Source organism: Anolis carolinensis, chromosome 4 (genome assembly GCF_035594765.1).
Source record: "Anolis carolinensis isolate JA03-04 chromosome 4, rAnoCar3.1.pri, whole genome shotgun sequence".
Classification (NCBI taxonomy): domain Eukaryota; kingdom Metazoa; phylum Chordata; class Lepidosauria; order Squamata; family Dactyloidae; genus Anolis; species Anolis carolinensis.
This window is the reverse complement of record NC_085844.1, coordinates 21,110,939-21,399,296: the sequence shown is the minus strand read 5'-3', so window position 1 is coordinate 21,399,296 and position 288,358 is coordinate 21,110,939. Positions and strand designations below refer to the sequence as shown.

Below are 288,358 nucleotides of genomic sequence, written 5' to 3'. Positions count from 1 at the left end.
CATTTCCTGTTGCACTGACAGTATCTTCTATCTCACATAATTGTAATTCTTATTCCATGTTTGTAACTCCGGCTTAATTTTGTTTTGTATTTTTGGTTTATCCAATAGCCCCTCTTAATCATTTTGTTCCGATCAGGGAGGATAATGTCATTCTTACTTTCTCCAAGGAGGGATTTATAAAGCTGCTGTTGATTACATCTAAATTGTGCTGTTGATTGCATCTATTTATTTTAATTTCTTATTTTTTCCATTTTTGAGATTTTTCAAAGTATGTTTCTGGAGTTTAAGGAGACTCAAGGTACAACATTCTTCATTTGGGGTTTTTCTCTTACATTATTTTCAATTTCACATGCAAGTTCACTCATTACCAGTGTCACTGCTTGAAAGAGTAATTGACTGATATCTTGAAGAGTGATTATTAGAATTACTAGGATTTCCAAATTCTTCCGTTATTGAGCTCAGTACATTCTTTTGTACAAATTTTAAGATTTGTAGCCTTTTAGTTTTTTATATTTATTCATTTCATGATAACCTTTCACTATAATTCATTTTGTTGATTAATAAGCATCAATATGTCTCATTTTTTCAAAATTTCATTTTATTTAATTTTAATGTTTTTTACTCTCCCCCATTTTTTCAGTGTTACCTTGTTTTACATTTAGTGATACAGTAGAGTCTCACTTATCCAAGCCTCACTTATCCAAGCTTCTGGATTATCCAAGCCATTTTTGTTGTCAATGTTTTCAATATATCATGATATTTTGGTGCTAAATTTGTAAATACAGTAATTACAACATAACATTATGTCAGGGTATTGTGTGTTGTGAAATGTTAAAATCAATCTGGGTTATTAGAAATGCCTTATGTGTTAGTTTTTCGGCAAGGCATTTCAGCAGTTATGGAGTTCATGAGAGTCTGCTATGATTGATGTATCACAGGACCAATGGGGTCAAGTTTGTTTTGACCGGGACTTTCTTTCCTGTTCCTGTGGAATGCAGTGGAGTGTCTTGAGAGCAGCGTTGAGCAGTGTGCTGTGTGTGCATGAGTCGCTTCGGCAAGCACTCATGGAGAGAAGGACTGATTTGCTCTGTTTGTATATAGAAATGTAAATAAAGATATATTGCCGTTGGATTTCCAACCGAAACCTCATCTGCTGGAGTGTGTTTGTCCAGTGCTGTTTTTCCACACGGGGAGACAGTCTGGAGAGAAGGAGGTGAAGACCGGGATGGTGAATTTTTGGATTTCACTCTGCTACCCATCATCCCCTGACACATTACTGCGTATTGAACTACTTTTTCTGTCAAATTTGTTGTATAACATGAAGTTTTGGTGCTTAATTTGTAAAATCATAATCTAATTGGATGTTTAATAGGCTTTTCCTTAATCCCTCCTTATTATCCAAGATATTCGCTTATCCAAGCTTCTGCCGGCCCGTTTAGCTTGGATAAGTGAGACTCTACTGTATATGTGTTTTGTTTTCCATGTTATCAGTTTGCACCTTCATTTTCATTATTTTGTTATTTTCTTTGTTTTTCTATCTCATTTATTGTTCTTTGCTATTCTTCTATTTTAGTTTGACACAACATTATTTCTGTTAACATATTATCTTTGGACAAATAATGTCTGTTCTCTTGCTTTAGAATATGGGAACATGTCTTTCCAGATAAGATGTAGCATCTATTAATCTATTTTCTAACGTTGTTCATATCTTCTGCTGTGATCTCCTTGGATCAACTGGCTATTTTAGTAGAAAACATCCAATTCATACACAGTTTTCTCCTCCTCTGCTCCATTATGATATTTATTATCATCACAAAACCACCACCAATTCCCAAGTTTGTACATAGTCCTGGCACATTCAATATCTTTTATCTATGGAACACCACCTGATCCAGAGATACACTGTCTTTACTGGTTTTATATTTTGCTCAGTAAAAATGTGTATAGCCAATATTCCTTTGTCATCAATGGGCTTTTGGAATGCATAATGTGCATTATTTATCCACTGCTGCATCACTGCAATAATATGTTTCATTCGTTACCTGACAATATTTTCCATGCACAAGAGAACTGTTTGTTAGACAGCCAATTAGCATAAGAATGTTCTATTTATACCTGCATTAAGTGCAAATGAAGTGGTTGCAACTTTTCTCTTTTTCCAACTGTGTTAGATGTCCAGTTCAGATACAATCCACTATGGCCTCTACCTGTCTCATATGACAGAGAAGAAAGCAGACTTGCAGTTCAATGTTGTGTTGGAAAAAAATAGCTTGTTATAACAAGAAAAGAAAAAAAGTGGAGTTAGCGACAAAAATAGCAGGATTCCCAATGATAGCCAAGGGATCATTAGGGATCTTGAAAAGTTAATCTATCAGAAGTAAGAAAACACAACACAAAAGAGATAGGGTTTTTTTTTAATTATGAAGAAGGCAGCAGTGTTAGGGCAGGAAGTGTTAAATAGGGCTTCCAGTTTTCTATTTCTCCATTTTCCTATCTTCTATGTTTCTATATATTCTATAAGTGCTTTTCTATACTTTTGTTTTAGTCTGGATAAGAAATACTTTTCCCCCTTTTTTAAACCTCATACAAACATATGGTTTTTTGTTTTGTTTTGTTTTTAAAAAAGTCCCTACTCTATACCTATTATTGTATCTCTCCTATTTCCTATATGTTATCAATAAAAATTATATTGGGGGGGGAGAAAAAATAGGTTTCTGTGATCTGTTATAAACCTCAAATGTCATGAAGGGGTTTTCATCATTTTGACTTAATATTTACATATAAGTGGGTTTTTTTAATAATTGGAGAATGAATTGCATTCTCAAGATGTACTGGGCATAATAAAATGTGTTATATCTTCAAACACTCCTTTAAAACTAGTTTTCTGGCTCCTTGGCTTGTGAGCAGGGAATATAAACAATCCAGTAGAGGTGCAGTACCCATTTCTCCCTTTACATCCATTCTTTTGTTCCTTTCATTTTGTTTGGGAGCACGAAACAGGAACCCATACCCAAGAATGAAATTAAGCTCAACATGAAAGCAAGCCGGAGTGGGTACTGTTTCCTTGCCTGCTTTTCGTGAGCACAGTTTAATCTTTTTTTTATTACTCCCAGCAAAGAAAAAGTAAACTTTCATTTACTCTCCTCTTCCAGGAGGTAATCACTCTTCCTTATCTAGAAGTGAGAAGCCTCCTTGAAATGCCTTGGAGAGTGTGTGGCAACCAAGAGCCTCTCTTTCTCCCTCCTCTTCAGCTCTTGGAGTTGCCACCTTGGGTCATCGCTGCTGCCGCCTGGTTGTCTGGCTCTAGAGTAAGAGGCATGAGGGAAGAAGAGAAGGGGGGATGGAGGCACCTTCCTTGCATGAGAGATGGCAGAGGAGGAAAGGAAGGTGCCCAGCCAAGCAGCAGCAGCAACCAATGACCCAAGGTGGCAGCTCCAAGAGCCAAGGAGGAGGAGTCACCTTTTTCCAATAAGTGTGTGTGTGTGGCGTGCAGGAGCGCCCATGTCTGACAGAGCCTGCATCTGAGTGCCTGTTCTAGAGTAGAAACAGCAGGTAAAGAAGCTTCCTTAAAGCACATGCCGGGAAGGGGAGCCTGGATGGGAAGCCCCCCCCCCCCCATAATGGGCCAAAAGAAAATGGATCTTTTGGACCTGAGAGTGAAGGCCTTACTGGTATTATTTAAACTGTTATGTTTATTCATATCATGAGCCTCCAATTTTGGGAGGCTCCCTAAAAACAGATTGGGGCCCCCATCGAAAGCCGGGATATGAAATGGGTAAGGGTTTACTCCAAATGCACAACCCTACAAATCAGCATGGCGTAATGGTTTGAACATTGGACTATGACTCTGGAGACTAGGTTGTGAATCCTTACTTAGTCATGGAAACCCATTGGATTGTTTTAATACGTATTGATTATAGGTGTTCTTTTCAACTAGTATTTTAACTGCATAATAATAATAATAATAATAATAATAATAATAATAATAATAATAATTTTTATACCCCGCCCCATCTCCCCAAAAGGTCTTGGGGCGGCTTACATGGGGCCAAGCCCAGGCTAAACAGGCAATGTAAAAACACAACAATAAAACTAATCAATCAACAATAAAACAAATCATAAAACTGATATGGTCACATAAAATAGACATACTTTGATAACTATATGTTGTATTTTAATATATTGTTGTTTCCAACCTGATCCTTGGACAGAGGCAGATAGGAAATAACAACAACAACAACAACAACAACAACAACAACACAGATTTTTCCATGTTAGACATAGGCTACCTATATTCGGTATTTGCTAATTTATATCTCTTTCTCAGAGTTTAGACAAAGTAGATATTTATGTCATTGGTCTTAGTCACACTCTCTCTTTCTGAATCAAATAGTCAATAGCAAGTCTGAACTTATTCACCAACCATAGCATCTCACCATGTGATGTTATGAAATGTTTTGGTTATTATAAATAAACCTACTTCAAATGTTTTTATAAAGAAAACAAGCTTACTTTATTTCTATGACAGACCTAATAGTTGGGTGCAGGCATTTACCGGGGGGGGGGGCTTGAGGGGGCTTCACCCCCTCCCCCCGAAATTCTCAGGGTGGTCTGTGAGAAGGCCTTACTGGTATTATTTAAACTGTTATGTTTATTCATATCATGATCTGATCACCATGCTCAATATATCCCATATGCATGGGGGTATTGGAATAATGATACAGAAGGTTTACTAGGGTAGATCCTCTCTCACTCAGACTCAGCTCCCCCCCCCCCCAAATCAAAATCCTGGCTATGGGCCTGGTTGGGTGGGTAGGTGGAGTGATGATGGGTTAGGACTGCTTTGTTCACTTTCTACTTGTGATACGTTAGACAACTTGAGGTTGAAGGAAAATGTCAATGGGTGAGCAAATTTTGTATTGGGGTGATGCACTTATTCAGTGACCCCAACCACATTTCTGGTGTGGAAGAGTACTGAGGCTATGACTTTCACTTGGAAGGTTGTACATCTTTCCTGAATTGCTTTGGAATGGTCTTTTTTTCCTGATCATCTGATGATATTTTCTTTATGTGTGTTTTGTGTTGGCTGCTCCATTTGTTTACATACAAATATTTTTAAGCAAAAAAATGCTCAATGCAATCTGCTACAAGACAGAAGGCTTGTGGTGTAGTTGTTCGTTTGGCTATAAAGAAAATGAAAAATTGTGTGTTTTCATGACTGGGTGTTAAAAATTTGTGTAAAATAAGACATTTCAGAAAATGTGATAAGCCGTGAGTGGGTTACTTATGTCTTTCTGATCTATCAGCCTGTTTTGTGTTACTTGCTGAGTCTGGTGGCTTATCTTAGAAGGGGGGGGGGCTTCACTAGTTTCGCACAGAAGAGATTTCCACAATAATACGTAGCATAAACTGAAGAAATAGACAAAAAAGAAATAGTGGAAATGAAACATCTCTTTCTCATTTTGGAGGTAGGATCTCTGACATTTGAAAAATTCTTGAGATTCTTTTTTACTATGCCAAGTCTATGGGAAAAGGTAGGAGCAGGAATGGGAGTAAAACTGAACTTGCTTCTACAAGGTTCTGACCTGTTAGTGACTTGGAAGGCTGCCCCTTTAAGAGTTAAAGCAGGCAGTTTAAGGGGGGGGGGGGAGGAAAAAATACCAAAGAAGCAATTGACAAAAGTCCCTTGTTATAAGATGTGGTTTGGGAAAAAGACCCACAATGGAAACCAAAATCTATGGATGCTGAAGTTCCATTATATACAGTGGCAACTATCTGATCTAAATTAGAATTTTGACAGCATTTCACATTTCTAGTCTTAGCATATCCCTCAGGACTAATTTATCATAGCCTATCTTTACAATTCTGTGGATCTGAAGATCATCTGAAGGTTGGCTCTAGCAAACTCCTTTCCATGTCATGCTTTATTTTATGCCTGCATTCTAATTTTTTTAATTCTAAAAATGTAATTCTAAGCATTAGTTAGTTTACCAGAAAATTGTTACTCTTATCTAGTCCATATCAGTGGAATTCCGGTGAAATAATTGATTTCTACTTCTATCCATGCACTGGTAGTGGAAAATTAGGCTTTATAATTGTGAGACTGTAAAAGTTTGCATTAAATTGATTATAAGGAACAGCTTGACAAATTCCACAAAGTTGCAAATTCAGGCAACTATTTGCACCGTATTAACATTCATTACCATTAAAAATATCATTACTCCTGTCCTGGCCTTATGGTAATTCCTAAATGCACTCTATCACATTATAGGTAAACCCTTAAGTGTTTATTACAGTATGATTAATTGGGCAACACAAGACACAGCAGAGGCCAAGAGAAAATAGCCAGTGCTGCAAAATGATGTCCCCTAGGGATGTTTTCCTGCCATTTTTCTTTCAACCCTCCCCATACTTTTTGGCGAGAGAAAAATGGAATTTTTCCAGCACAATTAAGTTGTAAGAGAAAATATAGTTTCAAGGGTCAATGAGATTCTTCAATACACAAAAATGTACCATTATTTTGGATTCATATAATGTAAATAAATATAAACCAGGATCAGGAGTATCTGAGAGCTTTCATGTCAATAGGGCAATGAATTTGGTGTCAATTTGAAACTTCTTTGTATAATATCATTTTTAATGTTGAACATTTTGAATACATATACCGGCCACTTTGCTTTATACTGTATTTTTGTATTTTATTTGTAAAATTTGTTTTACAATTATATGTTATTGCTTTATTATTTCTTCCTTTTGCGGGTGTGTAGGTATATAATTTATATTATATGCCTTTGTCAGGATCCACTGTTTTTGATTGTGTTACTTGTAAAATGCCATGTAAATTAATGGTGCTATATAAATGAACTGTTGCAATTACCATAACTACTTCTACTCTCCACACTTCACAACTGGCTGTTTTTCAATCCAGATTTCACTGTTTCATGGTTTGTGTGTAAACTTTTATCTTGTCTTCCTTCAACACTTTTTATTATCAGAAGGCTGGGGTTTAGCCATGCTATTTCTCCTGGTTGATACAGCTTCTGTCATAAGAATACGGACTCTAATTTTAATGCCTCATATAACCTGCAAATTATAGTTATAAATTGCATTCCTGTGACCTTTTTAATATTCTGACAGTTGACTTGACAGGCTTCTTCAATCTCCCTGGTTCAGAATATCAGTCACTCGCTTTTAAAAAGGAGAGGGAGCACAAGGGAATAAAGTGACTATAGAGCATCCCAGCAAAATATTTAGAATCTTATGAATAGATTCATTCTTTCTTGTTGGCAGCCATTTTGGTGGTATGTTACCCCCCTTTACAACTGTATTCACATAAAATGCATTATTCAGAGTATCTATTAAACATTGCTTTCATAAAGACAACAGAACAGAGTATTCCAACGCATATGAAGGAAGAAGTCCTACTTAGAGGTTAGAGCAGGGGTCCCCAAACTATGGTCCATGGGTCACATGTGGCCCCTTGAAGCTATCTGGCCCCCGCAGCAGTGGCTCCCTCCTCATCCACTGAGGAAGGCTCATGCAGCGTGAAGGAGAAGGAGGAAAAGACATGCGCCTTTTCTTCCTTCCTCATCCCGCACACACCTTTTTCCCTACCGCCACCGCCACCGAGGAAGGCACGTACGGGGAGAGGGAGGAGGGAAAGGCGCATGCCTTTTCAACCCCCTCACGCATGCTATGCACAAATTTTCCACCTCCTCCCTCACCTGGTGTGTGCCTTCCAAAGCTTTGCTTGTGTTTATAACAGTATTTTAATTCTTATTTGATTAATAATTAATTGTTAAGGGGTACTTTGCTAGTGTTTTTGGTGCACAAAGGCAGAAGGGGGGTGAACTAAGGAGTCTCTTCCAACCTTCTATTATTATTATTATTATTATTATTATTATTATTATTATTATTATTATTAACATTGAGGCTGGATGACCATCTGTCAGGGGTGCTTTGCTTGTGCTTTTAGTGCACAAAGGCAGAAGGAGGATGGACTAAATGGCCCAAGGGGTCTCTTTCAACCCTCTTTATTATTTTTATGATGATGATGATGATTATTATTATTATTATTAACATTGAGGCTGTATTTGTTCCCATTTTGTTTTGTTTTTACTTTTTTTTACAAAATAAGATATGTGCAGTGTGCATAGGAATTTGTTCATAGTTTTGTTTTTTTAAAAAAACTATAGTCTGACCCTTCAATGGTCTGAAGGACCATGAACTGGCCCCCTGTTTAAAAAGTTTGGGGACCCCTGGGTTTGAGTGTAGACCACATGACATACACAGCTTTGCCAGCTCCTTGATCCTAAGTATATCTTGACTTACTTTGGTAAGCCCTGGCATATATGATTATTGTCACAGTTGCTTCCTGTCGCAGTAAACAGCAGGTATCCATCTTGCTGTTTCACACACTATTAGAGCAAATTATTATTAGCACGTATATCAACTCTGTAGATTTCTATTTCTAGTGACACAGATGCACATGAAATGATGCAGGTTTCCACTTAAAGACTTTGTTAGGAAGTTCTAATACTGTGATATTTTATCCCTAATAACAGTGTTTACAACATAGAAGAAGAGCTTCTGCTATAGGAACACTTAATAGTTTGCAGAGTAAAATCTTCAACATGGACAGAATGGAGACAATGGTAAATGCGATAGATAATAGGAGAATCAACATTGGACAGCACTGAAGTGGAATCTCCTTTATAGGTATAGGTTGCTTTCAAGCAGACTTGACGAAGTCTATTCTGGCTATGATAGTTTAGAATAGACTGAAATAACAAGACTGTTTTTTGGTTAATGGGAGCTGACCAATACTAGGCAAAGTAACATAGTTTAGTTCAAATATACTCAGCTGAGTGTCATGTTTACTATTGCTTTATGCTCTCTGTTACAAGCACATGGAAGATTATGGAGAAAATACAGGAGCAACAGCAAACTCCACATGATTATTTCATACTCTGGGAGCATGAAAGAAAGTGCGGACACATTGGTGAAAAATAATGGAGATATCATCATTATACAAAGAATGCATGACCCAGGATAAAATCCCCAGTAGGAGAGAAGCTAGAGAAGATGAGGAGGCTATATGTGTGGAGAACGATAGAGGAAACAATAGCAGAACCAAGGCAGCTGACCTAGGAGCTGGGCACTCTGGATTAGTCAATAATGTAATGTTAACATTGGATTTTTAATGTATTGTCCATTATTTTATTTTGTGTATCGTTAAAATGTGTTAAGTTTTTGTCAAATATGTTGTGTCATTGTTTCAGGCTTGTCCCTGTTTTGAGCCGCCCAGAGTCCCTTCGGGGAGAAGGAGCAGGATATAAAAATAAAGTTTATTTTATTATTTATTATATAAAAGTTAAACTGAGAGATGATACAAGAGATGCACTGCATTCAGAGAGGTGCTTAGAGAAAGAAGTCAAGGATATTGGACTGCCTGTTGTGAGCAACAAAGGACATCCCTAGCTGAGAGGGAGAGATCATGCCTCAACCCAGACACAAGCAAAAAAAAATGTGATGCGATGTCATATTTCCTGTTCTTATTTGCCATCAAGTTGCCTTTGACTTATGGCAACACTATGAATGTGATGCAGTGGTATATTATAAGAAGCTAAAGTCAATAGTGCTGGTAGCACTGTTGCTGGAAGGGTTTCATGTGTAAGACAAGCCTTTATTGAGAAGCCAGATTTAAAAATATGTGTCAGATAGCTACTATGTAGACACATTGGTGTGTGTGCATGTGGGGGGTGATACTAGTAGGGGATCTCTCAGAGACAACAGCAGTGGCAATCATAACTAATTCCAGAGAAGTTTGTTCTGTACAGAAGACGACAATAGCAAATCAGTCCTTGAAAACACTATGGTGAATGATACAAATATTCTTGCCCATCTTTGATGGCTGTTTGCCAATGACGGAATGTGTGGAAAACAATGATATCATACTACATGTTGTGTATTATTAAATGACACCTACGGTGTGGCCCAGTGAAGATAAAAGGAGACTGTTGCTAGCAATAATATACGGATTTGGTCTCTGTGGAAACTTCATTCCTATTATTATTTCTCTGTTTTCTAGTACCAATATTCTGATCATGTTGTAAACTGATGGAGACATATTTACAAAGTGAATGAAGCATTTCTGTCTGGGATGAAAGCAGGTAAACATGTATTTCCATTTGGAATACATGGGAGCAAAGATGAATCATAATGTTCACATTTAATATTTGACTATTTTTTTCTGTTTATGCCCATTCTTTTCATTTATCTCCATCACAGGAATATCATGAGAAAAAAAAAACAGGTGAAATATTCTTCCACCTAAATTCTCCAGTTATTCTTTTATAATTTCACTGAAACACTAAAAGACTTTGTACAAATATACAAGAGATATAAGAATGAATTGACTCCAGATTCCCTTCCTCCCACTTCAATCATACTCCTCCAAAAAGAGTTTTAAATGTCATTCTATCAAATTCCCAAAAAAATGACCATCTAGCAATACTAGAACAAAGAATGAAAATTAAAAGACCTTTCTGAAAAGCAAATCAATGTGATGGAAAGGATAAATATCTGTAAGTCTTTGCAAGGTGACAGTGAAGATTAGCATTTTATATTTCTTGCATGCATACTGAAAAATGGGGTTATGCTAAATGATAACATTTTTCGTGTTTAGCTTGATGATCCTTTGAGAATGTAACAGATATTCTGAGGCAGACCAAGTACATCAGAGCTGATACTTTGAAGATAAATAGCATGTAGCAGCAGCCAGGCCATTGAATTGTGGGTGAAGGAGAGCTGTTGGGCTTTTGTTGAACAGTAAATATGAATAGGTGATTTAACCTTGCTCTGGATTTTAGTCCAAACTTTAAATGAACTACCTGAAGCACTCAGTCTATTTTCAGGGATAGATCTCATGACTCTGGTAGATGCTTTTAATTCTAAACGAAAGACTCAGAGTGGATGGGTTGAAGTGGAAGCCACCAGCAATTAATGGATCTTGGAAGAGCTGCATTATCCTTTGTGCTTCCTAGATCTCACAGATTTTATCACCTTGTCCCATTAATAGCCCCTTTGTAAAGCCTCTGTCTATTCCTATACCATCTGAATATTCTTTAAGCTGAGAAAAACAATAAACAAACCCTGAAACCTATATATAGGTTATATATAGGTTATATATAGGAATATATATATATATTTATTTATTTGCCGGTTAATGTAATGCACAGTGGCAAAAAAGTGCATTTTTTTTGTAATTTGGCCAAAAAAGGTATGCATTGCATACCTATAATTTAAAAACAAAAGTGTTAACATACCAGAGCTTTCATTAATGGGAAGGAAAATCTTGAGTTGCATCTATGCAGTGGAATGAATCCACTTTAATTGCCCTGGCTCAATGCTATGAGTCATAGGGGCTGTAGTTTGGGATCTTGGGGGCTGTCAAAAGAATGCTGATGTCTTACTAAACTGCAAATCCCAGCATTGTATAGCATTGAGCCACGGCAATTAAATGAGAGGTGATGTCCCTCAAATAGTAGCTCCAGATATTCCTGAAGTAACTTCTCCTTTTGCTTTGACTCAACACTAAGATTACATTATGTAAATCTAATGTGCACCCTAATTTTGGGAAGATAATTTAGCCAAAAAAAAGGTGAACATTAGATTCAAGTAAATAATCTAATTAGTTCAGTTTGTCAGCCCAATCTGTTCAGCACATTTTGAGTTCTTTGCCATTTTTGCCAATATGTATGTACCTAAAAATGGCTTCATATCCAAGGTAGAAGAAAATCTTAAGATTTGAATAAGCTGAATGAGTGAGAACCCCCAACTGACAGATTTAACTATCCAAGTACTTAAGGCCATGTGTACACAACCTTTTAAAGCCAGGCTTTGTAATTTTTTTTGTATTCACCCATGTTAGTGATGAACGATGGTTGTTGTTTCTTTTATTCCTGAAAGGTTCATCCAATTTAACATCTAAACATCAAGCAAGTAGATTATGGTCTTCTATCTGCTGTGATCTGTTTAATGTGGACAGTGAAAATGAGAGAGAATTTTATTTCAGCTTGTTCTTATCTTATAAATATTCAAAATTTCATTTTCAGAATGGAAAGAATTTGAGATTTCAAATTTTTGACTTCAAGAGTAGGTAAAACTGGCACTAGATATATAGTGCAATCAGCCCTGTAGTTCCACAGATTCTGCATCTACATATTCATTCATGGATTGTAAATATTTTTAAAAATCCAAAATCCAAAACATGATTTTGCAATTTTATATAAGTGATACAATTTACAATGCCTTTATATATAAGGGAATTTGAGCATCCATGGATTTTAGCATCTTGGAACCAAACTCCAGCAGATAACAAGGGCTCACTTATACAATTGTACCAAGATTCCATTCCTTCTGTGTGGTGCTTACAAAGGCATCCATAATCTCCTGCTCTATGTTTAAAATATAAATAAAAAGATTCTTGATGCAACTTATCTTTTTCTCTGTGAATTTCTCCTCCATTCTGTGAAAAACAAATTTATTGTTGGTATGAAATCTCCACACACACACACCCTCAGAGAAAGCAGAAGAAACAGAGAATGCAATGAATACAAATCTGCAATAAACTGCTTATCTTATAAACAGCACTCTACAAAATTGTGCCATGATATGGGGGTGGAGACAAGGGTAATGGATAATTCAACTCTGTTTTTACCCTTAAGATACAATTTTTGATCTTCAGATTGCCAAAATCTGGAGACACTTATGAAATGTTCCATATTAAAAGTTGTTGGTGAAGTACAGTGCTGTGTTTTTCTCCTTTTCTACTGCCCTGGCCTGTCATTCTGCTTTTCTTTTTGTGTTAGTTAAAGAAAAATAATATTTATATAAAAATAATAATATATTTATAATGGCCACTCCCTTTTCAGCTGTTATTTCTTTTAACCACTGTTAGAGCAAACCTTAGGGCAGTCATGTAATCCTTTCCCAAAAGCTAGTACAGTAGAGTCTCATTTAACTGACCTTTGTTTATCCACTATTCCATCTTATCCAATGGAAGGATATGAAAAGCCTTACTGTATTTGAAAAATTCATTGTTTTAATTGTATAAAATGCATAATGTTGTGGGTGAACTACAACTCACATTATGCCTGGTTAATCCCAAGAAATTCTATCAATGGAGTTAAAGGTCTCTTCTGTCCCTTTCGCTTTGCGCTGGCCAAGGTGCGTAGTCCTTGCCACAACCACTAGAACGACAACATGGTGCAAGGGACAGGGAATGAAGCTGGTGGTCCTGGGAGGGAGGGCTCTCCTTTTCTCTTGCCCCCCTCCCTGATTGCCCCCCTTCCAAAATCTTGTAAACCCCTCCCCAAAGAGAGAGAAAGAGAGAGCCCCACAGACTTTTCTTTGGTATGCCTTCAGTAAAAGGATGGCACATGGTTCCCGGATGGAAGAAAGAAGTAGGAGGGATCCAGAAGGGGATCAGGTCACCAAGGTCTCAACTGAGGGCTTCCCGAGGATCCAAGGGAAGGGGCTTCTGACCCAGAGGGTGGGGGGGGAGGGTTTGCTTTGGCATCAATCTCGACCGCCATTGCTGCAACCCAAGGAAGGAGCGAGGGATCAGCTTCCCTCCTTGGTGGGGCTCCCCATCCACGTTGCAAGGAAAACTCAGGCTGGAGAGGCCAGAAAGGGAGGGCACCCTTTGGGGTTGGCGTGAAGGCCCCACAGGAGATGAGTCAATCAGACGGGCTAGAAAGGAAGGGAAAAGGGGAGAAGAGGGGGGACGAAGTGGGGTTGGAAAGGAGGTCCTTTTTTTAGCACATGTTTAATATCCCTCTGTATTACCCAACATTTTTGTTTATTCGACATTCTGCTGGCCCGTTTATGTTGGATAAGTGACTCTACTGTCATTGGAATGTTTGTGTACCCACTTGCCTCGTAGTGAATTTGGTGACTTGTTTCTGAGAGAACAGGCATAACATTTCTCGGTGCGATGGCAGCAGGTGAATCATCATCAGCATTCACCTTTACATAGCCAAGCAGTCAAAAAACAACAGAATAATCTCTCTGATTCCTCTCTGCAATATCCCAGTTTTAATTGTGTCTTCTAAATTGACCACATTGAACATAAACCTCTATATCATAACATGGTAGCCTATCATTCATTTTTCCAGTGGCAAAGGATTATCTGTCTCTATTGAAGTTCTGAATTGGGGGAAAGCATGAAGCTATGCGTTCACCAATTCTTCTGCTGAGAGAGGTCTGGAATCTTAATCAACTGCTTAACTTAATCTGCTTTCCACTTCAGATCTACTTGTCTGATGCTCCATCATAGCAGTGTAGAGCTCTGCTCAATGGAGAGGATGTTTTCCTTGCTGTATTTATTGCTGTTTTATCTCTCTAGTCAAGAGGTTGATTATAAATAACAATTATTTCCTAGAACAGGGAGGTACAGAAACCCCATTCAAAATGATCTCTGGCAAAAAAAAAAAAAGGAAGTCAAGGTTAATACAGAATCCTAAATGTCTGGAAAATCATTCTTCAGAGTTTAATAAATAACAGTAACTCTCAATAAACAGACGTAGAGCACAACTTCCATTAAGAGCACAGAAATAATTTTCCTTTTCCAATTATTCTCCATCATAAAAATGTGGAGATATGGAAATGGATTCCTCTTCTGGTAATTTGGACAACAGGATTTAATTTACACAACAGAAGCTCAATAAAATTGGGAAATGTATAGCAAATAACTCAATAGGACTGAGAAAGACTCCTAATTGCTATCCAGGGTTATTTCCCAATATTTTGCTGCATGAAGCAGAGTGGCATATGAGGCCCATTCACCTAGATCAAAGTGCATACCAGGCATAATATTCTTTGCAAATCTTATACTCAAACGAAGCAATTATTTCTAGCAATTTTCTTCCTGCTGTGAGAAAGTCTTTGAAAACTGAACATTTCAAAAAAGTCTATTCATAGTTTGGAACTTATTCTGCACAACATTAGCATGATTCTGTGTCATGTGACATGGAACCTTGGTGAAGAGAATCCTAGATTGGTGATAATCTGTAATTTGGGGCATATTCTGCACTTTTTGCATAGAAAATAATACTTTCTGCAAAGAAAATGAGATTTTTAACATATAAGATCATATTGTCTGCAAAAAGTGCATTCTTATACTATGATCCTTCTTTATTCATGGATTTTGCATCAATGAATTCATCCACACAGGGTTTGATTTTTTAAAAAGAAAAATTTCTTGGTTTGCCACTGTATATAAGAGATACCATTTTACAACACATATTTTTCCATTCTGGAAAATAATATTGAATAATATAAAATGGACCATTTACCTGAACTGGAGAGTGGGAGAAGAGTGCAGGCGTGGATGAGAGAAGAGTGGGAATAAATCCCGGAGCCTGTGTGGCTCTACTGACTTTTTCAGGAATTGCTCATAGCCTTTATTGCTACTTAACAGATATGAGCTCTCTTTTTTGTGGTTCTTTGATACTAGTTTGCTTGCTTGCTTGTGAAGGGGTCACTTAGCCAAAGTGACTCCATTTTAGAATTGCCTGTCTGCTTTGAAATTAGAGGATCAGTCTCCCCTCTGAATTATAAAGATTTGCAACTTGCTGTTTGGCAGCATGTGTTCTAAGTTTAGCAAGTATCAGTTTCGGTTGAACTTGCGGTTAGGCCGATTCCGAGATATGTATGCAACATATATACGTTACATGTGTTTTGCTTGCACCTGCTGAAACATTGTGGTCAGAACATCCTGAAGTTGTTGACAACGCAGGATGTTCTAGCTAACCACAAACTGAACTGGGGGATTTCCAGTGAATTCCAGTTCAGAAAGAGGAACTAAAATGTGATAAACAACTGCTCTATAAATTGGCCGGGATGGAAACATTCTAGGCCGACAGCTTTTGCCAGCCTCACACTGCTGTGTGGCTCTGTCAGCCGGTAGCTACCTAATAAAGGTGTTTTGTCCTCAACTATTTTTGGGCTCTTTAATGGTCTCATAGCGGCTTGGCGAACTCGGGTATTTTCAGTGATTGGGGTAGTTCCCAAATCACCCCTTTCATTTCTGGGGGCTCGTCCGGGATTTGAGAATTTTGGGATTTCTAGTGTTTTGCCAAGGTTCCGTTGTAGACCACTTAAGAGCTGCTCTTGGGAGCAAGGGCGTGTCCACTCTCCCCTTCCGGGGTGCCGCGTACGGTCCGCGCTGAGACGTGCACGGCCTCTCGAGGTAAAATACCAGCGGTTCCCTGAGTGGCACCCGAGGCGAGGGAAGGTGAACTCTCCTCCAAAAACAACCTGTTGGGAGACAACCATCGCTCGTGGGAAGGCAGCCGCCGCGGGACAGAACGCCAGATAGGCAAGTATATCTCTTTAACCGCTGTTGTTTAGCATTGCGGGGAGGGAGAATTTTAAATTGTAGAAATTGTTCTGGGTCCCGTTAAGAGCCCTTGGGAAAACGAGAGAAACCCAAAGGAAAAAAAAAAGAGCTCTAGGAAGGACCTGAAAGGGAGATCCAACCGGGTCTAGGAGGCAAGCCCTAGTAACAGGACGTGGACACGGGAGATCCAGCCACAGTCCGGGGACATACTCCACTGAGAAGTTTATTGTTGTGTTTTCTTTTCGCATCTTGTGGGAGGGCGGAGGAGACCTTGTGTTCCCGGTTACTGACCATTGATCGTCTGGGGGTGCCGGCCAGGGTCTGCACAATGGGTGGGAAAGAATCAAAAGGATCAAAAGGAGCAGAAGGGCCAATGACCCCGCTCCAATGCATGTTAGATAATTTTGACAAGTTTTCTAAATACACATATGAGAAAGGAATGAAGCCAAATAAATTGCGTACGCTGTGTGAGTTGGAATGGCCCTCATTCCCCCTCACTCCCCAGTGGCCTCCTGAAGGGTCACTCGATCTTGCTTTGACTGCAAATGTCTATAGATTCGTTGGTGAGGTACACCCTGATCAGGCCAAATACATCTCAGCTTGGTATGATATTGTACGAAAACCGCCAGACTGGTTGAAAGAGTGCAAATGCATGGTGGTTGAAGAGGTGATGCCGGGGAGGAATAGAGGACTTGCCTCAGGTAATTCCCAGAGGGGAATTGGCACCCCAATGGGAAAGAAAGGGGGAAGGCAAATTGCCAAACCTCCCCCGTATCAAGATTCAGGGAATCCGGCTGATGAACCCATGCCGGCTCCCCCGTATATACCTACCCTCTATACCCCACTGGCATCACATGGAGGGGCGGGTGCAATGGGGGGGCTTGACCTCATTGACCTCACGACAGTGGCAAGCGCTCCCAAGCAGGAGCAGCCTGCGGTGAGTTCTGACCCCCGATTGCTCTACCCCTCTGAAGAGATGAAACGGACAGAGAGAAAAGCGAAAATAGATGCCCGTCAGAAGCTGACAGAGTTCAAACAGGCCCATGGTTATAGTGAATCAAGTGAGGATGAGGCAACATTGTGCCCCATAAGGGAAGTGCCGCAGCTGATACCACGGTCTTTTGATGGCCAAGGGCGCCCCACATTTGAGACTAGGACTCTGTTCCAACACATTCCTTTTACTTCTTCGGATATTTTGAACTGGCGGACAAACCGTCCCGCCTGGTCAGAAGATCCGAGAGGCATGGCGAACCTGGTTGAAGGCATCATTCAGACACACAATCCTAGCTGGGTGGATTTGAAACAGTTGTTAGAAGCTTTGTTGACGGCAGAAGAAAGAGTGTTGTTGACGCAAGTAGGAAGACAGGAGGCTGCAAAGGAGCATGCAAACTCTCATAATAGGGATGCTGTGGATGTGTACCAGGAAAGGGTCTTCCCAGTGAGGGAAGATCCCCATTGGGATTTGAATGAACCAGATGGCCCTGGTAAGGATGCACTGAGGTTGTATCAGGACTTAGTTGTGCGTGCCCTGAGAAGGGGGGTTCCAAGGGTCCCAAATTTGAAAAAGATTTACCAGATGGAGCAGGAGAAGAATGAAAGTCCGGTAGCATTTCTAGAAAGACTCAGGGAAGCGTTTGAGAAGTTTTCTCCATATGACATGGATGACCAGAGAGATCAAGCAGCAGGAAAGATAGTGTTGAAGAGTGTTTTCTCTAGCCAGTGTAGCCCAGACATACGGAGAAAGTTACAGAAGGATGCTGGTTTGGCTCACTTGACTTTAGAAAGGATTTTGGAGATTGCAAATCAGGTTTACTTGTCTCGGGAGGTTGTGCAGGCGAAGAAGGAAGAAACAGCGGTGGCTCGCAGGGCCAAGGTCATAGCTGCTGTGTTCCAAGGGGGACAGCCGCAAAGACCCAAAGGATCAGGCTGGAAAGGGAAGAATCAAGGAAAGAAAGGACCAGGGGGCAAGCCACTGGGAAAGAATGAATGTGCAAGGTGTCACAAGCATGGGCATTGGGCAGCCGATTGCAAAGTGGATCTTGGGAAAGGACAGAATAGAAAAGTGCAGAATGAAAATTGGAAAGGGAAAAAGCCGAACCGTGGAGCTGCCGGTCAGCCCAGATGGGCTCCGGTGGCAGCTGGATTGGTAGACCCTGCTTTAGATGTGCATGGATTGGCCTCCGTGAGGGAGGAGGATGAATATGAGCAATAGGACAGACCGGCTCCCGGATCCCCGGGTAGCCATGGAGTGGTTAGGATTGAACCAGGGGAGCCAATGGTCAATATGAAAGTTGGAAATCAATCCGTTGAGTTTATGCTTGATTCCGGGGCTTCTAAGTCTGTGGTGAACACGGCTGTGTCTCACCCAACTGGAGAAGATGTAAATATTGTAGCAGCTACAGGAAGACGAAAAGCTTGTCCTTTGTTGGCAGAGAGAGAATGTTTGCTAGGAAGGCATCTGGTCAGGCATAGATTCATTTATATGCCTGAATGTCCTGTGCCCCTGATGGGAAGAGATCTTTTGTGCAAAATGAGAGCTGCCTTGCTTTTTGAGGAAGATGGTTCAATGTTGGCAGGATTCAGGACAGGTCCAGATAGACAACTGGTAGAACAGCAGTTGAAAATGGCTTTGGAACTACCTATGGAGGAAGAGTGGAGATTGTATTCTGTATTGGAAGAAAGAACCGACTGGGAAGCATTCAATGTCCCAGAGGTATGGGCAGAAGATAACCCTCCGGGGTTGGCAAAGGATGTTCCACCAGTCATAATTGAATTAAAGCCCTTCGCAAATCCGGTGGCAATCCGACAGTATCGGCTCCCTCGGGAGGCGATTGTTGGAATTGCGGCCTATTTGGAGAGGTTGGAAAGATATGGGATACTGGTTCCTTGCCAGTCTCCATGGAACACACCCTTGTTGCCAATCAGAAAACCGGATGGGTCATACCGCCCTGTGCAGGATTTGAGAGCTGTAAATAAATTAGTAGTCCCTCTCCACCCGGTAGTTCCAAACCCATACACACTGCTTAGCCTTATTCCACCCCATCACCAATGGTTTACTGTCCTGGACCTCAAAGATGCTTTCTTTTGCATCAGATTGGCCGAAGAAAGCCAGAAGATTTTTGCATTTCAAAAGGAGGATCCTGGGACAGGGGCCAAGGGTCAACTCGTTTGGTCAAGATTGCCACAGGGGTTCTGTAATTCCCCGACCATTTTCGGACAAGCCCTGGCGCAGGACTTGCTGCCAATGGTCAAGAATGACAAAGGATGGACCATTCTCCAATATGTAGACGACATCCTTCTCTGTGCAGATAGTAGAGAGGAATGTTTGGAAGGGACTCAGACCTTGTTGCAGTTCTTGGCAGAAAAAGGTTACAAAGTTTCAAAGAAAAAGGCCCAGCTGGTTCAGCAGGAAGTGAAGTATTTAGGTTTTCGCTTGGCTAAAGGTGTTCGGAGGCTAGAGGTGGAGCGCAAGGAAGCCATTTGCTCCATCCCTACCCCCCAAACTCGCAAGCAAGTCAGAGAATTCCTGGGAGCGGCAGGGTTTTGTCGTATATGGATTCCGAATTTCGGACTATATGCCAAACCCCTCCATGAGGCCACAAAAGGGAAGTCAGGAGACCCCTTGGTGTGGGGAACGGAACAGCAGGATGCTTTTGAGCAATTGAAGAAAGCCTTGATGTCTGCCCCCGCTTTGGGGTTGCCTGATTTGGACAAAACTTTCTACTTGTATGTAGGAGAACGAAAAGGAGTGGCTGTAGGAGTATTGACTCAGTTGGTAGGTGATTGGCCCAGGCCAGTGGCTTATCTGTCTAAACAACTGGACAATGTGGCCTGTGGATGGCCCCCATGCTTGAGAGCTGTGGCGGCTGCTGCAGTTCTTGTAGAAGAAGCAAACAAGCTGACCTTAGGGCAGCCTGTGATTTTAAAGTGTCCCCATGCTGTAGTAACTCTAATGGAACATAGGGGGCACCATTGGCTTACCAATAGCCGGATGCTTAAGTACGAGAGCATGTTGGTGGACAATCCACAGGTTAAATTGTCAGTGTGTGCCACTTTAAACCCAGCTACCTTGTTGCCAGTAGAAGAAGGAGAATTGATGCAGCATGATTGTTTGGAAGTGATGGATGAAGTGTATTCAAGTAGGCCAGATCTCAAAGACCTGCCACTGCAGGTTCCAGAATGGGTGCTTTTCACAGATGGGTCGAGTCGTGTGGTTGGTTCCGAAAGGAAAGCGGGGTATGCAGTGGTGAATAGCAATGGGGAGACCCTAGAGGCAAAGGGGTTGCCTCCGGGAACTTCCGCACAGCGGGCCGAGTTGATTGCTCTAATAAGGGCCCTCCAATTGGCTAAAGGAAAAAGAGTCAATATTTATACTGACTCAAAATATGCCTTCACCACTTTGCACGCCCACGGTGCCATTTACAAGGAAAGAGGACTGCTGACCTCTGCAGGACAGCAGATCAAGAATGCGACAGAAATCCTGCAACTCTTGGATGCAGTTTGGGAACCAGAGGAGGTAGCAGTCATGCATTGCAAGGGACATCAGTACGGTGAAGATCAGGTAACACAGGGAAATCGCCTGGCAGATCAACAGGCTAGGAAAGCAGCAGATGAAAGCACATCAGAGGAATCAGTTTTGCAATTGGATGTCATACCCACAGTAGAGTCCATGACTTACTCTGCACAAGAGAAGGAGTGGGCCCTAGCAGAAGGGGCAAAGTGGAAGGGTAATATTCTCATATTACCCAATGGGAAAATCTACGTCCCAAAAGCATTGGGATGGGAATTGGTGAAGGAAGTTCATAGACAAACCCATTTAGGTGCAACAGGAATGGCTTCACTCTTGGAACGGCAAATCTGGGTGGACGGCTTGCATGCCTTGGCCAGAACCGCTGCTCTAAGATGTGAAATTTGTGCTAAGAACAATCCCAGGATGGGGCCATTGCTCCCACCTGGAGTTCAGTATTTGGGGACGACACCCTTTGAGTCTCTAGTGATTGATTTCACTGAAATGCCAAAAGTCCAAAGATTTCATTACATGTTGGTAATGGTATGCACATTCTCAGGGTGGGTGGAAGCATATCCTACCACCTCTGAAAAGGCTGTGGAGGTCAGCCGTGCCCTGATGAGGGATGTAATCCCTAGGTACGGAATACCTTTACACATTGGAAGTGACAATGGCCCGGCCTTTGTTCACCAGGTCCTAGGGTGCCTAGCCCAGTTGTTAGGAACCGCATGGAAATTGCATTGTGCTTACCGGCCCCAATCTTCGGGGAAAGTGGAAAGGATGAACAGGACTTTGAAAGGAACCATCTCAAAGATGTGTCAAGAGACTGGAATGACATGGGTTCAAATATTGCCAATGGCATTATTGAAGGTCAGATGCACCCCCACCAGGGTTTTGGGTTTGTCACCTTATGAATTGTTGTATGGAAGACCCCCTCTGAAAATAAGACCTCTACAAGGAGACATACATGAATTAGGGAAACAAGAACTGATAAAAGAGGTCCAAGCTTTGGGTATGGTATTGAACAAACTGTATAAATACACTGGCATGCTGCGTTACCCTTTTCCCGTTACTGCGTTACATTCTTTCTCACCAGGAGACCTTGTTTGGCTGAAAGATTGGAAGTGCGATCCCCTCGGCCCAAGGTGGAAGGGACCACTGGAGGTGTTACTTACAACCCCTACGGCTGTGAAGTTGAAGGGTATAAAGCCGTGGGTACATTACACTCGTATCAAAAAGGACTACACCACAAGTGATCCCGATTACTGGAAGGTAAACCTACACAAGGACAATCCGCTCAAATTCACACTCACACGCCCTAAGGGTCAAGCTACCAAGAGCTGCCCTGAAGAGGAGGGGCCCGAAGCTACCTAGAGCTAGCCCCAGAGGTCAGGTTACCAAGAACCGCCTTGAAGAAGGAAGGAGGGTACACTTCCGAGAGTGTCCCAAAAGACCGAATGGACACTTGGTTTTGGGTGTGGGGAATTGGGGGTTCCTGTGTGGGTTGTATTCTGTTTCTGTGTTGGCTGAAATTCTGTGATATTGAGGACAAACACCAGTGTAAAAATGAGGACACAATTATACTTATTGATATTGATAATGATGCCAATGGTGCAGACTCAGATGGGTTGGGACAAGAACATGTTCCACCAATTAATTAAAGAGATAGCCAAAGAAGCAGAGGTTGCAGACTGCTGGATTTGTGCCCATAGCCCTCACTCCCAATATGAGGGTTGGGTCATGAAAGCAGGGCCACTGCTGGATATATCTGGATGGAAATTGTTCACCCCTTGGACATATGAACGTGAAGAGGGGTTGACTGATTCGGCCCAATTTTTATTGGCCCTTGATGATTCTGCACCAGCCGCATCAGCCTGTTTGACACGATCAAAAGAAGGGATCTCAGAAATTGATCATAAGAACTTCCCCCAAGCCAATCTCATAGAAGTAGGAGATTACCCCCGTTGTAATCTCACTCTCCCTGTATATTATGACAACATACACTTTGGAGTTGAACAGCTACAGCCACAACAGGATGGTCACTCGCAGAGATTGAGAAGACAGGCGGCCTCACCAGAGGGGGTTGACAAGAAACCGCCCTCTCGTCCGGTCCGTAATGGGAAAGCTAACACGCCCCCCAAAATATATGTGGTTAAGCCCGGGTCGGAGCTGCCGCGGGCAGCAACTCAGCCACCTGAGGCGGGAGCGGCGGCTCCACCACAACCGCCTGTGGGTGGTGCTGCATCTTCACCCCGATCACCAGTGGTGAAGGCTGCACCCCCACCGCGGCAAGATCTGGTCCGGACGCGAGGAAACTTCCCAATGGAATACCAAATTCCTGGAAGGCCAAGGCCCGGTATACTGCTTGATAACCATGCAATGGGAGGATTGCCTCCGGGGTATTTCTGGATATGTGGGAAGTGGGGAGGTAAAGTCTTACCCCCACTATGGGTTGGTACCTGCACCATTGGTACCCTAGTCCCCACTAATATTGGGATACACCCGCGAGAGCAGCCCCTGCATGCATTGGAAGCAGCTGACCGGTGGAACAGGCCTAAAAGATCATATGATGAAAAACGTGGCTATGATCCTGATAATACGTATCTTTCAGAGGGAGAAAGATTTGCAACAATCTTGTTCCCTACTCTGGGAGTTGCCCTAAATGTCAAACAACTAAGGAGGCTCTCTGCCCAACTGGAAATTTTGGCTAATCAGACTGTTATAGGCATGAAAGCACTCCAGACTGAAATTGACTCACTGGCAGGAGTCCTTATGCAACACAAGATGGCATTAGATTACCTTCTGGCAGCAGAGGGTGGCTTATGCGTATGGTTGAACACAACTTGCTGCCATTATGTCAATGAGTCTGGACTTATTGAATCTGATGTGGCCAAGATCAACAGTGTTGTCTCCACAATAAGGGCTACTTACACCCCCAAGGGAACTGGTTGGTTTGATTGGCTTTTTAGCTGGCTCCCGAATCTTAATTGGTTACGAGACCTCGTCAAAGTATTGTTTGTAATTTTACTAATTATACTTCTTGCTTTGCTCTTTTTGCCTTGTATTATGTCGTGCTTGAGAAATATGATGACGAGACTGATCACTGCTACTTTCAGTCAGCACAGGGAAATTCAGCGTGTCATGTACATGCAGTTAAATACCATGGAGCAAGATACCACCCCACTGTAATCGGGAAGGTGGAATAGCCTGTGTAACCAAGAAAATGTCTTCCTTGGTTACAAGAAAAAACGGGGGAATGAAGGGGTCACTTAGCCAAAGTGACTCCATTTTAGAATTGCCTGTCTGCTTTGAAATTAGAGGATCAGTCTCCCCTCTGAATTATAAAGATTTGCAACTTGCTGTTTGGCAGCATGTGTTCTAAGTTTAGCAAGAATCAGTTTCGGTTGAACTTGCGGTTAGGCCGATTCCGAGATATGTATGCAACATATATACGTTACATGTGTTTTGCTTGCACCTGCTGAAACATTGTGGTCAGAACATCCTGAAGTTGTTGACAACGCAGGATGTTCTAGCTAACCACAAACTGAACTGGGGGATTTCCAGTGAATTCCAGTTCAGAAAGAGGAACTAAAATGTGATAAACAACTGCTCTATAAATTGGCCGGGATGGAAACATTCTAGGCCGACAGCTTTTGCCAGCCTCACACTGCTGTGTGGCTCTGTCAGCCGGTAGCTACCTAATAAAGGTGTTTTGTCCTCAACTATTTTTGGGCTCTTTAATGGTCTCATAGCGGCTTGGCAAACTCGGGTATTTTCAGTGATTGGGGTAGTTCCCAAATCACCCCTTTCACTTGTTTGTTCATTTTCTTAATTGTTTTGCTATTCTCTTGATCCTTTTGGTTTGCTCGAAGCAGGGCATAACTAACTTCAATTTCCAGAAATGGGGAAAGTACACTTTCCTCACTCTGTAATCAAAAGCTATCAATGACAATACTTCCATCTCTTTCCAGATACCAGAGATGATGGGTCCTGGAGAGATAACTTTCACAATAGGTCAGACTTTTGGATTGAATCTCACTGAGGATACACATCATTCCACTGTACTTTGTGTAGATGAGATAATTCATTTATAATGATTTTTGAGCATGAAGTCTATTTTGGTAAGAGCTCTTTAGAGCTCTATCCAATCTATTTCTGTAGTCATTTCAGATAGACAGATTGCATGCAGACACACACACTTTGAAGCAAGGTTGCATGTTGCACAAGATAGCAGATAAAAATTACTTTATATAATAGATGGCAAATTACTTTACCGTTTGGAATGTTATCTGGCATCCTATTGGAAAATTACATTATCATAACCCAACTTATAATTGTGTGGTACAATGTTTGTGTTTTCTGGAGAGGACTCCCTGAAGCCAGCTTGTCCAATAGCCAACCATTCTTGGGAAACTGAACTCCAAAACACATGTAGGACTTCATGTTTGACACCACTGATCTAAACTCTCACTTGTAGAATTTTGAGGAGCTGGGAGTCCCCTGGTTGCTTGTTCCATTGTCAATGCCTCATCTGGACCTGCATCAGATTGCTTCCCCCATTGTTTCATTTCAAGGCCAATGCATTTTAAATAACATTGCCTTATCTGTGTCAGCTCTTGGTATTCCATAGTTGATTATCAAAAGGAAAAGCCAGAAATACTTCAATAAAGAAGTCTACTTTCCCCAGACTTTTATTTACTAATTAACAACAAGAGAAATAGAGAAACATTATACTAGACTTTGCATCTTAAGATTTTTTTTACAGTAGTTGCTCAGGCAGTGGCAACTGCTAATCCTTTACCAAAATGAACATGTGTCATTTCTTGTTGCAGCTGAACTATCAAAATTTGAGCTTTTTCATAGTAGCTGAATGACAGAAAATGGTGCTTTAATCTCACATAGAACAGATCAGATTTCAGTTGCCTGTGCAGTGAAAAGAAAAAAGTAAAATAAAAAATACAACTTTCTAGAAACAAGCAAACATCAAAAGAAAGTTTCCAATAACATTAGAAGAGAATCTAAGTAAGGAAAAGGGACCATTAAAGGACACAGTATAAAGGCAGGTAAGTGGGGTGGGCAGTGGGGGAGAAGCTTGAGTTCACCACCAAATAGGCTGTGAAGGCGGAAATTAATGGTACAAAAACAGGAGCTGGAGATTGCATGGCTTCAGGTTAATTTGAAAACCTACAAGGTGGAAAATGATACTTTTGTGATCTTGCCAACCTGGTTATACCAAAGCCCACACACCTTACTTTCCGGAAATCTTGCAGAGATAGTGATTCTGTAAGAGTTTAGAGAAACAGCAATATCAAAAGACTTGATGTGGAGCAAAAGTTTTCTGTTCTTCTAATTTTTGTTTTGCTGTTCCCATGTTGCCTGCCTATGAGAACTAATTCATTTCATCATTGTCTTCTCTAGAGCCACTGCCAGTGTCAATGGATAACGATAGTTTTTATTCTGTTTAAATTTTCTCGTTGCTGATGCTTGTTTTGTTTTGAATATATTTTATCTTGTTTTATTGTGGTTATTTGGGCTTGGCCCCATGTTAGCAGCCCCGAATCCCTGTGGGGAGATGGAGGTGAGGTATAAAAATAGTTGTTGTTGTTGTTGTTGTTGTTGTTGTTGTTGTTATTATTATTATTATTATTATTATCATCAATTTTTGTTGTTATCATACTCATTATGACTTAAAAGAATTGCACACTATGGGAGTCTTGGCCCCTTCTGCTATAATGATGATGATGATGATGATGATGATGATGATGATCATCATCATCATCATCATCATCATCATCATCATCATCATTATCATGATGATGTTTATTCAAAAATTCACAGTTAAAATAAATTAAAATAGTCCCCAAGTTAAAAACAAGATAGGCTCTGTAGGTTTGTTCTTAAGTTGTATGTAAGGTCAGAACAGATAACTATGTAACTTCAGATATGTATGTATATATATTAGGTTTGGATAGCATAGGAAACAGTTAACACCCCTGTAGTATTTGTTTTGTTATCTGTGCCCCTGTTCAGAAAATTTCACCTCTGGCCCTGTGATAATTGGATTTTGAAAAATTTAGCTTGTTGTGGAAACAAGGATTGCTGAGAAAGCTTCAGTGGAAACACCTTTTCCCCATGATAACTCTTTCAGGGGTGAATTTCCCTTCTGAAGGGTAGATTTCTCTCACTTCCTGTTGTCTTACCCCCATTCCTAACTATGAGTCATTTGTAAATCGGATGTTTGTAACTCAAGGACTACATTTTGAGCATATTTCAACACAAAATAAACATTTAATCCTCACAAAGGCTAGGTCATCATGAATGGTTAGTTTTAATTGTGCCTTCTTGGTCCTAGTATCATCTATCTATCTATCTATCTATCTATCTATCTATCTATCTATCTATCTATCTATCTATCTATCTATCCATCCATCCATCTATCCATCGTGTTGTCGAAGGCTTTCATGGCTGGGATCACAGGGTTGCTGTATATTTTTCGGGCAGTATGGCCATGTTCCAGAAGTATTCTCTCCTGATCCATCCATCCATCCTTTTTATCCAGACTTACTATTACATTAAGTCCTTTTTCCTTCAACATAGAATATGAAACCCTATATTTTATTCACTATACATTTTTCAGAATTTCTAAGCCCTTTAGTTGCAATAGACTTCAGTTCTCAGCATTTTTCACTAGAAATGACACTCTAGCCAATAGAAGTAGCCAAAAAGGGGGAAAATGGTTTCCCAAGCTATGTTACACACCAAAACAAGGTTATAAGAGAAGGAGATGTTAGCAGTTATGTATTGTAGTTTCATTATATGCTTACATTGATTTAATATTAGTTTAAGTGTTGTTTCTAGAAAACATGGTATTGGGTAATGGTAATGAGATTATAATTCCATATCCTCTAACTCTCCTAATTTGTAAGGAGTAGCCTTAATTAATTCACTTTATCAAATGCTTTTAAATGCCCTAGTTTTCCCCCTCTTTCCACTTTTCTCCTTTGTTCTCAGGTTCCTGCAATTCCTGCAATTCCTGAAAACCGAGTTCAAACTGTTAAATTACTTTGAACTTACTCAATTAACTCAGGAAGGAAGGTAAAGTAGAAGAGAGGTGGAATGTTGCCTTTGTAGTTGACTAAATCAAAAGCAAAATGATGCAGCTTATCCTATTGTCCTTCATTAATATCCTTTGTCAGCTTGACCATACTCTAATGTTGCTTGGGCACAATATCCCTATTTTTATATATAAAATGTTGGAGGCTATGGAACATCACAAGTAATTCTTCCCCCCCATCTCCTACTTAACAACCTTATTCCTCCCATCACTGTCCTCTCTTGCAGCTGTCAGATTCCCTTAGTCTCTATGACTGCAAATTAACTGACATTGGCAGTGGTTGCTTTAAAACTTTTATTGGCACAAATTCTGTCACTAATGCCCAGTCTGGCCATTCTTTTTTGTAACTGAAGACAACAATAACTTTCCATGTCAAATCTGATGATTATAGGAATTCTAGCAGCCAGGTTCTAAGAGCCCACCAAAATAAAAACACAAATGCTGTAATGCTATTACCCCATTCATACAAAGGTCTCATTATAATTTGTTTTCCATTGTTAAACTTTATAGCGATTCTTTCCAATATTGATATTCATGCTTCAGTTCAATCATTATATTGCTATTTCTAGTTGTTGTGATTTTTTGAAAAAAGAAGAATTGGTAGAGAACAGCTCTTGTTGGGAGATTCATGACGACATATTAGTCATGAAATGATTCTCTTCATTTAACAAAGCTATTTGCTTTCAAATTACTATTCTCTCAGTTTACCAGGGAAAAAAGTACACTGAGTGAAAGCATATGATAGCCATATTCATATGAGCTGCAGCTACATAGTGAGATTTTTGTCCACACAAGTATTTTCCTCTTCCATTCTTATTTACTTGAATTGATTACTTACTTAATAATTCAGGGCTTCTTTGTACCTGCTTCATAGAGTCTATTCCCACTACAGAATCTGATACTAATTTGACTATCAATGCATTTTTCTACAGAATCCTGGGATTTCTAGTTTGTTGAGCTATGCAGTTATTTGCTGGTAAGCTCTGTAATTCAGAAGAATGCTGTTACAGAGCAGATATTGTTATGAAGTCCTTGCTCAGAGACCATTCTGAAGTTTTACAAGTCAAGATTAACTTTGTGGACTTGTGCAGATGTCAATGAGGAGGAGTGTTGGAAATACAACAATGCTTAATACTAAAGAATGAAGAATTCTACCAGTGGGTAATAATAATAAAGATAGATAATTTTAGTTACTTGACATGCTCTCTCTTTATGTCAACCTATCCTAACCCCTTTATGATGTGAACAGATATGCCTAGGGATGATTCTTCACTTCTTCATCTTCCCATGAATTCTCTTTCAACCTTCCAAGATGTAGCTAGATTAAATTAGCACCAGGAGTTACTATCCCATTCGTGCATGAGCTCTGCATTTGGTGGCCCCTATGTAGACTTGTCCACAACTGCCCGGTATATGATAGACTCCTGCATGTGGTTAAAGGATCCCTCTTATCCTTTGTCGACCATAGCATTTGTTTAATTTTTTTTAGTGGGTCTGTAGATAGTTTGTAGGTTATGTTTCTTCATCAGCTTCTCTATGCAGTCAGTGGTTCACTTGATGTATGGTAAGAATCAAAGAACATGAAAGGCACTGCAGACTACTTCAGCCAGAAATATCAGCAATAGCAGAACACATGATAAACCAAGCTGGGCACAGAATATTATTTGAAAACACAGACATTCTGGACCACTCTGATAACTACTTTGTCAGACTACACAGAAAAGCCATTGAAATCCACAAGCACATGGACAATTTCAACATAAAACATAAACATAAAAGATGAAAATATGAATCTGGATACAAGCATTGAGAAGCACCAGAATCAAAAAAGTAACTAATGAACATCACCCAGACACAGGAAGCCTCCAGGCAGTAAGCAATCAAGGGCCAGTGAACACCACCCAGGTAAAGGATGCCTCCAGGCAATAAACACTCCAAGGGAACAAAGGCCTAGCTATTTCCAGGCAGATGCCCTCACTATTGACTATGCAATCTTCTCAGTTACTCACATGCTTATGGATGGATCCCACTCAAACACTTGCAAATCAGGCTTGCTAATTTCACCTTTCACATTTGGTTAATAGACATTGGCTCTTTCTCCCACCCTGGACATTCCACAGGTATATATACTCCACTTGTTTTACCACCATCAGATCCTCTGAAGATGCCAGTGACAGATGTAGGCAAAACATCAGGAGAAAATGCTGCTAGAACATGGCCATACAGCCCAGAAACCACACAGCGCTCCAAATATGAACTTGTTTTCCAGATTTCTTCCACTGTTTGTGAGCATCTGATTTTGTACATTTTGGTGCAGGATTGGCACTACCCTCCCAAACAGATAAGGAATGGTGTCAATTTTGCTGAGTGGATAAAGTAAAAAGGAAAACAAGCATCAGTTGGTATGCTTTTCTTTTCTTTCTCCCTTTAGCCCTCCATCCCTCCTTTTTCTAGTACAGTAGAGTCTCATTTATCCAACATAAACGGGCCAGCAGAATGTTGGATAAGCGAATATGTTGGATAATAAGGAAGGATTAAGGAAAAGCCTATTAAACATCAAATTAGTTTATGATTTTACAAATTAAGCACCAAATCATCATGTTATACAACAAATTTGACAGAAAAAGTAGTTCAATATGCAGTAATGCTATGTAGTAATTACTGTATTTATGATTTAGTACCAAAATATCATGATGTCTTGAAAACATTGTCTACAAAAATGCGTTGGATAATCCAGAATGTTGGATAAGCGAGTGTTGGATAAGTGAGACTCTACTGTACATTGATTTAAAGTCATGAGTAATCTGTAGAGTTTAATCAGCTCTAGCCTGGATTTATTGTGAAACTGTACTGTTCTGTGTGCAAACAGTTAACAAGACAGATGTAGAGTGAACAACAAAGAGGAACTCTTCTTGTGTTATGAGCAAAATCAATTTTGATAGCAATTACATTATTGCAGTCTGCTCCGAATAAAGGTCACTGCTGTTCCCTGACTAGGGAGCAATGTAGCTGCTGCAACACAAGGCCACAGGCAGGCGAAACAGTTGGCAAGTTGAGGTGGAACAGAAAAGAAAGTAAGGACAATGCAGAAAGCACAGGAAACAAGTACAATCGTCTGTATTGTTTGCTGTCTTTACACAACACAAGGTGGCTAATCCCAAATCACTGTTTTCAGGACAGTGGAGTTGACAAAGTACACTATGGTGGAAACAAAACCAGCATATCCTATCTCTACGGGACTTCCACACAGCCATATAACCCAGAATATCAAGGCAGAAAATACCACAATATCTGCTTTGAACTGGGTTATCTGAGTCCACAGTGCCATATATTCCAGTTCAAAGCAGAAAATGTAGGATTTTATTCATCTGTGTGGAAGGGGCCTACATCTCAGTAATCTATACTTTAAAAAGGCATCATTTCCTCTTTTTTAAAAGAAGCTAACAGAAAAGAATTTTTATTTGATCCTATAAAGTTTGGTGTCTCAGGAACCAATTCACAATGTTATATATTGTTTTCATCATCATCATCATCATCATCATCATCATCATCATCCATGATAATCAGTCTTCTTATCCTTCTCAGGTCTTCAAATCCTACATTATTTCATGAAGATTTAGATTCTTGATTGGAATCTAATTTTAACTGGATTGAGACTTTGAAGTGTGCTTGATAGATAGACATCCAGTGGCTTTCTATAAAATTTTACTCTCCCAAAATGACTTCAAAGCAAATCTATTGCCATTGTCCTAAGGTGAGGAAAGCAACTGTGTATATTGCTCTTTAGATATACACAGATACAGGATAGTTCCTCTTTTTTTTACCATTTTTCAGTTAGGCAGAAAAAGTAAGGCTAATCACACCATGAATAACTGGTAGGTCCTGCTTGATTCATTGAGACAAAAGCTGGAGGAATCTACTCAATGTGCATCAATTTAGTCTTTCTCTTTTTCTTCAGCCATAAATTGACAAGAATAGTTCAATGCTGACACATTTCTATTTCATAGCTGAACCAGTAAGTGATGCAGAGGGACTTGAAAAGCTAAAATACTTGACGGCAGTAAGTAATATTAATTTAGCCACGAATTCCCAAATGAGCACTCAACTTGGCTCATGAAATCTATAGAGCAGAGGTCATGATAACCTGCCTGGGCCATTTCCTCTTTTGTTAGCCTTCTGTGGTTTCCACAGTCGCAACAATAAATTGAGATTCAACAAAATGATTGGTGGTACTGTTTGAGACAGATATTCCCAACTGCAAGCCAGATAAGAATCATTTAATCCTGTCAAAATAGTTAAGATCCCCCACGACCTTCTGGCAAACAAACTAGTAAAATGTGGGCTAGACAAAACTACGGTTAGGTGGATCTGTAATTGGCTAAGCGAACGAACCCAAAGGGTGCTCACCAATGCGTCGTCTTCATCATGGAAAGAAGTGACAAGTGGAGTGCCGCAGGGCTCCGTCCTGGGCCCGGTTCTGTTCAACATCTTTATTAACGACTTAGACGAAGGGTTAGAAGGCACGATCATCAAGTTTGCAGATGACACCAAACTCGGAGGGATAGCTAACACTCCAGAAGACAGGAGCAGAATTCAAAACGATCTTGACAGACTAGAGAGATGGGCCAAAACTAACAAAATGAAGTTCAACAGGGACAAATGCAAGATACTTCACTTCGGCAGAAAAAATGGAAATCAAAGATACAGAATGGGGGACGCCTGGCTTGACAGCAGTGTGTGCGAAAAAGATCTTGGAGTCCTCGTGGACAACAAGTTAAACATGAGCCTACAATGTGATGCGGCAGCTAAAAAAGCCAATGGGATTTTGGCCTGCATCAATAGGGGAATAACGTCTAGATCCAGGGAAGTCATGCTCCCCCTCTATTCTGCCTTGGTCAGACCACACCTGGAATACTGTGTCCAGTTTTGGGCACCGCAGATGAAGGGAGATGCTGACAAGCTGGAAAGCGTCCAGAGGAGGGCAACTAAAATGATTAAGGGTCTGGAGAACAAGCCCTATGAGGAGAGGCTTAAAGAGCTGGGCATGTTTAGCCTGCAGAAGAGAAGGCTGAGAGGAGACATGATAGCCATGTACAAATATGTGAGGGGAAGTCATAGGGAGGAGGGAGCAAGCTTATTTTCTGCTGCCCTGCAGACTAGGACACGGAACAATGGCTTCAAACTACAGGAAAGGAGATTCCACCTGAACATCAGGAAGAACTTCCTCACTGTGAGGGCTGTTCGGCAGTGGAACTCTCTCCCCCGGACTGTGGTGGAGGCTCCTTCTTTGGAGGCTTTTAAGCAGAGGCTGGATGGCCATCTGTCGGGGGTGCTTTGAATGCGATTTCCTGCTTCTTAGCGGGGGGTTGGACTAGATGGCCCTTGAGGTCTCTTCCAACTCTACTATTCTATGATTCTATGATTCTATCTTAATGCAATCTACAGGCTCCACTGTATGTTTTTCTGGATCCTCTCCACAGCAGTCCAGAGCACAGTCTGCAGGTAAAAGATATAAAAAAAAACTTTGCAAAGCTAGGAAACTCTGGGTATAATCAATGATTGGACAGAGGACCCCTTGGGAACACTAACCATGGTTCCTTGCACTTCTCAAAATAGAAAGATTTGGTCCAAGATCCCATCAGCAGTTCTTAAGTATCTAGGGATTATATAGTCTATGTGCCATTTCAACGATTAGTATCTGGCACATAGCATTTGGCCTACAAATGAATTAGAAGGATGTTTCTATATCTTGTCATTACCTCACACTACTGATGTTTTCATGCCTTGTCATTACTTCACCTGGCATACAAATCTGCCAGTTAAGGTGTTGCTAAAATTGAGCTTTATTTTCCTGTTGATTTTTTTCACTACTCTAGTTTATAAACAAAAGATACTGCATGTCAAGAAGAAATTTTTTGAGTCACCATAGTAGTAGCTGATTTTTGCTACATTCTGGAATACAGTTAAAGTTGAACCAGGATTCTGACATCAGAGCACTAGCAATTTCTTTAAAGCTTTCCTTTCATTGGAAGCACAGGAAAAATGAAAACACCATCACAACAAAACCATTGCTTGGAACTGGCCTTGAAAGCAGCATATCCCTCACCCTATTTCTGTTTCCTTGTTTTGTATTAGTTTTTTTCCCCTCAGTTGCCTTGTGCCCTGAGATTCAGAAGCAGTGTACAATAATAAAAAAAATAGTTTAATAAAAAATATCATAATCCTTTATAAGCCATAACGCTGTGTGGAAACAAAGCCATAAAAGTCCAGACAGTGATAATAAAAATAATTACGCCGGTTGTGATCCAACAATGAAAAGACTATAGTTTTGGTGCCAAGCATACTTCCTTAGGGTAGGTTCTGAAGTCAGAACACAACTGTGGTTGATCTCAACTGTCAGATTTCCCTCTAAAAGACAAAATGATGTATGTAAACTGAGATGTCAAACAAATTTGGTAAGTTTGTCATGGGGGATAATTTCTGGAGAATTTGATTTTTTTCCTTTGAAAGAGTATATTGTCTTAATTCTTTAAGGGCTTTTGCAGGAATGTAATAGTAGTAGTAATAGTAATAATAATAATAATAATAATAATAATAATAATAATAATAATAATAATAATAATAATAATAATAATAATAAATGAAATCCAGCATATCTATCTTGTTTGCTGTGCCATAATAAAATAATAATAAATTATTACTTACCTCTCCTCTCCTTTTAGTAGTCTCTAAAATGGCAAGTAGCAAAAATAAATTTTCCACATAACTTTGTACATGTATTGTAATAGTTTTTTATTATTAAAAATTGGAATCTCTGGGAATTCCCTTATGTATTCTAGATCCTTGATGCTAACAGGACGTGCTTTCTGTCACTTATCTTTTTTTACATCTTCCCCCCTCACATAATAAAGTATTTGGAATGCCAAAAATCTCAAAAATGTTGACAGAAAGGTGAAGATACTCATTTAATGTGTTTCCACTAATTCTGGCCCTATGTGGTGACTTTGTTATGTTATGCAAAGTAAGCATGTACATAGGTCTTTAACATTTTTATTGCATTGTGAAGCATTAACATGATCAGTCTGGTATAAATTACAGTACGTATACTTTTGACTTTCTTTTTTGTTAATAACTACACAGCCCAACAAAAATATTTCTTCGTGTCTTGGTTTTTAAGCCTGTTCCTAGGGTTATTTGGAACACATATTCAAAAGATTGCATTGGATAGATCACACGGGTTCTATTTTCTTAGATATGGTTATCATGATTTTCTATGGAAGAGCAGATGAAGATTAGTATTCTGTGTCTCAAAAATTAGAGCTGATGGGGGAAAACTCTTGCCATTACTGGAACCAGCAGGTCAAATATACCCAGAAACAAATTTAACATTTGAGGCACCAGAAGGTGTGTTGGCCAGTAAGAATTTATCAAAGGTTCTGTTTTACTGATAGTGACTGTATAGCATCTTGAATAACTTGGATTTCGTATTCTCACCTAATGGAAGCCACATACTGTCAAGGGCAGAAAGTTTGAGATTTTTGTGTGTGAACTGAAGACGTTCTCAAGTAGTTCAGGAGATTCTTTCTTAGATAGCAGAACAGGCTGAAGTACTTATGGGACAACGTTCAATCTAATTTAGAATATAGGCCATTTTATATATTTTTAAGAAAACTTTTGGGAAATTCCTGCTAAGGCTATTCATTAACACTTGCATGAGGGAATATTTTTTCTTACTGCAATCTAAAGAAAGCATAAAAATTAGCCTGGAAATAGATCACAGCATGGAATACATATGGTTGCATAGCATCCACTCTAACAGTTTTATTAAAATGGTGCACTTAACCTGGATCCCAAGGAGATTTCATATGAGCAATGAATGTGGCCATAGAGTAACGACCAGAATATTATGCTATATTTGGAGTCTAAAGTCTTATAGCCCTATCATGTCACCTAAGTATCCCATGACGTATAACCTGAAGATTTTGTTTGTCCCCAATGTCTCCTTTTTATCTATGCCACAGACATCAAGAGAAAAGATAGCAGTAGACTCAAAAGAAAAATTAGAAAAGCTCCAAAAGAAAATCAAAGATGTCACCATGAGCTGATTCTTGTCCTAGATTTTCATATGCTATTGGCTATTAGAGTTAAGAAGTTAATCACCTTAATCAGACAAGACCTGAACCTGCATTCTTCCTTTCCCACAAGGTCTCAAAATTTGAAAATCCATCTTGCAGCCATGTATTTAATTTTATGTGCGCATTTAATGGTTTTCCAAATACAGAATAAACAATGGATTAAATATTGCAAAATGCAGGGTGAACATATTCAGACCATAGTTGTCTATTCTGGAGCAAGAAAGGATACTTGAGAAAAATTACACATTTAATCCATGTAAGATAAGAATAGTGATTTCGTGCTATTATATTTCTGTTTCCACTAAAGCTTTATGGCAGTGTGCACTCTTGGCCAACACAATTCCACACCCATTCCTAATGAATACATTTATGGAACTTCCTAAACAGCTGCAGTTTAGCCCTAAATAAGAGGTTTTATACTCTCTTAATATAATGTTACCCATAACCTCTGAGAAATCACAACTGCTTGTGAAATGTCATTTATAATAATGTAAAACCAAAACAGAATTCTAGTTCAAGTTTGCCTAATTAAACCAATGTATTGGGGTTGAATCGAATGGCTCCTGTGGTCTGAGTCTCTGATATTCCCAACTAGATAGGGATGTGTGAAACAGCACAGAATCCTGTTCTGTTTCCATTCAGTTTTTATTCAGTTTTGGGGTGTGATCTCCTGGAATCTTCCCAAAAACAGAACGGGGGGCACCTGAAATTCAATATGAAAACAGAACAAAAACATCAAAGATTCATACACACCCCTAGTAATTATACCCAGGAGTACAAGTCCAGCATTTATGGGTAAACACTCAAAGCCCTGGGTCTGGTTCTATTTCTTTTGCTCTCCTCTATAGTCAGATACTTTAAAATCTCGAATTCTTTCCATTCTAAACATAAAGACATTAGCAAATTTTGATAAATGAATGTTGCTAAACCAATCCCTAATCGGTGGCAGGTTCCACTTTTGTGCTAAACCACAGCATCTGCTTGAGATTGCTGCATACATATATAATACACTGGAACTTTACAGATATGTGGCAAAAAAATTCACATTTAGAGAGGAGAAGAAAGAGATCAGCGTTAGCTTCATGTCTGTCATGTTCAAAGAAGTTTAGAAGGACTGAAAGCATGTCTTCACCAGCTGTTTATCTTGGATTAACTTCTCCTTTCCTCTTCTGTTTCCTGTTCATATTTATAATGTGCTCTTTGGGCACTTTACAGAATTGCATCTGAGCTATACCAAGACCTTTTCCCATTTTCATTTAATATGGAGTAAAGTATAAGCTCTTTGTTCCCCCTCCCACTTTTAATAAAATACGTCTTTGTGCTTGTCACCTTCCATTTACATCTGTCGGCTGAAATGGAATTCTTTGGTTAAGAAGGAGGACAAAGAAACATCAACCAAAGCGTGAGCGTGAGCATCAGCCATTATCCTGGGCTTTAGATAATTCTTCCATTACAAAGGGCAGAACAATATAGGATTCCACAATGGGATAGAAGCAATGGCTAGAGGTGAAAAGTTCAGTCAGGAAGTTACTACATTATCTTCTGTAGAAGGAACAGCAGTGGGAGAAATAAAGTTCCGGATTCTGGTTTCCCCCTCCTATTTATAGTTTCTCATTTAATTTATAAATGTTAACATAAGGAAAGTATGATTTATGGCTTACATTTTTCATCTGTTTCCCCGCTTCTATTGTAGATAATTCAGCAGTTTTGACTTCCGTCTGTCACTTCTCCAATATAGGAGTACTTGCTTATCGCAAAACATATGGCTGGTCCTTTCTTTCTCCATCCCCCAAATCCTATTCAATGGGGCATGTCTATTGTTAAAGCTGTGACCTCGTCAAACACTAAAACAAAATAAACAAAACAAAACAAAAAATGTATGCCAATGTAATCCACAGTTTTAATAAAGAACGTCAAAATAGTAAAATTTATAGGGATTCAATAAACTTGCACAGTTAATTTATCTGGGCAGGACCTTTTGCTTATACTTGTTATAGAGCAGAACAAGACAATATTTGTCCACATGCTTGTGAATTTCAATGGCTTCTCTGTGTAGTCTGACATGATAGCTGTTGGAGTGGTTGAGCATTTCTGTGTTTTCAAATAATATACTGTGTCCAGGTTGGTTCATCAAGTGCTCTGCTATGGCTGATTTCTCTGGTTGAGTGAGTCTGCAGTGCCTTTCATGTTCTTTGACTCATGTTTGGGTGCTGCTTTTGGTGGTCCCTATGTAGACTTGTCCACAGCTGCATGGTATACGGTAGACTCCTGCAGTGGTGAGAGGATCCCTCTTGTCCTTCGCTGACCATAGCATTTGTTGGATTTTCTTTGTGGGTCTGTAGATAGTTTGTAGGTTGTGCTTCTTCATCAGTCTGCTTATGCAGTCAGTGGTTCTCTTGATGTATGGTAAGAACACCTTTCCTCTGAGTGGATCTTTGTCTTTACTCTCCTGACTTGCTCTTGGCCTTATAGCTCTTCTGATGTCCATGGTGGAATATCCATTGGCCTGTAGAGCCCAGTTTAGGTGGTTTAGTTCACCTTGGAGGAGATGAGGTTCGCAGATTCTTTGTGCACAGTCTGTCAGGGCTTTGATTGTGCTTCTTTTTTGACTTGGGTGATGGTTGGAGTTTTTATGAAGATATCTATCTCTGTGTGTAGGTTTTCTGTAAACTGTGTGGCCCAATTGTTGATTGGGTTTGCGGATGACCAAGGTGACCACCTAAACTGGGCTCTACAGGCCAATGGATACTCCACCATGGACATCAGAAGAGCAGTCCTTGAACAAAAGAAAATGACAAAGGAGGACTGGAAAGCAAAACATAGAATAGAATATATCAACAAATTCCAGTCCATCAAGAGTGCATTAAAAAGATAATGGTTAACATCCCAGGGTCAGGACAGCCCTCTTGGGCAGGTTATCATATTTCCTTTCTGTTCACAGAAAGGCAACAGAATTCCAATAATTCCCTCCACAATTCATGTGGTTTAGATAACATCTTCTCTCCTTTGTCCCCTAATGACTATTGTTGATACAAGTAGTCGTCCATATCCATGGATTCTGTATCTGCAGATTGAATCATCTATGTCCTGAAAATATTTGTTCTTAATCCAAAAAAGCAAAACTCGATTTTGCCATTTTATATAAGGACCATTGTAACATGCCATTGTATATAACAGAACTTGATTTATCCATTGATTTTCTCATCCATTGAGGGTCCCGAATGAAACTCCAGTAGATATCAAGGACTCACTGTACTGAACTTGTCATCTCATCACCATGCACACAATATTTGCATTTCTATAAGTATTCACTTACATACATTCTGCCTATGAAGATATATACATTTAGGCACTTTACACCATGCAACTGAGGATGCATTTTTGTGTGTATAAATCCCGAACTGGGAATATTTTTTGACCACTGCACTATTGGATATTTACAACAACTTTCTCACAATGAAGAGAACTAATTCTTCCACATGAGAAAGAAATCTTGAAATATTTTATCTCTACTTTTTAGACATTCCCATTTTAGACTGGGAATTCTGATATGATTATCCATATGCCTTATACTCTGAACTCTGGTAGTCATTTGCATGACTATCCCAAAGTATATTCCTGCCTGAAGAAAAAGACAGGAAAACTAGCTTAATTCTCATTTGAATCTTACTTCAACAGTGGCAACGGATGGTATTCTCTAGGGATATAAATTGTGGCTTATAATATCTTTGCATCCAAGAACAAAGAATTTCATTGGGTAAGAGTCCCATTTTTTGTTCATTTTGTGATGCTTTTGCATTACATGATAATACCCCCAGATAGTGTTTACTGTGTAAAACCCGCTGATTTTTGCAAAAAACATGTTTTTTCTCCATAAAAGCATGCGTTTTTGCACAAACAAATATCTTGAAGTTTGAATAAACTCACAGCAGCTGATCATTCTTTTGTTTGTACATGAATATGCCTGACTCATTCTATCCAATGATAGGCCCAGTTCTGGCTAGTACCTGTTATATATGAGAGCTACCTGTCAAAGGCATGCTATGCTACCTGTACATCTGTGTGAGGGAGGGTCATTCATGACTTTCCACAAAGTCCATAAAGTTAATACCATTCATTCTTCGGTTCTTATTTCATATTTTTAGCTGATAATGAACTAATGTTCCTTTGGCACAAAATCCCATGCAATTAGCATGGTAAGCTTTCATATGTAGCCCATAGTGCCATAAGGAAATGCAGCTTTTTCTCAAGTTTGACAGTAACCTAAAGGCATTTTGATGATTCATTTCTTCTAGAGATGTTACTGAACTTTATATGTCAAAACCTCAAACATCTTTCTAATCTGAAATGCTCACAAGGTGAGCTTTACGATACTTGAAGTTCATCTTCATTTTCTCATTTTAATCTGAACTCATCTCCATCTCTTCTTCATCCATCAACTTTCCTCTGATTCACATCTAGCCAACTTTTTTTTTTTTTTGCTATGGCTACATTCCGGTCGCATTTGAGCAATTGAAAGTTTTAAAAAAGTGTTTCCACAATCTTTTATTGATCAACCGGTAACTTTCCTTGAGGCTTGACATAAATTTGTGGTTGACCACAACTACTCAGTTCATACTTTCATTAGAAAGTGATCAAAAACCAAATGATTAAGCATTAAGGGATTCGGAGAGCAATATGCATACATGAACTGTCTCTTTGTTATCAGTCAGATTCATTAGATACCACAACCATTATATCTCCACACACCTGCCTGCTAAATGTCAAGCACTTTTGATACTCATAATGACTCAACAAAAGTATCTCTGTTCAGTTATTAAAACATTACTCATTTTTATCTTCTATATGTTAATAACTTTAATGCTGAAAAATGTCCTCCTCCAGCCTTCACATCTCATCTCATGTTTTTTTTTTCTTGCACATCATCCCTCCCACACATCTCCAATGAGGAACATTTGTGTTCATAAATGATTTTCTTTCAACCCTCTAATTGCAAAGAAAGATCAAATTAGATCTTGAAACATTAAGAATTCATCCACTGACCTGAATCTAATATATCCGGGAACACTGAAGTAAACAAAGTGAAGAGGGATATCTTTACTGGATTGTAAGTTTTCCATATAGAATAATTTTGCCATATACCATTGAAAAAATATGCAGCTAAGTAATTTTAAAGAACACAGTTTTTTAAATTTTGTATCTAAAGCAATATATAATAAATAAGGTTAAAACTGAAAAAAGGGATCACAAGCTGCTAAATAGATTTAGACCAAAAACAGGCAACAGTGATTGCATTGTCTGTAGCTTTAAACCATTCTTCCTCTGTGCATAAGTCTGGGCATTTTGGGCAAGCATACAGATACTGAGTTGTTTGTTCTGCTCTGCAGTTACATAAGGTGGAGGATTCTTCTAGGAAGTGCCATTTTGCCAGGTTTTCTTTTGATCTGCCAATTCTGCTTCTGAGTCTGTTCTTGGTTTGTCCCTGGAGGAAGACCCTCATGGGGGGCCATCCAGTTGGGATTGTCTGATTTTGCTGCCCGCAGGGATATTCTTGCTGTTGCTGGAGGAACATTTATAGGAGTTGTGGTTCTCATAAAACTTTCCCTTGGTTTAAGTTTACTGGGAGGAGGCTTAGCTATACAGTAGGTGGCGTTCACAGTGTTCAACCTTATTTCTCTCACAGTTAGCAGCAACTTCCCATCGCACAATGGGGGGGGGGCAATGCCAGCTACCTTATAGATTCTATTGACAGGTGTAGGTTTAAGACATCCTGTGATTATTCTACATGTCTCATTCAGTGCTATATTCACTTGCTTCATGTGGGCAGATTTATGCCAGACGGGGCAGGCATATACAGCAGTTGAGTAAGACAAGGCCAGAGCTGATGTTCTTATTAATTTTGGGTCTGCACCCCATGCGCTATTAGTAAGTTTCCACAGGATGTTATTGCATGCAGCTTTGTCCTTGGTGTTCGCATCGTGTTTCCTAAATGTTAGCATTCGGTCTAAGGTGGGAAACAACTTTCATTTAAAATTTATTGTATTTCAAAGATTGTGATTACTTTAATTCCCAACCTTGCTCCTAATGCTTTGAAAGTTGTATTAACAATTATTTTTTTAAATAAATCTAACAAATCTAACAAATGTACCCAGGCTTTCACTGTGCAAATGCTTCATCAATGAGACTGAAATGCTACCTGCAGGAAAACTGTTTTCCCAACAATTTTATCCTCTGAAATCTCAGTGGCAAAATTTTAGTTCTCTTTTTTTCTGCCTTCCATGTCTGCCATCAAAGAAATCTAAGCAGCAGCATCTGTACATGTTGTAAAACCAGAAGTAACCAGGTTAAAAGGAAGGTGGTTAGACGATGTTTAGCCAAAGTGCAAGAGAGATCAGGTTAAGAGCTAAAAAGCACATGTTTAAAAGGTGTGCTTATAGCCCAATTCTGACTGAAAAATGTGCACCTTTGCATAACTGTATATCCCTGCAGTCACGCAAAATGTATGTTTCCCTTCCTTCCCCCCTGTGTGGACTCCTCCAAAGCACATGTACTTTTTAAAAGCTCAAAACAGATTGTCAGCTGATCGAACTGTCAAACAGACACACAGGTGGTTCAAGGAAAGCACAAATCAAAAGCAACCAGAACACTCTGAAACTCTTTATTTTACACTTTATAATTTTAAAAAAGGTAGAATTAACAATTGGGGGAAGAGAGAGATCCAATGGAAGTTTTTTTTTTTTTTAAAAAAACAAATCTCTCCCTTATGCACTTGACCTCTTATATGCCCATGTGAATCTGCTTGTGTTTATATTAAGATATTTGCATGTGCGCATATATGGTCCAGCACATAATAGAGGGTGTTTTTTAAAAAAACAAAAAACAAAAAACAAACTTCTTCCAGATGTCTCTTGTCTGCTCTCCATCTTGATTCACTTCCAAAGAAGACTATGAGGACCAGGCATGTAGCTTGGGGGGGGGGGCTACAGAGGCTTCAGCCCCCCCCCCCCCAAATTCTCAGGGTGGTCCGTGAGAAGGCCTTACATTTATGATTTAAACTGTTATGTTTATTCATATCATGATCTGATCACCATGCTCAATGTATCCCATATGCATGGGGGTATTGGGATAACAATACAAAAGGTTTGCTAGGGTAGACCCTCTCCCGCTCAGACTCAGCCCCCCCCCCCCCCGAACCAAAATCCCAGCCCTTCCCGAAACAAAATCCTGGCTACGGGCCTGATGAGGACAGTGGGGCACTATATCCCAGGACTAACAAGTCTGTATGTGGACCTGCTTTCAGGTCATGGAATTTTTTTACAGTTATAAATTGTGGATTTTCACACGGAATTGAAGCGCCCTAAGGGCCTTTTCCTGTATGCTATCTCTTTAAACATTTTTATTTTTTAACTTAAAACTGGGTACTATTGCTTGGGTAATGCTGTCATATCCTACCTGGAGAACTATTTGCATAACCTATCGTACATACAGCTATGACAGGATCACCTATCCTATCATATCTGTATGCACATTCTCGACCTAGTTCAAGCTTTATTATATTATTTACTGCAGTCATGTTGCTTCAACCCAGTATTGAAATACTATTTTTCTCCAGCCCTCCTTCACAGTCTTCTTAATGCCAGTGTTACAAAAACCATTCTAGCTAAGACAAGAATTGAGAGGGGAGTTGTGATGGACTAGGCTGGGCTCTCACAAAATGACTGAAAAGATCAGCTGGAGAGAATGACACATGTTCTCAAATGTCTCTATTGCATTATTATTAAATAAACAAGACCTAAATTGAGAAAAGGAAATATAATGTAATAGAAATCACTCTAATCTGCTGTGATAAGGCTCATGATTAGAATATAGTATTGGAAGGGTAGAACTTATTCCAGATAAATAGACCAAATATATAGCGTATTGATTTGCAAAGGGATTTGGACAGATATCTTCTACATTCTTGTATGCCTGTGATTATGAGAACTCAGCATATACAACTGAACTTACATAGAGATCTCTTTACAAACATCAGGAAGCACTGGGAAAACTTGTATATTTGCAGATATTCCCCTCCCTATATCAGCTTTATAAAGGAGCAGAGAAATGCCTGCATTGTAATATCGAGGTGATCAGCTTGCTGGTATCAGCAGTCTCCCTGTTGAAGGGCAGAGTAGTTTACCAGGAAATTTAAAGGAAGAGCAAGCTGTCCATCAGAGTCTATCTTTTAATGCCTCAGAGCAAAATGAATAAGAATGTGAGAATTCTAAACAAGTAAAACGCTTAGATCAAAACAACTTCCACTTATCATTCAGGACTTAAGGTGATGTTCAGGTGATGTACCTCTACAATACATATAGCCTGAACATCACCCAAGGCCATCCTGATGTCTATTGAAGGGACACCGATTTCCATTCTGAGTGTGACCTTATCTCCCAGAGGAGCAAAGTAGTTTAGTGCCATCAGCAAGAGGGGGCAGACAGCAATAAATCTCTGTCCTTTCTCTTCTTCCCTCCACACCTTTGCCACTTTACTTCAAATTGCATTGCAGTAGTGAGCTGGAAACTAAGTATGCTGGCGACCAAGAAAGTTTGTGTGTGTGTGTTTGTGTGTGTGTGTGTGTGTGTGTGTGTGTGAGAGAGAGAGAAATGTTCACCCAATTTTCCTTGTCGTCACACTGCAATTACATATTCTGTTTCCTCTATTGTGCATTCCCTCAGCCTCAGAGGAAAGCAAAAGCAAAACCCATTCTGAGCAAATCTTGCCAAGAAAACCCCTTTATAGATTTGTCTTAAGGTGACCATAAGCCAGAAATGACTCAAAGGCACTCAACAACAACAGCAACAACAATGGTTCTCATATTTTAGTAGGGAAGTAGGAAAACCAGCTGATTGGCATCAACTTACTGGTTGGAGGGGGATTCCTTCAAAGAAAATACTTCACACAGCTTGACCTTGGCAACAGGCTTCCCGGGATATATTATATTTTGTAAATTTGGAAGGATATGTTACATGCTCTATTCTTGAAAACAACAAGCTTTGGAGTGCTTTCACAATATTGAACAGATATGCAGATTGCACAAAATTTATTCCCACAAATGTAATAATGAATGTGTTCACAATCTGTTTTATATTCTTGACAGAACTCAAGGCAATGTGGAATGATATTTAAATAGACTTCCATCCCAGAGTCTCCTTTGCTTCATATGTTCCATACATTTTCAGCCTATATGTATGTTATAGAGATGTCTACATTTTGTGACATATTTGTTCTTCCCTAAAAAATACGAATGTGTAGAAATAGTTGTTCACATACTTGGAAAACATGGCTGAAAATAACAAAAGTCCTTTTAACCATGGAACATTAATAGTTTCTTCCCCCATCCCCTTTCCCTCTCTCTCTCTCTCTCTCTCTCTCTCTCTCTCTCTCTCTGTGTGTGTGTGTATTAGTGCTGGGGATGGATCATTGGGCAAAGATATTGCATTTTTACTCCTGTTTCCATGCACCACCTTCAGCAACAATGATTTAGGACACCCCAGAGGTCAAAAACTGAGATCTCATAAGTGGTTAGCTAAAAAACTATTAATCAAACAGAAGTATTTTTGTTGATTAATGGCTTCATCCCCTTCCCAGATTTACTTTCAAGAACTATTCATGTACTGAATTAAATACACAGGAATTTACAAACAGCTCCTGGGTAATAAATTTTGCATTAGAAAGGAAGAAAGAGACTTTTCTGTCACATTTTTAAACTTTTAAATGGTTGCATCAGGCAATTTGTGCTGCCCCCCAATAAGATTCATGATAGACAAAATAAAAACTTAAGGAAAAGTATCCTTCTACAATTTTGCCCCAGTCCCAAGCAATGCTTTTCAAAGAAAACATGGAGTGTGACTTTAAATTTGAGTGGCTGGCACACAATATTTTATTTTGGTGACTTCCCATGTTTTTCGTTCATTCAAAATTGACTCCTTCACTATGCCACTTGTCCTACCCATGGCCAACAGGCGAAGCTATGAGGCGCCTGTGTGTGTGTGTGTATTCGAAAATCTCTGGGAAGGAGACCTGCATTGGTTTAGGATGCCTGGATTTAGCAGTCACATGGTGAGAGGTAGAACAGGAATTTATTTAAAGTCAAGCCATTCCTCCTCACCTTTTATTCATTGAATGTGTGACCCACCTTCCCACCCTATGAACAGTGTGAGTGCAAACTGGTCACATTAAGGCTGGGTAGGAATCCCTGACACCCACTCCTTCCCCGTAGTGACTTTTTGTTTTTTACCTACTCCACATTGTTTCGGCTGGGTGTGGTAATTGACTTAGGGCAGTGTCATTTAAAAAATGTTGTCGTGACATGTAAAAAGTTAAATAGTTTGGTAGACACCGGTGCACCCCTGTTGTGTGTGAAAATGGGGCTTCCACAACTGTCTAAGTTTTGTGGCTCAGGGGTTTTAAAAGGGAGCTCCACTTGAGCTAGAATGTGGGTTTTCTCTCTCTTAAAAAACCCTCTGGTTTGGGAGGGAGTGTCCTCAGAATGGCTTTCCAATTGAGATCAGCTGAGGTGAGCAGCCAAATATTTTGAGCAGCCCTTGGAATTTATGGTACTCACTCAGGGATGATCCTTGGTGATGATCAAAGGAAGCAACACCTGGCCCAGGAACATTACCCACCAGGTGGCTTACAATCCCAAATAGTTTTTATCTTACAGATTCATTCAGAACTTCCAATAAATAAATAGAAATGGCTTTATAGCTTCATGTTCTTGTGTCTCGTCTCCTTATTTCATAGTAGGAATTCAGTGCTCTGCATTTCTCAGACCTCACCTGCACCACTGAATCCATTTTGGCACTTCTGTACAAAGACAATGATTGACAATCTACAACATGTCCACAGATACTTTGTTTCCAAGTTGGCAATGACTCTGGAAATCAATATCTTTGAGGGACCTTTGAAAGAGATGGCATAATAATAGCCATCATCTGTTTTAGCCTGGCAAGAGTCAGGACAGGAGTCAAATTCTGAGGATGAAGGGCCCCAAGGGGAATGTGTTCAGAGTGATTTGCAAACAGGGCAGCTTGACCTGGCCGATGCAAAGCATACCTTAGACTGTTCCCTAGCAACCAAGGCCGAAGAAAGTGAAACTGTTTCCCTAGAGAAGAGTTCTTGGGAAGATGGGGAGGTCAAGGTCACTAGGGAGTGTAGATTAGATCTCAGAAAGCAGGGCATGAAAAACAGACAGAGGAATTCTTCTTAGCGTCTTCAAGATAAAGCCTTGCTCAAAGATAAGGTCTTGAAACCCAGATGTCTCAGGCATGATTTCATGGGAATTTGGGCGAAGCCTGGAAGGACTTAAATTAGATACTCAGCTCCCAGCATATTCAGAGGAGACAACTTTGCTATTGGGTAATCAGTTTCGTGTTCATGTTACCAAGTTTTCATGCTTCTTGTGTTACCAAGATTCTTGTTTCATGTTCCTGCCTCTGCCTATGTACCTTGGAAGAGTTTCCTGTATTCATGTTCCTGCAACTGCCTTGAATTATTTCTATACTTTGGATTTCTAGCTTTGATTATGTTTCTTTGGTTTCTATGAAAGACTTATTTAACTCTGATTGTTTTTTATATTGCTGGTTATGGTGCAACATCATCTAATATTTGAAGGATTACCAAATGAAAAATAGAAGTAGTCCACCAGTTTGAGCCTAAACCAATTGGCAAATTATGAGCAAGGAGATTCTGACCAAACTTTAAAGTGAACTTCCTAATATTTAAACTCATTCATCAGTGGAATAAGCAACTTCAAAAACCGATAGGTTTTTTTTTCTTCAAAGCACCAGTTCACAGTCCATCTGTCAAAGATACATAAACTATAGATTTCCTCCTACTGCCATTTAAAGAATTAAATGGCTTTGAGATTACTTTTAGCCCTACATTTCTATGATTATTGAATTGTCTTTCTTAGCATAGCCCTATTATTCATATGTTAACATTATTATCCTTCATTGTGTTTCTTCTTCCTCATCTTCATCCTCTTCCAGAATCTAGGTAGCAATAGATATACCGCTCTTACTAATGTGTACCTCATTACTGCCAAACTGATCTGTAGCCCTTGGCCATTTCTTCCAGATATTTTAAAATCTAAACATTTTGTCAACAAATATAACATCATACTTCAAGGTAAGCTCTGCAGAACATTTGGTTATCCCATCACCAAGCAGTAAAACTTTAGTAAATATGCTAGACTGACACAAAAGGTTTTCTGGTTGACAGTTAGCCTAAATGTCTATTGGACTAAGACACTCTCCTTCTCCAAACGATAAAGCATTTTGATGTGCTTTCCTTTCCTTAAAAGAACTCCAAGTAATAAGTTTTAGATTTGTGGTTTGCAAATGGTTATAATGATACAGTATAAAATGTAGTTTCAGATGTTGAACAGTGTTACTTAACCCGACACACTCTACTGCCAAGTGTGGCTATATTTCAAATTGAAATATGTGTTGGGTTTCCTTAGCATAGTATAGATCTAGCAATTTCTTTCTGTTCTTCTAATGCATTTCCCACTTCCATTTTCTCCTCTATGGTCCCAACTACATTTCTGTATAATCAGTTTGAAACTGAATTGCATGGCCATGTAGATGTGGCCTATGTCTTCTGTTTGGAACTGGCTACAATGCAACGGATAACTCAGTCTCTGACCCACACAATCTTGAAGTATCTTACTGAGTTTCTCACAAGTGAATTTACTCTTCAAGCTCTCTTTTTCAACCAGGACAAATGGCTCTACCATTAGTCAGAGCAAGGAAACTGCATCCGGTTGTAGAACCTGGAATGGTTCAGGCAGATGGAACTATATAGATTGTATGTTGATTCCTATGTCCTCAAATTGCTCTGTTACCCTCAGGAAGACTTTTGCCATCACCAATGTCAGAATCTGAAATCTAACCAACTTCTGTACATGGAATCTAGAGAGGGAAATCTTGTTCTTTTCTTAATATGTCTAAAAACTGCTTTCAAACACAGAAAGGGGGATAGAGGAGAGAAAGAGAACACCACTGCCTGACCTTTATGCTTGCATGCCAGCACTGAAGCAGAAACCCATCACACCAGGTGATGCAAGCTGGCATGCAAGCAGTAAAGTGAGGTCAGGCAGTGGTTTCCTTTTTCTCTCCCCTATCACCCTCTATGTGTTTGAAAGTAGTCTGCAGACTAGGATTGTGCACAGATTCTGTTTCCTCCATTTCCTCTGTTTTCTTTGGTACCTTTGGTACTTTGGGAGCATGTAACAGTAAGGGCCCCCCAGTAAGAAAACCTGCCCAACAAGAAAGCAAGAGGATGCCGATCTCAGCTCATCGTCCTCTATTTGGCATCATAGTTGAATCTTTTAATTTCTTTTCCTCCTTCCTTCCCTCTCATTCAGGAAATACTTCTAAAAGATTATTATTAATCTTAATAGTAATCCTAGCAAACAAAAAGAGAAGTCTACCTCTCATTTAGAGTAGAAAGTAGAAACAGCTTTAAGGAAGCAAAAGGAAATTGCAGCCTTGCAGGCAAGACATGAAATTTTTAAGGTAGTCCAGGGAGGCTACAGCTCCACTGAGCTCCCGGATCATTGCTCTTCCCCTGGTCCTTCTTAAAATGCTTTTTGGAAAGCTGTGTGGCATGCTGGTAATGTTGAGAGAGAGAAAGCCTCTCCTTCAGCTGAGCGCCTCTCTTCTAGAGTAGAAACAACAGCTTTAAACAAGAAGCCTCCTTAAAATACATGCCTGCCTGCAGCTGAGCACCTCTCCTCTAGAGTAGAAAAGAAAAGGTAAGAACCTCCTTAAAGCTCACACGGCCTGCCTGCAGCCGAGCACCTCACCTCTAGAGTCAAAACAGCCAGCTTAAATGCCTAAAATGATGGAGAGGGGAGTCTGGGAAGCACCCCCCCCAATAATGGGCTCAAAGAAAATGGATCTTTCAGAACCCACAGAGAGAAAACAGATATCTGCCCTGCCCTGCAGTTTACCCGGATTACACAACTCTACTGCAGACATATTAAGAAAAGAACAAAATTCCCCCTCCATCAATAACTGCAAGAAATGCAGCGTCATTGATGGATTTTTACCTGTTAATAGCTAGGAATGGGAGTAGGCAGAAGGATACACATAGTGTCATGTAATAGGGATCTTCACCAAAGATGACACTTCAATTGCAATGCCGTTTTGCCTGATTCATGCGATAAAGTCTTTAAAATGTAATAGATGCAGTAAGCTTCCATGGCATTTTTGTGACCAAATCATTTTTTTACATATGACTGAAAAAGCTGCAACCACATAATCTTGTCTCAATTATCTTTTAGAATTTCTACCTAGATTTTCAACACCATGTGAAGACGAAAGTCCAAATTTTGTTGTACATAATACAATAGGCAAGTATCTGAAATTGTTTTAGATTTTTCCTGTAGATTGCACAGCCATTAAGGTATTCCCTTAACTTGTAGGTCCTATTATTTTGGAGGCACAAACAGGTTTTATTGCTATTATGGATCATTTACCACATTTGCATATTTGCATTTTTTTTAAAAAAAAACTCTAGGGTATCTGTATGTCTATATATCTCTTGTATCTCCCATACATACTTTTCAGATCTAGAAGAATAAATTGGAAAGGTATTTTAAGAAAACTTGTCATTATTTCTTTTTATATACCTCATATTAACTACATCAGTTAGTGGAGGTCATTCACCCTACTTTTCCTTTCAGGCTAAATTTCTTTTAAACTGAACAGTAGAGTTTTTTTACCATCTGCTTCCTGAATCACATAGATAGAGGAAGGCAATAGAAGACAAAACAAGAGTTGAAATTAGGGAGGAAGGGAATGTAGTAGAAATGGGGCAGCAAGAAGGAAAATTGCAATTAAAAATGCATAACATGTTTCACATAAAATTGACACCTGCATTGAAATTCAGTCCCAATAAAATAACTTGAATAAAGATAACTAAAGATATGTCCAATAACAGTTATATTTATTAGGGCTGTGCAATTGATTAAAAATGTTTCAAAAGTCATTACAAAATTAGTGGGCACCGGTGTTTCATTTTGAAAGTGTTTCTAAACAGTCATTGGTGAAAAATTAATTACTATAATGAGAGTAACGAAATTTTGTTAGTTTTTCATTGTAGTAATTGCGCAAGTGGGCAGCCTTCAGGAGCTCCTTTTTCTCATTTTTACAGCTATTGAGGTTAAACTGCTGCAATGATAGAATACATTTACCACTGTTAGTCCATCAAGTTTCAGAATATTTCATTTATCCATAGTGTTTTGGGGAAATTTCAAATTTTTTAATAAACATTTTTAAAAATAAAACTTACAAGAGTCATCTCCTTAATTTTTTTATACGATGACATGAGATAAATAGGGATCATTCTCCCAAACCATTGGAAACTCTCTACTGACTTTAGATATTTTTTAAAAAGTTTTAACAAAAACTTTTTTAAAAAGCCACAACAGCTATGTCATTGAATGTCTTTCATATTAACCAATAGAACTTCCATTTAAGGATTTCTTCCCAGCCTAGCACAGACATTTACTTACTAGAAGTATCAGTCAGTCCTCCTCTTTGCAGATTCAACAATTTATTGAACTCTCACTGGCTGCTACTATGGAGGGACAAATCTCTACCCTACCCTGATTGGAGCTTTCTGATGCTGAATAGAATTCTGGGATATGTAGTTTAGGGCAGGAGTTATTGAATTCTCTGGTATAGGGCTCTTCGCCTTCCCATACTACATTTCTCAGAATTCTGTGCTTTCTCATTCTCTTTCCCAGTGAACTCTGCTTTCTTCCTGTTGCTCCCCTCTTATATTAGTGAGAGGCAATTAATTTAAAGAGGAAAGGTAGCCTTTTTGACTTTGCTTTGCTTCCTTGCACTGAAAATGAAAATGACTTGGGAAGCTCCTGAGATTTACAAAATTAAAATGAAAAAGTATTGGGTAAGTTTTGATTCCTAAATTTTTGGCATGGGCCATGTTTGCGTATTGGATATTGCGTCATACATATTAATTTAACAAATTTGGTATGACTTACGATGACTAATGAAAAAATTGCACACCCTAATATTTATATATTAATGATTAAAATCCTATTGACTTTAATTCAGCTCTAAATACTCCTATGGACTTTCCTTATTTGGAATTGATTACATTCAACTGAAGGCTGTGGAAGCAAAGTTGATCATAGTGTGTGCCACGGTACATAGATCCACACTACAGGAGAATGTGTATAGGTACTGTGTGGACATTTAAATTATGGAACCTCATCTAATGTTTTTCAAATATGCTGTCTAATAAATGGTAGCATATAAACAATAAGTGGTTACTAGGCTTGTGTATAATTTTGTTTTTAATTCATATTTTAGATCAAATTCATTAAATTCATGCATACAAATCAATATTAGAAACATGTAGGAAAGGTAGAGGGAGGAATTTAGAAACTGACACACTCACCAACCATTTTCATTAAGATTCTATAACATTTGGATGCCTCCCTAGGTCAGTTTAATTTTCAGTATAAGCATTAAACAACTTTGGTAAAGCCAGGAAAATATAAAGTGATGTTTGCCATAGATGTGGGCAAAATATCAGGAGAGAATGCTTCTGAAACATGGTCATCCAGCCCAGAAAACTCACAGCAACCCAATCCTGTTTTAATTTGGCCCGATAGCCATAAGGAAGGCACTGGGTGCGGGACTAAAGTTAATGGGCAGGAGACTGAGAAATGAGCCAGTTTGGGGAGGTGAGCCCCCCTATGGTAGTGAATACAAAGGCCCTGCCCTAAACTACATTTCCCAGAATGCAATGCTCAGCATCTGAAGGACCTAATGAGGGCTCCAGCAGCCAGCCATTTGGAGTCAGTTTAATAATAATAAATAAAATTATTGAATCTACAAAGAGGACTAAAGTAAATAAATAATAATAAAAATCTGTGCTAAGTTATGTGGGTGTGTGTCATAAAGACAGACATTCAAGAGAATTGCCATTGTCACATTTTGTTTTTGTCTAAACTTTTAAAAATCCCCAAAAGTCTGTAAATGTGTGAATATTTCTGAGACTTCTGGGAATTATTGCATTGGTTATCTTGTGCATTGTAAATAGCTCTTGTCTTTTTAAAAAATGTTGTCTATAAAGACTTTGAAAATTCCTCAAAAATCCATGGATAAGTAAAACGTTCTGAAATGTGGTGGGCTAACAGTGGCAAATGTATTCTACCATTGTAGCAAGTTCCCCTCCAATAGCTTTAAAAATGAGGCAGAAAGGGCCCCCCAAAGTTTCCCCAATTATCGTAATTTAATTATGCACATGCACAATTATTGTAACCAAATAGTAACAAAATTTAGTTAGTCCCATTATAATAACAAATTTTTCACAAACTATACTTTAGAAACACTTTAGAAATGAAGCGCAACACCCCCCAGTTTTGTAATTACTTTTGACCCATGTTTAATGGATTACACATCCCTTGTGGTTACTGACATGAAAATCACATTCATTTAAATCAGTAATTATCTAAATGAAATTCCAAATAAACAGGTTTGAGATCTCTTGATTTGGGTTCATGTAAATTAGAAGAAATGACCTCAGTCAACCCCACTTTACAAAGAAAAAAAACTAAAGGGACTTAAAGCATGCATATTTCTCCATAGAGATATTTAATTAGTTCTAGAACCTATTGTGCACTGTGTTCAATGAGTGAGTTTCCCAGAAATAGAAGTGTTTCTCAGGATTAATAACAGGGGGTTGGAACATCATTACTTACTGTCCTCCCTAAATGGCCTTCTGACATCCTCACCTCCTTCATTTAATGAGGGAAACTGCTCTTTGCAGTGCTGGCTTTGTTTCTGTAACTTATAACACAGCAAACCAAGAGTGACTGGAAGAGTAGAACCAGCTGCATGGAGAACAAAATTGGATGCTCAAAGGCTATCAAGGTGAGTCTCTAACAGAATTTTGAGGCAAATAGATATTCTATTTATAACAGTGGATTTCTGCAGTTGTGATGCGATGGGCAAGAGGTGAAACCATTGTGCCTACATGCAAACCTACATTACAATCCAAACAAACGCCATGTACCTGACCTAAAGCTCTGAAACTTTCCATTGCTTCTTCACAGAAAGATTAACCATTCTGGAAAAATATGCCTTGCTACCAAAACCAAAATGTTACACATATTCACTCTGATGGAAACTGTCATGGGACCAATTCCCAGAGCTGAGTCTGCAAGCTCTGGAAATTGGAGCCATAACAAAGCACGCTCCTGGAACACCTGGCAGCACAGCCTGGGAACCGGTGGAGTGAAAATGTAAACAAGTATAATGAGTAGTTTGTGTGAAAATGGTAGAAATGTGATACAGGGGGTGGGGTTTTGGTGATGATATTTACGTGTGATGTGACGTAGTAGCAAAGGTAATAAAAGTGGTTGTATGTAAACATTATGTCATTCTCGACTTTTCCCAAGTCGTGTATTCTTCAATAAAGATTGGTTTTGATAGCAGCTGCCTTTGATCTGCGTTCATGCTGGTCGTTTGAAGTGAGCGTGACAGAAACACTGTTAATTGGATGTTACATTGGCAAGCTGGAAAAATATTACTTATGGGTCCAGAGGAAAATAAAGTCAAAATAAAAAATTGGTCCAAGGAGAAAATATCTCTTTAGTAAAGGAAGTTCAGTGGAAGTGAAATGTCTTGTGATGTAGAATGAAAACCACTGGCTGCTGAAAGAGGTGAGGCCCATGGTCCTATAATATATTATTTCTTACATATGTCAATTCTTTTTTCTTGATATTTTAAGGCAACACATTGGCCTTTTAGAAGGTTGCTTTCCAATGTGAGAACTCAAACACCATCTATCTATTACAGTGAAATCTTTTCAAGGATAGTTTTTAAATTGTTTCATGGCATATGGAACTTTGGATCCCATGTTGGGAGAAAGATGGGATAATAATAATAATAATAATAATAATAATAATAATAATAATAATAATACTGACAAAGTTCTGGAACACAACACACCAGACATCACAGTTGTAGAAAAGAACAAGGTTTGGATCATTGATGTTGCCATCCCAGGTGACAGTCGCATAGATGAAAAACAACAGGAAAAACTCAGCCGCTATCAGGACCTCAAGATTGAACTTCAAAGACTCTGGCAGAAACCAGTACAGGTGGTCCCGGTGGTGATGGGCACACTGGGTGCTGTGCCAAAAGATCTCAGCCGGCATTTGGAAACAATAGACATTGACAAAACCACCATCTGCCAACTGCAAAAGGCCACCCTACTGGGATCTGCACACATCATCAGAAAATACATCACACAGTCCTAGACACTCGGGAAGTGTTCGACTTGTGGTTTTGCGAAACGAAATCCAGCATACCTATCTTGTTTGCTGTGCCATACAACGTCGTTGTGTTGATAATAATAATAATAATAATAATAATAATAATAATAATAATAATAATAATAATACACATTTTCTTTGAGAAAGATGTCTGCCCAGAGTTTGGAGGAAGATCTTTTTGGGACTGGCTCTGGCATCTTGAAATCTGAACTTCTTTACCCACTCACTTCAACTAAGCCTACTCTCTCAAGTTCACAAAGACTCTAAATATTATTTTTCCTTCACTTGTTTCCTTTTCAGCCCTGCAGATTCCCAGATATCCTGCAAATCTGCTGTGGATGGCTGGGAGGCCCTCTAGTGCATTGTGAAATGGATGCAGTAATGTTTGCAGGAAAAGAAAAGTCCTGCTCTCTGTGAAGTTGCCTTGTGTAACATTGGATACAGCCCTACATGTTTAAAATACACAATATTGGCTGCACGAATTGCTCAGAGCAAGGGATTCCATTAACAATGAATGACAAACAATCTGTTACAACATGCTCCTGCAGTTCAGCACAATAATAAAATGAATTACTAAGGCCTTTCTAGTGGATCCTATATTATAGTACATAATTTTTATTTCTTCTGTTGAAAGATGCAGATATTACCAATATTTGGAGGCTAGCGTACTTTGTGTGCATTTGTCCTTCAAAAGGCAATGAGTATTTCTGTGTCCTAATCACCACTGGCTGGCATACAAGAAACTGCTGGTATAATCGGCACCCATCTGTTGATTTATCGATTCTTTCTGCCTGAAAAACACAATGTAATTTCCAATTAATAGTGTTTCCATCAAAGTGAATATGTGTAACATTCTGATTTGGGTAGCAAGGCATATTTTCCAGAATGGTTAATTATTCTGTGAACAAGCAATAGAAAGTGACTGCTTAAACTATTTGAGTCCTCTAAACAAGTAGTTTTCCTTCATACAAGGGTTGAACATCAATGTGTTGGTTCTATACTTATTTGAGGTAAATGTCACGATTAATTTTGTTTTCAAAGGGTTTACTCTAAGTCCAAATATGACTAAAAAAATAGGAGCAACCCACTGCAAATTGATGTTACCTGGGATCAAGCATAGAAATGATGGCACCAGACAGACTTACACCTGAGTACATACCTGAATGGGCAAAAGAAATAAACAGCCAAATTTACAGAATGGACACATGTGTATTTACATGTACAGTGGTAGTATACATTCAACTTTATTTCCACAAGCACTTTTTTTCATGTCAGGAGTGACTTGAGAAACTGCAAGTCGCTTCTGGTGTGAGAGAATTGCAAGGACTTGCCCAGGAGCGCCCGGATGCTTTGATGTGGAAAGCTTCTCTCATGTCCCCCCATGGAGCTGGAGTTGATAGACGAAGCTCATCCACGCTCTCTCTGGGTTGGATTCAAACCGGCAACCTTCAGGTCAGCAACCCTACCTTCAAGTCATCAGTTGTGCCACACAAGGGTTTAACCCACTGCGCAATCAGGGGCTCCTCCACAAACATGAACTGAATGTAGATGCTTCACAAGATAAAAAAATGCATACATGTCAAGCAGGATTTCAACCTTTAACTTTCTGTTCTGATTTTGTTTATTTTATTTTTTTTTAAAAATCCATTTAGTGCTTTATTTTCCAAACTGCTTTCAAACCATTTCACAATTTCCGCAATCCAACCAAAAATATTTTTGGTGCCTTGGTTTTTAGGCCTGCTCCTGGGATTATCTGAGAGCACTGATTCAAAAAATTGTATTGGATAGACCACGTCAGCTCAAATTTCTTAGATATGGTTATCATGGTTTTCTGTGGGCAAGCACATGGGGCATCTGATATTTGGCATATATATCTAAAAAAACCTAGAACTGGTGCCCTTTGGGAATCAGCAGGTCAAATATACCCAGAAACAGGCCTAACATTTGAGGTACAAAAATGTGTGTTGGCCAGTGTAATCATAGAGTGTATTGTTTATAAATGTGAGGTATCAATATAAGACTTGATAGGTGTGTGCTGCTATAATGCTCAGTTAAGATGTGAGGAAATTGGGTGGACAGAAATTCATTGTTTGCTTCATGCTTGAGCACATGCATGAGGTCAAAGGATAATATTCCCCTGTCAATCTTTACATTTTTGGTTGGATAATAAAGATATAATATGATATGTTAGACATAGAATAATGGTGTTCTAATAGCTAATGGAGCCATGTGTTAAATTGCATCCCATGAATAGATCTTTGGACACCTCATCTGCACTTCATTACCAAATCAATCATATTCTGTCAGGAAATGAAAGATTGATAGAAACTGAATTTAAAATTTCCAGAGCACATATGTTTCTCGTGAAGTTTTCATTACTGAAATAAAAACAGGAAAGACGTGCTCAGGGATGGTGTGAATTTGCTTCAGGGTAACCCTGACAAGATCCTTTCCCACACCAAGAGAACGTGTTGGATCCGTACTTAGTGAAGGGAAAAAGCTGACAAGGAAAGTGTGGAGAGGGAAAATAAATTCAGAATAGAAACGCATGAGGTGTTATTTCCACAGGCTGGTGGATGCTTAAGAGAATTAAGTTTGTTCTTGATGTAGCTGCATTTTGGAGGCAAGCACTAACTGTGGGGACCAGGAAAGGAAAAGAAATTGGTTTGATTTTCAAGTCTCCATTTTGCAGCTTCACAAAGTGCATTTTGTCACAGAAATAAGTCAATTTTCAAAGGATGCAGTGTATTCCAGTTGTGAAAAAAATAATCATATTTTGTAAGGAGCTTGGGTATTCATGGAAAGAAAGGTAAAATTCTTAGTGTGCGTGCATCTGTGTATTTAAATACTTATCCTATATTCAATTATTTTTGGGTGGTGCATAATAAAATCAATTTAAACAATGTAAAATATCAATTAGTAGAAGATATGTTACAGACATAATATTAATTAGTTTGTTTCTTCTGTTCTGTTTATTACAATATTTATATTCCATCAGATATCAGAGGATTTCAGGAGTACATACAATAAAAATCGGGTGGGCATAAAGAAACCATAACAATCGTTTTTACAGATTGCGGGTATATTAAATTATGTATCAGTTGGTTTTTTTTATGTCAGGTGCGACTTGAGAAATTGCAAGTTGCTTCTGGTGTGAGAGAGTTGGCCATCTGCAAGGACGTTGCCCAAGGGACGCCCGGATATTTTACCATCCTGTGGGAGTTTTCTCTCATGTCCCCACATGTATCAGTTAAACACAGGCAATTTAAAACACTTTCAAATAATCATGTCACTTAGGCATTAAGGATTTCAGCCTGGCATATTGGTTTGAGCATTGGATTACAACTCTGGAGACCAATGTTCAAACCCAGCTTGGATATGGAAATGTACAGTGTAACCTTGGGAAATCACACTCTCTCACCCTGAAAAAACAGAAATTATTGTAAGTTTGTTTCCAATACAGAAAAAAACAGACAAGACACACACACACAAACACACACCATACCCGCACACCTTCACCCAAGGAAATGTTTTATGCTACAATAGAAGAGAACTGCTTCTTGGAGGATTGCAGGAGTGGTCACATTCTGCCTTTAAAAAAAATCTAGCTAAAGGGTCTTAGGGGTGGAAACAAAGGTTGCACAGAGATAACTAGATATGCATACAGATTGCAAATTTATGTGTTATTTTAGAGTTGTTCAAACAGAAATCTTGTTGGTATCATTAATGTCTTTAAAATGCTTTCTTTCACACACACACACACACACACACACACATACACACACACACACTTGCAAGCTCTGTAGAAAGTAAGATGAAAATAACAAGCAGTAATTCATCTCTCTTAATGTGGATATTTAATGTAGTTGCAATGACATAAGTTGTTAAAGAGAAAGGGAGAGAAGGGGATTGAAATAGAGGCAAAAAAGGAAGGAATGGGGGAAGAGAATGAATTTGTGAATTTTAGGGACAGGACAGTGATTGAACGTTAAGCCAAAGAGGAAAAGACATGAGGCAGCCCTCCAGCTTTTCTTATTTATGCGATCAAAATAAGATTTCTAAAATGGAAACAGCCCAAGCCTGTTTCATATTACTGTGACAGGTTTAAGATGTGAGGAGTGCAGATCCCTTTTGGCTCAAAATCAGCTAACTGATTGAATTTGATAGCCTTGTAATAGAATTTTATAAGACTTCTGCAGAGGTGTGCCTTAAAAAAAGTCCTGGATGTTGAATTAATTATTCACCATATATTTATTACACACATCCCTCCGCCATTCCATTTCCTTGGAAACCAAGTTCCAAAACTCTAGGCTTTGGTGAAAAGATCTGGGAAACTAAATGTATGCAAGCAAATGGAAAATATCCAAACTGTTTTGACCCTTGAAGCAAACAAGTAAAAAAAAAAAATGAATTTCACAGACCAAAAGCACAGTTGTTATCTTATCGGTCAGAAAATACTTAGAGTTAGAAGACTTGGTCCCAGTGACTGCTTTTTCGAGCAATGTTTTTGATCAACAGTGAGATCTTAGTCTAGAGTTGGTGAGATTCTTATCACATCCACTTGTATAAAGATATGACAAAGTTCATTCACAAGTTGAATAGCCGTAAGAAAGACATGTATATTTCCAATCACCTTGGGAAACAAAATACTTTCCTTGTTTACTTCCCTTAAACATATAAAACCAAAACCTTACAGTGTAATTCAAAATGAAATCAAGGCTAGTTCTTGAACGAAATCATTTCTATGGAAACATTTTAGTGGGAGAGTTTAAGATTTGTGATATAAGAATGGATGTATTCAGAATAATTCTAGCTTTCACACAGAGATATGAATTAAATTACATAGAAAAGGTTATTTTATTGCTTTTATCAATCCTTTGTGTGGAGGGGAAAAAACTGCCTAAGAATCTGCTTTGTCAACAGACTCTAGTTTTTGTCTGGCAGGGTGCAAAACAAAGGGTGGGTTATACTAAAATGGTTAGACTAAGTAGGTTATTTTAATTGCTTTGTTCTAGTGCCGGTGGTACTGAAAATTGATCAAATTTAAACTAAGAAATGATTATATTAACTTTAAATTACTCATCTGTCTTTGTAAATGCACTTTTGTCTGTGGGAGTTAGAACTGCGCAACTATACTATGTCCATATTCAGCAGAGGGCTGTCATTAGAAGAGCTGGCAAAGTGCTGGATGCAGATCACACAATGATGTGTATTGTGCACTAGTGCATATCAATGTACGACATACATCGTTGCACAATACACGTATTATGTGATGCACATTGGAGTCCATAGTGCATCAGCACGAAAGGCACAATGTACAATGTGCACTGATGTGCTTTGAGCTGTGCAGTGATGTGCATTTCACACAGATGTGCACTGTGCAGCGATGAGTATCATTGCATAGAATAATGGTATCATTGGTACATGCTACATAGCGCAATATACATAAGGTTAGGTAACCTAGCAGGTCATGTAGAGTTCTGAATATCATCTAGAAAATGTGTTCTTTATTTCTAATACAATATTTTGATATGGCCCCTGAATAAATCAAATATCATTCCATGGAGGGGGGAAAGTACCAATGCTACTGCTGCCATTTCCATACCAAGACATTCAAAAAGGCCTGAAGTGTTGGCACAGCAGATACAGTTGAAGGAGTCGGTGCTTCTTTTGGGTTCTCTCAGGATGCACTAAACTCTTGCTCTTGCCGCTCTACTCAAAGAAGGGAATGGTTCATATTTTATAAAAGGTAGAGTATTAAAGTTGACAGGTGGATCAGTCAATGCAGATTTGTTGGGATGATCCTTTGACTATTTTTTTAGTCTTATACGGGAGTATATAAGGCATATATAAACTCTTCTCTTTAATAAAACAATAAAGAACTCTTTTATAAAGGGACACAATTGTATTAAATATAAGAACAGTATTTTCAAACACTATTACTAACTTATGAGAAGAATCTTTATTTAGAAGTACATCATTGCTACTTTTTGGGAGTAACAATTAATCCTGCCAATCTGTTTTGAACCGTCAAAATTTGTTAAATCCTGCCTAGCAAGAAGGAATCCCTGACTATTCGGCAGCTTGCTACGAAGCATTTGCTTGGTTCTTTGCAGATAAAGTTGTTCTGATCCATTCTGACCTGGACACTACTTTGACTGCAGTGCCTGAAAATGTAACTCAATCATCTGCTTATCCGGTTTTAATTGATCCATTTCAATTGGTGAAACCTGAGGATGTAGACAAGATTCTTGGTGAGGTGAGGGCAATCACATTCATCCTGGACCTCCCTGCCCATCCTGGTTGATAAAGCAGGTCAGAGGGAGTTTAGTGGAGTTGGTGAAGATGGTGGTTAATGCCTCCTTGCAAGAAGGCAAGATTCTAGCAAGCTTAAAAGAGGCTGTCATAAAACCATTGTTGGAAAAACCATCACTGGATCCCACTCAATTGAACAGCTTTCACCCAGTTTCCAATCTCCCCTTTTTGGGCAAAATCTTGGAACACGTAGTCGCCTCTCAACTTCAGGTGTTTTTGGAAGAAACTGATTATCTACATTCGTCGCAATCTGGCTTCAGTTTGGGTCATGGAACAGGGACCGCCTTGGCCTCCTTAGTGGATAATCTGCACAGGGAACTTGGCAGGGGGAGTGTGTCCCTGTTCTTTTGGAGCTCTCAGCGGCCTTTTGCAGAATTAAAACTTGTGCACCAGCTGTGCCCATACCTTGAGAAGCCAAACTTGGCCACAGTCTGCAACATGCGCTACGTGGGGTTGCCTTTGAAGACTGTTCAGAAGAGCCAAGTAGTACAACGGGTGGCAGCCAGATTGCTCACTGAAGCAGTGTACAGGGAACATACAACTCCCCTGCTGCATCAGTTCCACTGGCTGCTAATTTGCTACCAAGCACAATTCAAAGTGCTGGCTTTAGCCTATAAAGCCTTAAATGGTTCTGTCCCAGCTTATTTGTCCGAACGTATCTCTCTCAATGAACCAGCCCGGACATTAAGATCTTCTTGGGAAGCCCTGCTCTTGGTTCCACCCACTTTGAAGGTGTGCCTGGTGGGAACGAGGGACAGGGCCTTCTCAGTGGTGACCCCTCAGCTGTGGAACTCCCTTCCCAGTGACGTTAGATCGGCTTCCTCCCTTCTGTCCTTTAGAAAGAAAGTCAAAACTTGGCTATGGAACCAAGCATTTGGACAGTAGTTACAGTGCAATATGCAGCTATGAAGTTAATGTGATTGGAACAGCTTTTGGAGTATGATTTCAGGACTATGTGCTATGTTTTAAACTGTTTATTTGAATGTATTTATCGGTTACTGTTATATGATTTTAATGCACAAGATATTTTTATTTTGTATTTTTATGTCTTAATGCAGCATTGAATTATTGCCAATTTGGAAGCCACTCTGAGTCCCCATTGAGGTTGAGATAGAGCAAGGTAAAATACATTAAATAATAAAAATAATAATAAAGAACATAGTATTTAAATACCTGTTACAAAATTTCTGACAGACAGTAAAAGAAATCTCCATGGCTGTGTATTATGGTTTGATTCCTTATATATCTTTCATAAATAGTTTAATGTGATTTATTTTCATCTTTGTTCACTGATTTCAATATGGATATCGGCAATGAATTAATTTAAGTTAATGAACAGAACTTCAACTACAAAGCTAAAACAATGTGCCATATGAATAATAGTGCTTTATTCTACACAGCCAGAGATGCTCAGAAGTAGAAGTGTCATCCAGGGTCAACACAAAAGGGCACTTGAAAACCTTTTAATTGCCAGTACCAAAATCTCATTTCACACATCAGTTTTTTATGCTGTCAATAAGAGCAGATTCTTAGTATTGCTGGCCTCTTGCACTGCTGCTATTAAGACAGACTGTGTGCAAGATTTTTGCATACTATCCCTCTATCAGCTATCCATGTGGACAGTTTTGGATTTTGGAGTCTTTCATATTTTGGAATTCCAAATAAGGGATGCTCAACGTGTAATTATGAATCATCTGTTGACACTGGACATTTTTTTTACCTTGAATGATAATTCTCATAATAATATACAATTCAAAAACTATTCTTTCACAATGCTTCACAGAAAACTTTACTACTTTTCTTATGACTCCAGGAAAAAGTTATGCTTCCTCACATTTGAGGACATTTTTAAAAAAATCTAAGCAGCTTGAACCTTTCCCTTATAAGACATTGAATTATATCTTCAATTAATGCGATTTCCTGCTTCTTGGCAGGGGGTTGGACTGGATGGCCCATGAGGTCTCTTCCAACTCTACTATTCTATGATTCTATGATCTTACAAATACTTCAGTCCTTTATGAATTTCCACCAAGAGAAAAGTCATAGTTCTACTGTGATATCCAAATTACTTTTTCTGCATGCTATTGTAACATCTAATGCACTATTTAGAGATGCTTAAAGTTCTAGAGAGAAAGAAAAATTATGCTGCTATTTCAAGTGACTATCTTCTATTGGAAGACCTCACTCTTCAAAGAGATTATTCACCTGCCTTCAGGATCAGTTCCAACACTATAGACATTATACACAAAGATTACGTGGGTGTTAACATTAGCCTCAGAATGTGTTCAGAAATTCAAAATGAAGCAGAAATGAAAAGTTTTCAAGTATTTCAGTAGCTATGTGTATAAGTTATTTAAAAACTTGTGATTATAAAGTGTTGGAGCTAGAGACAGAAAAAAATTAAAGTTTTAAGAAAATTGGAATAATAAGAAGACAGAAGGAAGGGGGAAAATTAGAGAAAAAGAAACCTCACTCTTCTAGTCTGCTAGTCAAAACAGCAGCACAACAGGAGATAAAAGTGGGAGAAAGGTTAAGGGGGAGAGTGTGATGATCTGCAAGCTAGAAAGGAGCAGGGCTGAAGATAGAGGGACTAAGATGGCCATGAAGAAGAAAAAACAGCTGGAAAACTGAGAGTTCAGCAGGAAAGAGGAAGAGAGGAGGGAATGCAAGCTACTGAGAAGGAGTGCAAGCAGGCACAAGAACTGATAAGAGAGAACAAAAAGGAAGAAAAAGTTCACTGAACTTTTCTCACTTTAAAAAGGTCCGAGTGGCATCTCAGCCTGGTGGCACATTTGGCACCTAATGACTTTGTTCTGCAGATTAAATCTATTGTATTTAAATCTTGTCTCTAGTGTCTGATTGAAACAGAGATACTGGGGTTTTTCAAGGAACCTGACCTCAACAAAAGGATGATGACTGGATTGAGATAAATGGTTTTTATGAAAGGAGGACATTTTTATTTGTTCGCGATTTCTAAACAATCACCGATATTCTCCATGGACTACGTAGTTACATATACCTAAGTATTACATCATGCCCTACTGTCTCACCTTCTGAGCCCACCTGCAGTCAGATTGAGTGAAGGAGATACGTTCAAGTTCTGATCTGAGTGCAAGATTTCTCTCCCCTTCAGTAAGACAGGCTATGACAAGGACTTGTAACAGGCATCTCTTTTCTAATTGTGTTGTCAAAGGCTTTCATGGCCAGGATCATAGGGTTGTTGTGCGTTTTCCGGGCTGTATGGCCATGTTCCAGAAGTATTCTCTCCTGACGTTTCACCCACATCTATGGCAGGCATCCTCAGAGGATTGCTTTCTGAATGTTGCAGCCTTTCTTACTGATGTGAGAAGAGTGGAAGTGTCATTTTCCTTGTGCCCTGATCAGAAGCTGAATTGATCCCTTTTGCACAATCCAACTGCTGACTCTTAAGATGTGGGGCATTTACCTTGTTTTCAGTAAGACTACATCATTTCACTGAATACATTGGTCAACACACATTTTGGTGCCTCAAGTGTTAACTTGTGTCTGGGTATATTTGACCTGTTGATTCCAAAAATGGCATCCGTTTCCCCCTATCAGCTCTATTTTTTTAAGATAAAGAACATATGCTACTTTCTTTATCTGCTCACACATAATAAATCCTGATAACCATATTAAGGAAACTAGAGCTGATGCAGTCTATCCAATGCAATTTTTAAAATCAGTGTCCCAGGAACAGGTTTTTAAACCCAGGCACCAGGATTTTTTATTGTATAGCTACAAACCAGTTACAGAGAGTTTATGGTTTCATAATTCTAGATTACAAACCAGAAATTGCAATACCGAATGCCATGCAATATCCACTTTAAGCAATATCTGCAGACATATTGGTAGAAAATGCTAAATTTTGAAATCTTATCCCATTTTCTAAAAAATCAAGTAACACAGGGTATACAAAAAGCAGGGAGAAAGGAAAGGGAGAGCATGGGAAGGAACCTCTCATAATGTGCATATCTCTATGCTGTTATTGTTGCTGTGTGCTTTCAAGATATTTATGACTTATGGTGACCCTAAAACTGGGTGGCTTTTGTGATGGGGGTGTTTCATTTTGGTTTCTTGTTATTGCATTTCTTTGAAGCTAGGAAAGTGTGACTTGCCTAAGGCCACCCAGTAGTTTTCCTTGGGTGATGAGTATTTCAGCCCTGGTCTCCCAGAGTCCAACACTCAAACCAGTACATCACACTGACTCTCATGCTTACCAGAGGGATATCAGCACACATGGACATTATTGATGTTAATATTCCTACTTAGAATCATAGAATCATAGAGTTGGAAGAAACTTCATGGGCCATCCAGTCCACCATTCAAAGCACCCCCAACAGATGGCCATCCAGCCTCTGCTTAAAAGCCTCCAAAGAAGGTAAGAGATGTTTCATCAATAAGGAAGAAACAATTATCAACATTTTGTTTACATCTGGTCTGATAACATTCCTTGCATGTCATAATACATTCAGTTATGGCAGGGGAAAGTGGATGTATGTATATTGCACTGTGATGGATATCTCTTCTAAGTTGTATCTGGAGAGGATGTATCAGCTCCGAGGGAATTGTCTCTCTGTTCTTCTTCAGTGCTTATGCTTTTAATGCTAATTGTTTTATTTGGTATTACCTTTCCTAGGCTAGCCTCTACAGATAAACTGAAATGAATTTGGGCACAACATCTCTCACATTTTAATACAGAACATTCTCTATCATGTCACCTGAAGATCTGGCAGTTATTGGGATATATTACATTTATCTTCCAGTAATGTTTGATTCCAGCGTTTACTATTTGACAGGAAAGACTGATATCAGTATTAGTTACCTGACAGTATTTAATACTCCACACACAATAATATTTAATATATGATATTGTTTGATACTTGACATGAAATTATATTTAATATCTCAGCATTCATCTATAGATGATATGGTATTTGTCAGCTGTCAGCTTGTGAAATTTTATATTCAGAACAGGTTATTCAATGTTGGCGTCAGCTATAATTTTTTGCAAGTTAAGTCTTTATTAAAGAGTAATTCCATTCCCTTTGATTTGAAGACATTGGGGAAAAAATGCAGCCTTAATTGTGATTATAGCCACATCTTCAATGAGAATGAAGTGGGTTTTCCTTTCTGGAGCCTGATAATTAACACAAGCAACTATTCTGGTATTTTAAAGCATTAAACCTTATCAAGATGATCTCAGGGTTGTAGTAGACCACCAACTAAACATATCAACAGTGTCATGCAGCTGCATAAATAAATATAGAAATACAGAAATAGAATGCATCAAAACAAGCATAATATCTAGAGAAATATTTTTAGTGTTTGGTAGGCATGTGCGATCCAGAAAAAAAATTGTTCGAAACTTTCGACAACACATTGTTCTAAACTTTCTTTGAAAGTAGGGGGTGCTGGCACTTCGTTTCTGAAGTCATTTCCGAATTTTGAAGGCGAAAGTTTGAAATTTTCCAAAACTTCTGAAACTTTGTAATTAATTCGTTAATGGTGGACGCGCATGTACAATAGTGAAAAACAGCACGGGGAGGGGGAACTTTAGGGTACTCTCCCGCCCTCATTTTTGAGCTATCCTGATGAAACTTGCTACAGTGGTAGAACACATTTACCACGGTTAGCTCACCAAATATCAGAACATTCCCTTATCCTCTGATTTTTGGCAAATGTTAATAGTTTATATAAAAAACCATTTTTAATAATTACAGAAATCTGTTCCTGGTTTGAAAGTGTTATTTCCTGTTATTCCTGTCACTAACTTCTCTATTTTTGTTTTTGAATCACTTAAGAAAGATTTAATAATTTCGTTAGAAATGGTCCAATCGATGCATGGGAATTGCCACTTGAAAATACATGCATACACACATACTCTATGACGGTTTTATAAACCTGCAAGATTTTAGGGTCAACAAGAAAGGAGATATCGAGTACTGTATATTATCTTCTTTCTCAGATCCTTCCCTGGATGTGCAAAAGCTATCAGGAGAACCCGAGTACAACAATATATATATAATTTAAAAGGAAACTAACATTGTTTCTATGATGGGGATCTACATATTACTGATAACAGAAAAACAACTTTTTATTCTTTGGTAACTTACTACAGCTAGTCACCTATAGATTTTTTTTTCAGAATTGACTGCTTAATTAGTCAGTTATTGATGTCTTGATATGTTAACAATGAACTGAAACTTTCAAAAGAGTACTGAAGTAGGAGGTCTTTTGTCTTTCAAATGTGCAACAGCCTGAGCCCTATCAGTGTTTGTGTAGCATACAACTCAAGTCAATGCTAGAAACCCTTGAAAAACTAATTATAGGATCAAATTAGTGTCAGTGCTGCTGTAGCATTTTAACCAAACCTTCCTACAACAACAGATAAAAGACATAGCAGAATAGTTGATTAATTGCTGCCATGGATTTGAAACACATGAAGGAGAAAAGAAATGGGGAAGGGCTGTATATTGAAGTGCTTACAACTTTCAAAGCTTCTAAAAGCTATGTACTTACAGTACGCTTCTCAAAGAATTCATTTTTTAAAAAAATAATCTATTTCATATATATACCTGAATTTTCTGTAATTGGTGCATTCCTTAAAATCACCAGAATGGGCTCAAGGCATAAATATGACTCCAAACATAATCTCTTTTTTAAATGTTCATGTGCAATTTTGAAAACCCATGTTGGTGATTGGCCAGCAAAAATATTGTAGCATATAATGAGTGCAACACTTTGGACACAATACTAAGTTGAAATAAATGTGGTGAAAGGAATTACAAGATATTTAAAGTTTTGACCTTAAAAAAGAATTTTTATAAAATGATGTAACAATGCCATTTCACCCCAGCAAAAATGTTGAAGATACAAAAAAATCTATATTGGAAATCTGAAATGCACCAAGGTAGTTCTATCATATGTAGTAAACATGTGATAAAGCAAGACTGGAAGGGATGCTGCCGTTTTCATTCGGCAAAGATTCAGCCCATTGGCTACAAGGGGAAAGTTTAAAGGTTCAATATTCAGTCGTTTTAAAATCTATCTGCATGAAACCTACCTCAATTTTAGACCCCATTTACAACTGCGGGCCTGCCAAGATTCAAAACAATTCACCAATCTACTGATTTTTTAGAATTATTTTATGTTTTTATCATAACATTTTTAAAAATAAGACAAACTGCAAGAGAGTGTTCTGGGAATTGTAGTCACCAATTGTGTCCATTCTCAGCCAATTAGATCATAGATACAACCAGACTTTTTATTGGCTGAGAGAAAGAACTTCAACTCCCATCATGCTCTGACAGGAACTGAGACTTTTCAATGCCTACCCCATGCAAGTGCTGCTGGGAAAGTGAGTTCTCATCAGAGCCTAGGAAACTTTACACAAAATAATGGATGGATGCTGCTGCTGTTGCGGAGGGAGAAAAACACATTGCAGGAGCCCTGCAGCAGACCCCTGCCTCAGGTATATTGCAGACTTAACTACATCCTCTCAAGTATAGCCAATAAAATTTGGCTCCCTTAATCTGTTTTGGTCAGCTTTCTGGCTCCCTCCTCCCGTTCTGTTTTTGGAAATTATGCGAAATGGACCACTGAATACTACAAATCATTTTCATTAAAACTGATTCATGCCCAAGCCTAATAATAGATTATATTATTCCAGCAGTGCAGAAGAAAAGGGATAGATTGACTTCAAGTTATTCCCCTTTCTGGTCACTTTTGCAGATGGCCACAGAACTTTGGGAGAGGTTCTGGCCAGCAAAAGCACCCAGTGTCAGCAATGGTGACTCGTGATCTGGTGATGGTAAGGGGTAAGGTAAGGTAAGGTAATCACTACAATGATCAAAGGTCTGGAGACCCTGCCCTATTAGGAGTGGCTTAAAGAGCTGGGTATGTTTAACCTTCAGAAGAAAAGGGTGAGAGCAGACATGCAGCCAAGTTTAAATATTTAGAATTATGTCACAAGAAAGGGGGAACAGGCTTGTTTTCTGCTGTCCTGGAAACTAGGACTCAGGGCAGTGGGTTCAAGTTACAGGAAAAGAGATTCTACCTGAACAGTAGGAAAAACTTCCTGACTGTAAAAGCTGTTCAGCAGTGGAACTCTCTGCCTCAGAGTGTGGTGGAGTCCCTTTGAGGGTTTTAAGCAGAGGCAGGATGGCTGTCTGTTAGGGGTGGTTTGAGTTTGCTTTTCCTGCATGGCTGGGTGTTGAACTGGATGGCCCATGTGGTTTCTTCCAGCTCTATGATTCTATGATTCTAAGGAGAAAGTCCTGTGGGACAAAACCAGTTTTAGCCTGCCTGGTCCATGAGGACTCCATCCTGCCACTTCTGTGGGACAGATACAGAGTTGTGGCCACCTCCGTCATCAGTCTAGAACAGGGGTCCTCAAACTTTTTAAGCCGAGGGCCGGTCCACTATCCTTCAGACTGTTGAGGGGCCGGATTATCATTTGAAAAAAATACAAACAAATTCCGATGCACACTGCATATGTCTTATTTGTAGTGCAAAAACAACAACAACAAGAAGAAGAACAATGAAAGAACAATACAATATTTAAAAATAAAAACAATTTTAACCAACATACATTGATCAGGATTTCAGTGGGATGTGTGGTCCTGCTTCTGGCCAATGAGATAGTCAAGTTAATTAGGGTTATTGTTGTTGTTGTTGTTGTTTTGTGCCTTCAAGTCATTTCAGACTTTGGGCGAGCCTAAGTCTAAAATTTATTTATTATTTATTTACTGCATGTATTTACTACATTTGTATCACACTCTTCTCATCCCAAAGGGGACTCAGAGGGGCTTACAAATTATATGTACATACAATATATTATATTATTAGCATAGCACAATATTAGCATTATATATTACTATATTGAACTATACCACTATACTGTAATATTATTAGTAATATTATATGTAATATAGAACATATAATTATTATTATATGGTATTATTATTAGTGTTATATTGTATTACATTATAATATTATTATCAATATTATATGTATATACAATATATTATATTATAAAACTGAGGGCGGGGGCCAGGTAAATGACCTCGGAGGGCCGCATCCGGCCCCCGGGCCTTAGTTTGGGGACCCCTGGTCTAGAATATTTTTCACCTGAGCTGGGCCAGATTTTTTAGTAGGTCTAGATGATTCTGAGTCAGAGTAAGTCCCCATAGTTACAATTAGATGAAGGCCAGTACTTTTGAATCAAGTAATGCCTATAAATCCTGAATATCCAGAAACCCCTAGTAGTAAGTAGGCTTGTGCAATACAGGTAAACCATGATCTATTTTGGTCTCCTAGATTTCAATGGGGGTTCCATTTTTTTAAATGGGGGGGCTCCCAAATTTGGGAGGACAGAAATCTGTTTTCAATTTGGGGAGGCAAAAGATTAGTTTTTTTCTTATAAAGCTTGTGATCATTCCTGTGAAGGAAAGAAGGAATAAGTTAATAGTTACTGTGAAATAATAAAATTGCTAGAGACTTTTAGCTTTCTCTTTTCAAGACTATGCCCAGAGATGAATAGAGCTGCAGAAGGTTTGGAAGAACTGAGCTCATTGGTGTGACATACCATAAATATGATATTCCAAAAGTATGTAATTAGAAAGAGGCAAAGTTAACATGGCAGTGTTCTTGGTGTAAATAAAAGACTTATAAGTGCATATATAACTGTTTGTGAAAAGTCAGGGGGCATACTTCTAATTCTGGCATGACATCCTGAAGTAAAACACAGTAATGTGAGAAATAACCATATTGCAACCTTCTCTACATAATACTCGACATAACATAATAGAGAACAGCTGCTAGGATGTCAGTGGGGTGGTGAATCACTCTGGGATTGAGTCTGAAATTTTAAGAGAGCTGTCTAAGGTGCTTAATCTGATCCCTCCCACCCAAATAAGTTCAGCACTGGCAAGAAGAGAATATACACATTTCTTTAACTTGAAAAGAAGACCCATACTCTGTAATGAGAGAAAAGAGAAAAAATTATCTCAAACATGGTGACTATGTCAAATGCATAGCCTAAGGATTTTGAAAATGCACAAACAAATCCTTAGCTCTTCACATTACTGCAACTGATATTCCGTCCTCTTCTTTTCACCTTCTTGAGTTATTTTATTAGTATTGAAGAAATGGAAGACATAGGTGCTGTTTCCCTGGTTACCATGGCATTTGTACCATTTTTGCCACAGAAACCATCTTCATTTGAAACATTTATTTATTACTTTTCTATTAAAGTTCATGCAGTTTCATATTATGTTGCCATAAAACGATGGACATATTCTTCTTAATAAACACACATTTTCTCCACTCCAACGCTTTTTTTCCTTTTCTAGCTTTTCCCCAGCTTTCTTGGCTTCTGTGCTGTGGCCTCTCCTAAGCCTATGAGAAATACAATAACACAGTCTCATTTGCAAAGCAAACCTGTGAAAAATCTGGAACAGCAGCAAAAAGAAAATTTAAAGTTACAATGAACCAGATGAGAAATGGAATGTCACCTTTTCCTAGATCAAGCTGTGGAGTACATTCTTCCAAGTTGTGGTTGCATATTTAAAAAAAAGAAAAACTACTGAAAAAGCATTTGGATGCTGACAAAGATAAATGTAAGAAGTTCAAATTTTGTGAGGCATTTTTCCTAGCCAATTTGACTCATTTTGGATGCCTAAGTGTTCCTTTTATCTCATGTTAATTATTAATCACAAACCAGCCGGCGTTGAAAAACTATAAAAGCTGTCAGCATAGGGAAACTTATCTTATGCTTTTTAATTGCATCTTGGGATATTTTGTCTTATTATTCATGCAGAAAGAGGCTCAACTTAGCCATGTGCTTTAGGCTTGTGATTAATTGTGTGTGTGAACCTTCTTGTGAAACTTAGTCATTCAAATAAGGAAATTCCCAGTGGTAAAATGTGTAGGACCAAACCAAAACCCCCCTCTCATTTCTGATTTTCTCTAGAATAATTCAGATAAATGAGAAAGGGGAATGACCCAATCAACTGGAAATTGTTGTTGTTGATGATTATGATATTATCATTATTATTATTCAGACTAAGCTGGGCGGGCAATTTTTATATAAGGGATAATGATCTGTCTGTGACAATGGAATTACAGATAATTTATTGACACCAAGATCATTATCAACCCCCCCCCCCCACCCAGCACAAAAAGTAAAATCCAGAGTGTCTCTAGGTGTATGAGCAGGGCCAGATACCTTTTGGGACAAATCCATGGTTTTCATGGAGGCTGTGAGGTTCTGAGCCACTCCCAATAGGGCTGTCTCAACATGGATATTGAACTCTCCCAGCACTACTACTCATGGAGACTCCACAACCAACCACATGACTATCTCAGGTACTTTAGGAAAAGATACTGTTGAACCGTGGGCTGGGCAGGATGCCAACAGGCTCCCTATTCTGTCTTGGCTACCCACTTTTAGTATACACACTCAAAACTTTCAGATTATGGGAGAGAGCACCTACTCTATGGGCCAGGCTGTAGCGCAGCTGGCTAGTAACCAGCTGCAATAAATCACTACTGACTGAGAGGTCATGAGTTGGAAGCTCGGGTCGGGTCAAGCCCCCGACCATTAAATAGCCCAGCTTGCTGTTGACCTATGCAGCCCCGAAAGACAGTTGCATCTGTCAAGTAGGGAAATTTAGGTACGCTTTATGCGGGAGCCTAATTTAACTAATTTACAACATCATAAAACTGCCAGCAAAACACGAGGAAAGGAATGAGGAAGTACAGCCACTAGTGGACAGTGAAGCAACAGCTCCCCCTGTAGCCGGAATCGTGAAGCTGGAAAAAAAATGTTAAATGCCTCTGTGTCTGTCTAGATATGTTGTTTGTCTGTTGGCATTGAATGTTTGCCATATATGTGTTCATTGTAATCCGCCCTGAGTCCTCTTCGGGGTGAGAAGGGCGGAATATAAATACTGTAAATAAATAAATACTCAGGGGATGGAATTATGAAAGACTATCATGACTCTAATTCCCTCCCCCCCCCCCCCCCCAGTTTTTGCCTGGTGTTGCATAGAAAAATCCACTGGGCAGAACTGAGAGAAATTGACCTACTCACCAGATCCAATCTCATCCAGACAGGTGGGTGGCAGTTGTTTTGCATTCACCAATCTGGCATTCATCAGCAACATTTTCAACACAGTGAGATTACCACCAACGCTATCTGGACCATTTGACCTGGGAAACAGATTTGAGGCAATGAACATTCTATTATGCTCCCTTCTTCAATGGTGTAGAAATCCTTCTTCTGTATCTTCCTCTGCCCTGATGTGATGACTTATGGGCCATGTAGTCCCGTTCCTAGTACTGTTGTGACAGATGAAGAGGAAAACTTGGGTTTCCCACCGTTTCTGCCAGATTTGGAGCCCTTGCAGCTGCAGGATGTTTGCCCACAAGAAGTCAGACAAACAAGTCTTGAGGAGAAATCTCCCCCATTTTCTCGCCGTCTTTATTATAATCAAGATAGACACGCGCGGGAGGCGACTCGCCGAAGCGCCCGGATAGCTGCCAGACAATTAGATGATTAAGTCTATTTCCCTTGGGAAAGTTTAAGGAGTCCTGCATCTGGACAGTATAGGTTTCGGTTCTTGTTCCCCAGAGGAAGTGTGCTTTGGCGGGAAAACAAGATCCTATATAGATGCTTGGCCACAAAGGATTCCTTGCGGAGTCAATTCGTCAGCTTCGGGAGTAGATTGTGTGTGGACTACGCTACTCCAGTTTCCAGGACCTTGCTCTCGTTCCAGCCCTGCCTTGTTCCCCGGACCTCGCCACGGATTTCGCCACGGACCCTGTTCTTGCTCCTCGCTTCTTGTTGCCTTGAATCAAGCCTTGTTTGCCAAGAATCTAGTTTGCTCCCCAGCCTTGCATCAAGCTCCATGGACTAAAGGACCTTGTCATTTCCCCTCACTTTGCTTGGCAAAGTGTGTGTTTCGGTTATTGGATTACAACTTTGGACTTTAATATCTCATATTGGACATTGTTTTCCTGGACTATATTTGACCTTTCCTGAAAGGTCTACTTCTGAACTATTTTCTACTCTTGCTTTTATTAACTTTATATATTTCCTCAATAAAGATATTAGATAGATTCTGGCCTCTGTGTATGGTTATTGGTGCTCTGCAGTCTGGGTCCTGACACCTGATCTGATTCCAATGTCTGCTCCCTGAATCAGTCATTGAACCTAGATAAGGAAAACACATCTTCTTGTACTGGGCAGACAAAGCAGTAGCTTTGAAAAACAGCCAATACAATATACAGACAGGCAGGTGGTAAAAGCAGATATCAGGCCTTTACCTCTCTTGGATAAAATAACTCTTGTCTCATCAAACAAGGTGACCCCTTGTTTGGTGTTTCCCCCTTTGGCAACAACCCCACTGGTGTTGGACCTGTCCCCAGAAGAGTTCTGCTTTTATATCCCAGACAGGCAAGACAGGAGTGCTGGATGCTGAACAGTACTTGTTAAGTCAGGATCTCAGTCCTGCAAAGAGTTGGGTCCCAGTAGTGAAGCAGAAGTCCAAGTCAGCAATGACAAAGAACAACATCTTCCTCCCTGGAGCCTCCAAATAGTTTCTGCGGTCCTCTCCTTCTCTGTTCAGATGCTGTTTTTCTGGTTTTTTTTTCAGACTGTAGAGAGAGTACATATTAATTATCCAATCTTTCTGATATACAGTAGAGTCTCACTAATCCAAGCTAAACGGGCCGGCAGAAGCTTGAATAAGCGAATATCTTGGATTATAAGGACTGATCAAGGAAAAGCCTATTAAACATCAAATTAGGTTATGATTTTACAAATTAAGCACCAAAACTTCATGTTATACAACAAATTTGACAGAAAAAGTAGTTCAATACGCAGTAATGTTATGTTGTAATTACTGTATTTACGAATTTAGTACCAAAATATCACGATATATTGGAAACATTGACTACAAAAATGGCTTGGATTATCCAGAGGCTTGGATAAGCGAGGCTTGGATTAGTGAGACTCTACTGTATATATTTCCCATAAAGCACGCGCGTGCACACACACACATATATCCAAGAAAGCATATTCCTTTGTGATTTAGTATGCTTGATTTGCTTTAGTATGCTTTCAAATATACTTTTTCTATATCTTTATGAAAATAAGAGTACGTAAAATGGGTATTCATGTACAGTAGAGTCTCACTAATCCAAGCCTTGCTTATCCAGTGTTCTATATTATCCAATACAGTCTGCCTTTTAGTAGTCAATGTTTTTGTAGTCAATGTTTTCAATAAATTGCGATGTTTTGATGCTAAATGTGTAAATACAGCATTTATTACATAACATTACCATGTATTGAACTACTTTTTCTGTCAATTTGTTGAAAAGCATCCCTCCTTATTATCCAACATTTTTGCTTATCCAACATTCTGTTGGCCCGTTTATGTTGGATAAGCGAGACTCTACTGTACTTATTTAAATAGAGAATTAAAAAAATAAAATGTTAGGAAAAGAGAGTGAATTTGTGAGTGAACAACTCTGAATGTGACATAAATAAAGCAGTCCAATTAACCTAGTTCTATTCTGAATTCAAAAGTGACATCATTCAAATGTAAATAACTTGTGATAGTTTTGCTTTAGTGTCACCGTGGTTTGGAAATGACATGAAATGACAAAACAACAACAACAACAACAACAACAACAACAGCAACAGCAACAGCAACAACACATGTATGATGAATTAGCCAAATGTTTTTGTTACTGTAATAAAGTTTTAGAGTCTGGCTGTTTTTCCTCCCAATTCAATTATTTTCATAAGTGTCAAGTATCAATATTATGATAAATTATGATGTAATGTCATTACTTGCACTACTATCAAATTAATTTAGCTCATAGCATTTTATTTGGCTGCTATTAAAATATGACTCCTGCAAACTCACTTCAATGAGTAGAGAAAATGGAGGGATTGGAGGAAAGAGTTTCAGTGAACTCCTGTCCTCCTCTGTTGAAAGAACATTACAGAGAGGGGATTCTGCTTTTTCATTTCCAAGCCTCATGCTGCCTAGGCTTACCTCCATTATCAAGAAATGGTTGGGGTGCTGGCATAAAGCCAGAAATTACAGATTCAGTTGGTCTGTTATAATTAGCCTGGACTAATTCCATTGTGACAATAGTTGACATCTCACCCATGGTCTGTATTGTTTTGCTAAACTCAGCAGTTTGTGTTATACTAGAATGCTGCAACTGCAATATCATGTGCCCAGGGCCATCCTATCTGATGTTATGGCTACAGTGCCAAATCCTTCAATTATCCTCATAAACAATCTCTATCTCCATTCTGTACACGTCACATAGACTTTATATAGGACTCATTATGTATACATAAGATATTGCTCATGTGCATTTTGTGTATTTCATTATAGTTCTAGAATAAAATGTATCTGTCTTGACCAGTGTTATGAGTCAGTCAAGGACTGAAACAGTATTTAATCTTGATTGATCCTTCGGCCAAAGTTATTGCTTATTGTCTGTTTTGCTCTCCGCTCAGTTTCAGGGCACATCCTAACATTGTGTCTCATTTCGGTGAATACCATGAAACTGATATTTTAGTCCTATCCAATAATTGGAGCTGTACCTAGAAGCCAGATGCTGGCCAATACCCAGCCAGTCTAGAAGAAACTGCCTTGATCTCCTTGGTTCATGTGGGAACCAATGATGCTGCAAGGCATGGTCTACAAAAGGTCAGAAGGGATTTTGAAGCACTGGGGAGAAAACCAAAGTATTGTAATGTACAGGTAGTCTTTTCATCTTTCTTGCCAATTACACAATGCAGCCCAGGAAGGATGAAAAAAACAGTAGAGGTGAACAACTTGTTTTGCAATGGTGTCATCAAGAATAATTTGGCTTCCTGCAGCTTTTCCAGGAAGATGGACTTCTGGCATGGGATGGATTGAACATCACAGAAGTTAGAAGGAAATGTTTTTGCTGGGGGACTCGCAAACCTGATCAGTCGGACTTTAAACTGAATTAGGTGTGTATGTGTGTTTGTGTGTGTGTGGGGGGGGGGGCAGTACTTTATCAAAGCCTAAGCAAAACCAAAGGTTAAAGAGAGAGCTGGACATACAGAACAAGTACCAAGCAGTGAGAGGACAGTCATCTCAAATAACCAGCTAGGGGAAACATCCCATGGACTAACATGGTACATGTTGCAATGGCTGTGAAGGTGGAAGAAGGCTGCAACAGATGAGAAGCCATTATCATCATGTTAACCATGCCACTGGATGGGGTCCTTATTCTGTGAAGACTGTGTTGTTCGTCTGTGCACTGACATCCATACATAAAAAACTCACAAACAGACATCTTCCAAGAAAAATTAAACAAAACCAACCAAAGTCCCATGGTGATCAGCGATTGGTTACAGAGGCAGAGCTGTGAAATTTGGAAGCCCCTAGTCACAGACTGGCAAATAGATGGTGGATATGGATTCAGTCATTCTACCTCAAGGTCCGAGGCAGTTGAGTAGTCTGGCAGCTGTATCCACAACTGAGCAGCCCTTTTTAGGATCCACTCTGGTCACTCCATCCAGGGATGGGGCTAGAAAAGATGCCCTAAACATCTCTCATATCCCTGACTGGGCTGCCACGTCCAGAGTGGTCACCACCTTGCTGCCAAAAAAAAAGAAGAAATGAACTTTGGAACATGGAACGTATGGACACTGTTGGACAACACAGACAGTAAATGCTCTGAACGTAGGACTGCTATTATTACAAGGGAGCTGGGACACTTTAACATCGACAGAGCAGCACTTCAGGAGACCTGGAGAGCAGGAGAGGGACAGTTGAAGGAAGAAAACAGAGGCTACACCTTTTTTCCGGAAGGGACTGCCTGAAGAAGAATGAAGAATACATGGATCCGGCTTTGCTATCAGAAATCACCTGGTGAAACATCTATCTGAAGCACCATCAACATTAATGAATGACTCTCAACTCTCCAAATTAACCTTGCCAAAAGCCAAGAGATAACCATCCTAAGTGCCTATGCACCAACACTAGATGCATCAAGGGAAATTTTACTGTCAGCTGGACACCATCCTGTTGGAGATATCTAAGGAGGACAAAATCATCATCCTGGGTGATTTTAATGCAAGAGTTGGACAAAAATATGACCTGTGGTCAGGGACCATAGGAAAAGATGGGGTTGGAAACAGCATCCCGAATGGCATCCTGCTTCTCACCAAATGTGTGGAACAACATCACAAACACACTCTTCTATCAGAAAAACAAGCTTAAGACATCATGGAAGCACCCCCAGTCAAAGCATTGGCACCTCTTGGACTATGGCCAGGCTGTGGCGCAAGGCCGGGCTGTGGTGCAGCTGGTTAGTAGCCAGCTGCAATGAATCACTACTGACCAAGAGGTCATGAGTTCGAAGCTAGCCCAAGTCAGATTGAATGCCCGACCATTAAATAGCCTAGCTCATTGTTGACCTAAGCAACCTGAAAGATAGTTGCATCTGTTGAGTAGGAAATTTAGGTACCACTTTATGTGAGGAGGCTAATTTAACTAATTTATGTCACCATAAAAACATCCAGCAGCATGCGGAAGAATGAGGAAGTACTCCATCAAGGACTCGGTGTCACAGTGGATGATGAAGTAGCAGCTCCCCCTGCGGCTGGAATCGAGCATACCCTCATGAAGCCAGAAGCTGGAAAATGCTTAATTGCCTCTGCGTCTCTGTCTGTATGTCATATGTCTAATGGCATTGAATGTTTGCCATGTATATGTACATTGTGATCCACCCTGAGTCCCCTTCGGGGTGAGAAGGGCAGAATATAAATACTGTAAATAAATAAATATGTAATTATATGTGCCAGAGACCACCGCAATGTGCCCCTCACAAGAACCATGACAAGTCCTGCTGGCTGCTGGGCAGATCACAGGTTAATCTGATCCACAATGCTGCAAGTGCAGCATTTTTCTAAATGAAGCTGAGAGTCTGAGGATTGGAACATTCATAGGGAGACCAAGATGTTGGTTTATAAAGCTATTGCCCTCCCAACCCTGTTATATGCTTGCAAAATTTGGACTGTCTACAGACATCACACTCAACTCCTGGAACGATTCCATCAGTGTTGCTTCTGAAAAATCCTGCAAATGTCTTGGGAAGACAGGCAGACAAATGTCAGTGCGCTGGAAGAAGCAAAAACCATCAGCATTGAAGCAATGATCCTCCGCCATCAACTTCATAGGACTGACCACATTGTCCGAATGCTTGATCACCATCTCCCAAAGCCGTTACTATATTCCCAACTCAAGAATGGAAAATGGAATGTTGGGGGATAGGAATAGAGATTTAATGATTGGTTTAAACACAACCTTAAAAACTGTGGCATAGACATCGAGAGCTGGGAAGCTCTAGCCCTAGAGCATTCTAACTTGGGGTCAGCTGTGACCAACAGTGCTGTGGAATTTGAAGAGGCATAAATGGAGGGCAAAAGGGAGAAATGTGTCAAGAGGAAGGTGCATCAAGCCAACCTTGAGTGGGACTACCTTCCCCCTGGAAATCGATGTCCCCAATGTGGAAGAACATGTAGATCAAGAATAGGTCTCTAAAGTCACCTACAGACCCATTGCCAAAACACTACACTACACAATCATACTCAGACACGAGTGATCAATGATGATGATGATGATGATGATGATGATGATGATGATGATGATGATGATGATGATGCTTTTCCTGCATGGCAAGGGGTTGGACTAGATGACTCATGTGTTCTCTTCCAGTTCTATGATTCTATGATTCTATGCTCCATCTGGGACACCCACAACGTGACAGACTTGCTCCCTGAACCATACCATAGGACTCCCAGCACTGATCTAGTAGGATCTTGGCAACTATCTTAGATTTCAAGTTTGAGACTGCTTGGCTTTTTTGTTTTTGTTTATTTTGGATGTATTGAGAGCCAGCATGTTGTAGTGGTTTCAGCACTGAATTATAGCTCTGGAGATCAGGGTTTGATTCTCCACTCAGCCCTGGGAACCCACTGGGTGACCATGGGTGAGTCACGCACTTTAAGCCCTAGAAAACCCTTAGGTTTGCCTTAGTATCATCATAAGTCAAAAACTATTGATTTTGTACAATAACAACAAATTCTGATTCCAACATGAAACCTAATAGCTCGGTTTCTTGAATATTGCTTGGAAACATTTTGGGAACCAAACATTCAGTTTCATAATAAGTGAGAAAACACACACCAGTCAAATTTGTATCTGCAATGAAACATACGATCTGTATCAAAACCAGAAAGCTTTTTGAGGAATCTTTCTCCCCATCTTCTAGTATGCCGTGCAGTCATCTTCTCCTGAACTCTCTTCTATAGCTATTCAAGCCTGGTGAGTTTATCTTCCAAGTTATTCCCTAGGCTCAGATTTTCTTCCAGACTATTTTTTTCATAGGAAGGCTTGAGAGATCCTTCTTCTCTTTCTGTCTCCAATTCTTCCAAGATTTCTCAGCTGTCTACTCAGCTTTCAGGATCATAATTAAAATGATGCATTGATGCAATGCCCACTTTGGTTTAATAATCTATCAGTAGTGTGGGAATGGTGATGAGTTTCCCAGAGCATTCTTCTATTACTTTCCATATGCTGACACAATGTTTTTCACTAGTGGATTTAAAATGTGACTGTGCTTAGATTGTACTGGCATCATTTCTTCTAAAATTACTGGCATTGACCCAATAATTTCAGAATACTTTGAAGCACCACTGCTTTCACCAAAGTACATGCAGTTGCTTTTTCATGGAACAGACATAATTTAAGATATGGTTTTATGGTGGCTATGTACAGTGCCAGCTGTATAATGCAGTAACCTGAAAATGCAGGCAGCATTGAGTGGTTTAAGTGTTATGTATTTTTTTAAAAGATGATATATATTGTAATTTAATATGTTTCCTTTACTTGCCTCAATATATGGGGAGAGGCTAATAATAATAATAATAATAACCTGCAAAAGTATTGGAAAATGAGCACGCAAAGATACTGTGGGACTTCTGAATCCAGACTGACAAAGTTCTGGAACACAACACACCAGACATCACAGTTGTGGAAAAGAAAAAGGTTTGGGTCATTGATGTTGCCATCCCAGGTGACAGTCGCATTGACGAAAAACAACAGGAAAAACTCAGCCGCTATCAGGACCTCAAGATTGAACTTCAAAGACTCTGGCAGAAACCAGTGCAGGTGGTCCCGGTGGTGATCGGCACATTGGGTGCCGTGCCAAAAGATCTCGGCCGGCATTTGGAAACAATAGACATTGACAAAATTACGATCTGCCAACTGCAAAAGGCCACCCTATTGGGATCTGCGCACATCATCCAAAAATACATCACATAGTCCTAGACACTTGGGAAGTGTTCAACTTGTGATTTTGTGATACGAAATCCAGCATATCTATCTTGTTTGCTGTGTCATACAATAATAATAAACAAGTAAAACTACTCTGGGACTTCTGAATTCAGACTGACAGTTTTGGAGCACAATACTCCTGACCTCACAATTGTTGAAAAAAAGAAACTATGGATCATCAATGTTGAAATCCCAGGTGACAGCAAAATTGACGAGAAGCCATTGGAAAAGCTTACACGATACGAGGATTTAAAGATTGAACTGCTAAGACTCTGGCACAAGCTAGTAATGGTGGTCCCAGTGGTGATTGGCAGACTGGGTGCAGTGCCTAAAGACCTTGGCCAGCACTTGAAAACAATTGGTGTTGACAAAATTACTATCTGTCAGCTGCAAAAGGCCACCCTACTTGGATCTGCATGTATTATTTGCCGATACATCACATAGTCCTAGACACTTGGGAAGTGTCAGATAGGTAAATATAACATTAAGAAATAAAACACATAGGATGTCTTCTATCTAAAGAAAATGGAGGAGGAGATAGTGGGAGGAGACATATATCTCCTATGGGATAGCAAATAAAATGCATAAATCTTAAAGAAAGTGGAGAAAAGGATTAGTTGTGATGGAAATAGGAAAATCTTCCATTTAATTTCAAAATGGGTCATAGTGAAGCTTCAGATAAAACCAATGATCTCAAATGTTTTAGTTATCCCCTGGGATGAAGTCACAAAAGAAGTTCTTTAGTTAAGTATAGTAACTTAGTAGCTGTTGCAGAATTCTGGTCAATAAAAGCAAGCAACAGTGAGTAAAAAAGTACCACTATGTGTGTGGAATGAGATGTCCAACAAAATAGATTTCTAAAACTCGTATGCCCCTACTGAGAAAGCCCCATGCCTGGCAGTAGCTCTATGGTCCACGTTATCTGTATGCACAACATTAACAATCTAAAGCTTTTTTTTACATGTTCAGAGTACCATGCCATCCTTTCCAAGTGTGAGGAATTTGGATAAATTGCTTTTAATGTAGCTTCCATAAATCCCAGGGTCAAGTATTGATTGTGAAGTAAAATGAGAAATGCTGAAATCTTTGCAACTGGGTCTTCTGCCCACTCCAAGATGCTGAAAAATAATTGTCAAGGTCTCTGAAATTTCAATATAGATGTGTTATTGACATACAACAAAGAGGGGACTCCTGGTAAAAACAATATATCAAGGAATATGCATTTGTTTTTCTCTTTCAGACATCCATAAAATTTCTTTCTATTCCACTTTTTCTTCCTCCTCTCATCCATGTTATTACCAATGAGTTCAAATTATTAAAGCAAGTGAGTCACAACATATCCCAGGGACAAAGGTAGAAGCAGTTAATGATTTCTCAGGCATTACTCTGATTCCTTTTGCCAAAGAAATGTACCAAAGTTTCAGTGATAGCTTAGTCGACTTTTCCAAGAACATAGAGTACAGGAAAAGATGAAGGATCATTTTCTCTATAATATCCTTACTCAGTATGAAGGGACAGATTTTGTGGCTCAAAATAATTAATAAAGATGTTGTTCTCTTGAATCAGTGATGTATCCAGTAAGAGCACAATAAATCATACTGTCTTGACACATGAGAACTGATGCTGGCACCCAATTTGTACCGCAAACTATTTTTCCCCCCTTCTCAGTTTGAACTGTTTTGGCAATATACTTTTCTAGTCCCTCTGTGAAACTGAAGCAAAATAATTACTTCACTCTTACGAGTTAATTCTAACTTGAATGGACCCATTGAATCAATTGCTGAATGGTGAACCAACATGTAGATAAATCACATTGATTCAACGATTTTGTTCTAGTTAAATGTAAAAAAAAGTCAACCTGACTATGTATGTTTTTAAAAGTGATGTTATTAATGCTCTCTAAAAGCATTTAAATATTATTTTAAAAAGAATGCCTAATGTGGTGTTTCATTACAAATATCACTGTGCATACTTGTGTATAAGTTCACCTCTGGAAAGGTTTTGGGGCCAAAACTATGGATTTTGACATGACCCATGTATCCAAATTTTGGGCTCTAGTTGAGATTAAAATTAGGAGCATGTAACAAAGAATGTAAAGGATGAAGCAAGAGAAAACAAAGCGAAGGAACTTATAAGATGCCAACAAAGCATAACTATTTGTGCTTACCTTAAAGCAGGACTCGTGAAACTAAGACCCGTTGGCTGGATGTGGCTCTCCAAGATCCCACCCTAAAGTTTAGACTGAAATGACAAGAAGACAATGACAATCCTAATTAACTTGACTCCCTTATCAGCCAAAAGCAGGCCCATACTTTCCATTGAAATACTGGTAAGTTTATGTTGGTTAAAATTGTTCTTTATTTTAAATATTGTATTGTTCTTTCATGGTTTTTTGCACTACAAATAAGATATGTTCAGAGAGCATAGGGATTCATTCATTTTTTTTTCAAACTATAGTCTGCCCCCCACCCCAACAATTCCTCCTCAAAACTGGAATCAGACAACGCCCCACCAGACCTCCTTTCAGCTGAAGCCCCTTGCTGAGCCCTCCACTCTGTCCATCTTTTATCCAAACCCATAACTCCCCAAGATTCAGCCGGATCCCCACTGTGCCAACCCTTAAACGTGTTGCTACTTGTGGGTTCTCTAAAGATGTCCTGGATCTCCCGCACCTTAGTCCAGTCCATTACCTCATCCTCTGAACTCATCATCCCATCCTCCTGATTCTCAACCCCATCATCCTCCTCAACTGCGTCATTGTCAGTAGGCTCCATAAGTCTCTCCCGGATCCGCTTCCTTTGTCACTCCTCATCGGAGTCTTGCTCACGAGTAGTCTTTCTTCCCCTTCTAGTACTCCTAGTAGTATCACTACTCAAAGACTCCATCACAACACATTCCATGTTAATTTAATTTCTGTCATATAACTTCATCTTCTTTTCTAATTTCTTGGGAAAGACAAGCTAAAACCCTAAATGAATAAATAACCACATATGGATAAACAAACATCTATGAAACTCTCTTACATATCAGAGCCAAATTAGGCCTTCTGAGTGTGATACAGAAGTATGCCAATTGAATGATTTGATGACCAACTTTTTTAATCATACAGTTTTTCTTTCCAATAAAGGACTCCCAAAACCACACTAATGCTTCAACTCAGTTCCTGTGTCTAATGAACAGTGCCAAATAATCTATTTTTTTCCCTAGAAACAGCCCTACCCAACTAGAATATTTTATGATAATTGTTCTGATATCGTAAGGGCTCCCTGGCTGCCATTATGTTCCCAATAATACATGCATTGCATACAATGAGTATGAAGTATATTAATATTACTCTCCTTTTGCCTATCTCTGATGCTTCACAAAGTAGCTGTATTATTGTTATTATGTGCAACAAATACAGAAATAAGTGGTCTAGGATTTTCTATAAAATAATTTACATTATGTACACATAAGACTCAATCACAGATGTGGAAAAGCTAGCCTGATGTTGTTGGACCACATCTCTCATTGGTTGTTCAGTTAGTGCTACTGGAAATTGCTGACCAGAAATAGCTAGTGGCCTATATGATCGAATCCCTAATTTAAATAAATACAATTGTTAATTCCAACCAAAGTAAACTTGTTTCACCAATTGAACTAAGTGATAACAAGGTCTTATTGATTCAATGAGTTTGCATTTATTTAAACTAACAAATGGATTAGACCAGGGGCTCTCAAAGTTGTTCAGCCATGGAGACTTTTTTGAAACAAAAGTTTCTCATGGAGCCCCAAGAAATGTTTTTATATTTTATTATATTACATTAATAATGTATATATTTCAGGCATGGGCAAAATTTTGAAAAATAATTTTAACCAACATAAACTTACCAGTATTTCAGTGGAAGACTCCGGGGGCCATCCAGTCCAACTCCTTTCTGCCATGCAGGAAAAGCACAACCAAAGCACCCCCTCAGTGATGGGAGGGAAATAGGATTTTTTTTTTAAGGGAGAAAGGATCTGGGCAGCAAGAGGGTCAGAAGAAAAAAGGCTTTTGGCAGCAAGGGGGGCAGGGGTAGGGTGTGGCGCAGAAAAGGAGGAGGAGAAGAGATAGGAGGAGGAAACCGTGGAGCCCCTCAGCATGCTTCATGGAGGCCCAAGGGTTCCGTAGAGCACACTTTGAGAACTACTGGATTTGACTGTAACATTACTACTATGAACTTGATTGTAATCTATATTATAATGCTCATGTGTTGGAGCAGTGGATCACTTGGTGAAGGTAACTATTTATCCTCTTTCTTGGCTATTTAAATGTGTGTTTGATTAAATTGGCATAAATTGATGATTGTCCCTTACCTACACCTAGACCCAGTTACTGCTCTTCCGGTCCATTCAGTAGAAGTTTATGAGATATTGTACATAGACACCATTTGCCTTGCCCCCAGTGGAATATGTTTACTGTGCCTGACTAGTAGCTATTGCTTGAGTATGTTTTAATGTATTTTATGTTTTATGATTTTATGTTTATATGTTTTAATTGTATTTATGTGATTGCATTTTATTGTTTATTGCTGGGCTTGGTCCCCATGTGAGCCGCCCCGAGTCCCATTGGGGAGATGGGATGGGATATAAGAATAAAGTTGTTGTTATTATTATTTTATTATGACACAGCAAACAAGATAGACATGCTGGATTTCGTATCACAAAATCACGTTTAACATTTCCCAAGTGTCTAGGACTGTGTGATGTATTTTCGGATGATGCGTGCAGATCCCAGTAGGGTGGCCTTTTGCAGTTGGCAGATCGTAATTTTGTCAATGCCTATTGTTTCCAAATGCTGGCTGAGATTTTTTGGCACGGCACCCAATGTGCCGATCACCACCGGGACCACCTGCACTGGTTTCTGCCACAGTCTTTGCAGTTCAATCTTGAGGTCCTGATAGCAGCTGAGTTTTTCCTGTTGTTTTTAATCAATGCAACTGTCACCTAGGATGGCAACATCAATGATCCAAACCTTTTTCTTTTCCACAACTGTGATGTCTGGTGTGTTGTGTTCCAGAACTTTGTCAGTCTGGATTCGGAAGTCCCACAGTATCTTTGCGTGCTCATTTTCCAATACTTTTGCAGGTTTGTGATCCCACCAGTTCTTTACTGCTGGGAGGTGGTACTTGAGGCATAAGTTCCAATGAATCATTTGGGCCACATAGTTGTGCCTCTGTTTGTAGTCTGTCTGTGCGATTTTCTTACAGCAGCTGAGGATATGATCAATGGTTTCGTCAGCTTCCTTGCACAATCTGCATTTTGGGTCATCAGCTGATTTTTCGATCTTGGCCTTAATTGCTTTTGTTCTGATGGCTTGCTCCTGGGCTGCAAGGATCAGGCCTTCTGTCTCCTTCTTCAGGGTCCCATTCGTGAGCCATAGCCAGGTCTTTTCCTTATCAGTTTTTCCTTCAATAATAATAATAATAATAATAATTATTATTATTATTATTATTATTATTATTATTATTATTATTTTCCTTTATTAAAAGGAAAGTTTTAGAAACATCTCAGTTCTATGTTCTTAAACCTGGGAGTTACACCTCGGCAAAAATGTTGAATGAGAATGATTTCTTCCTTGCTCCATTTACAGTCTTGCAATCTCTCTTCTTCCCAACGCCCAGTATTGCTCTGGTCATTGGAGATTGTGTCCTCCTTTTGCTATTCCATCTCTAGCTTTTATTTCAGAAACACCAGGAAATTAAAAAAATGTTTTAGAAGAGATACCTTTTGGGCTAGAGCTTCTAGAATCCCATAATGAACATGGCCAGTATTGGAGTATACTTCAAAAAAGTAACACTTCCAAGCTAATCAAGTCAAAAACATGATGAAAATTAATTCATAATTTCCTACCACCTGCTTCCCTCATTTAAGCATTTTCCTTATAAAGAGCACTAATCGATGAGTTTGAGCCATTTTCTGTTTCTACTATAACTTTTTTTCTTCTATTTTTTAGCACAGCTATATAAACAAAGTGAAGAAAAAGAGTCAGAGAAATTCAGCTCAATTGGATGCAAGGTTAATGGACTTCTAGGGCCTTCTATCAGGCCCATAAAATGAATGCATCCATTTTTATTAGGTTTTTGCAACACAGCCCACACATAAATTTTAAAATTCATAGGGCATAGAGCTGTCCCTTTATAATTTATAGCAGAGTTGTCTGTAAAATCCTTTGCTCGTCTGTAAGTGTACCTATCTTTCTAGATTTTCTAATGCAAAAAATGATCAGATATGTAATACAGAAAGCAATAAAGATTTTAAAATATCTACTGTAATGCTATAGTAACTTATACAGTTAAGTACAAGTGAGACTATACTTCCTCGAAAGCAGTTAAAGAATTCAGAAAGCTCATGCTGAACTTCAGTACCATATGGCTAAAAATGTGGGCATCTTAGGCCCTTTACACACAGCTGTATAAAATCCACATTGAACTGGATTATATGGCAGTGTGGACTCAGATATTCCAATTCAACGCTGATATTGTGGATTATCTGCCACGATATTCTGAGTTATATAGCCACGTGGAAAGGCCCTTACTCCACTTAGGGTAGGGGTGACATTCATTTTCCCCCTTAGTCAGTTACCCACAGTATTCCCCAGACATAACATTACTTTCTGTTTCAGTTTTGGCCAATGTACAGCTAGTTTGGGAGGAAATTGGTAGTTTTTCATGGTTTGGGGATCTTTGGAGTGAGGTTTTGAGGTTTGGGGAGTGTTAGGTTATCCTAGGGAATTGTGGGGTCACAAAAATGTTATTGGTCAGATCTGCCTGCAGGCTGCACTTACCCCCCCCCCCCCCACTTACACACATCTCTTCTTTGGGGTAACATAAATAAAACTACAAGCTAGCCAACATTTGAGAGCTGTCTCTATGGTTGCAAATACCTTATGGATTGGCTTTCTGGGGAAAACCAGGCTGCTCTTTAGGCAAAGATAATCTTATTCTAATGGACTTATAGTATTTGAGTGACCGCTAAGGAAGGACCCTTGATGGGTGGGTGCTGGATGAACACTGGGTGTCTATATACATTGCTTATAAATATTTTTTTTCATCCAGCCCTTTTTATATGCTTTCCAACTGTCCCAGTTTGGGAGGGCATTCCTGATCAATCTTCTGTCATTCCACTTTTTAAAGGCTGCTTTTAAAATGTTTCAGTTTTTTCTCCTCTTCACACTTTTCCACTTTGTCCTTGATGTGCTGCAAATTGAGTTCAAAGTTCAAAAGTGGTTTGCACTCAATGAGCTCAGCAGTAGAAAGTGGAGAGGGGATGACAGAATCTTCTTGTTATCTGTAGCTCAGACCAAAGAAAACTGTTGTAGCCTGTCTTGGCTTGTGTGTTCTTTTGTATTAATATTTTTGTCATCTTGGCCACATTCTGATGATGCTTGACCACATGTGTCCCAGTTTTCATCTGTGAAATGTTGAAATGTGTGCTTTAATTTGTTTAGTTGTATTTTAATACTACAACATCCAGCATCAAGGCATGAGGAGCATAGCATTCCACATGCATTATACCTTCCACCAAGGCAGTTTTAAAGTCCCAGAAGTTCTGCCATAGCCATTTACTTTGTGTGTGTGTGTGTGTGTGTGTGTGTCAGGAGCAACTCGAGTTGCTTCTGGAGTGAGAGAATTGGCTGTCTGCAAGGATGTTGCCCAGGGGACGCCCGGATGTTTAGATGTTTTTACCATCCTTGTGGGAGGCTTCTCTCATGTCCCCGCATGGAGCTGGAGCTGATAGAGGGAGCTCATCTGCACTCTCCCTGGGTGGGATTCGAACCTGGCAGCTTTCAGGTCAGCAACCCAACCTTCAAGTCATGAGGCTTTAGTCCACTATGCCATCAGGGGCTCCAGCCATTTACTGATAGGAGGAAAAGGGTGGATGAACATGTCATGCTTAGCTGTAAGTCTGAAGCCAAGGGAAGAAAAATGAAGTTGTTGTATATCTTTCGGGCTGTGTGGCCATGTTCCAGAAGCATTCTCTCCTGACGTTTCGCCCACATCTATGGCAGGCATCCTCAGAGGTTGTGAGGTATGGATAAACTAAGTAAGGAAAGTAAGGAAAGTTTATCCATACCTCACAACCTCTGAGGATGCCTGCCATAGATGTGGGCAAAACGTCAGGAGAGAATGCTTCTGGAACATGGCCACACAGCCCGAAAGACATACAACAACCCTGTGATCCCGGCCATGAAAGCCTTCGACAACACATTAAAAATGAAGTTGCTCTCACAGATCTCCAGCAACAAGCATCGGGCACAGTTGTACTGTCTTTTCATCTCCTTTACCTCCTATAAATGTTATGGTGGCACCTTGGACCCTTGGGAACAATGTCTGGAAGTTGCTAGTGAATTGCTTATTTCACTATGTCCAAAAATAAGGTGTGCATACTCACTTCACGAACAAACACCCAACCCTTATGTTTTAATCCTATCTGATATATTTTTTAAAAATCATTAGATCTTTCTTCCAAATTGTGGGAGAAAACTGAAATTTTAGATTGCTACTAATATGAAGCCAACTTTGATGCCAATCAGATTTCTGAAGCTTTAAAGCTGCCTTTCCTAGGGCAGGTACATACAGAAATAGATACTCCTTTGCATATTGAACCCTTAAGGCATTCATGGCTTTAAATGTCATGACCACCTCCCTTGAAATTGGACCAGAAACATATATTTGTGATGTCCTTTAAAACATTAAGGCTGAGGGCAGGAAGTGCTTAAAAAAAACTAACTGCATGTAAGCCATATCTGAGAGCCTTTGTGGCTATAAATAACACAATAAATAAAAATAAAAAACAGAATTTCCCTTATGTTCCCAATGCATGCCAGGGCTGATAATTATTACATTTTTCTGCTGATCGTAAGATACCTTAGAGATACAGGCTGCCAAAACACGATGTTCTGAACAATGTCACAGCTAACATCAAGAAAACTGAAGCATTTCACTGGACTATAAATGCAAAGTGATTGTAGGTTATGCCACCAATTGGGAATATCCATATTTTAATATGAAGACATATTTATTTTGGCTGTTCAGGACTGTGGGCTATAGCTTCAAAAGTAATTCACTGCAAGAGCTTCCAAGCCATACCCAAGGTTGTCTACTTGTAGTTCTAGCTGATAGCTTGTGTCAGGCAGCAAGGTCAGTCTGACACCATGCTTTGTCACTGTAACATTGCTTTTCTGCCACATGAAATGTGTACAATGCACTAGGGCTTTGGAGACTTAAAATAAATTCCTCACGGTTCATGCTCTCTACCAGAATAACAGGATTACTGTAAGGTGAGGCATTTTCCCCTGGAATTCTGCTCTTTTTCACTCATATAGGTTTACCTTGAAATTGCCAAATCCATGCTACCCTTATGGGTAAAAATATACACTTATATGCACCATTATGCACGATTGAGCCCAAGCAGATACAGATTCACAATAGATTGAAAACTCTTAGTTAAAGAATGCAAAATTTAACACAATAATTTAGAATATCTTTGTGCATATGCATTTTTGGAATATTTAGGACAACTGTTGTGTACATTCTGCTGTTAAAGTGGTTGCATATTGTCATCTGAGTACAATGCATATAATGCATAGTGTTGTTGAGCATGCAGACTAGGCTGGGCATTTCATTGCATATTTTGTTGTTCAGTCTTTTGTGCATCCAGTTGCAATTTCAGCTGCATAAAGTTGCTAGTCAGACAAAAAGCTATGTTACACAACCTTATGTGAAATGTTGGCCATAATGTTTGCATTTCAGATCACAAAACTAAAAATGCACAAAGCATTTGCTTGTTAATGCAATCACCATTGTATCTGTTAAGTCCTAATGAATGCAATATTTGTTTGTTGCAAGAAAAGAGAAACTTAATCAAGGGAATTAAAAGTAGTAATTCCAGTGTTTAGAAAATGGACTAGATGAGTCAAGAATAACTCCTTGTCTGAGACCCTTACTCACTCTTCTTTGTAAGCAGGCTTTGACAGGTTTATTAAATTGAATGTGTGAGGCATAATGACCTGTGACGCTATCTGAAGTTTTAAAGAATGGCTTGATCAAGCAATCTGCTTTTCAGAGTACCTATCAAATTAAAGGGGATACAGAGAAAACATCAACATTGGGTCCCATCTGCTCACTTGGGTCCTATCAGTAGCTCAGGATATTGATGTTGATGTAAGATAGTCCAAAAAGCAAACCAACCATAAAATAATGGTGTATTCAAAATGACAATGTGCATTGTGTTCTCATCTTAGAATAAGATGAAATGAGACATAGCTTTTAAACTATTTACAAAACATCCACGACAACTATATTTCACACCTCCATGCCAACAGCTGCCTGTGGAAACCTAAACTCTGTTTTCTTCTTTTTTCAGATGGAGTCAGTTTTATTCTACATTTGATCTTGGGAAAATTCTTAAAATGGCTCCTGCATTCTTGATGCCATGTATTCACAGATGTGCTAAAATGGCCTTGCTTGGCTAGACTTGGGGGGGGGGGGGGCGCTAGAACAAGATATGATGGTGGTCCAAGACAATACTACTCAAAGTGTCCACAAACTATTTGGTGTTGTACAGCATAGCACCCACACTAACCACATTCCAAAAAAGCTTGAAAACATGGCTCTTTCAATGTGTTTTCGAATAATCAGCTGCACTTTCACCATACAGTCCAAATTGTCCTGCCGGCTGCTAGCACTTTATCCCACTCTGGTTCCATTATTCATGTTGCACAAATCTGCCCCTCCCATGTAATCCTAAACAGCCCCACTCCCTTGTCTAACTGATATGCTATGTGTTTATTTTAAAGTTTTAAAATTGTTTGGTTCTTCCTATGTATTTTAATTTTAATTTTGTAACTTGTACTTTTTTATGCATAGGTCACCTGTAGTTCTTAGGGCGTTGTCCCCATATAAGCCGCCCTGAGTCCCCTTGGGGAGATGGAGGCAGGATATAAGAAATTTATTATTATTATTATTTTATTATGACACAGCAAACAAGATAGACATGCTGGATTTCCTATCACAAAATCACAAGTCGAACACTTCCCAAGTGTCTAGGACTGTGTGATGTATTTTTGGATGATGCGTGCAGATCCCAGCAGGGTGGCCTTTTGCAGCTGGCAGATCGTAATTTTGTCAATGTCTATTGTTTCCAAATGCCGGCTAAGATCTTTTGGCACGGCACCCAATGTGCCCATCACCACCGGGACCACCTGCACTGGTTTCTACCAGAGTCTTTGAAGTTCAATCTTGAGGTCCTGATAGCGGCTGAGTTTTTCCTGTTGTTTTTCGTCAATGCGACTGTCACCTGGGATGGCAACATCAATGATCCAAACCTTTTTCTTTTCCACAACTGTGATGTCTGGTGTGTTGTGTTCCAGAACTTTGTCAGTTTGGATTCGGAAGTCCCACAGTATCTTTGTGTGCTCATTTTCCAATACTTTTGCAGGTTTGTGATCCCACCAGTTCTTTGCTGCTGGGAGGTGGTACTTCAGGCATAAGTTCCAATGAATCATTTGGGCCACATAGTTGTGCCTCTGTTTGTATTATTATTATTATTATTATTATTATTATTATTATTATTATTATTATTATTATGGCACATGATGATGAATAAAGAAAGAAGCAGTTGTGACCAATGGGCAAAAATGTACCACTATTCCCTGAGAAGCACTGGCTAAGGGTGGGGAGGGGAGGTCTTGGTGTAGAAATCAGAAGGTCAGTCATTGCTAAAATTGGGAAAATGTCTATGAACCTCTCTTGCCTATCCAAACCCCAACACTGTTATCTGCCATTTGATTAACTGTTTTCCACAGGTGGTTATTTAACAATAAACCCCCAGACTCACAGAATAGTCCCGCCTTGCAATATGACATCTGTTCTATGAATGTATTTTAATGACTTGACTCTATTCCCCCCCCCCCCGGTATCTGCTGAAATGGGTTGTTGTCCATTAAAGCTTTTCCTATAACTAATTTGTTAGTTCTTTAAAGTGCTGCAAGACTTCTCATAGTTCCCCTCCTTCTGATCCATTTTGCTAAATCATTGGGCTTCATGTTCTTTTAAAAAGAAATCAAAAATGACATCTGAAAGTAACCTAATCTCCCCCCCCCTCTTTCTGAATGCTCCCTCTTTAATTGCAGTATTTTACTTTCTGATCTCATTTTATTGAGAACAAACTGACAAGAAAATTACACAAAGTACTTGCTTTGCAAAGTTTATTGCTGAATTGTAATTGGCAAATACGTCATTTTGATCCAGTTCATGAGCTGCTGATTGATATTCAATAAGTAGTTAATGAATGTCCTGGATTTAAGGACATTAGGGAAAAAGAAAACAAAACCAATCCAGAATTCATACTGTTAGTAGTAGTTGTGTATTACCTTTTCTTCATGTTTCTTTTTCACATCACTTTGCATCAGCAACATATTTCATAATTTCACCAGCATGACTTCATCTGAGGATGAGGCCCTTTGTTTTTCTCCTCTAGTTCATAAGAGATTTGATTTCACATTGATTTCAAGGAGATCTGTGTTCAACTATCTATATCCAGATTTAGTCATACTTTGACTAGAATTCCTGAAGTAATGTGACTTTAATAAGGCATTATTCAAGTCCTAATAATTTCAGTAGCTCTGATGTATCTGAGGACCCATCCAGGCAGGCCCCAAAAGTGGGAACTGTCTAGGTTATTACCGGAGGCATCCAAATGATGCCTGCAGAGAAAACAAATTAATTCAGAATAAACTTGGTTATTTGATGTCATCTGTATGTAGATGATGTCCAACTCTCTCATTCCTTCCCACCTGTTACTAAGGAGGCTGTTCAGGTCTTGAACTGGTGCTTAGCCGCTGTGATGGTCTGAATGAGGGCAAACAACTTGAAATTGAATCCAGACAAGACAGAGGTACTCCTGGTCAGTCATAAGGCCGAACAGGGTTTAGCGTTACAGCCTGTATTGGACGGGGTTGCACTCCCCCTGAAAATGCAGGTTCGCAGCGTGAGAGTTCTCCTGGACTCATAGCTGAGTCTGGAACCCCAGGTTTCAGTGGTGGTCAGGGGAGCTTTTGCACAATTAAAACTTATGCGGCAGTTGCGCCTGTACCTTGGGAAGTCAGACTTGGCCACGGTAGTCCACGCTCTGCTTACATGCTGAATAGATTACTGCAATGCGCTCTACGTGAGGCTACCTTTGAAGACTGTTCGGAAGCTTCAAATGGTACACTGGGTAGCAGCCAGATTGCTCACTGGAGCAGCATATAGGGACCATACAACCCCCCCCCCCATTTTTCTCCTATCTCCCCCTCCAGGTTTTCTTTCGGCCTCATAAACCACTTTCTACAGGCCAGGAGGACTGAAGGACCACCTGAACATACCCAATTTTTCCAGTTACTGGTTTGTGGTATTGATTGATGTATTTTTATGATATTTTTACTTTCTCAGCTTTAATTGTTTTATTATATTTTTTATTTATTATGTGTTTTTAATTTTGTTACTTTGCATTCTCTGTTTATACTGAGTTTAGTCCCCAGGTAAGCCACCCCGAGTCCCTTCGGGGAGATGGAGGCGGGCTATAAGAATAAAGTAGTAGTAGTAGTTGTTGTTGTTGTTGTTGTTGTTGTTATTATTATTGGTGGCCCAGTAAGTGTTTTTAAATTTTAAGGGTTGTTTGGGGGGCTTAGGGGTGGCCACCCCCCCCCCCCAGGAAAGTCAGCTTTTTGGGGGGAAGCTTAAATGTACACCGGATTTTTAACCTGTTTCAGCATGCGTTTAAGTGTAGTGTGGAAGCCCCCTAAAACTGTATCTAGTTAGTTTAACACAGCCCTCATGGAAATCAATGAAAAGTGTAATTTGTACCACTGATTAATAATTCGCCCACTGATTTCAGTTAATTCCTCTCTATTTGCTGTGTGCCATAGAAAAGAGTAGGAAAGGTTTATGGGAGAGGCAGTAGGTGGGATCATGCATATTCCACACCAATGTAGAGTAAGAAACACCAAGGTGTCTGTGGTGGGGGAAACACATAAAATCTAGGATGAAATTGTCCCCGTATGAAAGCATGCACTTGGGTGGTGAACAGTCTTGTGTTTGTGGAGGGCATTAACAGGGGTTGATGGCTCTTGTACATGTTCATGGTGCTCTCTATAGCCTGCAATTTCATTGGAGGGAGGGCCTTTGGTGGTTCCTCATTGGTGGGTGTCATAGTTTTTGTGGAAGTGGAAGCCCCAGCCACATACATACATACACTTTTATTATGGATATAGAAGATATAGAGAGTCTGAATATTATATGCAATACCACACCCAGTCTCTTGGCAGCGTTACAACATTTTAAAGATAAGAAATCTTTTATTAAAGCCAACAAAGCATTTTTCCCCTGCAGGATTATTTCAAAGTGTCTGTTTGTTGTGATGAATATAGTGATGACACTTTGAGAAAGTATGTAACATGGTTATATATATTATACATTTGATGATACTTTACAACCTATCTGGAAGGTATGTCATTATTAGTGTTGATACTGAATTTTGTAATTACCTGGTTCAACATATTAGTTAATCAATCTTAAAGAGTTTAGCTGTTACTCATGTATGATAAATCTATTATCATTAGAATTTAAGATGGATTGGTCCAATTTGCACCTCCCATACTGAATGTGAAAATGAAGAAAGCATATACATTTCCTGAACTGCAGTAAGTTAATGTGTGTATTGGAAAAATGTGTATAAAAATTCTAATGTCCCCTGCAAATATATAAATCAGCAATTACAGCCAAAGTCTGAGGTACACAAGGTTTCCAGCATGTCATTATTTTTGTATTTATTATTTGCTTCATTTATACCCTGCCTTTATTACCACTTGGTGGTACTCAAGGCAACTTACAGCTCCAGGAATATTCAATGCCATTAAAACATGGCCACCTTTCCTAGAGAGAGACTCCATGATTCACACATGTCTGAAAAAGAGAAAACTTCTGGATCTACACATTCAAAAGCTTGGTATGATGTGGTTCTTAATTAAAGCTGTCTTTACCACTTTTGCTTTTGCCCTTTACATTCCATGCTTAGATCCTTGGAAATTTGTAAATAACACTGGATGATGCTTTCCTCTCATTCCAATGGGCATCAACAAAATAAGGTATCTGATGTTTTATATATGTAAGTACTTTTTGATCATGATAAGACTAGTTGTTAGAGTGGACTCAAACAATTAAAATATAGTATTGATATACTCTATTTCTCTTGATTCTGTGGATATACTCTTGGACTGACTACTGGATTTTGGACAAATACACTTACAAGTTCTGAAAAGAGCCAATTACAAAGAATCCGAGAAGTATTTTCCTCATGATACCCTAATTTTATTCATGTATACCCTAACTGAACAAGAAAGTTGCTTCCCTGAGTTTGCAAGACCAGAGTAAGAGTGTTGATAACTGGGTGATTCAAAGGCCTCTCACTCATAGGGTTGCCATAAGCCAAAGATGACTTCATGGCAATTAATAATAAACACACTAATTAACAAATTAAGTGAATGTATCTTTGGTAATCTAATCAATTAAAATATTCTGTTTTTATATGCAAAACATCTCTCTTCATAATGGAAAAAGATTCAACATTACGAGTCTTTGCTTTTTTAATGTCAGAAAGTAAATATATAAGATAAAAGGAAAAGAACATGGTGTCACAGCTATATGCGCACAAAATAAAACTCCAATAATCCTTATTTTTTACTTTCTACTAATCTTTATCAAATAGTGTAACTGATTTAAAAATATATAAACAGGATCAGTGAAGGCAAAATAATCATCAGAGAGCTGATCATTACCCTGTTTATGTTTTACTTAATGTTTTGATCTCAGCATAGACATTTGGTATGAAGGCCAGTGTTGGATTATATTAAAAAAATAGTGACAGAGGACCACTGAACTAGAAAAATGTTGATTCTGGGCAGATAGCATTTTTGTATTAATTTGTTCAGCTGCTGTAACACTTTAGCCCTACATCTTAATTCTCCTCTTATAAATTTAGCTATCCACTTTTTTGCACTAGGAATTGCATCTTATCAAAAGGAATTCCTGCTTTGAGCAACAGTTTTATAACAAGGTAATGAATAAGAAAAAATATCTCATTGTTGATATATTTGAAGTATTCCTGACAGTCCAAGGACTAATGACCCTTACAGAGGATTGAGGGATAGAAACAAGCCTGGAGCCTTGTGCAATCTTCAAGGAAAGATTTAAATAAAGCTTGGCTGCTTTTTAGGAATGTAGTTCTTCATTTTTGAAGAATGCAATATGTAATCTGAGCATTTTCCTGATGTGGAAAAATCCTTAAAAAGTGTAGTTTTTTAATCTGATGCATTGTTTTGGACTTTTCCTGCACTTTTAGACACACACACCAACACCACAGAAAACAATGTATTTCTGTACAGAAAAACAGCAATTTGTGCAATGAAAATAATTCCTGCCCCGAATATGCTTTAGTTTTTCTACACAAAATTGACACATTTTCCCCTTACAGAAAACAGCATGGTCCATACAGGAAACAGAAGAAATATTATTTTCTGCATAAATAATGCTGTTTTCTGTGCAGAATTTCATGCCTAAAAAAACCCCCTCTAATGTGCAACTTTTTCACAGAATAACTCACAAATTGTGAAGCTTCTCCTTAATCGAGAAATTTTTAAGATGTGGCCAGCCCCCACCACCATTATCTTCAGTGTGAGTTGAAGTACATTGAGTTTCATGGCATTGTTGCTCTGAAAGATGCTCTGAAAATAGATAAGGTGACACAGAACCAACTAAGTGTGAAATTGAGGCTTATTGGATGAGCAAAACCTTCATTCCCAATTGGATCTAGCTCTTGGCATTCAATGAGGGGTGAAAACAGTGCATGAGGTAAGGAGCATGCTAGTTCTACCCTATCATAAAAATGTTGGAAAATGTTCTCAAGATAGCCAATTCCTGTATCCATGGCGGGTTTCCACACTAACTGGAGCTTTTGACTTGCATGAAGGCCATCCAAACCCAGAAGAAGTCCTGCACATGGATGAGGAACAACAGTAAGTAAGTAACTTTATTTTTCTACCCCGCCACCATCTCCCCGCAGGGACTCGGGGTGGCTAACACGGGACAACGGCCCAAAAAAACAGAGAGAAAAGGACTAAAATTCACAATTTCTCCTAAGTTATTAAAATTCCTTACTGACTGTCTAAAGCCAATTAAGAAAAAGAATGATACTACAATACTAAGGACCTTATCAGACACAGTCTTCTCTATGTCTTCTCCCTGTTTCTCCACATTGCCAAAATTGAGTCCGATGGAACTCATCACATGATTCAAGGCAACTTCCCGGCAGGACTCCATCGAGCTGTGTTTCTGTAGCATGGAGAAACAGAACCCAGGGTGCCTTTGGAGGAGCTGGGTGTTAGCCAACTCCTAATTGGAGAACACAAAGAGGAAGTGGGGAAAAGAAGGGCAAGGGCAGGAAACCACATGGGATGAGAGGCAATCCCAGAAGACAAGGAAAGATGGTAGGGAACAAAGGAGGAGAGTTACCTCTGCTTTCTAATGCTATCCCAGTGCCCATCTGATGAGGTCCTGAGAGTAAAACATAGGAATAAACATAAAAAGGAAAACAGGTATGGATGTAACCCATTCTGAGGCAAGAGCCTCACGGATGTTGCCTTTCCAGACAAAGCAATACAAAAAATAGGGAGAAGTGGCCTCTGTGGACAGAAATGGAGCAAAAAGGCTTGAGGTCATAGCTTAAAGGAAGAAATAGAGAGTTGACATAAAAGGCCACACATGGTCTTTAGACTTCCCTTTCACTAATCTATATATATAAAAGAGTGATGGCATCACGGCGACCGACAAAACAACAAAACTACAGGCCCCCCAACTTCAAAATTTGACAACACAACCCATCATCCACGCCTCTAGGTTGATACAACAAAAAGAAAAGAAAAATAAAGTCCTAATTAGAGGGAGAGTAATAATTGCTTTTATCCAATTGCTGCCAGTTAGAAGGCTAAGCTCCTCCAACTTGGTCTCCTAGCAACCCAATAAAAAATAATAATAAACACTAAAAAATAATTAAAAACACTAAAAAAATTAGTACAATAAAATACTATAATAACAGAAAATAACTAAAAATAATACAAGAAAATAATAAAATATAATAAATAAAAATATAACTTACAATAAAATTAATAAAAAATTGCAAATAACATCAAATAAAAATTACGCAACAATTTTTAACCAATACCACCACCACCTTGCCACAGCAACGCGTGGCCGGGCACAGCTAGTCACTTTATATAAGTGTTACTATCCCCTTGGTTCCAATAGCAACAACAAAATAACAAGTCTAAAAGAGGCAAATATTCTACACAACTCTTTTAAAACTGATATAGCAGTACTTTATCCTCTACTTTAACTGGCAGATTAAACCCAACTCAAAGACAACTTTTTCCTCCAGTAAAGCTGACAGTGTTAACCTACATTGTGCTTTATAATAGAAATTTTGCTGACAGACAATGTCTTCAGGGTTCTTTTTTTAAAAAAGTGCTGCAAGGTATAACCATTCTGGGATTGAATCCAAAAAGCATTAAGAAGAGCTTTGAAGCTTGGAGTAAGAAAGAGAGAGAGAGAGAGAGAGAGAGAGAGAGAGATGAATTCCATTTTGACTCTTATTCAGACAGTCTCCATAACAAAGGAAAGAAATTAAACATTTCCTTGGAGTGTTTTTTGTCTAGCTTAACCCCATTACAAAGTCAACAGCTTGGATGTATTGCTATTCATCCAAGCTGTTGATGTAGTAATGGCATTGCACCATGCAAATATAATTCTCCTGTAGTATTTTCCCCATTTATTTTGTCTGTAATATGCATACGTGGTCCCCATCTTAACTATTCTGAACTAAAGAATCTTTAATCCAGGGTGGTATAAATAATTTGAGGAAGTGTTTAGCTTTCTCCAATATTGGCCTCCTTATAGCTAAATATGAAAACAATGCCATGAACAAATCTCTATCCTGGGTTGATCCTACAGAGGTAACCCTAAAAGCTTCTATTGCTTACCTTGCCCTTTCAACTTAGACCCCACAGTGGATTTGGTACTTTGGTCTCAAGATAACCACTGTCCAGTGCAAGTGGCTCTGCTGATCAATGTCCTTGATGTGGTAAAGTGTGGTCAGTCTTCCTTATTAAGAATTAAATTAAAATATCCCCAGAGAGTCAAGAAAATAAAAACAATGCAGATTTTTTGTATAGCAAATAAAATAACCATCTAGTTAAAATCTGTTTTCATGGACAATATACTGTAACTTCCATTTCAAACAAAAGTAATTCTTCATACTGAACTCTTTAAGCTCTCTCTGGTCCCAATAATCTTTTCAGATTTCATAATTTCTTCTCTTCTTAGCAGCCTTAATTCTATTTTGACTGGCTCCATCTAATTTCTTATGCTAACAGGTAAACCTTTAGGTTATAGCCTTTCCTCTATAAACTTCCCCAATAGCATTTTGTGAGCTGTGATCGACTGCTTTCTTCCCAGGTTTGCCCAGCATGCTGCTTCATAAATGCCCATCTATGCACAAGCACCAACTTCAATTGTAAGATCTACTGCATCTACACTGTTGAATTAATACAGCTTGGTCCCGCTTTAACTGCCATGACTCAATGCTATGGGATCTAGGATTTGTATTTTGGCGTCGTACCACCACAATTTGGCAGAGGGCTAAAAAATTCCCATGACTCCATAGCATTGAGCCATGGAGGTTATAGTGGTGTCAAACTGCAATGGAGATGCACAATGAAGATTGTTCCCATAGCTGTGAAATTCCTCCTCAAAAGAAATGTACCCAATCAATCCCATTGGCCTTTTGAAGTAGGTAATCGCTGATTGTATCATTCTTGAATTTTCTGGGGCCACTTAAATGTGCAGGCACCTTTACAAAAGTTTACACAATTTGCAAATTTGAATACACCTTTCTTTTAAATTATATTAAACAATAACAAGATTGTATATTTTATCTGATGAATTTTCTATGTCGTCAGTTTCTAAGGATTAGTTTCAGTTATTGCAGCCTAATGATGTGGCCAGGATGCTTGAATTGGTCTTTCCCACCACATGTAGCCTTGATCCTTGCCCATCTTGGCTCTTAAGCTATAACAGACATAGATTGACTGGCTGGGTCCACAAAATGATAAAGGCTACACAACAACAGGGAGAGGTTATGTTGCCCTGTAAAACTCTGAAGACGATGTCCCTAGATCCATTGGTATATGATAACTACTATCATATAATTATTATATACTAGGGGTGTGCAATTTGGTTAAACTCCATGCCATTTTTGGTGTACAAATTTCTGCCCCTGCCCCCCCCCCCCGATCTGTGTTTTGGGAGCTTCACAAATTTGGCTGGGGAAAAATCCATGTTTTGGTTGGGCAGTCAAAAGATCCAGGAAGATCCAGTCCATTGGCAACAATGGGGAACTTGTGAGGCTCCCCTTTCCGTCGCTGTTTCTAGAATTGTTTCTCCCCATATCCTTCAATAAGACCTTGGTTTAAGGTATCAGACTTAAGAAACCACTGTTTCTGGCATCCTTTCTTTTAATCTCCTTCTGCTAGCCCTGGGTTAAAGCATCAGGCCTAAGAAACCACTTTTTCTGGGATCCTTTCCTCTAATATCCTTCTACTAGACCTGGGGAGGAGTTTAATTCTCTTCATGAGGACTCAAGGGAATCAGGCTATCCTCTTCCTTCAGTAAACTACTCCAATATGTAAACAATTACCCCTCAAATGCCCGTTCACATCCCATAAATGAAATTCCCAAAGGAAAATACTGCAAATGAGTCCAAAAGCAAGATCCTAATAGCTGTGAAGGCACTGAGATAGAACACGAAGCACATGAGTGGCTTTCTTCTTACAGAGAAACCCATGCACATGCAGCTGCCTCACCTCTCCACACTCCACCCACACTCCACGTGTAGCCGAAATAAACTGAAGGCAGACGTTTTTGGCAGCCACGTGCCTAAAAAAAATGGTGGTGGTGCCCGTGCCACTATGGCTGGCTAAAACAGCCAAAACAGGAATAGCTCATTTTGAAAAAATGGATCCATACACAGCCCTATTATATGCTACCACCTTTCTTCAGAGGTAGGCCATTTTAATTTGAACAAAGGCATAATACAAATAAGGCGAAAGGACTAAAATATTATCCAAAATCCAGAAATAATGACATAGTTTGTAATAAAGCTTGGATCCATTTTGCAAACAAGACTGGATAATCTGAAACACTCAAATCCAGGAACAAATATGAATGAGAATTCTGCAAGTATCTTTGCTTAAGATTCATGTAGGTATAAGCCAAAGAAGGAAAAACAGGTGTGCAGAGGGAGAAACGTAGCAGATCAACTGATTTATATTTTAGCATTAGCTTTCATGAATATTTATTTATTTGTTTATTTCCATCATTTCTATGCCGCCCTTCTCACCCGAAGGGACTCAGGGCGGCTCACAGTCTGGCAAGATTCAATGCCAATATACAATACAAAAGATAAAACATAAGCAATTAAAACAATTAAACAGTTTAGCATAATACAATAAATACATTTAAAACAATACAATATAAAATACACAAACCATTTATCCATAAAACCTTGCATGTGAACCTTATCATTCCTTATGTTATAAGGGCAGTTGTAAGGCTTCCTGTAGTAATGTTTGCTCTTTATGAGGAAACCATTAACCATTACTAGCTGTGCTAATAGATTGGAATTCAATTGTTTTTCTTTCTACCTGTCCAGGAAGGTTGAAATGCTCTGCAGTTGACTTGCACATTGCTGGGTACAATTTTAATGTCAGATTTGTATAGAGATGGCCCTGCATGTTCAACATAGTATATAGAGACATTGCTGACATACAATGGCAGATATCACAAATGAACCTCTGACATTGTGGATGATGTTATTAGCCCCCATAACACTGCTCCTAGCTACTCCAAGAGTAAATCTGGTATAAGCTTAGTCATTGTAACTATATATCAATGGAAAGCAATTATTTAAATAAGAAATGATCTGGTATATATGACCCAAAGATGATCCTTTTGCAATAACAGGAATTCTTTACAGCTTCTTGACTACCTTGGAGAACATGCCCAGATGCACTAGCCAATTAACTTTTTATTCTGTTGTAAAAATAGACATTATTCATACACTGAATAATGAAGTCACTGAAATAACAGATGATAATGAGTGGCTCATATCTTATCAGAAGAAGTTGCTTTACATCATAAAGTATTTTAGTTTCCGTAGGTTGGTTATACCTTCAGAGACTGACAGAAGCCCTCTTGTGATGGACAGTTATTTTCATCTCAGGATTGAACCTGAAATCTTCTCCATGTAAATTAGAAATCCAATCAGTAAGCCACAGTCCTTTCTGTACAGTATATGCTACAACTGCTGAAAAAGAGTTTATGACTAAAAGTCAGCTTTCTTCACATTAAGCAGCACCCATCAACCTTCAGTGAAGGCATCACCTTTTGTTATGACAGTATAGCACAGTGCTGAGAAGTTAAGTGCACTGTTAAATTGTCTACATGATGACTATATTGTGGGGTCGAGAAAGAGGGCTATGTAAGCCTTATGAGGGTGAGTGAACAGATGATAAATTATCAGGAAAAAGTAGTGTTATTAAAACTTGTGAAGCCTGTACATTTCAAAGAATCTCAATGTGAAAACGTTTACCCCCACAGTGTGAAAGCAAAGTCTGTTCTTAACAATGCTGAATGTAGCATTGCTGACATCTTGTCTAGCATGGATCTTGGAGCACTTCCAAGAACAAAATCATAGCTTTAGGCTGCTGTTAGCTGCTGCTTTCACTTTTAATCATTGATACTTGACACTTTGTACTTCAAACCTCCATATGATGCCATCCAAAGAGGCTATGTTCCACTTCGCTCTGAATGAATACGGATCTTTCATATTACAAGCGGTATTTTTCTTATTCTGAATTAATAATTAATTAATAATTAATTAAGTTGGAACAGGTAGATTTCACCTCACTTTCTGGCCCTTGGATTTTGCTTGGATTTTGAAAAATTTGACTTGTTGTGGAAAAAGGGATTAGCGAGAAAGCTTCAGTGGTGACACCTTTCCCCTTTTTCTCTTCCAGGGGTGAATTTTCCTTCCAAGAAGCAGATTTCTCTCACTTCCTGTTGTCTCACTCCCATTTGTAATTGCCTGTAATTACCGAGAGAAAAAGAGGGGGAGAGAGATTCATATATGCAGTTTTGCTGTGATTTAGCACAGTACTCATAGAATCATAGAATCATAGAATAGTAGAGTTGGAAGAGACCACATGGGCCATCTAGTCCAACCCCCTGCTAAGAAGCAGGAAATCGCATTCAAAGCACCCCCGACAGATGGCCATCCAGCCTCTGCTTAAAAGCCTCCAAGGAAGGAGCCTCCACCACGGCCCCGGGGAGAGAGTTCCACTGTCGAACAGCTCTCACAGTGAGGAAGTTCTTCCTGATGTTCAGGTGGAATCTCCTTTCCTGTAGTTTGAAGCCATTGTTCCATGTCCTAGTCTGCAGGGCAGCAGAAAACAAGCTTGCTCCCTCTTCCCTATGACTTCCTTTCACGTATTTGTACATGGCTATCATGTCTCCTCTCAGCCTTCTCTTCTGCAGGCTAAACATGCCCAGCTCTTTAAGCCGCTCCTCATAGGGCTTGTTCTCCAGACCCTTGATCATTTTAGTCGCCCTCCTCTGGACGCTTTCCAGCTTGTCAACATCTCCCTTCAACTGTGGTGTCCAAAATTGGACGCAGTATTCCAGGTGTGGTCTGACCAAGGCAGAATAGAGGGGGAGCATAACTTCCCTGGATCTAGACGCTATTCCCCTATTGATGCAGGCCAGAATCCCATTGGCTTTTTTAGCAGCCACATCACATTGTTGGCTCATGTTTAACTTGTTGTCCACGAGGACTCCAAGGTCTTTTTCGCACACACTGCTGTCAAGCCAGGCGTCCCCCATTCTGTATCTTTGATTTCCATTTTTTCTGCCGAAGTGAAGTATCTTGCATTTGTCCCTGTTGAACTTCATTTTGTTAGTTTTGGCCCATCTCTCTAGTCTGTCAAGATTGTTTTGAATTCTGCTCCTGTCTTCTGGAGTGTTAGCTATCCCTCCCAGTTTTGTGTCGTCTGCAAACTTGATGATCGTGCCTTCTAACCCTTCGTCTAAGTCGTTAATAAAGATGTTGAACAGAACCGGGCCCAGGACGGAGCCCTGCGGCACTCCACTTGTCACTTCTTTCCATGATGAAGACGACGCATTGGTGAGCACCCTTTGGGTTCGTTCGCTTAGCCAATTACAGATCCACCTAACCGTAGTTTTGTCTAGCCCACATTTTACTAGTTTGTTTGCCAGAAGGTCGTGGGGGACTTTGTCGAAGGCCTTACTGAAATCCAGGTACGCTACATCCACAGCATTCCCTGTATCGACCCAACTCGTAACTCTATCGAAAAAAGAGATCAGATTAGTCTGGCATGACTTGTTTTTGGTAAATCCGTGTTGACTATTAGCAATGACCGCATTTGTTTCTAAGTGTTCGCAGACCACTTCCTTAATGATCTTTTCCAGAATTTTGCCTGGTATTGATGTGAGGCTGACCGGACGGTAATTGTTTGGGTCGTTCTTTTTTCCCTTCTTGAAGATAGGGACCACATTCGCCCTCCTCCAATGCTGGGACTTCTCTAGAGTTCTCCAAGAACTCTCGAAGATAATTGCCAGTGATTCTGAAATAACTTCCGCTAGTTCCTTCAGTACTCTTGGGTGTAGCTGATCTGGCCCTGGGGACTTGAATTCGTTTAGAGAGCCCAAGTGTTCCTGGACAACTTGTTTCCCTATTTGGGGTTGGATTTCCCCCAATCCTTCGTCCATTCCGTGTTGCTGAGGTTGAAGATGGCTTTCTTTTTCTGAGAAGACTGAGGCAAAGAAGGCATTAAGTAGTTCTGCCTTTTCCCTGTGCCCTGTCGCCATCACCCCATCTTCTCCTTGCAATGGCCCTATCGCCTCCTTTTTCTTCCTTTTTCTACCAACGTAAGCAAAAAAGCCTTTTTTGTTGGTACTGTTAAAAGCAGCATAGTCGCAGCAATCAGAACTATCAAGCAACTGGCAAAAAAATCAATACTTCAAGTAAATATTAAAATAAAATCAATTTTAGTGGAAATGTACATTTAAACTTGATGCACCATAAAGTAAGATCACACTTATGTTAATGGAGTTAAATGAAGTTGAAAGATACTGTCTGCCATTTAACTAAAATTGCATGCTGTGTTGCTTTAAGTTTGTTTTTATTTGTTTTTATTTGCTTTTTAATACTGTTTTTTAATATTAATATCAAGGCAATACAGAGTTTATGGTATGGTGCAGTATGGGGTATAGTATTAGTTAGGCCTATTTTAATAGTAAGTCTCAAGCAACCAGAAATTACATTTATTCAACATCTACAATCCCTATGGGTGCTAGTTACCTGAGGGTCTACTGTATGTGTGTCATGGATAACTCTAATAGTGAGGATGAGGAGGTGCTGTTTGAAGGGCTAGTCTTTTAGCTGGAGCCCAGAAGTGCCCATCAGCTTCCCCAGCCAAGCTTGGAAGAATGGCCTATGGAGGAAGCTAGCACTTCTCAACCTGCAGAGCAAGTATGAGAAATCTCATTTGAGTAGGAAAAGGAAAGGTTAGGTTTTCCAACTCTTTTAGACCTGCAAAGGAAGAATTTTACAGGTCCTCCAGGTTACCAGAGAAACAAGCTCTCAATAGGGAAGATCTAAAAAACTTGCATGTAAGGTGCTCACGTGTGGCACCTTGATGCTGGCAGCAACTTCAGCATTTGGAGCTATGACTTCAGCTGGGATCTTTAAACTATCTCTTTGGACTCTGGTAGGCATGTAGCTGGGGGGGGGGCTTGAGGGGCTTGAGCCCCCCCCCCCTGAAATTCTCAGGGTGGTCTGCGAGAAGGCCTTACATTTATTATTTAAACTGTTTTGTTTATTCATATCATGATCACCATGCTCAATATATCCCATATGCATGGGGGTATTGGGATAACAGTACCAAAGGTTTGCTTGGGTAGATCCTTTCTCACCCAGACTCAGCCCCCCCCCCCCCCGAACCAAAATCCCAGCCCCTCCCGAATCAAAATCCTGGCTACGGGCCTGGACTCTGGTATTCAGATTTTTGATTTAACCCTTGACTCTAGTCTCTGTTGGAATAGGCTTTGAAACTTGGGACAAATGATTGGCTTCACTGGTGTTATCCTTGTTGTTGCTGTTGTTGTTGTTTGTTGTTGTTAGGTAGATCTATGAAACCTATGATAATTATAGTGTACCTCCATGATTAAAGGCTATACGCTTATCTAGCCCTGCTGTTGGACAACATGAATGGGAAAGTATTATTGCATGGATGGCCTTCATGAATGTCCCACCAACATGTGGCAAGCTATGTCATGGAGAAAATGCTAAGCCAGACAAGCTTCTGATGTGACCCACCAGAGTTTTCTCACATATTTATGATTTAGAGTATACATGTCCTGAATAGGAGTGTACAGGGAATCTTTCTGTTTAAAATCAACATTTGATTGATGGATGGATCATGCCCTTGGGTGCCAAGATGTTCTATGCATATTAGGAGTGTAATAAATAAATAAGGAGGGTAAAAACATTTCTGCAGTCTTCATCTCTCATTAAAGCAATACAACTCCAACACTTATTTGTTTTTATTTTGTTTTTTGGAGATATGAGATGCAATACTTGAATAAATGGTAAAATCTGTTTTTTTAATTTTAGGGTAAGTGATAGCCTAAATAAATACCCTAAAAGAAGCATTAAATGAATCCTGATCTTGGAAGCTAAGATAGGTTAACCCTGGTTAGTACTTTGATGACAGACTGTAGGCCATATTTCAGAGGAGAACCTGGCAGAATCACTTATGAGTATTCCTTACCTAAGAAGATCCAGTAAAATGCATATTGTTGCATAGGATGGACACAGGCTATTTTAAGGCATATACACACACAAGAGAAAACAAATACAAAAATAAGAAACATTTGACTGTTCAGTCATTGCTAACAATATCTTTCCCTGTTGTTAAATACTGAATGGCATGCAGAGAGAGAATGTTTTGGCAGCAGGAGCTTCACACTGGTTACTATTCACCCAATTAGAACCATTCGCAGAACTCTTTATGCATGAGTGAAGCTATAAAAACCATAAAACAGCAGGGGCCAGAGAGAAACATAAAGTTTATTTGCCTTTTATGACTCTTGTTTGGAGGTATCAGATGTGGGAGGTTTAGGGGTATATTTTTAAAAAGATGAGTCTTGTTATCGTTAATGCCGCATGTGGGAATATGTATACATATGTGTTTATTTATTTTCATGTCTACATTGATCTGGTGTCTTATAAATTGGGTCCATATTTTCAAAGCTTCATTTTTTTTTTACTTCTTGAAAGAAGGTTAGAAAAGGTTAATCAGTTCAGCTGACATACATACCACAGGGTGCACTAAATGTTCCCCCTGTTCATTTATCAAGTCCAAATATAGAAAACAATTTTCTCCTTAACATACAGATAGGTTCTCTGGTCCTTTTGTTGTTTCTGGATCTTGTTAGCTTCCACTGTCTCTACTGGCTGCTACTCTGTCTTCCATATTCCTAGATTAATTATCCACCACTTTTAGTACATTCCCAAAAGGTCTGGCACACACTCTATTTATGAAAGCTAAACATTTCCACATAAGCATAGAATTCCTATTTGGTTGTTAAGTCAATCCATAACTATAAAGATGACGATCCTCCAATAAACAAAAACAAAAACAGGCCTGCACAACATGTAGATCTCTGTGTGTTTTGGAATTCCTGACCATTGAACAAGCTGGTTAGAGCTTCTGGGAGTTGGAGGCACAAACATCTAGAGGGGAGCAAGGCGAAGAAGTCTGCTGTAAAGTATAGTTTCAGTACAAGGGTCAGAGAATAATACATGGACTGGTAGAATGCTCTATGAGCTTATCTACACTGGCCAAAAATCTTAAATTCAAATTTGGGCATATCAGGTATATGTGCCAAGTTTGGTCCAGATCCATTGTTCTTTGGATTCACAGTGCTCTCTGGATGTAAATTACAACTCCAATAAATCAAGGTCAATTACCCCCAAAACTCACAAGTATTTTCCGTTGGTCATGGTAGTTCTGTGTACCAAATTTGGTCCAGGTCCATTGCTGGTAGGGATCACAGTGCTCTGTCTTAATGCAAGATGAAGTACAAGAGTCAGTCCCCCAAATCCTTCCAGTATGTTCAGTTGCTGATCAATTCTGCTCTGTTTGCTGTGCACCATAGAAAAGAGTAGGAAAAGGTTATGGGAGAGAGGCAGTGGGCAGGGTCATGCAAATTCCACACAATGGAGAAACTAAGAAACACTGGGATGTCTGTGGTGGAGGAAACACATAAAATCAAGAATGACATTGTCCCTGTATGAAAGCATTCACTTGGGTGATTGGCAGTATGGCAGGGCTCTTGTATATGTTCATGGTGCTCTCTATAACCTGCAATGTCATTGGAGGGAGGGCTTTTGGTGGCTCCTGTGTAGTGGGATCTATAGCTATTTGTAGAGGTGGGATTCTCTCTGTGTAAGTGGACACCCCAATCATATACATATTTTCACTTTTATTATCGTATACCCGGGACTGAAGACTGGAGACCTCGGTACACTCCTTCTATACCTGGGACGTCATCCTCTTCCACCGAGTGGTGAGGGAGGAAGGGGACACCTGCCTAGCCAGCCAGATTAGCCAAATCAACCCTGGCAATCAATTGGGTGACAGATGTTGCAGCCAGATCACCCTCACACCCCATTTTTATTATGTGTATAGATTTCTTTCATGTCCTTTATCTTAAGATTGTAGGCCATCATACAATAAAACCAATCCAATGCATTTGAAACACAATAAACAATAAGAATGATTTTAAAAGGATAAAAAGATGAGACAAAGACAGAGTTAAACTATTTAAAACTGAAATGATTTAAAACTATGTGCATATTCAGCTATGTAAACCCAATTAAGCTTCAAAGATTTTACTGAGCAGAAACATTTTTATTGGGTACCAAAATGATGCCAAGTTAAAACCAGAACTAAGATCACTTTGTAGAGGGCACTGCCTTGTGATATTTGTTTGCTGTCTTCAGCAATCAAAGTAAAGAGTGAATAAACCAGACTGGCCTTTTAAAAAATTCTATGATCTAGTACTAACAGAAATTTGTGGAATGGTTCTGTCATCTTTAAAAGGCATTCTTTATTAGCCACAGTTTTCTCCCTGCTCCCATTAGTTATAATGTCACTTTCGTTGTCCCTGTAAACACTATTTTAATCAACCTTGAAGATGGCAGAATCTGCACCTTTTATCTGGTCCCTTTGGGTGATGATGCGACCAGTCAAATGTTGTCAAATTGTGCTATTTAAGAAGCTTTGTGTGAAATGTTACAATGTGGTGTTACACCATATTCATTCTTTGGTCTGTGTATCACATTCTTTGTCACCCCCCTCCCTTTTTGTATATGTGTGCGTGCTTTCAGACATATTCTGGGGACAGTGCCAAAAATAAAACGAACAAAAGTTGGTGCTGCACCCTTCTTTGTGCATTTGTGTGACAACTTAGTAGGTTATTTGTTGCTTCACGTAGAGGATGATAATACTAGTATTCGGATTTACTCAAATGGCCACAAGATTGGTAATTCCTTTACTCTTCCTTCTATTCATACTGAGTACCTACTTTATTGACACATGTGATTGTGACCTGTTACTTCAGCTTGGATGGTGAACCTGAAAAAAATTGGCAGCTTAAAATGCCTAGATGGAGCATCATGATTATTTCTACTACAATTTTTTTTTCTTTCAAAGCAAGCTTTGAATCAGAGCACAGGATTAATATGCAGAAAGAGACTATAAAATCTTTCCTTATTTCTAATCTGCTCTTTCACCTAAGGATGAAAAAATGAAGAAGCTTCTTGACTTTCTTGTCTCTTTCACTTATAGATGAAAAAAATCATATGAATAGGATCAGATGTTTTGACTATTATAAATTCAAAAAGGGCTTAGGAAAGTCTTAAGAAACTCCACATAAAGTTTGCACCCTAGGTTTCCTCATGTACTACTTTTCTGACAACCACATATTTTGTACAGATTGTTAAACAGAATCATCTTGAGGTAGAGACTAGTCCAGTGACACAGCATTTGCTTTTCATGTGGAAGTCTCAATGTGCAATTACTGATCAGTGATATTTCTCCTATGGGAATGTTGTAGATTTAGGTTAGACTAAGGGGGCTTCCAGACAGTGCCAAAATGCGCATTTTAAATCTGGGGGGAAAATCTTGGAACCTTACAGCAGGCGCACTGACAGATTTGTCAGTCTTGGGAAATCATCCACCGCCATCCTCATATCTTCCTTTGAAGTAGATCAAGATGGAGGGGGAAAGGAGACATCCAGCGGAAGTTTTTTTTATCACTCCATTATGTTCTGGACCTCATATGTGCACCTGCAAATATCTTAATGTAAAAACAGGCAGATTTCTTATCTCCCTCTTCACTCAATTGTTAATTCAAGTGCTGTTTAATATTGTAACATTTTTTTAAAAAAGAGTTTCAGAGATATTGCTTTCCACTTGTGCTTCCCTTGAACCATCTGTGTGTCTGTGGCACCATGTTTAGACACCACAGGGGTTTTAAAAAGTCTACATGCACAGGAGCAATCCACAAAGAAGGAAGGGGAGGAAAGCACGTGTTTTGCATGACTACAGGGATATATAGTCATGTGAAGGTGCACATTTTTCAGGTGGAATCAGGTTTTAAGTGCACCTTTTTAACACATGCTTTTCAACTTTTAACCCAATTCCATCCTCTCTTTGGCTAAACATCGTTTGGCCACACACACATCCTTTAACTTGGTTACTTTCGGGCTTTTAGAGATGTGTAGAAGGGCCCTAAGGCTGGATCTACACCATCCTATATCCCAGGATCTGATCCCAGATTATCTGCTTTGAACTGCATTATGTGAGTCTATACTGCCAGATAATCTGGGATAAACAGATAATCTGGGATCAGATCCTGGGATATAGGGCAGTGTAGATACAGCCTTAAATACCTTAGCAGATAGAACTAATCAGATATATTCAGGAGCTATTGGATGAGTGACATCTGGCTTGATATCAGTACATGTGAAAAAGACCTAGATGTTTTAGGCCCCATATAAAATCCAGATTATCTGCTTTGAACTGGATTATATGGCAGTGTAGAAAGGGCCCTAGTAGACTACAAGATGAACATGAGTCAACAGTTTGATGCAGCAGCTAAAGATGTGATTCTAGGCTGCATCAATAGAAGTAGAGTGTCTAGACCAGTGGTTCTCAATCTGTGTGTCCCCAGGTGTTTTGGTCTACAACTCCCAGAAATCCCAGCCAGTTTACCAGCAGTTAGGATTTCTGGGAGTTGAAGGCCAAAACATCTGGGGACCCACAGACTGATAACCACTGGTCTAGACTGGGGGAAATAAACAGCCCCAAACCAGCTGTTAAGCCATGGGGAAAGTTCCTCCTGCTCTTTCTTACTCAAGGGGAAAGGAGGCAGATGGGAGAAGTGATTCAGACCATGAAAATCTACTTGCTCTCAATTCCTGGAGGAAGGAAAGGCCAGAAACACTCTGTTGAGAATGTACCTTCATACACACACACCAAAAATACTAGTTATTGCTCTGTCTTCTGAATTATGCTTCCTTCCCTCTCTGGTAAGTAACATCATAAGGGGGGCTTGATAGATGCTGAGTGATAGAAGGACATTGAATTGTATATATACATGGAAGTGCAGATACATGAAAGTTTTTGGCCCATAATTGTCCCATGTACCAGAAATTGCTGAGAGAGAGAGAGAGAGAGAGAGAGAGAGAGAGAGAGAGAGAGAGAGAGAGAGATACAGCAAAAAGCACTGTGCACTAATTGAGTCTTACTATGGCTCCTTCAATACAGCCATATAATCCAGATTATCGGATCAGATAATCCACATTATCTGCTTTGAACTGGATTATCTGAGTCTACACTGCCATATAAGACACAGCCTTGAGTCTGGAAAGCCTGAGTTGGACACACCTCTCAGTGTCTTTTTCTCTTTTGCCAGAGGCAAGGTGAACTGTGTGCTTCTGATGGCAGACATTTCACCAATGCACAACTATATGATGATGACTTACACCCTGTGTTTTCTCTCCACAAAGGAGACTCAAAGCGACTTACATTAAAAGCATTTCACTACAATTTAAAATCTATTAACATTAGCATTAATATAAAAACACTAAAACAGAATTAAATATCAATAATATTAAAAATTCACACTTAAAATCCATAAAAACTGATTAAAGACATATTCAAAACTAAAACCACGTGTCTAGGTAGGGCCCTGCACATGATCTGGAAAGCTTCACTGGCAACTTTCCCACTACAGCAAATATCTCTTCTAGGGCCTCTTCTACACTGCCAAATAAAATCCAGATTATCTGCTTTGAACTGGATTATATGGCAGCGTAGACTCAGATAAACCAGTTCAAAGCAGATAATGTGGATTATCTGCTTTGATAATCTGAATTATATGGCAGTGTAGAAGGGGCCTAGGTTTACCTCCTACCTCACGCTAGCAATTTAAATGATAAGGCTCCTTTGCCACTTCTGCATTTCTAATGAAGATGTAAACATTGGATTTCAGGTATCTAGAGAAACTACCAAGAATTTTAGTTGGAAGAGATGTTGCCCAAGAAAAAGATGAACAAATAGGGCCAAGAGCAGATCGAGCCTGAACTGACCCCAGAAGCCAAGATGACTAAAATGTCATACTTTGAATATCATGAGAAAACAGGACTAACTAGAAAAGACAATAATGCTTAGCAAAGTGGAAGGCAATAGGAAAAGAATACGACTAGGTGTACATCTACCACATGATCGAATTAATGCTTGACACCTCTTTAATTACCATGACTCAGTGCTATGGCATCATGAAAGCTATAGTTTTACAAGGCCTTTAGCTCTCTCTGCCTCACCAAACTACAAATCCCTGAATTTCATAGCATTGAGCCATGGCAGTTAAAGTAGTGTCAAATACTTAAAGTAGTGCCATTACTTTGAGAGTGTAATGCACCCTACATCACAGTTGTATAACCACTCAGTTAATGAAGTTGCAACCCCAAAAATGCATGACCTGAGTAGGAATGATGATAGCAGGATGACTTGGTGTTTTTATTGATAGAATCACCATAAGTTGAAGTTGATTTGACAGCAATTAATAACAACAGTTCCAAAATATATTTTGTAAACGAATTGTACAAGATGTAGTGTTTGCAGTTTGGCCCATGCATGTCTGCTTAAAAATAAACAACACTGGCTTCACTGATAGTTACCTTAAATAAATGTATATAGAATGACAATTTTAGAACAAAAATATGTATGTTGAAGCAGTTAGAAGCTGGCATATTAACAGTAGAACAAAACAAGCTTTCCCCATCCACCCCCTTCGGAACAAAGACCTTTATACACTTGTTCTCCTCTTGAAATGAAATTTCTTGGGCTCATGGAAGTGTGAAGAAACCCTGACAATCACTGTAAACAAGTTTTGAATCTTGCCAAAATTTTCTTACTAGGCATTACGAGCAAAGTGGTACAGTATTTGCTCATGATCAGATCTGATCTATTTTCATAGAGGCTGTTGAAGGAAGAAACAATAAATCACCATTTTGAGGATTCTAAAGAAAGGAGAAAGTATGCAAAATAGTTTTGTCATAAAAATCAAATTAAAAATAAATTCTGAAGTGCCATTTCCAAACCTTTTTGACAGAGAGTTTCAGTGACCCAGTTTGAAAGAGGGTTGTTTGAGAGCAAACAATTGCAACGATGCTTTGTTTCCTTTGCATTACTTTAATTTTGAATAGATAGACCATAGAATCATAGAATTGGAAGAGACCTCATGGGCCATCCAGTCCAACCCCCTGACAAGAAGCAAGAAAATCACATTGAAAGCACCCCTGACAGATGGCCATCCAGCCTCTGCTTAAATGCCTCCATAGAAGGAGTGTCCACCACACTCTGGGGCAGAGAGTAACACTGCTTAACAGCTCTCACAGTGAGTAAGTTCTTCCTAATGTTCAGGTGAAATCTACTTTCCTGTAGTTTGAAGGCATTGTCCCGCGTCCTAGTCTCCAGGGCAGCAGAAAACAAGCTTGCTCCCTCCTCCCCATGACTTCCCCTCACATATTTATACGTGGCCATCATATCTCCTCTCAGCCTTCTCTTCTGCAGGCTAAACATGCCCAGCTCTTTAAGCCATTTCTTATAAGGCTTGTTCTCCAGACCCTTTATCATTTTAGTCACCCTCCCCTGGACACATTCCAGCTTGTCAACATCCCAGCCAGTTTACCAGCTGTTAGGATTTTTGAGAGTTGAAGGCTAAAAACATCTGGGGACCCCAGGTTGAGAACCACTGGTCTAGACACTCAGTGATTCATATTCCTTACAACACTTGTCATGAAGACCTTTTTTAAAAACAACAACCTAAGCCAATTACCCAGTCCTTAATGACAATATAGGGGGTAGAGACTAGAAAAATAAAAATGGGGGGAATCCTACTTCGGACCTAATGTGACTGGAAATCTTACACTACAAAAAGAAAGAGAAGGATACGTCTCTGAATCCAGAAGAGGAAGAAAAATTGGCAAAGCCAATTCAAATAAGCTAGCTGAGCCCTCTTCCCATCTGCTGGAATGCATAATTGAGTCTACTGCTTAACTGTTATCCTTTGTCGCCCCTCCTTTTTCTGACTGATTATTGTATTACTTTTCTCTTAATAGTGCCAAGACACTATTAAAAGTATCCCAATGAGTTATATCCCCTCTGCCTGGCCCATCATTACATTAAGGTAGGGGAAATCTAATAAAATTAAACCAAAGAGTAAGGGAAACTAAAAAGTTGGGGACAAAATTGGAATGTGGGACCATGCAAGCCAGGGTTGAGGAAAGTATACTCTGTTTGGTCCCTCTCAACTTCTTTTCTTGATGTCCCTTGAGCCCTGCAGGCCCTTCACACATGTTTTATAGGGGGGAGGTACAGCAAATGCCTATCACCATATCTGGAGTTCCAGAGGAGTAACAGTTTGGCTGGAACTTCTCCAATACAAGTACCTGCATCCATATGTATATTTTATGTTATTTCTAGGTGCAATTTTCAGATAGGTTATTCCAACATGGATTGACACTTGTCTACTTCTCATCAGATACTGTCCATAATATTATACATTAAAAATATTTTTAGCTTCTTCCCATGGGTCAAGAAGATGAAAGAGTAGATCTACATCTCTCTAAGAATTGGTTTCATTTAGTTGTAAAAGACTGTACACTTACTTCAAAATGTAAGGAAAACCGGACAAAATTAAAGAATGGAACCATACAAGTCAGAGATGGAGAAAGTGTACCCTTTTCTTCTTCCCTCCTGACCTCTTTTCTTGAAGTTTGTTGATTCTTCAAATCCCATCCATATTTTTTCAGGTGAACTATACATAAAATGCACCAAACTGCCAATTACCATATGTGGAGTTTGACTGGAACCTGCAACCATATGTAAACTTTAGGTAATATCCGGATGCAATTTTAGATGGCTTATCCCAATATGGGTTATCACTTGTCTACTTCTCTATTAAGTATTGTGACTTCCAAGGGTATTAAACACAAAAAATATCAGAAAGAAGTGAGCGACTTGTCAGAGGAAGTTTAAATGGCAGAACATGATATTGCTTTGGGAGCAAAGATCACAGACAGAAACCTAACAGGAAACATAGGTCAGAAGAAAGGGCATGAAGAACTTTAAATGCAAGATGTTTTCTCTGGATGACAAAGATAATAGGAAACCAGCAGAAGGATTTGAACTGAGAGGTCACTTGATCTGATTTTGGCAGCAAAATTTTGGATGGAGGTGAGAGGACTGAAGTATAACATATGAAAGCAAGAAGCAAAGCTTAAAAGAAAAATCATAATCAAACAACTGAATGAGGAATTGAGGGTGTAACATAAGAAAATATAAGCTGTTAAAGAACGAAGTAGCAGAGCAAGTTTGGGTCAACTGAGAGTGATATTTTGCTTTGACAATTTGATAATAGCTGAGGTTGTTAATATGGAAGGAGTGTTAGCCTCTAGAATGTTAACTATTACATATTCTAATTAACAACGTTTTTAAAAATCATACAAGAGAAGACAAAGGAAAAGAGGAATCAAACTGCTGTGGCTTATCAAATTTCAGAGTGTAAGAAGGGTGACGGGATTTAAACGATGCATGTTCTCAAGGCCAATAACCTCACATCAAAAACTTTTCTTTATATGGCTTGATGACTTTGTAGACAGCTATCTTCAAAACTTAAAATATCTTTGAGAGAGCAGATTTGTGATCAAAGGTTATCTACAAGGGATTCTTTGTCATGTTAGCCCAATCCTAGGTTTTGTTTAAAGTTCAAGAAGATCGGAAATGAGAAATGATCATATGCTTGCTTTTATTCTGTGAAACTCTCAGGTCTGGTGGTGGTGATGGTTGTTTATTGCCATCAAGTCAACTTTGACCTATGGTGCCCCTATGGATAAGACACACCATTACTAAGATCTTAAAACTTGGGATCATAGTATCCTTGATTGAGTCTAGCTCACAAGAACATGGTTCTGGGAACATTTACCTCCTGGCTTCAACCACACCAAACATTAACATCTTTTATGTAAATTCATGATACCCAACTTGATCATTTTAGATTCTAGAAAGAGTTCAGGATGTATTTATTCCTCAATCATTTTCTATTTAGTAGTCTGTTGTTTCCACAGAACTCTCCTCCAGCACCACATTTTCAAGCAGTTGATGTTTTTTCCTATCCAATTCCTTCACTATCCATATTTCAAAGCCATATAGAGAAATTAGAAAGAATGTGTCATGGATGAAATAATTCACTGTATCAGGACTAGTAAAAAACAGATCTAAATTTGAACACACTTGTGATATATAATGTTATTATACTTCTAAACTGTTGATAGATAAAAATGCTATAAAGAAAATGCCATTTAAATTTCTGTTTATTTTATTTGCCTAACCATCTAGCCAAGGAAATTCTGTCCTCCTCAAAATGTCATTCAAGACCTGTGTGATATTTTTTGAGAGATGGCATGACTGCACTCTTTAAATACCTCAAAGGTCACCACAAAGGTAAGGGAGTTGACTTGTTCTCTGCAAGGTCAGAGGGTACAATTAGGTCTAATGGTTTTAAGTTACAGATGAATAGGTGTCAATTGAACATTAGAAGCAGTGTATTGACAGTGAGAACAGTTTGGTGATGGAACCAATTTCCTAGATGTCTTCAAAAAAGAGGCAGGGCAGCTACCTGCTGGGAATGTTCTAGCTGGAGATCCAGTGAGAAGGGGTTAGACCTGATGACCCATGAAGCTGCTTCCAACTCTGGGATTCTATGATTCTAAGAAAGTGTTCATAAAATGAAAGCCTTAAAATTGCATTCTTGCTGAGTGACAAATTATACTTTCCCATTTACTACAAAGCCACATTCCGTTTCCATTTTTCTATTGTGGGAATCCTTATTTACAGGTGTGGGTGTTTCAAGATAAACTGCGGAGCTGTTTTTTTTTTTAAAAAAAAAATCTGAGCTGAAAACTTTGAGCACTGATTTATGTATGCTGTGCACCAATTTGCTGGTGTGGGCAGGGTGGAGAGGGGGAGAGGAATCCAAGATGTTATGATGAACAATAATCCCAGAGTGTTTCTACAATCAGCACAGTTTCTGTGCATCTAAGAACATACCATTTAGAGGAGTTTGCTTTTGATTATGGAAATATGCTTTTCCTATTTCAAATAAGGACCGTATTTTTTAAAAAACGTATCTTTTGACAGAACAGATGAAAAGGAATAGTTGTTGACAGGTTAGTATTAAGAGAAAGAAGAAAGCCCAGGCTGTCCCTTTTATTGTGACAATAACCTTTTTGAAGAATTGTTAGAAGATTGCATTAAGGATGAGATAGGGCACAGTGCTAAGCTTTTAAGAAGAAATAATTCTCTTAGTGATATTTTATTTTTTTTGTTCTTTTTCTCACAATGTTCATATTGTTGCTTGAAGCATACTGTTGTTTACCCAACAGGGATGTACTTACAAACTGGTGCTCACTGTAACTATAAAAAAATAAAGCTCTTAATTTTATTCACCAAAATAATGAACTTTTACAACATGGTTCTATTCCTCGTGAATGAGAAAATATATTCAAATATTGTGGTTCAAGGCAATATTTGAATATAGCATTGAAAAATGCAATCAAACAAATCATTAAGTGGAATATGACATGTGGCCAGTGGTTCCTATATTAGTGTGCTGGTGAATCTACTCTGGGATTCCATCTGATCTGTAAATGAGTGATCCAATGTTTTGAACATTTTTGAGGGTAGGTTTAGCCTCCTGAATAGCACCTTCAACTTTCAATAATCCCACTATATTTGGAATTGGACGGGCTTCATTTAGGTGTTCTGAGTGTCTCACTTTAAGAAAGTTATAGACAAGCTAAAGTCAGTTTAGAGAAGGTCAACAGGGATGATAAATGGTATGGATAACAAACAATGTGCAGAAAGTTAGAAGGATCTGGGCTTTTTCAGCTTAGTGAAGGGAAGACTGACAGATAATATACGTGCACTCTGTAAATACCTCAAGGGTTGTCACAGAGAAGATGGGAAGGATTGTTTTCTGTTGCCCCAGAGGTTAGAACCAGGTCAAATGGTGAAAAGTTAGAAGAAGGCAGATTTAAAATGAAACTTAGAAGGAACTTATTGACAGATAGAGCAGTTTGGCAATGGAACCAATTGCCCAGAGAAGTGGTGGGCTCTTCTTCTCCAGGCATCTTCAAAAAGATGCTGGGCATCTACCTATTGTGAATGCTTTAGTTGGAGATCTTGCATTGAGCAGGGGATTGATGTGGCGGCCCATGAAGTCCACCCTACTTTAGTATTAGAGAATAATCTTCCTCAAATCATCTCCCCATTGTAACAGCCTAGAATATCTGCTCTTCAGTCTTTATCAAATTAGCAGGAAGTTTTGTTGCAAATCTGTCTCCTCCAAAGTGTAAATTCTTAAGCCTTTTGCTTACATAAGTAAACAGTCAGAAAATTCACAGAAGAAACCAAAACAGCTAAGTGATCCAGAATGTAGGTTCAAATTCTTTAAAACATGAAGTTGTGGGTGGATATTAATTAAACCATTAAAAAGTCCTAAAATCTCATGTGTGGGTCATGCCTCAGTGGATTAGTGTGGGAAAAGGGTGGAAACTCATTAAACTGGAGCTGGCAGATGCCCTGTAAAGGAGCTCGCCACAAACACAGCAGATGCTGGTCAAACCCAGGTTACAAATAAAAGGAAAAAATAAAAACAAGTTAATGAATTAAGCAATGAACTCTGAGGCTTCTGGCTGCCTCTGAAGTCTGTACTCTGTCCTCCAAACTGAAGAAATGAGACCCAGGAGTGTATTATAAGTCAAGCACTGTAACCAATTTAGGAAGGGAAGGAACCGATATCAGCATAGTAATAAAATAAAGGTTTCCCAGCCTTCATTACTAACTAGCATTAATGGGAAATCTTCAGTGGCTCATAGTCTCATAGCTTATGGTAAAGCTGCGATAAACATAACAAATAAAGGAACAGAGTAATCTTAAAGGTTTTGGGGGAGTATAATTGGATTGGAATAAGCCTCCCTGCATTTGGAGAAGAAAGACAAATACTTCATTTAGTGGTTTCAGAGTGTAACAGGAGTTTTTGATATTAAATATTAAATTTACCAATAGTACGTTATCAAAGTTAAAGGATTATAGTAGGTTTTAGTGAGGGCTCCCATGAAAGATGAGCATAGTAGTCAGACTGGTTGCTCCCTTTAGATCATTACTCTGCTTGGCAGTAGCTCTCCAAGGACTTTATCAGCCCTGCTACGTCTTTCAAAATTCAGAATGCTGTTTCCTATATTCAATCTACAGTCATGGAACTATAGTCTCTACCAGAGTTGCATAATTTCCGCAATGTATTGCCCCAAGGAAGGAGCTATATAGGCCATATGTTCTGATAACAGGCAGCATACAATTTAGTTTATCATCTACTCCTGACTGTCCAACCTTTTCTTGGCATAATCCAGAAAGGAACAGCACAACTCAAAGTAATAACTGGTTCCATTTTTAGAACTGATCCCACTTTTATGAATTTTCTTCTAATGTCAACTCTAGTCCTATTCTTTTATAAGTTAAGATATATTCCTGCTGTATAAGACAACTGAGGGCAAATCTTTGCACTCTTTCATATTACAATTAATCACATATTTGAAGAGTGAAGTCAAGTTCAGTCTAAATATATAATGTGTCATGCATATGCCAACTGAAAATTAAGAGATTGTCTTATATGGATGAAATGAAGAATAACCTATCCTTTTCACATCTCCTTGCATTATATCTGCCTACAGTGCTTAACAGATTTTTTTTCATGACAAGTAATGTTTCTCCATACTTGTATTGGTCTTGAATTCATTTTGCACCACCATGCAAACTTTTTACAAAGTCTTCTGCACAAAAGTTTCCATAACTCATCAAGATATGTTGGAACAAATCCCACAACACGCACATTTCCAAGGCAAACCATAATTCTGTCAAGTTTCATTTTGAGTTCTCTTCAAATTCTCAAGGTTTCTAAGCCTTCCTTTCAAGAGTTAATTGAATGATGATGCCACGAGTCATAGTGGTGCTATGGTGAGTGTGCCAAACTGGAACTGGTTGAAATCTCTATTCAGTTATGAAGTTCATTGGCTGGACTTGAGAGGCCTAATCTATTTCACAGAGTTTGGTGATGAAATAATGGAGGGAGAATCATATAATTGAGAAATATGTTCATAACTGGAATAAAAAATTAAATCATCATATTTGGCTTTTTGCAAGTGAAGCATACACTCTATATCTAATCATTAGGTGTAGCTAAAACTCTCAAAGCTGAACTTTTTTGCTTTGCTAAATATTAAGCATGCTGTAAGAACATTTTGCCATGTCCACCCACATATCCATTTCAGGCCCAGGAGGACATGCAACAGTACGAGGACAATGACGGCAATTCTTTGACCTCTGAGCCCTAGGTGGCATGTAACTTATGGGCCACACTCTCCCTACTTCTAGTTCAAATGCCCAGTACCTGTATATGATAGTTTTAATTTTTATTAAATTGTACATAAGAGAAAGAAAATGGTGTTATAATAAACTTTATTTATTTATAATCCGCCTCCATCTCCCTGAGGCGATTCGGAGAGGTTCACATGGGGAATCAAACAGATAAAAGCAGAACACAATAACAGCTTGGGGACCGAGCCCTAGGGGAGTGGCAGCATATAAGTTTGAATAATAAATAAATAAATAAATAAATAAATAAAACAATTAACAATAAAATAAACATTCATAAAATACATCAGCGGGTATCAGAAAAAAGGTAGAAGTATTAAAAATTGCAAGGGAAGGTAAGCATGTGCAAAAACGCAAGGCAGGAATAGGAATAAAGTGCTGAAGATTAGGGTAGTAAACAATTAAGACTGGTGTTAGAGTGAATAGTTAATATTAAATGGCATGTATGAACATATTTCTCAATTACTCTGGAGGGTTATATAATTCTCTCTCCATTTTATCATCATCAAACTTTGTGAAGTAGATTGGGCTTCTCAAGTTCAGCCAATGAACTTCATAACTGAATAGATATTTGAACCAGTCCAAGAAATTTGGGTGGTATGGAATGTCTGTAGACTTTAGCTTTTGTCATATAAGGTGGAACAGCCGCTGCTATATAAATGCTGGTGTGTGAGAGCCAGAGGTCAACCCTCCACAGCCTGCATTTGATGGTTCAATTATGTTCTGTTTTTTCTTTCTTTTTTTTTTATTTCCTCATATCGAAATATATGATGGTAGCCCCTCTGGGTGCTGTAGTTCTGTGAACCCACCATTTTAAAAGGACTATACTCTAAAGGAATACAAAGAATTCCTTTCACCACCTAACCTATCACCATCATCTAAATAACATCACTGTAGGGTCTGAATAGGGATTGTGTTATGGATGCAACGTAGATCCAAATGACATTCCCATGTAGGTAAGAACCATCCATAGAACTGGTAGATTACTTTCAGATTTTATTGAATCAGGCCCCACACTTGACAGTGGATGCAACTCTGCTCTAGAGAACTAGCTTGCTGAAATACCAATAGAACACAAAGTTCTGGCTTTTCTCCCACTCAGTTTTCTTACACACATCGTGTCTCTGGATTTGGACCATAGATTGATTCATATTTTCTAGTGATTAAAAGCTTTCATCTCTTCAAATAACTTCTAAGAGCATTTCAGGAAGCACCTTGAGACAGAAATAATGGTGAAAGGAGACGTGATGTTGAGTATAACAGTTGACACCTTCTCAGGGTGAGGCTGCCATTGGAGAATTCTTCTACTGTATTAAGCATTGGCGATGGTGTATAAATGTTTTTGATGAGGGGAAATGCCTCTGTATGTTGTGACGTTCCTGAGCTTCCCACAGCTTGAGAAATGCCCCTGAAGAGTAAGCAAGAGAGAATGAGCATGGGTTTTCTCCCACCAAAACTTTCAGGGAGGAGGAGGCGGCACAAGCCAATAAGCAGAATTCTGGGCAATGTATTTTGGGAAGGCAAGGACCCCTATGGCAGAGAATTCAAAAGGCCTCACCCTATACCACATTTCTCAGACTTCTGCTCACGTCAGAATATTGGGGCTGCCCCCATTAAAGCCTCAATGTGAGTGTGGTGACTGCCTGTTTCTCTCTGACCCAGCCATATGCTGGAGGGGCTTCTTCCTTGCCTGGCCATCCCTCCCTCTCCAGCCCCCCCCTTGTTTTTTTAAATGTCAGGAATGACTTGAGAAACTGCAAGTCGCTTCTAGTGTGAGAGAATTGGCTGTCCACAAGGACATTGCCCAGGGGACGCCCAGATGTTTAAAGTTTGATGTTTTCCATCTTTGTGGGAGACTTCTCTTCTCACATGTCCCTACATGGGGAGCCGGAGCTAACAGAGGAGCTCAATCACTCTACCCAAATTTGAACCGCCAACCTGTTGGTCGGCATTCTTGCTGTGACATTGCACCACCAGGGCTGCCCCCCTTGCTGCTCCCTTTGGAAAAGACCAGGGCTTCTCCCTCCAGTCTGGCCTTACCATCCTTCTCAGGGCCCTTTGGGGAAAATAAACCCAACTATTTTGAGGGGAGAAGAGGCACTGCAACAGACACCTGGAGCCATTTATGAGACTTAACATAACTCTTCCAAAAGACATAGGTCAGTGTTTTGAGTCTTAAGTTTGTTGCATGGGCGATCCTCATGTTTCTAAATATCGCTTCATATGTACAAATCTTACAAAATAGATACGACAAATGAGTTACAAAGTCTTGCACAGTTGTAATAAGTAGCAACAGAAATAGAAACAAATGTGCTTTGAGAAACTGGGGTAAAGGAAATAAACACAACTATTAACAACTACTATATGTGGGGTGGAAGACTATTTAAGAGTTTGATGTGCACACACTGGAAAAGTTACACTGATATACTTCCCAACATTTCACATGTGAAAACTGAGATACACATAGCCTGAAAAAATCAGACCCCTTTTACACTGTCCTTATATCACAGAATATGACCTCAGGTTATCTGCTTTGAACTAAACAGCCGGTCTGTGGTGCAGGCTAACAGCCAGCTGCAACAAATCACTCTGACCAAGAGGTCATGAGTTCGAGGCCAGCCCGTGCCTGCGTTTGTCTCTCTCTCTGTTCTATGTTATGGCACTGAATGTTTGCCTTATATGTGTGCAATGTGATCTGCCCTGAGTCCCCTTCAGGCTGAGAAGGGTGGAATATAAATACTGTAAATAAATAAATAAATAAATAAATTATACGAGTCTCCACTTCCAGATAATCTAGGATAAGAAGATAATTTGGGATCAGATGCTGGGATATAGGTCAGTGTAGAAGTGGCCTCTGAGTGTACTCAAGATGAGGAAAAAATATGAATGACAAAGAACATACATGTGAGTAGTGGCTAGATAATATCAGTTTGCTTTTGAGTGAGGTTATAGGAAAGGGCAAGATACCTCCCTCCCTTTTCCTCCATTCTTCTCTGCTGACTTGAGCACAAACTACTTTTTCACTTTGAAATCACTTTACAGCAACTGACATAAACTGAGCACAAAGAAGTATAGTGGGAAGAGGACAGATAAAATGGGACATTTTAAATACAGCAGAAAAAAATACAGCATTTTAAATACTATCCCTGCCAAATCAGGATAATTGGATTATATGTCTTTGAGGTAACAATTCCTAGAATCCCATAGCTAATATCACCAGCTGTTGAAGTAGTGATGGGGCTCTGCTTGTTACATTCTCCTGACCCATCCCTAAAGCTTTTCTATGTCAGTTTCATTCCCTGCAAACTGTGACTATCAGGATTCCAGATCTATTATTGCCCACAACAGATGGGGAGGAGAACATAGAAATAAGAGGAAATGAAGCTATACAGAGAATAAAGCAACAAGAAAGGACTTCTGACGCTAGAAGTAAACCATGTCAAAAGGTGATATAGGCTGATCAATTGCCAATTTCATTTATTTTGGGCTAATCAAAGTCTGTTCTGAATTGCAACTACATAGTGGAAAGGCGATTAAATAATGAAAGAGCCCAATAGATAAAGAGATTTATTCATTGTTTGCATTTTTAAATTTTCTGATAGATCTTTGTCAGAAAATGTTTAATGATTGGCATAATCTAGCCTGAGACAAAACAATTTTTTGTGAGAGTTTAACCAATCACATAAGCAGGCTAAAATATATTTGTTTCAGCCATTTTTTTCTTTATAAACCGTATGAAACACCTGCAAGTATGCATTCAAGTCCATAAAAGGTTTAACAGAGATACATTGACTTACAATATACTCAATGATAAGATCGTTTGTACCTCTGCTAATATTGTAGTAGTCCTTATCTCATGAAATACTTGCATTCACTGATTCTTCAGGCTAGTCTGAAAAAGAATGTCAATTGATTCAGCTAATGGGGTCTCAGAGATCTAAGAAGATGGGTTTAATGCCCCCTGAAATGGATTTTATATGAAAACTCGAATACCCTAAGGAGAAACTATTTAACCTTTCAAGATCATGTTGAGATATCCAGCTGTTAAATCACATTTCATAACGGAAAGCCTTAGCCCAACTTTTCTGTGCCGTGTAAGGGGAACATATTTGATATCCGCTCATATCTATGAGATACAAGCAAATGAAATCAGTTCAAAATGAGTGGATCCTGAGGCTGTTCTTAAATGCAGAAAGCATTACAGCTTGAAGCCAATTTTTAGCTCATAGCCAGTTCTCTGAACTTTTTCCAATTTGTATGTTTAGAAATTTGGAGTTGTACTTAATGTGAGAGATGATGAGTCTTATTCTCCTGAATAATTAACTTAGAATTAAAACCAACCTACAAATGTTGCTAGTGAAGTACAAAAACAAATTCTCTTTGATATACATAAAGGTTACTTGTGGGTTAAATTTTGTACAATTTCATTTTTAAAATAAGAATATGTCAGAAGTCACAGTTCCTTCCCTAAATAGGAGGGAAAGAAATTGACATTTTTTTTAAAAAATCAAATATATGAGAAAACAAAACTGGCAGATTTCTTCACCTAGAAAGAAAATTCAGAATACTTCGAGTTTTTGATTCTCTATATATTCAACTATGGTTATCTACATGAAAGGGAAATACAGCACAGTTCTTTGCATGCTTTAGATTATAATAATAATAATAATAATAAAACTTTATTTATATACTGCCCTATCTCCCGGATGGGACTCAGGGCGGTTTACAGTCATAAAAGCAACACAAACATTACATAACAACATAATACATAATACATAATACACATTATTAAACAAAGTAAAATAATACAATTATAACAATAAATCACACTTACATGTGCATTTATCAAACCTGGCTGATGCACATAACTACATAATGTGGTAGTTTGATCACTGGACTACAACTCTGGAGGGTTTGATTCTCTGCTTTGTCATGGAAACCCACTGAACTTGGTCAAGTCAAGCACACTAAGCTCCATGATAGGGTCACCATAAGCTGGAAATGACTTGAAGGCATACATCTCCTGGTCAGCTCTGACAGTGATGATGAGTAGTTGGAGCTACTGACCATCTGTTTTCAGTAGCCTACACAGCAAAGTGTAATAGCTGCAATAGTAGTCTACTAGCTACCATGTCCCAGCAGAAAGAGCAAGCAGAAGCCAGCACTTCATGACGGGCTGCTGAAGGGTTAACTGCTCCTTCTCATGTACAATTTCACGGAGAGCTAGCTCAATTATACAGGTCTGCCAGGTTAGCTGAGGGTACATCCAGACAGCCCCTTAGGAGTGAGAATTCCTGCTTCTTCAAGGGGGGCATCCAGATGATGTCCCACAGAAACAGGAAAACTCTACTTTGTAGTGAATTAATTTGATGGCCCATTAGACAAGTGCCTTTGTGAAAAGCCCTATGCAGACAGGCCCATGGGGAGTACTGGTAGTTTCCTGCAGCCTATCCAAACACCTATCCCACACCTTCTGAGCTTCTGGAGCCCAGAAGATGTGAGATTGCCCTCACCCCCTCTCAAAACCCCTTAAAAATGGGGAGCGGAAAAAATTACCAACCTCCATTAGGCCTTGCAGCACAGTCCCTGGGATGTACCACTACATGTGAGAAAGCAAGGGGGCAGGAGCAATTTGACCCCCCCCCCCCGGGTCCTCGGCATAATTGGTATATCCCAGGAAGTGTGCTACAAAGCCTAATGAAGGCCAGTAAGTAATTTCCCCCCCTCCCTGGTTTTAAGGGGTTTTGGAAGCAGATGGGGGCTGTCTCCCTGTCCCCCCAAAAGCTTTTGGGAGGACATCTGGACACCCATACCAGAAAGCATGTGCTTTTTGGGGCGTGTGTGGACTAGAAGCTGGGAACTTCCGCATTTTTAAAATGTGATAGCTCCTGGTTTAAACTGCCATCTGGAACCACCTTGAGAAACAGGCTATACACAAGCAACACTTTTGCCCTTATCATAAAATATTCTTGAGTTTGTAGGCTTGTTGTTGGAGGCAACGTCTTGCTGGATGGTCTTATTGCAAATTTAGTTACACTGTTACTTACTGGCTTTTTTGACTTCAGAACGTGGACACTGACTACTGGAACTCAGATTGTGGATTTAGGCTTTGGGTTGCTCTGAGTCTCTCCTGATGTTTCGCCCACATCTGTGGCGAGGTTACCTCACAACCTCTGAGGATGCCTGCCACAGATGTGGGTGAAACATCAGGAGAGAAAGCTTCTGGAACATGGCCATACAGCCCGAAAGACTCACAGCAACCCAATGATTCCGGCCATGAAAGTCTTTGACAATATAGATTTAGGCTTTGATTCAAGAACTCTCTGTGTGTGACCTCTGGACTTGGATATTGAATATCTGTGTTTGAAAGTGAATGAGGACAATACAGCAACGACAACGCAATCACTTAAGAGCAGTTGCTGAAACGGAAGCAGCAGCAGTGAGAGAAAAAAGCAATGCTTGTTTTCCTCCCCCTTCCTCTCGTCTTCCTTTTTGCACTCTTTAGCTTTAAGCAATAGCCATTTTTCAAAAACCAGAAGTGGACTTACCATTTGCAATGTTTATTTGTTCTTCATTTACACTTTTGGATACAAAATTGCCCCTGGATTGCTTGTAGCTCCCTACCCTTGATTTGAGTCATTTCACTGTGACATGATCTCAGTCAACACAATAAAATACATGAATATGAGCAAGTGACCCAAGAAAAAAATTGCAAAAGTGGGGGCCAGATAAGGTGAACAAGACCATTTTAAACAGGTTGAATTTCAAATATGAGAAATAATCACAGTAATGACTTCAAGAAAAAGAACAAATTAAGCCATAGATGAATTCAAAATAGAGCACATATAACGAGGTGCTGAGGAAGTAGTAGTCATAACATAGAAAGAGCTGATGAAGTCTGGATTGAAGATAACAGGTAGACACAACCTGGGAATGACTCTTGTCCATCTAGTAAATTGCAGCTCATTTTCTTCCCATACTGAATGCTTTGAATCCTATTCTGCGATTCAGCCAATTTTAGCCAGGTATAAATCCAATCAGTCAGTATTCATTCTTCTCTTTAGGGCACCAGTCATTCTCAAAACATGTTTCCATATCTTGAATATCACATTCCTTTCCTTGTAGAGGAACCACAGAGTTAGAACTTTAGGACCTATTTGATTTGTGCAGATAATAACATCATGTCACATACGCTACCACACACAGCTCCAGTTATCATAGTATCAATGATGGTGATGCATTTTAAAACAACATCATACTGCTGCTACAAGCTACTTGTGCTGCAAAGTGTGGTATTTTGGTATGTGTGGTATTTTGATCTTAGATGGGTATCTCAAACCAGAAAACATTATAAAGGATCTATGACTGGTGGATAGGAAAACTCTAGTACTGATTTGTAGATACAGATCAGCATCACAGCCATTTTAGCAGTACTTTATTGGTCAAAATCAGGACATTAAAAATCCATAATTTCAAAGAAGGTATCCATATTTCCATTTGCAAGGGAGGTCTTCAACCATCAAGCATGCCCTCTCTATCTTGTATTACCATGAAGCATTGAAAAATGGCAGTTCACAGTTAGAGTTGTCCTTCAGAAGAGCAGCTGAAAGAGTCTCTTGCTGAAGTCTTAGCTACAATGCCTGTGGGATTTGCATGGGCTGAATAATGAATCTCAAGTTCTTTCCTGAGTTTCATCTACATGACAATGACAAAGGGAAATCAGGGTGGAATATTTCTTTGTGGCACCCCGCTAGTCACATTGAATTATCCAGATTGGCATCCCTGGATGAACATTGAGTTCTTAGAGGTGCTATAAAGGACTCTGATAACCTTAAGTAGCATTGAAGCTCTCATACATTACAGGAGAAGGAAAGTATAATTTCCAAGTTTTAAGATGTCAAGTGCTTTCTTGAAGTCATCTAAAGTCACAAAGAAACCATCATCTGTTCTTTGAGTGGTGGCGGGGGGGGGGGGGGAGAGTTTACATAATTGAGAAAGAACAGAGAACCAACCATCTCTCTTCAGATATATGAATAATTCTTTTCAGTGATTAAACTAATCATAATGTGCATACCCTTATGATTTCATAAGGCCAAAAAGTACACAAACAATGCCTGCAGGTGTGAGGCCGAATATGCATTAGCAGATGGGTGATTAATTAAACACAAATTAGAAGATTAAATGTAAGTGGAGGATGTTCTGACACTTTTGAGTCACGAAGTAGCTGGAAAAAATGTCTCTGGGAACCTACCAGGAATGCTTTCATAATTGTGATAACACTGTCATGTTTTTATTGGACATACTTCCAACACAGAGATCTTTTGATGAGTGCAGTTTTATGGGATGAGATCATACCGATGAAAGATAAGACCTTAATTATTTCATGATATCTCAGCAATCACAACTTTGGAGTAGTGTTTTGTTCTTGCCTTGCTTTGGAGACAATTTTATGCAAAATCTTCCATCTGAGAAGATAATTTTCTTAGTGGGAAGCACCCAGAACTATATTATGCATCCCCGTCCCTTTTCCAATGAGCACCTTGAATTTTGCAAGATATAAAAATGTAAATATTGGTAAATGTATCAAAAGGCAAGGATCAGCTGGAGCCTCTGGTGCCACATAGAATCATAGAATCATAGAATCATAGAATAGTAGAGTTGGAAGAGACCACATGGGCCATCTAGTCCAACCCCCTGCTAAGAAGCAGGAAATCGCATTCAAAGCACCCCCGACAGATGGCCATCCAGCCTCTGCTTAAAAGCCTCCAAGGAAGGAGCGTCCACCACGGCCCCGGGGAGAGAGTTCCACTGTCGAACAGCTCTCACAGTGAGGAAGTTCTTCCTGATGTTCAAGTGGAATCTCCTTTCCTGTAGTTTGAAGCCATTGTTCCGTGTCCTAGTCTGCAGGGCAGCAGAAAACAAGCTTGCTCCCTCTTCCCTATGACTTCCCTTCACGTATTTGTACATGGCTATCATATCTCCTCTCAGCCTTCTCTTCTGCAGGCTAAACATGCCCAGCTCTTTAAGCCGCTCCTCATAGGGCTTGTTCTCCAGACCCTTAATCATTTTAGTCGCCCTCCTCTGGACGCTTTCCAGCTTGTCAACATCTCCCTTCAACTGTGGTGCCCAAAATTGGACACAGTATTCCAGGTGTGGTCTGACCAAGGCAGAATAGAGGGGGAGCATAACTTCCCTGGATCTAGACGCTATTCCCCTATTGATGCAGGCCAGAATCCCATTGGCTTTTTTAGCAGCCGCATCACATTGTTGGCTCATGTTTAACTTGTTGTCCACAAGGACTCCAAGGTCTTTTTCGCACACACTGCTGTCAAGCCAGGCGTCCCCCATTCTGTATCTTTGATTTCCATTTTTTCTGCCGAAGTGAAGTATCTTGCATTTGTCCCTGTTGAACTTCATTTTGTTAGTTTTGGCCCATCTCTCTAGTCTGTCAAGATCGTTTTGAATTCTGCTCCTGTCTTCTGGAGTGTTAGCTATCCCTCCCAGTTTGGTGTCGTCTGCAAACTTGATGATCGTGCCTTCTAACCCTTCGTCTAAGTCGTTAATAAAGATGTTGAACAGAACCGGGCCCAGGACGGAGCCCTGCGGCACTCCACTTGTCACTTCTTTCCATGATGAAGACGACGCATTGGTGAGCACCCTTTGGGTTCGTTCGCTTAGCCAATTACAGATCCACCTAACCGTAGTTTTGTCTAGCCCACATTTTACTAGTTTGTTTGCCAGAAGGTCGTGGGGGACTTTGTCGAAGGCCTTACTGAAATCCAGGTACGCTACATCCACAGCATTCCCTGTATCGACCCAACTCGTAACTCTATCGAAAAAAGAGATCAGATTAGTCTGGCATGACTTGTTTTTGGTAAATCCGTGTTGACTATTAGCAATGACCGCATTTGTTTCTAAGTGTTCGCAGACCACTTCCTTAATGATCTTTTCCAGAATTTTGCCTGGTATTGATGTGAGGCTGACCGGACGGTAATTGTTTGGGTCGTTCTTTTTTCCCTTCTTGAAGATAGGGACCACATTCGCCCTCCTCCAATCTGCTGGGACTTCTCCCGTTCTCCAAGAACTCTCGAAGATAATTGCCAGTGGTTCTGAAATAACTTCCGCTAGTTCCTTCAGTACTCTTGGGTGTAGCTGATCTGGCCCTGGGGACTTGAATTCGTTTAGAGAGGCCAGGTGTTCCTGGACAACGTGTCTCCCTATTTGGGGTTGGATTTCCCCCAATCCTTCGTCCATTCCGTGTTGCTGAGGTTGAAGATGGTTTTTTTTTTCTGAGAAGACCAAGGCAAAGAAGGCATTGAGCAGTTCTGCCTTTTCCCTGTCCCCTGTCGCCATCACCCCATCTTCTCCTTGCAATGGCCCTATCGCCTCCTTTTTCTTCCTTTTTCTACCAACGTAAGCAAAAAAGCCTTTTTTGTTGTTTTTTATGTCCCTGGCAAGCCTGAGCTCATTTTGCGCTTTAGCCTTGCGAACCTTTTCCCTACAGGTGTTGGCTATACGTTTGAATTCTTCTTTGGTGATTTCTCCCCTTTTCCACTTCTTGTGCATGTCACTTTTGAGCTTTAGCTCAGTTAGAAGTTCTTTGGACATCCATTCTGGCTTCTTTGCATTTGTCTTATTTTTCTTCTTTGTTGGCACTGTTTGCATTTGCGCCTTGAGTATTTCACTTTTGAAAAACTCCCATCCATCCTTAACTCCCTTGTTTTTTAATATCGGCGTCCATGGAATGCCGCTCAGTAATTCCTTCATTTTTTGGAAGTCAGCTCTCTTAAAGTCCAGAATGCGTGTTTGACTTGTCTTAGTTTCAGCATTCCTTTGTATTGCAAACTCCAGGAGCACATGGTCACTTGCCCCTAAGGATTCAACCACTTCAACTGTATTGATCAGGTCTTCCACATTTGTTAAGATTAGATCAAGAGTTGCTGATCCCCTTGTTGCCTCTTCTACCTTCTGGACCATAAAATTATCTGCAAGGCAAGTGAGGAATTTGTTGGACTTTGTACTCTTGGCTGAGTTTGTTTTCCAGCAGATATCGGGATAATTGAAATCGCCCATGACTACTATATCTCTTCTTTGTGCCTGTTTGGTCAGCTGTTGACAGAAGGCTTCATCAAGCCCTTCATCCTGACTCGGAGGTCTGTAGTAGACACCCACGACAAGATCTTTTTGAGTCCCGGTTCCCTTGATTCTTATCCAGATGCTTTCAAGCTGGTTTCCCGGATTACAGTCTTGCATTTCTTCTGCAACGTAACTGTTTTTGACATATAAGGCTACTCCCCCTCCTCTCCCCTTTGTTCTATTTCTGTGAAAGAGGTTATAGCCCTCAATGGTTAAATTCCAGTGATGGGAGTCATCCCACCAGGTTTCAGTGATGCCTATGACATCGTATGTGTGGTGCTGTGCTAGGAGTTGGAGTTCGTCTTGCTTATTTCCCATGCTCTGAGCACTAGTGTAAAGACATGTAAGCCCCTGTGACCTCCTCTCGAACTGTTTATTTGGGATTATTGTGCTCTCTGTACTTGGTCCTTGCTGTGTTTGTGCAGCCCTCCATTTAGCCTTTCGGCAGTTCCCTGTGGTCGTGGGTAATATATTGTTCGCCAGGCTGTTGTTCCCCTCCCCCAGTGGATCTAGTTTAAAGTGCGCCTGATGAGGTTTGTGAGTCTGTGTGCAAAAAGATGTTTTCCTACTTGTGTGAGATGCACCCCATCGCTTGCCAGTAGTCCATCCTCTTGGAAGAGTAGACCATGGTCAAGGAAGCCAAAATGCTCCTCTTGACACCATTTTCTGAGCCAGTTATTGACCTGTACTATTTTTCCGGCCCTTGTAGAGCCGTGTCCTACAACAGGGAGGAGGGATGAAAAGATCACATGTACATTATACAGTTTTAGCTTTGTTCCCAGAGCTCGAAAATCATTTGTGATCTTTTGAAAAGTATGCCTAGCGGTGTCATTGGTACCTACATGTATCAACATAAGGTGAGGAGGGTGATGGGGCTTTAGGAGCCTGCTGAGCCTCTGAGTGATATGGTGTATTTTTGCCCCCGGGAGGCAGCATGTTTCTCGAGCCATCCCATCCGGTCTGGAAATGATGGCTTCCGTTCCTCTAAGGAGGGAGTCACCTACTACCAAGACCTGTTTCCTTTGAGGATTGACAGGTTCCCTTTTGTGCAAGACAGTGTGTATGTCCCCTGAAGAGTGTTCCTGTTGAAGTGAATCATGTAGGTGTAAAGTGTTGTCCTCCTCCTCAACATCCCCAGTGCATTCATCAATGACAATCCATTGAGATACATCTGAGAGCCCATTACTTTCCCAAGGATGTTCCTGTTGCTCCTGGTCTATGATTGGGGATGGAGCATTTGCATGATTACATAAGTGTGACTGTGGTGATGCACTGTCCCCGTCAGGGCTATCCCCTGCGCATTGATCCAGGGTGGTCCACTGAGTGGTATCTAAGAAACTGTGGTCCTCCACAAGATGTGTTTCCTGATTGTATGTTAATGATGTAAGAATTTCAAATCTGTTGTGTAAATGCAGCTGAGCAGAGGAGTTCTGCGGAGGCCGCCTGGTCCTGCGTCTCCTTCTATGGGTGACCTCCTTCCAAGCCTGAGGGTTGTCTACCTTTGAGTTGATCTCCCCATAAGGTTCCTGATCATGGTCTTGGTGGTGTTGGTGTGATGCAGGCTGCTGATCTACAGCAGCGTGTTGTGCAGTGTCCAAGAAGAGCTCGAGTGCCTGAATGTCCTTAAGGGTCTTAATACGGTGCTCGAGCTGTTGGATCCTCTGCTCCATCAGAGTCATCTGTTTGCATTTGGAGCAGATGTAGTTGTCTAGTTTAGCTGGGTAATATGGTATACCTAAATGGCAGAGACTTCAATCTCCTTCCATGGTAGATTTGGTATTGTGGATAGTTCCTTTCATTTCAGACTAAAAATAAAAATTAACTCTCCACCCACAACCATCAATGGAGTTCTTCACATGACTGGTTGACAATTTATTGATTTCCAAGTAAGTGTGGAAGATATTTTATTAATGCACTTTAAATGCAAAGTATATGCATTAAACATGTGTAATATCTAGGTTCTTAATGCAGTTTGACCCCACTTTAACTGCCATGGCTCAGTGCTATGGAATAATGGAAGTTGTATTTTTGATAAAGCAGCAGAAAAGTCCAACGACCATGAAAAACTACAATTCCCATGATTCTATAGCAGGCATGGGCAAATTTTGGCCCTCCAGGTGTTTTGGATTTCAACTCCCAGAAATCTTAGCCAGCTTACTGACTGTTAGGAATTATGGAAGATGAAATCCAAAAAACCCTGGAGGGCTGAGGTTTGCCCATGCCTCTTCTATAGCATTGAGGACCCTTCTACACATATTTTTTTTTAAAAAAACCCTGGAAGAAACTAAGATAAAAGTGGGGGTGGCTAAATGACATCTGAGGAAAGTGTGGGCAGAAACAGGTTAACAGCTGAAAAGCACATGTTTTAAAGGTGCACTAAAAACCCAATTCTGCCCCCAAAATACGCATCTTTGCATGACTGTGTATACCTCCAGTCATGGAAAACATGTGACTTCCTTCTGAGCCCCCTGTGTGGACTGCTCCATCAAACATGCATGTTTTAAAAGCCTGAAACAGCTGATCGGACTGTCAAAAATGGAGACACAGACACACAATTAGAAAACAATTAGAACTCCCTGCAACCATTCCTTTCTTTTAATGTTTATAATATTAAACTGAACTTGAATTTAGAATTGAGTGAAAAGAGAGAATTAGAAATCTGCTTGTGTGTACATTAGGATATCTGCATGAGCTCAAATGAGGTCCAGCGCATCTCAGAGAGAATATTGTAAAAAAAAATTCAGCTGGATGGTCCCCGTTACCCCCCTTTTGCGGACTTATAAATTTTGCTTTAAAGGAAGGTGTGAGGATAGCAAGGGAGCATTTCCTGGAACTGACAGGTCTGTGTGTGGACTTCCTGTTAGATCCTGGGATTTTTTGCCCTGCTTTTTAAACCAGTGTTTTGCTGTTCTCTGGAAGTGCCATGTGCCATAACAGTTAGAGTGGTGTCAGATGCATCAATTCTACAGTATAGAGCAGTGTTTCTCAACCTGTGGTCCACAGATGTTTTGGCCTTCAACTCGCAGAAATCCTAACAACTGGCTGGGATTTCTGCAAGTTGTAAGCCAAAACACCTGGCGACCCACAGGCTGAGAACCACTGGTATAGAGGCACTCAAGGCCATCATTTCCAATCATTAAGTCTCTCCCCAGATTTGACTCTTGCTTCGCAATCCTTTGCCTCAATCACCATTCCTTATTTCTGTCTCACTCCTCTCAGATCTCATATATAAATAGCAACCAATTGCATACACCTACTTGGTGGAAAAAGAAAGTTGTTGATTATTAAAATGCAAAATCTAGTATATAGTTTACTGCCCTTTTAGAAGCAACACACCCTCCCACTATATTTCAGGGCTGAAGGGTTGTAAGGTAAGAGAATGTGTTGCTGAGGAAACTAAGCTGTTGCTCCCCATCATCCTACGCTCTTCTCTGTTTCTCTGCACACCAGCACAATGTGGGAGGATGAGGAGCATTGGTCTTGTTGCCTTGGCAACAAGCTGTCAGTTCATTCATCCATGGTGAGGCCAGTGTCAGGGATCTGTCTTCAGTGACACCTTTACAGAGCCAAACATGAATTATTACATGATTCCTGATTAGTTCAGATCACATCATGAAGAACAGAAATGGAGCCATGATGGTCAGCAGCAGGTTAGTCAAACCAAGTAATAAACAAAGATACATGTTTTGCCCCTACCCCACTTTTTTTGAATACTGAGGCAAGAATTTGTCAAAACATTCAAAAATGTTGGTTATTGTTCTGCTTTTTTCATTTTCTTCTTCTTCTTGAGGACTAAGGATGCACCTGCACTGTAGAATTAGGGTGCATCTTAATGTCATTGTTCAATTAGAATTAATGAATGTTGATACCACTTGAACTGCCATAGATCAAAGTGATGGAATAATGAGAATTGTAGTTTTACAAGGTCTTTAGGCTTTTCTGCCAAAGAGTGCTAGTGCCTCACCAAATTACAGCTTCTAGGAATCTACAGCACTGAGCCATAAGAACTGAAGTGGTGTAAAAACTGTATTGGTTCTAAGAGCTGGCATTGTCCATAGACACCTCCAAGGTAGGATCATAGCAACATAAAAAAATAGTTCCCCGCCCCACTCCCTACCCCCTGCATCACATTAAAGGAACTGTGAATGGAGAAGCATTGAAACCTCAAAAAAAAATCCCTATGGTCAACTCCCTAAAGTCATTGTTGTGTATCCAGACATGCCTGGGTTGCATAGACATTATCAATTGCAGCACAGAATGCCTGTGTGACCCAGCTTTGAGGCTTTAAAGTACGTGGTCCTATTTACACTGCCATATAATGCAATTTAAAACTGCACTATATGTCAGTTATGGATGATGTGATTTTAATAATTGTTGTCATTGCTAGTATTAGTTTTAATTCTTGTTTTAATGTGTTTTTACCAATTGTATGTATATAATGGTATCGAATTGCTGCCGATATGTGAAGCCTTTCTGAGTCCCCGTAGGGGTTGAGAAGGGCGGGGTATACATATGGTAAATAAATAAATAATAATAAATGTGCCATGCTGAACTGATGGTGAATTGATGTCTCTGTTTAATTGGGATTTCAAAGGAGAAAAGTGAAAGTCCCACTATAAGATCATTTTTTATGCCCAGCATCCAGAAGAAGTTTCATCAAACTGCTATGAGGGCAAGCAGTGGGAAATTATAAACAAAGGAGCTAGCAGTTCCACTCTACAATACTCCAATGAAACAATGAATAAAACATAAGATCAATGAGATAACATGTTCATTGCCATATGAATTTTTTCTATCCTTTTGTTGGGATTTCTGTTCTTCTCTCTGTTTCCTTTAAGAAGGTTGAAAAGGGGAAACATGGATTTATGGTCCTGGAAAGAAAGAATCTAGCATTGCTCTATTCAAAAAGAACAGAAGGAGGAAAATCTATCTGCTATGTGAACACAGCAAGGTATTTTAAAAGAACAATGGCTAATATAGAGTAGCTATGCATAAATATACCTCCCTCCATGGTCAATATTGCAATGACTAAAGGGACATTTAACCCTTACACTTACGACACGTAAGGATTATTGTGAATCTAAGAAACCCAGCTGTACAGGAGAAGCAAATATGATTCAGAATACCACTCAGGAGGTAACTCTAGTTACCTTAGATTTTTATTTAAAACAATTATACTTGTTTTCAACAGAAACTTTGATTCAGAAATCTTCAAGAAACTCTGATTATTTCTGTGACCATCACTGCACACATGAAATAGTGAGTTCTCACTACCTGAGAGTTCCTAAATGGAGAACATAGTAGCATTATGGGGTATCCATGGTATACAATTATAAGATTTTGACATTAGTTTAATGGCCATGATCTCATGGAATCTGAGTTTGGCCATTCATCCAGCATCTGCCATCAACCACAATTTACTGTAAATCCCTAGAAACAATCCCATGTGGCCATCCCATTTTTCATGGCAAGCAGACAGGATCAGAGAAGCACCTGGATACTTCCCTATAGCAAGACACACAATGATAACAGCTGTGCTGAGATTCCAGAAAGACTACAGTGTGTTAGTACTGTCAGCTATTCACATCTGACTATGTGGAAGGTGGTCAGATGTTGTTTTGATCCTGGAATGACCATGTGAAGCAGATTCATGGCTTTGTAATAAATTGGGTGTGAGGGACACTAGGGAGGAAGTGAATACCAACCAACTTTTGCAGTGCCTTCAAAGAGACATACACATGTACACTAACTGAATCCTAACTGAATTCCAGCCAATGGGTGGCAGTACAACCACGGGATAAAACTTGGCTATAGCACTGGACTATGAGGAGCCATATACAATAGAGACATTACTTGTAGTAGTTGGGTAAAGTCACATTAATTTTCTTCTTTTCATTAAACTACTAGGCCCTGATTTTATCTTGGCTGTCCCTTACCAAGAAGGTCAGTATGGTGCAGTGGTCTACAGTTCTGGAGATCAGTACATGACTTGCTCAATATTACACCATACATTTGCATGGCCAAGCAGGAAATTCAACCCTAGTCCCACAGCTGCAGTCCAGCACTCAAGCCACTACAAGCTAGAAGCGACTTCTAAAATAAATTCCTGCTTAAGAATAAGTGCTTGTGCATTTAAACTCCCCAAAGTGCTTTTGACACAGCAAAGGATCAAATTTACTTTTCTCCCACAGGGGCCTGGATAAGAGCTTTAAATATGCAAGTGTTCCATACAGTAAGCTGAATTGAATATAATTATAGGAAACCAATTATAACAAATGTCGTTAACTAAGCTATATTTCATAATTGATCACAGCTATTTGTTTAGTGAGCACATATTTTCTCAAGTACTTGATTTTGGGGTATATACTGTTCACAGCTATTGAACATATATAGGAGGCAGGGATCCATATATTGCACAAAAGTTTTGGCTTAACAATTACCCAAAACCATAAGTGTACGTAGTTTTTAAAAGAATTAGACATTTTCATGAAAAAAGGTGGATTTCTCAACAACTATTCAGAGGCAAGTATACGTTAAAGCTCAGTTTAAAAGACAAAGTACGTTTGAGCTACTCATCCAGATTACTGACATTAGAAGAAAAATGTTAACTATGGACTTCAAACTGATCATTTATGAACAGAAATTAACTATTTCCAAAATCCATCTTAGCAGATTGCTAGTATTAGTGGCATTTAGGAATAAATAAAATATACACAACTTCTACCTACCTTGCTGCCTCTTCCTGTGGAAAGAGTGAGGGAACTACTTAAGGTAAGTCAGCAGTGGCAATACTTCAGGTATTTTTTCTGAGTCACTTAGCCATTCTTTTAATAGAATCAGAGAATAATTGAATTGGAAGAGACCACAAGAGACAACCCATCCAACTTCCTGCCATGCAGGAACACACAATCAAAGCACCCCCAGCAGATGGTCACCCAGCCTCTGTTTAAAAATATCCAGAAAAGGAGGCTTCACCATACTCCAAAAGAGCATATTCCACTGTTGAAGAGTTCTTATCACAATATTTATGCAGAATCTCTTTTCCTGAAGTTTGAATCCATTGCTGCATGTCCAAGTGTTTAAAGTATCAGAAACCAAGCTTGCTCCCTCCCCAATATGATATTATTTCAAATATCTAAACATGGCTATCATGCCCTCTCTTAACCTTCTCTTCTTCAAACTAAACATACCCATTCTCTTGTAGAGGACAGAACTGTTCACACCACTGGCCTGTCTTATAACCTTAAAACCAGATTACTTCTTTCAAAGGCAATGAGAGGCATTGAGCCCTTTGCCAATTTGATCATGTGTGGAAGAGGTCACATTATTATTTGGATCAGGCAGCAAATATATTGACCCAGACCTAATCAATGAGGAACAAGGCATCACACTCCGCAAGTATGTGTTATTTTAAGTTTCCCCTTTCTACCTTTTGCAGCGCAAGCCAATTCTTGTACCATGAATTTTTTAAAATGCATGTATCTACATCATCATCCTGAACAATATAGCCCATATCCTATATGCCAAACTGGTTCTTCATGAATTGATGATACTTAACAGCCAATAACTATCTTAGCTCAAACTAAAACATTTAAATAATTCTGGTTGTTGATGCTCATAAATGTGATATAAACTATAATGTGCCTGAGATGGTTTTGAGGGACACAGTGACTAGACAGTAGATATACATTTGTTTGAACTTCTCTTTTAGAAGTGTAAATTTAGACAATCCTAAGTTGACTTGTGTCTTATCACTGTGACAGATTCTCCCTAAGCTTTACGTAGGTCGGGAGGGCTTAATAATAAACTGTAATGTGTTTCTATTGGCAATGTAGCGTGGGCTTTAGTGTTTTGAACCCTACCTGGCAATGGATTGAACAGGGCTCCTTAGCAAAATTGGGTTCATCTTGACCAGTAATCTGAACGTATCAGTCTTTCATAAATAAAAGCAGGAATAGAAAAAAATCAGAAATGCACTTTTTCTTCCAAATCCTTTCAATCAGATATTATTAGTCATGGCAGTGCTAACCAGAACTTATCTTCATGAAACTTGTACAGTAACAAAGTGTACTTAAAACGAGAAAGTGAATTCTTATTCAAGGGTGTGAGTTGCAAAGAACAACAATAAATGTTGAAAGCACCATGGTGCTCTTGCCTGCCCCCATAACTACAAGGTCAAACACTTCCGTTTTCTCACTCAGTGATTTCATCAGCATGTCACTTCCTTGCCTTTGAGAAATGACATTATTTTTCTCAGCACCATTCTTAAAATATTCACCAAACGAACAAAATGCCAAAGCAGCTAACACCCAGCACAACTCTTCCATATGGTGTCTTGTTTTGCCCCGGGGGTCAGCTTGCTTTATTTCACATATAGTAGTATATACCAAGGTATGTGTCTAAAAATCCCCATTGTGTCATGCCTAGGATGATTTTTTCATCATATAAACATAATGTGATGATGACAGAAAAGTAGGTTAATGAGACAGTTGGACCATAAGTTTGAACTTGCAAACTTTTGAGTTAATTTTGGAAAGTTTGGAGTAACAAAGAGGTCAGATTTATCCCCTTTTCATCTGGAAATTCAAGTTTCATAATGGCAATAACAACAGAAATCTTGCTTGGTGTGTTGTATTCTTACAAGTAGGAGTCATTTCTACCATGAATTTCATCTAACATCATGCACACAATAGGCTGAGAATGATGGCATAGCATCACATGGATGCTATCTTCCCTCCACTCCTCAGGGAATGTCTTTAAACAAATAACATGCCCAGACCTTGCCTAGTCACATCTAAACTTGAAAAGATTTTCTTTAATATTCAACCTTATGTTAGGTAAGTACAGTAGCCCTCCACTTTCCCTGGGGATAGAAGAACAGGACCCCCATAAAAGTGCCTAAGTGTCTAAACCCAGTCTCCTCCTTGACAAACAGAAGGGAAAGGATCCAGATATTTAAGAGTGATAACTGATGCTTTTTTGAAATCCAGGTCTTAATGAAGGATATGGAAGGGGAGCCTATGGGAAGTCCCCCCCCCCCATAATGGGCTGGAAGGTGCACTGCTTTCTTAACCCCGTTGCTGATTCCCAGGCTCCCTTGAAGGGACAAAAGGAAAGGGTCCCAGGAAAGGTGCTTTCTCAACCCTGTTGCTGACACCCAGGTTCCTTTGAAGGGAAGAAAGGAAAGACTCCCAGAGGGAAGGGGAGCCTCGTAAGTTCCCCATTGCTGCCAATGGGCTGAAAAGAGCATTTTTCAGATGCTGAATACAAACACCCATTTACTTACTTACTTTCAGGATATTTTTAAAAAATAATTATAAGTTAAGGATTGTTGAATTTGTGGATGCAGAATCTGTGGATATGGAGAACTGACTTTGTATAATGCATAAATGTAGACTTTCAAGATTCCATTTCTTTTATCTTCAGATTGCAGAAAAATTGCAGACCTTTAAAATGTTTGCCAACCTAATCAGTCTTCACACGCAGCCAGTTACCCAAGGGTCTGTAGAATCATTTCCCCCTCCAATAATTTTCCATACACAACTGTACTGAAATATCCTGCAACCTCTGCAGTTTTGTTACATTTGTCACTTGGTGAGTTTTGCAATAAAATATGACTTTGGTAAATCAAATTTACTTCGCTCTAATTATTGTTATGGCTCCGCTATATATTTAGAACAAATGAGGTCTGTTCAGTATTGACATATATATTCTTTTCTCCCTCTTGGAAATTAATCAGAAAACAGCCATGCTTTCTCAGCATCTGCATGACAAATCAAGGAATGCATTACAGGATGCTCACCCCATTAAAGAGCTTCTCAAAATTCATAGCTCTTCTTTCACAGTCAGTGTAAGAAAGATCAACCACCTTTATCAAAAAGATACATTAATCTAGATTAGCTCCATTATCTTCCTTATCATTGTCAGATTTTTCCACTTTCCTGCTGACGGAAAATTGTTGAACCTTTCTTCCTCCAAACTGCTTTCTATATATCACTTGGCACCCTGGCTGACTCTATTTATCATTTAATCTCCACACTTGTGTGTGCTATATTCCTATAGTAAACTTAAGATCCTTGCAAAAAATATCCCTTGCCCATGTTTGCTTCTGTTGATATTTCAGCTGACACTCACTAGCAGTCAGTCTACCCAACATATTCTATTCCTATTTCTCCAAACAGCATTTCTTTTCCTGTGGTTTGAGTCTATTGCTCCATGCTGTAATCTCTATAGCAGCAGTGCCTCCTTCTCAATATGACAACCTCCCAATTATGTATCATGTCCCTTCTAAACCTTCTCTTCTCCAGGCTAAACATACATACTGTAGCTCCCTAAGCTGCTCCTCAAAGAGTTTGGCTTCCAGAACTTGCAATTTTGCTCACTCTTCTCATCTATGATTTCAGTGTCTGCAAGAATTGGGGGTTCAGAACCTGGTATATCAAGCTTCCCAGCAGGCCAAATGAGACCCAGATGGGTTGAAGACAAAATCAGAAGCTTTATTTGCAATGGCCAAAGAGGATGTCAGAAGGGATAGCTCTCCAAAGAACTGATATACCTCAATGCAAACATACAGAAATATTTATAGCACTTTGACAGCAGTTTGAAACAAAGGACTTCTGTTGCCCTGAGTGTTGATTGGACCAGATCATGGCAGGCTAGGATCAACATGCTGGTTGGCTGGGATGTGCTCTCCATCATTTGTGCCAATTGCTCTCCCTCTTTGAAGTGAAATGTAATAAATTGTCATTGCTCTGTTTGAAGTTTTGTGACTGTTTATTCTGCCTCTGATGGGTGTGTGAAAGAAAGAATGTGGGTCAATTTGAGGTAATGGATGCTAATGATGGTAGTTTCCCCAACCTGGGGAAGACATTGATCTGTGCTGGTGAAACAATGGGTAGCAATGGGTGTTAGCCAGTCTGAATGGGCTTCCAGTAAGGAGACAGTGTGGGGGTGGGGGGTAGGGCAACTTTTCTGACCTTTGGTTTGTCTTCATTGTTCAGTGTGTGGCGGTTAGGGGATTATGCCTACTGAGTGAAAGGGTCATGGGGTTTTTCTATGCTCCTCCCAGATGTTTGTGAAACTTGTATGTCCAGTCTAAAAGACATCTCTGGAGGTAAGCTCAAATTAGGTTTCTGGGTCAAAGTTCACATTGGACTTGGGTATTGAGACTTTCCATGGCTGTGGGGTTTGGGGTCCCCAAAATAACATCTAGTCTTTCCAAAAAAAGAGACTATCCATGATTTTGGAAGGAATTAGAAACAGACTGAAATGCAGATGTTGGACTTCATATTGGTCGTTTACCAATTTTATGATGCATATCTGTAAATATGTATTCTATGCTGCTTAAATACCTTTGTTTAGCAGGTTACTTTCTCTCTGCCCAAGTTTTCCATAGCCCTATTTAGGCCGCCTGAGATAAGTCACTAAAGGTCAAGACAAACTAATCTAAACACCCCTGCAGTTGATGCATGGTTGATCCAGCCTTCCTACTGAAAAGAAGCACTAATGCCAAGTGATGACCAACAGTAATTTTGTGCACTGTAGGACAGGAAAGTGATAGTAAATGACATTCCTCTGCCCCTGGGCCACCTTATCCATTCCACCTTTCCCAGCCTCAGGTGGCCTGGAAAAGGGAGATTGCACTGTAACTTTCTCCTGATGACAAAGTGCCAGCATGCCTAGTCAAGAGAGATCTTTTAAGCCACAATGGATAGAGGCCAGTATCATGTGAGAGCAGCATTTGTATGCCAGCCTTAGCATGTGGAAAGAGCAGAACAAGTGTTTTATAAGGCAGGAAGTCCATCCCAGTGGCCACTTATCTTCCTTCTTGACTCCCACCCTCAGTGCAGTGAGAGTGAATGCTTTCAAAATAATTGGAAGCCTTTCACAGAATATATAGGTGGAATGTTTAAAGACTGGTCCATAATGTAAAGATACATTGTCAGAAAGAAGAGCAAGATTATGATAAATGTTGTACAATTAGGGTGCCTTTGAATATATATGTAAATTTTACATATATATAAATATTAGTGCTGTGCAAAATTTCAATTGTTCATCGTAAGTCAGATCTAATTCATTAGATCCATGCATATGACATGATATCTGACATGCAGGTATCACCCACGCCAAAAATGTAAGAATAGAAACTTTCACCTGGTATTTTTTCTTAAGTTATATAAACATTGTAACTCTCTCTGATGCAGTTTAATTCATAGAGCAAACAAGCATTAATGGGAGGTGAAGCCAAATGTGTTGCCATGCCTCTCAGCTAATCAGGGCTGGGGGGGGGGGGGGAGGAGGTGGAGCTGACTCAAATCCATGCCAGAGAAAGAAGAAAGAAGCTTTGCACACTCTAGGCTAGGCTCTGGCAGGCACTGCTTGCTTGCTTTGATTATTCTTTTTTGGGGTGGGTGAGCGCCTTTTGCCTTATAACTGTTTAATCTTTTTGGTGCATTTTAGAAAATCTTTGAGGGCTACTGGGCTGCTGAGTAGACTGCTGACCTATCTGTGTGCATTGGCAGCCAACAACCACCACAGAACAAGTTGTTTCACTCAGACACAAGCCTTTCTCACAACATTTTCTAGTGCTACTGCTGTGCTATCTGTGTGCATTGAGCCAAAAAGGTGACAAGAAGTTGTTTCAGTCAGGAAACACTTGTCCTCCAAATGTGGCCCCCACCACAGCCAACCTCACCCCACCCCACTCCATTCCAGTCAGCCATAGCAGCTAAAAAAATATTTTTTTGACAAAAATTAAAAAATTCCTAACAAATCTAAATAATATAGTTCAACTAAATTACAACCAATTATACTTAATTGGAAAAAATGGAACTGGGATATCAGGATAAAGATTTGTAAAATGCAGATTTTACCAAAGATATTGTTCCTATTTCAAACACTATCATTTAACATTCCATGCAAAATCATAAAGAAATGGGACAACCCAATTAAATGTTGGATGGCAGGGGCTAACAAGAGTAGAATCTTTAACTCGATATCCAAAAGATAATGGAAACTGGAGAGCCCCAAACCTACAGAGCTATTTTGAGGCATTCCAACTAGTGAGACTATTGGAATTGGATTCTGATGAGTCAAAAAGATGGATAAGATTGGAGAAATCAATTAATGGTTGGGAACATTCCTCGTGGATTAAGGAAAAGTTAGATAATAAGGAAAATATAAGCTGGATCATTGATTTCAACAATGCATTGCTGGAAAAAAATGCCAAAATACATTTCTGATAAATGAAATAGATCTGCTCCCAATAGGACTAATAGATAATAAAAAGATTAGATATACAGGAAACTGATAAATAATATGAAACATGAGATGTGCTAATCTTTCTGAAATTTTGGAGGAAGCCCCCCTGAGCAAATAATTAACAAAATAGTAATGAATAATTAGTTATTCTCATTATAGTAATGAAACAGACACTTACGATATTTTAGAAATACTTTAGAAACAAAACGCCCGCACCCCGTAATTTTGTAATGAGTATTGAAACGTTTTTTCATTGATCACACATGTCTAATAAATATACGTTGCTTGTGAAGAGCTTTGATAGGACAAAATATTATAAGTCTATCTCAGTGTAGCGTCAAGAAGTTTTCTTTCGAATAAGATACATATGTTTTACTTATATTAGAAAAAAATTACTGTTAATTGGTGGCTTTATATAACAATAGTTATGTAATAATGTATACACTTTGGAAATAACAATAATAATAACATTAATGCAGGTGAGTAGGCAAATAGCCCAATAAAAACATTGCACACTTAAAAAAAAAAAGAACTTGAATGGATGAGGCCCTCCAGTGAATACCCTGTTTCCCCGAAAATAAGACCTAGTAGAGGTTTTGCTGAATTGCTAAATATAAGGCCTCCCCGGAAAGTAAGACCTAGCAAAGTTTTTGTTTGGCAGCATATTCGCCAAACAGAACACCAGAGCATGCAGGATCGGTAAATGTACATACCATAAAGTGTTGTACATGGAAATATTGGTAGTAACAATACATTCTCGATAGGATTCACAGTTTGTCTGGTTATGCTGGTTTATGATGACAATTACTGTACAGTATATAATAAATGTTCTTTTTTTTGTTCAACAATAAATGTGAAAATAAGACATCCCCTGAAAATATGACCTAGAGAATCTTTGAGAGCAAAAATTAATATAAGACACTGTCTTATTTTCAGGGAAACATGGTAACAATAGATTTTATACTGAATTATGCTTTTTCAAAGAGTTATACAAGTTATAGTTATGTACATTGCTGGAATATTACTATTTTCCAGCTCCTTCATTTCCATTACACAGACACATGCAGTAAAGCATCCAACAGTTTACCATCTGAAATCACCCAACTAAGGCTGCAATTCTAGACACTTATTTGGGTATATATCCTATTGATACCATGCAATAGCTCACATTTTTTCATCAGTGTAGATAAGCTGTAAAACAACTAATCCTCTCTTGTTAAGATTTAATTTGGAGCTAGAGAAGAATTTCTGGCATTTTCTATGCCATTTTTAAAATGCTAGTATTAATATACCCAAAGCATGGTTTGGGTAACTTTAAACCCCTCCCGCACCCCTTAAAGAGAGACATTAAAGCTTATAAGAGAAACGAAACACTTCCTAGAAAAAAAAGAAAGAAAAAAAGAAAATATAGTTGAGAGTATTAAGTACAATCAGGAAGAAAATCTCTGAAGATGAAGATTACAGAAACCATTGGAAATAAGTGTGAGTGTGGGGAGGAAACCATGTGCTAACATGCTTTTAAGATTTAAAATGGTAGGAAGAATTTAAGCTCATGGCTGAGAAATAGTAAGTATTTTCTTTCAAAGGCTGATGCTGGAAAATTACAGAGAAGTGCAGTATCCCACAGTGATCAGAAGAATTGTAGCAGGAGCCTGGGGGAGGGAACACCAGCATGACAAATATCATCTCCTCCATTTCATGCAATGACTACTTTTTTTGACCTGATAGTGAAAAATTCAGTTACTCTTAACAGTATTTCAACAGCAATAACAGGACAGACTTTAATTTAGATCTTGCTGCATGTGAAAGGGGGGAAAGAACTTCGGGAACAGATAAATAAAGATGTACTGATTCAGACTGTATATATCACTGTGAACCACAGCTTCTGGTAAATACCATCACAGGAAGCTCCTAAACCCAATGTGCTGCCTGCAGTCATGACTTGCTGTTCTTGGAAATTTTACTGCTGCTTTGTACATGCTGTTAATACTGACTCACATGGATAAAACAACCCTTGAGCTTGCATCTATAAGGTGAGCTTGACGTTTTAGTTTTTGTTGTGGTTCTTAACTGCCTACAAGATTACTTTGACTTGTAGCTACACTGTGAAAATAAGGTATATAAAATAAGATAAACTAACGTTTTGTGACTTTAAGTTATTTCTGACTTTTGGTGATCCAATCACAGGGTTTTCTTGGCAGGATTCTGTTTTCAGATGAAGTTTGCTATTGCCTTTCCCTGAGGGTCCTTAAATGCATGACTAAATTCCAGTTCCTTGTGGGATTTCATCCCCATCCCCAACCCAAACCCCACACTTCCTGGGTCAACCAAGGGTTGACCCAGGAAGGTATCCAGCCGCCACCCCCAGCCACCCATTTCCCCCCAAAAAACCAACCTGAGGGGCCTGCCAGCAATGCAGCCCTCTCCAGAGATAGGTCCTGGTGCACAAATATGACATGTCAGGATATGTTGGGGAGGCCCGTCAAGCCAGCAGGACTCTTGGGTAAGGTTTTTTGGGGTGTGTGTGAGATAGAGAGCTGGGAGGGAACGGTGGGAGTGTCATCCCATTTCTTCAGGCTCTTTGAGCCTGAAGAACCGGGATTGCTGTGGGGATTGTGAAAGCAATCCTGGGAGTTAATCCTCACTGGGCCCTCACTTGGAAAGATCTGGACCTTAGCTTAAGGTCCGGATTTTTCCAGGTGTTTTATTAATCCAGAGCAAACTGGGAAATCCCAGTTTTCTCTGGATTAATTCAGTTTTACCTGAGGTGCCACTTGGATGCCTCAGGTAAAACTGAGACACGTCCTGTGTTTTGGGCCTGTCTAGAAGGGTCCTGAGACTGAAAGAGTGTTATTGCCCAAGGTCATCCAATTGTTTTTCATGAGTAAGGACTTGAATCCTGGTCCTGCAGAGTCCTCAAACCACTCTAGCACACAGGCCCATCCTACAAAACAGCAATATCAAAATTTAGGAGTTTACCAGGACACAATTTGCCCGTTATTTTCAAGATTCTAACAGTTCTTTTACTTGAACAGGAGAAATAATTTGATGGAAGATTTTTTAAATAATATTAAGAGTAGTTTTTGAAAATTCTGCCTGGTACTTTGACTAGCTTTTTGAAAAATAAATACATAAAAACTTGCAAGCATAAGAGATAGGCAAAAACCTGATTAATGCATGTTGAGAAAATTAATATAACCAGGGGAGGGGGAATGCAGCAAGAGGCTGATAAAATCTCAAATGATGAGGAAGATAAGTTAAACGGTAAAATAACAATAAAAGCAGAAGCATAAATTTTCATACATTTCTCCCTGTAGTTGAGTTATTGCATACAAGCTTCAAGGGCCTGGGGGCATTTTCCCATCTGCAGAATCTTCTCAGAGGTAAAAGATTTTAGGTAATAAAGATATAAATATGTTATGATGACACATTTTTTTCTTATTTAGAAAGGGAAAATTAGAGAATGGCTGATTATTCATAGAAAAGTGTGGTCCAATTTTTTTTGTTTTGTTTTTTTTAATATGGGTCTTGCTATAATTGCTATATATCACTGCAATTACTATAGTTATAAAGTTATGCTGTAGGAAGTGAACAGAGATTTTTTTCTATATCTCATCCTTAAAATAAAAGAACTATCTTTGGAAAATAGTTTTAGACTTGTTAAATGAATTTTTCTGTATTCAATTATGTGGGAACTTTTACACAGAAAATATGTTTTCCAGAATCAAAAGTTGTTTTACACAGATAAACGTGATTTTGTGCAAAGTAAACATGTATCCTGCACAAAAGGAACTGTTTTCTACACAGAAAATTATGTTCCTGCACCAAAAATTACATTTTTTAAAAGAAAAACACAAAAAGTATTTGTTCAGAAATGTCCTGATCCTCAAAACCTGCATGGTTGTAAAAAGAATAGAGTTGAAAATATTGTTTGTTCTTGCTTGAAAGAACAAATATGAAAATATTTCCATCCCTAGAGTAGATATTTTCAGGGTATTTACCACATTTCTTGCTGTCAACAAGAAACCTTGCCTTGTCATGTTGAATCACTGTTGAAAAAAATTGGCAACCAATGTGATTTTGTTTAATTTTTTCTGCAAGATGAAAAAGATGAGCCTGTTTTTCTTCTGTTGTCGAGATAGTGAAGGATACTTCTGTAAATGTTCACACAAACAGTTTACCTATGTATCAGCACACAGACATTCATGCAGATGTTGTATTTGCTTTATTGGTTCTGTGGCCAAGCATCCTGTCTATTACTCTTTAAGAGTTTCAGGAACAGGCTTTGCCTACCTTATTACCTGAAATTCCTTTGACTGGAGAGTGGATGGATCTGAATGTCAGACCTTCTGCATGCACAGCAGGTCATGAATTTAGAATGACCATGCTTTCATTAGAATGTCTGTCACATACTGATATAAGTCTCATCTCATCTTTATAAAAACAAACCTATATATGGACACATTGGGGACATCAGACTTATCAAATTGATAGTTTTTCACATGGATTCAGCTACATGCGAGGAGTTAGCATTGCTCGAAATATCAGTTCTTAATTTAGGGAACATGTCAAGATTTTTTTAATTGGCATTCTGAACATTTTGTACTGCCAGCTTCCATCAGCCTCTTGTGTGCAGCTGTCAGTGCCAGACAGAGTCAGCAGAAGAGTTGGTTAAATCTTTCCCTGCCAGCTGTGCAAAGTTTTATACTGAGCAGTTGCAAGATGTGGGACAACTTCCCAATATCACACTTCAGCATAGAGCATACCATTCCCTGCAGATGTGTGGCCCAAGATTCCATTTGAGAGGTGCAAAATGAAATCACAATGATTCTGATGCTATTAAATTCCTTTAAGTTTCTGTAAGCTTTCAACAGATGGGTTTTTCATTTCAGGGAAAATCAAATTATGACAACACAACAGTAAGAACAGCAGCAGCAGAAGGAAAAACAACAACAAATTGAAAAAATTATGTTTATTAAAGTTTCTTTTCTGGATAGTAGACTCAAATTTTAATGTCAAGAATATGCAAGGCAAGTTCACACGAATCTTAAAAACAAGCTAATATGTTGTTTGTGCATGCAGTGAAACAGTTGTGTGAAAACCTTGCCAACTTTCCAACCAATTTTGATGTATGCCATCACATATAATAATGCTGGAAATGTGTTCTCAATACTAATCCAATATGGATTTTGATGAGCTTCTGCTCTATTTCAGATGAATGGAGTACAGAGTTATGAGAGTTTGGGAGGTCCGTTTTACTAGACTAACAAGATCTTTCTAATCATTTTGCTAATACAGTAGAGTCTCACTTATCCAACATTCGCTTATCCAATGTTCTGGATTATCCAACGCATTTTTGTAGTCAATGTTTTCAATACATCGTGATATTTTGGTGCTAAATTTGTAAATACAGTAATTACTACGTAGCATTACTGCATATTTAACTACTTGTTCTGTCAAATTTGTTGTATAACATGATGTTTTTGGTGCTTAATTTGTAAAATCATAACCTAACTTGATGTTTAATAGGCTTCTCCTTAATCTCTCCTTATTATCCAACATTTTCGCTTATCCAAGGTTCTGCCGGCCCATTTATGTTGGATAAGTGAGACTCTACTGTAATTGATTAATGTCATTCTGCGCATTTTGCATTGCTTTTAGTATAGTCACATGTGAACAATTCTTCCACAATCCTAAAAATAGTTGCTTATGACAAAATTTTCTATCAAAGTAAACTTCTAGCTCTGGCGGCTTTAATTCCCTCTGGTTTAATATTCTGATTTAGCATTCTGCAAATTCAATAGATTCATTTCCTTTATCAGCTTTTCCCTGCCACTTCTCCATTGCCAACCACAGTTCTGTGACTTTGACAGAATGGTATATAAGTATACTATCGTGCCTTCAAATACATCACTTTCAGAAATTATAGATAGATAGATAGATAGATAGATAGATAGATAGATAGATAGATAGATAGATAGATAGAAAAGAAACCTTAACCACAGCTGAAATCTTTGTATACCTGCATTCAGGAAGCTTCCTTCTCATGCAAGATCCCAAGAAGGACCCCTGGATTAAAAGCCTTTTTCTCTCCTGCCTTTTTAGACTCAACCATATGACTCCAAGAATTAATACATTTCAAGGATATGTTTTTAAAAAAGATTCATAGAACATTATAGAAAAGTTAGAATATTTTGAATGCAACTTCTGATTCCAATGTTGCAACAATAATGTGAGGAAGAAAAGGCTGAGATACTTATAGTGAAATTCTGACTGTGGTATGAAGGCACTGAAATGGAACCCATGCATTTTATTTATTTGAAAAATGTCTATATTGTTTTTCTGAACATTTATAAGGGGCTAACAAAAGGAGAAGGGGATAAGTAAATATGCAAGATTCAATAAATCACTGTAACACCACTATTTAAAAAGAAAAATGCAATAAAACCTACAAAAGTAAAATCATAGGCAATTAAAACATCTGTCAGCAAAAGTTGATTAAGTCGTGTTATTGCCAGAACTTGGAAGCTACTTGTTACAAATAATGCCTTATCTGTAATTAATGCAACTTTTTTGGCATTATGATAAAAGATTTACATAGGTTTTCTTTTGGCTCATGTGTAGGGTACAGCTCAGAAAACAGATTTTGCTGAGTACATATATAGGAACATACCTGCCAACACTCCATCAAACTGTAGTGGTTCCATAACACCATTCAGTTGGACATAGTTACTATACCTTCATCACTGACAATCCTAAAGCCTATGATCTTGATCAACAAAGCTCTTTGAGAACATCCTACCAAACACACTTACCAAGGGGAATTTGAATAGAAGCCTCAAACTTCAATGTATATTTTCCCACAGAAATCTGGACTAAGGGGTCATTACTATGAAGTAGAGATCTGTGATCATGGAATCTGAGAATGAGTCTCCATTCAAAGTTTAGTGAATTATCCACGTTTTTATTACAACAACAACAATAACAGCAGCAACAATGAACGTGAAATCATAATCCATACCTCAGTTGAAAAACCTCTGACAAAGAAGTTTTTTACAGTCTACTTATGCTCCCCCCCCCCCAGCTTTCCTCTTTTCCTTCTTATCATTCAAATAGTTAAAACTCTTTTTAGAAGCACTGGCATTTGGAGGATGGCAAAGAAAGAGTGGAAAGACAAACTGAACCAGAGAAGCATATTTTCCTCACTTCTCTGTGCTTCTGGCACGCCGCTGGCACAAAGTTTCCCAGAGCCCATCATATGACACAGGACTACTTCCATCAGGGATCTGTGAGAGGTGTACATCTGAATTCTCATACAAAACAGCGGAGAGGTGAAAAGGAAGCAGGAGGAGAGTGAGGAAACATTGTGGGAAGGGATATCACAACCCCCAATGACCCCGTATGGTAGCAGAATGCAGTGTGATGCTACCTCATGATTTCCCCTGCTGTCCCCAGCTTTGTAAGGGCAATCAGATGAGGTCCAAAATTTCATATTGGGTTGCAGCAGGGCAATATACCATATGTCAAATAACAGTCCACCAAAGCTTGAACTGTGAACGGATGGGATTCTACTCTTGCGAATTCTAATGTAGCTTTATCTACTACAACAGGCAGGCTAAACAGCTGCCTCCAGGATCCCTTCCCGAGCATGTATGAACAGCTAAACCGAAAGGAAAAAGGAAAGCAGGTAGGTTTTCTCCTCATAGCATGTTAAGAAGCAAAGATCGATAAATCTGGCAAGTAAAATATAAATCATAAGTGGAAGCAAGTGAAAAGAAAAGGAAAGAAGGAAAAGGAAAAAATCCCTGGGTATGTTTTGGAAGAAACTTTCAAGTGTTCTCTAGAAAATGGAAAACTTTACCTTATTCATCTGGTTGTTTCATTTCACATGTCCCTACTGTTATTTTTAATAAAAGGTTTGATGAGAATGACCAAGTTGCCCTTCTTTTATGTGCTGCAGGAACCTATTCCTATTATTTCCATGTTCTATCTTTGGTACAAAAAAAAATGCCCCAGAACATCTACGTCAGAGGTCCTCAAACTTTTAAAGCAGAGGGCCGGTCCACAATCCTTCAGACTGTTGAGGGGCCGAATTATCATTTGGGGGGGGGGGGGACCCAAACAAATTCCTATGCATACTGCACATATCTTATTTGTAGTGCAAAACAACAACAATAACAATGAAAGACCAATACTATATTTAAAAATGAAAACAATTTTAACCAACATAAACCTATCAGGATTTCAATAGGAAGTGTGGGCCTGCTTCTGGCCAATGAGATAGTCAGGTTAATTAGGATTGTTCTTGTTGTTGTGTGTCTTCAAGTCAATTCAGACTTTGGGCGAGCCTAAGTCCAAAATTATTTATTTATTCATTTACTACATTTATTTACTACATTTATATCCCACCCTTCTCACCCCGAAGGGAACTCAGAGCAGCTGAATGTACATACAATATATTATATTATTAGCATAGCACAATATTAGCATTATATATTACTATATTGAACTATACCACTATACTGTAATATTATATGTAATATACAACATATAATTAATATTATTATATGGTATTATTATTAGTATTATATTGTATAAAATGATAATATTATTATCAATATCATATGTATATACAATATATTATATTATTAAAACTGATATAAAAATATTATATTATAAATGAGGGCGGGGGCCAGGTAAATGACCTTGGAGGGCCGCATCCGGCCCCCGGGCCTTAGTTTGGGGACCCCTGATCTACGTCATTAATGGAAGTATTCCTGTGCAGTCTGTTGTCAAAAGTATGTATGAAGACCCCCTTTTTCTTAGCAAAGAAAAATGTGTTTCCTACAGAGGGAACACTGTGAACAATTAAAAAAAACTCATAAACACCAATTAACTTAAAAACTCAGAGTTTGATTTTGTTTTTGTTTGTTTGTTTGTTTTTTGCTTGCTTGCTTGTTGCTCATGTACCTACAGCATAATTCCTTTGCAGCACTTCAGGACATTTGGATATAGGAAGACTGCTTCACTAGAACAGTTATTTTCTTCAGCACCAAGGAGAAAACTCAACAAGTATTTGCCCTCCAACCCTCCGAAATAACGAGACAAGACAAGTAAGCTTGGGTTTAAAACTGGGCAACTTTATTGATAGTTACTTATTTAACTTTAATTTGTAACTAGGGCCAAAAATCCTTAGCCATCTAAGAATTTGGTAAGGCATAAGCCGATATTAGTGGTCATACCCAACCATCCATTAAGACTGAATTTAGGGCGAAACACCAGGTCCCCAGTCTATCTAAACCTGGATGACCTAAAGGGGAATGTGTTGGAGAGTTTTGCCTCCGAAACAAATGAGGTCAAAGTCTCCCATTCCAAGGCCATAATTGTTCACCCTCGCCGGGGCTGTACAAACCCTAAGCGAGGATTCACGCCTCTGGCCAACACCAAAACAGAGGTGCCTTGTGGTGCACACCAAAATAAGAGATTCCCCTAAGCATTCCGCTGACCACCTAATTAAATGACCACACCTCCCAATTTACCACTCCACACAGTATAGGGTAGGCAAAAAACCCTCCCAGAACATGGGAGGGAAAAAATTCCTACCCGGCCCATATAAGCGACCACACTACTGCTATACTGTTAGGGGCGGGCGGGTGGGTCGAAGCTCCAAAAGTGAGTGATCTAAGAGGCGGGCAGCTTCCTATAAGCCCCGCCCCCTTCTAGAAGTCTCTCCTTCGTTGGGAGGGGGCAAATCCACTTCCCTCCCCCAGCTGCGCAGTGGGGGGAAGTTTCTTGCCCTCCAACCCTCCAAAATAACGAGACAAGACAAGTAAGCTTGGGTTTAAAACTGGGCAACTTTATTGATAGTTACCTATTTAACTTTAATTTGTAACTAGGGCCAAAAATCCTTAGCCATCTAAGAATTTGGTAAGGCATAAGCCGATATTAGTGGTCATACCCGACCATCCATTAAGACTGAATTTAGGGAGAAACACCAGGTCCCCAGTCTATCTAAACCTGGATGACCTAAAGGGGAATGTGTTGGAGAGTTTTGCCTCCGAAACAAATGAGGTCAAAGTCTCCCATTCCAAGGCCATAATCGTTCACCCTCGCCGGGGCTGTACAAACCCTAAGCGAGGATTCACGCCTCTGGCCAACACCAAAACAGAGGTGCCTTGTGGTGCACACCAAAATAAGAGATTCCCCTAAGCATTCCGCCACAGTTCACGAGCAAATGTCTATTTAGCTCCTGACCCCCACCAAATTCGAAAGTATTTCCCTAATCCCTTATCGCAGGTCAGCTAAGAAAATTTGGTTGCCCAGTTCGGACAGATGGATCCCATCAGCCCGATACAAATTCGCATCATTGAACTTAATGGTGTCATGAGGGATACAATAACCTATGCCATTCTTTAAAACTTTTCGAAGGGCCTGATTGGCCTAGGAATGATTGCTGACCATGCTAAGCCAGTTCGAGGCCAAACCTCTCAAAGCTTGTGCATGTCATTCAAAAATTGTACAAACATGGCCATGACAAGCGTGGTAGAGGGAACACACTCCTTTACCTTGTGCATGCCAATCGAACCTGTACAAATAGGGCCATGACAAGCGTGTTAGAGGGAACACACTCCTTTAGCTTGTGCCTGCCAATCGAATCTGTAAAAACATAGCCATGACAAGCGTGTAAGAGGGAAAAACATTCCTTTACCTTGTGCATGCCAATTGAACCTGTACAAATAATTCATAAACTTGTATAAAACAGGCCCCTGCCCATTGGCAGACCCAAATCATTAACAGCACAAAAAGGCCTCTTCCTCCCCTCCTCTCCACGAATGCCATGGAAGCGAGGCTGCGAAGTTGGCCATAGGGACCCCTGTGCGCCTGTCGCTCAGCTCAGTGTACGTAGCTGTGCCCACAAATCAGGATGCGACGTCTATTTGCCAACAGAACAGGTTCTGCAAAGACAAATCAGTGTAACTAACATAGCACATAACTTACGTATGCCCGATAGGCTCCAGCCTTCTATTTCCTCAAGGCTTAACTTTACCCACTGAAAAATTCATTGCAACAGAGTGTAAGCAGCTCCGCTTTTAAAGAAATACGTACAAAATTTTTGGATCGTAATCCCCAAAATTCTTACCCCTTGAATGCCAAGGCCAAAGTTGGCCTATTATCAGTGAAGGAACAGCTCTAAAATTAAGATGCTTCACGAAATTAATCCTCCTTCAAAGCTGTTTACTAAATCAATAACCCGAAGGGCTTTAAAAAAGGGGTTGTGAAAACTGCCGCCTGTACCAACAAATATTTGAATTGGGATTCCCCAATCTGCAGCCAAATTTGTTTTAAAAACCTGTAAAGAATTCGGGGGTCAACTTCTCTGGAATTCGCAGCCAGGGCTAACCTCATGCCCCTGACTATGAACTGTTCCCAATTTTCCAAAGATGGACTGGCAAGCTCTGGGGGTGCAAATCTGCGCTGGGGGCCAGCTGCCTGAAGCGATCCATCTGCATACGGGACAGATCATCAGCGAGAGAATTATCTGTCCCTGCAATATGAAAAACTCTAAACAATATATTGTACTTTAGACAGTGGAGTGTAAAAATTCTCAGAGCCTCCATCAGTCTGACTGACTTAGATGTTAACGAATTGATAACCTGCACCGTGGCCTGGTTATCGCACCAAAAATGGACGGTGGAATTTGTCATTTGATCTGCCCACAGCGTGACAGCTACTAAAATTGGAAAAAACTCCAAAAATGTTAAATCAGATGTTATACCCCTGGTGTGCCACTCCCTGGGCCAAAGCTCAGCACACCAATGCCCATTAAAAAATACACCAAAGCCAATGGCTCCAGAAGCATCAGACGCTATCTGAAGGGCGTCTTTCAACAAAAGGTCCTGCCTCCAAAACGAAATTCCATTGAATTGACCTAAAAATTGTAACTATATGTCCAAATCAGCCTTAATCCCGCGAGTAATCTGCACATGATAATGCGGAAGTCTAACTCTAGAAATAGCATTGCAGAGTCTGCGCAAAAAGGCACGCCCAGGAGCTATTACTCTGTATGCAAAATTTAAATGCCCAATAATTTCCTGGAACTCACGTAATGTGGCCTTGTTATGGGTAACGAACGCTTGAATCCTGTCTATTAAATTTACTACCTTCTCCCTGGGTAGTCTAGAAGCTTGCTGAACTGTATCAAGCTCGATCCCCAAAAAGGTCAATTTAGTAACCGGCCCTCTGTTTTTTCAGGAGCTAAGGGAACCCCTAACTGATCAGCCAATTCCTGAAAAGAATGCAAAGGAAATTCGCATTCTCCAGATCCTGACTTCCCCAAAAATAAAAAATCATCCAATTAATGCACAACCCCCGATAAACCCGATTTTGATTTAAGGGCCCATTCCAAAAAGGTGCTAAAAGATTCAAAAGCAGCACAAGACACTGAACAGCCCATGGGAAGAGCCCTATCCATATAGTACAACCCTTTGAACTGAAAACCCAACAGTTCAAAGTCCATCGGGTGCACAGGGAGAAGTTGGAAAGCAGACTTGATGTCACACTTTGCTAACTCGGCTGCAGGCCCCCTCGCCCTGACCTTCTTAACTGCCGAATCAAAAGAAGTATAATGGACCGTACAAAAAATCATCAGGGATTGCGTCATTCACTGACCTTCCCCGGGGATAGGAAAGATGGTGAATGAGTCGAAACTCCCCAGGTGCCTTCTTTGGAACAATCCCCAGAGGTGAAACCCTTAACCTTGATGTAGGGGGTGAAGTAAATGGGCCAAGAACCCTACCCTCGGTGACTTCTTTATTGATTTTTTCCAGGACAATGTCCTCCATACCAATAATAGACTTCAGGTTCGGTGCTCGGAAAGGGGCTCTATGTCCCATTGCAGGAATCCTAAAACCCTCAAAAAACCCAGTGTGCAGATAACTAGCTGTGCCTAAATTGGGATAACGAGATAACCACAAGTCCAACTGAACTAGATTAATTGGGCTGGGCCCCTTTGGAAAACCCACCTGAGCCGAAACCCCTCTTTGGATCGTGGTTACCCTTTCCCCCACCCTTGCCGGGTTTTCCTTTACTGCAATTTTGGCAGAATGCTGCCCAGAGCCAATGGCACAAACTTGCTGTAATTTGCATCCCTTCCGAGAGCACACTCCCTGAGAAGAATATTCTCAGCACAGCAAGCGTTGTTGAGGTTCCTGATGCTGTGAATATTGAGTGTCAAGGACAGAACGCCACAAGATTCAAAGTAACAGAGTTTATTAGATTACAGAACTCAAAAATGCCCGTAAAACACAAGGGCCAGGCAATTTTTGCCTTTAGGAGCAAAAAGGGACAAAAGTAAATGTTCAAAAGATAAACCGGATTAAACCGGAGTTTAATCCGGGTAAAAACAAACTGCTTTCTTCAGCCTGGGTAAAAAACAAAACGAAAGCCAAGAAACAAAAGATACAAGGAATGCAACTAATTGGCAGCAGATTCCTCTCTGCTGCCAACACTGTTTTTAGAGTAACTTGCGTCGCTCCCACACACACACACACAGCAGACAGGATCTCCAACACGAGCAGACGCAGCCAGGGATTTTAGCAGTAGAGTAGACCAGTTCCGTTCCGTAGATCAAAGCCAGAAGCAGACGTTTGTAGTTTTTCCAAGTCCAAGAAGGGGGGAAGACAAGCCGTGGTCAGTTCAGTCCGAGTTCTCAAAGCAGGAGATGGCGTCCGTCAAGAAGACGACGGAAGGTCAAGGTCTCAGCACAGGAAAGCACACAAGTCTTCAGGGAAGCGTCCCACACACACACACGAATCCCAAGCGTTTGCCCAGATTACCTTGCCCGACGCAATTTGCAATTGCTCCCAAGCCCCATTTTATGCCAGTTACAAATCTTCATCACTGTCAGCTGTCCTCCTTAACCCGGGCGTTTCCTCATCACTTTCCTCGTCAGAGCTGGAACACCTCTGACTACGCCCAACAGCATCTCCAGCTGTGGATCCCGTCCCATCCCTCCAGCTAAGCCATGGGTCTAATCCTGAAGGTCCCCATTCATCTTCTGTCCCATCATGGCCAGTGGCCCCCAATTCCTCCCTTACCCGAGTCCAATCCATCTCATCCTCCTCTGAGCTAACCAGCCCCTCCTCCATTCTTTCCGTAAACCCTTCGAAAGACTCTTCGTCAGATGGTGCTGCAAATATGTCTCGCAGTCTTTTTCTCTCTCGCTCCTCGAGAGTATCTGACTCTCGAGGAGTCTTACGCCCACGCCTGTCAGTAACAGAGCCACGAGGCTCAATCATAACACTATCCCCTCTCACAAAGGCCTCCTCCTCCGATGGCGGAGAAGTGGCAGTGATACCCTCCGCTATAGCACCACGACGACTAGAGGTATCAAGTTTCAACAGCGAACGATGAAAGACTGGATGGACCTTTAAACTAGACGGTAAACGCAAACGAAACGCAACAGAAGAAATCTTTTTAACGATAGGAAAGGGACCCAAATACCGAGGCGCAAACTTTCCCCCAGCCTGTTTAATATGTTTGGAAGATAACCACACCAAATCCCCTTCTTCCAACTCCTCCCCTGCCTGCCTGTGGCGGTCAGCCTGAGTCTTCTGCGTTGCCTTAGCTTCCAACAGTAAGCGACGGGCAACATCATGCAATGCAGCCATTTCCGTAGAGCGGTACACAGGGTCCGAAGAGACCACATTGGTCGACGGCGCCACACCTCCCCGTGGGTGAAAGCCATAAGTAAGCTCAAACGGCGTATGCTGACTAGACGTGTGCACCGCATTGTTGTAAGCAAATTCCGCCACCGGTAACCACTTCACCCAAGCCGTGGGTTGATCTAAACAAAAACAACGCAAATACTGCTCTAAGAGCCCATTAACCCGTTCCGACTGTCCATCCGTTTGCGGATGGAAAGCGGACGACACGTTTAACTTAGTCCCCAAGCACTCATGGAAGTGTTTCCAAAAGCGTGACACAAATTGCGGAGCCCTATCGGAAATAATCACCTCGGGTGCTCCGTGCAAGCGATAGATGTGCTTTGTAAATAGTAAGGCCAACGTAGGGGCCGCCGGAATGGTTGAACAAGGAATAAAATGAGCCAGTTTACTAAATAAATCCACCACCACCCAAATACAAGTATAACCCCCAGACTTAGGCAAATCTGAAATGAAATCCATGGAAATGATTTGCCATGGCCTCTCCGGAACAGGTAAAGACGACAACAACCCTCTAGGGCGCCCAACAGGCGTCTTACTCTGCTGGCAAACGGCGCAGCTGTCACAAAAGCGCAGAATGTCTTGCCGCATCTTTGGCCACCAGTAGCTCCTGGTGATAAGCTGTACGGTCTTGAACCTGCCAAAGTGCCCAGCCATGGGTTCGTCATGGTGGGCTCTAATCACCTCCAACCTGAGGGCCCCCACTGGTACGTAAACCTGCCCCCTACGCACCAATACCCCGTCTTGATCTTGGAGATGCGGCAGTATGGTACGGTTACCTGCTGAGAGCAGCATCAGTTGCTCCTGTGTCCACACATCATCTTTCTGAGCCTCAAGGATCTGGTCATGTAACCCGAGCTCATTATCTACAACACACAGCGAGGCAGTAGGCAAGATGGTCTGACATACTACCTGCTCATTGGTCTTAAATTCTGGCTTGCGGGATAAAGCATCGGCCCGCAAGTTTGCCTTCCCCTCCACGAACTGCACCTTGAAGTTAAACCTGGAGAAAAACAAAGCCCAGCGGATTTGACGCTGGTTTAACTTCTTTGCTGTTTGCAAGTGCTCTAAGTTCTTATGATCAGACCTGACCACGATCTGGTGCCGTGCCCCTTCAAGCCAGTGCCGCCACACCTCAAACGCCACCTTAATCGCCAACAACTCCTTCTCCCATATGGTATAGTTCTGCTCGAAGGGTGTTAGTTGCCGCGAGTAAAATCCACAGGGACGCAAGGTCCCTGAGGAATCCTTCTGAGACAATACAGCCCCCAACGCGTAGCTAGAAGCGTCCGCTTCTACCACGAACGGCTTGTCAACATCAGGATGGGTTAGTATGTTGTCCGATTGAAAACTAGACTTAAGTTGTAGAAACGCCTCGTGAGCTTCCCGCCCCCACACAAATGGCTGTTTCTTGCGCAGAAGCTGCGTCAAAGGTACCGTGAGCTTTGCAAAATTCGGAATAAACTCCCGGTAGTAATTAGCGAAACCTAAAAACCTTTGTACGTCCTTCTTAGTCTTCAACTCCTGCCATGAGTTGACGGCGTCAACCTTATGTGGGTCCATTTTAAGTTCCCTACCTGACACTACATGACCTAGGAACTCCACTTCAGGCACATGAAAGACGCACTTGGAAGCCTTGGCGAAAAGCCCATTAGCCCGCAGTCGGTGCAGAACCTGCTTGACATGTTGACGATGTTCTTTCTCGTCCTTAGAAAAAATCAAGATATCATCCAAATAAATCACTAAAAATTGGTCAATTAGGTCCCTGAACACATCGTTCATGAACCTCTGGAAGACCGCAGGAGCATTACAAAGCCCAAAAGGCATGACTCGGAACTCGTGGCATCCGAAACACGTGTTAAATGCCGTCTTCCATTCATCCCCTTCCCGTATACGGATTAAGTTATAGGCCCCCCGTAGGTCAAGCTTGGTAAAGACCTTAGCCCCTTGCACCCTTGATAATAGTTCCGAGATTAAAGGGAGCGGGTACCTATCCCGAATGGTGTATTTGTTTAGGATCCGATAGTCGCAGACCAGCCTAAGTTCCCCAGTCTTTTTGGCTACAAAGAATACTGGTGCCGCAGTTGGAGAACTAGATGGGCGAATAAACCCCTTGGCTAAATTTTCATCTAGAAACTCCCGCAAAGCTTGCCTTTCCGGTACAGTCAAGGCATACAGCCTCCCCGCTGGCAGTTTCGCACCTTCTGCCAACTTGATGGCGCAATCATATGGCCTGTGCGGTGGTAATTTGTCCGCTTCTCTTTTACAAAATACATCAGAGAACTCCCCATACTCAGCAGGCACTCCCTCCATATCAGAATGAGTAACATTTAGAGTGCAACAATCCTGCCTCTTTAAGATCACTTTACGTGTTGCCCAATCTACTTGTGGGTTTACTACAGCTAGCCAATCCATCCCCAGGATCACATCATATCTAGGCAAGCTCGTAATATCCCACACAAACGTTCCCGTTACTCCCTGCACCTCCCACGTTACTGCTGAGGTTTCATGGTTAACCACCCCAGTCTCCAGCAGTCTCCCATCTGCTCCTTCCACCCACACGTCGCATGCCTTGCGCACTCTAGGAATGCCATGCTTCTTAGCAAACTCAATATCTACATATGAGACCGTAGCCCCTGAGTCCAGCAGTGCCAAAGTAGAAACAAGTTCCCTTCCCCCAACAGATAAAGTAATGGGTACGAAAACATGCTTCCTCCCCTCAGTTGACTGCTTGAGGAGCCCTAGTGCGTTGGACTCACGTCGCACTAGGGCTGGCCTTTTCCCGAAAGCTGGGAAGGTTTCACATTACAATTTTTGGCAAAATGCCCAGCATTCCCACAGTACAAACACAAGCCCAGCTGCCTCCTACGGCTCTTTTCCTCTGTAGACAGCTTTTTAAAGACCCCAAGTTCCATGGGCTCTTCCCCCATCACCACAGGTGCCCTGGTTACATGCATGGGTGGCGCACACATTGCTTTTGAGTGTTTACGAGCCTCGAACCTTGCGTCTAAACGCAGCACCTTAGCTACTAAGGCGTCCCAGCTTTCAGCCGGCTCCAAGCGTGCTAATTCATCCTGGAGCATATCATTTAACCCGGCAGTAAATAAAAGCATGAATGCATTTTCCCCCCAATCCAGCTGGTGGCGATACAGGTTAAACTTATTTAAGTAATCCAAAACAGTCCCCTTTCCCTGTTTCAACCGATACAGAGCCCACCCAGCGTTCTCCGTGCGGAGAGGATCCCCAAAAGTATCAGTTAACAACTTTTTGAAATTATTCAAATTGTCCTTGACTGGGTCATTTCCCAAAATTAAATTAGTGGCCCATTGTCCTGCGGGACCGGTCAACAAACTCAAAATAAAGGCCACCTTGCTAGTGTCTGTAGGAAAAGCGTGAACACTGAGCTGAGAAAAATAAAGCTCCACTTGTGCCAAAAAGGTTGGCAACTTGCACCTGGTTCCGTCAAAGCGTTCAGGAGTCAAAACATGTCCTTTCACGGCATGAGCTGTTTGGCTAACGGTAAAAGCCGTTTGCAATTGGTCTAATTTGACCCTTAACTCATCCATCGTCTTCCTGACGGGTTTATTGCTGCAATAAACCTTTTATGGGCGTCGGGCAATCTGTCAAGGACAGAACGCCACAAGATTCAAAGTAACAGAGTTTATTAGATTACAGAACTCAAAAATGCCCGTAAAACACAAGGGCCAGGCAATTTTTGCCTTTAGGAGCAAAAAGGGACAAAAGTAAATGTTCAAAAGATAAACCGGATTAAACCGGAGTTTAATCCGGGTAAAAACAAACTGCTTTCTTCAGCCTGGGTAAAAAACAAAACGAAAGCCAAGAAACAAAAGATACAAGGAATGCAACTAATTGGCAGCAGATTCCTCTCTGCTGCCAACACTGTTTTTAGAGTAACTTGCGTCGCTCCCACACACACACACACAGCAGACAGGATCTCCAACACGAGCAGACGCAGCCAGGGATTTTAGCAGTAGAGTAGACCAGTTCCGTTCCGTAGATCAAAGCCAGAAGCAGACGTTTGTAGTTTTTCCAAGTCCAAGAAGGGGGGAAGACAAGCCGTGGTCAGTTCAGTCCGAGTTCTCAAAGCAGGAGATGGCGTCCGTCAAGAAGACGACGGAAGGTCAAGGTCTCAGCACAGGAAAGCACACAAGTCTTCAGGGAAGCGTCCCACACACACACACGAATCCCAAGCGTTTGCCCAGATTACCTTGCCCGACGCAATTTGCAATTGCTCCCAAGCCCCATTTTATGCCAGTTACAAATCTTCATCACTGTCAGCTGTCCTCCTTAACCCGGGCGTTTCCTCATCACTTTCCTCGTCAGAGCTGGAACACCTCTGACTACGCCCAACAGCATCTCCAGCTGTGGATCCCGTCCCATCCCTCCAGCTAAGCCATGGGTCTAATCCTGAAGGTCCCCATTCATCTTCTGTCCCATCATGGCCAGTGGCCCCCAATTCCTCCCTTACCCGAGTCCAATCCATCTCATCCTCCTCTGAGCTAACCAGCCCCTCCTCCATTCTTTCCGTAAACCCTTCGAAAGACTCTTCGTCAGATGGTGCTGCAAATATGTCTCGCAGTCTTTTTCTCTCTCGCTCCTCGAGAGTATCTGACTCTCGAGGAGTCTTACGCCCACGCCTGTCAGTAACAGAGCCACGAGGCTCAATCATAACATTGAGGCTGGTGAAAGAAATGCCCAGCTCTGTAATTTTGAATCGTGTGCCCACTGTCAGCCTTCTCGCCCATAATAGGATGTGCCGGAGTTGAAACTTCCAACCAAAGTTGATAATCAACCAGATCCCAACGCAAAGTTGGAGAGTGAGCCGCACGAAGTCTAAAGAGCTTGTCATACAAGAGCCAAGCGCTCCCTATAAAATTCACATAGGCCGAATTAATAATGTTCATGTACTGAAACAGCGAATGGGCTCTGGAAGGGTAAGCCTTCACTAGAACCCCCCCCCCCCCCCCCCGTAGATTAAAAAACAAGAGAACCAGTTGCCCCCATTCTGGTCCACTTTGCGTTTTTTTCATAATTTCTTTTCTCTCATCATCTAAATTATCTTTTCCTTTTTTATCAAGTTCCCTGAAATACAGGGTAAAAATATCAATATATTCATTTTTAAAAATTTTATCAATTGTCTTTTGGGCCAAACGGGAGCCTAAAGCTGTAGCACTAAGGCTATCTGGGGCAGGCAAAGGCCAATCAGCCGTACCCCAGAAACACAATGAGTTCTCAATAATAGCTGTTGCATCCAAAGAGGATACAACCAAACTTGGCGCTTCAACCACCGGAGCTACAATAGCTAATTGGGTGCCACTTGTTGACGGAAAAGGCTCATCAGGAGCTTGGGTTGCGATCAGATCTTGAGAATCCACAGCTTCCCAGGGGAAAGTGTGTGCGTCCCCTTTACCTAAAATAGTCGCAGCGCTTCCTGACTCAACAGCTGCCTCTGAAGAAGGTGGAACAGCTCCTGTGGCCACCGGCGTTGATGCAACCAGGCTCTCATCATTGACAGGCACCAGGGCTCGCTTCTCCCCTTCTAAGGCAGAAATACAGGAAAATACGGACGTTATTAGCACAGTGTTACTGCCCCCACCAATCTGCGCTCCCGAAGCAGCAGCCGCTGCTTTCTCTCTTTCCAGCGACTCGATGCGAGCGACCAGCGCTTTCAACAATTGGGCTGAGTCTTCTTCCTCGACTGCCGGAGCACTTGAGGAAGGAGGGCGTTTTGCAGGAACTTTCTTCACAGGGCCCTTGCCCTTTGGCCCCCCCGATGTTCTTCTTCAGTGGCATACTGTAAAATAAGACAACCAGTAAGACCAGCGAATGCATCAATATTGAGGAAGATTAGGATGAGCCAAACTCCACACCATTTCTAAGCCAAAGAACCGGAGGTGCCCAAAAACATCCTGAGTCAGGTAACCAACCAAGCATCCATTTGATTTCAAATATATAATAGCATAAACCAATATGCACATACATATATATATATATATATATACATGATGATGTAATAATCAATTCATTAACTTAATACTACAAAATTTATGAAACACCAATTCAACAATTTATTATCTCAAATAACATTATAAATTACCCCATGAAAACTATATATTTTAAATTAAATGCCCATATATCAATTCATCAATCAATCAGACTGCCTTAATTGCATATTAATTAATCTAGCTGTATATGCTATCAATGAATTTATACCTGAGCCACATAATCCATTATCCACTAATGCATTCGGCTATTTAACACTAATCAATCATTACCATCAATTGTTATGGTCATCAAGCAAACACGATGTGAGCATGCCCAAATTAAAAATGGCCACCGCCATTAAAAACCCATTAAAAACTTCCACAAAATGGCTGCCATGACGTTCCCTAAAATGGCCACCGTTCCCTTAACAAAGATGGCTGCCATACTAAAAATGGCCGCCTTCAAGCCTATTCAAGCCATGCCAACTACTAAGATGGCCGCCCGTTCATTCCTGACATAATTCCCTTAATAAAGATGGCTGCCGAAACCATTTGACCATTTGGCCACCATGCCCTCAACAAAGATGGCCGATGGACCAAAATGGCCACCTCTAAGCCTATTGACATTCCCACAACTAACATGGCCGCCCAACCATCTATTACCTCATTCCCTCAATAAAAATGGCCACCATACCCATTTAACTTGCAAATGCCCTGAAGTAAAATGGCCGACTTCCCCTTAAGCAAAATGGCGTCCAATATGGCCGCCCCAGAAAAAACCGCAGCAAAACTGACAGAAAAAAAGAGCGCGAAATTCAAAAATCCCGCCAAACTTAACCGTCTTACAAATCTGCCCAGCAACAGGCCAAAATCGCACCCCACATCGCTCCCAAATCTGCCTAGCAACACCTCTCCCAAGTGTTAGCCCTTAAATAACGACCTTAAAAAACGCATCCCGTCCAATGTAAAAATGAACCATAACCCAGCTAAATACATACAGGCTCAATACCACTAATCAAAACTACTATTACACTATAAAGAAAATAAATCCACTTCAAAAAGCATGCAAATCACACTATCATGCCTTTTCCCCCAACCAGGCCAAAGCTAGCTACTTTTCCCCACCGCAAAAGGGGGCTGCAAGGCCACCTGAATGAAGCAAGGGAGGAGCGGAGCAGAGGCGCGCGGACCCCGTGCGCACCCACCACCGCTCCAAAACCCTCAGGCAAAAGGGGGAAGAAGGCAACTTTAAACTTAACAAAATCTGCTTTGTCGAGGGAGAAGCCCGAAGGCAGCCCGAGTGAGCCCAGGCTCCCTTGCCTCAGCCTCTCCATATTCCCATACAGACCTCAATGCTGCAATACAAACAGATGAGACAGAATTCTCCCTCGACACCTATCTCCCAGGCCTCCACACCAGAGAACCAGAGCTCCCACTTTTGGATCCTCTCATGTCGAAGCTCCAAAAGTGAGTGATCTAAGAGGCGGGCAGTATCCTATAAGCCCCGCCCCCTTCTAGAAGTCTCTCCTTCGTTGGGAGGGGGCAAATCCACTTCCCTCCCCCAGCTGCGCAGTGGGGGGAAGTTTCTTCTCCCCACAGAAAAGGAAAAAGTAGTCAAAGATTTACATTCTTACTCTTGTAGAATATATTCTCATTGAGATTTGATTGACACCAAAATAGAAGTCATTCTACTCCCAAAAAGAAATGTGGCTTTTTATTAAAACCTTTGAGACCTAATCAATGTTATCCAAATCTGCAAATGCATTTGGGTTTTTAATTGTTTTAACTGATTTTGACTGCCTTGTTTCAATGTGTCAACTTATATAAGAGGATTTTAGTCTGTTTCAATTATTTTTAGTTGTTTGATGCTGTTTAAATTGATTAAACTAGTTTTCTCAAATACCCCTCTGAGATTCCATGCTATAGAGTCAAATTGCAATTAGAATTAAACGATTTAAATAGAGGCATAAATATGGCAAACATGGCTGAATGCATCTGAATGCAGATTGGTGGTTCAAATCTGGGGAGAGAGTGGATGAGCTTTCTCTGTCAGCTCCAGCTCCATGTGGGGATATGAGAGAAGCCTCTCACAAGGATGGTAAAACATCAAACATCCGGGCGTCCCCTGGGCAATGTCCTTGCAGACAGCCAATTCTCTCACAACAGAAGTGACTTGCAGTTTCTCAAGTCTCTCCTGACATAAGAAAAAAATCAGCTCCTACTCTTACATTTTTTTTCTTTTGCGTACCAAAGATGTGCAAGAGAAGTGAAGCTTCTCCTAGCCTTAGGAAAACTGAGCTCTCTTCATAAGAAGCATCTCTGCCAGTTAAGCTCCAAATACAGCCCTCAGTTTTTCTCTAGCTGACCACAGGAACCTGTCTGTTATGTCACTCCACCTCCCTGAAATTCAAAAGCTCAAAATAAAAACTGATCTAATATAAGACAGTGCCTGACTTCCAGCATTTTTTCATTCTCTGAAATCAAGACAATACTAATCTTCTGTGCCCACAGCTATAAAGGTGGAATACATTTCTAAATCATTAAAAACTTGTATTTTTAGCCTTGTATTCTGGGGCATTTCTATACTTTGTCAAAGATTTAAAGAAAAAATATTTCCTAAGACTGGACTTCGTTTTTCACTTATCAAATGGCTGTAATGTCCTTTAATACGTATTTCAGCATTACTTCTAAATCAAGTTACCTTAAAGCTTGGATCCCTCTGAGAGGAGAAATCAAAAGGTACAATAACTAAAAATTTGCATGGTTCAGTGGTAAATTCTGTAGAAAGCTACTCTACCCACATTTGCTCTTGGGTTATACACAGGCATTGGAAAATAGTCTTGTGTAAATAATGTGAGCAATTTGGAGTATCATTTGGAGACTTGGAGCATACTGTCTTTGTAAACAATCATCATACAAATCAAAATATTAAAATAAGCTCATAGACTCATAGAAGAGACCACAATGGCCATCTATTCCAATCCCTTGCCATGTAGGAACATTCAATCAAAGCACACTTGACAAATGGTAACCCAAGCTCTATTTAAACATATCCAAAAAAGATGATTCCACTTTGCTCCAAGGCAGAGTGTTCATCGCTGAACACATCTTCCTGTCAGGAAACTCTACCAAGTATTCAGGTGGAATCTTTTTCCTGTCATTGGAATCCATTGCTTCATGCCCCAGTCTCCAGAGTAGCAGAAAACAGCATTATTCCCTTTTTAATATGACATGCTTTCAAATATTTAAACACGGCTATGATATTCCATCTTAATCCTCTCTTCTCCAGGCTAAACATATCCATCTCCCAAAGTCGCTCCTCTTAGGGCATGATTTCCCAGTTGTTTACTGTTTTATCCTCCTCTAGATGTGTTCCAGCTTGTCAAGGTATTGTTGTTGTTATTATTTTCCCCAGTCCAAATGGCAGATAATCAAAACTGGTGGGAGTTGTCATTCAATAACATCTGGGGAACCAAACTGAGGGATAAAACTTTTAAAAAGCACTGACTACTGTATAAAAATTACAGTAGGCCCTCTGTATCTATAGATTCACCATCCATGATTTCAGTGGCCTTTCAGTGGCAACCATAAGGCTGATGTGGCCCTCGATGAAAATGAGTTTGACATCTCTGCCATACAATATTGAAATGATAATTAAAATTGAAGAGTAATGCAGTGATTGTGTGATATGAGAACTCTAAGCCATCCCCTCTTTTGAGCTACCTCTATCCAACTTTTTGAAACCTTGCCTGATGTAATGGTCCAAAAATCTTGAAAACATACACACATTTGGAAGCATTTTACTTTGGTCAAGGGAATTATCCTAATAAACGTCTTACCACAATATGGAAGTGGGAAAGACAACCAGACTAGGCAGAATTGACATAACAACTAATTATTCACTGTCTAGTAGTTATTAGGCAGGTGCAATTGACTATAAAAGTTTCAAAAGTCATTACAAAATTAGGTGGCACTGGCATTTCATTTCTAAAGTATTTCTAAAGTATAGTTAGTGAAAATTTTGTTACGATAATGAGAGTAACGAAATGTCATTACTTTTTTGTTAGAGTAATTGCACATACCGTATATAATTGAGTATAAGCCGACCCGAATATAAGCCGAGGCACCTAATTTTACCACAAAAAAACCCTGGGAAAACATTGACTCCAGAATAAGCCGAGAGTGGTAAATTTCAGAAATAGAATTTCAGAAATTATTCAATGTAAATGTACTTATGTATCCTTTTAATAATAATAGAGTAAAATAATATGTATAATAATAACAACAATAATAATAATAAATACAGGAAAATAATACATGTAGTAATAAATAGAGTAAAATAAATGTAATAGTAGCAACAATAATAGAGAAAAATAATAAATGTAATAATACCAATAATAATAGAGAAAAATAATAAATGTACCATATATTCTTGAGTATAAATATAAACCAACCAGGACCCTCACCCGAGTATAAGCCAAGGGGGGCTTTTTCAGTCTGAAAAAAAGGCCTGAAAAACTAGGCTTATACTCGAGTATATACATAATTGGGGAAACTTCAGGGGCTCCTTCCTCCCTCATTTTACAGCTACTGGGGTGAAACTTGCTACAATGGTAGAACACATTTACCACTGTTACCCCATCAAGTTTCAGAATGTTTCATTTATCCACAAATTTTGGAGGAAGTTTCAAAGGTTTTATAAAAACATTTTAAAAAATGAAACTACAAGTGCTATCTCCTAGAATTTTCTGTACAATGACAAAAGATAACAGGTGATCATTCCCTCAAACTTTCAGAAATATTCATGCTTCTACTGATTTTAGGGAATTTTTAAAGCTTTGACAAAAATGGTTTTTAAAGGCCACAACAGCTATCTTATTGAATGTAACTCATATTAACCAAGAAAAATCAATATTAACCAATTCATTTTCATAGAATCCTAGAGTTGGAAGGGACCCTCAAGGGCCATCTAGTCCAACCCCTTTCTTCCAGGCAGAAAGACACCATCAAAACTCTCCTGACAGATGGCCATGCAGCCTTTAAATTAATTAATATGCTTCCCCTATAGAGTTGGACATGACTCTCATGGGCCATCCATTTAGGGATTTCTTCCCAGCCCAGCAGAGAGATGTACTTACTAGAAGTATCAGTCAGTCCTCCTCTTTGCAGATTCAACAATTTATTGGAACTCTGGCTGGTTGCTGCTACAGAGGGACAAATTTCTCCCCTCTCCTGATTGGGGCTTTCTGATGCAAGCAGAATTCTTGGAAATGTAGTTAGTAGGCTTGCTCAAATAATTCGTTTTCCCCGTTTACCGTTATTGATTCGTTTTTTTCGATTGTTTTGAAGCAATATCGAACCTTGGTTGTCCACACGTCTGGATATCGCAGTTTCGAATCGCGAGAGGCCGTTTTTTCTTATTTCTTCGTTTTTTTCGAAAAGAAAAAAAAGCTTTTGCAAAGCACCCAAACTCCTTTCCTTTTGCCCCTCAGCCAATGGGAGGCTCAGCCAATGGGAGGGGGCGAGGGGGAAGGAGGCCGAGGAGGAGGAGGAAGACGGAGGGGGGAAATGGCCGCCGCCGCCGCCGCCTCGCCTCAGCTCAGTGCATTAATTAATTGGGCCTTAATGAGCCCCCTTCCAAGCCAAACCCACCAGAGAAACACCCTCAATGCAAACCTTGCAACGTCCTTCTCTCCTTCTTGGACACAAAGGCAAAGGGAGGAGGCACTTCGGGTTCCCAAGCGACCTGAAAAGAGCCATAGAGAAAGGGAGAGCCAGTGCGCATGCTCCACCCTCCAAGGCACACAAGGGGGAGTTCGCATGGGAGCCGGAAGTGTTGGGGCCTCCGTCCCTCCCTTGCTTTTCCTCTTTGGTCTCCCTATCTTGAACACAGAACACGCATGAAAAAAAACACACCATAATTTCACAATATATAGTTTAAATAACAAAAGGAAGAGGAAGGAAGAGGCCCGGGATGCGAGGGGGTGTGGGCCAGGCCCGTCCTCGGCTGCTCCCAGGGGCCCAGATTCGCACCCTCCCTCCCCCCAATACAGGTCTCCATTCCATACTACGCTACATGAACTTGAATGGATACTGTGGTTGTGTTGTCGAAAGCTTTCATGGCCGGGATCACACTGTTGTGGTATGTATTCCGGGCTCTATGGCCATGTGCCAGAAGCATTCTCTCCTGACGTTTCACCCACATCTGTGGCAGACATAGAGGTTTTGATGTCTATGCGAAGCTAGGCAAGTGGGGTTTATATATCTGTGGAAGGTCCAGGGTGGGAGAAAGAACTCTTGTCTGTGGGAGGCAAGTGTGAATGTTGCAATTGGTCACCTTGATTAGCATTGAATAGCCTTGCAGCTTCAAAGCCTGGCTGCTTCCTACCTGGGGGAATCCTTTGTTGGGAGGTATTAGCTGGCCCTGATTGTTTCCTGTCTGGAATTCCCATTTTCTGGGTGTTTCTGGGAAGGTAATGGCACTCCATGTAGTCATGCCGGCCACATGACCTTGGAGGTGTCTATGGACAACACTGGCTCTTGGGCTTAGAAATGGAGATGAGCACCAACCCCCAGAGTCAGACATGACTGAACTTAACGTCAAGGGATACCTTTACCTTTACCTACACACACACACACAAGCAGGGACTATATATATATATATACACAATATATATCACACACACACACCAATTTAACAAAGTTTCAGCCACAAAAACAAAGTTTCTGAAGTAGAACAATGACTTTCACAGTAAAGACAACCCAATTTAACAGGAAATAAGACTTTCAAACCAGGAACAGATTACTGCAATTATTAAAAAAAGGTTTATTATAAAAGCTATGAAAATTTGCCAAAAATCAGAGGATAAGGGAAACGTTCCACATTTTGGTGAGCTATCAGTGTTAAATGTGTTCTACCACTGTACCAAGTTTGAAGAAGATCACTCAAAAAATGAGGGCGGGAGAGCCCCCTAAGTCCCCCCCCTTCGGGCTGTTTTTGGGCCACCGCGCATGCGCGTCCGCCATTAACGAATTAATTTAGAAAATAACGAATTTTCATTAATTTCGAAAAATTTTGGGGGCCAAATTCGTTATTAGCAACAAAAACGAAAAAACTGCCCCCTCTAGTATTGAAACGAGTTTAGAATCAAATTTTTCATGGATCGATCAAGCCTAGTAGTTAGGGCAGGGCCTTGCAATCACTGGCATAGGGCTCCTCACCAGAGTTCCTACATTTCCTAGAGTTCTGTGCTTTCTCAGTCTTTTTCCCAGTGAACACTGCTCCCTGCTTTCCTTCTCCTAATGGTGAGAGGCCATTAATTTAAAGAGGAAAGGTGGCCTTTTTGGCTTTGCTTTGCTTACTTGTCCTGAAAATAAAACTGACTTTGGGAGGCTTCCAAGATTTACAAAATGCAAACAAAAAAGTATTGGGTAAGTTTTGATTCTTAAGTTTTTGCTGCGGATATTGCATTATAAGTATAAATCTAACAAATTTGATATGACTTACGAGGCCTAACGAAAAAATGCTCACCCCTAGTAGTTATGTATGTTGTCAGCAGATTTTGAAAATGTGTTTGCTGCTATAATTGTTTTTTGTTTAATACAGGGTATTTTGCTGATTGTATTATGTCCTATGGGTTTTTAAAACATAAAACTATGTCCTAGGGGTAGCAGAAGCTTAATCTTGTTGTACATTTCTTTAGTTCAAAGGATATGGGAAGGAAGGCAGATGAATCACCATGCCATTTCTTTATTGAAGTTCACTTGTCCCCTTTATGTCAAAATGGAGACACCTGTCTGTTGATACTCATGATACAAAAGGGACTGTTTGAGTTCAGCGCTTGTTGAGCAGTTTATTGTGGAGAACTGTATGTGAAGAATGTAAACAGAACTAGCTTCAATAACAATGGTTTCATCAGAGTTGCACACTGTTTAAAAGTAGCTTACCCATTTACATGAGTTCCCGTTATGTTTCCCATTACATTCCTAGTTGTTGTGCTTTTACTTCTAAATCAAGAAAATTGTGGTTTCTACAAAATAAGGCAAAGTGCATCAGCACAAGGCAAAGATTGCAAAATCTGATATGTCATAATATGTGTATTGATTCTTCAAGTAATTTCTGACCAATGACGACCTTAAGATCCTATCATGAAGTTTTCTTGGCAGAATTTGGAAGGAGGCTTGCCCTTGTTTCCTTCTGAGGCTGACTTACTCAAGGTCACCCAGTGGATTTTCATGGCTCAGCCGAGATTCAAGCCTTAGTTTGTCAGTATACCTAGGGGATAAAAGCCTTGTGACTTGAAGGTTGGGTTGCTGATCTGAAGGCTGCCAGGTTGGAATTCCACCTGGGGAGAGCGCAGATGAGCTCCCTCTATCAGCTCCAGCTCCATGCGGGGACATGAGAGAAGCCTCCCACAAGGATGGTAAAACACCAAAACATTCGGGCGTCCCCTGGGCAACATCCTTGCAGACGGCCAATTCTCTCACTCCAGAAGCAACTCTGGTTGCTCCTGACACGAAAAAAATAATCTTATGACCTCCTCAGATGGAGAAAAAATCAGCACCATTCTCCACCCCCTTAAGCACGGAGCCTACTGGCTCCCATTACACAATGTACTACTTCTGGCAGTGGTTCCATGCTTAAAGGGGCAGTGAAGTTGAGCATGCCACCATGGCAGCAACACGGGAGACTTCCTGTGTTGCCTTGGAGCAATGAGAGGAAGCTGAATGGTCAAAGGTTCCCCCTGTGAGATCGCCCTGTGGGTAAACCAGGCAATGCATGGCATGGAAAGATGGGTTTCCCATGCACCCCTGACAGTGGTCACTGGATTTGCCACAATGTGTGGTGATTCCAGCAGCCAGTGGGAAGATATCCCTAGTTCAACACTCAAACTGCTATAATGCACTGGCTGTTACATTATAGTAAACCAACATATAAACATATAAAGTCAAATTATGTCAATAGAGATAACGTCAGGATAAGTACGTGTTATATAGTTTTCTCCTTTGCAATCATGCCCCTCCTAAATACAGACTATTTTCTTAGAGGCAAGCTTTCAAAATCAACCCAAACATAGTAGAGCCCTTTATCAGGTATCAGCAGAGATTTTACTGCACAGCCTGACCTTGGCTGTTCACTCTTTAGGAAAACACTTTGACTCAGTTTTCACCCAAACTCATAGCTTTTAATTTTGATACGTTGCTTCATGTACAGCTATATACACACACACCAGGATCCCCGGGTGGGCCATCAGTCAATAGCATATGCAGAGATATCCTCAGGACAGATATCAGCAACAGATGTATGCCAAGAAGCAAGAGAATCATGGTAAAAGAGAGAACACAGGCTTGCTGCCCTCCTTTGTACCCATTGCTTCTTGTGATCAACCAGGGATGAAAGTGAATGGTCATGACTCAGCTTCTTTTACCTTGTCCCTTTAGTTCCACATCACCACCCACTTAACACTTCAGTAGGTGTGACCACATGTCCATTAGAACAGTATTTTCCAACAGTATTGCATAATGAGTTTATAGTCAAACCAAACCTTTCTAACAGTGCATTGTCCACCTAACAGTGTCATACAACATTTATTTTCTCAATAGGTTTGAGGAGAAATTGCTACACCATAAGGACTATTGCAGAAGCCGAGCTTTTCGCCTTTTCCTCTCATGCTTCTTTGACAAGTTATTGCCTCATCCATTCTTTTTTCTTCTTATCCCAAGCAGGTAGCAATTTGTACTTCACTATAAAAAAATCTGTTGAGCTGAGTTTCAAACAGCAGATGATCATTTTCTAAACTGTTTAATCTGGTCTTGGCGCCTAAAACAATTGATTAAATCAATAGGATTTACTGGAAATTTTATGAATTCTTTTTATAATAATATTTATAAAATGGAAACATGTAAAGAATAATTTCAACAAATATATGTAGCCTCATGTCCTGAGTCCATTTAAGGTACTACAACAGCTTGAGATTCCAGATATTCCAAAACACAAAACCCTTTACTTGGCCATGAGCAAGACTTTCCAAATGTTCACAAGTACTGAATTTTTCCTTGGGAAACCCATACTCCATCACTATCATAAATTTGACAGTGGGAAAGAGGAAAGGAAGGAGAGGAAGACTCTGGATCCTGCCGCTCCATTCACACTCCCTCTGTGAAGGCAGACATGCTTGACATTTCTGCAACCACCTACTGTCCAGCCTATGATAACATGTGGTGGGGAAGGTATTTTGGAAAAAGCTGTAAAGATGAACATGGAATGACCCCATTGGCTGCCACCCATTTCCAACTGAGAGAGAATGAAAAAAGACTCACCAGGAGGGATATTTTCTTTTTCCTTCCTAGCTATTTTGCCAAAAGGGCAGAACATGTAATGAAAACTGATAAAATTTCTGAAATTTCTGCTTTTTGTAGGGGCCTTGTGGAAATAGAGAAGTCACCCCTTTCTCCTTCTTCTCCTTCTCTCACAGGGTTTCTGGTAGTGGTGGAGTGGGAACTCCTTGAGGAGGACTTGGTGAGGGCTGGATATGTGACTCACCCTATTTCTTCCTTCCACATTTGTGGCTTTGACTATTTCCTCCCTCCACATTTGTGGCTTTTCACTAGGAACCTCTAGGTCCTTCAATGTGACTCCATGGTCAACTTCCTCCAGTCATGCTGGAGGACATAGAGATTTCTAGAGAGAACACCTCTCTAGGAATCTCTAAGTCCTCCAATATGATTCTCCGTTCAGCTTCCATTCATCCTGGTAGATCTAGATATTCCTAGAACAGAGCTCTTTCACATAAAAATAGCAATAGAAATGCCTAAAGGAGTGTTCTAACAGGTTAAAAAAATAGCAATTTCTTTATTCACAATTTTAACATTTACTGAGGTCCCATGTCCCTACTAACTCCAGTGAATCTGGAGAGTTGCCTATAGTCTTAATACAAAATAATACAGAACCACTGAAATGAATGGAATTTACTAGTCACTACTTACATTATTCAGATTCATTTCATTGAGTGTGCTGTAATTACAGTGATTGAGTCATCACTGCAAATAAATAAGTGAATGTTAGCATTTTCCTTGCATGAAAGGGATAGGTCCTAGTTACAACAGGTCAAGATTGTTGTTTTCACTTAAAGTTTGTTTTAAAAAACACGTTTTCCAGAATAAAACAAGACTGTGTCAATTTCAAATTGGATTCTATATTATTTTCACAAAGTTAAATGTGTCAGACTAGTTCCTTTTAGACTATAACAAAGAATGAACAAGCCTTGCAGGAAATAGGAAGTATAGCAAATGAACTGTAATCAAACTTTCCTTTCTGTGACACTGATTCTATAATCCCTACCTACTGGATTTAGCAGACGTTTACTTCTTAACTTAAATTGTCCTGCATTTATTTTAATATTTAGGATTCTGCAAACTCGTCTAGAAGGAATTGAATTACATTGTGTACTGTTTCTGGACTCCATCCAAGCTTCTACGTGCTCTGTGTGGTCTCTTACCATCTGTGAATGCAATATTGGCATTTATCTCCCATGGCCTCTGGAGAAATTTCAAATACATTGGTCTAGGAATGACATGTAATAATTATTAATGGGTTTAATCCTGATCTAGTCATATTTAGAGTAATTCTGTTAAAATCAATAGAACTTATTAAATATGTCATGGACTCAAGTCCCATTGATTTCTAAAGCTTTATTCTAAACATGTCTAAATTGGGATCAACCCATGCAACATACTCTTTATTTATTTCATGTCAAAAGCATTGTATAAATAAATAAGCTTAAAACTGATAAAAAGGAATCACAAGTAGCTAAATATTTTAGACCAAAAACGGTCAACAGTGACTGCATTGTCCGTAGCAGTTCTTCTGTACATGACGGAGGGCATTGTGGACAAGCATACAGATACAGAATTGTTTGTTCTGCTCCACAATTGCCAAGGTGGAGGATTCTTCTAGGTAGTGCCATTTTGCCAGGTTGTCTTTTGATCTGCCATCTCTTCTTCTGGGTCATTCAGGGACTTTCAAGTGGCCCATTCTTGGTTTGCCCCTGGAGGAAAACCCTTGTGGGGGTCCATCCAGTTGGGATTGCCTGATTTTGCTGCTGACAGGGATATTCTTGCTGGTGCTGGAGGAACATTTACAAGAGTTATGGTTCTCATGAAACTTTTCCTTGATTTAAGTCTACTGGGAGGAGGCTGATAGCCATACAGTGGGTGGTTTTCACAGTGTTCAACCTTATTTCTTTCACAATTGGCAGCAACTTCTCATCGCACATCAGGGGGGCAATGCCAGCTAGCTTATAGAGTCTATCAACAGGTGTAGGTTTATTACATCCTGTGACTATTCTACATGTCTCATTCAGTGCTATATTCACCTGCTTAGCAGGGACAGATTTATGCCAGACAGGGCAACGTTTCTGGTAGACAGCTAAACTTTCCAACCCAAAGCATTGCTTTGCAACATACTCTGATGTGCAGTAAAAATTTGGGAGAAATCTTGGTTGAATGTGATAAGGACAATTTATCCAATTAACTAGATAGTGAATAAATCATAGGAAAATATCATTCTTATCATTAAGCATAATGATGTATCCTGACTAAGGGTTCATCCGCACTGTAGAATTAATGAAGTTTGAGACCACCTTGACTGCCATAGTATCTGGAACACTTTCATGCTAGAGTAGAAGGGATTTTTAATACCATCATGGGATTTGCAGTTTGGTGAGGCATCAGAACCCTTTTGACAGAGAAGCTAAAGTCCATGTGAAACTACAAATCCCAGGATTCCATAGCATTGAGCTAGGGCAATTAGGGTGCTGTCAAACTGCATGAGGTCTGCTATGTAGATATACTCTAGAACAGCATATTTTGGTATACCTTTGAAGGCATCAAGTTATTAATCATTCAGTTTATTCTATTTTTATCACCTGGACTGTTTTGGGCTATCCCTGCATTTACATTTCAGGAGAAAGATTGGTTTCCAGACATATTGCCACTTGATGATCTTCTAAATGTCACAACTAGCAGCCGCAGTGCATAATTCCAGAAGTGAGAAAGAAAATGCCTCCAGGGACTGGAAGTTATTTTAATCTCTCTGTGTGTGTTTCAGTGGTTGGTTTCAGAGTCAGCACCATTCTAAACAGGCCCTGCTAGTTCATCTGGGCTAGAAGCAACAAGCATACTAATAAATTACAAAAGTTGGTTTAGAAGCAGTACTCTTAATGAGCAATTACAAATTAATACTAGTTTCATTTTCTAAAACTATGTTTTATTTTCTATGAAATTGCAATGCACGACTTGAAGATTATCAGCATTCCTTTTCCTCCAAATTTTCCCAGTATTTTTAAGATTACGATTCTTCAGAATAATTAAATTCCTTTGTTAACTGTTACACCTTTTCCTGTAAGTTTCTAACTCTATTATCACCAAGAATTGGGCACCTGAAAGTTAGCTCAGAGGAAATTATGTATTATGTATATTATTATGTATATTCTTATGTATATTATGTGCTATATTATGTATATTATTATCTATTGTATTGTTTAATTGTGTTATGATGTGTTGTTTTATATTTTGTTATATTGTATTGTTCTGTGCATGGCCCCATGTAAGCTGCCCCGAGTCCCCGTTGGGGAGATGGTGGCGGGGTATAAATAAAGTTTTATTATTAGTTTTATAAAGAACATCCCATACTTCCAGACTTAAGGAGCAGAATTCCCTCCTGTTGTATTCTCTGATTGTACCAGTGATCAGAACTGTAGATAAAAGAGCAGAATTGACATTGATTATAGTCCACAATTGACATGACATAGAAGTCAAACATTGCTATGTAGAATTTGAAGCCAGAGAAGGAAAAGCCTTCAAAATGCAATCAGGATTCAGAAAAGCCTTGATAAACATGAGTTTCATCTAATTTCCGATTTTCATATACCCCTTTCTGAATATGGATTGGAGAAATTGAGCAAATTACATATATGTCCTTTGTATATTTCACACATTATATCCCAAATTGGCAACACCAGACTTGAATTCATATTTTGTAGTACATTGGATAGTAGAGCAATCCTCGATACCCAAACTTGCTTAGACTAGGAATATTTAAAGGATGGAATTGTTGTGAATGAGTCTTCTGAGGCTGTGTGTGATAATGGTAGGATCAGGAGGGGAAGGAAGAATCCTTGCGAGGAGGGCTCACTGGAAGATTTACATAGGAAGAGAGTCAGGGAGATAGATGAGGAAACTTCAGATGAGGATTCATTTGGGGAGTTGGAAGGGAATCCTGATGTGGAAATGACTGTTGAGGACCCGGTGGTGGCGGAAGGGGTTGGCATTGACTGGGCACGGGCTCCAGAGGAGGAAACTGGGCCCATGGATGCTGAGGATGCAGGAGAGGCTTGGGTTTCTTCAGAAGCAGACCCCACATGGTCTGCCTGGAGGAATGAGGGCGATTCTGCAGGTGTGGACAGGGTTGGGCATAGGCAGAGTGATTTTGACTCTGATGAGGAACTTGGATGTTTGGAGCTCGGACTCTGATGAGGAGTTTGGGACACCTGATCCTAAGGCGTTGGTTGTTTGGACGCCCAAGGAAACCTAAATAAATTGGGGTTTTGTGGCCATTATCCCTTGCATGTGGCAAGGTGTTGTTGGCATCATTGGGTTTCCTGTATTTGACTCCGAAGACTGGCTTGGGACTTTGCAACCGATGTAAGTTTGATCCGGGTTATTCTACAACGGAGGGCTGGAACTGTGTGGGTTTTCTGTGTGGACTGCATTGTTATTACTATTTTGCATTAGCTGCTACTCGCCTCTGTTGTCTTGGCTCTTTGTGTTATCCCGCAACGTGGACCTCACTGTGACGACTTCACCCTTTGGACCTTGTATCGGAACTCGACTTGGCATATCTCTTCCCTCTTAAACTCAGCTTGGCATCATTCCTGTGTTCGTGGCTGACTTCTGTTGCTGACCGCTGGCTTCACCTTCGACTCCGACGCTGTTCTCCAATCCTGATTCCGGACCGGTTTGACTTCGCTACAACGCTTCATTCCCCTGACGTCTGGCTTGGCTTTCGACTCCGCAGCGGCTCATCGCCATTGCCTCAGCGTTTCCCAACATTGTTTGCCTGCGCTGCTTTTGGCAAAGAACTTTTAGCTCGGTTTGGGCTTCCTTTTAGTTTTGGGCTTTTTACTGTACTTTGGGGTTTTGGGGAGGTTTTGAGCCTTTGGGAATTCTTGCCCTTGTTTATTTTGCTGTTTTGAGTTTGCCTTGCAATTTTGAGCTGTTTCTGAACACTTTGGTTTTAATCCAGATTATATCTCCGGATAATCCGGATTATATTCCGGTTTGCATTTTTTGGGGTTTCTTGCTCTGAACTGTTAATTCACACTGAAGTTAAAGTGTTGTGTGCTCTGTGGACTTTGTGCTGAGCTTTTTTGAGTTATTTTTGAATAAACTATATTTATCTTACTGGCTGGCATCTGACCTTTGACAGGAATTGTACACTAAAAGTTTTAGTTACATAAGATAAGTCAGAAAACTTATTTCTCTAAGACTTGAAACATGGAAATGTTCTTCTTGAAGTACATTTGAAAATGGTTGGAGAAATTTAAAAGATGGTCCCTGATGAAAACCCACCTGTTAGATAAGAATTCTCCATTTGCATTGCTTCCTTGGGACTGTAAAACTATCAGTCACAATTACAGGCCAGTGCACTGTTATGGAATGGCTGACTTTTAAATTAAGGCTGAGTCTCATGGAAATATCGCAATGTAAGCCTTCTGTCAGCTTTTGGAATCAAAGAAGAACACATCACATGAATTCTTGAATTGCCTTAGAAGAACATCTTGCTAACTAGGAACATCTTGAGAGGTCATCTTAGAAACCTAATTGAATGAAGCCTGTAGTATGCTAAGTAAAAAGCAGATAGACGTAGCTGCTAGATGTTTTGCTGTTTGGGAGGTCTAGAGGTGCTACTGACGTGGGGAGACATAATTATCCAGCAAGCTGGAGAGACAAAGAAATAGGTCTTAGCCCCAAGCTGAAAATGGATTTAGCCTGTCTCTTCAGTCTATTGAGGGAAAGACAGCACCCCACACTGTAGGATTGGCAGCTGCAGATAAGCTGAAGAAAGATGTTTTCACCTTACAGCTATTAAAAATTGAAGGGTCTGCTAGGCTTTGCCAAGAAAATCTGCAAACATAAAGGAATGACGATCAGGCTTAAGGGAAAGATACAGCTCTTCAGGGAATACTGTCAATACTTGAATATTACTAAAATACCATCCCTTGAAGCAAACACGGATAGCATCTGGAACACTTCCATGCTAAAGTAGAAGCAATTTTTAATACCATCATGCAAGCCACATGTTGAGGAAAGACTGTTCAGTCTTGGTCCCAAGAGACATGTTGTCTAGGAGTAAGAGAGAGCTTTGGAAGTATTAGGCATTACTTCAGAAAAAATGTTCTTTCCTGAAGTATATATTTCCCTGCCTCCAAAACTGAAGGTTGAAGCAATCTTCAGTAAAAGTCTATAGTAGCAATAATAATAATAATAATAATAATAATAATAATAATAATAATAATAATAATATAACAACAATAATAATAGTCTTCCTAATGAAGAAAGTTGGGGTTAGTAGAAATCATTTTTATTTGGGAGGACTCGAGTATCCTCATAGTTTGGATGCTAGAAGAAATTCTTGCCCTCAGAGTTATTTAATTTTAAATTGAATGTCTTTTGTACAATGCTTCAGTTATCTGATGCAAAAGTGATAGTACACTGTATTAATGAATACTGCCTTTCTAGAGTTAAGATAGTTATATGCAAAAAGAAAATGTTCTGCATTCTATATGAACATGGTATTTGTTATAAACTGAGATATTACAAATATTAACAAGAATCCCAGTTAGTTATGTTTGATGGTAGATAGCTAGTTTAAGAGACCAGTAAAAATTTATTTGTGGTAGGTAGACAAGTAAGACTAAATCAGAATCCCCATAACTGCATTGGTCAATAAATATCAACAATCTAGTTGCAAGCTTTATAAACGGGGGAAAACTCTGAACAGATCAGGGTGGATCTGCCCAGTGCAGCCAAGCTCAAGATAGAAGCTGATTACTGAGTGAGAAAGAATCTTATATTTATCACAAGAATGGCAGTTTTACAAAGATGTTCTCTCTGTTTATAGCCGTACCCACTGATACAGTGGATTAAATGCCTGTTTAAGATTCCCTCAAAAGTAAGTTAGTCTTTAATCTGACTATTTCTCTCTCCGTCTCTCTCTCTCTCTCTCTCTCTCCCTCCCCCATGAAAATAAAATATGTATGTATGTTTATATGTATGTTTGTTTGTAATACAAAGGCTCCTTCATGGCTTCATGGATCAGGACCAAACTTCATGATCCAATAGAAAATACTGGTAGAGTTTGGGAAGACTGATAGAGTATGATGGAAGTTGGAGTCTAGTTATATTTGGAGAGCCACATGATTCCCAAATAAGACAGAATGAGTGGTTCTCCTCCACTGGTCAAATGACTGAGGCCCCATCTACACTACCATATGAAATCTAAATTATCTGCTTTGAATTAGATTATATTAAACAACTGTGTCATATAATCCAGTTCAAAGCAGATAATCTGGATTTTATATAGTTGTGTAGATGGGTCTTGAGACTGCATCTCATACCATCCTTACCCCTTGGACTGACAAGAGTTGCAGTTTATTAGCTGTACAATTTTATAAAAAGTCCCATTATATGAGTATATATTTTCTAATGACACCATTCATAAAATCAAAAAGGAAACAATATTTCTAATATAGTATTACAACAGTTCTAACCAAGATAACATTGGATATATACACTAGTAAGAATATAAGAATGTGCCACACTATTTAATAGCAAAAAATGTAAAGAAAAATCCCTAGTGTGTAAAACATTTATGAATAAGAATGGCTGGCCCATGTAAAATCAGTGTGAGGTAATGTTCCCCAGCACAGATGGAAATACATATTTTAGTTGTGTTGTACCTTCAAGTTGTTTCTGACTTAAGGTGAACCTATTACAGTATTTTCTTGGCAAGATTTCTTCAGATGGAATATACCATTGCTTTCCTTTGAAGTGGAGAGAGAATGACATGCTCAAGGTCATGGCTCAAGAGGATTGGAAACCTCATATCCAAAATTATAGGACTTCATCATATGAGTGTTTTCCCTATCATAGGACACTTCATCTCCATTTCAAGGGTGATACGGCATGGAGCCCATCACTTGATGTTTGCCTACTTCCAGCCCTTCATCCATGAAATAGAGTTTGCTGAACGAAGGGAGCTCAGAACATGGGTGAGTAATCATGTTCTGAGCATATGGAGTGCCCCAGAACAGTCGTTAACACCAAAATCCACATGTAATGGGATCTGACAGATTCACCATTTCAGTGACGTGCAGGCCTATAGCTTGGGGGGGGGGGGAGGGATCAACCCCCCCCAATGTTTCAGGTTAAAAACACCTGGTTTATGCATGAATTTTAACTGGTTAACGAATTCATGGGTAAACCAGGCTTTTTAACCCTGAAACATGGGGGGGGGGGGGTTGAACCCTTAGTCCCTCCTCCAGGCTACAGGTCTGCTTGAAGGAATGGGTGTTCCTCACCACTTTGCTTCCACTGGGGAGGCATATAAAGTGAATAGGTCAGATTAGTGATTTTTTTATATAGCTTTTTCCTCTTAAAATTATTTTATTGTTTTGATCCGAATGTTTTTATTGTTTAAATTAATGTAACTGCATGCTGCCCTCAAATCTTATATTAGGACAGAAATATTGTGATAAATAAAAGCAGATCAATGAGGCACCAGAGAAAATATTCTGGTGGCTTAGTGCACACAAGCAATACAGAAGTCTAATAACACCATGATCCTAAAAGTGGTTTGACCTTGCACATGCCATTTCTTTCAATGAGGCAGTGTAGTTCTCCAACTTTAAACTGTGCTAATGGTGAAGATAAAGGTAAAGCTATCACTTTCCTATTTATTCTTTGGACTCACAATAGAGAATGCCAGAACAGGGTGTCAGTGAACTGATAACCAGTCATCAGCAGTAATCTGGAAAACTACTGGCAGAAAAAAGAATACAGCAGAAGCTGTCAACTGGAACTGTCTCTTTGCTACAGACAAGCACATTGAATTGCTGACCTGGTGGCAATTTTAAAGCTCCAGATTGAAACTCCAGGTGGTCCACTCAAGCATGATCCTGATTGGCTGACCTACTCTATGAAGTGTTAAAGGCCAGCCTGCTGAGTTACAACCTGGTTTATTGCAGCTCTACATTTGAAAGAAGCAAAGGAGACACTTGTATACATACTTACCTAGAGACAGGAAGACATTATTTATTACCCTAAGGTTCTCCAAACTAAAATTACAGTTGATGTTAAATCAAACACTTCCATACTATAGTAAATTGCTGTCAAAGGCCTTCAGGTAATTTCCAATTTTTGGCAACTTTAAGCAAACCTATGACAGTGCTTTTGGGGATCAAGGTTTGTTCAGATGAGTTTTCTTTGCCTTTGAAAATGAAAGAGCGTGACTTGTCCCAGGTAACCCTGGGGGTTTCTATGGCTGAGAAGGGATTCAAATGGTAGTTTCTAGATTTATGATGCAGTGTTCAAACTACTACGCAGCACTAGTAATCTTTGTACCATATATATTGATGTATGTGTCAACTTTAAGAGTAGAGTTTGGGGCCAAAAGTATGGATTTTGATATGATCCAAGATATGTTGGGGGCCACTCTCTTAAGATAGGAAAGTGCCAATGTTGACCCAAAGGGTTCAGCTATCCCTGACCATTATCACTGCTATTTTTCTACCCAGGCACTGAAAATAGCCAGAAGCAGAACCATGGTAGAGAGAGAGGTTGGGAGGGGGGAGGCAGTACTTCTTTTATGTTCTCCCAGGACAGCCTAAGCTCTTGCCTTTCAACTCTATTCTCCTCATCCTCCTCTTCTGACAACAAATAAGGTACAGTGCTCTTACTGATCCATAGATAAACTGATATCAGTAGGGCCGGGCTGTGGCACAAGCTGGTGAGCAGCCAGCTGCAACAAATCACTCTGACCAAGAGGTCATGAGTTCGAGGCCAGCTCAGAGCCTGCGTTTGTCTCTGTCTCTGTTCTATGTTAAGGCATTGTATGTTTGCCTTATATGTGTAATGTGATCCGCCCTGAGTCCCCTTCGGGGTGAGAAGGGCGGAATATAAATAATGTAAATAAATAATAATAAATAAATAATATTTTTTAAAGGACATGGGAAAGGCACTTCATTCATGGAACGCCCTACCCTTGGATGCCCATTTGTCACCAACATTGCTACTATTTAGAGCAACAAGTTAAAACATGAAGTTTTTTGAGCCTAATTCCCATGCATGTGGTCTCAATTCATTTTCACCTGCCCTAAACTATTTAACATTTTAGTCTTTTAATTTGTTGTTTAACCTGTTTTTAGCATTTAAAACATATTTTCTATATTTGTGTCATTTTAAATGTGTTAAATCTGTTTTATTGTGTGCTAACCTGATATGTTCAGAAAAAAGGGAGAGGTATTAAAATGTTAATAAATAAATCCAAATTTTTCAACTATACAACATATTTTGAGCTTTGAAGTTAATGTTTCGGAGTGAAGGGAAATTTATACATTTCTTTGTATTTAGAACTGAAAGAACCTGTGTGAGAATAACATTTTTGTTATTTATGTTACTTTAATTGTGTGCCACAATTTAGGCAATTAGTACAAAAAGGTCTTGACATATGTGAAAGCTCTCTTTCATCTGAGCGAGTTTTCACATATGTAACACTCTTTTTTTCACCAATTGCATAAATTGTGGAAAATTGTATAAACTACAGCATCTCTATTTTGTTGCATGGATCTTTTAAAAAAGAAACATCAGGTGGATTCTTCACATTTTTAAAACATTAATCAACCTGTTTTTCTGTGTTTGATATGTGGATGTGCTTTGCTTCACAAAATGAAAAGACATGTTTTGTGTATAGATATTTTGTACAAATTGCTGAAATGTCAGCAACAACAACAAACCCCAACACTCATCGTGTTCTCATGCTGGAAGCAATGTGTCTTGTTGTGTGGGTTAACAAGTTGTCGATGTGTCAAGACAGGCTGTTTTGTCAAAAACAAGAAGACATTTTGTGAGATTGCTCAACACCCATAGTATACATCAAGAGCTTCACATTTTTAACTCTTATAAGCTTGGGTCTAGATCCCTATGTATTCAACCATTATTTATATTAATTATAGTTACCACTCTTTTTCCTGAAATACCTAATCTTTATTTCCAGCTCACATTTATTTATTTATTTATTTATTTACAGTATTTATATTCCGCCCTTCTCACCCCGAAGGGGACTCAGGGCGGATCACATTATAACACACATAGGGCAAACATTCAATGCCCATAAACACATCAAACAGAGACTGAGAGACACACGCAGAGGCAAGTTAACCTTCTCCTGAGGGGATGTTCGATTCTGGCCACAGGGGGGAGCAGCTGCTTCATCATCCACACTGACGGCACTTCCTCATTCCAGGTCATAAATTAGTTAATCTTGCCTCCCCACTTTATAAGTGGTACCTTATCTCCTACTTGATAGATGCAACTATCTTTCGGGTTGCTAGGTCAGCAACGAGCAGGGGCTATTTTTTATTTTTTAATTGACGGGTGCTCACCCCGCCACGGGCTGGTCTCGAACTCATGACCTCATGGTCAGAGTGATTTAAGGCAGCTGCTCAACAGCTTTATGGTAAATTGTGTTAAAATGTGGTTTTCTCCACATTGATGTATTTATTAATGGGTGCATCTGCACTGTAGAATTAATGCAATCTGGTACCCTTTTAACTGCCATGGCTCAATGCTATGCAATCATGGGAGTTGTATTACAGATTTGGCTGAGAAAAACAGAGGGGAATTTTGTTCTAATTAATTTTTAAAGAACTGCCTAATTTTGCAATTTGTCCAGCTCTGAAGAGGCAATCAAGTGGCACAACTTCATCTATCTCCTACAACCTTATTCTCCTTCATATGGTATGATATTTTTTTTAGAAGTAAGAGTACAAAAAACTCAGCCACCATTGCCAGAAAAATTTGTAGGAATCTGTGAGTACCTTCGTCTCAGGTGTATAAAATACCTTTGCTGTAAAATTGCAATCAGAGCATGCCTCTTAGCCCTTGAAAGATCAACAGGTCATGTGTCCCATTGGTGAAAGCTTTATATGATTCTTGAAACATATAGTACATAATTTTATTGTATCCTATGAGGTTTGATGCAGTAATAAAATTGCTGACCTTAACTTAGCCTGAGAAGTGAACCAAAGACCAAGCTGACATTACATTAAATATATAGATACACAGAGAAAATACACATGGGGACAAAAAACTTTGGAAACCCAGAATGTATTTGTTTCTTTGCTGAGTGAGTAAATTTTTCAACTCCACCCAACACAAATTTTAACAGAATGTGAATTCCTATCACTCCATATATTCAATTTAATTCTGACTAGTATCTCTAAAGTTTACCTTGTAGAGGACTCAGGGTGGCTAACAACCACACACCTTGATCAGTTTAAAACAAAGTGAATACAAAAATTTAAAAAAAAAACAGTTAAATAATACTGTGTATCTGGTTGAAAATACAGTTAAAACATAATAAATTAAATACAACTGAAATACTTTTTAAACAATCACCCAAAAATCCCACCCTTTAAAAACTCCTGTTGATTACCTACCTTCTCAGCATATAAGCAACCATTCCTTCTATTTCTTCCATTTTGGGAGGCCAATAGAATCTCAAGCATGCATGGGCAAACTTTGGCCCTCCAGGTGTTTTGGACTTCAACTCCCACAATTCCTAAAAATCAGCAAGCTGGCTGGTATTTTTGGGAGCTGAAGTCCAAAGTTTGCCCATGCCTGATCTTAAGGATAATATTTTTGTAGGCTTTGCAGAGATAGTTTACATGGCTCAAAACCAAGGATAGGTGGATTCTGCATGAAGCTGAAATAATGTTAATTTTTCAAAGGACACCGTTATGTGGACTTCATTGCACATAGTTTCTATTCCATGGTAACCAGTTACACTATCACTGATAGTAGTTACATACTGGGATAAGCACCCTCACAATCAGATGTCTCTCAGTTCATGCAGCTACACCAATTCACTAATCCATGATCTTGCACTTGTAATTCTGCCTATCAAAATTATCCTGCCCGCACATTTTTCCAATGCTTTGTCATTTAAAAAAAATATTTTTGCAATTTCAAGTATGATAATTTTTAAAGATATATAGTACATATTGGAAATTTAAAATAGTTACCAGACAGATAATGGGAACTTTGCTGGATTAGCAGCTGTTGATGAGTTTTTACCCATCAACAGTGGAAGAGGAGTTAATCTGGGGGAAGAGACAAAAATTCCTTTTCCCTGTGCACATTTAATATAGAAAATCAAGTCCACGTGATGCATTGATAACTGCCAATCCATATTGGTTTAAAAAGAGATAATATATGAATTGACTCATCTGTTGTAATTGTTTGTGTACTGGACGGGAACTCCCCTTCCACACAGCAGAATAAAATCCCACATTTTCTACTTTGAACTGAAATATATGGCAGCGTGGACTCAGATTACCCATTTCAAAGCAGATATTGTGGGATTTTCTGCCTCAATATTGTGGGTTATATGGTTGCGTGGATGGGCCCTTAGTTAGCTTGGAAAAGTCATACTCTCTGAACCTCAGAAAAGGGTAACATCAAAATTTCCTGAACAATTCTTGCCAGGAAAACACCTTTGCAGGTCTCTCTTAGGGTCACCATTATGAAGACATCAATTATTGATAATAATATCATCAGTGGCAACTAGCCATGATATATACCTCCTAATGCTGGTGACTGAAGAACAGAAGAGAAATACTGTGGTTGTATTTGTCTGCTACATAGGTGTCTAGCCAATGCAAGAGCAGAATGCTACACTAGATAAACTTTGGTTAGCTCCAACAGAGAACTTCTTATAATTATTTTTAATTCAATATTTTCAAGGAAATAGACCTATTTTACTCGTGAATTATGTATTTTATGTGCACAGAGTACCATATTGAATCCTTGGCACTTCCAGTCAAAGGCTTTCATAAGTTTGCTTGAGATTCTGGAGAGCAGGTGGGAATTATGTGGTTCTGTAAAGGTTGCTTCACAGCATCATTCACCATTCCTCTCCATTGGTCAGACCTGCCAAGCTACTGGGATTTGCAACACAAAATTCAGCTATATAGCCTTGAGGTTTAACTCAGTGTTTGATAATTTTATATGATTGTGAATCAATACTTGTATTGTGTTCTTTCATTTTGGGTGGCCAATAGATATGATTCTCAAGCAGGCATGGGCAAACTTTGGCCCTCCAGGTGTTTTGAACTTCAATTCCCACAATTCCTAAAAACCAGTTTGCTGGCTGGTTTTTCTGAGTGCTACTTCTACTTTTTCTCTGTAATTCACTTGTGTCACCTAAGAGAATCTCAATGCAAAAATGCCTCACTATAGTTCTGTAAAGATGATTAAGAGTGTGATTGCTGCTCACCCACTTGAAACCTGACATTTGAAATTATGTTTCTGTGTCATCTTTAAGAAGGAAAGCTATTTTTATCTATTTCTTGACAACTTCATTATGCTAAAACTATGCTAGCTAATTGTGGATTCCCCCCTGCCCCCCACCTTTGGTGCTGCTAAAGGCTCCAAGGGGATAAAACACCCCAAGCATCTTTTCTCTTTAAAAAAGGGGGAAAGAGGGTGAAAGCATCAAATAGATTTGTTCAAAAAAAATCTGGACCTGAAGCCTTTCTCCTGGAATGGACAACAAAAATATGTATTTATTTCAAATGTTTTGTTTGTCTGTATAAATCATATAGAAAGTATAAGTTATATATAAGTTATATAAAAGTTATTTCTAACTATCTGTATATATGTAGTATCAGGTTCAACTTTGAAGAATATTACGAACAAAATCTTGAGCTTTTACTGAAATTATAAATAATGTTGGATACACTGTGCAAAAATTTATTCTGTAAGGGTGATGTGTTTCTTTATCAAGATTCTAACATAGACTACAAGATCTCAGTTCCTTCCAGTAGCAGCCTAGAAACCTGGATTTTCAAATGATAGAGCAAAATGCACATAATAACTGTGTTTCCCCTGAATACCAAAGAAGTTCACAAGAACAGTATTAATCCAATAGAACTCTCTTCAACAGCTAGTATTCAGTGACATAATGCTTGGAAATTATTTTATTTTGTTCATTTTCTTTAAAGAGATATTGAGTTAATCAATGAGTGAATGAGTAGAACAGAGTTTCTCAAACTGTGCTCCTCCAGATGTTTTGGACTTCAGCTCCTATAATTCCAAATATCTGGTAAACTGGCTGGGATTTCTGTGAACTGAAGTCCAAAACATCTGGAGGAGCACAGTTTGAGAAACACTGGAGTAGAGAATTGTGGGATATGACTACATAGTGACCTTTATGGATTGCCATCTAAAATGAAGCCTGAACAGGGTTGTTGTATGTCTTTCGGGCTGTGTGTCCATGTTCCAGAAGTATTCTCTCCTGACGTTTCGCCCACATCTATGGCAGGCATCCTCAGAGGTTGTGAGGCATGGATAAACTAGGCAAGGAAAGGAAAAAAATATATATCTGTGTGGAGAGTCCAGGGTTTGACAAGAGTCTTTTGTCAGTTCGAAGCTAGCATTAATGTTTCAGTTAATCACCCTAATTAGCATTGGAAAGGTTTGTCTCTTGCCTGAAGGGCATCCTTTGTTCAGTCATTAGCCGTCCTTGGGGCTCCTCTTTCCTCAGAGTGTTGGTTCCCATCTACTGTTTGGATTTTAGAGTTTTTTTTAATACTGGTAGCCAGATTTTGGGTTGAATTAGTCTGCAGTGCCTTTCATGTTCTTTGACTCTTGTTTGGTGGTTCCTATGTATACTTGTCCACAGCTGCATGGTATCCGGTAGACTCCTGCAGAGGAGAGAGGATCCCTCTTGTCTTTTGCTGACTGTAGCATTTGTTGGATTTTCTTTGTGGGTCTGTAGATAGTTTGTAGGTTGTGCTTCTTCATCAGTTTGCCTATGCGGTCAGTGGTTCCCTTGATGTATGGTAAGAACACCTTTCCTCTGGGTGGATCTTTGTCTTGACTCTCATGGCTTGTTCTTGGCCTTGCAGCTCTTCTGATGTCTGTGGTGGAGTATCCATTGGCCTGTAGAGCCCAGTTTAGGTGGTTTAGTTCACCTTGGAGGAGGTGAGGTTTGCAGATTCTTTGTGCACGGTCTGTCAGGGCTTTGATTGTGCTGTGATTGAAGCCTGAACAAATTGCAACTCTCTGCACTAGAAACACTAGTAGTACATATTGCAGAATTAGAAGGTGGAAACCACCCTTTTGACTTGAAATAAGTTTGCAATTTTTTGCCTAGCCAAATAAAGAATTGAAAGTGTGAAGAACAAACTACAAAGTCACTTTCTGTGCCCACCAAAATTTGTGTTTGGTTTCTTCATCCTCGCCTTTATGAACATGTCTTATCTATCATTTACTATGTAATTTCATTAAGGCATTCTTTCAGCTTTTAAAAATACTCGTTTAATATGTGTATGAGCAGCTCACCTTTTTTTCTTCTAAATTCCATTTGGAATTAGCCTATTTATGTGAATTGTCATAGAAAAATGGTGGCATACTTTCAATCACAGTTTAAGTTACAGAATTTCAGTTGTGTTTCCAGAAAACAGATCAAAACAAGAATAAAGGTCCTAAGATAAATACTGATGGTACGTAATTCCAGCCATACCAAGCATGTTCAACCTCAGGGAAACTGGTATAAAAAAAGAAGTGGGATAACAGCAAAAGTAATTTGCATTTTAGTACCAGCTGAACAGCCTCATTTTTCTCAAATGAATATGCAACCTGGAACAAACTTATCATTTGGGTTTCACATTTCTTGAAATATTGTGATGCAGTCCTCCCTTTAAGAAATGTTCAAAATGCACTCATTAGGGAAAATAGCATTCAAAAACACACTTCTTAAAAGAAGTATTTTGCTAAAATGTTTATGTCTGGGAAACTGGTTGGTGCATGACATACACAGTTAACCAGGAGTAGAAATGAAGTGAAGCTTATTTGTGCATGAAAATATTCAAGTATTATGGAAAGTTAAGCAGTTCAGCATGTGAACTTTGGAACACTGTAATACACTATGAAGGGACTTTGCTAAAGATATCTTACAATTAAAACCCAGTGATCAAATTTTAAAGAGAAATGTCAATATTATGCGTTGAGTAAACAAGCTGAAATTATTGAGAAAAATGGAAGGAAGTGTTTGATAAGACTAGCAACATTTTCTGTAGGACCTCATTAGTACCAAACCTGGTGTATATTATCAATGATGATTATGAAGGTTACATTTATTTATATCCCACTTTTACTCTCTTAAAAATGCAAAGTGGTTAACAATACTAAAAGCAATGCAATGTACAAATTAAAGCCTAGGACACATATACCCTAAAATAGAACTAAACATCAAACTATTAAAATCCATAATTAAAACCCATAAAACCATTTTAAAAACCTATTAAAATGTCTAACACACTACACAGCACCCTCTGGCTCAGTCTTAAAATCTTTCTTCTTTAAAACCCTGCTTGAATAAAAATGTTTTAACCTGCTACCAGGATAGCATGGAGAGTACCATTATGGCTTTCCTAGGCAAGGAGTTCCAGAGTCAAGGGCCACCAAGGACATTTTTTGTGTTCCCACCAACCAAACTTGCAATGGAAGTGGGACCTAGAAGAAGGACTCTTTTGAGGATTTCAGGGCCCAGGCACATTCATACTGGATGATGCCAAATGGCCTTGACCTGAGCTGTATAGGGCTTTTAGGTCATAACCAGTATTTTGAGTTTTGCCCAGAAAAATATTGGCAGCCAGTGACCTGTTATAACAAGGGAGTTATATGCTTTCCCCAGCCCCAGTTAACAATATAGTGGCAACTCTTTGGACCATCTGAAGTTTCCTAACTTTCTTCAAACACAGCTACACATAATGCATGTTATAGTAATGCAAGTAAGGCATGTAGCACCATGACCAGATTCAGCATCTCAAGGAACGGGCATAGTTGGCATACAAGTTTTTAATGTGAGAAGGCACACCTGGCTACCACAGAAACCTGGGCCTCCAGGTTCAGTGCTGAGTCCAGGAGTACTCCCAGACTGCATATCTCTGTCTTCAGTGGGATTGTAATCCCATTTAGCACTGGCTGGATCCCTATTCTCTGTCCAGTAGACCCAACAGTAGACCTAACAGGATCTACTCCCCTATCCAGTTTTTTTGTGTGGGTCATCCATCAAGGCAACCTCAGCTGAAACCAGATTGAAATATATCTAGATAATCCATTTCATCCAGAAGCCCCTGGAGTTGGAATGACATACTCCAATATCTTGTTCAAAAAAGAAAGGTTGGACACTGGCCAATAGTCATACATTACAGAGGTGTTCAGGGATGACTTTTTAAAATATGAGCCTCACTAGGCAAAATGGAATTTTGCCTTCTTCTAAGGAGGTGTTGACCACTGCCATCAACCAGTTTCCTAGTCTCCCCACCTCATCTTATCACTGACTGGTCTAGTGAGAGACTCTTGTTAATGCTGCTGTACCAACTTTAATATCACTGTATAGTCTATTATGGTAGCAGCTGTATCAGAAGAGAAGATTGTGCTGATTGAAATCCTTACCTAGTGACCCAACAGTATGGGAACCAAGACTACAAAAGCTAGAATCCAAAAAAACATTGAGGGCTGGTGTAGGACTAGGAAGGCTCTGGAAATGTCATATTAGTCATATCACCGACTTTATTATATTTCAAAATATGTGTTTGTTTATTTTTTTATTACAATTCTCCTCAACTGCATCATAATTTATTTAAGGTTTTTCCAAGAGCTCTCTGAAAAATGCTCAGGGAAAATAGTCATCACCATCTGATCCTCCCTTCTGACACAACTGCTACCATAATCTTCAGAAAGAGAAGAATGGTTGAGAAGGAGAGCTAAAGGAAGAAAGAGCCTGGGAGTTTTCACTGAAATGTTTAGAAGGTATGGAATGACATCCTATATTTCATTAGAAGTTTTTTAACAGCTCATCCGTATTTGCTATTCAGTAGTACTATATATTCATGATCATGGCAGTATTGCCATGATCGCAAGTGCCTCTGCCACTGCCACCATTACCATCTTAACAACCAGCAGTTGCCCTGAGCAATTGCTTTGCTGTCAACTGGAGTGCAGAAGGATGACATTTCCAATCCCTATCCACCAGTGGGACATGCTGCTACAATTAGAAGAAAGATTCCTGTCACAATGTGTTTCTTACTGATATAAATGTCATCCTGCTGTATCCCAGTCACCAGAAGAACAAACTTCAATTGTTCAAGGTAGGTTTGTGGGTGGGTAGTGAGCCAGAAGATGCTCTGAACTGTAAAATAAATGCAGTTTGAAACTGCCATGGCCCAATCCAATGAAATCCTGTGATTTGTAGTTTGGCAGAGATAGCTAAAGACTTTGTAAAACTTTAACTGCCATTATTTCATACCATTGAGTCAAGTGAAACTGCATTACTTCTCCAGTGTAGATGCGTCCTAGATTAATGTTCAGAACAAAGTAAGAGATGTGTTAATAAACAGTCACATTCAGTAATCGTGATCTTGGGATTAAAATATGATGTTACCAGATAAAGATAAGCTCTATTTGCAGTCATTATTATAAAAATCTGAAATGAGGTGTTAATAATACAATACTACCAGACAAGTATTAGAGCTCAAGTCTCTTGAAAGAGATGCATTTACTAAAATACCCGTATTTATTCGAGTCTAATGCGCTATTGAATCTCATGTGCACTTCAATTTTCAAAATTCTCAAACCAAAAAAAAAAAAAAAAAAAGGATTTGCTGCCGAATGTAAGTCACAGTATCAAAAACTGTACTCTTTGTAATTTGGCCCTAAAAGGTGTGTATTACAGTTGCTGTCTGCTTAGGATCCCTTCTTTGAAAACCAAAGTGTTAGAGCACCAAAGCTTTCAGCAATGGGAAGTAAAGCCTTCGGGTACATCTATGTAGTAGAAAGAATCCACTTTAACTGCCTTGGGTCAATTCTATGGAGTCATAGGGGCTATAGTTTGACAAGGCCTTGAGCCTTCTTTACCAAATAATATTGATGCCTCACCAAACAACAAATCCCAGGATTGCACAACATTGAGCCATACTCCCTCAAAGAGGAGCTCCTAAAGTAGCTTCCCCTTTTGCTTTGGCTCCGCATTAAGATTACTGTATAAGGTTAATCTAATGTGCTCCAGCTCCTGCCAACCTAGCAGTTCGAAAACATGCCAATGTGAGTAGATCAATAGGTATCGCTCCGGCGGGAAGGTAACAGCGCTCCATGCAGTCATGCCGGCCACATGACCTTGGAGGTGTCTATGGACAACACCGGCTCTTCGGCTTAGAAATGGAGATGAGCACCAACCCCCAGAGTCACACATGACTGGACTTAACATCAGAGGAAAACCATACCTTTAATGTGCACCCTAATTCTGGCAAGGTAATCTAGCCAAAAAAGGCAAACATTAGATTTGAGTAAATAGGGTAATGAAATTGCATCATATAGTGGCACATAATGAGTATAGTAATTGCAATTAATCCAAGTAAAAAGAGTTTTTCAGCCATCCATCCCTCTATGTTCAAGCTTTCATCGAATCCTTTTAAATTGGCCATTTGTTTAACTTATTCACCTTCCAATCTGGAAATTTGTCTGTGAGCAAATTAGCCTTCTCTGATTTGCTTGATGTTAGTTTGGCTCATTGTGGGTGAATACCTAAATTTCTATTTAAGGTGGTTCTGTATGGCTGGTAGTTCACTAAAACCACTAGTAATCTAACATGACCGTGATATGTTGTTGTTTGATGATAATGATCCTTTCTTCTTGAGCTTTGTTGTTCTATGCAAATAAGTCAATTAAGCCTGGTAGTGGTGGTACCACTCAGATATCTGTATAAACTACAAGGAGCGGTCAACCCCCTGTTTAAGCAGCTCCACTGTCTAACTATACGTTTCCAGGCCCAATTCAAGATGCAGGTTATTACCTATAAAGCCCTAAATGGTTCAGGACCAGCTTACCTTTGCGATCGTCTCTTTCCCTATGAACCCACGCGAGTTTTGAGATCTGCCGGGGAGGCCCTCCTCTCGCTTCTGCCTCCATCTCAAGCGCGGCTGGTGGGGACGAGGGAGAGGGCCTACTCAGTGGTGGCCCCCCGGCTCTGGAACTACCTTCCCAGGGAGATCAGACTGGGATCTTCCCTGTCCACCTTCCCCAAAGCCTTAAAAACATGGATGTTCTGATGTGCATTTGAGTAAGTGGTTCCATCAGTCATTCCTGTTTACAATGGTATGAGATACTGCACTTTAACACTGTTCCTTACCCTCAGGCTCAGCGGTTACTGAGATCGTCCCCTGTCCCCTGTTCTGGTTGTCCTTGTATACCTCAGGAACCCCCTTCCAGAGTCTATACTTTTATCCTCTGCATTTCCAGTTATTATTATTATTGCTTCGTTCTTAACTGGCTGTTGATGTTGTTTATGTTTTTATGTATTTATTATGTTTTTTTATTGGTTTGTATAATCTGCTGTTGTCTGGGTTACTCCCCATGTGAGCCATCCCGAGTCCCTTCGGGGAGATGGAGGCGGGGTACAAAAATAAAGTTATTATTTTTATGCTTGATTTAGAGCATAGAGAGCTATTGTGGTATAGTGGGTTGAGTACTGAGTTATAACTCTAGGAAACCAGAATTCAAATCTCCACTCAGCCATGGATTCAAGTCTCCACTCAGCCGTGTGATTCCCATCTTGGGTGAATCACACTTTTCCAGCCCCATTATGAGCTAAGCCTGCAAAGAGAAGTCCATGATAGGTTTGTCTTAGGCTTGCCACAAGTTGGAAATGACTGGATGGTACACACAGAGCTGGTCCAACAATGAGGTGAATTAAGCGGTCACTTCGGGTGCAAAACATACGGGGGGCACAGTCAAGACTGCTTTTTCTGTTGATTTGTTGTAAAACATGATGTTTTGGTGCTTTATTTGTAAAATCTTAATGTAATTTGATGTTTAATAGGCTTTTCCTTAATCCCTCCTTATTATCCAACATTTTTGCTTATCCAACGCTTTTATTTTTCAGTGATTGGTTTGGGGGGGCGCCAAAATTCTGTTCACCTACACATGAAAAATACCTAGGGCCGGCTCTGGGTACACAAAAGCATTTAGCATATACCTTATGTCAAAAGGAAATTTCTGTCAGTACTAAGGCATAGATATGTTAAAAGAGTTCACTAGGCTAGTAATTAGAAACATATCCACCATATAGCTGACAGGCAGAGATCTGAATTTCTGATAGACATGAGGCAATTAGCCTCCCAATAAATACCAGCCAGGATCGAAGAATGGGAATGGTATACAAGGGACAATGTTGTTCAACCAATTATCCCAGTCAACAAGGTGAAAGAAGATTAATAGTTTCTAAACTTACATTCTGGATATGTTTCCTACTCTCATGATACCAAAATTTGGAAGCACTCAATGACACTGACTAGTAGTATGCCCACGGTACAGAAAATAAGTACTTTTACTTCTTCATGTAGTATAAACCTTCAAGAATGATCACCATCATAAATGCCTTTTTATAAAAGAATTGCAAAAGGTGGGCTCACTTCAGAAGGTGTATTTAGATAGATTGTATTTTCATTCTTTTATCCTCTACTGGTTTCATAATCTCACAACATCAATAGTATGTTCCTGATAGACTGGATACACATTGCTGCTGTTACCTGACTCCTGGCTACTACTGCTGTTGCCCATTCTCTATTAATAATTGAACTGGAGCCAACATCGTCTTAAGCATCAGAGTTTTTAATAATTTAATAAACCAATGGCAAGCAAATTTATTAAGTAAGATGTCTTAGACACCAGAGCATTGCTTTTTATCCAATTTAAACACTGAATATTTGGATTTAAGCCAGTTCATTCTGTCTCTGAAGCTGATATGACCTTTAATCTCAGGGTGTCAATTTGAGGCTAAGAATATTACATAGTTAAGTACAACATTTGTGCCAACTACACTTTGACATCTCATCAGACCTATGAAACTGATGCACGGAATATGTAAATTTACTGAAATGCCACAGGGCTATTTCTAATGTGGCTTTTCAAGCACATAAGCTAACTAGGCATTAAAATAATGGTTAAAAACCAAGAACTCACCAAAAGATAGAATTTGTCCCTTCATGCCTGCTCTTAAAAGATAACAGACTCTTCCACACTAACCAGGTCAGCTAAATATACTTAATGTCAATGAAAAGAAAAAATGGGGGAGGAAACAGCACCTTTACAGCTAATTGGTTTTTAATCTTAGCTAATAACTTTTGGCAGCTTTTTCTCCAAATACTTGCTGAAATTGTTGGTGAAAGAGGTTTGTTTAGCCCTGATTTACTAACCCTTTCTTTTTATTTAAATAAAAACAAGATTTTGAAATACAAAAAGATTAATAGGTTTTTTAAAAAATGTGGATGCTCATGTAGAAATAGTAAAAAAAATATATCTGGAAATTCTGGAAATACTATAATAATAATATAATACAATAACTTTATTTTTATACCCCACCTTGCAGGGACTCGGGGCGACTAACAAGGGGCCAAGCCCAGATAATCACAATTCATAATCAGCTGAAAAAGGTAGATACTGAAATAGTTAGATACAAGGGGTGTATGTTGGAAATGGCTCAAATCTAACAATTTCATATAAATTTGGCGGATTTCTGCCTGCTGAAGTGAATATCTTGAGCACCTGAAAAACTGGCCTAGGTCCAATAAAAGATTATATCATGACAGGTTATCCCGATATCTGCTGGAAAACAAACTCAGCCAAGAGTACAAAGTCCAACAAATTCCTCACTTGCCTTGCAGACATTTTTATGGTCCAGAAGGTAGAAGAGGCAACAAGAGGATCAGCAACTCTTGATCTAATCTTAACAAATGTGGAAGACCTGATCAATACAGTTGAAGTGGTTGGATCCTTAGGGGCAAGTGACCATGTGCTCCTGGAGTTTGTAATACAAAGGAATGCTGAAACTAAGACAAGTCAAACATGCATTCTCGACTTTAAGAGAGCTGACTTCCAAAAAATGAAGGAATTACTGAGCGGCATTCCATGGACGCCGATATTAAAAAACAAGGGAGTTAAGGATGGATGGGAGTTTTTCAAAAGTGAAATACTCAAGGCGCAAATGCAAACAGTGCCAACAAAGAAGAAAAATAAGACAAGTGCAAAGCCAGAATGGATGTCCAAAGAACTTCTAACTGAGCTAAAGCTCAAAAGTGACATGCACAAGAAGTGGAAAAGGGGAGAAATCACCAAAGAAGAATTCAAACGTATAGCCAACACCTGTAGGGAAAAGGTTTGCAAGGCTAAAGCGCAAAATGAGCTCAGGCTTGCCAGGGACATAAAAAACAACAAAAAAGGCTTTTTTGCTTACGTTGGTAGAAAAAGGAAGAAAAAGGAGGCGATAGGGCCTCTGCAAGGAGAAGATGGGGTGATGGCGACAGGGGACAGGGAAAAGGCAGAACTGCTCAATGCCTTCTTTGCCTCGGTCTTCTCACAAAAAGAAAGCCATCTTCAACCTCAGCAACATGGAATGGACGAAGGATTGGGGGAAATCCAACCCCAAATAGGGAAACAAGTTGTCCAGGAACACCTGGCCTCTCTAAACGAATTCAAGTCCCCAGGGCCAGATCAGCTACATCCAAGAGTATTGAAGGAATTAGCGGAAGTTATTTCAGAACCAATAGCAATTATCTTCGAGAATTCTTGGAGAACAGGAGAAGTCCCAGCAGATTGGAGGAGGGCGAATGTGGTCCCTATCTTCAAGAAGGGAAAAAAGAACGACCCAAACAATTACCGTCCGGTCAGCCTCACATCGATACCAGGCAAGATTCTGGAAAAGATCATCAAGGAAGTGGTCTGCGAACACTTAGAAACAAATGCGGTCATTGCTAATATTCAACACGGATTTACAAAAAACAAGTCATGCCAGACTAATCTGATCTCTTTTTTCGATAGAGTTACGAGTTGGGTCGATACAGGGAATGCTGTGGATGTAGCCTACCTGGATTTCAGTAAGGCCTTCGACAAAGTCCCCCACGACCTTCTGGCAAATAAACTAGTAAAATGTGGGCTAGACAAAACTACGGTTAGGTGGATCTGTAATTGGCTAAGCGAATGAACCCAAAGGGTGCTCACCAATGCGTCGTCTTCATCATGGAAAGAAGTGACAAGTGGAGTGCCGCAGGGCTCCGTCCTGGGCCCAGTTCTGTTCAACATCTTTATTAACAACTTAGATGAAGGGTTAGAAGGCACGATCATCAAGTTTGCAGACGACACCAAACTGGGAGGGATAGCCAACACCCCAGAAGACAGAAGCAGAATTCAAAACGATCTTGACAGACTAGAGAGATGGGCTGAAACTAACAAAATGAAGTTCAACAGGGACAAATGCAAGATACTTCATTTCGGCAGAAAAAATGGAAATCAAAGATACAGAATGGGGGACGCCTGGCTTGACAGCAGTGTGTGCGGAAAAGACCTTGGAGTCCTCGTGGACAACAAGTTAAACATGAGCCAACAATGTGATGCAGCAGCTAAGAAAGCCAACGGGATTCTGGCCTGCATCAATAGGGGTATAGCGTCTAGATCCAGGGAAGTCCAGCTCCCCCTCTATTCTGCCTTGGTCAGACCACACCTGGAATACTGCGTCCAATTCTGGGCACCACAGTTGAAGGGAGATGTTGACAAGCTGGAAAGCGTCCAGAGGAGGGCGACTAAAATGATTAAGGGTCTGGAGAACAAGCCCTATGAGGAGCGGCTTAAAGAGCTTGGCATGTTTAGCCTGCAGAAGAGAAGGCTGAGAGGAGACATGATAGCCATGTACAAATACGTGAAGGGAAGTCATAGGGAGGAGGGAGGGAGCTTGTTTTCTGCTGCCCTGCAGACTAGGACACGGAACAATGGCTTCAAACTACAGGAACGGAGATTACACCTGAACATCAGGAAGAACTTCCTCACTGTGAGGGCTGTTCGACAGTGGAACTCTCTCCCCCGGGCTGTGGTGGAGGCTCCTTCTTTGGAGGCTTTTAAGCAGAGGCTGGATGGCCATCTGTCGGGGGTGCTTTGAATGTGATTTCCTGCTTTTTGGCAGGGGGTTGGACTGGATGGCCCATGAGGTCTCTTCCAACTCTACTATTCTATGATTCTATGATTCTAGGTCCAAAATGCGGGACCTGTCTTGGTTTTATGACATCTCAGATAATGACATCTCAGATAAAACCAAATTAATCTGGAGAAAACTGGGACTTCCCCAGTTTGCTCCGGATTAATAAAACACCAACTGAGGGCCCTGTGGTTCTGCTTTCACAGTCCTGGGGGTCAATCCCCACAGTGATCCTGGTTCATTGGGCTCTAAGAGCCTGAAGGAGTGGGATGGCACCCACTCCCTCCCTTCTCAATCTCCCATTTCCTCCAAAAAACTTACCTGAGGGGCCTGCCAGCAGTGCAGGCTCCTATGGAGAGTATTGCTGATGCATGGAGTATTCTGCAGAGGGACCTGCATTGCTAGCAGGCCCCTTGGATAAGTTTCTTTGAGGGAAAACCCACTTCCTCCTGGGTTTCTTCCCTGTCTGGCTGGCTTCAAATTTATGGCCATCAATGGAACCAATGGGTGACCATGTTTAGTTGTCTCCAATTCTTCGTGACTTCATGGACCAGTCCACGCCAGAGCTCCCTGTCGGCCGTCACTGCTCCCAGTTCCTTCAAGGTCAACCCAGCCACTTCAAGGATACCGTCAATCCATCTTGCCCTTGGTCGGCCTCTCTTCCTTTTTCCTTCCATTTTCCCCAGCATCGTGATCTTTTCCAAGCTTTCCTGTCTCCTCATGATGTGGCCAAAATACTTCAGCTTTGCCCCTCATATCTTTCCCTCCAATGAGCAGCCGGGCATTATTTCCTGGAGGATGGACTGGTTGGATCTTCTTGCAGTCCAAGGCACTCTCAGGATTTTCCTCCAGCACCTGAGTTCAAAAGCATCTATCTTCCTTCACTCAACCTTCCTTATGGTCCAGCTCTCACACTCATAGTTTACTATGGGGAATACCATTGCTTTGACTATGCAGACCTTCGTTGCCAGTGTGATGTCTCTGCTCTTCATTAGAGAAGAGCAGTGGCAAATTTCCTTTAAATAAACATTGCAAAGAAAACCTTATGGCAGGATAAGTCAGAATCAATTTGAAAGGCACATAACACCAACTGCATGGATGAGAGACTTCAATTGCCCAGCTGGGTTCTTGCAAACTCAGGTCTGTAGCTTTTTTCAATTAACCAGTTCATCTGTAATGTTTCTATTTTCTTACTGAATTTCACTTTACCAAGCACTATCATCATGCCTTTCCAGTGATTCATGCCATTTTATGATATGTCCAAAGTACAATAACTTTCATTTAGTCATTTTGACTTCTAGTAAAACTTTAAGCTTCATTTGACATACAGTCCTTTTTTTTTGTCTTTTTGGCAGGTCGTAGCATCACTGAACCCTCCTGCAGTGCCATATTCCAAACATATAGATTTTTTTCTCTGTTAAGTTGCTTCATTTTCAGCTTTCACAACCATATAAAGAAATCAGCAATGTGGTACCCATGGGACTGGTGCCCATAGTTACATTTACCCACTTCTGAAAAAAAAGTTTCTTCTAGGCATTTCTATGTCTTTTAGGCAAATTTATGCTATACTTTCAGCAGAAGGTGACCACAGAGTTCTGTTAGAAAACCTACTTCCTCCAGGGGAAGTCTCTACAGTATGTTTCCACCAGAAGTTGTTCATGCTATAGGACTTGCTATTACCTGCAGTTTTATGTCTCCATGCAACATACTGGAACATATTCCCTGTGGAAATGGAGGTCACACTTTATTTCCATTCAGGATGCTGATGTTTTCTGTTGCTTTTTACTTTTGCTTTTTCCTTATTCTTAACAATTTGGATACCTTTGGCAGTCATTCACTCTGACTTGTTTGTCTTCATGAGTACAGATAGTGACTTTTTGCATTGTGTCCTTACAATGTCCCTGACCACAGACCAGAACTCTTCTAGATCCCTATTTATTACCTTTAGTAGTACAACCCTGTTGTTTATGTGTTTTTTAAAATTTTTACATGGATATCTTCACAGACTGTTTTTGAAATTAGTATAAACAGCTGAGTCCTAGTTGTCTTGGTAATCTTTGTGTCTAGTTTTCACCAAATCCAGTATAATGGATTCAGTCTACAGTAACTGAAATTCATAGGACTTAGGTCATGACAAACTTATCCTAATGGTTTTATTGGAAACTAATGTATTCTAAATCCAACTCACTGTGTTGTGTGTGTGGGCAAACAAACTCTTTTTATACTAAAACTAATTCTTGGTGCCAGAATTTTCACCACATATGCACATCTTTTCATCTGTTTATTACATATTTAATATCTATTTTTAACTGAAATAGTGTGTTTGTGTCTAGCAAAAAGGGCTGTACTACACTACACCAGTAAGTATGGGACCAGTCTAAGAACAAAATGACTGACACTGAGAATTAGAAATGACCAAGACTAGCCCTGAAGCAAGCCAGTGACAAGCTGGAATCTTTGTGGTCCAGCTGGTCAAAGACCACATCAGCCTCTATATACTTTCTGTGTTACCATCACTGCCCCGAGTCAGCTGAAGAGCTCCATGCAAGCACCTGGCCATCATAGGCACCTGTGTTGACATCAACAAAGGTGTCCATGTGATCAAGAAAAAGAAGAGAGGTGATCTCCCCACCTTATTCCTGATGTCAGAAAGTAGTGCCCTGCCCACAATGCCCAGAAACTAAGCTCTTCAACTCGCTGGGAGTGACAACAGAGATGACACAGGCACAATCTATCCTCTTTTTACTATTCTGATTGCAAAGACAAAAGGTGATACTGGTGGTGTCCTATGTGGACACTAGAATGATCTGAACCACCCAATCCAGCAGTCCACACTGCCCCAAAACCACAGTATACTCTAGAGTTTCAAACAAACATCTCATGACATTTTTTGACATGGAGAAACCTGGATTAATCTGGTTTAACCTGTGGTATTCACCGGAAGTGAATAAAAATGTCATTAATTATTTGCTATTAAATAGGCAGATGTAAACTGCACTTGAGGAGGTTGAACATATTTGTCAAGATGTGATTCTGTCCCCACCCGTCACCTCATCCCCTGGCTATTTATTGCACATCTTTAAACATATGTGAAGGCTCTGCTAGGAAAATGTAGCAGAAATAAAATACAGTTAATCTTAGCAGATTAATTCTATTTAGCTTTCCTTTAACATTTTTGACAGATTTTAACATATAGGGTTTTTCTATAAATCTTCTTACTAATAAGCCAAGCCTTTTTTCCTCCAAAAAATCGAAAATCAAACACAGCATACATTTGTAAAGGGTAAGGTATTAGGTTAAGACAGCTACCCCTACTTTTGCTACTTATAATTCTGTAATCCCAAACGAAAGCCAGTGTATAGGAAATAACATTGACCAAATCTTTTAAATCAAGTAATATATGTACCATGTGCTGCTTGTTCTATATGAAAATAGAGTTTAACTTTCAAACAACCCACATTTAAATAAATGCAAAACTAATCCCAATTGCCCAGAATGATCTCTTTTTCCTAAGACTGCATCTCTTAATATACATAATGCAGCATTTCAACAAAATAACTGTAGATTATTCCTAATCCCAAAGTTGAGACACTAAGACTTCTGTTCAAATAGGATAACCATGAAGCACAAACTATTGATCTTTTCAGTTCAGCTGTGTCTGATTGCATTTAAAAAAAAAAAACCCTGACTATAGTTAATGCCATTTCAGCAAGTCATGTATTTATTTACAGTTTGTACAAATGATGATAAGAGGAGTTGCTGACATGTTATCCCATTTACATCTTTGGAACAATCTAATTCCACTGGAAAAACATTGTATTGACTACAAATGTCACTGCAGTAACAGAAAATGCATAAATGAATATTAATAAAGCATAGCATTTGAGGTCAGAATATATCTCCATGAAATTTCATATATAGGTTACAATCCCTATTCTTTTGTTGGTCTTGAGGGATAGATAGACAGACAGACAGACATATATATGGTATGGGACAAGTAATATATTTGAAGAAAAATAAGACAGTAGATGGAACACCCTGAAAATATTGATCATTGTTTAAAATGTAGCATAAACTTATGACAGTAGATTACACAAAGAATGAAAAAGGAACAATTTAAATGAAACACCAGATGCATTATAGAGCCATTCAAAGCTGAGAACCATCACTTGCCTAGATATGTAAAAAGTGGACCTATATTCCTTATCCTTTCCCCCATGTCACACACATGATGTCACATATTTATATAGGTCTTAACATGCATCAGAAACCCAACAGTTGTGTTCATGTGGGAATCTGCAGAAGTAGACTTCCTCCAATCCTTTGCACTATATGAGTGAATACCAGAAGCAAGAGAGACATAGGCCATGTCTACATGGGGCAAAAAAAAATGTGGGCTCATCTTTCAGCTGCTGCAGAAAGTCCACATAATATGGATTCACTGCAGTAGTGTTACATCCAGGTGTTCATTTGGCACATTGGAAAAAGGATTTACTTCAGAGGTTCCAGGAAACTCTAAAGGAATCACGGTATTTTAGAGGTGGACCCATTCCCATCCAGCATCCACATCTTCTACAGACCCACTGCTACATCACCAGCCAAAAGCAGTTCTCTCACAGAGACCTGAGGGTGATATTGTTTCTGGTGAGGTTACAATAATGCACCTGACTATATGACAAGGAGAAGTTATGTCAGAAAGCCTGTGTGAGGGAACAGCTTATATGGCTGATGGCACATAATCATCTATGAGCTTTTGCATATGTATGTCCAATTCTTTGTAGATAGAGATACCACTTGGAACCTAAATCATTCATTCCATGTCCACAAATTTTGTATGGAACTGCCTGCGATCTGAAAGTATCTTGATGGGTATATTGTTTTTTAAAAAGTTTGATGTTTATTCATTCAGTCGCTTCTGACTCATCATGACCTCAAGGACCAGCCCTGCCATAGCTGCTTTGTTCTTATCTTTATGATATTAAACAAAGCTTGAATTTACAGTTGGGTGAGGAGAAAGAATAGGAAATCTGCTTGTGTGTACATTGAGATATCTGCATGGGTGCATATATGATCCAGCGCATCTCTGAGAGATTTTTTTTAAAAAAATCTTCTGATGGATCTCCCCCATCCATCTTGCAGATTTGAAATCTGCTACAAAGGAAGGTGTCAGGATGGCAGGGGACCATTTCCCAGGACTGACAGGTCTGTGTTTGGAATTGTTGTCAGGTCCAGCGATTTTTAAACCCACTTATTTAATCTGAACTTTGACGTTGTCTGGAAACGCCCTGAGATAACCCAAATCTTCCTGGAAAGCTTTCCTGTGAATCCAGCCATGTGTCTTCTGGATTCCCTGCAGCAGTTGAAAGGCAAGTCCACTTATTTTGCCTATGTAAATAAAGACTATGTGCCTATTGCTTCTGGTATTCACACATACATTGCAGATGTTTAGAGGGGGTCTACCCATGTTGATTTCCATATGACTGCAACTATTGGGGCTCTGTTTTTTTGTTCATGTTTGTATTATGGTTCAGATGTGATCGGACTTCCTGCTCCTGTCACTGACACCATGGACCCATTGGTCTTCCCACCAATACTATTCAACTCAGCTGGATTCATACAGATGTATTACATGTTCAGGGACCTTGATCATGCAGTCATTTTCCAATTGTGTGGAACACCTATATGTATGTTTCCAATATGATTACAAATGGACTTCTTTGGAAGGGGGTATGGCTGAAGGTATGCACGGTATTTGATATTAGGAAAGTGTCATGTTTCTTCTGAAATGCAGAATATGTGGGTACTTATTTACCACAGAGGTACCTTGAAGGACCTAGAAAATCCTAAGAGATGAATTTGCTAGGTTCTCCAGTGAGATTCTGTGATAATTTCTGGTTCAAGCATACTATAAAATTGTCTGGGAGACTCAGAACATTCCTAAATCTGTTTTTATTAGATGCTGGTGAGTAAAACTACAAATACCAGCCTCACAGGTATGTGGGCTGTGCTATAGTTAAATATATGGCAAATTCCCCTACCTGGACATATGTTGATAAGTAGTGCTCATCATGTGAAATTGATAAGAGGAAAAAAAGAATAGTATCTGAGGTAGTTAGGCACTGTGAAATACAGTATATCAGCTGGAAGTGGATTTACATAAGTGGATTTGTATACAGTCTTTAAATAAAAGGGTGTCCTTGCTTTTAGTTAACGCTAAAAGTAAAACCCTTCCCTTGCCAAGTTAATCATGACCATATGTGCCTGGTCTTATTACACATAATGGAATGCAGATTGTTCATAAAGCTTCCACTGAGGACTGGAGAGAGCAAATACACACAAGCTGTTTAAGTCTTTTCAGAGCATTGGCTTAAGTATGATTGGTTATTACCTATTCTGAAAGCAAGCCCAGCACAGGATTTCAGGCTACTTTATCACTGAATCCACCGAATCTAAAGGCAAACTGCTTGTTAATGGACAGGGTCCTGAAAGTTGAGGGCAGACAGCCTGTCCAAATGTCATTTGGAAGATACATTGGCTTTCTGTGGTAACATATTAAAACATTAATCAATTTTACGATCAATAAACCATACATTTTTGGTGCTTCAGTGTTTGGGATACATTTCAGGATATGATGTAGAGTCACTTTAAATGTAAACTTGTGCACAACAGCATTACAGCATCCACAGATTTGTTGTTATAGCCCTCCTGCAATGTTGCTTTCATCCCGCAACCCCTTACCCCTTCATTCCATAAGACAGGTTTCAAGGAAGACTTTGCCTATCCAAAAATAAGAAGTTCTTTACTAAAATAATTCAGAAAATTCCTCCACAGTATAGCTGGGGCACATTTCTCATTTCTCTCCATAAGTGGCCACTAAAAGGGACCCAGAGTTCTAAAGGAAAGTGTGGATATGTCACAAACTATAGAAATAGGTGATGTGTGCAGAGGAGTTTGTAATTTCACACCGAAATGCTCATTCTGTCAGACAGCACAGCCAATAGCATGTGAAATGTGGAATTCTGGGAACTATAGTCCAAATAGTAGCTTTTCCAAACTCTAGGTTAGAAGCTCTCTAAATATCCTTCTGACTTGGTAGGTGTGGAAATAATAAAAGAAACTGCATGAAACTGCATAGCTCTCACCTAACTTGTAATTAATAGCAGCATAGCCTAGCAATTTAACTCATTTCAAATTCGCACTGATTAGCAATTTTCTTCTTTTTGAATGTAATTAGCTATTTTGTCTTAATACACTTGTGAAAATAAGGGAATAAGGAGAAGGAGAAGGAAAAGGACAATAATGGTAGCAGAAAACCAACTGTGGAAGTTCCTTCAATATAGAAATGTACATATTTGTATGATATATCTAATTCAGTATATCAGTTATCAAATATAGCTGCTGTAGATATCAGGAAGCCAAAAGAAGGAACAGTAAGGCAGTCAAGGAATTTGGCAAAATATTTGTCTATCGGGAAGTTCTATTTAAAGAAGGAAGTACACCAGGTAGTACTATGCAAACAATATAGCAGCCCCTGAGAATATTAACAGCATGAGTCTGCATCAGGAATGGTCATTAGGGACCTCATCACACTTACCTTTTTTAGCATCCTAGGATGCTAAAGGGACAGTCCAGCAACACATGATGTCGCAGGACTTCCTGTGGAAGCCCCACTCCCAACCGGTGTGAAAGCGTAATAGGGCGCTTCCCTCCTAATATGGCAAAGCTCCTGTGTTTAAGCTGCAGGGGGAAGCATCACTGCTTGGATCAGCCCATCTATGAATATTGCCTCAGCTACATAGCTGAACACCTTTAAGATAAAATGACCTTCCATCAGCAGTTTAAATCATCTTTAATGAAGAATATTGGGAACTTCCTCAAAATAAGGCACGTTTACTACTTCTCATTTATATCTGTTAAAATTGGAAGATTTAAGAGCCAGCTTGTTAAGACGAAGAAAACCTTTGACATAAGAAATTGAACTTTTCCAGTTGGCCTTGAGGTGAAATCAATGTATTACTAATTGGATGGTGCTTCTATATAAACCCCAAAACTAAGATAGCCTGAATTACAAGTATAAAGATTAAAATTAATAGCCTGCATTCCAGTAGTTGCAACAATAGAATAATTGATGACATCTGCTGTCAGAAAAGCAAAGTTGTGGGCTGTGATATTATGGGGTCTTTGCTTTAGAGTTTGTCTTTGTCTTTTACTTGTAAATTTAAAATAACTTTAAAAAGAGGTTAGTATACTTCACTAAGGACTTTATCACGCTAAGTCATGTTTGTATATTCATGGCATTTATGAATACACAAATAACAGATTTGTACTGAGATAAGTACCTTCAGCATTGAACCTCTCTTCAGTTTCACCATCTCTCTCTCTCTCTCTCTCTCTCTCTCTCTCTCTCTCTCTCTCTCTCTCTCTATATATATATATATATATATATATATATATATATATTTCAAGAGCGATTTTGAAATCAGCAATCAATAATAATAAAAGGAAAATATTACTGTAATATTAAATAAACAGAAAACATACAGCTCAGGAATAGCAAAAGGAAGTGGGGAGAGTGAGAGAGAAGGGGAATATCATTCTCTAACATCACGTCACTGCAACATGTTGGCACAGAGGCAGAATGGACCCATTGCACAAGGTGATGATAATATTGTGGTATTACAAGCTATTAATGGGGTTTGCCTACCAACAACAGGGAACAAATTAGACACAGCGAGGAGTCAGAACAGCAGCAGGATGCATATGGTATCATGTGATAGGGACTGTCACCTTTTGTAACATTTCAGTTTTAGTTCTGGTTTGCCTGCCTTGTGCAATACAGTAGCTGATAGCGAATGCTGGCTGTTGTTATATTTAATATTTACTTTTTCCTCTGAGACCTTAAGCCAGTGTTCTTCATTGTCCTCCCCATTTTATCCTAATAGAAGTCTTGTGCGGTAGGTTGGGCAGAGAGAAAGTGACTGCCTCACACTCATGCAAGTAGCTTCATTCCTTATCAAGGATTACTTACTTAGGCAATCCCTCATTGCCCAAGTATGATAGCCTTCCAAGTTCTTGGAAGATACTTGTGGAGGTCGGTGCACAGCCGATCAACACACAGTCTTCACAGAGTGAGGGTCTCAACCAGTGGCATGGTTAACACGACGACTGTGGCTTCTCAGTCAGTTGCAGCCTTCTTCCACCTTCACAGTTGTTGTAACATTACCATGTTATCATCTGCCTGATCCGCCATTGAGATCTTTGGACTGTGCTTGGTCTGGAACCTCCCCTGTGGCCCCACCCTCAGAGTGCATGACTCTGGTGGTTACGCCTGCAGGTTAATTGGAACATGCAAGCTCCCCACCACCACCACCACCACCACCACCAGGTAACAATCCATCGAGGAGGATTGAATGTTGATATCTTAAGTTTCCATCAAGCACAAATATTTCCACGTATCATATCAGAATGTTTGACTTACTAGTACATTTTTACCAGACATGTGGGTCATGTGAATCACAAAGACATCATTGCATCTTTAATATTTTTCAAAATTTCACTCTTAGGGACACTGTATATGCACAGGAGTCAATAAAATCATGGCAGCGAGCTCTAGACATAATTCTGTATAGTCTCTGTACCTTCTAATAATGCACATAAGAACTGTACATATACCTTAGTAGATAATGCATGGGGTAATGTTGGTATGATTCTGTTTCCAGACAAGGCGCATTAATACATGTATGAGCAGCTCCATCACATTGTCAAAGCTATGTATAAAATACCTGGAGTTCGCCAAACTAAAATTCTTGCCTTCTATCCCCTTATTCCCAGAACAACAGAGTTTCCTTCAATCAGTGACCTAAATCCAATTTTTATTCTAAACTTGGGTAAACTGACTAAGTTAATGGGAACTTGATAAGACAACATTAACATAGATTCTGTTGATTCAGTTGGGTCTAATCTAGTTGAGATTAAACAATTTAGTTTCTTAAAGTCCTACATTTAAATACTGAACTGAAAGCAGCGATTGTTGGAGCTGTTTCATACATTACAAAGCAGTAGACCCTGATTTTCTACTCACTGCATCCCTCAGGAAGTCACACTCAACTGAAGAAAGGTTATAAATATCAGTAGACCTCTTCAAAGAGAAAGATTTCTATATTCTTTCTCACAGACTGATGTGTGATTTAAATATAGGCCTGAATTTCCTAGGAGAGATACCGTGGTGCTACAGAAGTCAGGAGAACTAGGATTTTCCTTTTTAGTGTTTTTAGACTGGCTGCTTTCGTCTCTCTAATACAGTGCTCCAAATCCTGAAGATTTTTTGAAATTGAAAGTCTGTTTGAGGAAGACACCAGAGGATTATCTTTCTCTGTGTGCTAATGGCTTGTACCACATCTCTTTTAGCACACTTCTCCGATATCTTTGAAATCCCTTGTAATAGACAATTCCCTAAATCTCCCTACTACATTGAAAGCTGGCTGCTCATGCTTGCTTCAATACAACTTAATACATTTTAAGGAACTGTGTAGCATTCAGGTTGTATTATTATTATTATTATTATTATTATTATTATTATTATTATTATTAACTTCATTTCTATCCCGCTCTTCTCACCCCGCAGGGGACTCAGAGCGGCGTACAACATAGATTTAGGCAAAATGTCAATGCCTCATATACATAGCAAATAAAACATAACATAAAATCAATAGAAACAATCAACATTTAAATTCAATTTAAAACCATTAACATTAAGATATTAAAACATAAAAACAGCATCTAGATACACCCCCCCCATCATGATCTTAAGGTCTTCTTTGGCTGTCTAGGTTGGTGCTGGGTGACTGGACTCCCACCAGCATCCTCCTTTTATGCCCCAGCCTCAGGAGGCAGCAGGTGTTTCTGCTGGGCCTTGCTTCAGCCAAGCAGTCAGGGCCAGAGTCTACAAGGAGCCAGTCACCAGGAGCTGAGGTCACAGGCAGCCTGCAGCAGTCAAACACTGTACTTTCCTCCAAGCTCCCAGTTGTTGGTATTCCATGGCTGTCTAGGTTGGTGCTAGGTGACTGGGCCCCCACCAGCATCCTCCTTTTATGCCCCAGCCTCAGGAGGCAGCAGGTGTTTCTGCTGGGCCTTGCTTCAGCCAAGCAGTCAGGGCCAGAGTCTACAAGGAGCCAGTCACCAGGAGCTGAGGTCAAAGGCAGCCTGCAGCAGTCAAACACTGCCCTTTCCTCCAAGCTCCCAGTTGTTGGTGTTCCATGGCTGTCTAGGTTGGTGCTGGGTGATATGGGCATTTTACTTCTCTTGATTGGATACAACTGGAAGTAACTTGAAAATATTGCCTTTGTTTTCGAAAAGATAAGGAAAGAAATTGACAGCAGGTTGTGGCTCTGGTTAGGGTGAAAGTCTGGCAAAATGTATTTGGACAACCTAGCATGGTAGGTTTCATTTCGCTTGCTCCAGGCTTTCACATGTCTCATGTGGCCCAATAATTTCACGACTTCTAGAGTCCGCTTAGAATAAGTTCTTCCAGGCTTGTGAAACCTATACAAATGCCAGACAAAAGCATTTCATATTGAAAGCAAGTCTACACTGGCTGCTAAAGCCAGGGACATTGAGCATCTAGTATCACAAGGCCAGTCCACACGACAATCTTTGAATGAACATCTGGCTGATCTGAAGTTCCCAAGTGACTGCAACAGCCTTTGGTCCTGACTACTGCTGTAGCCAAACAACCTGCTAGTTCACTATTTGGTAGCACTTATTCCTGAAGTAGCAAAGAACCACAGAAACTTCTTTTCTGAATCACTGCTTCTGCAAAATATCTCAGATTCTGCTAGAGGGTGAGTGAGTAACAGAATGGACAGCAGAACTGAGACACAGAAACAAAAAGGGATTGCTATGCAAGTGGCTATAGAGCTATCAGAACTGAAAGCAACTATTGTCACCCTGAGGCTAATTCACAATGCCCTTATAAAATCTATGGAAATGTGCTGGTCTTATCAAAATACCTTAACCTGCTCATATTTTACTTTGTGGAAAATTTAGTGAGACGCTTACAACTTTGATGTAATTTTATGCCTCTCGGGCACAATGCATTACAATGACATCTGTTCTCACATTTAGGTCCCTTTCAGTCTTTAAGCTCTGGATAGAAATTGATGTTCATAAAGGTACGAATCAGCCTTTTGATATTTATGATTATTGCAGAAGGAAGAGATAATTGTGGGACTACAATTCCCAGGACACTCCCAGACCATGCTGATAGAAAGATTCTCCCACCATAAAATTTGGCAATGCTTGTAGGGAACCTGGGAGTTGTAGTTCTAAACATGACAGAGAAGTTGAACTGTTCTCACTGTTTCTCAGAGCCAGACCAACCATTATGTAGAGTGAGTAGGCAAATATTGAGTGTCATGAGAGGGTAGTTCAGTTTGGTATTATTGTAGTTTGACTTCCAGAGAATGGAAGAGGCACTTTTGTAATTTTCTGCATCCTGTGCCAAAAGAATGTTGGGGAAATGAAAAAAGGAAAATGGAGAAAGACAAATACAATCAATTGTATGCTCAAATAAAACCCTAATCCTATAGTTTTCTCAAGATTTGAATTCTGGCAGACTCTAATGGGACACAGGACACCATGAAAGATCAGGCAAAGGCAAATCTTTATTATGTGTAGATAGTTCCTCCTCTTGCATAGTGTAAATTCCACGCTATGAAGGGGCAAATTGATACTGAAACTTCTAACAATTTCATACTTTCCACTTCTCAAGACAATCCTAAGATTTTCTCAGCAATTTTCAAAAGTCTACTTTTGGAATCAGTTTCACATTAATCAACTGGACAATCACTTGTAACATTTATTGGTGCACAAACTGCAAATAATAATAATAATAATAATAATAATAATAATAATAACTGCAAAAATCATGTAAAAATGTCATTTTACTCTCTACTCCATCTGTTAGTCTTAATTTTTGCTGCATCAAAAACACAAAGGCAGATCCATCCTCTATGTTTTCAGAGTGTCAGTCTATAACTTCAGTCATATTCTTCTAAGCTGAGCAACAAGCTTTATGTCTGGATTTAGGTCAAAGTTTATAAGGCCAGAAGTTTTTAGCTAATAGCAAAACTTCATGTTTAGTAAGCTCAATTCTACTAAAACATTAGCAAGCATGTCTTATTCCAAGCTATACCAACCCCCTTTACAACTCCATATATATACATCTCCAACAATAATAAGCTGGTATGTACCTTGATATGCGAGTAGGCTGGAGTACCTTTTGCCATTCTGCCTTTGGCACCAAGATATATTGAGTCAGATTTGTTATTTCTGCCTTTTGATAAACAATTACCAATGTTTTGTGTTACATCCCACTGCCAGTGCAATGTGACTCCAATCTTAGCCCATTGGCTTCCCCGAAGTCTCATGGGAACACAGCACTAGGGACTGAGTTCCCTTTAAAAACACTTATATTTCATTAAAGTTGAACCCATAGGGTTTTTTAATGAAATAATCTATGGCTGGAATGGAGCCTGAAGTTATTTTAAATCCATCTCTTGAAATGATCAACATTTCAAGTTGACATATAGCCTTCCAGCTACAACAAAACACAAATGAAACTGTTCATCTGGAACCCAGTTTGAAGATAAAATCTTCAGTGCATTTCTCTTGGTAGAAATGTATACCCCTGAATTAAGAAGGCACAAAATAAAACTATATGGAACAATTTGTCACACATTCACCAATGCACACACAAAAGCCAAGAGAGTGAATATCTTAGTAGTCTTAGTAGAAAACAGCAGGGTTCTTATGGGATCACTGGCTATTACAACAAGGCAGTTTACTATTGCCTTGTCACCAAGGGAGATAGATGAGTTTAAAGAAAGAGTTCACTGAGCAGCTTTTTTCTTCCTTAATAGATAAAGAACTCCATCATCTTTACAATAAAAAAGCTAGACATTTTCAGCTACTATCAGTCACTATAAGACCTACAACATTTTTAGACAAAATATGGGAACATAGGGATCTCTAACTGCTATTATAAGACTGTAACTGCCACTACCCAGAGCCTTCATAAACCTACCATGGAGAGGAATTAAAAGAGTGGCAGGATATGATGGTTAGGATAGATGGATCTCTTACCTTTTCATCCAAACATTCAAACCCTAATCCAAGCAGCTATCCAAAGTATTGAACCTATTTAAGAAAGGGTTCAGTATTTTGGATAGTTCCATGGTTTAAAACGTGAGTGTTTTGACCCCACACTATTTTGCCATCATCTGAAAATTTAATAAGCATGTCCTGCATTCCATCATCCAAGCCACCAATAAAGCACTGGAGGCAGGACAGAACCCTTACTCACTTCACTCCAGGTTGAAGAGGGGCCCTTGGTTTTAGTTGGTCAACCAATTACAAGTCCACCTAACATTAGCATTGTGCAGCTCATGTTTTACAGTTTGTTTGCAATAATATATTGGGGAACCTTGCCTAATGTCTTTTGAAATGAAGTTATGCTACATCCAGACATGTATAAATGAATCACAGATATAGCAACATCAAATAAGCTTCATTCTTGTCGATTTCTTTTAATTTAGTGCTTTGAGTTTTGAACTGCTATATTTTCTTAAACATAGGGAATTACTGCAAGAGAAATTGACAAGGAGGAGGAGGACAAATAAGAGAAGGAGAAAATTCTGCTCGCTCCCTCATACCATTAAATCATTTTAAACATATGGGCCAAACTCCTGCTGATTCACTATAGTAGCAGTTGCCCCCTTTGTCATTGTGCAGTGGGGAGAAGAAAAGGCAGACAATCCCATTTCTTCACAGTCTGGCCTTATAAACCTTTTTATTCAGCCAGGATTTTAAAGAAAGATGGTTTTTAAGATCAAGTCTGGGGGTGCTGTGGTTTTAGCTTTGAATGTGTTTTAATCAGTTTTTATGGATTTTAACTGTCAATTTTTAATACCATTGATATTTAATTCTGTTTTAATGTTTGTATATTTCTAGATTTTAAATTGTATTGAAATGCTTTTAATGTAAGCTGCATTGCGTCTCCTTTGGAGAGAGAAAAGTCGGATATAAATAAACATAATAGTAGTAGTAGTAGTAGTAGTAATAGTAGTAATTTTAAAATTCTGCCATCACTACCTATTCTGATGTAGTTAACATAGTTGCATAACATTCAAACATGATGCTTTCATTAGATAAGCTAATTCTATAAACATTCCCCAAACCTCATTCTTGTTGGCAGCACAGAGGCATCAGCGTTTGTAGGAAATAATAATTGAGAAAAGAGATGTCTGTCCTTTTTTTCCTCATCTCTTTGTTGTTGTTTTCTTTTTAGGTCGATGTATTTAAGCCTTCAGATTTCTTTTTACGTGCAAACATCGCATGCCTGTTCTTCCAGAAATTAGTTAGTTTTTTACTTCTCTTTTCTTTTGGAAGGGAGCATCCATGGGGCTCCAGTTCCAAAAATGGCCATTATCTTACACCTGTACATGAGAGACCAGTTTGGGGGGCCTATAGGTCAATTTCTATTGTCTGTCCCAAAATGGATCACATGAAACAATAAATGGATGCTTTCTTTTATTTATATTTGTTTATTAATTTCTTTATTTTGCCCTGCCTTTCTCCCCATAGGGATTCAAAAAGACTAACAATGACATTACACAATGCAGTAGAATTTAGAAATAAAGCAAATACATATACGTATAAAAATTATAAAACTATTACATGTTTATGTCATGAGTGTAAATGTTAAAATAGAGTTAAAATACAATTAAAAATACATTTTGGAACTAGACAACCCCCTCCACAAGTGAATGCATTTTGACTGCCATTGCTCTGTGCTTTGGAATCATGGGCATTCCAGTTTTACAAGACCTTTAGCTTTCTTTGCCAAAGTGCCCTGGTGCCTCATGAAACTACAAATCCCAGGATTCCATAGCATTGAGCCATGTAGAGGTACTGCATAAGGTCATATCGCACTAACATGCTGCACTCTGTTTAGGATAAAAAGGTAAACGTTTCCCCTGACATTAAGTCCAGTCATGTCTGACTCTGGGGGTTGGTGCTCATCTCCATTTCTAAGCCGAAAAGCCAGTGTTGTCCGTAGACACCTCCAAGGTCATGTGGCCGGCATGACTGCATGGAGCGCCGTTACCTTCCCGCTGGAGTGGTACCTATTGATCTACTCACATTGGCATTTTTCAAACTGCTAGGTTGGCAGGAGCTGGAGCTAACAGCGGCTGCTCACGCCACTCCTGGGGATTGAACCTGGGACCTTTCGGTCTCCAGCTCATCAAATATTTCTGTAATTCCCACTGTCCATTTTTTTTGGCTATTTCCCATTTTTAACAGCTTCTGAAAATAATGAAGTTCTTAACAAAAAAAATCACTTTTTTACTCAGAGATCCATCATTTATTTATTTTACCCTTATGGTTGATGGTGTCTAGACAGAAATCTCAAAAACTTACTCCCCCATCCTGGTATAATTCCAGATTATCTCATATCCCATATAACCCCATAATTAGTGTTATTTTTTTTTGCTAGTCAGCAGATCCAAAACTTGTTCTGATTTCATTAAATTTTATGAGAACTGCTTCTACTTTTGCTTGTTTCAATGTTCAGTTTATGTGATTTCAGCTTTGGAAAAGCACTCTTCAGTGTTCACATGAAGGGTGTTATTTAAGTCATTAATCAATCTTTTAGGTGGAGTGTGGAAATTATAAAAATTCATCTTAAGTAATAGCCATTAAATTATAAAGAGAGTTTTTCCTCTTGCCCTATCAGCAACATATGTAGTCATCATTCAAATCTATAGGTGATTTAGGAAGATGCAGATATAGTCTTAGCTCAGTGCCCAGTCTTTACTCAGATTGTTCTCAAGTTGGTGGGGAAATAGGTAAAAGACTTCTTTGAAGTCACTACCTAGGCAAGATAGATTTTCAGATACTGACTAGTGAAGACTTTTGCTCTGTTTTAAGATGGCCTTTCATCAAATCAGAAAGAACGAATACAGTTCTCAGGAGGGATGTGATTTAAAAAAGACTTGGGTCAAGTCAAATCTTACCAGAAAAAAGGAAGGGTGGAAAGCAGTAGAAAGAAGTTCATACTAACGCATGTCTTTGATACATGCTGGCCCCTTTTTTAAACAAATGGAAAGCCTATATATAATACTATAAGAACCTGAAAGCACAGCCATCCATACTTTGTTATTCCATTAAGAGAGTGGGATAGAACTGTAAAGTACTGTAACTTCCATTCAGTGAGAAGTGATACTCTCTCTGGATATTAATATCATGGTCATGTGGACTACTTCACAGAGAAGAGTCTTCTGTTTAATGGCATTTTCCCTCTAAAGTAATTTCTAGTCCAAGAGGAAGGGAGACCCAGAGCTTTGGAATTGCCCATTGACACAATTTGACTCTTTCCAAATATGAGTCTGTAAATGTAAATGAGCATATGCAAATATATGTCCTAGTATATTTCTTTTTCTATGAGGGTGAAGTATATACATCTGACAATTTGAGTTTCAACTTCATTTATGGGGAAGTCCTAGCCATAGTTGGCAATGAGTCACCAATCAACAATTTGCAAGATAGAAGTAGTAGTCATACTCGGAGCTAAAAAAAAATCATGAGATGGTCAGTTTAGGTGAGCTGTGCAAGTATGAATAGTTCATATAAATAAATATGTTCATATAAATAAATACAAAACTATTCCTCAAACTCATTGGGTGACCTTAGGGAAATCATACTCAGAGGAAAGCAATGGCAAACCTCTTCTGAACAGGTCTGGACAAAAAATCCCTTTGATAGGTTCACCTTATAGTCATCATAGGTTGGAAACAATTTAAAGGCTCACAACAACAACAACAACAACAACAACAACAACAACAACAACTTTCTAGAACATGAAAAACAGTGGTCAGATACAAACAGAGACATGTGCTAGCACATCAGCCAATGTTACTTATTACAAAAGAGCAATTTCTTGTGGTTCAACAATCCACTTCATTATTTTCCATCCCATGTTTTCTTTGCATTTCAAGAATAACATTCCTCTTAGAGAATTCTGCTGTAAATCAATATTCCATTGGACGTAAGGAAAATGTATCTTATTAAGGCAAATAATTGCCATAAACATTCTCTCAAAGCTCCGAAAAGCTGATGATAAGTTTTCATGGTATGGATGGCTTTACAAATTGCCTTTGGACATAGCCCGTGAATGAATAATATGTGTAAATTGTGGATTAAGCTTGTTGATATTAAAATATTTCTTAATTGTTTAATCACACTCACCATTTGTAGTATATCAGCAGCAGAATACATCTACTCAGCAGGCAGTCTTACTGAATGCAACTGAACCCCAGAAACTGTGTTTTGGATTGCAGCTTCATTGTTTTGTATGTAAAATGTGTTTCTTCTGTGAAAAGAAGTTAAAGTACATTAAGATAGCCAAAAGGAAAAAAAAAACTAGCTCATACATTTTCCCCAAAACCTCAAATGCTATCAATGTCTCCATTTTCATATTTATTTGCAATTATTTAGGCTTTTCTAATCCTCTCAATTTTCTGTTTTTTTTTTAAAAAAAAATCAGAGTTCTTTTTTGGTCAACAACACAAACATTCCTGTATTTACTATTCAAGGATAATGTCAGAATCATAGAATTGGAATGGACCTCATTAGCCATTGAATCCAACCCCTTATTCAGTGCAGGAACTCCCACCAAAAGAGAATCCAAAAGTGGAGCCTCGGTGGCGCAATGGGTTAAACTCTTGTGCCAGCTGAACTGCTGACCTGAAGATTGGAGATTTGAATCCGCAAGACGGGGTGAACTCCTAACTGTCAGCCCTAGCTTATAGAGACATGGGAGAAGCCTCCCTAGGCATTGCCTGAGTAACATCTTTGTAGATGGCCTATTCTCTCACACCAGAAGTGACTTGCAATATGCTCGCTTCTGACACAATTTTAAAAAATCCAAAGGAGGCAGCTGTCCAGCCTCTTTTTAAAGACTGCAAGAGAAGGAGATCATACCACCTCCCTAGGCAATCAGTTCAATTGTTGAGTCACTCTTATTATCAAGATGTACCTTGTGACATTTAGTTGAAATCTAGTTCACTGTAATTGGCACTATCATCTGGAGCAGCAGAGAACAAACCTTCTCTCCAAAGCAGCACATTAAAGCAAGGGGTGGATAAAGCAAAGGGTGTGATTCTGAAAGGGTTTTGTAGGAGATTTTAGAAAGGGAGGCAATACAAAGAGAAGAAGAAAAATAATTCCATAAAGATACAATAGGAAACTTCAGATATTATCCAGAGTCTCACAACTCACAGATAATACTCTAGAATGCCAGGGCCCTTTGGAATGGCAGCAATACAGCAAAGAAGAGTTTAGCATCAAGGGAGAAGAACCAACAGACTATCCTTTCACTTGGGTAAATAATGTTGATACATTTACCAGACATTTACCAGTTTCGAATATCATTTAGATGGCTTCTGGATCACCCCCTTACATTACTGTCAACCCATACCTTTATAGGGTTGTTGTTGTTGTTGTTGTTGTTGTTGTTATTATTAATTGTATTTATACTTTGCCTTTCTCCCTGTGGGTACTCAAGGCTGCTAACAATCCCACACTATACAAGTTTTAAAAGTGCAATACAAAAGTAAAAAAACAATTAAATAGTAACAGTGTGGTAAAAACAGAAAATACAATAAATACACTCAAAATTGCCTTTAAAACTCATACCTCTCGTGCCACCAACCTCCTTAAAGCCTTCTTCCCGAAATGCCTGTTGACAGAAAAAGATCTTGACCTGCTTGCAGAAGGCCAGCAGGAATGGAGCCTTAATAAGTCTTTGAACATGGTTTTTAACCAGTTATGTGTCAATCTGGCCATGTTCCCAATTATTCCGCATTTAATCAGTTTGTCAATTATAGTATTATGGGGAATCTTATCAAATGCTTTAATAAAATCCATATAAATGACACATGCACCATTCTCACCATTTACTAGACTAATGAGCTGACTGAAACAAGTTATAAGATTAACTCCATAGGAAATGTTCTTGACACAGCCATGCTGGATCCTAAAAACCACTGCATTGTCTTCAAGTTACTTGTAGACAGACGCTGGTATAATCCTTTCTAATCTAATTTGACAAAGGTGTTTTTAAAATAGTGGCTTTGAGTTCTACAATCTCTGGCCTATGGTTGAAACTGATGGAAGCAGTGCCTAACAACATCTGGAGAACCTCATCATCTCCACCTGCAATATAACTGCAATAAGAGCACACTACTTCAGTACTGCAGCAGGAATACAGAAAAATAGAATCTTCTTAAAAGTGGAAAACCATTGATAAAGTCAGCACTGTCATAACCTTGCCTTCCCTTGTGTCAAAACTCAACAAGGTATAATATATATTCAGCTTTCCTTAAAACCATGAAAGCCCAAAATAATGCTGAAGCTCAGTTTGAGGCTTACAGGACATTAATGGCCTGAGTTTACTGAACCATGGAATTAGCCTGGCCAGGATTCTGCCAGAATCCAAGCTCAGTAGAGACTAGCAAGGCAAAATCTGCAGTTATCCACATTAAGCAGGAGGAATGTTTCAGGAGATTTTGAAATAGGTTGTTGTATCAGAAATAGAAAAGCAAGAGTAAAAACTTGATCATATTTGGATTCAAATTTAAACTGGGCAAATGTTTACTTTCAGGTGGTTGGAGATTATTGCTTCTCCATTACACAAAATATCCAGAAATGCCGATGCAACTGTCCGACTGTCCAGGTGAAGGTCTGGGCAGATCTTTTACAAAAGAAAGCATTTTTTCCCTCCACATAATAATTCCTTTGCAATACATTGGAATATTTCAATATGGGGAGAATACTGTGTGTTTTATTTGGTAACAGCAATAAAAATACTATTATTATTTGTTGGGGGGGGGGGGCGGTGGCACAGTGCGTTAAACGTTGAGCTGCTGAACTTGTGGATCAAAAGGTGCCAGGTTCAAATCCCAGGAGCAGAATGAGTGCCCGCTGTTAGCCCCAGCTCCTGCCAACCTAGCAGTTTGAAAACATGCAAATGTGAGTAGATCAATAGGTACCGCTCCGGCGGGAAGGTAACGGTGCTCCATGCAGTCATGCTGGCCACATGATCTTGGAGGTGTCTACGGACAACACAAGCACTCTTCGGCTTAGAAATGGAGATGAGCACCAACCCCCAGAGTCGGTCATGGCTGGACTTAATGTCAGGGGAAAACCTTTACCTTTACTATTATTTGTTTTCAAACATAGAAATGAAATAATTAAGGATTTTAATCTCTAGCACTTGGTGGTAACAAGTAAACACTTTCACCTCTCTTCCCTCCCTTAAGAATTCCACACCAAAACATCACCATTATCAAAACAAATTTTGGAGATGTACAGAGATTCTGAGAGTCAGTGTAGTATAGTGGTTTTAGAGCAAGGGTCCTCAAACTTTTTAAGTGGAAGGCCAGTTCACGGTCCCTCAGACTTTTGGGGCAGGGGGGAGGACTATGATGAAATAGTCCAAAATTAGGATTGTTGTTGTTGTGTGCCTTCAAGTCATTTCAGACTTAGTTCAACCCTAAATCTAAAGTTTAGGACAGGGGCCAGGTAAATGACCTTGGAGGGCCACATCCAGTTCACAGGCTTTAGTTTGGGGACCCCTGTTTTAGAGTATTGAAATAAGAGCCCCACAGACTTGGCTTTGAGTCACTTGATGATGCAAATCTACTGGGTGACCTTTGTCAAGTCACACTCTCTCAGTCTCTGAGGGAGGCATGCAAAAAAAAGCCCTCTGGGAATTTCTGTAAATCGGAAATGGCTTGAAGGTACTCAAGAACAACAAAAAAGGAATGAGATTCCAGCAAAGAAGAAAGATTGCCCCTTCCTCTTATTCTACTGATGTTTGACCAGCAGGAATCCGTTTCTGGATTCATTCCACAGACTTTAGAAACTGAATTTGCTCCTGTATTGTTTGTTGCTGAACATTCTCAAAGGAAACTCTTCTTTAAGAAAAAAGATAGAGCACTTCAAACAAGGAAGATAGTGACTTGACATTGTCAGTGCTGGACAAGATGTTCAGGAGGTGGAAATAGTGTTTATTTAAGGGTTCTTTCCCTTTTCCACTGCCTCCTCTGCTTACAGGATCTGTTTTGATGCCTTTGCCTGTAAAGGAACATACTATTTTTCCCTTCCTTGTGTAAAAGTGATTTATTCTACCTCATGTAATGCAAATGCACTTAGAATAGATTTGAATGTTTGCGACTCTCTTATACATCAACCATGGATTTCCAGCAGAAAGTGTCCTTTTAGGTTTGACTTCTTAGAAGGAAACAATTTAAATAAATATATGTATGGCCATCACTATGTAGCCTGCTTAAATATATAAGCTGAATAAATGTGTTGTCGAAGGTTTTCATGACCAAAATCACTGGGTTTCTGTGAGTTTTCCAGGCTGTCTGGTCATGTTCCAGAAGCATTCTCTCCTGATGTTTTGCCCACATCTATGGCAGGCATCCTCAGAGGTTGAGGGATCTGCTGAAAACTACGCAAGTAAGGTTTATATATCTGTGGAATGTCCAGGGTGGGAGAAATAACCCTTGTCTGCTTGAGGCAAGTGTGAATGTTGCAAATTGTCACCTTGATTAGCATTTCATGGCCTTGCAGATTCAATGCCTGGCTGGTTGCTGCTTGGGGAATCTTTTGTTGGGAGGTGTTAGCTGACCCTGATTGATTCTTGTCTTGAATTCCCCTGCTTTTTGGGTGTTTATCTTTACTGTCCTGATTTTAAAGTTTTTTAATACTGGTAGCCAGATTTTGTTCATTTTCATGGTTTCCTCCTTCCTGTTGAAATTTTCCACATGCTTGTGGATTTCAGTGGCGTCTCCGTGTAGTCTGACATGATGGTTGTTAGAGTGGTCCAGCATTTCTGTGTTCTCAGATAATATGCTGTGTCCATGTTGGTTCATCAGGTGCTCTGCTACGGTGATTAAAATGGAATCATAACACTATAATTAAGGACCCTTCTACACTGCCATATAATCCAGATTATCAAAGTAGATAATCCACATTATGTGCTTTGGACTGGATTGTATGAGTCTCCACTTCCAGATAATCCAGGTAAAGCAGATAATCTGGATTGTACATGGCAGTGTAGAAAGGGCCTAAGTCTTCTCCCCTCCAGTACTGTTTCATATAAAATAACCCTATTTGTCGCCCAAAAATTTATTTAAGTGGTCTTGGCACCTTCAATTGTTGATTATCTTTGTTTTTGTTGGAACTCTATAGGGCCCCAGATTGTCTCCTAATTGGAAAATTAGCCTTGGTACCTTCCACTGGCATGAAATGAGGTGTTTATTATTTTATTTTATTTATATTTATTTTTTTAAAAAAACAGCAAATACCAGTGGATCTGATTTTATTTATTTATTTATTTATTTGTTACAGGGAACCATCTAAATGGGACAGACAGTTCTTTTTACAGAGAATGGGGATGAAGCTGAATGATTGGTTACTCTAAGCTTCTCTGTTAGCCAGAGTCTCTTATCATACTTACTGATGTGGATGAATATTTCAATTCAATTACGCCAGCTCTCTAATAATAACCGGTGGAGCTTTAATCTTATTTATTCATTTGATCTTGTCCCACTTTAATTGGATAATTGTTGATTGTTAACTTTATTTGGCTTTTTCAATTAGCCTAATTCTTAGATAATGTTGGAACTGGCTAAAATGCTACTGCCTTTTACTACATTATGGAACTATAGCAACTCCATTAAAGTCAATTGAGCCACTGAGCTCTTTAATTTATCTCGGTGGCCTGGAGGAGAACGAATGCATTAAAATAATCAAAAGATAGATGCGTAAGAATGCTTCCTGTGTTGGAGGATATCAGGGATGTCATGAAATGATTTAAAATAGGGTGGAAGGCGGAGAGACTAAAATGTGATAGGCAGAAGAGTTTGGAAACCAGTCACTAATAAAAAAAAGATTTCTGCGGCAAAAGGTTTACATAGATAAAAACTAAAATACCTCCCAGTTAAATGCATTTTGATTATGAAGTATGTTGTGCAACTTCTAAAAAGCAAGCAAAAAAACAAGCATTTAAAAAACTTTAAAATCAAAACAGTAAATAAAGAGAACCCCCCCCCCAAAAGCAGGGGAATTCCAGACAAGAATTTAAAATGCAATATTTTCACATGCCAAATTGTTGTTTAAATAAAATAGCATTATCTAGAAAGTAAATACATATAATATGGGCATCCTACTACAATGTTCTGAATTGTTTGCAAAATCTAATGTACCACGATTTCTCTGATTATTTCAGGTAAGGTACAGGTTGGGTATCTCTCATCCAAAATGCTTAGGACCAGAAATGTTCTGTATTTTGAACTTTTTCAAATATTGAAATATTTACATATACATAAAGAGAAGATGGGATCAAAGCCTAAATATGAAATTAATTTATATACGCCTTCTATACAATAGCCTGACTATAATTTTGTATGCTATGTTTTAAATAATTTTGTGCAAGAAACAAAGCTTGTGTACATTACCTTAGCCACCCAACCCACATAAACAATTTTGGATTTCTGAGTATTTTTGATTTTGGAATTCCAGATAAGAGATACTCAACCTTGTCCATTCAAAAGCCAATACTACTACATTTGGTTTTTCTGATGAAGCACTAAAGGCCAATATTGTGTCAGCACATGTATCAAATTTCAGGATGGATTTTCTCATACTTTTGTAGATGCACAAGAATGTGTCCTGCAGCACGCCAAGTGTGCATATCTGGAATGGCTTCCTTGGATACGTGCAATGTATACTATCTTTTGAACTATATTTTAAGCGCTTAACTGCAATGCTATAAATTTGGGGACTGAATTCAATTCAATGGGGAGGGATGACCTCATTTGCATCCCTCTCCATTGCTATAAGTTTGGAATATATAAATACGAAGACACAGAGCAGGCAGAGATGGGAACACAAAATTTAAGGAAAGCAGCTGACCAATTGATACTATGGAATTAAACAACTGATATTGTGTAGATTCTCCATATCAATGGATATTGAGATCCAACACTTTTTGGAGGTCCACCTGCAAAGCTGTGGGGACTGAAGCTTTGGACTGGAAACTACATACATTTTTCCATGAAAAAAATGAGATGCTTTTGGAAATTCAATATGTGTCATAAATTCTACTGATTTGTGGTAGAAATATATCTATCCATCAGATTTTGCATTTTACCAAGTATTCTGATGGAGCTCTCAGCTACAAAAATATGCATGCTTTTAGAGATTTATATTTTGCAATAAATATTTATTGTTAGCCGTTTGGAGTCTCTTTTTAAGAGATAAAGCAGGATGCAAATAACAATAACAGCCACAAAGATCTGTGCATTCAAATGTGGATTCTGTGGGGATTTTGTGGGGTAATTATTTTTAAGAGATGAATGCAGGAATCTGTCACTGGTGTTGTTCTTTGTTTACCAGGGAACAGAGGCATAGGTGTTAAGAGCAGGAATAGGTTGATGACCCATAATTTACTGTCTTGGATGACCTTCTCCATATTCCCCTGAATAATATCATAAAACAGTATAATAAGTCACTTTTCAGACACAAATGACACTCCCAGAGCAACTCAGAACAAAATAAAACAACAATAAAAATAGTTTTTAAAAAGAACTTACTTAAAGCAGTAATGGTGACAACCTTGTTTCCATTTTACAATTCTCAGACCAAGTAAGACTGTTTTTAGAGACACGCCTGAAAAAAGCCAATTGGGAATATTCACACTAAAGGTGAGCATCCCTTATCCAAAATTCTTGGGGCCAAAAGTATTTTGGATTTTTTTATATATTGGGATTGCTGTATTTGCATAAACATACATATTGAGATATCTTGGAGATGAGACCTATATCTGAACATAACTTCATTTTTATATATAAAACTTGCCTGATTTCCATCCGACCGCACAACCTGTGAGCATGCCTGCATAGATGTTGGTGAAACATCAGAAGAGAATGCTTCTGGAATATGACCATACAGCCCGGAAAATTCACAGCAACCCAGTGATTCCGGCCTTCAACAACAAATTCCATATTATCTGCTTTGAACTGGAATATATGGCAGTGTGGACTCAGATAACACTGTTCAAAGAAGATATTATGGGGTTTTCTGCCTTGATATTCTGAGTTATATGGCTGTGTGGAAGGGCCCTTAAATAGAGTCCTGATGGCCATCTGTTGGGTTGTGCTTGAATTGTAGGGTCCTACATGGCAGGGGATTGGATTGGATGTTCCTTGTGGTCTCTTCCAACCCTATGACTCCCATTGGAAACCTATTGAATGACCTTGAGGAGGCTCTATCTACTCTGCCATATAATGCATTTTGAAACTACATTATATAATCAATACAGATGGGATAAATGTTTTGATACGGCCGATGGGCTAATCAATAAAACGTGAAACAATACAGATGGGGCCCCAGCCTCAAATGAAGGTAAGGGCAAATCCTCTCTGAACAAATTCTTCCAGGAAAACCATACTTTAAAAATGTCTGGAAGGTGCACAACTATGAAAATGGCAGCAGCATTTGTCTACTAGTCCAGTGTCCCACATCAGAATGGGAAAATAACTAAGAACCTCAACACAGATGGCCAAGAAAGCCTTTCTTGTGGGATGAGAATTTGAACCTGCTCTGATATAGCTTTCTTTTAGTTGTATTGGCACATTCTTCAAGACATTTCTATGCACTAAAGAGCTTACAATCTTTATTGCTTTGTCTTATAATAATAATAATAATAATAATAATAATAATAATAATAATAATAATAATAATAATAATAATAACGTTATTTTTATACCCCGCCCCATCTCCCCGAAGGGATTCGGGGCGGCTTACATGGGGCCAGGCCCGATAAAACAAACAAATAACAGTAACAAAGCAATAAAACAATTATCCCAGTAAAAAACATCAACATCAATAAAAATAATCATTAAAATCAACAAGCAGGATACAGTGTTAAAAACAGGAGACTAATTCGTAGATCCCAGGCGAAATGCAGAGTGTTACGAAATGGGAAAAGTAAATCTCAAGTTGAATGGACGGTATAAAATGGTAGAAATTATCATATCATAAAAAAGAAATCCATTGTAGAAGTTCGTTGCAAAGAAAAAATATATAGATAATATATGTATTTGCTGCCTTTATTTTCTAAATAATGTATTATGTGTTTAGCTCTACTGCTTTTTGTGGTTGTTACTTTCACTGGTGGTACAATGTATTCAAAAAATGTTTCTTGACAAATTCTTTCTCTCTTTCAGTCTACTTAGAAGTAGTTTACTTCCTCTGTTTGTATTAGAAGTCACAGCATATTTGCTTGCAGACAGGGTTTTATAAAAAAAATAGAAAAAGTATCAGTATCTCTGCAAATTGACTATCAATCACAAAAGTGTACAGAAAGTTGAAAATAAAGTTATAAAACTTACCATCTTGAGCACATCTCTTGTAATATACAGATTCTATTATGAAACTTAGGCAGATTATTACAAAATTGATATGGATTAGTTTCCTGGCAAAGATTTTACAATTTCCTGATTGTTTTGTTAATTAATAAGTTCCTTTCCTTTGGCTAATAAGCTGTACCATAAGATTATTTCATAAATTATTCCAGACAGACAGATAAATCATTTTAAAATACGTAGATCAATTTATCTGTTTAAGTTTAACTATAACCTACATATCTTGTCACTTGAATGAAGTAATTGCCATGAAGAGCGGTTGTATGAAGTGCGTGGATTGTAGACTTCCAAAGAAAATTATGTGCTATCTTCATTTTTTTCAATAAAAATTGCAGGCTAGAAGAAAGTGTATGCGGGAATTATCTTATAACACTGGGGATCTATGGATGCAAAGGGATATTGGGCCAACTTTCAGATTAAGGGTACATTGATAGAATTAATGCAGTTTGACACCACTTTAACTGCCACGGCTCAATACTATGGAATCCCAGGATTTGTAGTTTTGTGATGCACCAGCCTGTTTAGCAGAGCAAGCTAAACACTTTGTAAAACTACATCTCTGTAGTTTTCGATAGCATTAAGTCATGGCAATTAAAGTGGTGTCAAACTGCATGAATTCATTGTAGATGCAGCACAACTGAGTCTACACTGACTACTTAGTGCAGAGAACCAGCCAATCAGCTCCCTTGTGGCGAAATGATGAATGGAGCTGATCTGGGTTAAAGTGTGCCAAAGCTGTTCAATGTGGCCTTCAGTTACATTAACCAAAGTCACAGGTTGCTCCAATAGAAATCCAGAGCAAACCACAACTTTGGGCTTATGTAAACAGAACAGTTCCAAGATGAAACCAGCTGCAACCTTTATACAACCATCTTTTATTCCCCTCCCCCCTGGGCTCTGGTGTCCAGGAACATGGGATGGCAGTCATCATCCCCACTTCTCCTCATCACAGCAACCAGTGGGTGCAGCACAGGTCATGCCAGCCACTTCATATGGAGTAATGCTGGCTGGTGTGACAACGTGATTGGAGAAGGGAGAAGATAGGGCAATTCCTTCTCTTTCCCCTCCCTCATCATTCTGGCACCCTGCACAACTTCACTCCAGGCAACAAGAGACCAACACGACCCATATTGGGTCAACTGACTGTCATCTAATCCATCACAGACTCAATCCAATGTTTGCTACATCTGATCAGCCCCAGGATAAGTGATCAATTATGTGAACCTCTAGTGAAGTAGACTTTATATGAAAGCTTATGCTATTGACTTCTTTCTCTCAGTTAGTCTCAAAGTACTGACCCAGACTAACTTGGCCAGATCTTGAATTCTAACAGTGATGACCCAAATATGCATGCGAAGCACCTAAAAGTTTACTGTAACAAATGACTGGTCTAAATAATCTTATTTTTTTCAAACTTTTTTCTTCACCATTATATCATTGATTATTCCTCTTCTTGTCTGTTAGTCCAGAATAGAATAGAACCAATACATCAATCGTTACTTTGTAGGTCACCATTGATAGTAGTTCTATTGATTCTTCTCGGGATAAACAATTGGATTTAAGGCATTAGTCACATCTCCATTGATCTGCAATCATGGATGAAGCTTATAATATTCAACATGCAGGCCTAAAAAGCAATTCTAGGTCCTTCAGTTAATAGATTTAAAGTTTTGGTCATGTTTGAGATGGCTGATTTATCAGGAAGATTCACAGGGAGAACTCTGCATGTGTTCAGATGCATATACTTAGAATCCCACTTCAATTATTCACTTTGAACATCAATTCAGAAGTGAAAATGGCACTAATGTGTATGTGTGTAGGTGCTTTGGAGAAGGAATTGGCATGCCCACTCTTAATCTTTCCAAATGTAAGACATGTTTGCTCCATGGAAAGTCTGAATAAATTTTGTCATTAAGAAAGGGGTATTATGGTTATCCTATATACCATATTTATTCAAGTATAATTGCCATAGAATGTAATGCACACTTCAGATTTAGCAATGTAATTTCGAAAAAACAAGATGAGCATTAGACTCAAGTAGATATGGTATATGTGAAACTTTCCTTATAGTGACTCCATGAATTCCATGGAATTTTCTTAGACAAGGCATTCTCACAAATGGATTGCCATTGCCTTCTTCTTAAATATTGCTCATATACTTGATATGCATTTGTGGCTTCCTCTTCCAAGTACTAACTAGGGATAACTGCTTTCTTTCAAGTCAGATAGGATCCTATGCCTTCAGAATATTTAGATCAAATGAAAGAGCCATCATAGTATACAGATTTGAATGTTGGATTAGGATAAAGGGAGAACAGAATACCTGCACAGTCATGGAAACTTGCTGAGCGACCTCAGGCAGTCACACTCTCTCAGCCTCAGAGGAAAGGACCCCCCCCCCCAAAAAAAACCCCAAATCTTGCCTAGAAAATCCCATGACAGATTTTCCATCAGTCAGAAATGACTTGAAGACAGACAAGATTATATAGGTTTAAGAGTATTATCTCTGTCTGTTTCCCTTTTTAATAATGTGCATTATAATCAGAGATAAGATTACGGTCTGTCTAACAATTATACATTGTTTAATTGCATAATACCTAAATGTTATCCAAAAATATTTGAGCGGTGTGATACAATTCTTCCTCAGGGGAGACAATGCATTTATTCAATTTGATCCTGCTTATCCCATAGAGCTTTCTCACTTATTCGATTAAGAAATGGATCATTTGGTTTTGAGGGACTTGTTCAATTTTATCTGCAGCGATAACACCCCTTTGAAATGTTAATTCTGATTCATTACTTCTAGACAGCTTCAAAGCTTCTTTTTGCCCACTCCAACTTTCTTTGAAGTCCATATTTCAAACTGTAAAGTAAGTAATCCCAAAAGGATACAAATGTGCATTTTAGCAATAGGTGTCATTTGCTTTAGGCTCTGGGGCTTTTCAAAGACTTGACTGCTCACCCACAAATGTTACATTTTCATTAGGAACAACAATTCCCTTGTAGAAGTATATTTTCAAAGTTGATTCAATGCTCCTATTTAAACTTGTTTGATCACAGAACTCAACACTCATGCCAAATAAAGGATCCGCCTTTCCTGAGATGACTATAACTATAATATGAGAATTATTTTATGTCTTTTGAAATTTTTGGATCTAATGTTGAATGCAAGTTCCTATTGCACAATATTTATGATAATCTGTGTCAATTTTTGCAAAGTACTTTCTTTTATACATTTTAATTGACAGTTACAAGCAACCATCCACAACTATTACCTGAGCTACTATATCAAGGAGTGTTTGTAAACCCCACCATTAAATTCATTGGAAGTAACTAGATGTATTAAAATACTTTTGTCCAATGCTCACAAACTTAGGCAATCTTCCAAAACCCCTAAGTATTACAAATGCAGTCAATACTACCAAGTATATCCAAGGGTTAGTCTTAGCCAAAACAGGCCCTTTGGTTCATTTGATTTTACAGAATTCTAGCTTAGGTACCCGGCAATGTCCGGGTTAGGTAGTTTGTAACACTATTTATTAGAAAAAGTCAGTCTTTGCTTTTATTTTTTTTAATGAATGCACCCATTAGAAAATGTGGGTAAACTACAACTCCCAACATCATAGGCCAATTCCCGGCAAACCCTTCCAGTATTCAAAGTTGTCCATGTTGGGTTTGTGTGCCAAGTGTGGTCAGATACATCATCGGTTGGGTTCACAGTGCTCTCTGAGTGTAGGTGAACTACAACTCCCAGCACTCAAGGTCAATTTCCCCAAAACCACACTAGTATTCAAATTTGGGCATATCGGGTATGCATGCCAAGTTTGGTCCACATCCATTGTTGTTTGGGTTCATAATGCTCTCTGGATGTAGGCAAACTACAACTCCTATAAATCAAGGTTAATCCCCCCCTCCCCCCCAAAAAAGCTCTCCAGTATTTTTCATTGGTCATGGGGATTCTATTTGACAAATATGTTCCAAGTCAATTGCCAGTGGGGGTCACAGTCCTTGTCTTGATGCAGGGTGAACTACTAACTCATGTTGTTAGTCCCTGTCCTGATTTGTCTCTCAAGAACAGCCTTAAAACAACATGGTAAGTAAATGAAAACTGCTTTACTTCAGCAACACATAAAGAACAGCACACTCAGTTAGATAATGCAAAAAGAAAGCAAAGAAGTCTTAAGGCAAACACAGTTCTTAAGTCTCTGATAAATTCACAAATTAAGCAGAAGTCTTACTTCAGAAAAAGAAACAGCAATAATTCCTTAGGAGCAGTTTCCCAAATGCAGACTTGAAGCAAACACAGGGGGAACAAAGGCTTAGGCATTAGAGTCAGTTTGTTACCAGCCAAAGGTGACTCCACCTGCTTCTGATTTATAGCTCTGAGTTCCCCCACTCAGCAGCTGCTAGGGCAGTTCCTAATTACTTTAGCATTTCTGGCAGCTCTTGTTTGCTTGCTTCCCACTTTTTACTTCTGGACCAGCTGTACCAAAAAAAGTTGTCTTCCATTTCTCTACTCTGTTTTTGATTGCAGGAATCTCAGCAGACATGCTTTAAACTTCTCTTTTTTTCCATTTTTTTTCTACCTCAGAAATGTTCGCAGTAGGTACTCTGGGAACCGTCTCCCATTTGTTGATCTGAAAATTATGACTACAATTTGGGAAACAACTAAAACATTCCACAAATGTTGAGGATTCTGCCACAATTTCCTGATCAGTCTTCATCTCTCTTTCGCTCTCTTTTTTGTTTGCTTTTGTCAGAACCCTGGCTGCTGGGCACCAAAAACCATACACGGAGGCCAATCTCTATCTAATATCTTTATTAAGGAAATATATAAAAGCAATAAAAACAAGTGAAGAATATAGTTCAGAAGCAGACCTTTCAAATGAGGTCAAATATAGTCCAAAAATGTATTGTCCAATAATTGATATTAGAGTTCAAATTTTTAATCCACTTGACCGAAACACACACTTTGCCAAGCAATAGTGTGGGGAAATGTCAGAGTCTTAGAGTCCAATGAAGCTTGATAACAAGGCTGCAAATAAACTTGATTCTTAGCTAGGTCCGTGACCAGGAACAGGGCAAAACATGAAGCGTGGAGCGTCCGTGGAACAGGGCAAAACATGAAACATGAAGCGTCCGTGGTTACACAGCAAGGCCAGGCAAAGGCTTGGAAGCTTGATCCAGGAAGCAAGGAACTGGGGTTACGAAGTCCACACACGATCTCTCTCCTGAAGCTGATCAATTGACTCCGCAAAGAATCTCCCGTGTCAACCACCTATATTGGGTCTCGTTTCCCGCCAACAAATCTCTTTCCCTAGAGAACAAGAAACGAAACCCAACTCTGTCCAGATGCAAGACTCCTTAGATTTTCCCAAGGGAAGCAGGCCTAATCAGTCTGTTGTTTGGCTGCAATCCGCAAACTCCTCCGCTGGGCTTCTCTGACTCCTCTGTCTTTAGAATAAAATTATTTCCTGGGAAACGGAGGGGAGTTCTGCCCAAGGCCTGTTTTACTGAATTCTTGAGGGCAAACATCAATATCCGGCAGGTGAAGAGACTCCAGCTCTTGTTGAACCGGCGAAAACCCCATGTTTTCGTCTTCATCTGTCACAATAGTACTAGGAACAGGACTACAGGGCCCATGAGGCATCACAGCTTTCTGGTGAGCCCTTGGTTTGAAATTTTGAATGGAAACTGGGCACTGCCACTTGGATAACAATCAAAAACACTCTGTCAAATTGTGAGACATCTACCAGGATTTCCTGAAGAGTTATGACTGCCACCTATTTCAAATTTTATCTTGAAACTCTGCAACTTGGATGATAACCAAAAACACTCACATTTTGTGGTGTCTAGCATCTCAGGTGTCTAGTTATGGATATCATAGACACACAGAAACTCTATTTTATTATTTTTTAGACTGTCTGTGTGTGGCTTGACGCTTTTATCCTGTTCCCATAATCTTTCTTTAAACATTTGTCTATTTGTGTGCAGTGTTTGAAAAAGGAATTCACCATTTAATTTTCCCAAAGCAATACTACATAGGTGTTAAAATGCATTTTGTGTTCTTCAGCTATTTTATAAGGTTTTTAAATTCTGGTTAATCTGACTTTTTTATAAGTACATACAAAGGAAAGAACCATATACTCAAGGAAAAGATCCTTAGTTTAAAAGACTGCTCAAAATGCTCAATGGATTAGACTCTACCAGAGGTTTTATCTGACTGGTTCCAGCCTATCAGGCTTTCTGTGAGGGGATGTGAAAGGGGCATCTGTTATCAAAGATCCAATATGGTGTAGTGACCTGAGCATTGGACTATAACTCTAAAGACCAGGGTTCAATATCTACTCAGCCATTGAAACTGCCTGGGAGACTTTAGGCAAGTCACACGGTTTCAACCTCAGAGGAAGGTCAAAGGCAAACTTCCTGTGAACAAATTTTGGCAAGAAAACTGCACAATAGGTTTGCCTTAGGGCTGTTGGAAATGACCTGAAGGTATGCAAGAAACACTACTAGAAAAACCCTTTACAAGTCTTTCCATGTACTGTATATATGATTTCAAATCATTTAAAAATCACATCACAGGCAGCCTTCAGATCACGTTCTGTAGGTTTGTACTTAAGTTGAATTGTGTGTAAGTCAAAACAGGTACCTTTTAAATGTGTAACTCCAGCCATTTTTTTTTAGTTTTGGATAGCATAGGGGAGGGTTAAGATAAAGGTTTCCCCTGACGTTAAATCCAGTCATGTCTGAGTCTGGGGGTTGGTGCTCATTTCCATTTCTAAGCCGAAGAGCTGGCATTGTCCGTAGACACCTCCAAGGTCATGTGGCTGGCATGACTTCATGGAGCGCCGTTACCTTCCCGCCGGAGCGGTACATATTGATCTACTCACATTGGCATGTTTTCAAACTGCTAGGTTGGCAGGAGCTGGAGCTAACAGCGGCCACTCACGTTGCTCCCGGGGTTTGAACCTGGGACCTTTTGGTCTCCAGCTCAGTGCTTTAATGCACTTCACCACCGGGGCTCCTCAGGGGAGGGTTAATACCCTGATAATGTTTGTTTTGCTACCTGTGGCCCTGTTCAGAAAATTTCACCTCAATTTCTGTTACTTTACAATTGGATTTTGAACATTTTGAGTTGTGGAAACAAGATTTGGTGAGAAAGCTTCACTGGCAACACCTTTTCCCCATGATAACTCTTCCAGGAGTGAATTTCCCATCCTAGGGATAGATTTTGTCTCACGTCCTGTTGTCTCACCCCCATTTGTAATTAGGAGTCATATGAAAGTCAGGTGTTTGCAACTCGGAACTGCCTATGTATACAATGAAAGCAATGAGACTTTGTGGCCTCTATAGCCTGGTGGTAAATCCACTCTAGAGTTTAATCCACATTTCAAAATATTCTACCTGATAGTTTCAGTGCTTTAAAGTTCCAATTACAGGTTTCCTGACCCACTCATGTAGCTCTGGAAAAAAGTGAGAGTGCATGTGACCATGGTGTCTGTAAGACAATCAGCAAAAGCAGTTGAAACATTAGATTTTCTTCCCAACCATGCACCCCTGCTTTTCCAGTTCTGCAATCCCTCTTGGGCCATCCATAGAGACATAACAGTGAAACTGATTTCTCAGTGGTGCAGTTGGAGAGATAGATGACAGAATGTCTAGAAGCTTTCTCCCCAAACACATGGCAAAATAGAACAGCGGAAAGAAATAATGAGAAATATCAAGAGCAGAAGCACCAACTACCAGTCTAGACACTCAACTCTTATGGGTGCTGAAGTAAGGAAGAGACAATTCTCTGTAGAAAATAAGAAAAGTGAAAAAAAAAGGCTTCCCTTAGGTCTGGAGTATTAGTCAGCATTTGCCTCATTGGACTTTCTTGACACATGAGAGGCAACCCTTCTGCCCTCCCTGATCCCACTTTTCTCCTAGTAGAGGATGTAACTGTTTCATTTGACACTTCAAATGTTCTTTCCACCTCTATATAGTTACAGAAGTGGAGGTGGTTTGATCGTACATCTGACTGTGAACCCCAATATAAACTTAATTGTGTCTACAATTAGGAACTAGGTTGAATATTTGGGGGCTATTGAACTGAAGTACTGTGTATCTCAAATATACAGACTATTGGGGAGGGGTAGGCAAATAGGTATTGAATATATCTTCTCCAACATCCCCAAAATGGGATCCACTGAGCTAGCTGCAGCTTTCACCAATTAATGACATTAGCAGGATTCTGATCATTATATATGAAATATATACATTTTATGATGATTTCCTTCATATATATGCATACATACATTTTTGAATGCAACTTTTCAGGTAAAAAAAATAGCAAAATTAGAGGTGTACACTCTGAAATATACTGTCAAATTATCTTAATACTATTCTGGGAAGTCTGAATTGGATTTGTTCACCAAAAGAATGTGGTGATTTTTTTTACAGTCTCTTTCTGGCCATGTTTTCTAATAATTTCAGGATAGAGGAAACATTTGAACTGGCAACTAAGGCATAGTCCCTCTTAGCCAACTGGCAGCAAAGACACTATCTCTCCTTAGCATTATGTGTTAATGTAAATGAGACTTCATTGGGATGTTTCCCACATAGATGTTTTGCAGCCAAAATTTATTATAACTTTTGTATGAAGTATTATTGGCCAAAGATGCATTTGGTGAAATGTGATGTAAACCTTCTACTGCACTATATCAGTGTAATTCTGCTAGTATAGAAATTGGGTACATCTATACTGTAGAATTAATGCAGTTTGTTATAACATGATTTGCCATGACTCAAAACTATGGAATCATGGTAGTTTCATAAGACTTCTCGTACCTCATAAAGCTACAACTGTGACATCAGAGGAAAATGAGCGAGATAAATGGACTTCTATTTCTTCTTCCATTCAAAGCTCCAAGTAGTGAAAAAAGGGAAGATGGGTCTTTTACATCACTCATAACCATCAATTTTATTAAGCAGTAAATGGTTGTTAACCTTGTTGCTATCTGGGAGAGTGCTTTGGAAAGATACTCCATCAGAAAACAACCAACAATTAAGTAAGTGAATATTCATCTAAAATTGGAATGGGAGGCACATGTAACCTCTATGTGATGGCCTATAACGCTAAAATATCAGCAATTCGCTTTACTGAAGTTTAATAAAACTGTACAACTCACTTTATGCTTTCTTCCCCCAGAATGTGCGCCTATCTATTTATCTATCCATCTATCCAGTGTGTGTGTGTGTCTTCATGTCTTCAAACAGCCTACAGTATATGCACTTATGAAAACTTAATTAGTCAATGAATAAGTTATTAACTTATATAATCTAGGCAGTCAATCAGGGAAAAGTCTTCAACAGTGGACTGCCTTAAATATCCAAAAATCTGATATTTTTCATGTGAAATATAGTTTTCCTGCATCTAATATGTCAGCACAAAGTCAGCAATACCAACGACATTTCCACATAACTTTTCTAGACAATTTCTGGCACCTTTCAGTGTGGAGTCACTGAAGTAATGTTTCCCTATCAAAATGCTTTCTCTCTTGCTGGAACTTAGGGGAAAGATAAAAGATGTCATTGCTTTTTCTGGACCTTTTGAATAACTATTTGTTCCAAATCAGGGGTGCTTTTTCAAGTGACTGAATGATATACTCAGCCTATATTACATTGGTGGATCTCATAGCAACATTCACATAAAATTAATCTGAAACAGTAAATAAATAATTTAACAATCATAGATTTTATATATTCCAATCCAACCCCTAACAGATGACCATCCAGACACAGTCGAAAAGCCTCCAGAGAAGGAGGCTCCATCACACTTCAATATAATGTACTCTACTGTTGAAAACATCATTAAGCTGTCACTAACATTTAGATGAAATCTCTCTTACCATAGTTTGACTCCTTTGTTTCATGCCCTAGTCTTTGCAGCAGCAGAATACAAGCTTGATCCATCTTCAATATAAGTGATCCCCAGATGGAAGTCCTGCAAGGGAAAGCATAAACAAAACAATTGGATGGTCTGCAAGGGCAATTTCAAGCCAAACTGGGAGGCACTCCTGATTTGGCCCAAAGTTGGAAAGGGATGCTAACCCAAAATTTCATGGAGGGGCTCAGAATGCAGGAATTTAATGTGGTGAAACAGACAGGCCAGACATTTAGTGCAAATTCTGAATGTGTTACAAGAAAAAATATATATTTAGAAATATGGCTGTAGCATCTGTCAAGAGGAGGTTAAGAGACTCAGTTCTCAGATGACAACAAGGGGGTCCTGTAAAAATAGATGACAAGAACTATAATTCTGAAGACTTTGGATAGAGCATAAGAGTTTGTGAAATGGTCGAAAGGGACAAACTTATTTTGGCTATATAAACAAAAAAAAAACAAGAAGAATGAAATTTCAGGACTTGTTAGCTAAAAATATTATTATCATGCTACATATGAAAGGAGCCACAGTGGCACAATGGGTTAAACTCTTGTGCTGGCTGGACTACTGACCTGAAAGTTGGGTTGCAGACTTGAAGGCTGCCGATTTGAATCCATGAGACGGTGTGAGCTTCCATCTGTCAGCTCTAGCATGCGGGGACATGAGAGAAGCCTCCCAACAGGATGGTGACACATACGGGCATCCCCTAGGCAATGTCTCTGTAGATGTGTAGAATGTCTCTTGTGCATGTCTCTTTTGAGTCTTAGCCTGGTAAGAAATTCTTTGGACATCCATTCTGGCTTCTTCGCACTTGTCTTATTTTTTTCCTTTGTTGGCACTGTTTGAATTTGCACCTTGGTTATTTCACTTTTGAAAAACTCCCATCCATCCTTAACTCTCTTGTCTTTTAGTATTGGCATCCATGGAATGCCGCTCAGTATTTTCTTCATTTTTTGGAAGTCAGCTCTCTTAAAGTCCAGAATGCGTGTTTGATTTGTCTTAGTTTCAACCTTCCTTTGTATGGCGAACTGCAGGAGCACATGGTCACTTGCCCCTAAGGATCCAACCACTTTGACTGCATTGATCAGATCTTCCACATTTGTTAAGATGAGATCAAGAGTAGCCAATCCCCTTGTTGCCTCTTCTACCTTCTGGACCATAAAATTGTCTGCAAGGCAAGCGAAGAATTAGTTGGACTTTGTACTCTTGGCTGGGTTTGTTTTCCAGCAGATATCAGGATAGTTGAAATTGCCCATGACTACTATATCTCTTCTTTGTGCCTGTTTGGTCAACTGTTGACAGAAGGCTTCTCCAAGTCCTTCATCCTGGCTCGGAGGTCTGTAGTAGACACCCACAACAAGATCTTTTTGTGTCCTGGTTCCCTTGATTCCAACCCAGATGCTTTCAAGCTGGTTTCCCGGATTGCAGTCTCAATGCTGTGTAATTCTGGGAGTTGTTGTTTGGTGAGGCACCCATATTTGTTGGCAGAGAAGGCTACAGACTTTTAAAAATTACATCTCTCATGACTCTATAGCATTGAGCCGTCACAATTAAAGTGGTGCCAAAATGCATTAATTCTACAATGTAATTGCACCTTGAGTCCTTTTTTCCTAATGAACTCTGCAAGAACACTAAAACTCAAGAGTCTAATCAAGAGCTTCCCCTTTTCCACTTTTAGCTGAGTTTGCAGCAATTGATGTTAGCGAAGGACATAGGGAAAAGTAAGAAAAAGATAGAGAACCGGTGACACTTTTAAAGCAGCTGAAGATGTGGAATGACAGGATCAACTGGGTCTGTCATTGTGAAATCAGGTCAGCTGGAGGTTATGTAAATGCATTTATTGGGGGAAAATGCATGAAATATATGTGTTTGAGCCATCTGTGTTAATATATGTGTGTTTATGTGTACCATTTAAGGATCTTTGCATCACAAACTGATGCAGCTATTTCACAGAGCAAAGTAATAAATAACAATTGAATACATGAGAAACTGATAGGAACAGAAAATGCCTAAGTTGTCCATGATAACCACAATATCTATTTCTCGTTTCTTATCTCTTACCCACAGATGGTAGCAATGATATCCCACAAGGCTGGCATTATTGGTTACTGCTGGAATTGATATTACATTATTTAGGCATTTTCTTAAAAAAATCTGTATGCACCAGTACTTGTTTTTGTTATTCAGGGCTAATGCTCTGCATTCATCTTGGTGGATTCCAACTTGCATTGTCTTGCTTTATTGCCAATCCTTCTTAATTATGGTCAAAGAGACTTCACCTTGCAAGCTCCAAGAGAAAACATAGCCAAGACTGCACCCTGAATGTAATTATCTATGTGGCCAATTAACATTCACTGCTCAACACAAATTTAGCCCAGTGGAGCACTTGTGGATGCAAGAGAAATTCACTGTGGTACCTTTTAGACCAAAATTTATCCCACTATTTATTACAATATTTATATAGCAGGATCTCAAGGCAGATAGCAAGGGTGGTGCTTGAAGTCTCAACATCTGATCTGAAGCCTAGCAGTGCCCAGTAGTTTCCTCAGCCAAACTTGGAGGAAGAGCCTATGAAGAAATCTACCACTTCTCAGCCTGCAGAACATGACCAAGCAAGTTCATCTGAGCAGACAGAGGAAAGGTTACGTGTTTTGGCTCTTTTGGACCTGTGAAGGGAAAAGGTTCAACTGTGCAGGTTCTCCAAGTTAGCAGATAAATGAGCTATCAATAGGCAACAACTGAGAAGCTACCATAAAAGGTGCTCAAAAGTGGCATCTTGTTGCTGGCAGAAAATTCAGCCTTTGTAGTTGTGACCATGGTGATCTCTGTACTGTGGACTATTTCTTTGGACTCTAGCATTCATAGAATCCTAGTGTTGGAAGAGACTTCACGGGTCATCTAGTCCAACCCCCTGCCAAGAAGCAGGAAAATCGCACTCAAAGCACCCCTGACAAATGGCCATGAAGCCTCTTCTTAAAAACCTCCATTCAGATGTGTCGATTAACCCTTGACTCTAGACTCTGTTGAAATTGGCTTTGGAATGGACTGTTAATTTCTCTGGTGGCATTCCTTGCTGTTGTTACCTCTTGACTGGATTCTCTGTCTTGAACTTGGACTGTTCGCTTACCTCCTGTTCGGAGACTGGGCTTTATGACAACAGGAATTATTTACACAGACTAAAAACATATAATATACAACAAATGTATATTCTTATATGGAAGATACGTTTTGATTAAAAGTGCTGTTTTAATTTGGTGCTAGAATCAGGCCTACAGGGGATAACATTATATGAGCAGAACACCTCAGTAGACAAAACCATGTTCCCGTGTAGCAAATTATCAAGGATCTCTAGGAGATCTAAGGGCTTGATAGAAGTATATCCATATCCTTATGAATCAAACACAGACCTGAATCCAATTTGCAAAATCCATATGCTTGCAAACTTAAGGTCTAATTTGCACTGCAAATACAGTACAATCCTGTATCTGCAGGGGATAAATCCGTACATTTACCATGGAAACAGGAGAACATGGATATTAGCAAATTTTATTGAAAAGAACAATTTATTCAGGAAGTTACCATAAGAGTCATGTTGGCAGCCCAAGGAAACATCCAGAGAGTTATGTTCTCTAGGCATTTCTAGGTCCTCCAGTTCAACTCTGGCAGAAGCATACTAAAGCATCATCTGGAGAACCTAAGATATTCCTAAAGAAGACATATTTTGTCAAATAGCAGTAATATGTACTTACTTATATACATTTGCACATCTGAAAATGACCAGGAAAGAGGCCAAGAGTGTTTGAAATATAAACAAAGATCCTTTAATCAACAGGGGAGAAAGACAAGCCAAAGATAGATATGTTGTAATCCTCTTATCTTACACATACACAGATTCACTGAGGAAGCTTTTTGGTACTTCTGTCTTATGTAGAACATTTGTATTCAGTTCAAGAACACAGAAGTGCAATTGTACATGGCTGTGCATGCAAATTTGGTGTATGTTTTGAGGTTTGTTCCAGTTATGAAATATTGCCATTCAAAACAAGGGCTGCACAATACAACACAGTTAAGCATACTTCTTCAAGTGGATATATGTATACACTGTGCAACCCTGATGTGGGAGTTAGCTTTTAAGAAAATTCATACTCTTGCAAGCTTGATTTGTGCTGCAATTGATATACATTCAATAAATGAGTATGTTTGAAAAATGCACAGAAAAAAAATATTTTAGCACTTACAACATTCGAGAACTTCATTTTTTCAGCAGGGATTGGAGATTCAAGTATTTTTAAAAGGCACATCAAATAATGAATATTTTTCTTTTTAAAAACAAAATCCATATAAAAGGATTGAGGGGAAGAAATCCTGGCAATTTGATATGTACCCAGGTCAGGACAACCTTGAAGTTGGTACATTGAAGCATCTCTACGAGCTCACATTTTGTTCATCTCTACATCGAGCGTATTGTAATGCCACTCTACAGACACACATAACATGCACTTGTACTCAACCTTCTTTTCAAAGTTGAAAGTTGCTTGTAATTCCGAAGTTTAACTTGCACTCATGTTTCAAAAAAACAACTCAGGATCTGTTCTTACCATGAATGACTGAATGGCTGTGATTTTTATAGGGAACTAACTTATGTACCTGGCATTGAATGGTTGTGCAATTTCTATTCTTTCTCTTTTTTTAAAGGGCTATTAGAAGTACTCAGCTTCTCAGCACAGATAAACTTAGGGTACACTCCTCTGAATAAAGGATTCTGTTAAGAACTGAATTACCAGTATTACCCAATTTTTGTCAACTTGAGGATTCCTTTCTCCCTTCTCCAGCTCGCCTCTATCTTTGCCTGGACTTCTGAGAAGGCCTCCATTAGATCATCATCATCATCATTAACATAAATAAACATAAAAATATTATCTCAATGGCAATGTTCTGACACTATAAGAGGCAGTCTTGGAGTGCCTCCCTGCTGATGATCTAGCACTCTTCGAATTTTCATCTCTCCTCTGAGGCAGCCTTTCTATCTATGTAGTATCATCTTATGGTTGTATTTGAGCACTGTATACACATACATTTATTTTCCATTTTCAATGCCCTGGCCTCAAAAGAGGTATTCTTAGTTGCAACTAACATTACTCCCCTTGATCTAGACCTGGGATGATAGTTCTTATAGCACAATGCTATGCATATCCGCCTATCAATCTGTCTCCTCCCTCACTATATACTGTATTTCCCAATCCTGCAATCTTTCTGTCATCTACTTTGTTGTGATGAGTCCTCCTGCTTCTCTGCTTGGGTGCCTGCATTAAAGTGACATCGGGAATTGTGATACTCCTCTTCTCCCTCCAAAGCTATATTTGTCTTTTTGTTTTGTTTTTTGAAAGATCAAAGTAGCAATTTACTCTAAAATATAAAATATAAATAAAAAAACTTACAGAATGGCAATAATGCAGGAAAGCCAGGTAACTAGAGTATGCAGAAATACTCTAGTTACAAATTGTCAAATCAGAGCTATTGTACAACTGAAGAGAGATATGATATTGAAAGTGCTCAGCCCTGTACGTGGATTAACAGCTTTATGCAATAAAGTTCATAATGTTCATTTTAATGAATAGGTCAGAAGCAGGCTGGTGATAGTATTCCCTCTCTGCTCATTTCTCAATTGCATAAAAAGCTTTGCTCTGCAAATGAGACATATGAAAACGTATGAATATTTTTCCAAAAGGAGAAAAGTTATTTTCTCTCCCTTGAAAGCTGAGCTGTACACACCAATTCACAAGCCAAAGGAGTATCATACCTTATTCATAAAGACACTACTTAGAGCCTTCATGGAGGAATTAAAGTGAGAAACAAAGCTCTCCCTTAGCAGAGCTATGTCATTGCTATTCATGTGGAGCATTCATAGCTTTTGTTGAGTCGGCTGCTTAGCACCAGTAAAGCAGATGCTTGCATTTCTGCAGTTGCTTAATTACAGCGCATGTCAATGCTGCTCCTGCGGGCCATCCAGTTGGTGAGATGTACGAGTTCCCTCCTCTGAGGATATAAACAGCCTGACTGTGATGAACAAGAGATAGTTGGAAAAGGTCACAATGCATTTTCAAATCCTACCAATTAAGGTAAGCCAAAGGATGCTACAAAGAACCAAAAGAAGCCAAACAGAATCCTACATGTTGTCAATCCTGGGCGATACCAGAGGCTCGCTGTCATTTGATTCTTTTCAAACAGTAATATGTCAGTGCTTTAAGACCAGCAATTCTAGCTCATTTGTCAACTAATCCAGATTGATTCCCTGATATGTGTGAGAATGGCATCAGTTAAGCACATCACAAAGCTGCCAGGCCAGCAAATGAAGCTACGGCCCTGCTCAGTTTTGACTGACAAATCACGAATATTTACCCGATGGCAAATTGCTGTTAGCCAGTGCATGAATGACCTTGCTTGCTAATATTATGATCAACAGCAGATGGTCGTAGTAGGAATGGAGGGGAGAAATTTTGTCTCTAATCACATCTCCATACAATCAGCAATGGGAGCCTGCAGCAGTGTAGGAGGAGACCGAATGAAATAAACTTTTTTCCCCTCAATCAAACATATGTCTCTTTTTGTATGAACTATCCTAACAATGTAAGAAAAGCTGTGCTGGATCAGATCGAAGCCCATCTAGTCCAGCATTTTCTTTCCAAGTATATGCCTCTAGGTAACTCAAAAACAGGATGTGAATTTAATAATATCTTCCCCTATTTTCTCTCCAGCAATTGGCATCCAGAGGCACACTGTTTCTGATACTGGATGGAATATATCTGAGCATCTTGACTAGACACAGATAGGGAGTGAAAGGAAGAAGAGTGTGCATGTACATTTCCTTGTGCACTTACTCGCTTGGGTGCATGGACAGAACTTAAGGGAACTAGTGTGTACATGTGAGGATCTCTTTCCCAGTTTGGGATACAAGGCACAGCAGCTTACAATTTAAACAAACATTATTAAGAATTCACAGTGTACAAAAGTTAAAAAACAATTAAACCACCATAAAATTAAACAAGTTAAAATGAAAGTGATTACAAACAATTACAACACATATAAGTTCAGCACATTATATAGGGCAATGCCAATTCTCAAAGGTCTGCCTAAATAACAATGTTTTAAATGCTTTTAGAAAGATAGGAAGATGTAAATCTAGCCTCTCTGACAAGGAGGTTCCAGAATTTGGGAGCAGTCACTGAGAAGTTATATATTTTCTTTCCACTAGTACCTCATCATATTGAGATGGAAAACCATGGGTGACGACTCTTTTAGCATAGTGAATTGCCCATCTTATATCATCAGCAGTCCCGTTTCGAGTTCTGCCTCTTCATCACACTCACAAGTGGAAACCTAAGAGCTGGCAATACATTAATCTTACATTCATCACACGGTCAGTATTACTTTTTGTTTTAATCAAGAGAAACAGCAATACCCAAAAGTCAAGAGGTCCCTTGCTCTACTCAAAGCACTTTACATTAAAGAAGACTGACACCCGTTTAAAACCACTTTTTTCAATGGGATAAAATTGTTCTGCACCAAACCCTATTTGAAACAAGAGATAGTGTTCCATGTTGAAACCATTCCTTTCCCTGGAATAAAATTGTTCTGCCTGAAACCCCATATGACACAAGAGACTGCTGATGGTTGGGCAATTAAATGGGATGAAAAACTTTAATGGTTCCCATCCCACCTGTTTTTCAGATGGAACCATGGGAGTAAAGTGGGATAAGAGGTAGGAGCTCTGAACATAATTGATGGTCTGTATTCAGAGTTCCCTCCTTTCAGTACATTTCTGCCTCTTTTCAGCCTCGAAACATGTGATAAGCTCCATGCCTCTCCATGTTTGAAAAGAGACTGAAGTGTCCTACAAGGAGGAAATTTCTCAATGTGATGAGGTCAATTGCCAGAATTCTCTTCTTTCAGGACATTTCTGCCTCTTTTCAACCAAAGAGGGCTATGCATGATAGCCAGAAGTAGTTTAATTCATGCGATGAGCTCAGTGCTTCTCCATGCTTGAAAGAAGCTGAAATGTCTACAATGGGGACATTTCTCAATGTGATAAGTACTTGTGAGGGTGGTAGGAAGAATGTGTCCACTAAAGATCTCAAAGCACAGATAGGTCAACAGTAATAATACAAGCAATAACAATAAGAACTTTGTTCTCAAATTGCTAATTTGGGGTATTCATTCAGATTTAACTGCTAAAAAGCATAACATTTCTCCAGTCCTTTGCGGACCCCTGTAACAGCACTGCAGGGCCTCCCCCCAGGTTGAGAACACTATTGCTTTGTTCCAAGCTGCTTTGTCAAAATTTATTTCTTTTTCACTTTTTTCTTTTTATTTTATTGGGGTTTCAGATCTATTTGAGGACAAATACTGGTCTCTATCCGTGTTTCATTTATTTATCTGGTTGGCTGATTAAATCCCACTCTTTGACAAAATTTCCAAAAGCAGTTATATTTATCAGTGCCAATATGGCAATTTCTAATGAGGGAATGAAGATGGTTGTGTGATCCAACTGGAACTATCTCATATTTTTACTATGAAAACTCTTGCCTAATTTAGTTTCTTTCTTTGTGCCTCCTCTCCAATGCTAGCTGTTTCTCTGACTCTATATCTCTCACTGCATCTTCAGGAATGTTCAACACCATTTGGGTCTAACATACCTGAAGATGGCTGAGATCTGAAGAGAAAATCGCATTGCCAAACATGAACTGGAACTGGAAAGGTTGGAACAGATGACCCATTCTATTTGCTGTTGGCAGCTAAGACTTCATTAATAAAGAAATGTCAGTTTACCCAATTCCTGCTGAGATTTTTCTCATTGACTGGCCCTTTTTCTCAGTCATATACCTTGCAAAGAAATAATGGTCCTATTGGTCAAAATTGCTCTTTTCTGGAGCTTTCTGAATGACAAACATCTCTTTTTTCCTGTTTTTAGACTAAAAGGTAGATGACCTCATGTCTCCATCATTAGTCTCTCTTGAGGTTTCCTTCCACAGCTAATGTGTTTTTCTTTTGAAAACACACACCAACATGGAGGAAAATTGGTCCATCGGTCACTTGTTACCCATTCCTATACTTCTTTTTTCAATGACTAATGTTTTCTTCTCTTAAAAGTGTCACAGTGCTGAACTGCATGCAGCCAGACACAAGAAGTACCTTATTTCTTTTATTAAAGAAAATGAAGGGACAGCAGACACTAGGTTAATAATCTCCTCACCTGTCTTGGTTTACAAAAACATAGTTCCTATGGGAGTCTTTTAAATCTAAATAGAGCTTAAAGAGCACTGGCGACAAAAGCTGACAGCAAAAGATTTCCTTTACATGTGCTTCTAAGATGCCTTTGGTGGTTTTATCCTCCTCTCATAATTCAAGGTTCGGGTCTTTCTCTTTTATAAAACAGAAATAATCTCTTTTCTCTGTATAGCTAAAGTATCCATCTGGTTCCACTGAAAGATTATGCCAAACTAGTAATTTCCCAAGCAATTTAATGTGCTGTGTACCAAGGAACTTTTACCAAAGGCTGATTCAGCTACATCAGAGACAAAAACATGGTGAAAAAAATCCTACAGTGTGGTAAGAGTGGAAATTGGCCTCAAAATGAATGAAAGATGGATTGAAAGATCTTGAATGGCTTCTAGAAGGAAGATACAACTTTGTTGCTACCCTCCCCCCCTTATTTATCCAGATAGAAAGTCTGATGCAAAAAAAAAATACTCCTGCCATTTGGGTTCCCAGGTGCAATCGGAGATAGTTTTTCTCTCTTTTTGTTGGTGGTGAGAAAAAGAAATTTTCAACAGATGTCACTTACATGGCAAACAACACCTGAAATTCTCTCTACTTTACAACCACTAAAAGGATTGGAGACCTGTCCTTTATTTTTATTTTTCTTGCAAACATTCTCACCACTCAGCTATTCTGCATGGGACAAAAAAGGAAGTGCCATCAATTCATATCTAAGATTAAACTTGCTACTGTAAGTTATAGATTTTATGAATCACCAATCAGAGCCAGACAAAGTGATCATGCTTTTAAATTCTCAAGATTTTAACTACTGCCTCACAGTGGCAAGGTTTCTAAATGAAGTCTGCAAATTGAATTTTTTTCTATTGTACAATATACTCTGCATTTTACATTGTCTTTATATACATATATGCCAAGGCTTATTGGAAATTGGAATTGGAATTCATAACTCTCAGTGACCTAGGATACTACTGTCAGAGTTCAAGTTGTTTTTCTCCCCATTCAGTATGTAACATTTAGCATAATATTATGATGTGGTATTTCTTCCATCCACTGATTTCAAAGTCTTTTAAAGAAACTATAATCTATGCATGACAAGAAAACTTTGGTATGATTTGTGAAAGCATCAGTGTGGGCTGAATTGAATGCTAATGTTTTATGGATCTTATAATGAACAACACATCTTGTTGTCTGCCCTATTCTAAATTCAGAAATAGATATGTTCAGGGAGGATGATGTTGAAATATAGAACTTGGAAACATCACTCCTTTTTTAGACCACAAGTTCTAGACTTGCTATAGTCATTGGTCATAATGGCTGGCAGCTTAATATAAAATCATCTGGGGAGGTCCTGCTCTTGGTCCCGCCTCCTTTGTAGGCGCGATTGGCGGGAACGAGAGACAGGACCTTCTCAGTGAAGGCACCTCGGCTATGGAATTCCCTCCCCAGGGATATTAAATCATCCCCCTCCCTCTTGACCCTCTTGACCTTCTATAAGAGAGTAAAAATGTGGCATTGTGACCAAGCCTTTGGAGAACTTGTACAATAGATAGATATGAAATAATGTACAATGTTTGTAGGAATGGCCCGGATTATGCTTGTGGATTACATGATTGTGATTGTATTGTTTTAAATGTTTCTAATTGTTTTAATGTATTTTATTATTCTATTTAAAAGTTCATTTTAATTGTACATTATTTTTAAGGCATCAAATAGTTGCCTAAGTGTAAAACCGCTTTGAGTCCCCTTTGGGGTAGAGAAAGAAGGGTTAGAAATGTCCTAAATAAGTAAATAAATAAAATAATAATTTTTCTCAGCTATGTAAAAAGGAAAGAGTCACTTTCAAAATCATATAAATAGGTTTATGCATGAAAGAGAAAAGTACCTTTTATGAAATAACAAAACTGAGAGATGCAACAATCTTGATTAAATGCCACTGGGGAATTAAGATGATCATGAGGTTTGCATAAGGCTTGGTCTTCTGGGAAGGCACGTTTTATGAGAAGAGGTGGAGAAGGTATTTTTCTAAATATTTTTTTTCCTAAATAAAACCCAGCACAAATTCACCATCCACCAGATAATAGAGCCACAAGCTGTTTTTTCCTCCAGTATAGGAACCAAAGTATGGAAATACAGAGACATCAACTCACAGAAATTATGCTTTCAAATTTGAATGTCAACACATTCAGTAGCAATGGAACATGGTAAAAGGGGAAATTCTAACAATGTGCATTGCATGAAGAAAAGAAAAACACTATGTTGGGATCATTGGAAAATAGGAAGCAGTAATGAGATCAATTACTGTAGTGGGTTGAGCTACAATAGTGTTACAGCACCCTTTCCTAATTGCATGTCTTCCAAATGTTATGAACTGCAATTCCCACTATCATTGACAGTACAGACAGGGGCTAATGGAAGCTGAATCCCAATACATTGGGAGTCTCCAACTGGAGAATGTTGGTAGCTGATGGGATTGGAAAAACAGTTGTTCAGTTGAAAAATGAATGTAAAGAATTAAGACTGCATGTTGTTTGGGAGTGGAAGGACCTCCTATAGCCTTCTTCGAGCTCATAGATCACATTGTGTAGACAACACTGACCTAAATGGACCAGTGATCAAATTATGTCAGAACCTGGAAAAGTTCTTTTGTGGATTGAAGCTTCCAGAATCCTCAGCCATCATGACAACTGGATAGATGTTGTAATTGAAAAAGTAACGTTCCCAGGTACTAATTAAAGCTCACTTTGGTTTTGAAGAAACTACTAAAAAGCTTACAAAATCCATTCCCACGCTGAGGTCGTTAGCTATCAATTACCGTAAACTAAAAGTGTGATTGCAGCTCATTTTCAATGCAGTGTGTCTGGTCTCCCTAAGATTCCAATAAAACAACACAAAAAAGCTACTAAGTCATGCTTTTATGATGCTCTCTTGAGTACAGAGCACAAAGTGTGACACATCTGGCAAAGAATTAGTTATACATTCCTTTTGCTGCAAAAAAAGGCCAAAACATATTCAGAAATGCAAAGACAGAATCTCACACACATTTTCATACATTTGTTGGGGACATATATTTCACTAAGGAACTATTTCACCAGAATTTGTATTGTTGTATCTAAATTAGGAAGAGACTTGGCTACTGAGATGATTTCCCTTAATTTCTTCCTTTTCACATCTTCCGGTATGTTTTAAGTTCTAAGATTATTAAATATAATTTATCTATACATTTTAATATACATAGCAGCTACTTATGTATCTATTCATGGAGTCGGGAAGCCACCCAAGATTCCTACTATGTGTGTTTACAATGAATAAATGTCTGCCCATTTGTCACATGAGGAAATTTCTGTGGTTGGAGACATACCTAGTTTTAGGAGACCCCCTTGCATTTCTCAAAGAAATATAATGTGTGTTTAGTACACTGGCAAAAAAGAATCCAGAAAAGCATTCAGGATTCAACTCAAAGATGCAAGCCCATTAAAATGAAGGGAAACTGTCCTTACAGAACTCTTATTAGGTTCAATCATACTGTCATTCCCGATAAAGACCCTCAGTGTTTACCCCTAGTTAAGCCTTTTTTAGTTAGAGGGATGAATATTTTATGTAAAATTTCTGGGGGGGTCAGTCTAGACAGCCTAGACTGATCTGTATTTGAAACCTCTGTCACTCTGACCCTTTAAGAATCCCCTCAGAGGCAGAGCCTCAGACAAGGCACTTCTGGTTCTTGGAAGAGTCAGCCTTTTTGTGACTGGAAGGTGAAGAGAGAGGAAGGCAGAAAGTCTACAAAATAGCACATCCAGTCGGAGCTGTATTCAAGTCCAGTCAGAGCTGTATTCAAGTCCAGTCAGAGTTAAATATTGAGACAATCTTAAAGACAGTTGAACAACATACAAGAAAGAGACAATAAGAATAAATATTCAAGAGCCTCAGTTTGGCCAGAACTGTGGCTATATCTCAAAGACTTTACATCTCCTCATAAAGGCTTTGTAGTGAGACTCAGGAGCAGAGAAAGTCTAAAATTATGTCAGTTAATAAACTCTTGTTTGATTCAACTATATAGTCTCCAATTTGTTCCCTACGCAGCTAGTTCACTTTCCACATAGTTAAGATAGTGTGAGGGCAGAACACATACCTTGATTAAAACAAAATAGAGACTACTCTCAATTTGATGTCTATAGGATACAATAAGTTGGGGTTTTTGGAGGTGGAAACCACATAGTGTTGACAAAGGGTAATTGGAAGCTGATGGGAGAATTTAAGAAATAAAAACAAGGGGAATTTATTGATCCTGAAGCACAGAGGGTTAAATAAAATTATGCATAAACTCTGCATAGTTCAGTGTCAGAAGCCAAGGTGGTGGGTCTCACTGGGGGTGGGCTGAAGGGTAATTGTATTGTGGGTGGCCGGTTGTCTATGTATGTGTATGTGTATATGTTTGTAATGTGTATTGTGGGTGTTTTACAATTTTAAAATTAAAAGACAAAGAAAGGTAACACTGTGGCCTACATATTAATAAGAAGTTCTAAAATGTATACATCTTCTCTAACCAGCACGTTTTTAAAATAACTGGTATGTTATGCTCCAGGCAGCCATCACAGATCATTTGCAGCAAGCGCTTAAGGATCAACTGTTGTCTGCTCCTCCCTGCTGAACAGTTAATATGAGATTCTCCTCATTCCCTCAGTTACATTGACAGCTCTACCAAGAGTGTAGCTCAAGAAAATGGGTTATAAATAGAAAAGAAGAAGCAAAGAGGTCACCAAAAGCAGTGAGTTTATATAATTCCGGCTGCTATAAAATGGAAACTGGATCTTATAAAATACAGTTAACAAGAAGAGAAATACATTCAAATTAAACCGTCTTTGAAAGCCACAGAATGGAAGCAAAGCACAGGTAAATGGGTTAGACAAGGGCTACATTTATTTAAACTTACAGACAGATCTACAACAAACAATGGCTGTGTGGCGGGTGTTTGCGCTTTATACTGTCAGTGACATGTCTAGGGATGTAAATCTCTTGGAAATTTCCTTCTCAAAGGCAAGAAGAAATAATTTTACTATTTTTCTTTTCACATATAAAGACATTCAAAATTGGAGTTCTGAAAGACAGTTAAGAAGAATTTGGGCTGTGCTTTTGGCATGGCATGCCAACCATCCTGGTATTACAGAGATCTACCCGGATGAAGCTGCATGGCTTAATCTCACCCTGTTCTGTACACAGTGCTGAAATAAGTAGAACTGAGACAACAGAATCCGTAGTGGCAAACTGGAAGCTGGTCCAACCAAACATGGGCTAGAACCCATTGAAAACTTTATGCCATAGTGAAGTTGGCAGCAAAGAAAACATACTTCTCTGCCACCATTGTATCATCACAGTGTCATGCAGTTTAACTATCTTGAATGGTTAAGTGACTTTTATACTCAGCCCACTTTCTGCTGTAAAGAACTTTGTTGACAAAATCCTGTGGTTGATACAAGTTCAGCAAATGTCACATTGCCTTTTGTTCTTCCTATTTCATTGTAAATGCCTCAGTTTTTACAACCTGAAGGTGTGAATATGATATTTGTAGAGGTGAGGATCACTGCATGCATACTGGACCTCAGTTCTTCTTTAAAACATCCAGAAGGGGATGGGCTGAGTAGATTTTGAAGAGTAGTGAATTCCTTATTGAAACAAGCCATCTTTCCATCCTATCTGGAAAAAGAATAATGAGGGTGTTAAATATTGGAGAATTACTGGGCAGTTTCCAGTGTCCCGTTCATGGGTTTCGCATGTGTGATAACCTCCAAATCCCAGAGATTCCTGGATGAGATAGGTTTTCTAGATTCATTTCAATCTGGCTTGAGACTGGGTTAAGGGAAAGAAACAGCTTTTGTTCCCTTTGGGCATGGCCTATAGCTGGAACTGAATACTTGGATGTGGATCTCAACACATGGAAGTCTTTAAGCTGGGGAACAGCAGGAAAATCCATCTGGCAGTGGGGCAAATCCATGGGGCAGTGGGGGAAGCAGACAGCATGCCCTTTCCATCACATGGTGTTTCCCATCTGTCCCCAGCTTGGTCCCACACTGTCCTCGGCTAAGTCTATGAGAACACGGGTAGCCAGCCATGTTATCAGTGTTGCCTCTTGCATGATGCCAAGATGCAGTGTGCATGGACCTGGGATGGAGCCCCTCCAGAGGTAGCCCTGCATCATGTGATGGGCTTCGTTGGGCTCCATTCTGGCTGCATTTTGGCAGTATCCTAGGCAGGGCAGAATGCCCCATGTGATGAGGTCCTGTGCCTCTATTAAATCTGCTGGACTTCTGCAATGGTGTTTGATGCCATTGACCACAGTATCTTTCTTTCCACCTCTCTGGGATGGAACTTGTGGTAATCATTTACAAACTTCTGATCCTTCTATTAGGGATGAACTCACAAGAGAGTGCTGAGGGACTCCTGTTCAACCCCATGGCCATTGACCTGTATTCCATACTATTTGAAATATCTGAAGTTGCTTGGAAAATGTGTTGTCGAAGGCTTTCATGGCTGGGATCACATGGTTGTTGTATGCTTTCCGGGCTGTATGGCCATGTTCTAGAAGTATTCTCTCCTGATGTTTCACCCACATCTATGGCAGGCATCCTCCATACCTCACAACCTCTGAGGATGCCTGCCATAGATGTGGGTGAAATGTCAGGAGAGAATACTTCTAGAACATGGCCATACAGCCCGGAAAGCATACAACAACCTTGCTTGGAGAAGTTAGCTTGAATTTTAATATTTAGTGCTTGGTGGCATCAATATCCTGGTGTAACCAATTTCCTCCCATTATGTTCTGCATGGAGTTGCCTTTAGAAACCAGACAGAAATCTTTTCCTGATCCCAAATCACCCCAGAGAGATCCCTAAATATTACAGACTTGGCCCCTGCATTCTCTAGAGTGTGTGGCTGCATTTTAGGGGAAGACAATATACCTCATATTTTTGAGGGTGTGAGTAGAATGTGCAATCTTTCAGTGCTCCCCTAGTGAGCCAATGGGGCACTCTAATATTTCTTCCTCCCCAGTATATGCAATACATCAGGAGGTCATTCTGCATTATTATGCCAGTATGACATTTTGCTCCTTCATTCTTCAGTAGGATCTCAACCAAACTCTTTTGGAAGCTTTATAAGAAATTAATTAGTTATCAATGAAAATTAAATAGCAAATCGGATCCCTGTCACTGTGGCTATTTCATGTAAAATCCACCAGTCTGAAAATAAAGCAAAGGAGCCTTAATAGGGTTTCGTTATCCCACCGTCAGCCACTTTCTACTGATTGTTGACTTCGACTTTCATGAGCAAAGTGGGTGATAGATTATTCTTAGTGGCAGCAAGCATAAACTATCAACTGCTTGGTTTGAGAAAGCAAAAAAATCAATGTTAAAAAGAAAGCAGCTCTAGGCCAGATGACAGATTAATAAAAGGTTTTTTGTCATCAGATCCACAAAACCAGTCGGAAGTATAACTGGATGATTTTATAATTGTCTTCATGAAGACAGTTTGCCTGGCATGATAGGTCTAAATGAATCCCTTCCTTTTATACCATTTTCCAGACAAATTGGAAGAGAGGAGGCTGGGGGCAGGAATGAAAAGGCTTATGTTTCAAGCTCTCCGCAGGCCCAATAACCAACATTAAAACAAATGTAACAAATCTGGTACACTTATGACCAAACTTTTTAGGTAGAATGAAAACTTTTTCGTAGGAAACATAGAAAGATACAGATAAACAGAAGTTGCAAAATGCAGCAGCTAAGTAGCTGAGTAGGACATCATTCAGAAACTATATAACACTGGCTTTAAAGGAAGTGGACAGGTTGCCAATTAAGATATTGGTGGTAACCTTTAGAATCCTAAGTAGCTTGGGCCATTGAGAAAATGCCTATTTTTATACATGCCTGACTGAGAATTGTAATCTCTTGGATAAGCTTTGATCTCTTTCCAACTAGCAGGGCTAGTGGGAGGACATAAGAAAGGGCTTTCTCCATAGTGGCACTATTATGGAATCCCCTCCCCTTGGAGGCACAGTTGGTCCCAGAAGTAGTTGCGTTTTGGCACCAAGTCAAACCATGGCTTTGTATTAAAGCTTTATAGTCTAAATGATTTTAGCTTTTTTTGGACATGTGCTATTTTACATTGTTTCAACTCATTTTAAATTATCTGACAAGTAATGAAATGTATATGGAGCCTCCGGTGGCTCAGTGTGTTAAAGCGCTGAGCTGCTGAACTTGCAGACCGAAAGGTCCCAGGTTCAAATCCGGGGAGTGGAGTGAGCGCCAGCTGTTAGCTCCAGCTTCTGCCAACCTAGCAGTTCAAAAACATGCAAATGTGAGTAGATCAATAGGTACCGCTCCAGCGGGAAGGTAACGGCGTTCCATGCAGTCATGCCAGCCACTTGACCTTAGAGGTGTCTATGGACAACGCCGGCTTTTCAGCTTAGAAATGGAGATGAGCACCAACCCCCAGAGTCAGTCATGACTGGACTTAACATCAGGGGAAACCTTTACCTTACCTTTTTAGTAGCTCCAATCAGTATAGTCAGTGGTCGTGAAAGTTGTAACCCATAACCTAGAGGGCAGAAAGCTGTGAAAGGCTGCGTACTTTGAAGAAACACTGTACAAAATATCATGGAGAAATGCTATACTGTAGCATTTCCCCATGACATCTCACAGGCGTCCACTCTATAGTAACTTTCAAACCAGAGTTAACTCAAAGCAAAAACAGATGGACGAAATATTCCTGCTGGCTGGCTCTGTCTGTTGCTATAGTTGTAGTGTTTGTTCTTTTAAGAAAAGTGTGTGCACACACAAACTATCTCGCTTCTCTTGTGGAATATACAACAGCACATTCCAGCACAAACTGCAGCATTTTATTCTTAATTAGAGGCTGATTTTTTTTACAAATATTTTAGTGTACAGAAAAGAGAAAAACCTTTGAAAAGAGTATATAGGGTTTTTTTTCTAATTAGAAAACATTTCTCATCCTCCTCACTCGATGGAAGGGAAAACAAATTGGGGGAATTGCCCAGATCCCTTGACTTTAAATCTTCAGACACTTTTTTTCCTAGTGAGTATAAAAAGAACACACATGAAGTTAGGTAAAGGGAAACTTCTTGGTGGGAGAAGAGATCCTTTAAGAGGAATTGAGCCTTTTCCCCTTGAGTGGCCCTACTGCTGATAGAGCCATTTTTTTCGAAGGTACAAAATGCTTTGAATAAATGCCACTGAGCTTTAAAATTTGCTTTTCATTCAAACTATAAAGAGTGAACAGCAGGGAAATTACATGACTACCGAAGCAAGTGAAAAAGGTTGTTGTTGTTTCAAAGAGCAGGAGATTTCTGACAAAAGACTCACCACTACATCATTTGTTTCTTAAAGATTTTCAAGCCACCAAAGGTTAAACAAGCAGCATTTATTTCTCCTCATCATTTGCAGAGGCAAAAAAATTTCATGCGGTTGCTTAACCACCATTCACTTTTCAAAGGCAATAAAAGCTGTGGGTGCCATTTTAGTTCCTGAAAATATGCTCTTCCAAAGCTCTGAGGTTTATTGATTTAAACCTGATGTGACAGAACAAGAAAACTAAAGCACAGGATCTCACAACTCATTCTAAACATATACAAGAATGAATGCCCTGTGTTACAGGAGAAGCCACATAGCTCTTAGGTCAATTACATGGACCATATTTTCAGAATGCTTCATTAAGCTAGGCAGGATACAGATGAAGAACATATCCATCATGTCTTACTTTTCATATATATTATTACTGATTTCCAGAATCCCGCTCAACTGTGATCTCAATTTTTTAGACTTAGATGAATCACCATCTCTCAAGCCCGTATTGTACTTTATAGGAGATGAGTGGAATATCCAGCCTTCCCATTATTTTTAGATTATATCTTTCATTAGCTCCAGCCAGCATTGCCATTGGTGATAGATTATGAAAATTGCTGCCTGACAACATCTGGAAGGACACACATTCCCCATTCCTGCTTTACAATGTACTATAGAATTGAGAGATGATGACTCATTTAAGGTCATATCTGGTCATAGATTTAAATCTCAGTTTCTTAAATCCACACCACACACCACTCTGCAGTGGCATATCCTTCATATTAATTTGGGAATGTTCAAGGCTTTCATCCAACCTACATTTTTTAAATAAGTGCAAGATATATAAAATTGCATGCATTATGGGAAAGATAAAATAAACAATAATGCACTTTCTGTGGAATTGAAAAACACCATTGTAGAAAAAGACTGGATAGACTGTGCAAATCTGACACAGGACAGAAAGAGACAGCTGCCAGTCAAGGCTTTGTGTGCTTTTTGCTGAATGCAGATCTTACCTTCCTAATTAAGAGGACAAGTTTGCTGCTTAAAATGGCCACAGGTAGGATAAGATTTATGTTGCCGTAACAAACATTGGCAGGCATGCTATTAGCAAATTATGATGGTGTAAGTCAGCACTTTTATGTTTATTAAGTAGGTTGGAATTCTATTCCAGCCATGCATTGACCAAAATCTCTCCAAACTTACCTTGCAAACAGCACAGCAGAGAAACCCATATTAGGAGGGAGAAGTGAGTGGGATTAGTGTGGATGCATCTGGCTATTTTCCTGTAGCTGGATGTACTACAAAGATGCCATCTGCAGAGAGCTTGCAGAACTGCCAGAGGTCTCTGCAGATGCCTGTTGTGGGTGAGCTGAGATGTTAACAAGGTGTATTTTTGAGAGGCCAGCATTGGGAGATGTAGCCATGGAGACGTAGCTAAGCGACACACATCCTCAACTTTCTACATGCTTATTTTCTTAGATAATTTGAATGAAAGACAGGAATAAGTGGATAGAATTAAATGGGGTTAATCAATAGATGAGACAGCACATGTCTTGGGTGAAAAAGGTGCTACTTACGGGCAGCATACAGCACCCCAGTCTGCTTTTGCTGCAATATGGGTATCAGTTTTTGAAAGGCATCTTATATTTTTCCTAGAACCTGTTACAGGTTATTTTGAGGAAAATAAGATAATTCTACAAATGAAGAAAGTGAGCATATCTTCATATCTCTGATGGTATATTATTGGAACTGATATTTCCCCCTATAAAGTAGATTCAGATGGTGGTTAAACACTAAACATTATTTTCAAGGATCCTCTTTAACAGCAACAACTGTGAACTTTAATTGTAACTTCTTACTTTTCTAGACAGCTATAATCCACACTGATTTCATTCTTTTTAAATTCCCCAAGGTGAAATAATGAAAAAACACCAGTCGATCATGCACACCCACATTTTGGGGGGGGGGGGTCAATAAATGACATAGCGCAGGGCAGTTCATGGCCAACCCCCAATAATTATTGTTGAAAAATCAAAATGCTGGATAATGGGGAGCATAAATTGAGTGGGCTGCAGTAGTCCTCCTGTTCTCTAGCAAATTATTATCCATCTCTGTCGTAGAATCATAGAGCTGAAAGTTTCCTCCAAGATAATCTCACCCAACTTCTGGATATCTACTGTTACTACATCCTCATATATGATAGAAAGATACATGGCTCTACTAACACTTAACCAAGAATGTAATGGATGAATTGCCATAGAATTACCTTGACAGGACTTGAAATCTTAGGGCCCTTCCAGACAGGGCCCAAAATGTGGGCCCTGTTAGACTTTTACCTGAGGCATCCCAATGACGGCTCAGGTAAAAAAGTGAAGTAATTTGACACAAAGGGACTAAACCCTGCTTTGACTCAAATTACTTTGATACTCCATTAAACCTGGGCCTTCCTGAAAGGCCCAGGTCTGATGAAATATAGGTCCAGTTCTGGGGTTAGTCCCCAAAGCCCTCCCTGGTTCTTCGGGCTTCCAAAAGCCTGAAGTATCAAAGAGGGCACCCACCTTCTCCCTAACCCTCCTCAAAAGCATTAAAAGAAAATAGTCAGTCAGTCAGTCAGTCAGGCTTTTTGGGTGGTGGGATGGCTCCATTCTAGCACAATAATTACTGCGCCGAAATGGGGACAATCCCACAGGAAAGCCTAGGGTATTTTGGGGAGCCGTGGAGACTTAAATCCACGACAAAGTGGGCTAAAACTCTGTCTGGAAGCATCTTTAGTTCAAATAGACAGTATGGCTTCTAATCCATGTTTATTGAGCCTCAAGGCTATGTGGGAAGCACTAACTAAGACTTCAAGATGCATGCACTATGCCAAAGGTACTCTAACCTTCTGTACTTCAGCTATCAAAAATCCTGACCATACTGTCTTGAGCATCTGGGAAATGGGTCCAGAATATCTGAAGGACTGAAGAATAACATTTACTGTACCATTCATTTGCAACAATTCAATCTATACTTGTTCACTATTCCTGAAAGCCTGTGAGAATATTCCCTGGACTAAAGCACTTTGCTAAACAAAGAGCAGATTTAGTGTCATATTTAACCATCAGTTAATTGACATATTGAGACAACTAGAATAGAAAGGGAGAAATAATAAACAAGACAAAAGATAAGCAACTTAGTGAGCCAAGTGACATTTATATATCAGGTTAAACTACTTGGAAAAAGGAAATTTATGTTTCAAGGTTATAAAGATGCTAGAAGACTCCATTTAATTATTCCTTAGTGGAGCAAAGAAGTCCGGAAAGAGCATGATATCAGGACTAATGGACCAGCAAAAATGCAAAGTACCATTCAGCACTAAAGTAATTGGGCAGAACACAGAAAGAGACCAGGATAAATGATTACTTCATTAATTTTAAAATTACAGGGTAAGATAAGGCAGCCACTATCTCAGAGTTATTAAGAGTAAAACTGACAAATCAGCAACAATTTAAACATATAGATGCTTTCCAGTTCCTACCAGTTTGACCCAAACACCCACTAAAGTAATTTCATGTAACTTTATCAATCCATCTGTACTACCAATAAAATGCATTATTGAGAGCAATTTCTAAATTCATTTAGAATAGAGGGGCAATTATACAAAAGGTGAAGATTCCAGATTTCCACCTGATAATCTGACTCGCTTCTTTGAAAAGTAGCCATTGTATTTGTGAGCTTATAAGTATCATTTCTTTATTTGTTTGCTTACTGTGACCTAAACCTAATCATTACTATAACTTTCTGTAGATCCAATGGAACTTTCAAAGTCAACACTTATGAAAGTTCCACTTCTAGGACTTTATAGCATATTGTCATGGTAGTAAGTAGAGTAGCAGCATTATGAGTGTGAATGAGTCTCAGATATTGAAATGATCACAAAGATATTTCCAGGAAAATGTCTTAGGGGTTCTTCATAGCCAGACCTACTCTTCTTTATAATAGGCTTCTTTATAATAAGTGACATTCATATATGGACGTCCAGGCAACGGTTGTGGGTAACTGACATTCCTTCATGAAACTCCATGAGAGGAGAAACTTCAGCGTCATTATGATTGACATGGAGGCATGTTCTAGTTGGTGAATATCTTCTCATATAAAGGGAAGATTAGGAAATCATCCACAAGTGCTCAGAAATTGGACTACCTTCTTGGCAGCATGCCATCATGCTCACTTCACTGAAAACAAGTCTGCATGGACAAATATTCTGCGACTTGCTTTCGTTAATTAACTTTTCATCTGAAATTTGGGATTTCCAGATTATAATTAGAAGGTTCCTCTATTCAAGAGTAACATCATTATTTTAGTGAATTGCATCCCTTCTGAATTAGGAAGAGAAACTGGTAAATTGTTTGAAATATTGTAAGCAAAAAAGCTTAACTTATTGCAATGTAATTGTATGAATAACAAAGGTTACAGTAACATTAAAATTTGAAGTTCGAAAACCTTTTTCTTCTTTTTTGGAACTATGTTGGATTAAAGAAATGAAAGATAGTAAAGACTAAAACTTTGAATTTTGAAGGCCCGGGCTGTGGCGCAAGCTGGTGAGCAGCCAGCTGAGATCAATCACTCTGACCAAGAGGTCATGAGTTCGAGGCCAGCTTGGAGCCTACATTTGTCTTGTCTTTGTTCTATGTCAAGGCATTGAATGTTTGACTATATGTGTAATGTGATCCGCCCTGAGTCTCCTTCGGGGTGAGAATGGCGGAATATAAATGTTGTAAATAAATAAATAAATAAATAAATTGAAAGAAAAGAAATTTGGGGGAGGATTCAGAATATTCAGATGTTTTAGTATTCTTTCAGAAAAGATATCAAGAGTGAAATTATGAGAGGGGGATCATGAAATCATAGAGCTGGATGAGACCACTATCCCAACATTTTCTACAGCCAAACGTTGCATATATTTCTGTATAGATTAATGCCTTGCATCATTTCACAAAATGCATATGCCAGAAATCTATCTCGTGCATTTGTCTTTCCAAGTGTTGAGAAGCATTCTCTCCAGTTTAATGAATAAAAGCAATTTCCCTACATCACTAATGATGCCATCACTGTAAGAGGGTGAAGGCAACTGAAAGTGAAGGAAGTATATCTGATAAATGAAATAGATCTTGACAGATTGTTGAAAAGAAGCGTGCTCTCAGTGAGTCTGCAAAACCAAAACAAAACAAAGCATTCATTTTATGCTTGTTTCATTTCATCTTTCCATTAAAATGCAAAGGTCTTAGACATGCAAAGGATCATTCCTCCTTTCATCATTTCTTATTGACTCCTCCAGTACAAAATGTATACTAAATATCCTACTAGTATTAAGCCTTCCTGACAAATGCAACTGCATCACAACTCATCCATTAATAAGCATCTGAAAAGCTACACAGCCTGCTACAAATATTGTAGTCCAGTAGCAGTAGGGATTTGCTTACGGCAAAAGAGACTTAATATGTTTGATTGCCTTACAGTAAATTTTTTATTTATTGATATTGCATCTTGTTTGGGACATTGTAATACTGCCTCTTCTGAGTTTAAAAGGACAGAGACTACTGCTGTATCTGTCATCAATATATCATTTCCAGTCTCCCACCCCGAAATCAAAATAGTGAAAGGGCATCTGCACAATGTGAACATGTTCCTGCTTCAGCAAGAGTTGATACAGATCCTGATATTCTATGATCATCAGACTCTGTGTTAGCCATCATGCATCCCATCTTCCCAGCATTGAGAGAGCCATTAATGTCAATAACCTATTATAATAAAAAAGAGCATGCCTTCTAACTGTCCCAATTTGGTAGTTTAAGTTTCCGTTTATCCTTTCTCATCCCACTTTTCAGCTACTTTCAAAATGTTCCAGGATCTCTCTTCTTTTCCCACCTTCATCTTTTTCATCAGTTAATCTTAGTTGCTGTAAACTGAGTTCAAAATGCAAAAGTAGATTGCATCGTTAATTCAGCCACAATTAGAAAAGAGGACATAGAAGACACTTTCAATTCCCTATGGACTTGGTCAAAAGCGAACTGCAGCAGTCTCAGCTACCCTGTTTCCCCAAAAATAAGACATCCCCTGAAAATAAACCTAGTAGAAGTTTTGCTGAATTGCTAAATATAAGGCCTCCCTCAAAAGTAAGACTTAGCAAAATTTTTGTTTGAAAGCATGCCCGCCAAACAGAACACCAGAGCATACAGGATCTGTAAATGTACGTACCATAGATTGTTGTGCATGGAAATAATGGCAGTAACAAGAAATTCTTGATAGGATTCAAAATTTGTCTGGATATGCTGGTTTGTGATGACAACTACTGTACAGTATATAATAAATGTTCATTTTTTGTTCAACAATAAATGTGAATTCTTCTTCATGGAAAAATAAGACATCCCCTGAAAATAAGACTTAGCGCATCTTTGGGAGCAAAAGTTAATATAAGACTCAGTCTTATTTTTGGGGAAACATGGTAATTCATGTACTATTCCTCAGTAACAACTCTTGTCTTCCTATCCACATTGCCTGTCCGTATCCATCCCACCTTTAATCTGTTAAATACTGGACAATATGAAAGAGTTGCATTTTCCCCTTGAAGTCTGTATTTCTACTGAAAATCCTGTGTGCTTCTCAGCAAATGTAACAACTCAGGTAATTACAGATTATGGGGATAACTTTTATCTTTCTTCCAGAACTTGTTCATTATCTTTTCATGGAATTATTGATAGGCTGGAAAGAAGCAGGGAAAGAAATGAGCAGGTGCTGATTCATCTTTCCCTTCTTCTTTTGTTATGCATGGAATAGCTCTTGTACAGTAGATGTCACCCACAGAGATCCCTGCAAGCTCCAGACAGATCTTAAAATTTTGATTACATCACATCACAGGACTGGGTAAAATGCCATTCTCTTTTGTTGCTGCTGCTGCTATAGCAATAACAGCAATCGGCTACTCTTAAAAGCTGAAAATTAGACTAAATCAAATTGTTACTATTGCTGCAAATTGCTTTTTTAATGTTCTTTTTCGTCAAGAACTAAACTAAAAGTTGTTTTTTTTAAAAAAAAAAACTTCACACATCTGATAAAACCCATACCTAAGTAGTAAGGACAAATTCTCTGTAGCCAAAAAATGACTAAGTGCTAATATAAACAGACCTATGCAACTCTGATGTTACTCCTTATTTTATTACAATAAGGGGTGATGTTATCCCTTATTTTATTACAAGCATAACCTTTGTGATTGTGGAAAAGTAACAATTTTCAATTAAACTTTTTGGTAAATAGTTACTCAGACTTTGGAAGCTATATATCACAGAAATGGGGAAATCAGAACTGCTCCATTCAAACACTAAACTGATGCATAAATGTGCTAAAGTACATAATTATTATTTGTTGTTTTTAGAAAAACATTTATCCCTAAATGATAAAAAGGTTATATCTATGTAGCTGAAAGCTACAAATAATTGAAGCTGTTGCTAATTTGCTAAAGCTGCAGAAAATTACAACAAGGTATTGAATTATTCTAATTGTGCTGCCTTTGAAGATATACAACTGACGTTTTACATGATGAATTTAGAGTTAATCATTGTAACTGATTTTTCAACTCCCTGGTAATTTTGTGTTTAATGTGCACATTTATTCCTTTGTACATCTTGTTATTTACACTGTGACATGTTGGATAAGATATAACCATAAGCAATGAAGTTCAAATATGACATTTGGAAGACAGGCCAATAATTTATGAATACCTATAACAGTGAAACTTTGTTCATCTGTCCCGGGTTCATTCCTCTAAAGCAGTGGTTCCCAACCTGGGGTCCCCAGATGTTTTTGGCCTTCAACTCCCAGAAATTCTAACAGCTGATAAACTGGCTGGGATTTCTGGGAGTTGTAGGCCAAAAACATCTGGGGACCCCAGGTTGAGATCCACTGCTCTAAAGGCTTGAAGTGGTCACTCACTGCCCTTTTTAGGCGTGCCAAAATTTGTTGACAATAGCTAGATAAAGCTCTACTCTCTAGTCCTCCACTCTATGACATGGAATAGTTAGGAGGACATCATCTGCCACATTCTTTGGTTTTCTCAACCTCTACATAGTAGCTTGAGTGGTGGTGAGCACTTGAGTGGTGTTCTAAAATGAGCAATTGAGACCCTTTAGATCTGGGTGGGAAGCTAATCCTAGCCATAACCTTGGGAGACCTTAGAATGCTGCACTCCCCTACCCTACCCATACATCCACTTTCAAAGATAAATGTAGATCATCAGTTATAGTACTTGAAGAATAGTAGAAATCATATTAAGAAGAAGTTTGTGCATTTTATCTAGTTTGATAAATAACAAAAGAAATATAGTTGGCATTACAGGTCTTGAAAGCAAATAATACCTTTAGTCAGAAGGTTAGCAATCTAAGAGATATGTTTACCACCTTTTTGTGTTGTATTGTTTATTATGTAGCACAGGTTGAGAATACCTTATCCAAAATGCTTGAAGTGTTTTACATTTTGTTTTGTTGTTTTTGGGAAGGGTTTGGTTGGGACACTGTGGAATAGCTGTATTTGCATATAAAGACAAAATAGATACCTTGGTAGATAAGACCCAAGTCTACATCTGAAATTCATGTATGTTTCATATACAGTACCTGACATTTTAAAAATATAAAATATGTAATAAGGTGCTTTAAATATATTCTAGCTTTGCAAATGCAAAAGCCAGAATCTGCTTCTGTGACATATGCCATTGTAACACATGTCTGAGGCACGTTTTGAAGCAGTGAGCACAGTGAGGGACAAGAGAGAAAGCTGTCTCTACTGCCAGAGAAAACTGTTCCACTGCCTCCTGAACAGTTCAGAATCTGCCAAGTCAACTGTCTCTCTTGACAAAGATGACTTTTAATGTGATTCCTCCTGTTGCCACCACACCTGTGACCATTTTGGTCTTGCGGCAACTTCATCTATCCTGCTGTCATCACTTACCTTAGTGTAATTACGTTGGCCAATACAACTGACTCCAGAAAATCAAATTACTTCAAGGATTACATCCAAGTAGCCTATAAAGGGCTGTATTTTGTTATGTTCATACAACGTTTCAAGTAGTCTGCGCTTAGCTAATTGGTTACTGAAATTAAGTGATCCCATAATATTCATGGTAAAGCAGTTATAGTTAATCTAAGTGATTTGTGAGTGTTTTATGTTTTAATTCTAATATTTTTAATATGTGATTAGTCATGAGTATTAGTCTTAGGGAAGATGCAGGATACAAAAAAAATCATCATCATCATCATCATCATCATCATCAAAATTCAAAACTCCAGTCCTCAGCACCTCTGTAATGTCAAAGGAGCTAAGCCCAGGAACTGCAAAGGTTGTGCTATCTTTCACTAGACAATGCTAAATATTGTGCAAGATTCAAAAGTCACAACTCAGACCTTCTGTCACTAAATAATATCCTTGGGGGCCTGCTTGAACACAACCAATAAGAATTTCCTTTCCTTGGGGTGAATATTTTCAAAATATTATTCTGTGCTTAGTTCCAAGAAACAAAATATAGCACTGGAATATGAGGTTATTGAGTCAGAAGGGACTGGGGAAAAGTAGAGGACGAATACAAGTAGTTTTGTGTCTAACAATGCAACAGGATATACAGCTGATGAAATATTCAAGAGGTGAAAGAAAAGTTGGAAGCTTCAAAATGTATGGAATAGTAACATACAATGTTTGTATCTTGAATTGGGGAAGTCATAAAAACTTGATCAGTGGATAACATATTCAGTCTGCAACTGGCTACATGAATATAGCTAGACACTTTTCCCTCCACACTCAGCAACAGAATATAACACAATGAGTCCACTTGGTAGCAGGTGGAGGGATTTTGAATGTTGCAAAGGGAAGAAAACAACACCAGCCTTTTCCATGACTCTTATGCTTCAGATGTTGCCTACCTCCCACCATTCCTAACAGTTGGTAAGCTAGCTTTGTGAATAGTGAGAGGAGGGGAAAGAGATGCATCCTGCCTCCTGATATCATGAAACTATCAGTATATTAACACACAAGCAGAAGAGACCCATTGTCCTAAGGTAGGCGATGGGAACATAGTAGAATGGAATGTTCTTAATGGATTTTACCTGTAAGTCAGTAGCTAAGAATGTGACAAACACAGGAGGGGGCATAGCAAGATGTACATGGCATTGTGTGATACAACCGTATAACATATCACTGATATAAAGAAATTCTAGTGTACTTCTTTAAGGTTTCCCCACCTGCTTTTTTGGTGCTTGCAACTCAGATAATTAATAGCTACAATGAAGAAACATCAGACTACGTGAACAGAAGGTCCTTGCATAAAGCACTTCTAAACATTTAGAAGTTTTCTATCTCAGATAAAGGAGATCATTAATATACAAAGTGGAAAAGAATAAACCATTTAAAGAGCTGTGACTAATCAGAGATAAGTCACCCTGGATTATCATGCTGAAGAGTACAAGTAGAAATGTTATATAGGCTAATTCCTTTTGTGATCGGGGTCTCCGGAGTGTTTTCTTCTTCTCTTGTTGTCTAATTCTTAAGGCCAAATGAAATGTGACAGCAACTGGAAATCACTGCCCCTCAGAAATAGAGGTTTAACATGAAAGCTTATTTAGTATTGCAATCAGAAATCACAAGATCCACAAATCACATCATAGTCTATTAGATGTATGGCATATATCCTAATGTAAGGTAACAAGTTAGTTTATAACAGCAGGACCTTTTTCTGTGACTCAGACTCCCGTGAACTGCACTTTTTTGTCCAGATTGGGTGGATTACTTTTTATAGGAGCTTCTAGGAGAAGTGATTCATCTTTGAAATACTGTAGTTGCAACCACATATCTCTATTCCACCCTACCTCTGTTTAACTTTAACAAGTCTGTTTTACAAAATCAGAAGTAAACTTCTGATAAGTGTTTCTTTCCCCAGCCTGAAGGCCTGAGAGTGTCCCAAGAATAGCAATGTCCCCTGAGATCCCTGTAGTTGGTCATCACTGCTTTTAGGGTTGCCAGTTCAAGACCTTCCCAGTCCCTGAGGTTTCTGGGCAAATACCTGAGACTCAGGGATAATCACTAGACATTTCTATAAGCAAAACGTATTAAGCATCAACTATAGAGGTTCACAGATTCTGATTCTCAAACACACACATAGCACATATTTTTCTGTTTGGAAACTGAGACAAAAAGCTTAGCTAACAAAGGTGTTCCTGGATCAAGGTGAAATTATGGAATTATGTTTCTTTTTACTTCCCTGGAAAGACAAGACAGTGAACATTTAATGTATTTTACTTGTTTCTAGCCAAAAGAAAAGTGCTGAACAACTCTATGAATACAGGTGAGGGGAGATGAACCAATGCTGCACCCATACATGTAATACATCTGTGGAACCGTTATTATGTGTAGCTCTCAATCCCTAAAAGCACTGACTTGCCGAAAACCCCAGACCTTCCCAATAGCAGAACAATATAGCGAAAGAATCCTACACCATTTAAGCATGGGTAATTGGCTTCAGTAGAGTCATAAATAGACTGTCATCTGGGAAACTGGGATTGAGCTTCAGTGTGCATCTAAGGCACCCTGTTTTGGTGAAGGTTAGGAACCCACACTTGTGTGTTCAGACAACGAGGTGTGGGTGAATGGGAATGGCTTTGGAACTGGGTGGGTATTCTAGCCCTACTGAAGCCTTGTGGATTGTGGCTGGAGTACTCTATGCAGCTTCCCAAACGGGTCACCTTGAGAACAACTCAAGCAGGGTTGCACTCAGGGGACTCAGGTTTCTTGCCCAAATTAGCTGAAAAGGAGGTCTGGGAAAGCCCCTGCCTCAGTTAATTCCACAGCCAGGTTATCCCCCTTAATGAGTTTATTGCAGTTCTTGAAAAAAGTTTAAATGGGTAACATTAATAAAGTTGCCCATAGTTATTCCCATATGATTAGTCTCATTATTTAAATGGTGGGGGAGCAAATGACTTAATACATTTATTGTTACTACAGATATCAGCATTTGTGTCACTGGAGAAAGTTTATATCAGCATGTGGCCTAATAAATTGCAGTTCTGGCATAACTTCTTAATAATAAGGCTCTGAGTTACATACCTTCCAACATTTTGGCCATGAAATCTGAGACATTGTGACCAAGCAATGTTAGAATGTGATGAAAAAGATGTGGACAGGCAACAAGTTGACAAAAGGTATTAATGAAGAAAAAGATGAAACTCCTAAGCGAAGAAACATAGGAAATATGTAATGAGAGGGAGAAAATCAAATAAATAAATATAAAGCTCTATGTATTTGTGTGAGAGAGCATGCACACAACATGATTTACTATAAATATAGCATAATTCTATAATCAGACTTCTTTTATGACATTTGCTATAAAACACATTTTTGGGTGCATCTACACTGTAAAACTAATGCAATTTGACACCACTTTCACTTATCAAAGGACAACTCCCACAATTCCATAGCTTTCAGCACTGGCAGTGAAAGTGGTGTCAAACTGCACTGATTAAATAACTGGCAAATTTGTCCCATTATTCCAGCTTCTTTGCATGGTATCTTTCTTCTTTATGCTCATCTTAAGAAGTAATTTGTAGTCAAACTGCATATGATGAACTGTTCTAAAATGAGGAAAGGCTCCTAGTAGGTACAGGCTTTTTGCCAGTAGGTTTGCCTAAACCTATTGGGAAGGACAAGATATTCCGCAAAGAGAGAAAATGGAAGTCGGAGAAATGATGACATTTTAAAAGCTATAGAGAACATGATACGGCAGGAAATCATGTTGAAACTGACAGTCAGAGGGTATGGGATTATTTTTTTTCTACACCATTCTTTCCGTACTGTTTAAGAAACAAAAACTTCTTTAAATGTACTAATCTCACAGTGATCTTTGCATCACAAAAACAAAAGATAAATTAAGTCCAATAAATATTTATATGGGAATAAGCAAAAAAAACTCAATGAGATAAGTTTTTCAGTAAATATGCATAGAATTATATTACTTTTGGATGCTAGAGTTTGTTTTTGTTCTTTCCTAAATAATTTATTGTTGCCAGTAAATATTAACATTTAACTATGCACCCCTATTTGCAAGTTTTGCAAGATTTTCCAAACATCAAATGTGACAAAAATAAACATTTTTCTTTTTCTTTTCTTTTCTTTTCTTTTCTTTTGAAGGTATTGATCTCCAACCCAGAATTTTCTTACATATTTTTGCAACTCTTGCTGTTAAGTTAGTATGGCTTAAGAATGATACAAAGTGTTCAAGTTCAACTCTCCAAGTTGAAGAGTTACCCAAATGTCATAAATGAAAGTAAAGGTCTCTATGAAGCAGGTGAGCAATCCCAATTCTCATTGGATTAATTCATAGAGTTAGAGGTGAGATGAAGAATTAGAGTAGATCAGAGGGCTGTGAAAAGTTGTTTGCCATCTGTATAAATATTTAAATACCTATCAACTGAAGAGGGGAAAATATTTCTCCCCTCATTTCACTACATGTTTCTACGACCTCATCAGACATGGTCTTCTCTGTGTCTCCCCCCACATTTCTCTATGTTGCCAAAATGGAGTCCTACGAAGTCCATCACATGGTGCAGAGCAACTTCCAGCAGGACGCAGTTTTGGCAGCATGCCAAAACAGAGCTCAGAGTGCCTTTGGCACAAAGCAGGGAAATGGGAGGAGGCAGATCTGAAGGGAGAAAGGGTGTCAGATGGCAAAGACAGACCTGGGTGGGAGGGAACATAGCTTTCATCCTCTTTCCTCCTGCCCATCTGATGAGGTTCCTAGTGCGTGCCTCTGCTCCTTTAATTACTGGTGACAAAATATAAAGAAATTATGTTCTAATTTGGGGGTCAAAATGCATGGTTTGGTGGGATTGGAAGGTCTTGGGTATTGGAGCAGTGAAATTTTTACTCAGTATTAGATTTTGATCTGAACCAAAGAAGAATTTTAGTGATTTAAAGATTCACCTTTGACTTGAGATGAGACTTTTATGAGTCTGCAAAATTCATTATTGAGACTTGCCCAAGAAAATTTTATTACATCTCTCTCCCATAGATGTTTTACTTTTTTGGTGTAAGGGGAATGAACCGCAGTTGGACAACTACTATCAATTAACTGGCAGGACACCGATTTATCATTGGAAACTGCCAAAATAAATATAACAGACTTCACCAAGTGTTTGAAGAAATATTTTTAGTAAAGCAATAGTTGTAATAGAATATCGTATTGTAGTCAGACAATGGCTACAGATTACAAACACATTTGAACAATGCCAAAGCTATATGAAATATAAATTGCCCCTCAGAAGAACAGAGATATGCACTTTCTCACATTATATTAAATTAATAGTCTTGGCAATAACCCAAGGAAGACAATTTTCTCTCTGTTCATGAAGGTGAAAAGGGTATGTTCTGTGAAAATTGCTTTGGATTTAGCTTTCATTTCTTGGTTTAGAAAATTGTTTTATAGAATTCACAATACCTTGACTCTTGTATTCCTGTAATATAAATATGGGAGAAATATCATTGAGCATTACAAAAAAAAGTAAATCAGAGAAGTGGTTTTTTTTAAAAAAAAAATCCAAATGATAGCAATACATATATCAGAATCAACAGTGATAGCTATAAACATGTGCATATAATCACATTTCCTATGTGTGCAATGGGATCCCAGATTATACATGCATTTTTATAGCACTCATGGTTGTTTCTGATAAATGGCATGCCAGAATTTGAAATAATATAAATAGATAAGCAAAATAGGATCTGTATAACTACCTGCAAGTGAAGTTACATTGTGGAATGAAAATCAGCACTGGGATGAATATAGCAGAGGTTTCAAATTGTATTATTTTTTCCTACCAACAACAGTTTAGTATATATAGCCCTGGTAACTCCCAATAGCCTTCAGTCAGCCCTATCCCAATCACTATGCATGTAAAGATTCCCACACAATTTGGTGGATATTGACCATAGACTTGTGCTAAAGGACTGAGAGTTTCCTAGAGATGATTTCTCTCAAATTTTTACTCATGTTTTTACTCATGTCCAATCTTGTAGGGTTTCTCTCACCACTAACTCCAGCAAATGTGGAAGACTGTCATTTAAGAATGTACTCAGCAGACCCACTCCAGTTGGGATTAACAACTCTATTTAAGATGTTATTTCCTTTAGTGAATACCCTTTAGAATGTTACACAAATGCATACATATGTGAAGAGGACTATGCAGTTGTGATAACAAAATCAACCTCTGTACATGGCATTCATTGACCTTGCAAAGGCATTTGATACAGTGAATCACAATGCTCTCTGGACCATCCTCTTAAAAATCAGATGTGAACATCCTGTGGCTCCTCCATGATGACATGACGGCAACAGTCTGGGACAGCAATGGCTCCCAAAGTGACCCATTTAAGGTAGAATCAGGTATCAAACAGGGATGGGAAGCTTCCCACTGGTGTAGAAATCACCTATCGGACAGATGGCAAACTATTTAAGTTCAGCAGGCTGAAAGCCAAAACCAAGGTCACAACAATATCTGTTATAGAACTGCAATACACCGGTGATAATGTCTGCGCTCATTCAAAAGACAACCTACAAGCCACTCTAAACACCTTTGCAGAAGCATACAAAAAGCTTGGCCTGTCAAAGAACATCAATTAAAAAAGTGCTCTTTCAGCAGGCACCAACCAATCCCTCTGCAATGACAGAAATTCATCTTAATGGTGTAACATTAGAAAATGTTGACCATTTCCACTACCTCAGCACCCACCTCTCTACAAAAATCAATATTGACACCAAAATACAACCCCATCTGAGCTCTGCAAGTGCAGCATTTTTTCAAATGAAGCAGAGGGTGTTTGAGGATTGGGATATTTGTAGGGATACTAAGATGCTCTTTTACAAAGCTATTGTCCTCCCAAACCTGTTATATGCCTGTGAAACATGGACCATCTACAAACATCACTCTCAACTTCTGGAACAATTCCAACAGTGTTTCGTCCAGAAAATCCTGCCAATCTCTTGGGAAGATGGGTGGACAAATGTTAGAATTCTGGAAAAAGCAAAAACCAACAGCATTGAAAGCGATGATCCTTCGCCATCGACTTCAATGGACTGGTCACATTATCTGAATGCCCAATCACCATCTTCCAAAGCAATTACTCTACTCTCAACTCAGCAATAGAGATTTAAAGATGGGCTTAAAGCTAACCTTAAAAACTGGCATAGACACCAAGAACTGGGAAGCCCTGGCCCTAGAGCAATCTAACTGGAGCTCAACTGTTACCAACCATGCTGTAGACTTCGAAAAGGCACAAATGGAGAGCAAAAGGGAGTAACATGTCAAGAGTAAGGCGCATCAAGCCAACCCTTGTTGGGACTACCTTTCATCTGGAAATTGATGTATGTCCTCACCTTGAAAGAATTTCCAGATCCAGAATAGTTCTCTACAGCCACCTATGGACCCACCATTTGGTAGGCAATCAATCATATTCTGCCATGAGTGATAGCCTTAGCCTATGGGACCGTGTCTTTCCTTATCTTTCTGAGAACAATAGTCAACAGATTGTCAGGTCACTAGGATAAAAAAAAATCCCCTCTCACAGACTGCCCTTAGAATCTACATTGAATCTATTTGTGCATGATCATGTTCCAAATTTATCATTGAAGTGACATTTGGTCTTCATAATGTAATTAAAATTATATTAAACAAACATTTCTTCATGTGTCATGAAGCAATAGTATTCTTAACAAGAAATCGTAGTACTTTTAATATAAATTACTCATAAGATCATGTGCCAAATACAAAAACATTACTTTATATTGTTTAGTAGTATATTCATTCCCAATAGGGCTATTATTCAATTATTTTCCAAAGAAGTGAACATCTCATTCTGTCATGAGAGTGTCCAACCATTTCAACCTAATTAGTATGAGCAGTAGGCACATTAACTAGAAAAAAGTTGTCCAAAATTTCTAATATAGCCATTCTACAAAATCATTGTCTTTTCTGATGAAATTCGCTCTTCTTTCTCTCCCCCTCTCTCTCTCCCTCCCCCCTCTCTCTCTTTATCTCTCTCTGAAGCCACCTTTCCTACCATACAGAATACACAATCTCTACTTTATCTGAAAACTACTTTGAGGCTCAAACTAGCTATCAGTACAGTGATCATAAATACCCTAATTTGGGAGGTAAATATTTTGAACTGCTGAGCACACAGCATACCAGGATGTAAATCCTTGCTTGGTCATGAAAACCCAGTGGATTATTTTGGGCTAGCCACACTCCCCCAGTTTCAGAGTAGGGCCATCGGACACCTCATTTAAACAAATACTGCCAAGAAAATCCTGTAATGGGATCTTCACAAGTCTCAAACAGGTTGAAGGCACACAACGCTAGAAGTGTGCTTCATAGTTTCCATATATACTCATTTATAAGTTGACCTCATATATAAGTGAAGGGCAGGTTTTGGGGCCAAAATTATGGATTTTGAAATGATCCGTAACTATTGAAAGGGTTATTTCATAGAGAAGGGAAAGCACAAATAGGGTTGTTGTGTGTTTTCCAGGCTGTATGGCCATATTCTAGAGGTATTCTCTCCTGACATTTTGCCCACATATATGGCAGGCATCCTCAGAGGTTGTGAGATGGCTATATTGTAGAATGGCTATATTAGAAATACCTCACAACCTCTGAGGATGCCTGCCATAGATGTGGGTGAAACATCAGGAGAGAATACTTCTGGAACATGGCCATACAGCCCGGAAAACACACAATTACCCTGTGATCCCGGCCATGAAAGCCTTTAACAACACAAAGCACAAATACTGTCTCAAAAAGTTGTACCTGGCCACCACCACCATTTCCCTGCCTAGGCCTTCAAAAAGGCCAGAAGTGGCATCATAGTGGAGAGAGTAGAAGGGGTTGATACTTCTTTTAGGTACTCACAGGGTGGATTAAGCTCTCACCCTTTGCCACTCTACTTAGCGAAGAGATAGTTCTTTTTTTTTCTTTTTCTTTTTTGTATGTATAATGGTTAACATTGACCTATAGATAAGACAACCCAGGACTTTTTGGTTGATTTTTGCTTAAATTTCTAGACTTATACATGAGTTTATCCTACCTATATTGAAATCCCTTTGTACATAATGGCCACATAGTTCTAGTTGGATACTAGAGATGTTTACAAGAAAGGGAATGACAGTAGCCTAGATTTTGCTCTAGTACTGTTTCCATTGTTCTGTAAACATGGAGGACAAACTCCTACAGAGAGGCATCTCCTCTGCCTATGGAGACTGCCCATACAATTTGCAACCCTGAAAATGTCTTTGAGTTACAACAAAGATGTAGTAAATGAAAAAAGCACTTTATTGCCTTCTGTTGGTCTTCAGTTCAGGCCCAGCTTGCTTTTAGATTTTAAAAGACAGTATAGGGAAGTGTTATAAGAACTATGCTTAACATGTAGTTGGTGAGTAAGTGGTAGCACATGGCTGTTTTTAAATTCTCCACTAGTAACAATACTCCAAATCAGTAGAAAAGAAAGAAAATGTGATTTTCCCTTGGCTCTTGATCTAATTGCTGCATCATTAACTGCTGACTGCTCTGCAGGAGTCTGAACTGTTCAAAAGATTTAGACCACTATCACTTCCTGTTAGCAGAAACTCCTAAAGAATTAGCCAAAAGGGTCTTTCTTAAAATATGGGCAGATACTATTTAGTGATTGCAAAAGCCTCAGTTTTTTCCACTCATTCGTTGGGCTGTGAATGGTATGGAGATTGTACAGCACAGCAGTAGATTTGGAACAAACTAAAGAACATACTGTGTTTTAAAAATAATTGCATGATTAGTATATACAATTCAGTGCAACAAGTTGTGCTGATGGCCATTGGCTGATTGTAGCTTTTAAAAAAGGTTCTGTTGGGAAAATGATGGCATGATTTTTTCCCCCACAAGTAACATATTTTTATTACAAATGGAGAATGTATGCAAAGACAGTTATTCCATTAATTCTCTGTTTGTAGTAAGCATTGTTTCAACTTTTTAAAGAACTTTTCAAAACTTATAAGCAGGGTGGAAAAAACTGGAAATTAAAATACAGAATTTGAGAATAAAATATGGAAATGTAGGTAAAAACCATCCATGTAAGCAGCGCTGAATGTGTAGCTTTGAACCCCTATAGGCCGCTCTAGTTTCTGGTAGAGAAGACAGTTCTGGAAAATCTGCCAACTTCAATATTCATTGAGTTCTCCTTTTTCCAGTGCTGTCCACACTATGCTGATTCCACACATCTATGATTATATTTACTCTTTATGAAAATATGTACATACTTTATGCATTTTTTTAAAAAAAATGTTTGAATCTTGAAATATGAATTTCAAGAAAAAACTGTGTACCAGTTTGCACATAGCCCAACTTTAAATATTTTTTCCTGTCCAACAACAACAACAACAAACAACAACAACAGTAATAATAATACTTTATTTTTGTATCCTGCTACCATCTCCCCGAAGGGACTCGGGGCAGCTAACATGGGGACAAGCCCAAAAGAAAACAAGATATAGACATATTAAAATATAAAAGAAAACAAGAAAATAATAATAACAATATAACAATCAAACATTCTACCAACATTCCATTTTCCATTCTTGAGTTGAGAATATAGTAACTGCTTTGGGAGATGGTGACTGAGCATTCAGACAATGTGGTCAATCCAGAAAAGTTGTTGATGAAGGATCAAGCCTTTAATGCCGGTGGTCTTTGCTTCTTCAAGCACACTGACATTTGTCTGCCTGTTTTCCCAAGATATTTGCAGGATTTTTTTGAGGCAATGCGGCTGCAGTTGTTCCAGGAGTTGAGTGTAATGTCTGTAGATAGTCTATATAATAGACATATAACAGAGTTGGGAGGGGGGGGGGGCAATAGCTTTATAAGCAAGTATCTTGGTATTCCTACAAATGTCCCGATCCTCAAACATCTCTGCTTCATTCAAAAAAAATGCTGCTCTCGCAGATCTCAGACGGTGCTGTGTTATATCATGATTTGTGTACCTCATGTTGCCATTTCAGAATGACCCCCCCCCCCCATTCTTGTAGATGGGCCAACTGTGCAACTTTATTTATTTAAACATTGTTAGTCCAACCCACAGGATCTCAAGGCAGTGAACAATATAAATAATACATTATTTTAAAACCCATGCATAATCATGTATTATTGGCTTCCAGAAGATCATTAGTGGTTTAACAAGCCAAATACAGAAAGGCAAATGATGTGCACCTATCTCTTTTAATATTGGTACTAGATTTTGAAAAACAGTGTTCATGAAGCTTTGAGTCAAAGAAATCTCTTAAGGAACACGTTGCTTATACAAACATTTCTTAAGCCATAATCTTCAGATAATATACTTAGAACTGATTTCAGAGAAATGCTGAAAATAATTTTTATTTAGGAATTGACAGAAGTAGCTGCAGAACCGAGTATTATAAGGGCTCAGAAGTATGACATTTAGGGCTTTATGAATGTAGGAATAAAGCTAAAAGCAAAAAGACTATTTCAAACATCCAACTTGTCCTTGCTTCTGTGATTACTTGTCTTGAATTCATGGGCCCCACGTATTTCACTAAATGTTGTTCTTCCCTTCGTGCATTTGGCATTTCATTATTCAAGAACTGGATTTGGAATACTTCATTGGCTCATTGCTTCACTTTCATTATGAGACACAGCAGGTTACAGTAACCAGAACATTACTGATAAGGTTTTGAAAAAGAAATCTGAGATAATGAACTCCTGATTCTGAACTACTAGAATCAGACATCTGCTTCTTCAAATTTTGCAACACCCACACATACTTTCTTGCTACAAAAGAAGCTCATTTCATCCAGAGCTGGTAGGAATTGCAAAGTATAATTTTCTGGTAAATTGCCTTATTGGTGGCTAATCATGGAATAATGAAACCAGACATAGAAAACTGAGTTAAATATGGGTTACTTTGTTTCACTTATTTCCTATTTAAGTAGAATGAACCTGAAAGGAACAAGAGTGTGGAGCTACGTGATGCAGAATCAGCTGAGGACAAGTGTCTACCCTGAGACAACCCAACAGCCTTCCCTTGAGTGGATCAACAGTGCAATAATTGGGTTGGTCCCCAACTGTCATTTACTGGAGTGTAAAACTTGGGCACTTCCAGCCAAGTCATAAGACTTTATAAATTACAGCAAAATGCCAAGTTCTGCCTCCTTCTCAACCTTTTAGGTCCCAGGACCTGTGGAGGCTGTTCCAGACCTGTACCCTATACTAAAAAAAATAAATAAATACCAAGGTAGCCACAAAGCTCTTAACCCCACTCCCTCTCCCACCTACCAATTTATAGCCTCTTCCCAGACACAACCTAGAACTAATTGTCAAAGTCCCCCAGATAGAGGGCAAGAGAGTGGACCACACTGTAGTAATTCTAATAGACATGTAAGAGGGCAGCCAAGCGTGACATCACTTCAGATTACATATGGATCACATGCCACTTTGGGTTCCCTGAACCACAAACAAAGCCAACTGGTCTCTGACCATGGGGACCATCAAAATGTAATGTGAAATGTGCCTTAAAATTGTCAAGGTTTCTGTGAGGTTGGCATAAATATCAAGAAATGGCAGGCTTTGCTCTCCTCCCCTAAAATGTTTTATGGACAAGAGAATTAACATGTTACACAAACAAGAAAGTTTTGCATGAGAACCTCAAGGGAGGCTGCTTAGTTGCCCTAACCAAAGTCTTACTTGACAAATTAGACCAGTCACTGATCTCTGTGCAACTGAAGAAGACTTCTATCGAATTTACACAGTATCAAGGTAGAAAAGTCATGGAGTGCTAGAGCCGGGGATGGGAGCAATAACTTAGGTGTGTGGTATGAGAAGGCAGGACCAGCAGTTCGGTAATAAGATAGAAGCTCAGGTTTTGTCAGTAATCAAGCATACATTTGTGCAGTTTTGTGTCAGTTTTAGCTGGCCCTTGGGACATGAGTTCTAGCTAGGGCAGCACATTTGTTAGTCACATCCTGTTTAGATGACTGTCATGAACTTTTCAGCTGACTGCTTTTTAAAAAGTTCAGATCCAAAGAGCTGTAGCCAAATTGTTAACTAGGGCTGGCTCCAAGGAGTACAGCTCAACTGTTGTAACAATTCAACTGGATGTCATTCCATTTCAGGCTACTCCAGAGTCTAGGATGTGGAACAATGGATTCATGCTACAGAGATTTCACCTAAACATTAGGAAGACCTTTCTGATGGTAAGAATTTCTGACAGTGGAATATGCTGCCTGAGAGTGGGTGGAATCTCTTTCCTTTGAGGTTTTTAAACTGGAGCTTCATGACAATCTCTCAGGAGTGTTCTGAGTGTGCATTTCTGTATGGCAGGCAGGCATTTGACTTGATGGCCCTTGTAATATCTTCCAGGTTCTATGGATTTATTTCGTATTATTTGTCACCAACAAAACTACCCATACTCCAGGTCATCTAAGTAAAATGTAAGAGTATCTGATGAAGTGGAAACATACCAAACTTACAGTTGTTAGCTCAACATATAGTAAGATATTAATAATTCCCAAGCAAGTTGCTCAGGCCTAAGTTTTGACAGCTGGCTTTGTCAGATGGTTGTGATGGATTCAAGTCTTGTTGAAGGTGACTTCAAGGAACATTGTTTCACATTTGTGTCTCATTAGGGCAGACAATCTGTTCATGGAACGATGGCAATGGAAAGTTGACAAAATGATTTTGGCTCATCTGTCTTGGTTGGCAGAATTCACAGGGATATTTCCATATAACTCAAGCTCTTTTGCACTTTGATTCTTTGCAGTTGTTTGCCCATGAGTTTTCCTCTCTTTTAGAGTGAGAAGAATAACAATGAGGCAGAGACTTTATGGTTCCAGATGTTTATGTTATTGAAATAAACTGTCAATGTCTTTGCTTTCCTGTGTACCTCATCCACATCTGGGCCTTAGTATTTGGTCAAGCACTTTGCTCAGGCAATTTTTTATAAATTGCAGCATGCATTAGGACTAGTGAACCAAAGCAGATTCAAGGCTGATCAGGTTGATAGAAGCCATTGAGTGAAAAAAGATTTCGTGATTATTGTATGCTTCAGGTGTTTGTAAGAGAGAAAAGCATACAGTCTCATCATCGCCATTTTTAAGTAAGTGTGTGTTGGATCCCCTAAACATTCAAGTTGCAGAGAGAGACTCCTTTCCTTATGTCCGTGGAATTACACTTAAAAATGTACCTGTTCTGACTTACAAGCAGATTCAACTTAAGAACAAACCTACAGAACTCATCTTGTTCGTAACTTGAGGGCTGCCTGTAATTGCAGTGATTCTGCATGCAAGTTACCACTGTATTCCTAGGTAGAGAGATCCATTCCTTTGAATCCCCACTGTTGCTACAGATCACAGAAGAAATGGTAGCACAAGAACAACCAAAATGCATAGTTCCTAAGTTCAGAAGTAAGGAAAATGAACTCCCAAAATCATTTTAGGTTTTCTAGAAACCCTGCCTATCCCAAAACTTTCAAAGGTTTGAAAAAATGACCAGAAATGGCATCCCATATCCAGGGCCAGCCGGAGATATTTTTTGATGTGAAGCGGGGGTGCTGAAAAGCGCCCCCGCCACCGGCCCCGCCTCCCGTGCCCTGGCCCCGCCCAGCGTGCCCTGGCCCCACCTCCCACGCTGCGTGGGAGGCGGGGCCAGGGCGAATAGTGAGGGGGGCGGGGCCAGAGTTGGCCCCGCCCCCGCCCAGCGTGCCCTGGCCCCGCCTCCCACGCAGCGTGGGAGGCGGGGCCAGGGCACGCTGGGCGGGGGGGCGGGGCCAGAGCTGGCCCCGCCTCCCACGCTACTCCCGCTCGCCCGTCTGGCCTTTTCTAGCAGGCCAGACTTCAGCGGAGGTCCCTCCAGGCCGCAATCGCAATCGCGGCCTGGAGGGACCTCCGCTGAAGTCTGGCCTGCTAGAAAAGGCCAGACGGGCGAGCGGGAGTAGTGTGGGAGGCGGGGCCAGCTCTGGCCCCGCCCCCTGCCCAGCGTGCCCTGGCCCCGCCTCCCACGTTGCGTGGGAGGCAGGGCCAAGGCACGCTGGGCGGGGGGGAGCGGCGTCAGAGCTGGCTCCGCCTCCCACGCTACTCCCGCTCGCCCGTCTGGCCTTTTCTAGCAGGCCAGACTGCAGCGATTGCGGCCTGCAGGGACCTCCGCTGAAGTCTGGCCTGCTAGAAAAGACCAGACGGGCCAGGGCGCACTGGGCGGGAGGCGGGGCACCGTCAGGGCGGTGCCCCGCCTCCCGCCCAGCCTGACGCCGCCCCCCCGGGCCTGCGCCCGAGGCGGCGGCGTCAGGTGCCTCAATAGTGGGGCCGGCCCTGCCCATATCATCAAGTTTGTTGGATAATTGGACTATGAGATTACATGATTTTAATTGATTTTAATTGTGAAATGTTTTAGCGGTTGTTTTAGTTAGTGTATATGTTTTATTTGCTGGATACATGTTGTATGGCATTGAATTGTGTCTTTATGTGCATCGCTCTGAGTCCCCTTCGAAGTGAGAAGGGCAGGATACAAATATGGCAAATAATAAATAAAATAATTTGACATGTTTTAAATTCTTTGTCCCATTTTAGGTCCTATTTTTTAAAACAGGAATTCAACCAGAACTCAACTACCATGTTTCCTGTTCTTAAAAGATATCTCTGGGGCCCAAAGACATGACAACACTGCAGGGAAACACATAATTCCCAGGATCACTTTTGACTTAATTTTTTTAAAATGGTTTTAAAAGCTCAGATGTCATGAAGAGTGGCAATCAGATGTAGTCCCCCCCCCCAAAGTGCCAATGCTGTAGCTAAATCTACCCCACTGATATTCATTGTTTGCTGAGCAAATCAAGAGGCAGTCCACCAGTTTTTATATTATAAAATTATTTAGATGCGTATAAAACTTAAGTGCCAGTTTCAAGACATTGGAAACCATTTGTTAGCTGCAGCTTACCAATAAATCTTTTGGCATCTTTATAAAGCAGTAATATCTTCATATTAGATCATCAGTATGGATAATTACCATTATATGATGGTAATAAAAAAAACTTAGATGCTAGGCGTTTTGTTTACAAAAAGCAAAACAAACATATTTAAGGTTTTGCTACCTCTTGGGGGAAATTAATAGAGTCCCTAAGACAAAATCCACCTCTTGCGTTCTCATAACTGCTGTGCAAACTAAAAAATCATTTTCATTAAACAGCTGCACTAATCAGATAGAACCCAGGGGAGGTAACTTCTATGGAGATGAGGAAACTCTTTCTCTTTCTTTCCACATTACTCTTTCATGGGGGATATGTCAGTGACTGTACAGTGTGAACTACCATAGCACAGTATCTGTTCTGAAGGGATCACTGCCATCTCAAAGGTATGTTAGCATTTTTTCTCAGGAGCATACCATAGAGAAACCTTTCTGTTAATCTATATCTTTCTTTCCTCAGTAAATATTCCCCAAATAGTCAACTATGCAGGAGTCTTCTATGAAAACAAGACAAGGTGTTTGATTAGAGCTTGCTAACCTTTGAGAATAGTTCTATGCACCCATCCACCTGCTTCACAGAACACTGAGATCACATTTAGAATCTCAATTTACAGAAGTATGGATTATTGCAGCATTATGGGAATGCTTTCCATGTGAGAATGAACCATCACAATTAAATGATGCACAGGTAGAATTTTCCAGTTAGTTCTCATCAACCTCACAATACTTTATGATAGATTCATAATGCTAAATTATCAGTTGGGTTTATCTCACCTATGTGTGCCATTTTCCTTCCCTTAAACAGCTTTTCCTGTTCCTTTGTTCATATCACACACACATTTTAGGTTTGTCAGCAGAGACTTTATGTTTCTGAGTATTCTTCAAAGGCAGCCCACATAGAGCATGTTAAAACAATCCAGAAAGGATATAATTAAGGCTTGTACCATCATGGCCAGATCTGGTTTCTCAATGAATGGGCGCAGTTGGCACACAAGTTTTAATTGTGCAAAGGCCACAGCAGATACTGTATCTGTTCTTCCAGGTTCAGCTCTGAGTCCAAGCGGACCCCCAAACTGTGGACCTGTGTCTTCAGAGAACACAGGCTGGATCGCTATTTCCTGATCGGCCTCCAGACTGACCAGAAGCACCTCTGACTTGTCTGTATGAAGTTTCAATTTGTTTGCCCTCATCCAGTCCATTACTGATGACAGACACTGTAGAATTAATGCAGTTTGTCACCATTTGAACTACCATGGCTCAATGCTATGGAATCATGAGGACTGTATTTTACAAGGTCCTCATCTTTCTCTGTCAAGTAGTCCTAGTGGCTTATAAAACTACAACCCTCATGATTCCATAACATTGAGCCATGGCAGTTAAAGTGGTGCCAAACTACATTAATTATTTCATGTAGATGCACCTTAAGAAAGTGAAAAGTCATTTATATTCCATTGATTCAGTGGTTCTACTCTCCTTGGAAGTAACATTTTTGTCCTTCATCCAAGGATATGAGGAACTATCACCAATGATGCTCTATTGACTTAATGAAAAACTCACTGCACAACATTTAAAAATAAAACAACTAATATAATCTTGCTTTAAATCCCATTCCTATTTATGAACCATTTACAAAAGTAATCGCCCTCCCCCTCATGAGCATTGGGTATAAACTAACGCATTTAAACTCAATGCCTCCTGAAAGGGTTTTGAAATTTGTTTCTGCATTGTGGTCATAGGGAAATTTAAAATCTTGGTTATACAGTAGCTCTGCCTACGTATTTCCATTGCCAAATACATCTTTGTCTAGTGGGATTTCACTGTGATTACTTTAATCTGTACTTAATAGCTACTGGCCCAGGGCACATTCAGTCTTACAGTTAAATGTACCTTTTCAAGATAACAAAGCTAAATCCATTTTCTGAGATCTGTAATGGAAAGCTGCCCAAATGAATTCTTAAAGAGAGATAAAGTGACAATGGCCAATTGTTCTCAGCCTTTGAGATTTCTTTAACCAACCAAGAATTAACATTATCTCTTTATGTCTTAGATGCAAAGTCAGTGGCAATCAAAGTATAGATTCCAGCTCCCTCAACAGAGTTTGGAGAAGCAATATGGATGA

At 39.4% G+C, this 288,358-nt stretch overlaps 4 long non-coding RNA genes across 6 annotated transcripts in view; 2 read left to right on the top strand and 2 right to left on the bottom strand.

Annotated features, from left to right (window-relative positions):
- Positions 1–157,091: 157,091 nt before the first annotated feature.
- LOC134298802 (uncharacterized) lies at positions 157,092–244,892 on the bottom strand. The gene is made up of 5 exons (XR_010005887.1): positions 243,125–244,892; positions 242,518–242,612; positions 223,374–223,497; positions 168,127–168,510; positions 157,092–158,927 (listed from the first exon to the last, which is right to left on the bottom strand). It is a non-coding gene; the product is annotated as an uncharacterized LOC134298802 (long non-coding RNA).
- Positions 241,517–251,382, top strand: LOC134298801 (uncharacterized). 2 transcript variants are annotated; one of them, XR_010005886.1, is made up of 4 exons: positions 241,517–241,677; positions 248,516–248,671; positions 249,805–249,969; positions 251,215–251,382. It is a non-coding gene; the product is annotated as an uncharacterized LOC134298801 (long non-coding RNA). The 2 variants fall into 2 exon arrangements; XR_010005885.1 differs by lacking the exon at positions 248,516–248,671.
- Positions 251,383–256,578: 5,196 nt separating this feature from the next.
- On the bottom strand, positions 256,579–263,390 carry LOC134298800 (uncharacterized). 2 transcript variants are annotated; one of them, XR_010005884.1, is made up of 3 exons: positions 262,382–263,390; positions 260,356–260,411; positions 256,579–257,516 (listed from the first exon to the last, which is right to left on the bottom strand). It is a non-coding gene; the product is annotated as an uncharacterized LOC134298800 (long non-coding RNA). The 2 variants fall into 2 exon arrangements; XR_010005883.1 differs by lacking the exon at positions 260,356–260,411.
- Positions 263,391–274,216: 10,826 nt separating this feature from the next.
- The window catches only part of LOC134298799 (uncharacterized), an 18,852-nt gene continuing 4,710 nt past the window's right edge, over positions 274,217–288,358 (top strand). The window contains exons 1-2 of the long non-coding RNA XR_010005882.1: positions 274,217–274,535; positions 283,398–283,478. This is a non-coding gene — a long non-coding RNA (uncharacterized LOC134298799). The remainder of the gene's footprint in view (positions 274,536–283,397; positions 283,479–288,358) is intronic.